Genomic DNA, 276,892 nt, shown 5'->3' with positions numbered 1-276,892 from the left:
TGTGGATCTGGTAGAAGAGCAGAGAACCTGGGAGTTAAGGCTAGGAGTTCAGTGGTCCTGCAGTTCTCTGTATGTTTCACTGTTTCCCCCCCAGGCTTATCGTCACGTTTGTCTCCAATAGGCTCACTCGTGTGAGAGTTTGGGAGTGGGCTGGGGCCCCACACTGGGGACACAGGAACCCAGCAGATTTCTTTCTGTTCCACGTCCCTGTGAATAGGCTCAGAGTCAGACTGGACTCCCAGGGAGTTGGTTCCATGTGGGTCTTGGGGTAAGCTGCAGTCTGGGAGCTCCGAGATCTGGGAGTCCTTTCTCCCTCCGAGATCCCCACATCTAGCTTCAGATTCAAATGGGACCCCCATAGGGCTAGCTCTGAGGGAATCCAGTACAAGAACTGGGGGTGTGCTGAAGGCCAGAGATGGGGATTCAGAAGCCCAGGAATTCCTGGAATGATTGGTGTCCTTCCATGCAGTTTCTGACCCAGCGAGGCCTCCCACAGGACTGATTCTGTGGTGTTCTAGAACAGGAGCTAGAGATAGGCTGTGGCCAGGGGCTGGGGACTCTAAAGTCCAGAGGTTGTCTCTCTGCCTCATGGCCCCCCTCAAGGCATTGGAGTCAGACAAGACTGCCTGGACACCTGTGCCTATGGACTCCGGAGAAGCTGAGGGGAAGCTGGGAGGTGAAACTGGTTCTGCGGAGACCCAAAGATTTTCTTTACTCTCCATGCCCTTCCTCGGAGTCTCAGATTCTGATGGAACACAAGCAGATCTTGTTCCATGGAGTCCTGGGTCGAGGTCAAAGGCCGGAGGCTCAGAGGCCCCAGGTTTTGTTGAATTTTCTTTGTATCTCCACTGGGGCTCATATCCAGATGACTGTCCCAGGAGTCTGCCTCCCAGGAGTTCTGGCAGGGGGTGTGGGGGAGGGCAGAGGGCTGACATTGGAGACCCAAGGGCCATAGGGCTCGCTCTGTGTCCCGAGGATCCCCAGAAATCCTTGGTTGCAGAAGGTCCTCCTTCAGGACTGACTTCCTGGGCTTCTGACAGCGAGTCTGGGGGCTGGCAGGGGCCTGGCATTGGGGGCTGAAAGGCTTGAGTACTCTCTTTAGGTCCTGTGGTTCCCCATTGAGTCTTATCTGCAGGTGGAACTCCCAGGATGCTAGTTCCTTGAGGCTCTATCAAGGGGGCTACAGATTGGCAAGGGACCAAGATTGCAGGCTCAGGGATCTGAGGCTTCTCTCTTTGCCTCATGGTTTCCCAGAGGGCCTCAGATCCAGAAGGGCCTCCAAGAGGGCTGACTCCCTGGCATTCTGGCAGAAAACCTTGGGTTAGGCTGGTAGCTGGCATTACTGGCTCAGGGATTTTGGGGTCCTCCTTTTGCCCCGTGGTCTGCCATGGGGCCTCAGACCTAGTTAGGGCTCCCAGAAGACTAGAGGGATTCTCTGCTAGGGAGGCAGAGAGTGAGTCTGGAAAGTGTTGTTGGGGGCTAGGATTCCGTGGTACCTTCCACCAGACCTCAGATGAATAGAAGAACTTGGAGGGTCTGGTTCTTTGAAAGTTAGACTGTTGGTGCAGAACTTGATCCCCAGAGACCCAAGGGATCTCTCTCTGCCGTGTAAGCCACTGTGTATTTGCCTTAGTGCCAGATGGGACTCTTGTATGGTCCATGGGAAAGGGGTTAAGATGAAGGGGAAGTGATGGAACAGGAGGGGAAGATGGAGAGGGAAGTTGCTCAGGATCAGAGGCCATCCTTTCCAGATCCTCTGTAGTATGGGCTTCCTGGGTGGTAAGCGGGGTTGGGAAGCAATACTGGGGAAGCAGCGATACTGGGGATCTAGGCAGGAAGGCAAGCTTGTTAAAGACAACAGAGGGACTAACAGATAGCTTCAAGGGAGAGAGGCCACCTGTGCTCAGGAAGATGGCCTCCAAGGACTCACTGTGCAGAGAGGGCAGACCCCAGAAGAACTGGCTTTTTCTCTCCTGTGGGCGGCTTCCTGATGCTGTTGTGTGCCTCACAGGCAGGTTGGTCAAGATCTGAAAGGTGGGGAAGGATCTGGGCGGGTCTGGGGTCTGCGTGAGTCCTTGCTCTAGTGCGCCTGTGGCCTTGTGGAGGCCTTCAGAATTACAAGATGGCTGGGATGGGGCTGTAGTGACTTGCTCTCCAATAGGAGCTCCTTTAGGAAGAGAACGTGTCTTCAGTGGATCCAGAAATGCCTCCTCTTCCTCCTCTGACTTCTGCTTCCACAGGCGATCAAGGAAAGCCACACGGTACAGAAGTGGTAGGCCCTGGGGAGGGGAGGAAGATACAGTCAGGCGTGAAGCCTTTCCAGAGACACAGAGAGTATCACGAAGCCCTCAGTCTCTGGTCTGCACCCAGAGTGGACGGACAGTCACTCACTGGGGCCCTCGTCTGGGGACAAAAGTCCCTTACCCATCTGGTGTTAATGGCCATTACCCAGCCACATTTGGAGGCCAGCATTCCCTTACATAACTCAACATCTAGGGTCAGTGCGCATTTACCCGGCTTCAAATGTCGTGTTAATGGTAAAACTCACCCGACCTCAGCCTTAAGGCTTATGTGGTCACCTCTTTGGGCCCACATTGATGTCAATGACTCCTCCCTTGAACTCACATGTGGTGAAGCGTTGAACCCGGCTGCACTGCTGGGCCACTCACCTTGCCTTTCATCTTGTCCCCAGTGTACCAGGGCTGAAGCTGCCGCCATCTCCCAAGCTGCCACCACCTCTGGATCTGCCAAACCATGAACAAAAACAGTGTTAGCAGGTTCCCTGGACTCTGGAGGCAGCTGCTGCCACAGTGTCGGCAGGCTAGGGCATAGGTCAGCTGGTTCCAGAGAAGCCCCACGACCCCCTCAGAGCCACGCAGGTCCTCTGGCAGCCATTCCATTTTCCTCAGCCTAGTGGCAGTTTACCCTGAGGTCATCACTGCATCACAGAACAAAGAACTCCCATCCCCCCACATACCTAACAGCAGTCTGTCTGAATTTAGGGCCAAAAAATTGCCCCTACCAGACAACTCATACTTCATTCAGTGAAACCTGAGTGGTCCCATTTTGTCTTGATTCCTAAGATCAGAATTACCTTCAGGCATTGTGGTTGAGGACACAGATTCCAGCATCAAGCTGCCTTATTCAAATCCTAGCTCTGCCACTTCTTGCCTGTGAAGTCTCAAAAGACTCAATCTTTCAGTGCCTCAGTTCTCTCACCTGTAAAATGGGGATAATATTATTACTTAGCACACAGAGTTGTTTTGAAGATTAAATGAAAACATTTATATGCTTAGAGTAGTACACAGTATGTGCTGTGTTAAAATTTTCTTTTGTTGCCATAAATGATCAATAACCAACCTAAAGTAAGATTAGAATAGAGAATTTGAGTCAAGCTGAAGACTGTAACCCAGGAGACCGCCTCTCATAGCTCTGAGGAACTACTCTCAAGAAACCTGGTTTCCAGCACAGCTTTACATCTTTTCGGAATAAAGGACATCAAACATAACAGGGGTACATTTCTTCCATGTTTCAAAAAAGACAGATTAGCTGGTACACAGCAAGTCAGTATGGCCTTGGTACCTGGGAAGGGAGCCTTATCGTCAAAGGAGTACTGGTCATTGGCCTCCCACGAAGGAAGGCATTTATCTCTAACTTCAAAACAGATATTCTTTACTTCTGGACAATGCACCCTTTTCTTCAATGGTTAAATCAGATGTACAATGTGTGTTTGATAGACTACCAGACAGGCTTGTAGCTAGTATAAAGTTCAAGTCAAATCATTTATAAGCCAGAATGACTTCCCCATACCTCAATATGTGAAAATTTCTTCCTTCACTTTTATTTTTAAAAAATTTTATTTACTTATTTTTGGCTGTGCGCAGGCCTTCTCTAGTGCGGTGAGTGGGCTTCTCATCGCCGTGGCTTTTCTTGTTGTGGAGCACAGGCTTTAGGGAGCATGGGCATCAGTAGCTGTGGCACACGGGCTTAGTTGCCCTGCAGCATGTGGAATTTTCCCAGACCAGGGATCGAAGCTGTGTCCCCTACATTGGCAAGTAAATTCTTAACTACTGGACAACCAGAGAAGTCCTTTTCATCACTTTTAAAGTTCCTAATTATTAATATAAGCCTCATCCCATCTTTAATAGGTGGAGTCTGTTTCCTCTTTTATATCTCATGTCTTTAGGTTGCCTGAGATCTTTTTTGCAAGCATTCATGTTAAGGATGACAGTAAATCAAATGTGCTTGATCTTTTTTTGGTTTGTTTGTTCCTCTTTCTCCTAAAACCACCACTCTGTCCCATTTCAACTCCTCTTTTTTGGATCAAACTTCAATATCTGCCTTTGCAATACAATTCAGAGCCTCTCTTCTCACCCTATCCCATCAGCTGCCAGCTTAGTCTGGTAGAAAGACGGTGAGTTGAAGTTTAGGAGATGGATTTTCTAACTCTATCATTGTTTGTCTGTGTGATCTTGGGCAAGAAAGCCCTCTCCACTGGTACCATGATTTGGCCTACATTTATTCATTCACTCAATCCACATATATTTATTAAGCGCTTCCTGTGGATCAGGTATTATGCTCAGTTTTGAGGAGGCAAATGAAAGGGTCTCTGTGCTAAAGTAGTTCCCATTTCAGTGAGGGAAATAGTCAAATGGTAGAAGTTAAATAGAGATATGCACAGCGTACTAAGGGGGTGGAGGACATCTAACCAGCTTGGGGAAGGGGATGGCTTGTCAGAGGGTGCCTCCCAGAAGAGATCAGTGCTTGAAGAGTCAAGAAAATGAGAGCGTAGGAAGCAAGAGGACAATCCAAGTAGTGGGAATAGCCTGTGTAAAAGTGGTGGGGCTGAGAAAGCATCGGAGAAGGCAATGGCAACCCTCTCCAGTACTCTTGCCTGGAAAATCCCATGGATGGAAGAGCCTGGTAGGCTATAGTCCACGGAGTCACAAAGAGTCGGACATGACTGAGCGACTTAAGGGAGGCAGTAGGATAGACGAGATCACAAAGGGCCCTGAATACCAGACTAAGGAGTTGGAACTTTATCCTGAAGGTGATGGGAAATAATTGAGAAGTTTTGAGCAGGGAAGAGGCAAGATCAAGTTCGTGTCGTGGAAAGAATATTCTGGCTATAGTGAGGGCAGAGATTGAGAGCAAGAGATTGGCTAGGGAAACTTTGCTTTAGTTTGGGCAAAACATGAGGCTTGAACCAAGGCAGTGATGGTGGGAGTGGAGAATAATAGTCAAGTAGAATTCCAAAGTTATAATTGATTAGACTTGGTTACCAGTGGGATGGAATGGAGTGAGGAGTTGTTTTGCTGAAAGTTTTTACTTTCATCTCAGGTTCAAAGGATTTGTTAACAAAATAAATCACTTGTTATATACAAATAAATAATACAGATATTTATTAGGGAATTATCTAGCTTACTTTCAACATACTAACATTAAAAGGAAAGAGAAATAGAGCAGAGAATACATCACCAAATTGGGTTTTGACCATCATCCAGACTTAATCAGCATTGGGTACGCCCATGTCACAGTACATCTGGCGTCCCAATTGGGAAAGGGTCCCAGGCAGCACTTCCACTGAGTGGGTGAGACTTCAAAGATTGCAGTTCCCGCTTATAATCCCAGGACAATCTGTGACCAAATTGCAGTTCTGGTTTCATATTAATGCTGTTTGTTTTGTTGTGTAAAACTTGGAATGTAGTTGAGCCTGGGGCTTGGTTGGCCAGGCCCTCTCCAGGGTCTCATCAATCTCAAGATTCCTCCCTCATCTTATCTATGGTGCTACAAGGCTTGCACTCACAGCAGGTACTCACTCACAGTCACTCACAGTCAGGGCAGGGTCCAGGCAGGTTAGAAGCAAGGTCAGAGGCTTGCTCTGCTTTTTCTCTGAAGCCTAAACAAGAGGAGTTGAGAATGACTCCAGGGTTTCTGACTTGGGGGGACTGGGTGTATATGTTTGGGTCATTTTACTGAGATAAGTAACACAAACCTGGTGACCAATTTAGGATGACGGGGCAATGTGTTCCATTTTAGACATTTGCATTTGAGATTCTTGTGACAAGGATATGTTTGTTAGGCAGGAGGCAGTGAGATACATGCAATGAAGCTTGGGAAACTCTATTCAATTCCAGTTCAGTTGCTCAGTTGTGTCCAGCTCTTTGTGATCCCATGGAGTGCAGCATGCCAGGCCTCCCTGTCCATCACCAGCTCCCGGAGTTTACTCAAACTCATGCACATCGAGTTGGTGATGCCATCCAACCATCTCATCCTCTGTCGACCCCTTCTCCTCCTGCCCCCAATCCCTCCCAGCATCAGGGTCTTTTCCAATGAGTCAGCTCTTCGCATCAGGTGGCCAAAGTACTGGAGTTTCAGCTTCAGCATCAGTCCTTCCAATGAACACCCAGGACTGATCTCCTTTAGGATGGACTGGTTGGATGTCCTTGCAGTCCAAGGGACTCTCAAGAGTCTTCTCCAACACCACAGTTCAAAAGCATCAATTGTTCGGTGCTCAGCTTTCTTCACAGTCCGACTTTCACATCCATACATGACCACTGGAAAAACCATAGCCTTGACCAGACGGACCTTTGTTGGCAAAGTAATGTCTCTGCTTTTTAATATGCTATCTAGGTTGGTCATAACTTTCCTTCCAAGGAGTAAGCGTCTTTTAATTTCATGGCTGCAGTCACCATCTGCAGTGAACTGTAGGCTGCCAAGTTTCTCTGTCCATGGAATTGTCCAGACAAGAATACTGGAGTGGGTAGCCATTCCCTTCTCCAGGGATCTTCCCAACCCAGAGACCAAACCCACATCTCTCTTTTTTAAATTTATCTATTTTTGATTGAAGCATAATTGCTTTACAGAATTTCTCTGTTTTCTGTCAAACCTCAACATGAATCAACCATAGGTATACATGTTACCCGCCCCCCGCCCACTTTGAGACAAACCCGCATCTCTTGCAACTCCTGCATTGGCAGGCAGATCTTTTTACCACTATGCCATCTGGGAAGCCAACTTGAATGAGTAGCCAACATTGCAAGATTAGTAGATTGTATACAATAATACTTCTTGCTAAAATCTAGCAACACAGGCCTCTCATTCCCACCAAGTTAAGACCATCTAAAGCTGAAGAGAAGGTCCTTTAGTGTCCCTGTGCTTTCTAGCTCACCACGTTCTCCTTGTTAAAGCCAAGGCTGAAGACCAGTTTCTGTTTATGTTGTGCTATGATTCTGTTTTCTTACACTTGTCTATTTTTAGTCATTTGTATTATCTGCATGGTATTTGAGTTTGCTATCTCTGGATGAATAAAGTAACTTGAGTTCTGATAGGAAATAGAGGAGACAATACTGAATACTTATTCTGTGCCAGCTTATTTACATTTACGGCAGAATAATTTCCCAAATGCTGTGTGCTCAGTTCAGTTCAGTTCAGTTCAGTCACTCAGTCGTGTCTGACTCTTTGCAACCCCATGAATCGCAGCACGCCAGGCCTCCCTGTCCATCACCAACTCCCAGAGTTTACTCAAACTCATGTCCATCGAGTTGGTGATGCCATCCAGCCATCTCATCCTCTGTTGTCCCCTTCTCTTCCTGCCTTCAATCCCTCCCAGCATCAGAGTCTTTTCCAACTAGTCAAGTCTTCGCATGAGGTGGCCAAAGTATTGGAGTTTCAGCTTCAGCATCAATCCTTCCAATGAATCCTTCCTTCTCCATCTCCAAGGAGATCAGGACCGATCTCCTTTAGGATGGACTGGTTGGATCTCCTTGCAGTCCAAGGGACTCTCAAGAGTCTTCTCCAACATCACAGTTCAAAAGCATCAATTTTTCGGCCCTCAGCTTTCTTCACAGACCAACTCTCACGTCCATACTTGACCACTGGAAAAACCACAGCCTTGACTAGATGGACCTTTGTTGGCAAAGTAATGTCTCTGCTTTTTAATATGCTGTCTAGGTTGGTCATACTTTCCTTCCAAGGAGTAAGTGTGTTTTAATTTCATGGCTGCAATCACCACCTGCAGTGATTTTGGAGCCCAAAAAAATAAAGTCTGACTATTCATTGTCAAAAGAGATACTCAGTAGGAAGAAAAGGTAACTTTGCTCTCCTCTCTTCTAAGAATTATAGGTTTCTTATCTTATGAATAGTTAATGGGTTTTGAATTTTCTAGTCCCAAACTGCAATACACCTGTTCTACAACCTTATCCAGGCTCTTGTGTGGGATGAAAATTTAAGGTGCTCTTAAGAAGAAGATGGAGGAAGTGCTGGGTTGAAAGAAGAGGAGTTGCCAAAGGATAGCCATGTGTTCAGGGACTAGAGAAAAGAGATGTTGCAATAGGCTCCATGAGTGACAGAAGTCCATTAGGAGGTTGGATTTCCCTGGTGGTAGAGTGGTAAAGAATCCACCTGCCAATGCAGGAGACTCGAGTTTGATCCCTGGGTCAGGAAGATCCCTTGGAAAAGGAAATGGCAACCCACTCCAGCACTCTTGCCTACAGAATCCGATGGACAGAGAAGCTTCACGGGCATAGTCCATGGTGTCACAAACAATTGGACCTGACTGAGTGACTGAGCAGGCATGCCAGGAAGATTCCACATGCTGTGGAACGACTAAGCCCATGTGCCACAATTACTGAGCCTGCACTTAAGAGCCGGAGAGCTGCAACTGCTGAAGCCTCAGTGCTCTAACTGCTGAAGCCCCTGTGCCTAGAGCCTGTGCCCTGCAACAGGAGAAGCTGCCACAATGAGACGCCTGTGCACCGAAGCTAGAGAGTAGCTCCCGCTCTCTGCAACTAGAAAAAGCCTGAGGATAGCAAGGAAGACCCAGCACAACCAACTATAAATAAATAAAATATTAAAAAAGTCAGTTAAGAGGTGGCAGGACTTCTCATAGGGAGCACTGATTTAACGGGTAGGGCACTAAATATCTAGTACATAGCCCGGGGAGCTGTAGCAAAAGATGATGATGTGCACACTTGGCAGAGATGCCGTGGAGTCACTTGCCTTTGTGTGGACCATATGAGTTTAGACAATGCACATCCCAGTGGCAACCATGACAGACTCAAGACCCCAGGTTGTTTCCTAAATGTTTTTTGTTTTGTTTGGTCAATGTATATACCACACTAAAGAGGGGAAAATCCCCGCTCCCACACCAATCATGATTAATATTAGATATCTTACAACCCTGATAAATAAGAGTTTTGAGCCAGATTTAGTTTAATTTAGAAAAATTAAGTAAATGTAATGTTTCTTGTGCCTCGGTTGTGGGATAAATTTATACCCTAACATAACTATCTCATTTAATCTTTACAACCCTTTAAAGTAGGCATTGTTATATTCTTTCAACATAGGAGAATCTGTGATACAAAGAAGTTAATATTTATATATTATTATTATATCTATATTTCTGTGTACCCATAGTATACAGATATTCCAGAAGGCAGAGTTAGAGATTGAGAATCCCCTTGTATTGTGAGGAATCATTTGGGTATATGTGACAGAAATTAAAATCCAACCAGTGTAAATAAATGGGAATGTCTGATTCATATCTGAACAATCCAGGGTTAGGGGTGGCTTCAGGTAATAGGATTGATGCAGGGGTTCAATTTGATGTCATCAGGATTCAATTTTCATTTCTTTCCTCTCTTTTTCTTTTTTTGGCTGCATTGCATGGCTTGCAGGATCTTAGTTTCCTGATTAGGGATCGAACCCATGCCCCCTGTAGTAGAAGCTCGGAGTCCTAACCACTGGACCACCAGAGAATTCCCCCGTTTCCATTTCTTGACTCTCTGTCTTATGTGCTGACTATTTTCAGGTGTTGTGTGGCAGCAAGTTCAAGTGAAGCTGAAAATGTGGTGTTGCTGTGACAATATTGTGCTTACGGATTCCAACTGGTCACGTGTCCATCACTGCACTACTCACTGAACTGCACACAGGGGAACAATGCTTCAGCTGACAGGTCTGAATCACTCACTCCTGGAGTAAGGGTGTGGAGGGAGGAACACTCCACCTGCACGTGGACTGAGACCAAAGAAGCAGGGGTATAGTCACTCCTTCAGGAGACACAGACATACTGTTTTTGGAAAGGTGCATGCCTGCTGGCACCAAAACAAGATGGCATAAGAGAGATGTCCACTACAGCTCTAACTACCCCATTCTGTTTTCTGGCCCATAGCCATGCCAGATCTTTTGAGATCTGAGGCTTAAATTGAAACATGAATGCAATGCAGATCCTCTGAGGTTGGGGAAAGGGTTGGATGGGGCATAGAGCAGAGATCTTTCTTTTTTTTTTTTTTTGAGCAGAGATCTTGAAGGAGGGGAATCTATGGGAGACCCAAATATCAGTGTGGATAGCCCTATTCAATGACCTAGACTCAGTTCCTAGACATTTTCATCTCAGAGTCCTTTACCTGTGCTCCTATCCAACTATGGCCATATCTGAAGCATCATCACCAGGAAACACTCTACTTTCTGAAATAATATAGTCTTACATCACTCTCTAACTTCAACCTCCAGATTTATCCTAGAATACCAACTCTTCAATCTTCTCCGGATATCTAGTCCATTGATCTTTCCACTTTCTCCCCGTCCATAAACAACCTCTTGCCTTTATTTCTTCCCTCTCCAGGACAGACTTCATGGTTCATTACCTAATCAACATTCATCAATTCAATCTGGGAAAATCCCAACTCAATGCCAGAGCTGCTCTCTAGGAAGGCAGAGCTCAGCATTATTGGATAGAACCACACATATAGGTAAGTTGGTGCCACCATAAATTCATGGTCTATGACTAATGGTCAAATCCATCATTACTTGAAATGCATTTATTCATGCATTCCATTTATTAAGGGCCTGCTAAGTGCTAGGCACTGTTCTAAGTATTTGGGATACATGGGTGATCAAAACAGGCAAAGCTTCCCTGGCAGTCCAGTGATTAGGACTCCGAGGGGGTTTGATCCCTGACTGGGGAACTAAATCCCCACAAACTCCCATCATGCGGCACACACAGACAACAGGAAGCAGAGCTTGTTGACCATGGTGCTTAAGTAATTTATTTCTTAGTAAATTCTCCCACTCTACTCAAAATCAGTTCAAACCTTCTTTACTTTTCTCCACTTCTTTCTTTCCCGGCCCCTAATATATATGGCAGAGCTCCACTTTTCAGAGAAACCAGGAGCTATCCTATGAGAACTTTGCATCATCCCAAATCATTGCCTCCAATCTCCTTTCTTCCTGCTATAGTGAAAGGTGTTCCTCTGGGACACCTTCCTTGACGCCCCCAAGCTAGGACGGGTGCCCTCATCCTCTCCTCCTCCACAGGCACTTTCCACACTAGACTGTAACTTGCGTCTTAATTATCCGAGGGCAGGGACCTTGTCTACCCAGTTCACTGTTTTAACCTCAGCATCAGGCTCTTAGCTTGGGCTTCCCTTGTGGCTCAGCTGGTAAAAAATCTGCCCGCAATGCGGGAGACTTGGGTTCGATCCCTGCGTTTGGAAGATCCCCTGGAGAAGGGAAAGGCTACCCACTCCAGTATTCTGGCCTGGAGAATTCCAGGGACTACAGTCCATAGGGTCGCAAAGAGTCGGACACGACTGAAGGACTTTCACCTTCAGGCGCTTAGTACATTGTTGAAGCTCAGTACTCTAAGAGTGAATGAATGAAAGGGCGAGATTTCCGGAGAGGGCCTGCTCATGGGCGGGGCCTGCTCGGGACGGGGCGGGGCCCGCTCGAGGCGAGGCCGAGCCTCAGGACTGTCTCCTCAGGCTTCTTGGAGGCCACCAGCAGACAACAGCTCAGGACGCTGAAGTAAGCATACTTGAGATCAGAGCGCATAGCCAAGGCTCGGGCAAGGCTTTTCGGACGCCTCAGGGCCCATTCCGGGGCAGGACTCCTTTATCCTAGAGGCCTCTGGGTGCGGCGGCTGCGCGCAGGTCCCGCCGCGGAGCGCGCCAGCTTCGACATTCGGCCGTAGCTTGTCTTAAAACTGCCCAACTCGTTTTCCTCCCTTTCCCTCCGCCTTCCCTCTCCCTTCCCCCGACCCCTCTTTCCTCTTCCTCCTCCCTTTTCCCCTTCCCACCTCCTCCAGAACGATGCGTCGAGTGAAGGGCCAGCAACCCAGTTCCAGTTGCAGCACCGCGGGATTGACACGCTCTATTCCCCTGCACCTGAGGGGCCCAGTGTTCCAAAAATGTCAGGACTGGTCTGAACTGTGAAACCTGAAGGAACCGCCCCTCCGGGAGGGATTGGCGTCCTCGGGAGGGTGAAGCTCCTGTCCAGGAGGATTGTTTCAGGTGGGAGGAGGAAGTGGGGAGGCCCCGGGGGCGGCGGGCAGTGGGAGCAGGGGGCGGGGCGGGCCCCAGCCGTTAACACAGGTGTGGGCGCGCAGAGGTGAGGGCCCATCCCGAGGGGCTGGCCGGGCAGGCTTCTAGAAGGGAATCCGAAGCAACTGCCTTCAAATCTCTTGCTTCATTTTTTGGGGGTCTTCTGTGTGTCAGGTCCTGTATTTGATAGGCACTCTAGCTCTGTCCTCCTAGAGAGAGGAGGAGATGTTACTTTTTAAATTTTGGCTCTCTGAGGTCTTAGTTGTGGCACCGAGTGACTCCAGAGTGCAGGGCTTAGTTGCTCCCAGACTTGTGGAATCTTAGTTCACTGACCAGGGCTCAAACCCATATCCCCTGCACTGCAAGGCAAACTCTCAACCACTGGACCACCAGGGAAGTCCCCAGGAATGTTACTGAAAAAAAAAAAAAAAAAAGGAATTTATTTGCTTATGTCCACTAAAAAGACGCACAACGTGAGAGCTGTGATTAAGTATTATTTGGGGCTAAAATGAGGACTGCAGTGTAGCATACAGCACCTCAGATATCTCTGAGAGACTGATTCAAAGAGGCAGTAGGGGAAGGTCAGTGTATAAAATTTTGGTGAAGGGAAAGTTAACGTAATCAAGTCTTTATTTTACAAAAGGTTTTCTGCTAGTCACTGTGAAGGAATTTAGTACTTTTCTAGATATGAAGAGATGTAAGAATTGGGATCATGAAATAAGTTCCTAACTATCTAAAGACCTGTTCCATCAGTTTCCCTGGAGCACAGAGTGCCTCACTTTCCACCCTGAATTCCCTTTAGAGGGTATTGAAGGTTGGCAGCTGCAGCAGCACAGGTAGATGGCAAATGCCCTTGTTGTTGTTTAGTCACTAGCAAATGCTCTTGGCAAATGACAATTTGTAGTAGTAGTACTGTTAGTCACTCAGTTGTGTCCGACCCTTTGCGACCCCATGGACTGTGGCCCGCCAGGCTCCTCTGTCCATGGGATTCTCCAGGCAAGAATACTGGAGTGGATTGCCATTCCCTTGTCCAGAGGATCTTTCTGACCCAGGGATCAAACCTGGGTCTCCTGCATTGCAGGCAGATTCTTTACCATCTGTGCTACAGGGAAGATCAGCCAATTTGTAGTTGACACTTATTTTTGGTTGTGTTGGGTCTTTGTGATACATAGGCTTTCTCTAGTTGCAATAGTAGGGTCCACTGTCTAGTTGAGGTTCGTGAGCTTCTCACTGTGGTGGCTTCTCTTGTTGCACACCATGGGCTCTAGTAGTTACCACCTGTGGGCTCCAAGGAATGTGGTATCTTCCCCAACCAGGGTTTGAACCCATGTCCCCTGCATTGGCAGGTGGATCTTATCCACTGCACCATGAGGGAAGTCCTGCATGTTTCTTACATACAATATCAGGTCAAATTTTGTGTTTGAAAACTTACTGTAGAATAAGCATTTCCATATATTGTAAAACATTGGGTAAATGTGATTTTTTGGAGAAAACTTTGGTGTTTATTTTGTGGTATTTGATTCAGCTAATGTTGACATGATAAAGAGTTGATATTAGAGAGGACTAAGTCTTTAAAATGTGAATTTTGTTTACTTTTGGAATACATATATTTACATGGCAAAAACAAAACCTGTGTGTCCCAACACAGGGGGAAATGGTGAGGAGTTTTATGCAATGGTACAAAATGAAGCAGGGCAAAAGCTAACTGAGTTTGCTAAGAGAATGCACTGGCCATAGCAAACACCCTCTTCCAACAACACAGGAGACTACTCTACACATAGACATCACCAGATGGTCAGTACCGAAATAAGATTGATTATATTCTTTGCAGCTGAAGATGGAGAAGCTCTATACAGTCAACAAAAACAAGACCAGGAGCTGACAATGGCTCAGATCTTGAACTCCTTATTGCCAAATTCAGAGTTAAATTGAAGAAAGTAGGGAAAACCACTAGACCATTCAGGTATGACCTAAATCAAATCCCTTATGATTATACAGTGGAAATGACAAATAGATTCAGGGGATTAGATCTAATAGACACAGTGCCTGGAGAACTATGTATGGATATTCGTAACATTGTGCAGGAGGTAATGATCAAGACCACTCCAAGAAAAAGAAATGCAAAAAGGCAAAATGATTGTCTGAGGAGGCCTTACAAATAGTTGAGAAAAGAAAGAAGCTAAAGGCAAAGGAGAATAAGGAAAGATATACCCATTTGAATGCAGAGTTCCAAAGAATAACAAGGAGACATTAGAAAGCCTTCCTTAGTGATCAATGTAAAGAAATAGAGAAAAACAATAGAATGGGAGAGACTAGAGATCTCGTCAAGAAAATTAGAGATAAGGGAACATTTCATGCAAAGATGGGCACAATAAAGTACAGAAGCGGTATGAATCTAACAGAAGCAGAAGATATTAAGAAGAGGTGGCAAGACACAGAAGAACTATACAAAAAAGATCTTAATGACCCTGATAACCACAATGGTGTGATCACTCACCTAGAGCCAGACATCCTGGAGTGTGAAGTCCAGTGGCCCTCGGAAGCATCAATACAAACAAAGCTAGTGGAGGTGATGGCATTCCAGTGGAGCTATTTCAAATCCTAAAAGGTGATGCTGTGAAAGTGCTGCACTCAGTATGCCAGTAAATTTGAGTGCCATGTGCTCAGCAGTGGCCACAGGACTGGAAAAGATCAGTTTTCATTTCAATCCCAAAGAAAGGCAATGCCAAAGAATGTTCAAACTACCGCACAATGGCACTCATCTCACACACTAGCAAAGTAATACTCAAAATTCTCCAAGTGAGGCTTCAACAGTACGTGAACCAAGAACTTCCAGACATTCAAGCTGGATTTAGAAAAGGCAGAGGAACCAGAGATCAAATTGCCAACATCCATTGGATCATCAAAAAAGCAAGAGAGTTCCAGAAAAACATCTACTTCTGCTTTATTGACTACGCCAAAGTCTTTTGTGTGGATTACAACAAACTATGGAAAATTCTTAAAGACATGGGAATACCAGGCCATCTGACCTGCCTCCTGAGAAATCTGTATGCAGGTCAAGAAGCAACAGTTAGAACCAGACATGGAACAACAGACTAGTTCCAAATTGGGATAGGAGGACGTCAAGGCTGTATATTGTCACTCTGTTTATTTAACTTATATGCAGACTATATCATGCGAAATGCTGGGCTGGATGAAGCACAAGCTGGAATCAAGATTGCCAGGAGAAATATCAATAGCCTCAGATATGCAGATGACACTACCCTTATGACAGAACACAAAGAGGAACTGCGAGCCTCTTGATGAAAGTGAAAGAGAAGAGTGAAAAAGCTGGCTTGAAACTCAACATTCAAAAAATTTAGATCATGGCAAATAGATGGGGAAACAATGGAAACAGTGAGAGACTTTATTTTCTTGGGCTCCAAAATCACTGCAGATGGTGACTGCAGCCATGAAATTAAAAGATGCTCCTTGGAAGAAAAGCTTTGACCAACCTAGACAGCATATTAAAAAGCAGAGACATTACTGTGCCAACAAAGGTCCATCTAGTCAAAGCTATGGTTTTTTCAGTAGTCATGTATGGATGTGAGAGTTGGACCTTAAAGAAAGCTGAGTGCTGAAGAATTGATGCACTGTGGTGTTGGAGAAGACTCTTAAGAGTCCCTTGACTGCAAGGAGATCAAATCAGTCCATCCTAAAGGAAATCAATCCTGAATATTCATTGGAAGGACTGATGCTAAAGCTGAAACTGCAGTACTTTGGCCACCTGATGTGAAGAACTGACTCGTTGGAAAAGACCCTGATGCTGGGCAAGATTGAAGGCAGGAGGAGAAGGGGACGACAAAGGTTGAGATGGTTGGATGTCTTCACTGAGTCCATGGATATGAGTTTGAGCAAGCTCCTGCAGTTGGTGATGGACAGGGAAGCCTGGTGTGCTGCAGTCCACAGGGTCACAAAGAGTCAGACAGCACTGAGGGACTGAACTAAACTGAACTTCATGCAGTGGTTCAAGGGTGGGTTGTTGAAAAGGGTCAGGGTGTGTGTAGGACCTGCATTCCTCTAATCTGGCTTTAGGTATTCTCCTGATGAGCTTCCGTGATTTTGGAGGTTATCAAACTGACATGTCTGGAATGAAAATGCTTCATCTAGTAGTTATCATCTTCCACAGGTGGAGCAGTGGTAAAGAATCTGCCTGCCAATGCAAGAGACACAGGAAATGCAGGTTCGATCCCTGGATCGGGAAGATCCCCTGGAGTAGGAAATGGCAACCCACTCCAGTATTCTTGCCTGGAACATCCCATGGACAGAGGAGCCTCACAGGCTACAGACCATGGGGTCGAAAAGAGTTGGACACAACTGAGCAAACACATATGTCATTAGGTTTGCAGAAGAGCTCAAAAACAGTTATATGTGTATCCCTTGAGGCAAAGCCTGGATCCTGTCCCAAGGCTGCACTATTGTTTCTTCACTGCTCCTCTCTGGTCTCTGCATCCCTTCCCTTCCCTGATTAGCAACTGTTTGAACCTGCCTTTTGGAACTCAGGAGAGGTCATGGAGGCTGAAGCCTATTTCCTACAAACAGGAAATGGGAGACACAGAAAAACTTCCTTGCCCAGGATCCACATAGGGTCCTGCTTGGTTTCACATTCTTAGTGTCACCAGAGACAGATTGTTTTTTTTCATTGGCTCTGGTTTCCAGCATGCAGATTTGTTCACATGTTCAATATATAGCCCTTTTGATTGCCTGGTTTTATGTGCAGTTTTCAGATTCAGCTCCCCATACTTTGTCAGTTCTAAACACTATTCCTCATTGGGGCTGATAACCAACAAAGCTTTAGATTTCTGGGTTGGGCATATTTTTAGGGCAACCTTAGTATCTGTGTTCTGGTGGCTCAGATGGTGAAGAATCTGCCTGCAATGCAGGAGACCTGAGTTCGATTCCTGGATTTAAAATTAGTTTTCTTTTTTTTAATCAAAGTAATGTATGCATATTGTTTTAAAAGTCAGATAGTAATTTCTTTTAACAAAAAGCAGGCTTGGGAATTCCCTGGTGGTCCAGTGATTATGACTTGATGCTTTCACTACTGGGCCCTGGGTTCAATCCCTGGTTGGGTATCTAAAATCCCACAAGCCAAGCAGAGTGGCCAAGGAGGGGGGAAAAGACAGATTCTTTTTTTCCCCCACCTTCTTCTACTGCAAACTTTGCTTATCAGAGGTAACAGCTATATGTTCTTTTGGCTATTTTTTCCATTGTTCACATCTTTTTTTCTTTCTTACAGGACATGATCCATTTTCTCATAAATATTTTAAAGTATTTATATAGAAATCTCAAGTTTTTAACAACAAACACAATTGTTTGTGTATTCTTTGGCATGTTAATAGTTATTATGCCATTGTTGTCCCCATAATATTGTGTGTAATAATGTGCACTGAAGTTGCCTTTGATAAATGATTTCCTTTATATTGTGTAGAGGAAATTCACTTTTAAATGAATCCTCACAGTTGACTACAGAGTGAGACCCAAGATTCAATGAGGGTCATCACCAGTGCTGCAAAGGTCTGTTGTGAAAGAGTGTTTCTGAGTGATAAGCACTAAAAGAATGCTGTACAGCAGAGAGAAATGAAAAAGCTGGTGGTCACATACAAAATGTTCAATTGACAATATTAAGAGACATTTGAGCAAATATTAAGAGGCATTAAGAGCAAATTTGAGGGACTTCCCAGGTGTTCCAGTGGTTAAGACTTTACCTTCCAATGCAAGGGGTACAAGTTCAATCCCTGGTAGGAGATCTAAGATCCCACCTGGGGCCTCAGGGCCAAAAAAACAAAACATAAAACAGAAGCAATATTGTAACAAATTCGACAGACTTTAAAAAATGGTCCACATCAAAAAATCTTCAAAAAAAAGAGCAAATTTAATCAGAAATTTCTTTTCAACAGTCATTTTAACATGTAAGCAATATGAAAGCAATATGAAAGGACAATAAAGGACAGAAATGGTATGGACCTAACAGAAGCAGAAGATATTAAGAAGAGGTGGCAAGAATACACAGAAGAACTGTACAAAAAAGATCTTCACGACCCAGATAATCACAATGGTATGATCACTCACCTAGAGCCAGACATCCTGGAATGTGAAGTCAAATGGGCCTTAGAAAGCATCACTACGAACAAAGCTAGTGGATGTGGTGGAATTCCAGTTGAGCTATTTCAAATCCTGAAAGATGATGCTGTCAAAGTGCTGCACTCAATATGCCAGCAAAGTTGGAAAACTCAGCAGTGGCCACAGGACTGGACAAGGTCAGTTTTCATTCCAATCCCTAAGAAAGGCAATCCCAAAGAATGCTCAAACTACTGCACAATTGCACTCATCTCACACGCTAGTAAAGTAATGCTCAAAATTCTCCCAGCCAGGCTTCAGCAATATGTGAACCGAGAACTTCCAGATGTTCAAGCTGGGTTTAGAAAAGGCAGAGGAACCAGAGATCAAATTGCCAATATCCACTGGATCATCGAAAAAGCAAGAGAGTTCCAGAAAAACAGCTATTTCTGCTTTATTGACTATGCCAAAGCCTTCGACTGTGTGGATCACAATAAACGGTGGAAAATTCTGAAGGAGATGGGAATACCAGACCACCTGACCTGCCTCTTGAGAAACCTGTATGCAGGTCAGGAAGCAACAGTTAGAACTGGATGTGGGACAACAGATTGGTTCCAAATAGGAAAAGGAGTACATCAAGGCTGTATATTGTCACCCTGCTTATTTAACTTATATGCAGAGTACATCTTGAGAAACGCTGGTCTGGAAGAAGCATAAGCTGGAATCAAGATTGCCGGGAGAAATATCAATAACCTCAGATATGCAGATGACACCACCCTTATGGCAGAAATTGAAGAGGAACTAAAAAGCCTCTTGATGAAAGTGAAAGAGGAGAGTGAAAAGGTTGGCTTAAAGCTTAACATTCAGAAAACTAAGATCATGGCATCTGGTCCCATCACCTCATGGGAAATAGATGGGGAGACAGTGGAAACAGTGTCAGACTTTATTTTTTTGGGCTCCAAAATCACTGCAGATGGTGACTACAGCCATGAAATGGAAAGACGCTTACTCCTTGGAAGGAAAGTTATGACTAACCTAGATAGCATATTAAAAAGCAGAGACATTACTTTGCCAACAAAGGTCCGTCTGGTCAAGGCTATGGTTTTTCCAGTGGTCATGTATGGATGTGAGAGTTGGACTGTGAAGAAAGCTGAGCACCGAACAATTGATGCTTTTGAACTGTGGTGTTGGAGAAGACTCTTGAGAGTCCGTTGGACTGCAGGGAGATCCAACTAGTCCATCCTGAAGGAGATCGGTCCTGGGCGTTCATTGGAGGGACTGATGCTGAAGCTGAAACTCCAATACTTTGGCCACCTCATGCGAAGAGTTGACTCATTGGAAAAGACCCAGATGCTGGGAGGGATTGGGGGCAGGAGGAGAAGGGGACGACAGAGGATGAGATGGTTGGATGGCATCACTGACTCGATGGGCATGAGTTTGAGTGAACTCCGGGAGTTTGTGATGGACAGGGAGGCCTGGCATGCTGCGATTCATGGGGTCGCAAAGAGTCGGACATGACTGAGCGACTGAATTAAGCTCTATCAGGGGGTAAAATCCTATCAAATTGAAAATTCATGCCCTTGTTGATCTGATATTATTTACCCTTTTCATTAAGGATTGTAGTGATGTGTTCAGTCATGGCCAAGTCTTTGTGACCCCATGGACTGTAGCCCATCAGGCTGCTCTGTCCATGGAATTTTCCAGGGAAGAATACTGGAGTGAGTTGTCATTTCCTTCTCTATCATTAAGGACTACTAACTAAAAAATCAACTGAGGATCACATACAAAAAACATTTGTTTGAGATTTTAAAAGGAAAAAACATAGAAAATACTTTAATCATTTAAAAAATGATTTCTGGATAAGAACTCAGAATTTCATTAATTCAATGTAGAAAATCATATTGTTCATATATAATAAATGTCTGCAACTTGCCTAGAGAGAGGAGAGTAAGAATTGAGTTCAAGCCCCTCATGCCTTTTTGTTTTTCAGCATCAGTGCAGAAGGAAGAGGAGCAAAGAGGGAGCCTTTGGTAGGTAAGGTTCTGACTGCTCGGTCCATAGCACTAAAGGGTTAACCTTAATCTCTCCTTTTCATGACCCAGGTCCACATCCACAGTCTCTAGGGATGTCAGCTGCCAGAGCTCAGCCCTCTTAGAAAACAACAAAGCTCTCCTCAGGGAGAGTCATGGGAAGGAGTTAGAAACAAGCACGCTTGGTCGGGTCCCTGCGAGGTCCGTCCTGGGAGTGGAGGAATGGTGGAGTCGGCCAGTGGGTCTTGCCCACCAGGTGGCAGTGTGAGACACAGTGGAATGGATATCTATAGGCAGTCCTTTTGGGTCCCGATTTGGGACAGATTGTTTTAACTTTCCTAAGGCTCAGATTCCTCCTTGAATTACACTTGATCTTCATTCCTCACAGTGTGGTTATGAGGATCAGATGGGATACAGTACAAAACACTATTCCATACCTGAGCCTGTCTACTGTTGTTACTCTTTGACCTTGTGTACTAATGCTTGGGGCTCTTGGAGTCTAGTCTCCCAAGAGCCTCCCCCGCCAGAGAACAGTTTTGTTGAGCCTCCTATAAGATCCTTTGCTTCTACATTTGATACAGTCTCCCAGTTACCTAGGAGAATTTGCCAGAAAGAGTGCATGTGACATGAGACCCGCTTGCTCTTTGGGAAAGCGGGTATTGATGAATCTCTTCTGTTCCCTTCTTCCTAGCATGGCCTCTTGTGGTTGCCTGGCCCCCATGCAGCTGAGGTTGATATGAGAAGGTAATACTATAGGGAAGGGAATGTGAGAGAAACCCCTCCTTGAAGAATAAAAGAAGCATCTTGAAGTCAGTGACATGGGGAATGTGACTCCTGCCAGGCTTGCTGTGTCCTTCTATCCCCATTCAGTTTGTGCATCCTGTCTTCTGCAGCCATCTGGGAAAACTTCTTGATGAGGGCAGTTTGTAGCAAGATCCCTGCTGAGAGGATCATGATAGGGTGACTGTGGAAGCTGATCTTCTGATGCTTAAGTAGGTTGGGAAGCTGCTGTGTCTTCTGTGTCCCTTTGGCTATGTCCCCTGGTTCTCTGCCTGAGCCAACTTCTCTCCCCTTCTCTGGCATCCCCACTCTCACCAGACCTTTTTTTTTTTTTTTTATAAGAAACTTATAGGAGATTTATTGTAAAATCTAACCCAATAAGGCTAGAGTTTTAATTGGACAATTTTGCTCATTTATATTTAATGTCATTACAATGTACATGCATAAGTCTACCATCTTATCTGCACTTTTTCTTTTTTTCCATTTATTTTATTTTTTTTGAATTAAACAGATTTTATTAAACTTTTTAGGATGAGGAAAACAAGTGATATAAAATAAGTCATAAGAAATGCTCCCTGGTACTACTGTCTCAAACCATTTTCAAGGTTTTACAAAATACTCATACAGCAAATACAAAAAGCTTCAACATACTCTTCTGACTTCTGCTGCAATAAATGCAACATTAACAAACATACAAATTTCCTCTGTACTTCTTAAAAGCAGAATTACTGAATTACTAATTTTTACAATGTTATTCATACACATTTTTATTCATATGATATTAATGAGATCATTGCCAATACATACATAATTTTCCTTAACTTTTTTTAAATTAAGCCAAGAGATGTCATGCAGCCATCAAAAACCTTACAGTAAATTACACAGGTTTGTAGTCCAATTTAGACTCTAGCTTCTTAGAATCAGCCACTTTCCTGACTGCTTTCATGAAGTCTTCCTGTACTACAAAATCATGATCAGCATGAATTGCAAACATACCTGCTTCAGTGCAAACATTTCTTAGGTCTGCTCCATTAAAGCCATCTGAAAGCTTCACAATTGCTTCATAATCTATTTCACCGTGCTTTGTAATGGGACCTGCATGGATTTTCAATATATCTAACCTTGCTTGTTCGTTTGGTAAATCAATATATATTTTTCTATCTAATCTGCCTGGACGAAGCAAAGCAGGATCCAGTGTATCTGGTCTGTTGGTAGCCATGATCATTTTAACTCTATGCAGAGTATCAAATCCATCCATTTGATTCAGTAGCTCCATTAAAGTTCTCTGAATCTCTCTATCAGCTGAAGTACCCTCAGAAAACCGACGACCACCAATAGCATCTATTTCATCCATAAAAATGATGCATGGCTGATGGTCCCTGGCATAATTAAACATTTCTCTGATCAAACGAGCACTTTCACCAATGTACTTGTCTACTATAGAACTAGATACAACCTTTAAGAAATTGCAATCCAGCTGGCTAGCCACAGCTCGTGCCAAGAGTGTTTTTCCTGTACCTGGTGGTCCATATAACAAACAGCCTTTTGGAGGTATTATTCCTACACGCTGGAATAATTCTGGGTTTGTAAGAGGTAATTCTATTACCTCTCTTAATTCCCGAATCTGTTCTGAGAGTCCTCCAATCTCAGAATAAGAAACATTCCCAGGGTCCTCATGAGACATGTTGTAAACCAATGGATCCACTTCTCTTGGCAAATATCTCATGATAGTTAGTGTAGTCATATCCAAAGCAACTCTTGTTCCTGGCTTCAGCTTACTTTTGTCAAGCTGTCGACGACAACCCACAACATATCTCGGTCCATTTGTAGCTTTAACAATGAATTTTTCTTCAGTTAACTGCTTAAGTACTTCACCCACAATCTGCCCAACACTTTGTAGAGCCTTCAGATCATTTTCAGATTTTTCATACTGCTTGGTAAGTTCTTTTAATTGTTCCCTTAATTCCTTGAGACGGCCGTCAATCTCTTTGTGCTCCAGCAGTTTCTTGCGGTAGTCCTGAAGCGCCTTATCTCTAGGGTCCGCCATGATGAGAAGCCGTCGCTCATAGGGGATGCCGGGAATGGCCATGGCCGCCCGGGCGGGGGAAGGGGCGGGGCCTCCATTTATTTTTATTAGTTGGAGGCTAATTACTTTACAATATTGTAGTGGGTTTTGCCATACATTGACATGAATCAGCCATGGATTTACATGTGTTCCCCATCCCGATCCCCCCTCCCACCTCCCTCCCCATCCCATCCCTCTGGGTCTTCCCAGTGCACCAGCCCCGAGCACTTGTCTCATGCATCCAACCTGTCACCAGACCCTTTTGAAACCAGTTAAGAGCCCCTCTGAGTGAGCCCTCTCACACTGTCTTATATATCCCTGTGTCAGCCTGAGGACCTACAGAAACCCATCTTCCCACACTGTACCCATCTTAGTTCATTGTCTCCCTTCCTTTAATTGTAGCCCAGCATTGCAGTTGGGCTACAGATGCGATGTTGGGCTACATCACCTCAGGCCTACATCAGCCTTATAATTCACATCAGTGGCCTTCTTTCTGTCATTAGAGGTCACTCTGACATTTGCCGCCATATTTTTGCCGATCTATTTTCTCATCCTCTGAAACTTTATTTCTTCCTCCTGTGGAGCTTTCCAGGCCACTGGGTACCCTCCTTGTCTTTTTATTCACTTAAAGTTCTTTCATTCCACCCCCAACTTTTATCTTTGTTCCAGGATCTCTACTACTAGACCCTATTGCCCCTCAAACTCTCAAGACTGAGACTCTCTTTATAACCAGTCTTTCCATTACTCTCACCACCTTTTGGCCACCAGACCTTTTTGCCACTGATTCCTACTTTCTTACTGGATTATCTTCCACCTCTAACATTTGCCTTTTCCCCTCTTCCTTCAGAGGACATTCAGGTCCTATTCTCTAGCTAGACTTTGTGTCTGGACTATTTTACCTCACCTGACTCCTGACTCAGGATGTCAACCTCTTACACAGGAATCTCTCTTATTTATTTTTTAAAATATTACTTCTAAAAATTGAGATATAGTTCCCATAGCATAGAATTCACCCTAAGAAGTGTACAAGTCGTAGTTTTTTAAATTTTCTCGAGGTTAGGCAATCACCACCACTAATTCCAAAACAAATTCTTCATTTCAACAAGAGTTATACCATTGACATACTGCTCATTCCTCCCTTTTCCCAGCCCCTAGCAATCACTAATATACTTTCAGTCTCTCTGGATGTGACTGTTCTACGTATTTCATGTAAGTGGAATATATAACTGAAATTTTGTGTCTAGCTTCTTTCACATAACATAAGATTTTGAAAGTTTATCCTTGTTGTAACATATACTACTACTTCATTTCTTTTTTATGGCTGAATAATATTCCACCAAAACATTTGCATTTCCCAGCAACGTACAAGAGTTTCCTCTTGACCAGTGATGTTGACACTTCTCATGTGTTTGTTGGCTACATAAATAACTTATAGTTTGGGAAAACTTCTATTCTTTTGCCTATTTTAAAATCGGGTAGATTGTCTTTTTGTTGTTGAATTTAAGAGTATGTTATGTATTCTGGATACTAAACCCTTATAAATATATGATTTGCAAATACTTTATCCCATTCTATGAGTTATCTGTTCACTCTCTTGATAGTGTCCTTGGAAATACAAAAGTTTTTAATTTTGTTGAAGTCTGATTTTTCTATTTTTCCTTTGGTTGCTCAAAAATTTGATGTCATATCTAAGAATCCATTGCCAAATCCAAAATTATGAAGATTTACTCCTGTGAGTTTTTCTAAGAGTTTTATGGTTTTCAGTTCAGTTCAGTTCAGTCACTCAGTCGTGTCCAACTCTTTGCGACCCCATGAATCGCAGCACGCCAGGCCTCTCTGTCCATCACCAACTCTTGGAGTCTACCCACACCCATGTCCATCAAGTCGGTGATGCCATCCAGCCCATCTCATCCTCTGTTGTCTCCTCCTCCTGCCCCCAGTCCCTCTCAGCATCAGGGTCTTTTCTGAGTCAACTCTTCGCATGAGGTGGCCAAAGTATTGGAGTTTCAGCTTCAGCATCAGTCCTTCCAATGAGCACCCAGGACTGATCTCCTTTAGGATGGACTGGTTTTAATTCTTACATTTAGGTCTTTGATCCATTGTTGTTTGATGTTGTTGTTTCTTTTAAGTCAATTAGTTAATTTTTATTGAGATACAATTGATATGTAGTATTGTACTAGTTTATTTATTTTGCTGTACTGTGTGGTGTTCACCAACCAGGGATCAAACCTGTGCCTGCTACACTGGGAGTGTGGAGTCTTAACCATTGGACCACCAGGGGAGTCCAAAATTGTATTAGTTTTAGATGCAGACTTCATTGTTTTTATTATAATAAAATACACATAACATGGTATTTCTCATTTTAACCATTTGTAAGTGTACAATTCAGATTCAGGAGTTAGATACACTCACAGTGCTGTATGGTGATCACTACCATCTACTCCTGAAACTTTTTCATCTTCCTCAACATAAACTATGTACTCATTAAATAACAACTCTCTCTTCTTCCCCCCTCTCAGATCCCTAGCTTCTTGTATCCTTTATTCTACTTTCTATCCCTGTGAATTTGCCTACTTTAGGTACCTCTTATAAGTAGATTCATATAATATTTGCCCTTCTGTGTCTAGTTAATTTCACATGTTTTAAGGATTCACCCATGTTGTAGAATATATAAAAATTTTCATTTCTCTTTTGGTTGACTTATATTCCACTGTGTGTGTATATATACTATATTTTGTTTATTCATTCATCTGTTGGTGAACACTTGGGTTGTTTGCAACTTTTGGCTATTGTGAATAATGCTGCTATGAACTTTGGTGTACAAATATATGTTCAAGTTCCTGCTTGTAATTCTTTTGGATATATACCTAGGAATAAAATTGCTGTGTCATATGGTAGTTCCAACTTTAACTTTTTGTTTTAATATTTATTTTTATTTATTTATTTGACTGCACTGAGTCTTAGTTGCAGCATGTGGGATCTAGTTCCCTGACCAGGGATCGAACCCAGACGCCTGCACTGGAAGCATGGAGTCTTAGCCACTGAACCACCTTTAACTTTTTTAAAATTAAAGTTAAAAAGTTAAAGTAAAAAGTTTAAAAAGTTAACTTTTTAAGAAACCACCAAACTGTTTTCCTCAGTGGCTGCACTATTACATTCCCATCAGTAATGCACAAGGGTTCCAATTTTTCCATATCCTTGTAAACATTTCTTATTTTCTTTGTTTTTCTTTTTTAAGTTTTATTATAGTCATCCTATTTGGTAGAAGTGGTATCTCATTGTGGTTTTAAAATTTTATTTATTTATTTTAAAATTTATTTTACTATTTATTTTTGGCTGCTCAGGCTTTCTCTAGTTGCAGAGAGCAAGGGCTACTCTCTAATTGCAGTGCACAGGCTTCTCATTGTGGTAACTTCTGTTATTGCAGCTTGTGGGTCAGTAGTTGCAGGTCCTGAGCTCTGGAGCACAAACTCGATAGTCATGGCACTTGGGCTTAGTTGCAACATGTGGGATATTCCCAGATCAGGTATCAAACCTGTGTCTCCTGCATTGGCAGGGAAATTCTTTACCACTGAGCCATCAGGGAACCCCTATACTATTTTAATTAATATAGTTTTGTGGTAAGTCTTGAAGTCAGAAAGTGTGAGTCCTCCAACTTTATTCTTCTTTTTCAAGATTGTTTTGGTTATTTGAGGCTCAGATGGTGAAGAATATGCCTGCAATGCAGGAGACCTGAGTTTGATCCCTGGATCAAGAAGATCCCCTGGGAGAAGGGAATGGCTACCCATCCCAGTATTCTTGCCTGGAGAATTCCATGAACAGAGGAGCCTGGCAGGCTATAGTCAATAGGCATGCAAAGAGTTGGTCATGATTGAGCAACTAACACTTTTGCTTTTTCACCAGAGAAGCCCTATACTCTTTTAATTGCAATAGTTTTGTGATAAGTTTTGAAATCAAGAAGTGTGAGTCCTCCAACTTCATTCTTCTTTTTCAAGACTGTTTTGGCTATTTTAGACTCTTCAAAAATCCATATGATTTTAAGGATGGTCTTTACATTTCTATGAGAAAGGTAGTTGGAATTTTAATAGAGATTATGCTGAATCTGTAGATCACTTTGGGCAATACTGACATCTTAACAATGTTAAGTCTTCTGATCCATGGACACAGGATTCTGTTTATATAGTTCTTTAAGTTCTTTCAGCCATGTTTTGTAGTTTTCAGCATATACAATATTAACCTCCTTGGTTAGATTTATTTTTTATTTTTTTTTAAATGTTAAGATTTTATTTACAAAGCTTCTTTGTTGTACAGAAAGTAAAAATGCTGTTACAATCTTGGTGTAACTGGTAGCCACGGACAGTTGACTCACCAATCACAGCTATCTACGCTACAGCAAGTCTTATACAAAAACCTAACAACGCTTATAATTTTTTTGAGGTGAAGTCCCCAAGCTTGGTGGTGGATTTCCAAGAGGGACTAAATGGAGGAAGGTGGAATGTCACAGGAACTATTCTTTGGCTCTTTGGATGGGTGGGTGTCCTGGGGTTTGTATCACAGCTACCTTCTTTTTTTCTTAAAAAAAAAACAAAAAACAAAAAAACAGCTACCAAATCCATGTCAGCAGTCCAACCAATACTGAACAGTTCTTTTTTTTGCAGGTTATTGGGGTCTTATTAATCATCTCCTTCATCATCTGTTTCTCTCTTCCTCTTTTCACCTTTCCCGCTTTCTTCCTCTTCTTCATCTTCATCCTCATCATCTTCATCAATTTCTCCATCATGTCCAAATTCTTCTTCCTGCCCACTGACTTCATCTTCATCCTCCTCCCCTTCTACATCTTCGTCTCCACTGTCATCCTTCTCATCATCAAACTCTTCTTCCTCGCCGTCTTCATCCTCCTCCTTATCCTCATCTTCTCCTTCCTTATCATCCTCTTCTTCATCCACACCATCTACCTCGGCATCTGAATCTGGGGCTTCACGATCCTCTCAGTCATATCCATCCAGATAGGTCAGCTGGGGCAGGAGCTTGAAGACACTCTCTCGTAGTCATTCAGGTTAGTAACCTCACAGTTAAACAGATCCAGGCTCTTCAGACATTCCAACTTTTTCAAAGGTTCCAGGGTGCTGATATCTTTCAGTTTACTTCCACTTAAGTTTAGATGTGTAAGATTTGTAAGTTTTTCTGCTAACACATCCAGACCTCGACAGATTCCATTGTTACTGAGCTCAAGCTTTTTCAATTTAGGTAGTTTGGGAAGATTTGAAACTGAAATCAAGCCTACATTTATTAAACCGAGGAACTCTAAGTTCAAAAATTCAGCTGTTAAGCCCTCAATTTTCCCATCATTTGATTTGCAATTGTCCAGGACAAGTTCTCGAACAGCTGCCGGGGTCCGGTTCCTCAGCTCCAGGTGGGTCCTCCTCTTCATGTCCATGTTTCTCTCTCTTCCCCCCTCTTCAAACTTAACTTTCCGCGGTGGGGGTGGAGGGCGGAGAGGCCTCCCAGCCTGCGCAGCGAGGGCCGTCAGGAAGGGGTCTGCTCGAGGCAGAGGCTGACGACGGCGGGGTCCTGGGTGGCGGGCGGCGTGCGGAGCCCCTGGAGCCAAGTTACACCAAGTTACTCGTGGGAGCGGAGAGAAACCATGGTGGGTAAAGGAGGCTGGAACGCAGCTCTGCCCTTGGTTAGATTTATTCTTAAGTATTTGATAGTGCATATGCTATTAAAAATGGAATTGCTTGCTAATTTCCTTTTTGGAAAAAATGTTTATTTGTGGTGTATAGAGAAACACAATTGATTTTTTGGTGTTAATCTTGTATGCTACAACTTTGTTGAATTCATTTACAGCTCTACCAGCTTTCTTGTGGATTCTTTGGGATCTTCTATACATAAGATCATGTCATCTGTGAAGGGAAAATAGTTTCACTTTTCCTTTTCAATTTGAATGACTTCTATTTCTTTTTCTTATCAGGGAGTACTTCCAGTATAATGTTGAATGACAGTTGTGAAAGTGAACATCTTTGTTTTGTTCCTGATCATAAGGGAAATGCTTTCAGTCTTTCACCACGGAGTATGATGCTAGCTGTAGGTTTTAAAATATTATTTTATATTCATTTATTATTTTTGCAGTACTGTGCAACATGTGGGATCTTAGTTCCCTGACCAAGGATCAAATTTGCACCCGCTTCATTGGAAATGTGGAGTTCTTACCACTGGATCATCAGGGAAGTCCCTAGCTGTGGGTTTTTTAAAACATAACTATTCATTGTCATGTTGAGGAATTTTCCTGCTATTCCTTATTTCTGAGTTTCTGGCATAAAAATTCTTCTGAGATGATCATGTGTTTTTTTTTTTTCTGTTTGTTTTATCAATATGATGTTTTACATTGATTGATTTTCTTATGTTGACTCTCTGTCTCTGTCTCTCTGTCTCTCTCTCTCTCTATATATATATACATTGTGAGTGACTATATAACAATAATGTATCCTGCCTGAGGACAGTCTTTGGATTAAACCCTCTGGCTAATTCTGTTATCTTAAAACATAAATTATGGGAGTAGGTCTAGTCTTTACAAGGATGTATCCTGCCTGAGGACAATCTTTGGATTAAACCTTCTGGCCAACTCTGTTACCTTAAAATGTAAATTATGGGAGTAGGTCTGGTGAGGTCTTTACAACCTCCAGACAGTCTTTGGATTCATTGGAGAGTATATAACTCCATTGCTAACACTAGCAAAGGGGTACTCTTTTGCCCCCTCTGATGCCTATGTCAGAAGCTTTCTCTATCTCCTTTATACTTTAATAAAACTTTATTACACAAAAGCTCTGAGCGATCCAGCCTCGTCTCTGGCCCCGGATTGAATTCGTCTCCTCCGGAGGCCAAGAATCCCGCGTCTTATCGTTCAGCAACAACCTTTCATTCCTTTGGGCATCCCAGATAGTCCTAGTGGTAAAGAACCTGCCTGCCAATGTGGGAGACATAAGGGACGTGGGTTCATTCTTTGGGTTGGGAAGATCCCCTAGAGGAAGGCATGGCAACCCACTCCAGTACTCTTGCCTGGAGAATCCCATGAATGGAGGAGCCTGGTAGGCTCCACTCCATAGGATCACAAAGAGTTGGACATGACTTAGCATGCTTGCATGCATCATATATATATATATATACACATCATATTTATATGTATAAAATCTAGGATCAGGATCATATTAATAGGAGTTTAGGATCTCCTAATAACAGGATATATATATATACCCTAAAAGACTCCACTAGTATTTGTTGTAGAGCAGATTTGCTAGCAATGGATTTTTGGGTTTTGTTTATCTGGTCTTAATTTTTCTCCCATTTTTGTGGGTATTTTTGGTGATTTGATTATAGAATTTTTCTTTCAGAACTTTGAGTATGTGATCCAATGCCTTCTGGCCTTCACAGCTCTGATGAGAAATCAGCTGTTAAATCTTATCCCTTATACATGAGTCACTTTTCTCCTGCCTCTTTCAAGATTGTCTGTCATATATTCTGACAGTTTAGTGTGTCTAAATGTGGACCTCTTTGTGTTTATCATACCTAGAACTTGTTAAGCTTCTTGGATGTGTAGATGAGTATTTCATTTAACTTGGAAAGTTTGGGCCATTGTTTTTTTGGATGTTTTTTCTCCCCCTTTCTCTCTCTCCTCTCTTTCTGGGACTTCCACTCTTTGTATGTTGTATAGTTGATGTTCTCCCACAGGTCTTCTAGGCTCCGTTGATTTTTCTTCTTTTTCTTTCTGTTCCTCACATTGGATAATCTCAATTGGCTTATCTTCAGAACTGCTGATTTTTCTTTCACCAATTCAGATCTCCCAGTCTTTGCTTATCCTTTTGGGACTGTTTTTATTTATTTATTTTTGTTGCATTGGGTCTATGTTGCTGCTTATGGGTTTTCTCTATTTGCAACGAGCTGGGGCTACTCTTGGTTGCAGCGCATGGGCTTCTCACTGCAGTGGTGTCTCTTGTTGTGGGGCACAGGCTCTAGGCACATGGGCTTCAGTGATTGCAGCATGCTGGCTCAGTAGTTGTGGTATGAGGGCTCTAGGGTGTGTCGGCTTCAGTAATTGCAGAATGGGGTCTTCAGTAGTTGTGGCACATGGTCTCAGTAACTGCGGCTCCTGGGCTCTAGCGCACAGGCTCAATAATTGTGGCACACAGGGTTAGTTGCTCTGTGGCATGTGGAATCTTCCTGGACCATGGATCAAACCCATGTCCCTGGCATTGGCAGACAGGTTCCTATCCACTGTACCACCAGGGAAGTCCCCTCTGGGACTACTTTAGAGTCACCTGCTGAGACACAGGACACCCACTCCCAACCCCTATGGAACACTGATGACAAACCTAATCAACTGTGCAGTCTTTAGCGGCTCCTTTACATTCTCAAACTTGGGGGACCTCTTGCAGCATAAATGGAGCCAGCTTTTCTAGGGTTTCCCCTCTCTGCACAGTGAATCCCTTGTAGCTGCTGTCCTGGTTTCTGGTGGTTGCTCCCCCTTGGGGTCCCCTTTTTTATTCAATGAAATTTCTAGTGCCCACTCCTCTATCCCCCTCTAGTTTAAATGCAGGCTAAATATTCCCCACTGGTTCCCCAGTCCTGAACCCTGTTTTATTTCCAGCGCCCTATGTAAGGCCCACCTTCAATCCTTGCTCCCATTCTTACAACCTTCTTCTCTACCCCAGACTAGGGCCTTTGGAGTAACCTTTCTGACCCAGTATAAGACACAGTCTCTCACTCCATCTGAAATAATACCTGCTACAGAAGCAGACTGAAAATTTGTGGGATTTAACTTTTTTCAGTATGGCCTGGATACCCAGCCTTACATTTCAGTTTCCATTTTTCTTAGAGAATTTCCTATAAATAATATTTGGAACTAACTAAAACACCACCTTTGAAAGAGTTCCATGTTTAACACTAGTGGGTCCACCTGCAGGATCTGAGTCTCTGACACTGATGTGGCCTCAGGGCAACTAACAGACAAATCTCAGAAGGAATGATCATAGGCTTTCACAGTCCTCAGTGTTTATAGGTCAAAATAGTGATGATCTAAGAATGACCACAAATCCCTCATGTAACTTCCAAGAATGGCAAAGCTCAGGGTGTAGGCAGAGCTGCAAGGCCAGCTTCAGGGCTTTCTCATTTAAGTGCCCCTGACCTCAGATAGCCCGGCCTCTAAGGTGTCATAGTCTATCCCCAGAGTGTACTCAGTGGGGACATAACAGTTTCTGAGCTCCCAGATCCTCCATGTCCACAGGGAGGTGGGAGAGAGCAGTCTGTCTCAGGAGACCTAGATCCCAATGCTTCAGGCCTCAGGAAAGAGCTAGAATAAGAATTTGGCCCTGGGTGAAGACAGGGACAACCCTAGGAGACCTGAATAGGAAAGCACTGCGTAGGGGATGCAGGATTAAGGATCTCCCTGCCCAGGATGAGATATTAGCAGACATTTTGTAAACAGAAGTCCCTCAGTTTCTGCACTGGAAGGAATAGTTGTCACCAAAAGTACCTTGAATAAAAGAATGAAGTTTTCTCATAGGTACTGTCCCAGGATAAAAAGCAAGGGCAGGAAGGTCCCTATTAAAAGCCTACACTTTGTCAGCCTCTGTATGGAGCCCAGGCTCAGGTGAAGACAGAGTTGTCTTCATGGCATTGGGATGCTGATGTTCAGGAGGGCATGGTCATTGTAGGCCTGATCCTTGTTCTCTGGCTAGCATATCCTTTGTGGAGGATAGTCTCTATTTCTTATAATGCAGGATATTTATTCTTTTCAAATCTTTGTTTCTTCTCATAGCTGAGTGATATCTTCTGTCTTTGCTGAATTTTGGGTCCACGTTTTGGAAATTTGGGAAATCTGGGCTTAGAGGAAGGAAGGAAGGAGTCAGCTTTACCTTATATTGAGGGCCTACTTGGGCTTCACAGAGGTGAGCAAGGCTCAGGAGGGAGGCTGACAGTGAACATCCACCCCCATCAGAGCTTCATTGTTCTTGCTCAGATGCCATATTTTTAAAATACTTTATTTTTTTCATAATACTGTCATTACAAAAAAATACAAAAAAACTACTATAAAAACATTCAAGGGCTTGTCAAAGTGAGAAAACCTAAAAACCCCATCCCAGAACCTGGCTGAAGCAGTCTTACCCTAGCTCCTTCACTATTTGACCTTTATACAATTGTGGGAGTGGGGTGGGGTCACACAGGCATCAAAGGGCTAGAAATTCCCCACGCAGCCTCCATGAAGGGTAAGAAATAAGTAGCTTCATATATCACAAAAATGGGATTTGGAAGTTTAGGGGTGGCTAGGCCCTGAGTTCAGAGGTGTGGGGAGAAACCTGTGACCCTGAATCTCTTGGTGGGGAATAGCTGCCACCTGACCCCAAAGCCCTTTTGCTTCCTGATGAAGGTTGGAAGACAGACTGTGCCCTCCACCTCTTAGCCTTAATACAGCAGGCCCCCTCCCCTTCTCTACCTTGCACATTCCTGGGAGCGGCAGGGAGGACAGAACTTCCAGCTCTGCAGGGTCTGGGCAGGGTAGCTGTCAAGAAGGCTGCTGAGGGTCCCATTCACTTCCCTGCCCCAAATGAAAAGTGTCTCGTGCTCAATGGCCCGGTTCATGGGTTATGGACCTTCCCTTCCTATCTCAACCCTGGAGAGGCACACACAGCTCTAGGTATGTGTTTTGTGTGCATGAATATGTGTGTGATAACCTTGGACACTGTGGACTTGAGGGTGGGACTGGGGTGGGAAAGCGTGTCCATTTTATCCTCTTCCTCCCTCAATAGGAGGAAGCTGAAGGGAAGGGAAAGGAGAGGTATGAGCAAAGCTGAGAGGGGAAGGAGGACATGCTATTTACAGGCGTGGACAAGGAATCTCTGTATCTTCAAGTAGCACTCAGGTCATTCTTCAGCCACTGGAGTGGGAACTGGATTCAAATGTTGTGACATGAAAATTGACCCCTGGCCTGGGCTAGCTCTCCCCACCTCCCTCCCACTCCCCCAGGGCAGCCCAGCTTTGAAACGGGTCAGGGATAGGAACATTTCCCCTGAAAACCAGTGGCTTTTTTTTTTTTTTTCTTTTTTTGCACTTTAGAAAATGTTGCCAGTGTCCAGTGGACATCAAGCTGGGTGCACAATGGATGGGGTGAGTGTGGGGGGTATTGCTGTGGTAGACTCTGGGTTGACTAGGGCAGAGCCTAGGAACAAGGTAGGTGTTGCTTAAGGATCTGCCGTGTCTGTGGTGTTAATCTATCTGGGAACCGAACTTTGAACTCGACAATGAGATCTCCCCGCTGGGTGGGCACCTTGGGGAAGGGAAGGCCCTCCCCACGGAGTCTCTTCACGGTGCCTGGCTTGATGACATCATTGCAGGGCAAAGGGATCACTCGGCCATCAATGGTGGGAATGTTCACGGTGCAGCCACACAGCGCCTAGGGAAAATTAGACAGAGAATGAGGAAAATGTAGGGTAGAGTGATTGGAAAGGAAGAAAAGTAAAAGTGGGGAAGAAAAAAATCTCCATCACTCCCACCCCCTGCCCAGTAAAAACATGATCTGATCCAGGCCCCACCTCCTTGAGGCTGATCAGGGCACTGTAGAGCACGTTGGTACCGTCTCGGCGGAAGTGTGCATGGGGCTTGTCTTTGAGCACAAAGACGATGTCGGCAGGGATGTTGTCAGGTGTGGCATCGCCCTCTTTGGGGAAGGTGATCTTGGTGCCTTCCTTCCAACCACGTTTGATGACAATATGCAGGATCTTGTCCTCGGTGCGCACAGTTCGCCCATCAGGGTTAAGGCGCCGCCTTGTGATCTTCATGCGTTTGGTGGAGCCATGGTAGATTTCCTCCAGGGACACCCTCAACTCATGCACCACAGGTGGGTCCTGAACCTTGCGCCGAGGGTATAGTGGTTCTGGGGCTCGCCTTGGACCCCTACTCAGCCCATTGAAGCCAAAGCGACCAAAGGCGCCAAACGGGTCATCATCTTCATCCACATCCATGTCATCTGGGTCAAAGCCACTGAAGGGGCGAGCTGAGCGACTGCTGGCAAAGAAGATATCGAAGGGGTTGGAGCCTCCAAAGAAGGAGGCAAAGGTGGCGTGGGGGTCTCCATGGAAGGTGTAGTGAAAGGAGCCGCTGGAGCCACCTGAGGAACCGCCGCCAGTCTTCAGGCCTAGAGGGAGAAGAAGTTAGGGGCAGTGCGGCTGGTCTCCGCCCCACCCTGGTGTCCCCCCTTGCTCTCTAGCTCCCAGTTCATCAGCCTAGAGAAAGAAGCAATCTTTAACTCCCACAGAGAGGGCTGGCCTAATAGAGTAAGAAAAATCTCTGGCAAGATTAATTTCTACTTTTTTATATGCTTAATAAGGCACATCTTGAGGATCAAAGAGGCTGAAAAGCTAAGACTAGAAGACTTGTAGGATGCGGCCTCCAGCACTGTGATCTCTTCCATCTACCTGTGACCCAAAGATGTCTCACTAAGCCTTGAATGGCTGGCCTGAGGTCATATTACAAGTCATACCTGGCTCCCAGATTTACTTATCTCCAAAGACAGGGCAAGAGGCAGTCACAAAGAATTTGACCATCCAGGGGGCTAGTAAGTGACTTGTCCCAAATAAGGTAGGGGTATCATCAAGGAGGAAGTCCCCTCTCAACCTACTTCAAGCACAGTGTCCTCTTTCTCTGACTCCCACCCAAATGGGAAATCAGGAGGGCCCTCAAAAGTAGGAAAGATCATTAGCCTGGAGAAGACTTATTTCTCTACAAAAAGTTTTAAAATGCTTCGTTCCCACACTCAGGGCTCATAGTGTTGTACAGCTCCAAGGGGTACCATTCACACAAGGGACAAGTGTAGACTGTGCAACACCCTGGAGTGCACAACACCAAGCTTCCTCCCCACACCTTATGTCAGAGCAACCAAAATGCATGAATGAGCTGGAACATTGCAGTGGCGACCCCAGTGACTCTCTCTGGAGGCAGGTTGTATCTCAGGGGCTCAGATTCCTGGAGGCAGTCTTCATGGGGCATGGTAGTGATGGTGATGGGAGTAGTGGGGGGAGGGGCATGTGTGGGGAGGAGTGAAGAAGGAGGTTAACACTGAGAAATGATCTAGGGTATATAGATAGACTCGGGGCTGGGGCCCAGGCTAGGAGAAGGGACTCTTCTCTTTGGGGGCCTTTATCTCGATATTTATTGGCTGTGGAAGCCTGAGCCTGAATTAGCCTCTTATTTCCTGCGTCCACAAGAGGAGATTTGGGTTTCATTGAAGAGGCCAAGAGGCAAGCAATTCAGTGACTTGTAACAGCTGCCTCTTCATCCTTCCTAAGACTCAAAGTCTGTTCTTTCCTTCTACTGGGGGTCTGATTGTCAGGTGAACTCAAGAGGCTTGGCAGAGCTCAGTGAGAGAAATTGGTCTGATGATGACAGGAGAGGGTAATTTGTCTGCAAGGATTCCTGCTGTACCACTACTACCTCCCTTTCAAGCTGGGAACAACTTGTCCCCAGCCAGGGTGCACACAGAGTCTATATTCACAACTGTTCTGGCTGGCTACCGGGGAGGGGGCAGGGCAAACAGAAATATAATCCGCATTTCCAAGGCTGCTTCTCTCTTCCCAGGCCCTGGATGTCTCCTTAAGGTTGTTCTGTATCCCCAGGAACCCTCCTGGGGTGTAGATTTGTGTTAGAACCAGTGTCTGGACCTAGGGCCCAAGCTTTGCCCTTCACTTAGGTTTGGTCTTGCAGAAAGAAGTCTATTAGCTTCTCTGGTGATTCAATGGTAAAGAATCTGCCTGCAATGCAGGAGTTCAATCCCTGGGTTGGGAAGATGCCCTGGAGAAGGAAATGGCAACCCACTCCAGTATTCTTGCCTGCCGAGTCCAGTGGACAGAGGAGCCTGGCTGGCTATAATCCATGGGGGTCACAAAAAACTTGGACACGATTTGGCGACTAAATAACCCAGCTCCTACCTTTTTCCTAATCATGATAAGGCCAAGCAGAGGAATGAATGCAATTCCTAGACAGGTCACATGGTGGCATGGTGTCTGCACTGCTTTCTTCTTCCCCACCACTACCCCTCCCATCTCCCTACCCCAGAGAGAAACATTTCTTAGCTGAAAGAATACTGAGGATTCCAGCAACTGCCTGGTGAATCTGGGAATTGGCAAGTCTAATAGGTGAGGAGGGAATAATGGAAGGAACTTTGGCATGGAGAATAAGAAAGAGGGTTGGGAGGACTAGGGTGTACAGAGGATTGGATCATGCAACACAAAGCAAGGGCTGGGGAGAGGGAAAGAACATTCTTTTGAGTACCTACTCTGTGTCAGGTACAGTGCATATCATTAGCCCATTTGGAGACTAGAACGGGGAGACTGAGGAGGAGAAAGTGGAAGAAAGGTGGATCCCGCTGGGGAGGAAGGGCAGTTCCTCCCGGAAAGGAGAGTCCTCAGCTGTGACAATGTCTCTTAATATAGCCTGACAGGTGCTTGTGGCTGGCGGGTGGCAGGCGGCCCTGAGGGGCAGGCCCAGAATTAGCAGCTACATCATGCCCGTGGGATGTGCTGGGAGGAGCCGCCCTCTCAGAGGCTTTATTTGGACCTTTCCTGCCACCCTGTGCGTGGCCACCAGCTACCCCAGGGAGGGGGCAAGTTGCCAGCAGCAGTTCCCGTTCCACTCTTGGATCCCTGCCACTTCCTCAGGGAGTCGAAACTCTAACTCTGTTCTGCTGGCCTGAAGTGGGCCGGAATGGGGCAGGGAAGGGGACAACCACCTCTAGCTCAGAGCTCCAGTGGTTAATTTCCCGGCTGCTTAAGGGCCAAACTTTTATGCTGATGATTGTAAATGCTCTGTCCTCAGAGAGCCACACACTCCCTTTCCTAACCTTCTCCATTAGCCAATGAAGCAGCAGGGACTTCAGGCAGGACTAATAAGGCTGGGAGGGAAAGAAGGGCGGGGAAGGGCTCTGGCTCTAGCTTCTCTAAGGCCTGAACTTGAGGAGGGAGAGGGGCAGAGAAAGGCAGGGAGTGGATGGGGAGCTGGGACAGGGGCGTGGGTGGTCTCCTCTTCCCTCTGGATGTCAGTGCTGGGAGCACTTGTGCCTCTCACCCTCTTATCAGTCTCCAGTTCCCTGCTTTGAGAACTAGGTCACCCCGGACCCCCAACAAGGACAGACATCCAGTATCGGCTGGGGCACTGCCCTCTTACCTTCCTCCCCATACTGGTCATACAGGCCCCGTTTCTTAGGGTCACTCAGCACATCATAGGCCTCTGCAATCTCCTTAAACTTCTCCTCAGCGTTGGGTTCTTTGTTCTTATCTGGATGGTACTTCAAGGCCATCTTCCGATAGGCTTTCTTGATCTCATCCTCGTTGGCTCCAGACGGGATCCCAAGAATCTTGTAGTAATCCTTTCCCATCACAGCCACTGGACCGGCACTGGTCTCCTTGTTTCTGAAAGAAACCAGGGCTGATCCTTGATGCCACGGTTTCCTTCTACCCCGGTCCTATTCCTGATGATCCTGAAGTTCCTAAATGACTCACTGTGTAACTTTCAGCAGGTCATGCCTGTTCTGTGGGCCTCTGTCTCTCCATCAGTACGATGAAAGGTTTGGACTAGAAGATCTCTTCCAGCTCTGACATTCTAGGATTCTGTGATTCTTTCCTTAGCTCCTGGGTTTTCCCAACAGGAAGCTGGGGGCTGTGGCCCAAGTCTTGGGGCTATTCTAAGGCCTAGGTCCTTGGAACAGACTGAGGACCCCCACAAGCCCAGCTGAGTGAGGTGGTACCATGGACTGACAGACCCATGCGCAGGAGCTGGCCAAGATCAGCGTACTGGGTGAGGTCACCTGAGCATCATGGTCTCCTACGCCATGCCTCAGGCATGGTGCCCAGGCTAAGGGCAGCTGGGGCAGTGGCCCAGGACTGGGGATGGGCCTGGGTCTTCAGCCAGATGCCTTGGCCAGCCAGGCTGAGTCAGGTGTGGGTGCCTGAATTCCTCTCTGCCATTGGAGACCCCAGGTCTTCCTACGCCCATTCCCCAAACTATGCTAAGCCTCACGTGTGATTCAGATCAGAGGATGACTAACAGCCTTGGAAACTGCTGTTTCTAACTCCCTCATTAGCAGGGGTGTGACACTGCCCTTCTCCTAACCAGGGCAACAGTTTGCTTTACTCATTTCCCAGTGTCTACACACAAAACTGTTTGAAGACATGTCTGTGTCACCTAAGCATCAGTGTTAGTGAACAAAAGCATCCTAGGGTAGGGTCTTTTTAACCTTAGTTTTTAGGAGACAGTTAGGCACTAACCAACATTTCCTCAATACCTTTTCTACCAGTTCTTCTCTCTCACCTGCCCCCTGGTTTAGGATCTGGCCCAGTGCCAGGTCCACACTCCTTTGATAGTCCCTTGCAGGCTGAGTGCAAGGGCATTTGTTATTTATATGAGGGAGAAACACAGGACTCTAATTCTTTCACTCTAATCTCCCTCTATCAATGTCTCTGTGGTGGATATGAAGGAAGGGCATTTTCCTGTAGCTAGAGCTATTTGGGGGAATGGCCAGAAGCCATTCTCCAACCCAAGTCTTGGCCAACCCCTGCCAAAGCCCAGAGTCTTTCTAGCAATGTCCTGGGCTGGCAGCCACAGCTGAGGCCTGCTTTTCTGTCTCTGACTGCTTCAGAGAGGTATACAAGGTTTCCTGGCAGGAGTAAGGGTTATAATGGGTAAGGGGAGGCCTCAAGGCCTCAGGTAGACAAGGACAACAGCCCTAACTCCTGCCCCCACAGGGCCTCTTACAGGTGGCTGGGTTGACTCATGGTTCTGGGAGTCATCTCACTCTGATGAAGAGAAGGCTCCATTAAGGCGGGTACTCCCCCTTCTCCCTACCAGCATGTCATGCCTGGTGGGGGGAGGCTGCAGCTGGGGGAGGCAGAGAAGAAAGAGCATCTGGGGGAGGGCAGCCATTTTCGGAAGCAGCAGTAAAAGCCGTCTGAGAGGGAGCTGGGGGTGGTCTGCCACCATCTCTGCCTCAGCCCACACTTTCTTTCCCCTGAAACTGGGAAGGAACCCTATCACACCGAGAGCGTGCCCCCAGAGAACTAGAGCAGGCTTGAGGCTGAGCCTGAGGGGAACGGCTTGGCGCTGCTCTCACCCTCCCCTCGCTGTCCCTGCATCACCTCTTCATATGGCCAGTTTCCTGCCCGGCAACCACCTGCTTGCTGTTCTAGACCTATAATTCTCTTGCCTCCACAGACATAGGGCAAGCTCTTTCAGGAATTGCCTTTTTTCTTTCCTCCCTCCTCCCCTTCCTTCCATACCCATGAGCCACATGTTGGAATGACAAAGGAATCCCATGGCGTGGCACTGCCTTGGATGGAGAGAATGAGGAGGATGTTACTGTAGAGGCAGGAATGAAAAATGAGAAATAGCAAGGGGGACTGGTCCAGGAAAGGGGAATGGTTGATAACAGAAATGAAGTACTGAGGGAGGGCGATGAAGGATGACAAGTGGAAATGTCTGAGGTGGCAAATGTGTTGCCAATGGGATTTAAAGAGTTGAAATACTAGAGGAGGTATTTGTGAAGATGGATGCCTGAATGGTTTGGTATAGGAGATGAATGATAAGGGGTGCAGTTCATTCAAATGTAAGGGTGGGACAGAGGGGGATTCTTATATGTAATTGGGGATGAGATGAGATGGAGGAAGCAGATAGGCAATGGAGGGGGGATATGACATGAAGAATTTGACTTGGTATGGGTATGAGTGCCCTTCTCCAGAGGGACTTACCGAAACTTTACAAACCCATTCAGCGTCCACGCTCGAAGTTTTAAGGGCTCCAGCTGAATTTTAAACATCAAGCTGGCTAAGAAGTCTTCTCCCCAGAAGTGTGGGAAGCTCCGGAAAGCTCCTCGGGCCTGTAGTGGGGGTGCTGCTGGGGATGGGCAGGAGAGCACTGTGCGCTTAAACATGCCCAGCCCAGCCCCTCACCTCAGATCGCTCCACCGGAGCCCGCTTGGAAAGCTGAAGCTCTGGAAGCCACCTCCTCAGGGTCTCGGGCACTTGCCCAGCAAGCCTTGTCCGGTGCAGCGGGAGCTGGACCTGATCCCCAGGTGTGGAGAGTGAAGGGGTAGGGTCCAGCGATCACCTGCTCTCAGGTGCAGCGAGGTCTGGCTGATTGGGAATGGCTGTGTGGCAGTGTGACAGAAAGGCTGGCAGTGCGAAGAGCGTGTGCTTGTGAGTGGCAGCGTGTGTACCTGCGACAGGTGTGACTGTCTGTGAGGGCCTTAGAGGCAGTGTATTCTTCTCGTCTCTCCTGGGGAGGAGCAGACCCCGATCCCCAAGAATCTACTCAATGAAGTCACTGACGGGGAGTCTCCTCCCTCGCAGATGGGCGGGGTGGGGCGGGACAGAGCTCGGCTGGGACAAAAGGCGCGGCGAGGAGAGGAGGGGAGGAGAGGGGAGGGGGCTCCGGCGGAGGAGGGTGGTCGGTGATGTCACCGGCGCTGGCTGACTGGGCTGGCTCAGAAACGCCTCCGCAGAACCCGATGCGACCCGGCCCGACCCTCCCCCGGCTCAGAGGCTGGCTGCCCCCTCTAAGAGGGTCGCGGACATCAAGCACCTTGTAGACTCCAAGTCCCCATACCCCCGCGGCGGAAGAGTCGATGGGCCCTCAGTGTCCCGATCCCCGCTCCCCCCATTAGGACCCCTGGCTTCGCGACGCCCCCATCCCCACCCCCGGGACCCTCGAGTCCTGGCTCGGCGCCCTCACCGGTGAGGAGCTGCGGGCGCCGCCGCGGTCCGTCAGACAGCCGCTGCCCCCTCCCCCGGCTCTGGCTCCGCCGCCTCCACTAGGGACAGGAGTCGCCCGCCCGCCGGCGGCAGACAGCCGGCCCGGTAACCCGCCCCCACAGCTCCGCCTCCGTACTGCCCATTGCGCCGTCTGCCCGTCACTCAGCTCAGCCTCTGTTGTAATTGGACAGATTTCAACGAGTCGCTCTGTGGTAGCCGTCCCTTCCTCCGCCCCTGTCACTCGGCCACACGCGCACACATTCCGGGCAGTGATTGGTATGAGTCTGATTGGTGCACTCTGAAATCAATCAACCACACCTCTTCGCCATCTGGTCATGTCATTGGTGAAAGGGACAGAGGGCGGCAACTCTTCGCGCCCTTTGATTTCATTGGTTGGTCTGTGGGGCTTAGACCCGAGTCGGGGGACAACTATTTTAGTCCAATCTCCGGTTTGAGAAGGTGGGACGTACTGGCCGCTGCTCGAATCTCGGGAGAACCTTCTGGAACCCCTGCAACGTCAAAGGCAGCCTTAAAGGAAAACTGCGCCCACCAGCTGGCGGTGACTCTGGGCATTCTTTCTTCATTTAGGAGAATAGGGGAGAGAATAGTGTACCCTGGGAGGTGTAGTCCTTGGACCAGGGTCAAAAGGTCATTCCTTCTTACCTGTCTTCCATTGAACCGTGAACTTACATAGCCCTGACCTGATTTAGCTTTACCTTACCGTGACCCGGAGTTGACCTGATGTGACCTAACTGAATCTCAAAACAGGCCCCGGTAGATGTGCATAGTACTCTTCTGCTCTTTCCTTTGTAAACTGGTAGTTCTCCGCAATTTTAGCACCTCCATAATTCCGTTTCTTAGTCCCCTTTTTATCCTCTGTATGTTTCCCTCATTCGCGTTCCCTCATGAGCAGCCCCTTCTCAGCAACCCCCATGATACCCATTAAAGTTCTTCCTATAATCTTTCATCTTACTTCCCCTTTGAGTTCCCATTAAGGTAACACATGTTTTAGACCCGTTTTACTTTCCTCCCTTCTTGACCCCATAGGATCTCCTGTCTTTCGCCCATGATCTTTTGCCTTACATTATTCTTAATCCTTATTCCCACGAGCTCCCCTATCCTGGTCCCCCTTTTAATCCTTCATCTCAGCTCCACATGATCTTCTTTCTTAACACCCTCATAATCTCCCATTTCAGTACCCCCACCCCCATTAATTCTCAGCCCCAGTGTCCCCGATGTTCAGAGCAGGCAGGGCTGCGGAGGCGGTTGCCAGCGGAAGCCGACGCTTGAGCAGACACGGTGCCTGGCGCCCACGTCACTGTCTCCCAGGCCCATCTGTGCTAGAGGGAGCGGGGGTGGAGAGGGGGTAATCCAGGGGTGAAGAGGGGGAAGGAGTTCTTGGGGGTTTTGAGGACAAAGGAAGGACCAGAGCAGAAGCTGTCACCTCTCTTTCCTTGTGGTTTCCCAGAGGCAGAGTATGGACACCCATGAAGTCATGCAAACTATATGGAGCTTGAAACTGAAGCTTGGAGAGCATCAATATCTAGGACACAGAATAGAACAGGAGGGCAGTTTAGGGGTCCTAGGGTCAGGTCTGCCTATTTTCTACTATCTGGCTTTCTGGTTATCATGATGGGGATTCCAGGAATAAAGGGGTGTGAAGGAAGGAAAGGAAGTGTGGTAAGAGGAGGCAGGGTGAGGGGGGATAAGGAGAGGAGGGAGGGAAGATGGGTGAGGGAGTAGAGTAGAGGCAGGAGAGAGCAGGGGTGGGAGGGGGAAGATGGGGAGATGGGTGAGGGAGGGGATAGGAGGGAGGGGAGATGGGTGAGGGAGGGGATAGGAGGGAGGGGAGATGGGTGAGGGAGGGGATAGGAGGGAGGGGAGGTGGGTGAGGGAGGGGAGGGGGAAGATGGGGGAGGGAGGGGAGGGAGGGGAGATGGGTGAGGGAAAGGGGATAGGAGGGAGGTGAGATGGGTGAGGGAGGGGAGGGGAGATGGGTGAGGGAGAGGATAAGTGGGGGGGGAGATGGGTGAGGGAGGGGAGGGAGGGGAGATGGATGAGGGAAAGGGGATAGGAGGGAGGGGAGATGGGTGAGGGAGGGATAGGAGGGAGGGGAGATGTGTGAGGGAAAGGGGATAGGAGGGAGGGGAGATGGGGGAGGGAGGGGAGATAGGTGAGGGAGGGGATAGGAGAGAGGGGAAATGGGGGAGGGAGGGGAGGGAGGGCAGATGGGTGAGGGAGGGGATAGGAGGGAGGGCAGATGGGTGAGGGAGGGGATAGGAGGGAGGGCAGATGGGTGAGGGAGGGATAGGAGGGAGGGCAGATGGGTGAGGGAGGGATAGGAGGGAGGGGAGATGGGTGAGGGAGGGGATAGGAGGGAGGGCAGATGGGTGAGGGAGGGGATAGGAGGGAGGGCAGATGGGTGAGGGAGGGATAGGAGGGAGGGCAGATGGGTGAGGGAGAGGGGATAGGAGGGAGGGCAGATGGGTGAGGGAGGGGATAGGAGGGAGGGCAGATGGGTGAGGGAGGGGATAGGAGGGAGGGCAGATGGGTGAGGGAGAGGGGATAGGAGGGAGGGCAGATGGGTGAGGGAGGGGATAGGAGGGAGGGCAGATGGGTGAGGGAGGGGATAGGAGGGAGGGCAGATGGGTGAGGGAGGGATAGGAGGGAGGGCAGATGGGTGAGGGAGAGGGGATAGGAGGGAGGGGAGATGAGTTGAGTAGCAAAGGGATGGGATAGAGAGATGAGGTGAGAAGGCATGAGAAAGGGAGGGGAGGTTGGGTGGTGAGGGAACGAAATAGTGTGACATGGAGGTGGGAAAGGGAGGGTGAGGGGGCTCAGGACTGGTACTGGCTCCTTGTATCCAAGGGCTCTCAATCTTCTACCTCCAGATTCATGGGGGCCTGGACTGTGGGAGGCTCTGATTCTTCCTATTCCAGTTCTGTCTATTTTGCCTCCCCCAGCCTTGCCTGTGCCAACACAGAGGCAGAGTTTAGTCACCGGCCTTTACCTGGTCCCAGCTAATGCTAAAGTGTAGGCTTAGACCTTCAAGGGGGCAGAGCTGTGCCTTCAGGTATCGGTGGCACAGATTCTGTTGTTCACCGAGTTTGCAGTTGCTGTCCTGTGTCCCATTGTCCTGGGTATCAGGTGTGTGTGAGAGGAACCAGGGGTGCCTCAGGGTGTGAGGAAGTAGGCTCTGAAGGCAGACTGTTGACCTTGTGAGGTTGCTTACCGTATCAGTGCCTAATTTCCTCTTTTGTAAAATGGAGATAGAAAACAGCCGTACCGCATCGGATTGTTGTGAGGGTTAATTAAGGTGACACATGTAGTGCTGACAGCTTGGCCTGCAGCTAATGGTCAAGAAAGTTAACTTATTCTATATGTTCACAGATATCTGGATATATGAGTGCATCTATAAACGTTGGAGTCTGGAAATTATTTGTAGTGTTGTGTTTATCATGCGATTTATGAGTGAAAGTGTATCTGTTTAATTATTTTTGCATGTGCTTGATTCTGTGTTATTTATTGTAGGTATGTGATTTTGTGTTACTGTACATATGTGATTAAGTGTAGGCCTGTGTCTGTCTACATGACAAAAAGTAGATGAAGTAAGGCTTCATGGCTATTGATATGCTGACACTGTCTGCCTTTGTATGCATGCATCTGTGATCTCGTCAGTTCCAAACACCCCCTCTCACCCTCTCTCCCTCTGGAGACGTCACAACCGTAGATGTCCCTCATTTCCTCACCCTGAGGGAACCGGAACCCGGGGCAGGGGCGGGGGTGGGTGCCAGTGAGGAGGTGTTTAGACCGGAGCACATGTTCCCTCCCAGACTGTGCATGGGAGCGGGAGACCTCTCTCACGTATGTCCCGAAGGCTCCAGAGGAAGTGCTCCCCCCAGCCTGTTCTCAGTTCCCTGTCTTGTCACCATGGCAGCAGTTGCCAGGGGCTCCCAGGGTTGCTAAGATCTGGGTGTGGGAGGCTGCCAGCACTGTTGCCAGTAGAAACAGAGAATCCTGGGAGAAAGGAAGACTACCCCCACGCTGCCGGCTTTATGCAGTGACAGGACTGTTTCTTGGACCTCTCCTGTGTCCCAAAATTGTTCCTATCGTTTGTATGTGGCAGTACTAGGGTTGGTGGGGGGCTTCAACAGGAAGCTGGAACTAGAATACTGAAATTCACATTCTGAGGAGAAAAGGGGCTCTTCTAGCCTGGCTATTCCCATCTTTAAGGTTGGGAGGCTCTTAGAAATTAGTGACTTCCTTATTCTATCTATCATCGCTTGTACTTCTCCCCTGGCAATATCTCTTTTTAAGTTCTCCAATGGCTGGTACTTATCTGATGTTTCACCTTGTATAGGAATACCATGTTGAGCCCATTATCCACTGACTCCTTCCTGTAGTCAGACTCTTTGCATGTCACCTGGATACACACTTCATGCTGACACATTAGCCCAGAATTCAGTCCCACAATGAGCCCCAACTTTGGCCTCAGCCTGAGAACACTGATGTTGGTCTTAGTCTTGGGTCAGGTAGCTCCCCCATCCAGCCTCAGTCTAAGCCTCCTCCTAGATCTTTTCAGATGAGCCCTAATCTTGACACTGATACTTGCACACTGACCGGTCATCTGATTCCCAGGTACCTGTCTAGTGTCTCCCTGCCTGTTCCGAACCTACACTGACTAGTTGTTGTTATCTCTTCTTAGTCGGTAAGTTGTGTCCGGCTCTTTGTGACCCCATGGAGTGTAGCCTGCCGGGCTCTGCTGTCCCTGGGATTCTCCAGCAAGAATACGGGACTGGGTTGCTATTTCCTTCTCAAGGGGATCTTCCCGACCCAGGATTAAACTCACATCTCCTGCTTAGCAGGTGAATTCTTTACCACTGAGCCACCTGGGAAGCTCTGCAATGACTAGTACCATAAAAGTTCAAAGAGTTTTTTTTTTTTTTTTGCTTTGGGGTGAGAGAACAGTACTGGGAATGACCATCAGAGGGCATGCAACATCAGCTTCTGAAGGCATGCTTCTCAGAGCCCACCTGGAAGGGGGATAATAGGCGAATTGTGATATTGGATCTCTTCTCTCAGGTCAGGGCTCAGAGCTGGAGGCACAGCAGTTGGTCTAAGAGGTTGAACTAAAGAAATTAAGGCTTCCGGCTCAGCAGTGCTGATGCTTTGGGTTTGTATGGGTCTGTACAAGCATGGATCTCCCTATAGTTCAGCAGGCCTCAGGACTGGGGTTACAGTAGAAGGTGCCTAACCACTTACTGGCATCGCAGGCCTCAAGATAACTGGAGACCTGGGAAGGCATTTCACCCTCAACATCATATTTCTGTCATATGCATGTACGGCTTCACTACCTTCCCAGGTATTCAGTTGTCTTTTGGTCCTATTGAGCAGAAATCTGCCCCTCCTCCACCTTTGATCTTAGCTCTGTTCTTGAGGTCACATCAACCTCACTGGTCCTATCTACCAGACATCAGCCATCTGCATCCCTCAAATCTGCTCCTTGATAGGGTGAACACCTCTCAGGCCTTCATAGGTTCCTCCTCTGCCTTGTTCAGTTCCAGCTACTAAGACCATGTTCCCCTGGCTGTGGTTCAGTTCATGATGCCTGGCTCTGATTAGCTTTTTCCAGGGGTGCCAGTCAGCATACTAACCAGCCCACATCCCTCCTCTGACCCTTTCTTTCCATGTAGCCTCAGGTTACATCTTCACCAAGTGAAGACTGCATCCTCTGCTCTCCCTGACCTGCTAAATCACATCCTGCCTGTTTTGTACCTATTATAAATTTAAAGGAATGTTATTGTTTATTAAAAAAAAAAAGATTCTTGAAAGTAATGAAATAAAAAAACATTTTGGCAATACCTTCTGAGTTTTAGGGCAATCCTTGGGCTTGGTATTCTCTGTCTTTGATGCTTCCTTAGATGGGACAAGGAGGGACTTAAGTGCTCACTTTAGCAGCACATATGCTAAAATTGGAACATTACAGAGGTGATTAGCATGGCTTCTGCAAATTCATGGAGCATTCTATATTTTTGTTTTCTATGAGTATTAAAATGTAATAATGTAAAGTGAGTGTGTATATGAATAAATGAGTATATTAAAAAAAAGAAAAGACGGACTGAAAATTCCTAACGGGCTTGGCTGTGACTTCAGCACTGTGGACAGAGGCCAATGGAAGTATCCCCAGCTATGCGGGGGAGGGGGTGGTGTATGGACTGATACACACACAGCCTTCAGGGGCCAGAAATTCTTTCTGTTCACTCAGTGCCTTACAGTGTACCAAGCTCTGTTCAATTACCAATTTTATCCTGTCTTCACTCAACTATCAGCCTAGGAGGCAGACAAAATGAACTGTTTTCCAGATTTTTACAGATGAGGAAACTGAAGTTTAGAAAGGCCAAACTCTAAACAACCCTATGAGGGGTGGGAGAGAGAACACTCATTACTCCATATTTAGCAAATTTAGTGATCACTGCTCTATCTGGCTCAAGTGCTCTGGCTCTTTATCTCTAGGGAAAGTCAGAGTGGGTGGAAGTTTTTGTGGAACTGAAGCTCCAGCCGACCCTGGGAACAAGTGCCAGTTGGTATGAGGAACAGAGCTGGGAGGGTCCGAAGTTCCAGTCAAGACTGTCTGAATGAGAGTGGGGAAACCTTTCTTGTCATGAGGGCTCATAGAGGTCCAGCTTTCATGCCTTTTTTCTCTGTCCCAATGGTTGGCTTCACTGAGCCTGGAAACGAGAAAGGGTGTGTAGGTTGTTATTGTGTCTGAGCCTGATGGACTTCTGTGGGAAAATTCCAGGATGGAGTGGTGTGGGAGTCTGTGAGTGAAGGGGGTGAGTTGTGCAGGTGGTAAGAAATCCTCTGATGTGGGCTACATGCCTGTACCTATGTATGCCTGTTCCCTGGGGATGGAAACAGGAGGTGCTGGACCATACAACAACTTTCTTTGAGGTGTACTTTGACAGGCAGCACAATAAATTAAGAGCATGGGCACTGAAATCAGACTGCCTGACTCCCCTACTTCCTAACTTTGTGACTGTGGAACCTCACTTTCACTTTCTCATCTGTAATACAAATCACATAGGGTTGTTTTGAAGATTAGCTTTATGCAAAGCACTTAGAACTGCCCAGTGCATAGGAAGTGCTAAAATGTTAGCATTTACAGTTGATTCTTGAACAATGTGGGAATTAGGGGAGCTGATGCCCCTGCCACAAAAATCCACTTGTAACTTTATAATTGGGCCTCCATATCCCTGGTTCCACATCTGCAGATTCAACTGAGATTCACTTCTACTGAAGCCATGTGGGGTACTGTTGTACCTATTTATTGAAAAAAAAATCTGCCCTATAGTTGGACCATGCAACTTAATGGCCTCTGGTCCCTTTAGGGTTAGCTGTATTTGTGTTTGGGGCTCCTGTGGTTTCAGAGTAGAATATCTGCCTCTGATCCAAAGTCTAGAGATGCTTTCACATCTACAGGTACTGACTCTGTTCTTACCAGGCAAAAGGGATGAATTGAAGATTTCATAGTCTTTTGAAACCTTTTCCAGATCTTAGTTTATCCAACCTATCATATCACATTAAAACAATTAGCAGAGATGGTGAGGAAACTCCAGACCAAGGAGAGCCCAGACCACGAGAAAACAGCCAACTAGTAGTCCCCACTTTGTAGTTCAGCAGAAACTGGGAAGGGAATGTCTAATACTGGCCCATGGTGTGTGTTTGGGGCAACACACAGCAGGGAGGCTCAGAGGGCTCACCTCTTCCTCAATTTCTTCAAAAAACTTTGACTTTTCTCTTCTGTGCCCCCATCTCCTCTGTGTCCATGGTGGAGCCCTTGTCTCCTCCCCACGCACCCCTGCACCTGGCAACCTAGCTGTGGGCTTCCTGGAGGCTACAGCTGCTCCTGTTTTAGATTCAGGAATTGGCCAATGATAGGAAACCAAACCGAAACTTGGCAGGTGCCCTGAACAACAGAAAACAGAAGCCAAAATAACATCACAATCTTTTTATTAGGATTTCCATTGTGCCCAGCTTCTGGGAACATTAGCTCCTTCTGGAGTGAAGGCTGAGCCATGCGGAGGAGCATGCAGCTATAGTGATGGGAAGACAGGGCTTGGGGATGTTCCCCTCAGCTTACTGTCAAGTTACCTTCTGGAGAACAGCATTGGATCCTCCATTATTACTTGAGTGCTCTCAGAGCCATTCTCACAAGTTTGTGTTTGGCCAGAAGACAAATCAGAGACCATCTCTCACAGGAGGCTACGCTTGATGGCCTTTGTTTCACCATGGATATGGAAAGGCCTTGCTACTTATACCTTGATGTTCTTATCCGTGGTCATCCCAACCCATGCTACACAAACTAGAATGTTACTGGGCTTCTTAGTCACTGGCCTGAGCAGATCTGACATCCTCTCTGATCTGAGTCATTGGGGCGTGTGGCCCAGAGGGAAGAAAATTTCCTTAGTGCTAGTGGAGTCTATTGGAGATTCTGTAATCTGTTCATTTTCTTTCCTTTCAAGATTGCTTAAAGCAGTGGCAGCAAGAAAGCAACAGCAGGGAAAATGCCTAGTCCTACCCCACTCCAGGGTGAACCATCGAGAATAGGCATGATGCATTAATACCCCCCACTCAAGGAGGCCTCTGTTGTCTGGGCTGTAAGCTAAGGGCCCAGAGAAAGATTCTGGGAAAGTTGAAACCCGGTGCTGTGGAGAAAGCAACTATTTTATTTCACTGTAAACAGAGGAGTAAGAAGGGGTTTGGCTACAGGTGCTGCCAGGATGTCCTAAAATTCTGGCATCAGTAGTGCTTTGCCTTTTAAATGCCAAGTATGTATCTGTCTTTACTCTGTTGGTTTGATGGGACCTGCAGGATCACCAGAGCTGCTACCAGTCCTGCCTTGGGGTTCCTCTTGGCTTTGTGGTATTCACGGCTGGCCTGGGGCCCTGCGAGACAGCTTCTTTTGAGCTTCTCTCTTGCCTTTAGGCTTCTTGGCATCACTTCTACTGAAGCCATGAGACCTGCAATGGTTGAGGTTTGAGGCTCAGCAGCCTAGGCACCATCCTGAACCCAGCATCCAGGGAGGTGCTCTCTTCCCAGGTGGTTTGATTCTGTGCTTCCCATATTGTTGATAGGAGTGGGGGACCCCCATATTTGGTCACTCTAACAAGGCCAGGGCGACATCCCATAGGGAGCACCAGGGCCAGAAAGGCCAGTGTCTGGCCTGCAGTCACAGTTACTTAGGCTGAGGACAAAAAGAGGCAATGTGCTCATGGCTTCAGCCATGGCTCTTGAAACGGATCAGTATCTATGAGTGAGGAAACTGCTCCATCCCTAGGATCAAAGGGGCCTGTTGCTCAAAAGCATAGAGCCTCCATCTGCTAGGAAAGGCTGATCTCATGAGAGGAAGCCATGGAACAAATCTGAGGAAGCTATGTGGCCACAGCTATTGCCTCAGCTGACTCTCAGTCCCAAAGCTCCACTGTATCATCCAGACGTCCCTGCCTTTATACCTGAGCATGGAGAAGAGGACTGTGGGTTAAAAACAGACTGAGGGCAAGTAGTCTTCAGAGGAGCATCTGTGTAACCTCAGCCTCCCTTGACTTGGGGGTGGTGGTGCAGTTGGGGGTGACTGGGAAAAGAACTGATCTCTGCAATTTTGGGTAGCTAAGATTGAAACATTTTCTTGTACTCCTATTACAGTCACACACTAATTTCTGTACTTGGCAGAATTTCAGACAGTCACAATGATGAAAGGGCTTGAAAAGGAAAGGAAATGAGCTTCACTAGGTTTGGGCTTGGGTGGAACTCCGGGAGTCGGCGATGGACAGGGAGGCCTGGTGTGCTGTGGTTCATGGGGTTGCAAAGAGTCAGACACAAATGAGCAACTGAACTGAACTGAGGTTTATAAAAGTTTGAATGTCTCCATACATCCTGGAGAGAGGCTCTGTGGATTAGGACACTGCAAGGGGAGACCTCAGAAAGGCTGTTTGGGACAGAGCTTCTACAACTCTTAACTGAGGGAGTAATGGAACCTCTCCTCTCCCCTTTGGTAAGAAGTTAGATGCCTATGGAGAAGAGACTGCTTGCTTTTCTGTCCTTTTCTGCTTCCTAGGACTCCTGTGACGTGGCACCCCATCTTTTGATGAGGGCATTGTCTCCTCTGGGCCCTTTGCAGCATGTCCCCACCAAGGAAGCTTGCTGTCCCAAAATAGGGAGGGGTGGTCTCAAATGGGTCAGATCCTACTGTGGAAGAATCCTGGGGCCTGTTTTGCCAGGCCCTGAGATACAGTTGGGCTGCTCTAGTGGCCTCCAGTCATTACCACTCACCCACAGAAAGCTAGAAGCTGCTGCTCCAGAAAGGTAGGCATCACCTTGGTCTGTGAAGGATCAGGGAACAAGAAGATGGACTTCCAATCCTTGTGACTGATGATGAGGCAGGAGAAGAAAGCTGTTCAGCTCTCAAAGCCTAGAGCTTGCTGTTACTCAAAATGCCTTGTCCTGAGATCAAGCAGCCCAAGGCGATTGACATAAAAGGTGATTTGCTAGGAGAGTAAGCAAGAGCCCTTGTGCTTAATGTGGTTTAATCTTCTCAGTGCAGAACCCCAGGCCGGGCTGCTTCAGATACAGTCGTTGGGCCCAAGAGTCACGTGCTTTCTCCTTTTTTGGCTGGACTGAATAACGGCCCCTTCTACTGATTAGTCTTGGGAGTGTGGCTATGGAGTATTTACAAAGAACTGAGGGTTTTGAAATGTTCGGAGCCATACACATGAACCCAGTTCATCTTGTCTGCTTCTTTTCAATCCTAAATAATCCAACCCCAGAAGCTTCTTACTTGACTTTCAGGTCACGCTGTCTCTACAGGAGGAGACCATACAGTGCTCTTGCCATGCCCCAAGTTACAGCTCCCCCCATCCTCTGAGCAACCCTGAGTTGTATGTTGTCTTCTGTAGAAGTGCCTAAAGGAATGTGGATGTGTTAGTTTCTTTGTGACTGAGCCCAGCCCCTCTCAAATAACTCCTGGTATCAAGTCAGACCTTGCTAAACCTAAGTCATGAGGTTGGAAACAGAAGCTTGAACTTTAGGGCCTATGCTTACCCATAGCATATGCTGACTGGAGAACTTGATGAGAACTTAGGAAGAATAGCCGGGGCTGAGAGGCCAGGCTGGTGGCCTTGTGGCAGCATCTTTTTGCCCCCAAAGTCCTCCCTTGCCAGGTCCAGGCCCTAAGCTTGTGGGGAAGAACATGTGGTGAGCAACGGGGAAAAACAGCAACTCAGGCCATATCTTAGTAACAGGGAGAAGGGAACACCTCCTCCTTCTGTGAGGCTTTGCTGAGACTTTCTCTGTTCAAGACAGCTGAGATGCAAATCGTCTTCTTAGCTCCAGCCTCTCATCCTCATTGTCATGTGGTCTGAAAGGAGTCCCTGTTTAGGGCTCTGTACGCCATCCCATGGCATACTTTTCTATGTCTGCAGTTAAGCTAAAGAACGGAAAAAAATGAGCCTCCTCTCCCCTTTCATTCAGGCCTGGCCTCCCTGGAGCTCAGGCTTTGGGTCTCTGTGGTAGCTGACTTGGGTGAAGCACCTAACCCAGAAGGCTGTTGACTACGGCCATCATACCTGTTCCATTTGGCCCTTGGGCTCTGGGCCATGAGCACCCACCTAAAAAACAGGGGTCAGGATGGCTCACCTTGGGTTTGGACTGGTCTGCTAAATAAAGACTTTTGGACTTAAATGACCTGGATGAGAGGTTCCTAGATTTCTGGGTCCCTGGAACGGGCTGCCTCCCCCTTTTCTAATTGGCACTCCACAGACTAGCTCCTTCTCTGTCACCAGGAATTGGGGTTTAAATAAACAATAAATAAATAATAAGTGCAGTGGTGGTCTTCGGCCATTTCCCCCACCCCAACACACCTGAGGGACACAGCACACACCTAGTAGAACAGAGGTTCAGCACAGAAGGGGTTTTCAGTGTGGGAAGAGGGCGTGTGGCAGCATCTCTAGTAGAGTATGTGAGTCTGATGTGCCCCCTTGTTAAGACTCACTTGGCCAGAGACTGACCTACTGTAAATGAAAACTGGCCAATAGAGACCCCCCCCCCCATCTATACCAGGGGCTTCACAAAAGAACTTTGGTCTTTCTTCAACAAAAAAGAAGTATCAGGTCTCTGACGGCATGGACAGCTAGGCGTGTGTGTTTGTGTGTGCATGTGTGTGCACACATATGCGTGTGCAGTGGCAGGTCCAGTCTGCAGTGTGAGGGCAGGGGGTGGTCCTGGAGCAGATGCTGCCACAGCTCCCAGGGCTTCTCCATGTGGCAATGCATTTACCACCTCTGTTGTGAGGGGAATGGCGACTTCAGTGCCGCCAAGCTTAGTGATAAACTGAGATGTGGACAGTGCTCCATCCCCAGAAGTCTCAGGACCAGAGGTTAGTGGGGAAAGGGAGAAATGAAAGGAGGGAGAGAATGCCACTGTCCCCAAACTGAGCTTTTCTGCTCCATGCTATCCTGGGGGTTTCAGGTGAATGGCCGAACTGTTGGGGCGAGCAGCCAAGATGTAGATGACACTCTCCTGCAGGAAGGTAGGCCAATCCACAAATCTGGAGTGGAAGCAAAGAACAGATTTGTGAGGCTGGTTGCTGAGTCTGGAGGCTCAGAAGACTTGGTCCCAGCAGCATGGCTTGAGCCAGGCAAAAGTCAGGGAAGTCCTGGCTTGTGCCTGAAGTGGTGCTGGCAGACTGTGCCTCCAGGCTGACAGCTAGATTTGATCCAGCCCTATGGATCTGGGGTCAAATCTGGTTTCTGGGGTGGGCATTTGCTGTTTTGGGGTGATGGTGGGTAATGCCCAATCTTACTTGTGTGTGGGGGGATCGGGGTGTAGACAGCCAGGTAAGGAGGTGTCACTCACCTGGACTCAGGCTCTGTGGGCAGTGGGGCCTTGTCCTGACTCTTGCTGCTGCTGCTGGCTGGGCTGCTGTCTGCTATGGGACCCACATGGCTGACACTGTTGGGTACAAAGACATGTGGTTAGAAGTGGGACCGTGAAAGGTCTGCCCCTCCCACATTCTGGTGAATCCAAAGCTCTGGTGAACCCCTGGATATGCACGTCCAGACTTTTCTGACATGGGTGAGAGAGTTTGGAGTCAAGGCTGATCTATGCCTTGGCCAGTAGGAGTCACTGGCCACTATCTAATTCACAGAAGGATCCTCTCCTGGCTATTGGACGAAAGGGCTGAAGAAACAGGGAGGCAGGTACCTTTCACACCAAAGGACAAAGGAGGAGGGTAGGTGAGTGGGGGCAGGGACTGGTAGGGAGTGGACCTGACACTGCAGGAAGGAGCCTCGGTGGGGCGTTTGCAGAACCAAGAGTGCTGGGCACGGCGGCACTCGGCCTCGCTGACAGTGCTCCCGCTGCCCCGGGCCAGGAAGGCGGCTCGGGCTCGCTCCCGCTCCTTGACCGTTAGAAGCCTTAACAGAGAGTTCTGTGAAAGAAGAGAGAAATTAAGACCTTGGAGATGAAAATGTTTTGTAAACTGTCAAGCCATAGAGAATCCTACCTCCATTATTATCTCTGCAACCTCCCTTTGAAGCTGCCTGGAGCCTTTCTGGTAGCACCAACATTTGCAGTGAGGTCCAGTGCAAATCAGTCTTCCTTGGGCAGTTTCCCCAGCCCAGGCACTGGATCACCTGTCACTGGCTGGAACCTGAGCCCTTTCCTGGTACTGGTTCCTGCTCAGAGAGTACCCAGTGTTCCCCCAACCTGCCTGGCATGCTTCCCAGGGCTCTGTCACCCAATATCCCACAGACATTCACCCCAGCTGGCCCTTACCTGGGGACGCAACTGCTGTAGAAGCAGGAGGGACTCATGGGACAAAAAATCAGGCCACTCAACGTGTCCTCGGCGTTCAGGGTCCAGGGCTGCAAACTGGCGGGCTGCCTGCTCCTCTTGCTCCTCACTTAGAGCCCTGCCACTGCTCCCTCTCTTTGCTGTCTGGTGGCGGTAGCGTAGGAAGTCCTCCAGCGTCAGGGAGCAGTCTGTGGGGAGGCACCACATGCTAGGCATGCCCACCCTTCTCTCAGCATCTGGAGTACCTCCACTCACCTCGAGTGTGCCCTCCAGAGCCCCCACACCCACAGCTTTTGTCCAGTCTGTCTCCATAGCCAGGATAACACAGGCTGTGACCAGGGGCAGGCCAACAGCTTGCAAACAGGGTTCCATTTACACCCTTGCCCTCCAAATTCCAGATTACTCCTTTCATGGTTCATCCTAGAAAGTATGAAGGAGAAGCCTGCCTGGCCCTCTCCGTTGGCAGTACCACCCAGCCTTACCAGGGATAACTTTACACTGCTGAAAGGTCTCTGTGAGGCTGTACATTTCCTCCTCAGTTAGCAGCAAGTTGAGATTGTCCTGAAAAAGAAGAGCTAAATCAATGGCCATATAGGCCAGAAAGAAAGGCCAAGGATCAAGAAGGGTGAAACAGTATTTCAGATGGACGGCAATTATGGGATCATCTGATCCCAGCATCTCATTCACAGTCAAGGAGACTCAGGCCCCAGAAAGGTGAAAGGACTTGCTCAGAGCTGTCCAGCTCTGGCCGGGATCATCCCCAGAATCCAGTTATCCTGGCTCCACCCTGAAGTCCCTTTTACTAAATTAGTGGCTTTTGGATTATTCTCTGAGATAGCTTAGGGGCTCCTTGGTGGTGCCTTAGGAAGCTGCTGCAAGTGAAAAGGGGGAAAGTGGGTGGAGTTGTGAATCCTCAGCTCCATCTACCAGAGTAGCTCCATCTTTATCTATTTTACGTATCTGGCCTCTGTGTTAGACTGTGTTCAAAGAGTATTTTAGTTTAAAAAGTTTAATTCTAACTCCAGTTTCCATATTTGGTAAAACTGTTTAATCCTAAAGTTGTATCACTTTCACTCCAGAATGGTTTTGAAAGAGATGCCATCATTAAAAATTTCCTAAAACCAAATGATTTTTTCTTTTTAGTGGTGCCATGGAAGTTTTAATTTCAAAAGAGCACTGATATGTTATTTTGTTAGCATTAATTTATAGTCTTACAGTCTTTAAACTACCAAAGATTCTTTACAGTAGATCATTTCCTCTCTAAAATACCAATAAAGAATAGGAGCAGACATTTCATGACTATTCATTTGTGGATTTCATGAAAAATCCAAACCATTCTTTCAGTAAATACTTTTTGAGCACCTAGTATATACTTGGCACAATGGTGTATAACATTGTGAGATGTTCAGTACAGCCGGAGTGTAGAGAGTGTGACTGTGTGTGTGTGTCTTGGGAGAGGGTAGGGAGGAGTGATAAATGATAAGGGAGGTGAGGTCAGCAGAAGCCTGATTGTGACGTGCCTGAAATACCCTTTATTGAGTCCTTCAAACTGGGCCTTTTTTCCTGAGAGCAAAGGGGAGTCACAGAAAGGTTTTTAAGTGTGGAGTGCTATGGTCAGTTCTTTGTCTGCTGTGTAGAGAATGGGTTACATGGGCAAAGGCTGGTGGCATGGGGGGCAGTTAGGTGGTTGATGCAATAAAGAAAAGATGAGTGGCTAAACTAAGACCTGAGAATGAAGAGAAGGGGAAAGCTCTGAGAGAGATTGGGAGGTAGAGTTCATAGGACTTGCTGACTCCCTGGATGTGAGGGGTGAGGGAGAGAAATGAGTAGGGGCTGGTAATTAGGGGGTGGTGGTAGTGTTACCATTTACAGAGGCAAGGAATGGAAGGAATAATGGGTGTGGGGAAAAAGATGAATTCATTTTGGGGCATGTTGAGTGTGAAGTACTTGTGAGACATTAAGATGAATATAAGTCTAAGAGACAGGAAATTTAGGTCTGGACCCACAGATTTGGGAATTATTAATATTTAGGTGGTGGAGTAGCCACTGAAGTAGATGAAGATCCAGAGAGAGAGAATATAGTGGGAAAAGAACCCTGAGAGACACCAGCGTTTAGGTCTGGGACAAGAAACTAAGGGCACTTATTAGGAAGAATGGTCAGAGAAGGAAGTTAGGAAGAGAATCAGTAGAGGGTACTGGAAGCCAAGAAAAGAGAGTTGTACAATGTAGAGGTAATGTTAACAGAGGTTATACAAGTCAGATGGCATTTTACTGATTTTCTATTTTCTCTGATTTCCACATTTTGTGTAAAGACTCTCACAAAAATATTCATACCCTAGAAAAAGATGGAGCGATAAGAAGTGCTAAATACATCAGAGAGGTCAAGTAAAAGATTCCTGAGAAAAGGTCACTGAACTTGACAGTTAGGTCACTGGTGACCTTAGAAGAGCCAGTTCAGCAGAATGATGGATACACAAGCCAAATTACAGGTGGCTGGGGAATCACAGGAGATACACTGCCAAACAGAGTTGCTGTGAGTGAACAAGTTAGCATTTGGAGGAGTGGTGACTAGAAGAGATTGCCTGTAGAGGAGGCTCTGCTGTGTCGTATTCCAGCTGGGGAGAAGCTATTTACGTGACTAGAAGTAACTGTTCTATACTTCACTTTATGGACTTGGACAAGCCATGCAGAATGTATTATTTGTTAGGAAGCAGAACATCTTTACTTTATCCTCGGTGGTAGGAAGAAGAGGGGATCAGCTTATAATCATTACTCTGAAATCAGTGAATAATGAAGATCTGCAGGGCAACAGATCAATAAAGCAAGACTTGAACTCTACTCAGGTTTACTGAGAAACAGACATGAATCTGTCTTTTTTATCTTCTCAAAAGTTAGAGGACATTTATGTATAATTTGCAAAGTTCTGAATCAACAGGTCTTTGTCACTTAATTCACAAAATGATTACTTCAGAGATGAAGAAAAAGGCTCCAAAGAGTTATGTAGAAAGCCAAATGGCGATCTCAGGACTAAGAACTTTTCCTGAGATAGAATCTATCCTTACGGGAAGCAAGCCAGTTAGGATTTCAGGTTGGTTTTCCAGATGAATACAACGAATGACAAGTATCAACTATTAGACTAAGTACTGTTCCAAGCAAGACTTCCCTCATAGCTTGGTCAGTAAAGAATCTGCCTGCAATGCAGGAGACCTGGGGGTTTGATTCCTGGGTCGGGAAGATCTCCTGGAGAAGGAAATGGCAATCTACTCCAGTATGCTTGCCTGGAGAATCCCATGGACAAAGGAGCCTAGCAGGTTACAGTCTATGTGTCCGGAAAAGTTGGACACGACTTAGCAACTAAACCACCACTGCTCCAAGCAGAATCAGTTTTGAATAACTGGGTCTCATCCTATCCATTCTGTCCTCCAGCTCAGTGACTCTCAACTGGGATGTTGTGTTCCCACAGGACACATTTGGTAATATCTGGAGACATTTCTGGTTGTTGCCACTGCGGGTGGGTGTTACGGGTATCTAGTGGGTAGTGGCTAGGGATGCTGCTAAACATCCTACAATGCACACAGCCCCCACAACAAAGAATTATTGTGCCTCAAGTGTCAACAGTACTGAGCTAGGGAAAGCCTGTCCTAGCCCTTGTGTGTACTGTTGGAACACTCTCCTCCAGGGAAAGTGCCCAGTCAGCGGTGCAGGAGCCCAGCGTCCCCGCAGCCAAGGCTCACACAGTAGTGGCAGCTCCAGCCTGTTTCCGTGTGGGCCGTTTCGGTCACCTCTGCGGCACTGTCTCCCTGGATGTAGCCCATGCGGCGTAGGCAGCCATCATGGAAAACCCTGGTGCAGACCCTGCACGGGAAGAGACTCTCGGCCGTCCAGACTTCACAGACATCACACATCTCATCATTAACGACCTGGGGAAAGATGGCAGCAGTGAACAGCAGCAGGATCCTAGGCCACCAAGCAGCACTACCTGAATGGGGCTGAGTGTCCCTGGAGTAGCCTAGAGGAGCAACTCCAACTGAAGCCACGGTTAAGGCAATAGAGCATTCTCCCTGGAAGGTAAGAACCAGCAGGTTTTTCCAGCTGCTCAGGCCTCTGTGACCATGTTTCTGAGCAGGGATGCGATCAGCATTTTTGGAAAGAATAATCTCTTGTGAAAGACTGTCCCAGGCACTGCAGGACCCTCAGCATCCCTGTTTCTTGGCACCAAATACAAGAGCAATTTCTAGTTTTGTGACCCTCTCCCTACCTCACCCAAATTTCCAAATGTCTCCTACAGAAAGCAATATTATCTCTTAGGTGCGAGGGCTGGCAAAAGACCACCTCCCCCCATGGTATCATTCCTTATCACCTATTTCCTCAAGTTTTATCACTAAGTCTATCCAGGATATAATATTTTTGTTCTTGGGGAAGAAATTCAAAGATTACTCTGACTCAGCTCCATCTTTCTGGTTTTGAGTCTTACTTTAACCACACCCAGGCCTCCCTGTCCTGCTCCCTGATCCTCAGAAGGTCTAAAACTGGAGGATTCTGCCCTTTGTGGACACTCACAGGCTCTCTGGGCTCCAAGCGGATATCTGGAGGCTTGTCGTCATCCAGCTTCCGGGTGGGGCGGATGAAGGCAGGGGGTGTAAAACGACTGGTCCTGTCAAACTCCTCAGGCTCCACTCCGCGCCCATCCCGGAGCCTCTCCCAGGAGGCACGGCTGGCACTGCTCTCTTCTTGGAGCGCTGGGGCACTTGCCTCTGCTTCTTTCTCTTCCTGCACCTCCTGGACAGAGCCCTCTACTGTGCCACGGCGAGACCCTGGAAGCTCACCTGTGCGTCGGACGGAAGGCCTGTCCCGCAGCCCATCCTTGAAGGCAGACACAGCCAGGCTCACCTTCTGCACCTGTTCCACTGTCTGCCGCTTGGACATCAACACCCCCATGGCTCTGTGGACAGAAAGCAGAGGGGCCCAGACTCAGCCGATGGCTTGTCATGTTAGGCCAATGCGTTTCAACCATTCATCTCAGTGGCAAATGCTATTAAACAGCCTCTCCCTTGGTGGGGTGGACAGAGCACTTGTTAAGGAGTCAGAAGACCTTGGTTCTATTTCTGACTGGCCCTGTGACTTTGGTTTTCCTGTTGGTAAAATGAGGGTGATCTACTCAGCACACGTCACAGAGATATTATGAGAATTAACACCAGAAAAGGGGCTTGTGTAGACTAGAAAGCACTCTACAAATGTGAGATGGTGTATCTGTCTCCCTTCCTGTCCCGAAGCCAATTAGGTCTAGGGGCCCCAGGCCTCTGCTACTTTGAGACAGTTGGAGACCAAAGAACCCAAGTCTGCCAGAGATGATCTAAGGCTGAAAGCAAGACTGCAGCTATGCCTTTCAGACTTGGGACTGAAGGAATGCTCCTCTGACAAGTGCTATACACAAGAGTCCATATCAAATGCCTACTTTTTGAGTCAGAATACACGAACTCCTATTTTTGGAGGGCTGAATGCCTCATTCAGGAAACTCTCCCACCTCATACATGTGGTCAAGGTCTCAAACACTTCCTTTGCCCTCTCTAATTAGTAGCTATGCCTGCTTATGAGTCTGTTTGTCGATCACAGACAACCTGCCCATTACAAGCTTTACAGTGCTTCTCACACTTGTAAGCCTTCACTAATGTCACGGCCACCTTTTCTGCTTTGATTCTCTGAACTGTTGAACAAAGGTCTATATTCTTTACAGGTTAAAAAGGTACATTATTCTTGCTCTTCCTCTGTAGTACCGGGCATTGGAAAGTGAAGGCACAACATGGCACAGAGCAGAGCTGGTCTGCTATTTCCTAGCCTGAAGGGTCTTAGCGGAATGCAGTTGGGGAACGTCTGTTCTAAGTGGAACAGAGTCCACTTGCTCTCAATTCATCATAATCAAGGCCTATTGAACAGTAATTTGTGCAAGACACTGACAGCTTATCATTGGGAATAGAAGGCGGGAGAACAGAGTCTTACCACTCACGCTAGTTAACACCAGAACTCAAAGAAAAATAAGAGTGTGCTGGAAACGCCTAAAGGAAGGTGAGACCATAAAACTGGGAGTCAGAGTGGGCCTTGAAAGATGGGTAGGAAGTTACCCTCAGTTTGGGGAAAAAGGTGACAGAGGGGAGGAGGAGAGATTCAGGCCGATTAGAAGGCTACTGTAACAGTCTAGGCAAGAGGCGGAGAGGTTAAACTGAACTGGTAGCAGCAGGAATGACACTGAGCTGACTTGATGCCATGGAAACAGAGAGATTTAGGAGCAATTGATAACCTGATTGGATCGAGGGAAAGGGTGAGAGGGCAAGTTATATTTATTTCCCCGCTTTATTGAGATGCTACTGACATATAACGCTGCTTAAGTTTAAACTGTACAATGTGATGGCCTGATCATCATATTGTGAAGTGTGTACCACAGTACGGTTAGCACATTCCTTATCTCACACAACTACCATTCTGTTGTTCTTATGATGAGAATGTTAAATTCTATACTCAGCATCTTTCAAGTCCACAATATAGAACTGTTAACTATGGTCACACACTGTACCTTAGCTTCCCAGATCTTTTCATCTTATAAGTGAATGTTGTACCCTTTGACCAATGTCCCCCATTTCCCTCACCCCTCAGCCTCTGGAAACCGTCATCCTTCTCTCTGTTTCTACGAGTTCAGTGTTTTTAAATTCCACACACAAGTGAAGTCATACAGTATTTTATTCAGGATTTCCCCACCTGACTTATTCAGATGGCAGTTTTAAATTTAAGTTTAAAACTAAGAAGAAGGGTAGTGCCATTTATGGAAATTGGGAAATAAGAAAGCGGGATGATGAAGTTGGATTTTATACATGCAGAATTAAAAATATCTCTGGGATATTCAGGTGTAACGCTATCTGCAGTTTAAAACTTCAATGGCCTTCCAAAGCTTTCAGGATAAAGTGCCCCAAATCGGTTTCTTTCTTTTCCAAAATATTTATTTGGCGGCACCAGGTCTTCATTATAGCCCTCAGGGTCTTCTATCTTTAGTTGCAGCACATGGGATCTTTAGTTGCGGCATGCGAACTCTTAGTTGTGGCATGTGAGATCTAGTTCCTTGACCGGGGACTGAACTGGAGTCTTAGCCACTGGACCATCACAAAAGACCCCAAAATCAGTTTCTTTACCATGGCCTGTAAGGCCCTCCTCGGTCTGGTTTTCCTTTTTTATTCCATTCTAACCATACTGGTCTTCTTTTAGTCTTTTTTTGCCATGCTCTCTCCATTTTGCAGTCAAATGCTCTTCCACTGAGCTATACCCCCACTCTCTCCACTTTGGACCTTTGAAGATTCCTTCCTCCTGGCTAGTGCATCCTCATCTATTAGAGCTCAGTTCAACTATTGTCCTCATGGAAGTCACTGTCGACTCCCCAGTCCACATAGAAGTGCTGACAGCACTGTGCTCTTCTGCTTGAGAACACTTATCTTTGTCATTACATATTCAATAGGATGATTACTTAATCAATGTCAGTTTCCTCTATTAGATTGTTTTTACCCTGTGTAGTATCTACCTCTACTGACTAGCAAAGTGTCTGAAAGAGAAAAGGCATTTAATAACATTTCCCAGTTAATTAATTGTGGATAAGTCTTTTTTTAAAATTTTTTTATTTTTCAGAGACATCTTAAATCACATAAAATCTGATGACAGCAACGTCTTCTTTCTAGAAACAACTATTTTATGGGCCACAATGGTGCAAATTCCTACTCTGCCTAGCTGCTTGCCCTGCTATCACTTGTTATTAAAGTAACCCAGCTCATTTTTTAAAACTTATAAGTTTACTGATAAGAAAGGAAAGATTCCATTCCCCTTTTGTAAAATTTGTTTTTAAAATTAAAATACGATCAAAGAATATTTGCTGTGAATAAGTGTCACAGGATAGTAGCAACAGAGATTTATAGAGGCAAGATTTATTGATCAAATTCAGGAGACTGTTTAAGGTGATTAAAAACTCATTTTTTCCCTCAGTTGCAAACAAATATTAGATCACAGAAGAATGGTTAAATTATGGTACAATGGAAGACTGAACAATATGAAAATCATTGAGGCAAAAGTAAATTTATTAATGTGGAAAGATGTTAAAATATATGAACATTAATGAAAAATGCAAGTTACAAAAATGCTCATGTTATCTAATCTTTGTTAAGGAAGGATGCATATGTTTTTCACATTTTTGTTAATCTGTTTTTTCTAATTTTCCTACCTTGCACATTAATTATATAATTTAAAAAGTCACAGAGGAAACTTGGTGCCTTGTTTTAGCTCTGAACCTGCTGCGACCTACGACATGTTATTCTACCACTACGGGCTTCAGCTCTTTATCTGTTAATGTGTATGTTCGGAATATGCAGTCTTAAGCATTTAGAATGCTCATGTTCTTTTCTACATTCTTTTAAAAGTCCATGTGAGCTCATGAGCATATGAGGGTACACATAGCCCCTGGGTGGGGCTATGGATAGAGGAGAGAGTGTATGTTAGAGCTTTCCTGAGGCTGTGGGCCCAGGGAATTCGTCTTTTTTTTTTTTTGGCTGTGTAGCATGGCATATGGGCTCTTAGTTCCCCAACCAGGGATGGAACCCATGCCCCCTGCATTGGAAGTGAGGAGTCTTAACCACTGGACCACCAGGGAAGCCCCCAGGGGGTTCCTGAGGGGCTGGGTCTGTAGTCTGAAGACACTGCTCACGTGCCTTATGCACACTACTGTGCCTACAGTTAGGTGGAAAAGCAGGTCCCCAGCTTAGAGTGAGAGGAACAGGCACGGAGAACGCAAAACTAGCGCCGAGCCCTTCACTGAGAACCTTCCTCATCATCAATTACTATTTCCAAGGCCACAGTGTTTCCCTCAGAAACCTCCATGGCATGCTTTTCACATTATTTGACTGTGGCCCACAGTAAGATATATAGTTTATGATGTAACCCTGTACACACACAGTTATAAACACATGTTCACAGACCTATAACTGAACCCTAAGTTTTGTGAGAGAATCCTAATTTTACTACATGTCAAGCTCCTAGGTATTTTCTGTCCTCTCTATTCTAGTTCAAAGGGCAATCTTAATAGTGACTCTTTAAAATGATTTGATAATTTCATAACAGGTCTGGACCTGCAATTTGAAAAACAGCCATAGAATAATTATACATTTTTAATTAGAGAACTATGCTTTTGTTTTTTGATTTAAAGATGGTTACCTGGGTTGGGAAGATCCCCTGGAGAAAGGAAAGGCTACCCAGTATTCCCCTGGAGAAAGGAAAGGCTCCACTCCAGTATTCTGGCCTGGAGAATTCCATGGACTGTATAGTCCATGGAGTTGCAAAGGGTCTGACATGACTGAGCGACTTTCACTTTTCACCTCTGAAAGACAAGGACAACATTGTGGGGTATAAGGTATGCTTTTCCCTTGACTGGAATGATGTAAGAATTGAATTCTCAAGCCTGTCTTAAGAGTCTGTGTGGTTGGGAGGTCTAGAAAATCTGGACGGTACTATCATACTTTTAAAAAAAAAAAACAACCTTTAATTTGAAATAATTCTAGATTCATGCATGTGTGCTGTTGTGTCTCTTTGCCATCCCATGGACTGTAGCCTGCCAGGCTCCTCTGTTCTTGGGACTTTTCAGGCAAGAATACTGGAGTGGGTTGCCATTTCCTTCTCCAGATACTAATATACTTTTGACTGAAGAAAACCATACTGTATAACAAGAGTTTGATTCTCTGACCTGTGGGCATATGTAAAAGAATATTTATCACAGCATTTATTTTTACAGCTATAAAAAGGTGAAAATTACCTTAGTGGGAGAATTATTAGAAAACCTGTGATATATTCATGCTATAGAAATAAAGGGGAAAAAAACTGGTTTAATCCAATATAAACACTAGTTTCAGAGCAATGACTCTCACTGGCTGGGCATATAGAGGTATATATATCAGAACTCTAGGAAAAGGGAAGAAATAGTGGATTGAAAAAGCATATCAATTGTAATATATTTATATTTAGAAAACAAATATTAAAAGCCATCACCTTTTTGGGGGGGGTATGTAACACAGACTACAAAACAGCAGAGCTTGACAGTATTCTCCTGGTTCCTGGGGAGATATAGAAGGTGCTATCTCTCTAAACAGCTGGGGGCAAACCCCTCCCAGAAGTTGTAGTGGAAGATTCAGTGAGCAGTCATAAGACATTAGTGCTTATCAGCAAGAAGGCACAAGTTAAAAAAAAGGTTGATAAAAACTTATTTGGAGACCTGGAATAGCCATACCAAATTCACTTTTTCAAGAATGATTCATTGGAGGAAAAATCAATGGTGTACATTTGATTCTTAGTGGCTTTTTTAGATAATAAGAACTCTGAACAAAGTCCAGCCAATTAGGAGGGTTATAGTCTGTAAGTGACCCAACTCATTAATAGTGTATTGGCAAACTAATCATAAGCATATCCCAACACATGTCAGTCCTGCACAACCCTTATTCTCTGTAAGGATGCTAAGAATCACTATTAAGCTACTCAACTGTTAGTGATGTCACTGCAGTGGATTTTTAAGTCTGTCCTTAAAGGAATTTCAATGGAGACTGAAGATCCACCATCAAAACAGACAGACAGACAGACATAAAAATAAAAAAAACACTTTCTAGTCCTGACCATAGGATCTTCAAGGACTGCTATTCCTTTCAGTTTTCTAGGTCACCTTATGCCCACAAGGGCAGAAAATGTAGAGCAGAGGCATTAAAAAGAAGCATCAAAAATCCAAACAAGAGCCCAAGTCATTTTGCCTTGATATGGCTTTAATTTTTGAGAGTCAATTGTGAGGATGCAACAGAATTAGACTTCAAGAGTGAGGCTGAAACCCTTAATGCTTAATGGAGAAGGGCTGAAACTATATACAAAAGACACCTTGATTAAAAGCAAGTATTCTGAAATACCCATGATGTGCACCTGGGGTGTTTGAGAAATTAACAAAATCAGTCCTAATTTCTGGAGAAACAAGTGGCAGTGATTAGTGATGGGTAAAAACAAATGCCTGGTGAGAAAAACCTGGCCTCTCCTGTGCTGGAAGGAGTCCTAGGAAGAAGAGTTAAAAGGAAATCAAGTTGCAAAGATGCCATAAATTATATCTAATGATTACTCCTTTTGCTGATGGGTGGAACTGGGGATTTCTGCCTCTTAACAAGGATGAAGGAGGGATAAAAAGACATTGTCCCAAGAATGATGTGACTGTCAGAGGATGTGCACTTAGAGAAGGCTTGGGGAAAAAACCTCATGGACGCAGGAGCAGGTGGTGGTGAGTAAGAGGGACAAGAAGGTAGAACAGGGCTGTCTGAGTCTATGATCTGGAGAAGACTAAAACAGATGACAACCAGAACCTTTCTTCAGGGAAGAAAAGTCTTTAGATGCATTTGTCAGGCAGTAATACATACGTGGGCAGCCTTAAATGTGTGCGTGCAAGGCACACCCATTCTCTGCAGAGCACATGCTTACAACACAGTGGGGTTATTTATAAGGGCAAAGTGGTGGGAGTAAGAGGAGGAGGGGTTGCTCCATAGCAGGAGCTGGTGGAGAAATAAGAAAAGGGAAGACAGTGAGTGAAACTCTTCCAAAGTTCTCTATAAAGATTTGTAGCTCTGAGGAGCTTGGGAAGCAGCCCTCTCCATAGGTAGGAGTCTCTTCGCTAGGCATGCTAAATGTCAAGTACATTTACTTGATTTCATATGGTTCTTGTATGGGAATGGCAGCTATTTGAAAAAGGCTCAAAACTAACTAAAAGTGATTGTTTGGAGGTTATGAGGACTTCCCTAGGCAGGAACAAGGTAAATTCCCCTCTAAGTCAGGGGACAAGGGAAAACAACCAGAGTGGCTTTAGCAGATATTAAAAGGAATCCCAGTTTTTCACTGAGATTGAGAAGGGGAAAAATCTAAGTGGTTCTCACTGCCTTCCACAGAGCACGTTAACTAGGCAACAGAAGAACATGGTGTCTTATTTGAGAACATGGTGTCACTACCCTTTCACATCCTCAATGTTGGCCACAGAGACTGATCAGGCCAAATCTTCAAAGTTCGGTTCTAGAAGCTATACGATCACCTGCTCATCTCATCACATCTACTCTTCTCTCCCAGAGGGGACCTTGACTGCTGACTCAGGGCTAGCCAGGGTGAGAACAGGTGATCATACAGTAGTTGTGGGTGATTTCTCTGACCACAGGAGAGAGCTACAGAATTTTAGAATTTGGCCAGTTTCCATAACCACAGTGATTTAAAAAAAAGAGAGAGAGAGACTAAGATTACCAAAGTCAACAGTCCCCTGCATTTATGCTATATCCCCGGGCACTGTGACCAGCCCAGAGGATGGCAGTTGCTCTGAGAGCACGTTCAGTAAACTTAATAACATATCTCCTCCCTCCTCGGTTTGGGATGGAGAAATTTAGCATGAATAGCATCTGCAAATAAGGGTGAAAAATTTCAAGGTTGTTGACAATTGGCTCCAGGTAGCGTATGCCTAAAAAGTTGTCTGAGAGCCTCAGGGAAAGCCACATACCTAATATAGAAGGTGACCAGCCATAAGGATATGGAAAACCAGTAGAACCAGGGTCTCCAAAATGCAGATGCACAGCACAGTCTCTTTAAGTTCACCGTGCACATCATCAACCTTGAGACTTTAAACACAAGCAATCAAAGAGTCCCCTAACCCTCTGCAGGTCTTTGAGGAAATTCAAGCCTGAAATAGCCTGGATGATCTCCAGTGGCTGGGTGCTGCTTTAGGAATCCAGCACTTCATCACAGTGCTCATGGAGTCTATTTCTAGTCGGCCATTCTGTTGCGGGGCAGTAGCAGTCTACAGACTACTTTTAGTTTTCATGTCTACAGATCCTGAAGAGGTCTAACTGGTATCTCCCCTTTTCCCTTCTCTTTTTCTAAATGTTTATTCAGTGCAGCAGCTGGCTTCTGTCAGCCCAGGAAGATACAGTCACCCGCAACTGCACAGGGCTCTTCTGGGGTTTCCAAGGAGCAGAAGGGCTGAAGACTGAGTAAAAATGTCTTCTAGGCTTCAGCTCAAGAGAATGAGACATGAGGGAGGTGCTGTTGTTTAATATTTTCTGAAGGTCCAAAAGCTTTAATACACATGAGGACAAAATTATGGCAGGCTCTCTAGCCTCTGGGAGCCTGGGATGAGTCTTCATGAAAACCACAGTGCTGGCTTCCCACAGAAGCAGAGCTACAGTTAAGGAATAGCACACCATCAGTGATTAGCTGGTGTGATTGCATTTAGCAAGCAGAACTTTTCAGCAAGATGGAGACACTCCCCGTTCTCTGCTCTAGAGCCCTGAAGCACAGATTCAGCCCCATTTAAAGCACTCATTACACCTTAATTATCATGACTTACTTATTTGTTGATTCTACATATATTTGCTGAGTGCAGCCTACTATGTGTCAGGAAGAAATTAGGCACTTAGTAACTGTTGGTAAAAATGAATAAATGGAACCTTACTCAGCCTGTGAGAAAGCAGTGTGAGTATGTGTGCGTGTAGGGGGCATAAGTTTAGGATTTAAAAAAAAAAAAGTGTTGCTTGAGCTAAATTTTGAAATATGAGTGGGAGTTACCCCAGTGGAAAAGAAAAAAAAAAAAACGGCATTCCAGGAAGAGATAAAAGCACATGCCAAAAAGACAAATCAAAAAACAAAACAAAACAAAAAAAAGCATACGCCAAGGCATGGAGCTATATGGGGACTCCATCATGGGTTAGATGGTATGAAGCCAGCCAGGTGCTGGAGGGAAACAGGCAAACAAACCTGCCTTCACATAAGAATTAGCCCAAAGAACTGGTTTGAGGTAGTATGCTGAAACTGTTTGAAGGGACTATGTGTTTGGATTTCAGGGAAATCCAAATCAGAGAATTGGGTCCTCTGAGGCCAGGTAGTAGGACAGCCCTGGTAAGTCCCAGGGTTGACCAGTAAGTACCCTGCTCGGCCTTTGGCCCAATAGGAAACTCCTCTTCATGGCCTAAGAGCTGATACGTAGTGACTGTAGTGAATCTTTGGGGTTTTCCCTCTGGGAGGCCTGTAAGTCTGACTAGGAGGCTCAAAAAACAAAACGAAATGAAACAAAACAAAAAAATGGAGAGAAAGCCAGCCAGCTAGCCACCACACTGTTGTTTTAGTAAGAAGACCCCAGTAAGACGAAATATTTCTCAAAACCGAATAGAGATCATGTATATAACAGGGCTTTATAAGTTATCCAACTCTAAGGTACTGTCATCATTATCATAGAGAAAGCCAAGAGCGTGGCCAGTTCACTCAAAGCATATGGGCAAAAAAACATTCTGGCAGGGCAATGCCTCGGGGGCTGAGAATGTGGTTGCCAGAGGAGGCACAGAACAGCAGTTGCATTTCAGTGATGCCTGGGAAAAGACATACTGTATGATGATTCCTATAGATACTCTGTAAAGCTCTACTTCTCTCTCTTTTTTCTTGTTATATTAAATGATTAGAGAAATGCAGACTGATCCTATTTGAACTCCTCAAGGGCTAGAAACTCTCATATTTATCTAGCATAGTGCCTGGCAGTTGGTAGCACTTAGTAAATGTATATGGGTCTCTGAGGGGATTGCTGGAAGGGGAGGAAGAATGAAAGGAGATGTTATAATGGAAAAAATAATCATGTCTCCAGCTGGACACTGATGGTCTTGGTTTCTTGGTCCAAAGCTGGTAAGCATTTCTGTCAGAATGTGGTCATTAAGATTGAGGGGCTGGAGTGGATAATGATATTCCCATTAGAAATGAATAAAGCAATTTGGGAAAGACAGCAGAAACCAAGAGCACTGCTGGAAAAAAGCATGTAGGACTAGAAGATAATAGATTCTGTAGTTAAAAAGAAATATTTGCATAAATATGATCCACTTCAGAAGAGGTGTACTGGAAAAAATACAAGGAGTATGAGAAATGGGCTGGGGAAGGCTCTACTATTCAGATGTTTGAGAAAAAGGAAGCATTGTCTTGAGATGGCAAATGTAGAGGAAGAAAACCATAGGAATGTGGTCAGAGAAGATGAGGAAGATTAAAGACTGAAAAATCCAGACTCATTTGTGTGCACTTAAGTGAAATTGTGTGAGCCATGTTCTCCCCTTTTATTTCTCTTTAGAGAGCTTTTTTTTTAAAAAACGATTAAGGCCACCTGGTGACATCCTTCATACCCACTGTGGAATGATTTGATTTGCAGACTCACACTGCAATTACAGAAGAGATATTCTTAGAATTTTATAATCTTAATGTTTACCCATTGCTGGACATTAAAGAAGTGATATCTAGCACCTGGAGCCATCTAACAATTTTTCCAGGGTCATGAGTGGGTTTAGGAATAAAACTCCAGTGACAAATCTCTGAATCAGAGCAAAGATCATATTTGCAGGCTTGTTCTGATTTTCTTTAAAAAAATATATCACTGTTTATTTTGGTGTGTTAAACTGATGAGAGGGGTTTGAACTGAAAGGGGATTATAAACAACTCTCTTATGGGCAGGTGCTTAACCAATATCAGCCTTTGTCAGTTTACTTCACTGAGCAGTGTATGAGATGCCACACCCAGGTTGTTCTGTTTTCTCACAAGCCTGATCTCTCTTCTCACTATGTAACCCCAGGAGCCCAGGAACTCTCTTCTATTAAAGGAGAATGTCACTAGGTTTGGCTATGTGGAAGTAGAAAGGAGGGGGATAGGAAAACTCTTCCAGAATGGCTCTGTGGTGAATTCTATTGCTTAGCGCCCTCACCACTCCATTTTTGGACAAGAAACCAGAGTCTATCCTTGGTCTCAAATTCACACCCTTGGGATTCAGGTGGCATGAAAGCTACCACAGCCCAGGTGGTGAGATAAGGGTGCATGACTATGTCTGGCACAGACCCTTTGCATTCCTCAGACAATGGACTCCCAGTATGCCTTCCTTGGCTTTGAGCCTTTCCTGCCTCTCCCTCATCACAGAGAGGCACTGTTGGTCAGGTGTCCTGAGTGGTATCTGTGGACCAATGTCTGCTAGTGCATGTAGTCAGATGGCCACAGAGACACTGTGGGTCATGCTTCCTAACAGTGATCACTCTCTCTGTCCTTTCCCTCAAGGATTTTGCAAGCTGTGAGGGTAGTCTCAGAATACTCCATCCTCTGAAAGGTTCCACTAGTCCCCCTGAGCAAATCCCATCAAAGACCACACCCAGAGGCTTCTCCCAGACCCAATTAAGTACAGAGCCACCCAGAGGCATCATTACAGTGGGGCTGCCAGCCAAGGAGCCACACCCTGAAATCTGGGGATTCAGTGGAAATCAATTCCTGCAGTAGGCTCATCCCCAATTAAACTGTCTTCATCCACTTAATCATCACATTTACTGAGTGTGTATACCACTGCAAAGCCCTATGCTTGGTATCTTAATGCAACTTATTAACAAATAAATATTCTTGCTTTTGCCTCTCCTTGATACTTTTTCCCAAATAAACTTAGAAAAAACAGATTTCAAGATCCCATGCTTTGTGACCTTGGGCAAACTGCTAAACCTCTTTTGAGTCTAAAGTGCCAAATGTTTAAAAGGGGATAATTTCATAATGCTGTTGTAAGAATTACATGAGATGTTAAACTTCCCTGGTATAGTACTTGGCACATGGGTGCTCAATAATCTTACATATCCTTTTTTCCTTCTGTCAAAGGATCTTCTTTAGGACTTGGCTGAGTCAGTTGTTCTACCTGATTTTACTGCTTTTTAATCTTGAGGGTCAAGCCCAGGGCCTCAAATCTCCTTTCTCTGCTTCAGAGGCATCATTGGTCCTCTCCCCTCTCTTTCATTCTGTGCTTTTATAGAAGTTCTTGCCTCCAACTTGGAGCCAATTGGACTACCACAGAGAACACGAATTCTAATGGGGTGGGGGACGCAGCCCTACAGGACCCCTGACTCTCGACCGTGAGGGAGGGACACAAGTCAGGGCACTTTGAGCCCTGACAGAGGTCAAGGCCAAAGACCTCTGAGCATATGGGAAGTTACTCCTGGCCTGGATTCCACGGCAGGATCCTCTCCTCCCAATCAGAGGCTCCTTCAGGCAGTTGCAGGGCACCATCTCAGCTCCTCTTGTATACTGGGCTCCTCTGTGGGGTCCGTGCCAGGTGCAGGCTCCTAAAGCTCCCCTACGTTCCCAAATGGTCTTCCACCGAGACAATACTAGAGACCACCTTTGCCCTCCCGTAGGTACTCAGAGCTCGGTCTCTCTGGGGATGGTGTCCTCCACATTGGGCCTCCCGGTGTAGCAAACCGCAGAGAGAGCCCTGGGAGCCTCCACTAGCGCAGGGGTCTTCCATGGGGGCGGTTCCACACACCGCCTCCGGGGCTCGCCCAAAGGGTAGAGGCAGGAACACTCGGGGTTCATCCACTTACACAGGGACCCCTCGGGGACGGCTCCCACACAACACCTCTGAGTCCGCGGAGGGTTGCTCGCTGCCTGCAGACCCGCCCCTCACGGTGCCTGACGGGTTCCCGCCGCCCCCGCCCCCGCTTACCGAGACCTTCTGGGTGCGGGACACGGGTCCGGGGCTGGCGGACTCTACACCGCGGGCCCCGCGTCGCCCATGGCCGCTCGGAAGCCGGCGTGCTGGGACCGAGCGCCGGGAGCAGGCGGCGCGGGCGGAGCAGCAGGCTGAGGCGGCGGCGGCGCGCGCGCCCCGAGCACACCCACCCTCCCCTCCTCGCGCGGCTGCGGCGCGTGCGCCCGCGCAAGACGACCTCCGCGGGCTGAGGGGCGCGCGCCCCGCCCCGCCCTCCGGCGCTGAGACGCGCGGCCCTCGCGCCTCAGCCGGCGACCGCGCGCGGGAATGAGGCGCCGAGGGATGGCGGGAGGGCCGCGGCTCCACCTGGGCTCCGCAGCCCAACCTGACGAGCCGTGGGTCTGGGTGCCAGTGGTCGCCCTCCACCAGCGCCAGGCTCTGCGGCGCCCGGACTGCGGCAGCCCGGACGCCCGCGGCAAGGTCAGTGCCCGTCGGAGAAGGCGGCCCGGGAGTGGGCTCCGCGGGGAATGCGGCCGCTCCCAGTCCCGCCCGCGCAGTGGCTAAGCCGAAGCGTCCTGCCGCCCGCACCTGCCTGGGGAGGTGAGGATGACTCAAACAGCGGCCTCGCCGGGCTGTCTTTCCTGCCGAGGCCAGCTGCCCATTCAGGTCTCCGAGCCCACGACCCCTGGCATCAGGGCACTCACCTTCGCAGTACCCTACGGCGAAGGGTCCAAGTGAGCCTTCACAAAGTGCTCCACTGGCCCAACTGTCTGTGAGCTCTTTCCTGAGATTATTGGCCTTTCATCTCCAGCAGCAAAGTAACGTAGTTTAATGTAACCCAGTTTTTGCTGCAGCAACCTCATACCTCAGACTGTTTGAATAGCCAGCTTGTCAGGAGGCCAGCAGTTCTGACATGTACTTCACCAAACACCACGCTCCGAAGAGAGCAAGGCAAAGACCGAGTCATAAAGCCCCCAGCACTAATTGTAAAGAAATAACCGAAAATATGCAAATGAAACGCCAAAACTTTTTATTTAAATTGTGTTTACATTTTTACCTACGTTCATTTTCTTGTGCATTCACTCCCTACATCTCAAATACAATTCATATTTTTTGAACATCTAGTGTTTGTTTCGTTCTGTTATGTACTGTAGGAGACCCTCCAAAAAAGAATTCAGTTTGTTCTTAATGTCATGAAACTTACCAATAGGGAATATAAGATAAATATTTAAAGTGGGTAACCAACAAGGACCTTAGAGCACAGGCAACTCTGCTCAATATTATGTAACAACCTAAATGGGAAAAGAACTTGAAAAAGGATACATGTATATGTATAAATGGATCAATTCGCAGTACCTGAAACTAACACATCATTGTTAATCAATCACACTCCAGTATAAAATAAAAAGTTAAAAAAAGAAAAAAGTACTACATATTGCTATGACTTTTCAGCAAAGTGCCAGATACTATTCTAAACTCTTTAAATATATTAAATCATTAATTTTCACACCATCCTTTTGAGATTCTGTATTGTTTGTCCCTACCTTTTGCTGGTGATGAAAATGAGGCACAAAGATGTTAAGCAACTTTCTTAAGGTCCTGTAGCTAATATGTGGTAGAGGAGAGATTGAAATCCAGGTTTTCTGACATCAGACCCCAAATTCCTCACCATTTACCTGTACTGCCACTAAGAAAGAACTGGCTGCTAATCATTAATGTACAGAATTCTAAAATTACTACTTGTTTCTCAAGAGCCACTGTTCTTTTTTTTTTTTTTTTTTGGTTTGGTAACATGAAAGAGAAGAGAGCTTTACATATAGTCTGGGGATCCCAAACCTTCTTTATAATTACATTGTAATAGTGATTTCACAGATAGGGTTCTCTGAACAGTTTTCAGTAAGTGTTTTATTTCTAGACAGTTCGACAGGCTTAAATGGAAGATGAGGCTGTAATAGTATCACTATATAAATCTTTGTTGGTTAATTCCTTCCTTTTTTTAAGGAAAAAAGTGTCTCTTGCTGAGAACTAGAAGGGGTGCAAATTAGAGTAAGACACAGTTGTTTCTTTCAAGGAGATGTGATCTCAGAGAGGAAACAGATAATTGACAGAGAACCATAATGCGAAACAAAAAATGAAATGTGCTCAATAGAGGAATGAAATGCAGTGAAAGTTCCAAGGATTAGAGGGACAGATTACTTTGTGAATGGAGGTGCTTGGGTTAAGGAAAACACATGAGTATTTCCTTCAGTTGCTTCAGTTCTGTCTGACTCTTTGTGATCTTATGGATTGTAGCCTGCCAGGCTCCTCTGTCCATGGGATTCTCTAGGCAAGAATACTGAAGTGGGTTGCCATTTCCTTCTCCAGGGGATCTTCCCAACCCTGGGATGGAGCCCGCATTTCTTATGTCTCCTGCATTGGCAGGTGGGTTCTTTACCACTAGTGCACCCTGGAAAACTCATAATTTTCATTTAACTTACTGTTGATATTAAAGTATTACAGACAGTTTAAAAGTTTATAGAATTCCTTTATTTTTAAATGAAAATTACATGTAGAAAGAAAAAAAAAGGAGAACAATTACATGCAAAGTTCTCATACACTGAAGAGAAAAACTTTTGTTATGTTGCAAGAGTTGTTTAGAGAGTAGAGAGTACATTGGTGAGCACAAACTTTTGAAGATGTTTACCTTATCTCTGAAGTGGGGGGCACTGAATAGAATGATGATGCACAAGGTAAGATTTTCAAGGTAAAAGGAATAGCGAAAGGAAAGCAAGGTGGGATTGAACAAGGTAGGTCTAGAGGCAGCCAGGACTCTGAACAGGGTCAGAGGTTGCTGTGGAGTAGCCTGTACCACACAGACCTTCTCTTGCAAGACAGAGATGGTGTTTTAACTTTGTGTGTGTATATTTGAGATATCCTTTAATTATGGCAAACATATGCCACAAGTATTCTGGGATGATATGAGTTCAAATATTTGATTTCATTATGGCCACAAGTTCTTGTCAATAAGCTTGACAAATATGGTCATCATATTCACGTTATTATCTAGAAAGTAGAGATCATTGTATGTTCAGCAGATGTTTAATAAATAAGGAGTTGCAAAAGTCAGAAAGGGGCTATTTGATAAGGGAGGAACTCAAAATACTCAGATGCTTTAATGTGTTAGGTAATAGGAAACGCCTACAAGTTTTTGAGCAGGAAGTAGCATGTTAAAGACCACCCCAAGCATTTAGAGGTATTGTCTTCTAGATAAAGGAATGAGTGAGAGTGCATATAATCTTTGTCACTAGTTTAAGTGAAATATTGAAATATAAACATGAGAATAAGGGTAATTTCTCCTTAGCTGTAGTTAAAAACCTGTTGGAATATTAAAGAGACTGGTGGGAGAGGAGGAAGTGATGAGAATGTCACTGAACAATGTTTGTCCTTTCTATGTCCTGTTGGTGACTTCCGGTGGAAGAGGATTGTTGTTCAGTTGCTAGTACTGTCTGACTCTTTGCAGCCCATGGACTGCAGCACGCCAGGTTTCCTGGTCCTTCACCATCTCCTGGAGCTTGCTCAAACTCATATTATCGACTTGGTGATGCCATCCAACCATCTCATCCTCTGTCGCCCCCTTTTCCTCCTGCCTTCTGTCTCTCTCAGTATCAGGGTCTTTTCCAGTGAGTCGGCTCTTTGCATTAGGTGGCCAAAGTATTGGAGCTTCAGTTTCAGCATCAGTCCTTCCAGTGAATATTCAAGGTTGATTTCCTTTGGGATTGATTGGTTTGATCTCCTTGCAGTCCAAGGGGACTGCAAGAATCCCCTCCAAGATCTCTTCAAGAATCTCCTCCAACACCACAGTTCAAAAGCATCAATTCTTTGGCGCTCAGCCTTCTTCATGGTCCAACTCTCACATCCATACATGACCACTGGAAAAACCATAGCCTTGACTAGATGGACCTTTGTTGGCAAAGTAATGTCTCTGTTTTTTATTATGCTGTCTAGTTTTGTCATAGCTTTTCTTCCAAGGAGCAAGCGTCTTTTAATTCATGGCTGCAGTCACCATCTGCAGTGATTTGTTATTCAACATTAAGTATGTTAATTGTAGGTTTTGTGTAGAAGTTCTTTATCATTTTAAGGAAGCCAGTAGGAGCTGAGGATAGCCTCCAGCCAATAGCCAGCAAGAATTCAGGGCCTTCAGCCTTATACCCACAGGAAATAAATTTTGCCAATAGTCTGAGTGAACTTGGAAGTGTATTCTTTTTTTTTTTTTTTAACTAATTTTTATTGGAATATAGTTGATTTACAATGTCGTGTTAGTTTCTGCTGTACTGCAGAGAGAATCAGTTACAGGTATACATATATCCACTATTTTTTAGATTCTGCTCCCATATAGGTCACTACAGAGTGTTGAGTAGAGTTCCCTGTGCTATAAGGTTGGTTCTTGTTAGTTATCTATTTTATGTATAGAAGTATGTATGTGTCAATCCCAGTCTCTCATTTTATTCTCCCCTCATTTCCGTCTTGGTAACCATAAGTTTGTTTTCTACCTCTGTGACTATATTTCTGTTTTGTAAATTTATGCCTTTTTTTTTTTCAGATTCTGCATAAAAGCGATATCATATGATATCTATCTTTGTCTGACTTAGGAAGTATGCTTTTCCTCGATGGTATTAGTATTCTATGGCTGTATCAGATTATTACAAACTTAGTGGCTTGAAACAATACAAATTTATTATCTCATAATTCTGAGGATGAATCCAAAATGAATCTTATGGGGCTAAACATCGAGGTCAGCAGGGCTATATTCCTTCTGAAGAAAGAATCCATTCCTTGCCTTTTCCAGCTTCTGGAGGCTGTGTATATCCTTTGGCTTCTGGCTTCTTCCTTTGTCTTCAAAACCAGCAATGGATAGACAATTCTTTCTCATACTGCATTATTCTGACTTCTTATTTCATTGTCACAGCTTCTTCTCAGGTGACAGGCATGTCACCTGCATGCCTGTTTCTCTTATATAGACCTTTGTGATTACATTGGGCCAACCCAGATAATCCAATATAATCTCCAGTGTAAAACCCTTAATTTAATCACACCTGCAAAGCTGCTTTGCACGTTCATTTCAGTTCAGTCACTCAGTCATGTCCAACTCTTTGTGACCCTGTGGACTGCAGCACGCCAGGCTTCCCTGTCCATCACCAACTCCTGGAGCTTACTCAAACTCATGTCCATCGAGTCAGTGATGCCATCCAACCATCTCATCCTCTGTTGTCCCCTTCTCCTCCCACCTTCAATCTTTCCCAGCATCAGGGTCTTTTCCAATGAGTCAGTTCTTCACATCAGGTGGCCAAAGTATTGGGAGTTTCAGCTTCAGCATCAGTCCTTCCAATGAATATTCAGGACTGATTTCCTTTAGGATGGACTGGTTGGATTTCCTTGCAGTCCAAGGGATTCTCAAGAGTCTTCTCAACACCACAGTTCAAAAGCATCAATTCTTCAGCTCAGCTTTCTTTATAATCCAACTCTCAAATCCATACATGACTACTGGAAAAACCATGTGTTTGACTAGAAGGACCTTTGTTGGCAAAGTAATGTCTCTGCTTTTTAATATGCTGTCTAGGTTGGTCATAGCTTTTCTTCCAAGGAGCAAGCATCTTTTAATTCATGGCTGCAGTCATCATCTGCAGTGATTTTTGAGCCCAAGAAAATAAAGTCCCTCACTGTTTCCATTACTTGCCATGAAGTGATGGGACCAGATGCCATGATCTTAGTTTTCTAAATGTTGAGTTTTAAACCAACTTTTTCACTCTTTTCTTTCACTGTCATCAAGGGGCTCTTTAGTTCTTCACTTTCTGCCATAAGGGTGGTGTCATCTACATATCTGAGGTTATTGATATTTCTCCCAGCAATCTTGATTCCAGCTTTTGCTTCATCCAGCCCAGCGTTTCTCATGATGTCCTTTGCATATAAGTTAAATAAGTAAGGTGACAATATACAGCCTTGACATACTCCATTCCTGATTTGGAACCAGTCTGTTGTTCGATGTCCAGTTCTAACTGTTGCTTCTTGACCTGCATACAGATTTCTCAGGAGGCAGGTCAGGTGGTCTGGTATTCCCATCTCTTTAATAATTTTCCATAGCTGTTGTGATCCACACAGTCAAAAGCTTTGGTGTGATCAATAAAACAGAAGTAGATGTTTTTCTGGAACTCTCATGCTTTTTCAGTGATTCAATGAATGTTGGGAATTTGGTCTCAGGTTCCTCTGCCTTTTCTAAATCCAGTTTGAACATCTGGAAATTCTCAGTTCATGTACTGTTGAAATCTGGATTGGAGAATTTTGAGCATTACTTTGCTAGTGTATGAGATGAGTGCAATTATGCGGTAGTTTGAACATTCTTTGGCATTGCCTTTCTTTGGGATTGAAATGAAAACTGACCTTTTCCAGTCCTGTGGGCACTGCTGAGTTTTCCAAATTTGCTGGCATATTGAGTGAAGCACTTTCACAGCATCATCTTTTAGGATTTGTAATTGCTCAACTAGAATTCCATCTCTTCCACTAGCTTTGTTTGCAGTGATGCTTTCTAAGGCCCACTTGACTTCACAATCCAGGATGTCTGGCTCTAGGTGAGTGATCACACCATCATGGTTATCTGGGTCATGAAGATCTTTTTGTATAGTTCTTGTGTATATTCTTACCACCTCTTCTTAATATCTTCTGCTTCTGTTAGGGCCATACCGTATCTGTTCTTAACTATGCGGGTCAGGAAGCAACAGTTAGACCTGGACATGGAACAATAGACTGGTTCCAAATAGGAAAAGGAGTATGTCAAGGCTGTATATTGTCACCTTATTTATTTAACTTATATGCAAAGGACATCATGAGAAATGCTGGGCTGGATGAAGCAAAAGCTGGAATCAAGATTGCTGGGAGAAATATCAATAACCTCAGATATGCAGATGACACCACCCTTATGGCAGAAAGTGAAGAAGAACTAAAGAGCCTCTTGATGAAAGTGAAAGAGGCGAATGAAAAGTTGGCTTAAAGCTCAACATTCAGAAAACTAAGATCATGGCATCCGGTCCCATCACTTCATGGCAAATAGATGGGGAAACAGTGGAAACAGTGGCTGACTTTATCTTTTTGGGCTCCAAAATCACTGCAGATGGTGATTGCAGCCATGAAATGAAAAAATGCTTGCTCCTTGGAAGGCAAGTTATGACCAACCTAGACAGCATATTCGGAGAAGGAAATGGCACCCCACTCTAGTACTCTTGCCTGGAAAATCCCATGGATGGAGGAGGCTGGTAGGTTGCAGTCCAAGGGGTCCCTAAGAGTCAGACACGACTGAGCGACTTCACTTTCACTTTTCACTTTCCTGCATTGGAGAAGGAAATGGCAACCCACTCCAGTGTTCTTGCCTGGAGAATCCCAGGGACAGGGGAGCCTGGTGGGCTGCTGTCTATGGGGTCGCACAGAGTCGGACACGACTGAAGTGACTTAGCAGCAGCAGCAGCAGACAGCATATTAAAAAGCAGAGACCTTACTTTGTCAACAAAGGTCTGTCTAGTCGAGGCTATGGTTTTCCAGTAGTCATGTATGGATGTGAGAGTTGGACTGTATAGAAAGCTGAGCACAGAAGAATTGATGCTTTTGAACTGTGGTGTTGGAGAACACTCTTGAGAGTCCCTTGGACTGCAAGGAGATCCAACCAGTCCATCCTAAAGGAGATCGGTCCTGGGTGTTCATTGAAAGGACTGATGTTGAAGCTGGAACTTCAATACTTTGGCCACCTGATGTGAAGAGCTGACTCATTTGAAAAGACCCTAATGCTGGGAGAGATTGAGAGCAGGAGGAGAAGGGGATGACAGAGGATGAGATGGTTTGATGGACTCACTGACTCAATGGACATGAGTTTGGGTAAACTCTGGGAGTTGGTGATGGACAGGGAGGCCTGGCGTGCTGTGGTTCATGGGGTTGCAAAGAGTCAGACACGACCGAGCAACTCAACTGAACTTGCATGAAATGTTCCTTGGTGTCTCTAATATTCTTGAAGAGATCTCTAGTCTTTCCCATTCTATTGTTTTCCTCTATTTCTTTGCATTGATCACTGAGGGAGGCTTTCTTATGTCTCCTTGCTAGTCTGTGGAACTCTGCATTCAAATGGGTATTTCTTTCCTTTTCTCCTTTGCCTTTAGCTTCTCTTCTTTTCTCAGCTATTTGTAAGGCCTCCTCAGACAACCATTTTGCTTTTTTGCAGTTCTTTTTCTTGGGGATGGTCTTGATCACTGCCTCCTGTACAATGCCACTAACCTCCATCCATAGTTCTTCAGGGACTCTATCAGATCTAATATCTTGAATGTATTTGTCACTTCCACTGTATAATCATAAGGGATTTGATTTAGGTCATACCTGAATGGTCTAGTGGTTTTCCCTACTTTCTTCAATTTAAGACTGGATTTGGCAATAAGGAGTTCATGATCTGAGCCACAGTCAGCTTCTGGTCTTGTTTTTGCTGACTGTGTAGAGCTTCTCCATCTTTGGCTGCAAAGAATGTAATCAGTCTAATTTCAGTATTGACCATATGGTCATGTCCATGTGTAAAGTCTTCTCTTATGTTGTTGGAAAAGGGTGTTTGCTATGACCAGTCGGTTCTCTTGGCAACACTCTGTTAGCCTTTGACCTGCTTCGTTGTGTACTCCAAGGCCAAATTTGCCTGTTACTCCAGGTATCTCTTGAGTTCCTACTTTTGCATTCCAGTCTGCTATAATGAAAAGGATATCTTTTTTGGGTGTTAGTTTTAGAAGGTCTTGTAGGTCTTCAAAGAGCCGTTCAACTTCAGCTCTTCAGCATTACTGGTCAGGGCAGAGACTTGGATTACTGCAATATTTAATGGTTAGCCTTGAAAATGACCAGAGATTATTCTGTCGTTTTTGAGATTGCATCCAAGTACTGCATTTCAGACTCTTTTGTTGACTATGATGGCTACCTCATTTCTTCTAAGGGATTCTTGCCCACAGTAGTAGATATAATGGTCATCTGAGTTAAATTTGCCCATTCCAGTCCATTTTAATTCACTGATTCCTAAAATGTCGATGTTCACTCTTGCCATCTCCTGTTTGACCACTTTGAATTTACCTTGACTCATGGACCTAACATTCTAGGTTCCTATGCAATATTGCTCTTTACAGCATTGGACTTTACTTCCATCACCAGTCACATTCACAACTGGGTGGTGTTTTTGCTTTGGCTCCATCTCTTCATTCTTTCTGGAGTTATTTCCCCACTGATCTCCAGTAACATATTGGGCACCTACCAACCTGGGGAGTTCATCTTTCAGTGCCCTATCTTTTTGCCTTTTCATACTGTTCATCGGGTTCTCAAGCCAGAATACTGAAGTGGTTTGCCATTCCCTTCTCCAGTAGACCACATTTTGTCAGAACTCTTCACCATGACTTGTCTGTCTTGTGTGGCACTACATGGCATAGCTCATAGTTTCATTGAGTTAGACAAGGCTGTGGTCCATGTGATCAATTTGATTAGTTTTCTGTGATTGTGGTTTTCATTCTGTTGGGCCTCTGACGAATAAGGATAAGAAGCTTAAGCTTTGCATGTAACATAACATATTTACAGATTCTAGGGATTAGGATCCCGGAATTAGGTTGGCGTATTTCAGAGATCATTATTCTGTCTTTTAACCAGTCAAACCTCCATCTGAAAACACAGCCCAACCAACACCTTGTTTGCAGCCTTTTGAGACCCTAAATGTAGCATGTTGCTAAACCATGTGGGAACTCTTAAAAATGTGAGATAATAAATGTGTTGTTTTAAACCACTATGCTTATGGTAATTTGTTAAAGAACATAGAAACCTAATATAATGGCAGATTGTTCATAATATTTCCTTATCCTTTTTAACATCTGTAGTTACTGTAGTGCTGTCCCTTATTTTATTCCAGATAATGGGAGTTTGTTTTTTTGTTTTTTTTTAAATCCCTTTGGTCAGTTTGTCTTGAGATTTGTCAATTTTATTAATCATTTCAAAAAATCAACTTTTGTTTTCATTGATTTTGTCTGTTGTTTTTCTATTTGTAATTTTATCAAACTCGGATCTTATTTTTACTATTTTCTTCCTTTTGTTTTCTTTGGATTTGGTTTGTTTTTCTTTTTTTTAGTTTAAGGTGGAATCTTAAAAGTCTGGTCTGAGATCTTTCTTCTCTCTTCAATGTTTTTAACTTGAGATATAAGTCACATACCATGAAATTCAACCTCTTTATATAATTCAGTGGTTTTCAGTATATTCACAGTGTCGTACAATGCTTACCAATATCTAATTTCAGAACATTCTTTCTTACTAATATAAATCTCCCCAAACTTTAATATGTCATATTTTCATTTTCATTCAATTAAAAAATATTTTGTCATTTCCCTTAAGACTTAGGCTGTGGTACATGGGTTATTTGTAGTATCTTTAGTTTCCAGTTATCTTAGGATTTCCCCATGTATCTTTCTGTCATTGATTTCTATTTTATTTCATTATGGTCCAAGAATATATTCTGTTGGATTTCATAGCTTTTAAATTCATTAACTTTTATTTTATGGCCTAGAAATATGGTCTACTGTGGTGAATAAAGATTCATACTTTATATGGATACTTTAAAAGATGCATACTTTAAAAGAATTTTGTTAGCTGAAGTACTCTATGAATGTCAGTTAGGTCAAATTGGTTGACAGTATTGTTCAGGTCTTTTATAGCTCTGTGATTTTCTATTTGCTTGTTCTGTTGATTGCTAAGAGAGTAGTGTTTACTTGGCGAATTTGACTTTTAGTAATACTAGTTTTTGCTTTGTGTGTTTTGAGTGCCTGTTGTTAGGTGCATATATATTTAGCATTGTGATGCTGCCTTTGTGGATTAACTTTTATCATTACAAAATGTAGCTCTTCATTCCTGGTAGTGGTCCTTGTTCTGAAGTTTGCTTTATGTGACATTAGTATAGCCACTTTAGTTTTCTTTTTATAGGTAAAATTTTTTTAATTTAAAAATTTTATTTACTTATTTATTTTTGGTTGCTCTGGGTCTTCGTTGCTGTTCATGGGCTTTCTTTAGTTGTGGCAAGTGGGGGCTACTCTCTAGTTGGAGTGTGTGGGCTTCTTACTGCAGAGTCTTCTTCTGTGTGTGAAGCACAGGCTCTGGGTTGTATGGACTTAAGTAGTTGTGGAATATGGACTCAGTAGTTGTGGTGCACAGGCTTAGCTGCCCTATGGCATGTGGGATCTTGGTTCCTAGATCAGGAATCAAACGAGTGACCCTGTAGAACTTGTGTTGCCTGCATTGGCGCTTAACCACTGGACCACCAGGGAAGTCACTCCTTTGGTTTTGTTTTGATTAGCATTTCCATGGTATTTATATTTTTAACTTTTTATTTTAACTTTTTATTTATGTATATCTTATTATTTAAAGTGGATTTCTTATAGATAGCATATGTGCGAGCTTAGTTGCTCAATCTGTGTCTGACTCTTTGGGACCCCATGTACTGCAGCCCTGCCAGGTTCCTCTGAACGTGGGGATTCTCCAGGCAAGAATACTGGAGTGGGTTGCTGTTTCTTTCTCCAGGGGATCTTCCCAACCCAGGGATTGAACCCAGATCTCCCGCATTGCAGGCAGATTCTTTACTGTCTGAGCCACCAGGGAAGTTGGTTATTATTTTTATCCAATCTGACAATGTCTTTTGTTCAGTTGATGTGTTTATACTACTTATATTGAACATAATTGTTGATATGTGGATTTAGGTCTCTTCCTTTTCTTATGTTCCATATTCAATCATTCTGCAATTGTTTTTAAAATCTTTATTGAGAACTTGCATACCATAGAATTTACTTAAGTGTACAATTCAATGATTTTGAATTGTAGTTTTGTATAACCACCACCACAGTTCAATTTTAGAATAGTTTTACCACCACAGAAAGATCCCTCCTACCAATTTGAAGTTACTACCCCCAGTTCAGTTCAGTTCTTCAGTAGTGTCTGACTCTTTGCAACCCCATGAACCGCAGCACGCCAGGCCTCCCTGTCTAACACCAACTCCCAGAGTTTACCCAAACTCATGTCCATTGAGTTGGTGATGCCATCCAGCCATCTCATCCTCTGTCGTCCTCTTCTCCTCCTGCCCTCAATCTTTCGCAGCATCAGGGTCTTTTCCAATGAGTCAGCTCTTCACATCACGTAGCCAGAGTACTGGAGTTTCAGCTTCAACATCAGTCCTTCCAATGAACACCCAGGACTGGCCTCCTTTAGGATGGACTGGTTGGATCTCCTTGCAGTCCAAGGGACTCTCAAGAGTCTTCTCCAGCACCACAGTTCAAAAGCATCAATTCTTCGGTGCTCAGATTTGTTTATAGTCTAGCTCTCACATCCATACATGACTACTGGAAAAACCATAGCCTTGACTAGATGGATCTTTGTGGACAAAGTAATGTCTCTGCTTTTTAATGTGCTATCCAGGTTGGTCGTAACTTTCCTTCCAGTGGAGTAAGCATCTTTTAATTTCATGACTTCTGTCACCACCTGCAGTGATTTTGGAGCCCCAAAAATAAAGTCAGCCACTGTTTCCTCATCTATTTGCCATGAAGTGATGGGACCGGATGCCATGATCTTAGTTTTCTGAATGTTGAGCTTTAAGCCAACTTTTCATTCGCCTATTTCACTTTCATCAAGAGGCTCTTTAGTTCTTCACTTTCTGCCATAAGGGTGGTGTCATCTGCATATCTGAGGTTATTGATATTTCTCCCTACTATCTTGATTCCAGCTTGTGCTTCTTCCAGCCCAGCGTTTCTCATGATGTACTCTGCATATAAGTTAAATAACAGGGTGACAATATACAGCCTTGATGTACTCCTTTTCCTATTTGGAACCAGTCTGTTATTCCATTTCCAGTTCTAACTGTTGCTTCTTGACCTGCATACAGGCTTCTCAAGAGGCAGGTCAGGTGGTCTTGTATTCCCATCTCTTGAAGAATTTTCCACAGTTTATTGTGGTCCACACAGTCAAAGGCTTTGGCATAGTCAATAAAGCAGAAATATATGTTTTTCTGGAACTCTCTTGCTTTCAATGATCCAGCAGATGTTGGCAATTTGATCTCTGGTTCCTCTGCCTTTTCTAAATCCAGCTGGAACATCTGGAAGTTCACGGTTTACATATTGCTGAAGCCTGGCTTGGAGAAATTTGAGCATTATTTTACTAGTGTGTGAGATGAGTGCAGTTGTGCGGTAGTTTGAGCATTCTTTGGCATTGCCTTTCTTTGGGATTGCGATGCAAACCGACCTTTTCCAGTCCTGTGGCCACTGCTGAGTTTTCCAACTTTGCTGACATATTGAGTGCAGCACTTTGACAGCATCATCTTTCAGGATTTGAAATAGCTCAACTGGAATTCCATCACCTCCACTAGCTTTGTTCATAGTGATGCTTCCTAAAACCTGTGACTTCACATTCCAGGATGTCTGGCTCTTGGTGAGTGATCACACCTTCGTGATTATCTGGGTCGTGAGGATCTTTTTTGTATAGTTCTTCTGTGTATTCTTGCCACCTCTTCTTAATATCTTCTGCTTCTGTTAGGTCCATACCATTTTTGTTTTTTATTGAGCCTATCTTTGTATGAAATGTTCCCTTGCTATCTCTAATTTTCTTGAGGAGATCCCTAGTCTTTCCCATTCTATTGTTTTCCTGTATTTGTTTGCATTGATCAGGGAGGTAGGCTTTCTTATCTCTCCTTGCTATTCTTTTGAATTCTGCATTCAAATGGGTATATCTTTCCTTTTCTCCTTTGCTTTTAGCTTCTCTTCTTTTCACAGCTATTTGTAAGTCCTCCTCAGACAGCCATTTTTCTTTTTTTTGTTTTCTTTTTCATAGGGATGGTGTTGATGCCTTCTCCTCTACAATGTCACGAACCTCTGTCCATAGTTCATCAGACACTCTGTCTATCAGATCTAGTCCCTTAAGTCTATTTCTCACTTCCACTGTATAATCATAAGGGATTTGATTTAGGTCATACCTGAATGGTCTAGTGGTTTTCCCTACTTTCTTCAATTTACGTCTGAATTTGGCAATAAGGAGTTCATGATCTGAGCCACAGTCAGCTCCCAGTCTTGTTTTTGCTGACTGTGTAGAGCTTCTCCATCTTTGGCTGCAAAGAATATAGTCAATCTGATTTACTACCCCCAGTCAACTACAAATCTGCCTTCTGTCTGTTTACCTTTTCTGAACATTTGATATAATGGAATTGATGTAATATAATTATATAATATATGATGCTTTATACTTGGCTTTTTAAATTTAGCATGTTTTTGAGGTTCATGCATGTTGTAACATATCACTTCTTTCCTTTTTATTTCCTAGTAATTAATTGCATATACCCTGTTTTTTGTTTAACTATTCAGCAGCAAATGGAAGTTGGTTTATTTCAGGTTTTTGGCTGTTATGAATATAATGCTGCTGTGAACATTTACATACAGTCTTTGTGTGGACATATATTTTCATTTCTCCTAGATAGATACCTAGGAGTGGAATTACTGGGACATAAGATACATTTATATTTAAGTTTTAAAGAAACTGCAGCCTCTTTGCTTGGGTCGCTATACCATTCTCCCCAGCAATGTTTGAGAATTCCAGTTTCTCTGCATATTCTCCAACACTTTTTGTTGTCTTTTTGACTATAGACATTTTAATAGATGGTAAGTGGTGTCTCATTGTGGTTTTAAGTTTAATTTTCCTAATTACTAAAGATGTTGAGAATTCTTTCATGTAGTTATTGGCCATATGTGTACATCTTCTAAAATGTAAAACAAAACCTTTTGCCCATTTTAAAATTGTGTTGTCTTCTTATTGAGTTCTCTATGTATTCTGGATACAAGTCCTTATCAGGCATCTAATTTACCGATATTTTCTGTCAGACTGTGGCTTGTCTCTTCCTTGCTTTATTGCTTAACTTTTATTGTATAATTTTTAAATTTTAATTAAGTTCACTTTAGCAATATTTTCTCTTCTGAATTATATTTTTGGTGTTGTTATGGTATGCTTATGTTTCATGCACTTTTTACCTGACCCATGGTTATGAAGGTTTTCTCCTATAAATTTTATAGCTTTACTTTGTGCATTTAGGTCTGTGGTCCATGTTGAATTTTTGTGTATTATGTGAGGCAAGGATATTAATTCATCTTTTCTAATTTTCCAGCTATCCAATTGTCCCAGCACCGTTTGTTGAAAAGACAGTTTATTCTTCATTACATTGCTTTGGTACCTTTGTCAAAAATAAGTTGGCTATATGTGTAAGGATATATTTCTAGACTCTCAGTTCTGTTTTATTGATCTATGTCACTGTCATGCCAGTATCATGCTATCTCAATTACTGTTGCGTTATGTTAAGTTTTGAAATTAGAAAATGTAAGTTTGTTCTTTTTCAACATGTTTTTGTTTATTCTGTCCTTTGAATTTCCATATAAAATGTAGTATCAATTTGTCAGTTTCTGAAACAAGACAGCTTGTATTTTAATAGGAATTGCATTGAATCCCTGTATTTAGAGGGAATTGATATATAATAATATTTAGTCTTCTAATTTGTGAATATTAAATGTCTCTCCATTTATTTAGATTTTTATCTCAGAAGTATTTTGTAGTTTCCTGTGTATAGCTCCTGTATTTATTTTGCTTAATCCTAAGAATTGTGTTTTTAATTTAATTTTTGGATTACTCATTGTTGGCATTTAAAAACACAATTGATTTTTATATAATCTTGAACCTGGTGACCTTCTGAACTAATTAGTTCTATGAGTTTGTGTGTGTGTGTGTGTGTGTTATTCCATGGTTTTCTAACATACAACATCATGTTACTAGGGAATGAAGACAGTTTTACATCTTCCTTCCTGATACAGATGCTTTTTATTTCTTTTTGTTCCTCGTTGCAGTGGCTAGAATCATCAGTGCAATGTTGAACAGAAGTGGTGGGAGCAGACATTGCCTTGCTCTTGATTTAAGAGAAAATTATTCAGTATTTCATAGTCTCCATAAAGATGATGTTATCCATGGGTTTTTCATAGATGCCATTTATCCTGTATGCTGTGTGTGCTCATTCGTGTCTGACTCTTTGCAACCCCATGGACTGTAGACCCTCCAGGTTCTTCTGTCAGTTCTCTGTCCATGGAGTTTTCCAGCAAGAATACTAGAGTGGGTTGCCATTTCCAGACCCAGGGATTGAATCTGTGTCTCTTGTATCTCCTGCATTGGCAGGCAGATTCTTTAACACTTTGCCACTTGGGAAAACTGCCATTTATTGTTGGTGTTTAGTTGTTAAGTAGTGTCCGACTCTTTGTGACCCCATGGGCTGCAGCGTGCCAGGCTTCCCTGTCCCTCACTGTCCCCTGATTTTGCTCAAACTCATGTCCATTGAGTTGATGATGCTGTCCAACCATCTCATCCTCTATTGCCTCCTTCTCCTCCTGCCTTCAATCTTTCCCAGCTTCAGGATCTTTTCCAGTAAGTCAGATTTTTGCATCAGGTAGCCAAAATATTGGAGCTTCAGCTTCAGCCTCAGTCATTCCAATGAATATTCAGGATTGATTTCCTTTAGAATTGACTGGTTTGATCTTGAAGTCCAAGGGACTCTGAAGAGTCTTCTCCAACACCATAATTCAAAAGCATCAATTCTTCAGTGCTCAGCCTTATTTATGGTCCAACTCTCACATCTGTACATGGCTACTGAAAAAACGATAGCTTTGACTGTATGGACCTTTGTTGGCAAAGTGATGTCTCTGCTTTTTAATACACTGTCTAGGTTTGTCATAGCATTCCTTCCAAGGAGCTGCTGCTGCTGCTAAGTCACGTCAGTCATGTCCGACTCTGTGCAACCCTGTAGCGGCAGCCCACCGGGCTCCCGTCCTTGGGATTCTCCAGGCAAGAACACTGGAGTGGGTTGCCATTTCCTTCTCCAGTGCATGAAAGTGAAAAGTGAAAGTGAAGTTGCTCAGTAGTGTCTGACTCTTAGCGACCCCAAGGGCTGCAGCCTACCAGGCTCCTCCGTCCATGGGATTTCCCAAGCAAGAGTACTAGAGTGGATTGCCATTGCCTTCTCTTCCAAGGAGCAAGCATCTTTTAATTTCATGGCTGGAAATTCTCATTTCTTCCTAGTTTGTTGAAATTTTTTTTCATGAGTTGGGGTTGAAGTTTGTTAAATGTTCTTTCTGTGTCTGTTAAGGAGATCATGTAGTTTTTTGTCCTTTATTCAATTAATGATGTGTGTGTGTGTGTGTTAGTCACTCAGTCGTGTCCAACTCTTCAACTCTTTGTGATCCCATGGACTGTAGCCTACCTGTCCATGGAATTTTCCAGGCAAGAACACTGGAGTGGGTAGTTATTCCCTTCTCCAGGGGTTCTTCTAGTCTCAGGGATCAAATCCAGGTCTCCTGCATTGCAGGCAGATTCTTTACCATATGAGCTGGCAGGGAAGCCCCAGTGATGGGTATTACATTAATTAACTTTATGTATTAAATAAATCTCATATTTCTGAGATAAGTCCCACTTGATCATGTTTTTTAATCCTTTTTATAGTCTGTGAATTCAGTTGCCTATTATTTTGTTGAGAATTTTTATATTTATATTCATGAGGAAAGTTGGCTTATGATTTATTTTTCTTTTGATGTCTTTGCCCAATATTTCTGTCATGGTAATGCTGAGTTAACAGAATGAGTTGGGACATGATCCCCTATTTTCTGAAGAGTTTGGGAAAGATTGATATTATTTATTCTTTAAATTTTGATAGAATTCACATTTGAAAGTTTATCCCGGCCTTGGCTTTTATTTATTGAGAGATTTTAAATTACTTATTCAATTTCTTTACTTGTTATGGATCTATTTGGAGTTTCCATTTCTTCTTGAGTTATTTTTTACAATATGTTTCTTACTAGGAATTTGTCTGTTTTGTATAAACTGTCCAAGTTATTGTCATAAAGTTGTTTATAACATTCCTTTATAATTCTTTTAATTTCTCTAAGGTTGCTGGTGATGTCTCTTTTATTTCTACTTTAGAAGTTTGTTCTTACCTCTTTTTGGTGAGTCTAGTTGACAGTTTGTCAGTTTTGTTCTTTTGATTTTATTGATTTGCTTCATTGTTTTCTATTTTATTGATTTCTATTATGTTCCTTATTTCCTTTCTTGTGCTAGCCTTGGATTCAGTTTGCTCATTGTTTCCTATTTTCTTGAGTTTAAAACTTAGGGTGTTGATTTAGGATCCTTCTTTTCCAGTACAAGCATTTACCTGTGCATTTTCTCTTGCCTTCTCATCTCCAAGAATGCTGCTGTAGTGACTCTTTTTAAAAATTTTTATTTATTTGTTTATTTATTTTATTTTTGGCTGCACTGGGTCTGTGTTGCTTTGCATGGGCTTTCTCGAATTGTGATGAGCCGGGGCAATTCTTGGTTGCAGTGAATGGGCTTCTCATTTTGGTGGCTTCGCTTGGTGTGGAGCACAGGCACTAGAGCAAGGGATCAGTAGTTGTGGTGCAGGGGTTTAGTTGCTCCAAGGCCCGTGGAATCTTCCTGGACCAGAGATCAAACCCATGTCCCCTTCGTTGACAGTAGGATTCTTATCCACTATAGGGAAGTCCTATAGTGACTCTTTTTTAATAATCAGCATTGAAACCTCCTTCCTATGGTTTAGGAATCACTAGTTTTATGAGTCTTGAACTTTGCCAATAGGGCACCCAATGCTTAGCTGGACATCCAGTATGAAGTACTAGCATCCACTGTCCATTTCCAGTATGTAGTGTTCAGTACAGCAGCACTGGCAATTTTAGCTGAAGCATCCAGGGTTCATGACAGCAGCACCAGCCTCTCCATTGGACTGGTTATGGTGTGATTTTGGCTGTGTTTAGTCCGTGAAGTATCCTTTTGTTTTCATCTGTTTTCTTATTTAATGGGTTAATGCTGGAATTTTTTTTTAATAAAAAAAATCTATTAATTTTTGGCTGTGCTGGTTCTTCCTTGCTGCTCAGGCTTTTCTCTAGTTGTGGCAAGCGGGGGCTACTCTCCAGCTGCAGTGCACAGGCTTCTCTGGTTGCGGAGCACAGACTCTAGGTCTTGCAGGTTTCAGTAGTTGCAGCACATGGGCTTGGTAGTTGTGGATCCTGGGCGCTAGAGCACAGGCTCAGTAGTTGTGGCATACGGGCTTAGTTGTTCCATGGCATGTGGGATCTTCCTGGATCAGGCAGGGAACCTGTGTCTCCTGCATTTGGCAGGTGGGTTTGTCACCACTGAGTCACCAGGGAAGCCCTCTTTTTGTTGTTGTTATTAAAGCTTTATTCTCCTAAACCCTATTGTTTTTGTTGTTGTTTAGTCACTAAGTCATGTCTGACTCTTTTACGTACCCCCCTTCCAGGCTCCTCTCTCCATGGGATTTCCCAGCAAGAATACTGGAGTGGGCTGCCATTTCCTTCTCCACCTCTATCTGTTTTTAAATCTAGGATCATCAGTCTTTCCAGAGATTTACTGAACTACACAGTATTTTTTCAACAGGCTCCTCTTCTAATTAAATCAGCCAAAGTTGTTTTCTGTTGGTTGGTTGTTGGCCTGACTGCTATATGCATGCTGCCTTGTCTTGTCTCACAGTTTGCTGTCTAAAACTTAACCTTCTTTTAAAAGTTAGGCCAGATATTATTTCCTTCACATCAGTTAGTACCCTGTGCTTATTCCTATCATCATTTCTGCTATTTTGTAATTCCATTATTTGCTGGATTTCTGCCTCTCTTACTAGACCATGAGTTTCTTAAGGACACAGACCATGTTTTATTCTCAATGTTTGAGATTATTGGGTACTCAAAGGCACAAACGTAAATATTTGATAGATATTTTTTATGCCCTGAAATTCTTTATTTGCCTCAAAACTGAATTATTTGCAGTGTTGGACTCATCAGTTATGCAGATCTGCTAAGGGCATGGAAGCCCACAGAAACCCTTGGTCATTCCTTAGAGCTCAGTTGCTTAGTTTCCAGCAAATGAAATTTAGCTAATTTCTAGGATAAGTGGCCTGTTTCTAAGATATTAAAAAGGCAGTTTTCTCTCTGTGAGTATGTCTGAATATTTAGGAGATTAGTTGATAAGTATGCTTTTTTTTTTTTTTTTCTGCATTTACTTCTAATTTGTGCCAGAAGCATGTAACTTATTAGTGGAACTGGTTTGAAATCCAGTTCAGAGCTGGAGAAAGGAGGGAAAAAAAATAACAATACACATAAGAAAAATCTGGCCACGGAAATACTTTTTTATATGTTCTTTGAGAACTGGTATCATATGTTATTCTTCGTATTCCTCACAAGAGCTTGCACATTATATATATATATATATATATATATATATATATATATATACACTAAAATACATATTTTGAGGGCTTCCCTGGTGGTGCAGTGGTTGAGAATCTGCCTGCCAATGCAGGGCACACAGATTCGATCCCTGGTCTGGAAAGTTTCCACGCGCCACGGAGTAACTAAGTCTGTGTGCCACAACTACTGAGCCAGTGCTATAGAGCCCATGTTCCTCAACAAACGATGCCACCAGAATGAGACGCCCCTGCGCTGCAACTAGAGACCAGCCCCTGTTCACCCCAACTGGAGAAAGTCTGCACAGAGCAAGGCAGACCCAGCACAACCAAAAATAAGTAAGCATTAATATATATATATTTTACTGTGAGTCCCTTATTACTCTAAAGGCTTTTGATTCTCTGATTTGGGGCAGCTCAGGAAATAAATATAAATATAAATATTTATATACTTCCAGAGGAAGCAGACAAAATGATTTTTGACCAAGAAGCTTGCAGATTTAGGTAGACTTGAAGTCTTACATAAACTGAGTGAGGAAGCCAGAAAGAATTTTTCTAAGTCTGGACTCTGAGTCTGCTCCTTGTACATGTGACAGCCCCTATTGTAAACAGTTTTGAAGTTCTTTGGTGATTGTTGGGAACACTCTTGTACAGGTTCTTAATCTGCTTTAAGAGGTCCTGTGCCTGATGGGAATAGACTGAAAACTAATTGAAGTGTCTGGAAGCCTCTGGAGAGCCAGTGAGTGGTGCTTGGAGATGATTCCTATTTCCCGTAAAGCATGTAAGAATTGGAATGAAGTGTTATAATTAGTGATCCACTAGCTCAAAGCAAGCTCCTGGGCATTGTCATTCCTAAGAGAAGACAGGTAGATAGAGCTCCTAGGCAAGATTCTTGTTCTGTACTGGCCTTCATGAGCAAGCAGTAAACAAAGATAATAGACTTGGGAGAAAGGACTCTCTGAGCTGGCATGGAGTGTGACTATAGAGTGGGAGGTATAGAAATGAAAGGCCCTGGAAAGGATACAGCAATATTAGATTAGTAATTGTTTTCCCTAAAGATGCGCTCTCACACACAGAACCAAATTGCATAAGCTTCAGGGCTCATAAAATCTTAATCTACCTGTGCATTCAGGTGCATCAATAATTACAGCATGTTGTGCTAATGTATCATTTGTTGTTGTTTTTCAGTCGCTAAGTTGTGTCTGACTCTTTGTGACCCCATGGACTATAGCACCCCAGGCTCCTCTGTCCTCCACTATCTCTCAGCGTTTGCTCAAATTTACATCCATTGATTTGGTGATGTTATCTCACCATCTTATCTTCTGCTGCCCCCTTCTCCTGCTGCCTTCAGTCTTGCCCAGCATCAGGATCTTTTCCAATGAGTCAGATCTTCGCATCATATGGCCAAAGTATTGGAGCTTCAGCTTCAGCAACAGTCCTTCCTGAATTAATATTCAGGATTGATTGGTTTGATCTCCTTGAAGTCCAAGGGACTGTCAAGAGTCTTCTCCAGCACCATAAGGATATTGATATAGTTCTGTGGAAGCACTAAAGAAAGGCATCTCGCTTAAGGTGGCATTTGAGTAGAAAGAGAATTTGTGTACCAGGAGAACAGGGATTTTTGTCTTTTTATCCGTCACATAATCTCTACTGCCTGGATCATTGCTTGGCACATATTAAGTGGTCAGTAGACATTTTGTTGAAAGACTGAGTTGGGGTAGACAGTTGGGGATAGTGGGTGCGAGGTGTAGGTGCTGGTTGGGAAGTGGTGAGTGATGTGGCTGGAGAATAGGTAGGCACGAGCCAAAGCTTGAGGCTTCTGTTATATTGTGCCTAATATTGGGACTGTCCTGCAGGCTATAGTGAACCCACTGAAGTCCTTAAGCTTGAAAGTATTATCATCTAATTTGATTTTAGAAACATCATTCTGGAAGCTGTGTGGAGAATGTAGCAGAGGAGGCTGAGGTTTGAGTTAGGAAACTGCTGCAGTAGCCCAGCCAAGAAATGATTGGAATCTGAGCCAAGACAATGGGATTATAAGTAATTTAAGGGAACATATTCAATATATAATTTAGGAAATAAAATGGCACATGATAAGCACAGTACATATTGAACTGTGAACATTCTTGAACTCTTGGATCCAGCTTAAGATTCAGTGATTCATATATTCACTCGTTCGACAAATATATCATGAACACCTACTATGTGCCAGGGATTGTGTTAGACACTGAGGACATATTAAATAACAGTGAGCCGTTTACATACGTTTCCTGCTTAAAGTCTGAAAGACACAGACAAGTAACCTGGCAGTTACAAGCCTGTATTAAGTGTTATGAGAGGAAGTTAAGGTATTATAGGAGCACATAGAAGGAATATCTTACACAAACTTGTGGGGTTGGTGAAAGGTTCCTGATAGAATTGATGTCTAAGCTGAAACAAGAAGAATGAGTAGAAGCTAGACAAGTGAAGGAATATGGGTGAGATGGCGGGAGGAGAGGAAAGACTCTGGAATGGCTCTTCAGGCCAGGGTGAGCTGACTGTGGACCATGGAGACACTGACGGGGATAGAGACAGAAGGTGAAGGTCCAGGTTCTACTGAGAAGAGGAGTTCAGTTATGCTTTGTTAGGTTTGAGATACTTGTGGGACGTTCAGAGAGAGATGAAAGATATATGGGTTGGGAGTTCACAAGAGAGGCAAGGACTGGAGATGTAGATTTGGGAGTCATCGGGGTAGTTGCTGAAGCCATGACTATAGTTGAGACCATCCAGGGAGAGTGAATAGAGAGAACACAGAAGGAGAACAGGGACAAATTAAGAAAAAGAAGAAAGTCTTAGAAAGAGGCTGAAGGAGTGACTAGACAGAAGAAAGAATTGGCAGAGAATGAAACCAGAAAAAGACAGAGGAAGGCAGGAGAAGAGAGCAAGCTGTGACCAACTCAGGAATTGTTGCTGAGTTCCAGAATGATAATCACTAAAAAGTACTCATTGGATTAGGCAACGTGGGAGTTGCTGGGGTTTTAGCAAGAGTAGTTTCAGTGGCGACATTGGTGGAAGGAACCAGACTGGACTGGTTCTAGGAGGTAATGGGGAATTCTGAGCTGTTTACTGCCAATACCTAGAAGCATGATAAATATCCACATTAGAGGAAATTGGTGAGCATATCATGCTCAGCCAAGGTTTTCCATATGCCCAGTGAATTCTCATATGGAAAATGTCTCTTGTTGAGACTATAAATGACAATGAAGATTTATACGAAGTGTCTTGAAGACAGAAGAAAATGAAGAACCTTTTATTTATCATACTTTACCTATTGAGTACCTTCATTTGTTTTACATAAATTTCCTTTAGATACCTTGGACGAAATGATTGGAAAGGGCAGAGAAAGAGGGACTATCTATTTTCTAGGCTTATGGGTGGAAATTCTGGTGAAAAACAGGGGATAAATTCTCCAGAAGATAACTACAGACTTTTGTGTTCCTGGTGTCTCTCCGTAAGATTTACCATTTATATCAAAATGGTTTGCACTGCCTGTGTAAAGTCAATATTAGACTTAAGCAGGAGCGGACGCTCCATATTCTAGTCCTCAAAGGTACTAAATATAGTCATAAATTTTATTAGCTGAAAAAACAGTCATTCATATTTATTTATCAGTTTTTAAGAATTCCAGTGAGTAGAGGAATTATGAATGTTAGTAAAATGATATTTGTGAATTTTAAAGCATTTTAGCCTCATGTAGTAGACACACACTGATCACCAGAGAGGCCATATATTGTGTTGGAAAAGAGCATGTGTTCTGGAGTCAGAGAGATCTGTACTTGGATCCCAAACCTGCATTTGGTAGATTATGCCTTTGGGGTGGTCTTTTAACATCTCTGAGTCTTAGTCTTCTTCTCACATGTGAAATGATGGTTAAATAAAACAATGCATATAAAGGTCTTGGCATCAAGTATGGACTTAATAAATGTCAGTTATTATATTGCCCAAGATTGTAAAATTGTTTGGTTCTGTAATTCAAATTTCACAAATATTGCTTTACCCTTTATAAAATATTATCTTAAACCTATAGCCACATGGTCATAGTAGAGATGGCATATACTTTTATGCACTATATGTGGTTATCTTTAATTTGGAATATAGTCTATTTATTTATTTATTTTTTGCTGCATCACACAGCTTACAGGATCTTAGTCCTGTGATCAGGGATCGAACTTGTGATCCTTGCAATGGAAACAGAATCCTAACCACTAGACCCCAAGGGAATTCCTTGGAAATAGTCTTTTTTGTTCTGCCATTGACTCATTCCTTTTATTTTAGTATTTTTTTTAATACTTTCTTTTTTTTGTATTGGGGTTTAGCCAATGAACAGTGTTGTGATAGTTATAGGTGAACAGTGAAGGGACTTAGCCGTACATATACATGTATCCATTCTTCCTCAAACTCCCCTCCTATCCAGGCTGCCACATAACATTGAACAGAGTTCCATGTGCAATACAGTAAATCCTTGTTGGTTATCCACTTCAAATATAGCAGTGTGTACATGTCCATCCCAAGCTACCTAACTATCCCTTCCCCTCATCCTTTCCCCCATCAGACATAAGTTCGTTCTCTAAGTCTGTACTCACTCCTTTAATCTTCCTCCCATTACCTCAAACTTGTCAAATGAGTTCTCTCCTCATACACCTAAACTCTCACAAATGACAGGAATCTAATTCTAACAAATCTGAGCAAAGGAAAACGAGGTTTATGTAATTGGGCTGTCAGAAGTGGAGCTGAGTATAGGTTTGTAAAAATGTCATCTCTTAGATCTGTTTTTTCTCTCTGTGTGGCCCGTTTCACTCCTACTTTCAATCCTGCTGTAGCTTGGCTTCCTGAATACAGTAAGAAGATGGTGGAAACTTGGGGAAGGGTTTCAGGATTATGTTTTGGGGATTATGTCATCCCAGTTTAGCACCCTGAGAGGAAAGAAGAAAGAAAACATCTCTTTCCCAGCATCTGTATATAAAATTTAGAGTAAGTTCAGATCAGATCAGTTGCTCAGTTGTGTCTAATTCTTTGTTGACCCTATGGACTGCAGCAGACCAGGCTTCCTTGTCCATCACCAACTCCAGAGCTTGCTCAAACTCATGTCCATCGAGTTGGTGATGGCATTCAGCCAACTCATCCTCTGTTGCTCCCTTCTCCTCCTGCCTTCAATCTTTCCCAGCATCAGGGTCTTTTCTAAAGAAAGAGTCAGTTCTTTGCATTAGGTGGCCAAAGTATTGGAGCTTCAACTTCAGCATCAGTCCTTCCAGTGAATATTCAGGACTGATTTCCTTTAGGATTGACAGGTTTGATCTCCTTGCAGTCCAAGGGACTCTCAAGAGTCTTCTCTAACACCACAGTTCAAAAGCACCAATTATTTGGTGCTCAGCTTTCTTTATAGTCCAACTCTCATATCCATACATGACTACTGGGAAAACCATAGCTTTGACTAGATTGACATTTGTCGGCGAAGTAATAATGTCTCTGCTTTTTAATATGCTGTCTAGGTTGGTTATAGCTTTTCTTCCAAGGAACAAGCGTCTTTTAATTTCATGGCTGCGGTCACCATCTGCAGTGATTTTTGAACCCAAGAAAATAAAGTCTCTCACTGTTTTCATTGTTTCCCCATCTGTTTGCCATGAAGTGATGGGACCAGATGCCATGATCTTAGTTTTTTGAATGTTGAGTTTCAAGCCAGCTTTTTCACTGTCCTCTTTCACCTTCATCAAGAGGCTCTTTAGTTCCTCTTTGCTTTCTGTCATAAGGGTGGTGTCATCTGCATATCTAAGGTTATTGATATTTCTCCCAGCAATCTTGATTCCAGCCTGGCATTTTGCATGATGTACTCTGTATATAAGTTAAATAAGTAAGGTGAAAATATACAGCCTTGACATACTTCTTTCCTGATTTGGAACCAGTTCGTTGTTCCATGTCTGATTCTAACTGTTGCTTCTTGACCTGTGTACAGTTTTCTCAGGAGGCAGGTCAGGTGGTCTGGTATTCCCATCTCTTGGAGAATTTTCCTCAGTTTGATCCACATAGTCAAAGGCTTTAGCATAGTCAATGAAGCAGAAGTAGATTTTTTTCTGGAACTCTCTTGCTTTTTCTACGATCCAACGGATGTTGGCAATTTGATCTCTGGTTCCTCTGTCTTTTCTAAATCCAACTTGAACATCTAGAAGTTCTTGGTTCATGTACTGTTGAAGCCTAGTTTGGGGAATTTTGAGCATTACTTTGCTAGCGTGTGAGGTGAGTGCAATTGTATGGTAGTTTGAGCATTCTTTGGCATTGCCCTTCTTTGGGATTAAATGAAAACAGCTTTTCCGGTCCTGTGGCCATTGTTGAGTTTTCCAAATTTGCTGGCATATTGAGTGCAGCACTTTCACAGCATCATCTTCTAGGATTTGTAATAGTTTAGCTGGAATTCCATCACCTCTACTATCTTTGTTCTTAGTGATGCTTCCTAAGGCCCACTTAACTTGAACTCCAGGATGTCTGGCTCTAGGTGAGTGATCACCCTGTCGTGGTTATCTGGGTCATGAAGATCTTTTTTGTATAGTTCTTCTGTGTATTCTTGCCATCTCTTCTTAATATCTTTTGCTTCTGTTAGGTCCCTACTGTTTCTGTCCTTTATTGTGCCCATCTTTGCATGAAATGTTCCCTTGGTATCTCTAATTTTCTTGAAGAGATCTCTAATCTTTCCCATTCTATTGTTTTCCTCTGTCTCTTTGCATTTATCACTTAGGAAGGCTTTCTTATCTCTCTTTGCTGTTCTTTGGAACTCAACATTCAGATGGATATATCTTTCGTTTTCTCCTTTGCCGTTCACTTCTCTCCGTTTCTCAGCTATTTGTAAGGCCTCCTCAGTCAACCATTTAGCCTTTTTGCATTTCTTCTTCTTTGAGATGGTTTTGATTATCGCCTCCTGTACAATGTTATGACTGTTATGAACTCTGTCCATAGTTCTTTAGGAACTCTATCTATCAGATCTAATCCCTCGAATCTATTCGTTACTTCAACTTTATAAAGTGGAAGTATATTACTATATTAAAGATATAGTAAAGATGGTCAAGTAGAAACCTTTGAAATTGTTGTTTCATCTTCCTTCCTCTCTGAGCCAAGATGGTAAATTAGAAATAATATCACATTCCTGGAGAATGACTGAAGACCATTGCTGTCTTAAGGGATTTGATATAGGTCATACTTGAATGTCTAGTGGTTTTCCCTACTTTCTTCAGTTTAAGTCTGAATTTTGCAATAAGGAGTTCATGATCTGAGCCACAGTCAGCTCCCAGTCTTGTTTTCGCTGACTGTATAGAGCTTCTCCATCTTTGGCTACAACGAATATAATCAATCTGATTTTGGTATTGACCGTCTGGTGATTCCATGTGTAGAGTTGTTTCTTGTGTTATTGGAAGAGGTTGTTTGTTATGACCAGTGAGTTCTCTTGGCAAAATTCTGTTAGCCTTTGCCCTGCTTCAGAGTTAACTGATTGAAATGCCTGTGTCATATGTATGTGTACTGTGACAACCACTGTGGCCAGAAGTATAAAACTCTACAATTGGCTAGGTCTGGGTCTCATGCCTACCCTATGGCCAGGAAGTAGAATACTATAACTGGCAGTTCCTTGAGAATTCATGGAGTGGAGGAAGGGAAGTTCTCTGGAGAAGGGGGGAAAGGAATGTCAGGCAGATCAAAAACAAAAACAAATGTCCACTCCACCCTGTCAACTGAACCATCTCTTTCCTTAGGACCCTGGAGCTGTTGATTTCTCTTTTTTTAATTTCCCTCTCATCCATTAGAGCAAATTAATTACTAATTTCTGATGATTTGTCCTTCTAAATATTTCTCATGTTTCTCTTCCTATCCATTACAAATGCCATCTCCCTAGCTCAGATTTTTGTGACTTCACACCTGCTTGTGTTAATGAATTCCAAATTGACTTCCCTGCCCTCTCTCTGTAAAAGAGTCCCCCTAATTCTGTAGCTAAATGCAACTTCTTAAACCTCTAAATGAGATAGGCCAAGGACCAGCTACCACTAATAATGATTATAACAAGAACTAACAAAATGCACGTGTTAAGCATTTGTTATACACTAGCTATATTAATAGGCCTTTATATATTTTATTTTGTTCTCAAAATAATCCTATAAAGTGTTGTGGTGGCCATGAGATTGTGCCTCTCATATTTCCTTCTGCAGACTTTAATTAACTGGCAGCCCTAGCTGCTCCACTCTGAACCCACCACTGTATTTGCACAGAAGCCACACTTCCCATGGACTGTTCTCAGCCTATGACTGAGCACAGCAGGGCTGCAAAGGCAGACCATTCCTGGGAGATTAGGACTCCTTTGACAGGCTGCATTGGCTTGAGGATTTCCCACTGGCCTTGCCAAAATTTTCTTTGAATGGCATCACAGTCTAAGACTCTTCCTGCCTAACTTTCCTTCTTTCCCTCTTTCCTACACAAGGGTCGGACCTGCATCATGTTCTGATAGCTCTCCCATTTTCTTTCTTAGGAGCTCACCCTGCCCCCACCATAAATTTCTTGTATGTTTGTTTTCATCTTGATATTTGCTTCTTAGATAATTCAACCAGTACACATGGTCCAAGAAAACAGGTGGTAAGGTGGGGTTCTGGGCATGGTTCATCCATTTCCCAGTGGGCAAAGATTATTCCCTTCTGGGTGGTTTGTGAAGCATAAATAGTCCCTAGCACACAGTGATTTTCCAGTAGCTAAAGAGTTCACTGGAGGTGGCTTGGGAAATATTCCTTATTGAGGGGATTGACTTTGCTCATGTGATGATCCAACTGCAGAAGTTATGAGGGGGACAATGTATATGAAGACAGGGGAATTGACTGGCTACTGCTAAATTCAACTGATGCTCAGTTGGCAGAGAGACAATGAGAATCAGAAGGCTATTAACAAATAAAGTCTAAGTATGAGAACCCTTATTATTGCAGTGGAAGAGAGGATGTAACTGAATATGAAACAGATAATCTGATTAGGATGGCAGAGCTCCAGAGACATTTAAAAACAGTAAAGGCAGGTCTGTTATGCTAAGTTCAGGGTCCTGGCTGAGAAAACCTGGGACCCTGACTTGTGAGGTAGGGCCATCTGGATGGATGCTTCCAAGGATATGGCTCTGAAGACCCCTCTCAACCATAAGAATCTGCAGAAGTGAACTGCTCTGTAACAGAGCTAGCACTAGCACTTCTGCATTGACAGACATTATAAGTTGTAGAATACCTCCTCCCATAAGGCAGAAAGTACACCCATATGAATCCCCACCTTCTCTCCAGGCTGCCAGGCCAGTAACTTAAGAGTCAGATATCAGCCCAACTTGCTGATAAGGGAGAAAAGATGTCATACACTGGAGGAACTGCAAGAATTAGCTAGCGTGTACTGGCAGAAGCAAGGTGATATACATGGGATTTTATTTTGATGGTGCTTTGTCAGAGGACCTGGAATATAAGACTAGGTAAGCGAGAATTTATAGACTTCTGGACAGTTTTGGGACAATAGGATTTAACACCCTGGCAAGAACATTAAGGGCCTGGGGTAGTTCTTAGAGTCTTTAACAAAGTGATAGAGATGTTGAGTAAAGTAGAAACGCTTGAGCCCTCTTGGCAGATAGTGGAAGGCTAAGGAAAGTGGCCAAGCAGTAATGGCTGTATTATGTGAGGCCACCAAACATACCCACTGATTATATTCCATGAGAGAGTTGAGGAGACAACCCATTCACGAAGGCCATCAGGAAAGCACCGGTGGGAGTAACACCAGCATCATAGTGGTCGCTCTTCTCTACAGATCAGGGCCAGTTGTAGGAGAGGTGGCCACAGAGCTGAGCTCATAAATATCCACGGGGATGAGGAACTTTAAGGTAATAGTATGTGTGTGCTAAATCGTGTCCAACTCTGCGGCCCTATGGGACTGTAGTTCACCAGGCTCCTCTGACCATGGGATTCTCCAGGCAAGAATACTGGAGTGGGTTGCCATGCCCTTCTCTAGGGGATCTTCCTGACCCAGGGATTGAATCAGCATCTCCTGCATCTCCTGCATTGGCAGGAAGGTTCTGTACCACTAGTGCCACCTGGGAAGCCTGTTTAAGGTAACAGAGGCCACAATAATTGTAATGACCTTCAAGGTCTAAGGGAACAGGCAAGGGACTGGAGCTGCATGGAGCTGTGGCAGTAGCAGTAGAGCATGGTGTTTCTAGGAGAAAAATAGCAGCACAGCCTGGCAAGTATATCCTATGACGATTCCCCTAGTTCTTTTCCCAAAGGCACCCATGGAAGCTTACTTGGGTGATTGTATATTGGGAAGGGGAAAATAATCAAACATTTTTAGGCCCACAGTCTGAGTTGACTTTGATACCTGGAGACCCAAAGCATGAGCATAGTTCTAATAGTTCAGTTCAGTTCAGTTGCTCAGTTGTGTCCGACTCTGTGACCCCATGAACCGCAGCACGCCAGGCCTCCCTGTCCATCACCAACTCCCGGAGTTTACCCAGACCCATGTCCATTGAGTCGGTGATGCCATCCAACCATCTCATCCTCTGTCGTCCCCTTCTCCTCCTGCCCTCAGTCTTTCCCAGCATCAGGGTCTTTTCAAATGAGTCAGCTCTTCGCTTCAGGTGGTCAAAGTATTGGAGTTTCAGCTTCACCATCAGTCCTTCCAATGAACACCCAGGACTGATCTCCTTTAGGATGGACTGGTTGGATCTCCTTGCAGTCCAAGGGACTCTCAAGAGTCTTCTCCAACACCACAGTTCAAAAGCATCAATTATTTGGCCCTCAGCTTTCTTTATAGTCCAGCTCTCACATCCATACATGACTACTGGAAAAGCCATAGATTTGACTAGATGGACCTTTGTGGAAAAAGTAATGTCTCTGCTTTTTAATATGATGTCTAGATTTGTCATAACTTTCCTTCCAAGGAGTAAGCGTCTTTTCATTTCATGGCTGCAATCACCATCTGCAGTGATTGTAGAGCCCCCCAAAATAAAGTCAGCCACTGTTTCCACTGTTTCCCCATCTATTTGCCATGAAGTGATGGGACTGGATGCCATGATCTTAGTTTTCTGAGTGTTGAGCTTTAAGACAACTTTTTCACTCTCCTCTTTCACTTTCATCAAGAGGCTCTTTAGTTCTTCTTCACTTTCTTCCATAAGGGTGGTGTCATCTGTATATCTGAAGTTATTGATATTTCTCCTGGCAATCTTGACTCCAGCTTTTGCTTCTTCCAGCCCAGTGTTTCTCATGATGTACTCTGCATATGAGTTAAGTAAGCACAGTGACAGTATACAGCCTTGACATACTCCTTTTCTGATTTGGAACCAGTCTGTTGTTCTATGTCCATTTGTAACTGTTGCTTCCTGACCTGCATACATACGTTTCTCAAGAGACAGGTTAGAGTAACCCTCACGTTGGGTTAAAGATATAGTTAAGATGGTCAAGTAGAAACCTTTGAAATTGTTCTTTCACCTTCCTTTCTCTCTGAGCCAAGATAGTAAATTGGAAACAATAGCACATCCCTGGAGAATGACTGAAGACCATTTCTGGCTTAAACAAGCAGTAGCCTTCATCATAGTTACTGTGCCAGATATGGCCTAATTGCTAGAGCAGATCAATAAGGCTTCAAGTATATGGTACATGGCCATTAATCTGACAAAAACATTCTTTTCACTTCAAATCAGAAAAGAAGGGATGGCCAACAATACTCATTTACATTTTGATCTCAGGGCTATGTCAGCTTTCCTGTCCAGTCATAATATAGCTGAGATCTAGAGTGACTGGGCATTCCACAAATCATCACACTAATCCATTTTATTGATGACATACTGGTGTGCTCTAGATGGTGGGAGTAAAACCCTACTGGGATTCAGGAACGTGCCATTTCAGTGACGTTTTTAGAAGTCCAGTGACCTGGAGTATATTGGGATAGCTCTCCAAAATATAAAACAAATTGCTGCCTCTTGTATCCCCTACCACAAAGATGGAAGCACAGCACCCTTGGGTTCGGGAAGCAATATTTTCTACAGCTAGGTTCATTGTTGTGACTCACATAGAGTGACAGAAGTGCTGCTAGCTTTGAGTGAGACCTAGGAAAGAAAAGTCTCTGCCAATAGGACCTAGAGAATCCTATGTTGTTGGAAGTGTCAGTGGTAGGAAATGATGCAGTTTGGAGCATATGTTAAGTTCCAGTGGGACAATCACACTGTAAGCTCTTGGAATTCTGGCTTCTGTTGCCTCTGAATATCCAACCTGTCAGCAATAGAGACCAATGCTGAGCCCTTGATAGGGCACTTTTCCTTGAGCAGACCAACCACCTACTTGGTGGCAAGTCAGCTGTTTTGGGTCTCTCCCACAACGGTGGGACCAGTGGTTCATCCTAACAGGGATATATGACTTTTTTGGGGGCACTACCTGTGGTGCCTCAGTCAGCATCACTATTGAGGGGCTTAGGAAATGCCTGATCTTCAGGCAGGGATTCTCACACAACTTAGCATCCCAACATGGGAACCTCAGAGTGAAGGATGTGTGGAGTGAGCCCATGAGCATAGGTCCGCTGGTCATATCACATACTGTACCATCCAGGGGCAGCTGGCCTCAGAAAACGTTGAACAGCCTTTTAAAGGCACAGCTAAAGTGCCAGTGTGGTGGCAACACTTTGAAAGGATGGGGCACCATCCTTCAGCATGTTTTATATGTGGAGAGAACATTATGTGTGCTAGGTCCCCAGTGGGAAGAATACATGGGCCTGGGAAGCAGGGGGTGCAAGCAGAAGTAACCCCACTTACCATTGCTCCCAAGGACCCAGAGAGGGGTTTTGTACTTCCTGCCTCTGCACCTCTGAGCTTTGTAGAGTTGGAGGTTCTGATATCTAAAGAAGGTGTAATCTTGCCAGGGGACACAACAGGGATCCTATGGAACTATAAGCACTGGCTGCTACCAGAGTATTTTGGCCTTCTGTGTCCAGGGAGCAGCCTGAGAGAAGAGCTACCATATTGGCAGAAGGAATTGACCCTGATCAGCAGGAGATGGTAAGGCAGTTTTTCCTCAACGTCACAGGGAGGGAATAAGTGTGGGATTTCTGTGATGCAGTGGGGCATTTCCTTGCCCTTTTGATTGGACGCATGCAGCAGATCAAGTCTGAGAAGGGTGTGGTTACTCACAGCATGATGACCAGACCCTTCAGGAATGAAGGCTCAGGTTGACAATTTGTTACCAATCAGGTTCTCGGCCTCCTTAATCAACAGAAAGGGACCACAGGCCAGACAAGAAACTTAGACCTTAGGCGTTACTAGGTGCTATGGGGTCAGGGTAGGGGTGTGTCCACGGGTCCGGCCAGGAGTGGCTTAGGTGGTTTGCCCGCCCTCTAGGTGATGTCGTGTGTAGGGAGCATGCACAGTACCCTGCTTTTGCTCCTGACCCTCCTCCTTTTGCTCCAGGCTCTTCAAAAGTGGCAGCTGGGGCTTTTGGTCTCTTTGTATCCTTTGTCCAGAATTTGCCCTAACTGTGGCATGCATGCAGTTATTTTTAGTCGCATATAGTTTCTTTGTATTTTGTTGCTGGAGGAGACGTGTGTCCAGTTACAAGCACGGTTGGCACTGCAGCTAAGGGTGCCAGGTCCTGGCCTGTCTCAAGGTCACGCTACCAGGTGAGTCCCCAATACTAGCCAAGGTGACAGATGACAGTGAGGGGAATTTAGAAAGGAGGAGGCAGGGTGTGAGTACCAGTTGCAGGCCTGAGATCAGTGGTGGTGATGAGGACTACAGTCTGTTTCACTCAGCGGGCCCTTCCTCCCATGGAACCGTGGAGGGGCTGCTCCCCAGGCCCTTGTGGAGAGGGAGATGTGCGTGACCATAGGGACGTGTCTCAGAACCCCTGCTGTGGGCAGCATAGTCCACGTCCTCAGCCGCTGTGTTCTACAACAGCACCACAGTTTGCGCCAAGGCCCCGTTTCCTGTGGGCTGTTTCTAGCCAGTGGCGGTGCGCAGCAGGCCCGTTCCTGTCAGGCAGAGGGCACCTCTGACAGAAGATTTTGGCCTGAGAATCCTACATCAGCTTTGCAGAAACTCTCAGAAAGTGTGGCATTCTGAGGCCCCTCCAGTACTGTTTTCCTTCTTCCCTCGCTCCTTCTTTTGGGTCAGATGTGTGTCACTATCTGGCACATCTCAGCCTTCTCCAGCTTTCTTCCTCAGGCACTTCCCCCAGTTACTTGCAAGTCTAGTCTGATCTTGGTGTCTGCTTCTTGCTTCTGAACTAACACAGGTAGGTAGAAATTTACTGACTTTATAGATGAAGAAATTGTGCTTCAGTGAGGTTGAGTGACTTACTCAAGGTTATACTGTCAATAAGAGCCATAATTTAAATCCAAGATCATCTGGCTTCATAGCCCATGTGCCTGGATTTCGTATTTCCTTTTTTCCCTGCTTCTGCAGTTTCTGTTGCCTTCATTCTCTCCCAGCCTCCTGGAAAGGCTTTTGAATATTCTAGTCTGTCCCTACCCTGCAAAGGCAGGAGGACTTTTGGGTACACTTGTAACAGAATGTGAAAGAACATTGTACGCTTGTGATCAGTTATAGTTCTTGAGGTTAAAGAGCCCCCCTGTGAAGGAGAAACTCAGGGGACAGTGTTGGTGAACTTCCCCTCCTCTCCTGGAGAGTCTTTCTGGAGTGTGAAACTGGAAGTTCAGAGTTTTATTTTATAAGAAAAGCCATATGACTTTAAACCGTGATCTTACTAGTACCTGTCTTCCTTTTTACCCAAAATCTATGAATTTTTAAGGTGTCCTCTTCTCTTTTTAAAAAAATTAATTTATTTTTGGCTCTGTGGGGCTTTAGTTGCAGCATGCAGGATATTTAGTTGCATAGCGTGAACTTTGTAGTTGTTATGTCTGGGCTTAGTTGCCCCAAGGCGTGTGAGATCTTAGTTTTGTGACCAGGGATCTAACCCAGATCTGCTTCCCTGAAAGGGGGATTCTTAACCATTGGACCACCAGGGAAGTCCAGGGTTTCCTCTTCTTAATTAAATGAGACAGAATTTTTAAGGAATGAAAATCAAGGGTGTGTGGACTTTGTGGTCAGGCACCGCCTGTGGAATTCATTCACCCATTCCTGGTCACAGTTTCCCTCACTGCCCTGGCTTCAAGGAGAGCATGCTCTTTTACACGCTGATTCTCACATGCGCCTACAGCTGTATGGAGAATCCCTGTTGAAAGCTGAAGTATCTGAATGAGACGTTAGTAAAGGATAACAAGAGGAAAACCAGCCTAGGGAGTGCCGTCTGGCAGTAGCAGGCGAGATGGCTTGCAAGTCAGCTTTGTTTTCAGAGCCTGCAGGATGCCTTCCATCTATTGACAGGTCACCCAAGACCTTCCTTTTCTGGCCTTTACGGGCCTCCCAAACCGCTGCCTTTTACTGGAGTGAGACCAGATAGCTGTCTGCCCTGGGGCCCACTTTAATTGTTCTGTTTCAGATTAATTGTTCCCTTTCTTTGTCGAGGACCTGAGCTTGTCCTAGGGGCTTCCCAGCTGGTGCTAGTGGTAAAAGAATCTGCCTGCCAATGCAGGAGATATAAGAGACGTGGGTTCGATCCCTGGGTCAGGAAGATCCTCTGGAGGAGAGCTTGTCAACTCACTCTAATATTTTTGCCTGGAGAATCCCATGGACAGGAAAGCTGGGCAGGCTACAGTCCATAGGGTTGCAGAGTCAAACATGACTGAAGCAACTTAGCACGCACGCACACACGCTCACCCTAGATGTTTAACACAGGGAATCATTTCATCTGACTTCTGAAACTTTGTCTTTTTCCAGTAGGGATGAAGTTTCCACAGCATATCATAATACAACCCCTTCTCCTCACCCATCTTCATCTTCATCATCATTTTCATCTCTAATGAATCATTCCCATATTCTCATCTGCACACAAGCATGCTGTGATATATTAATACCATCTTAACAAAAAACAAACCACAGAACAAATGTACTCTGTTCTATGACCACTTTCAGTTTATGACTCTTTTTTCTGTTCTCCTTTCTAGCATAACTATTTTCTATCTCCATGGCCTCTTTCTCCATGTTTTACTGCACCCACACATCAGTTAGACCTTCATCCCTACCATTCCACTGAGAATGCTCTTGTGAAGGTCCTCAGTGGCCTCCAGGTTATGAAATCCAGCATTTAATTCTCAGTCCCCACCTTGTTTGTCCACTAGGCAATATTAACATAGTCGATTACTTCTTGGACCTTCAAATGGATGTTCACTTGACTATGGAGATACCACACTCCCTTGGTTTCCTGCCTCTATTCATGAAGCTTTCCTTCTCATATTCCTGATCATATTGGAGTGCCCTAGGATTCTCACCTCAGACCTTTTATCTACCTATGAAAGTGAAAGTAAAGTCGATCAGTCACGTCCGACTCTTTGCAGTCCCATGGACTGTAGTCTACCAGGCTCCTCTGTCCATGGGATTTTCCAGGCAAGAGTACTGGAGTGGGTTGCCATTACCTTCTCCAGGGGATCTTTCTGACCCAGGGAACAAACCCGGGTCTTCCTACATTGCAGGCAGATGCTTTACTGTCTGAGCCATCAGGGAAGTCCCTTTTCTCTTCCTATATTCATACCCTATTAAGGGTTGGCAAACTCCTTCTATAAAGGACCAGGTAGTAAATATTTTTGGTTTGTGGGCCATATGATCTCTTGCCACTATTCAAGAAGCCATAGACAGTACAAACAAGAATGTTGAATTGATGATTGTCATGATTGTTATATGTATTCAGTGCATATTATGAGCCTTACACTGCGAAATAAACAGTATTTGTCAACCTGGTATTTTAGCATAGTTGTTGTTCAGTCACTCAGTCATGTCCGACTGTTTACAACCCCATGGACTGCAGCACACCAGGCTTCCCTGTCCTTCACTGTCTCCCAGAGCTTGCTCACACCCATGTCTGTTGAATTAGTGATACCATCCAACCGTCTTGTCCTCTGTCATCCCCTTCTCCTCCTGCCTTCTGTCTTTCCCAGCATCAAGGTCTTTTCTAATGAGTAGACTCTTCTAATTAGGTGGCCAAAGTATTGGAGTTGCAGCTTCAGCATCAGTCCTTCTAATGAATATTCAGGATTGATTTCATTTAGGATTGGATCTCCTTGTAATCCAAGGGACTCTCAAGAGTCTTCTCAAACACTACAGCTCAAAAGCATCAATTTGGTGTTCAGCCTTCTTTATGATGCAACTCTCACATCCATACATGACCACTGGAGAAACCATAGTTTTGACTAGATGGACCTTTATTGGCAAAGTAATGTCTCTGCTTTTTAATATGCTGTCTAGGTTGGTCATAGCTTTTTTTCCAAGGAGCAAGCATGGCTGCAGTCACCCTCTGCAGTGATTTTAGAGCCCAAGTCTGTTAAAGTCTTTACTGTTTCCATTGTTTCCCCATCTATTTGCCTTGAAGTAATAGAATGGATGCCATGATTTTTGTTTTTAGCAGAGTTACCTGAGCATTACTGGAGCTTAGATGGAGGGAAAGGTACCTACCTGTGTAGGGGAGAGGAGGAGTTATATTTTGAAATGTGTATATTTCTCCAGGATCTTCTGCCCAATTTTGTTTAAAATTTAAGGGTTTTAAAAGACTCTGCCGATAAGGGTCCGTCTAGTCAAAGCTATGGTTTTTCCAGTAGTCATGTATGGATGTGAGAGTTGGACCATAAAGAAAGCTGAGCACCGATGAATTGATGCTTTTGAACTGTGGTGTTGGAGAAGACTCTCGAGAGTCCCTTGGAGTGCAAGAAGATCAAACCAGTCAATCCTAAAGGAAATCAGTTCTGAACATTCATTGAAAGGACTGATGTTGAAGCTGAAACTCCAATACTTTGGCCGCTTGATGTGAAGAGATGACTCATTTGAAAAGACCCTGATACTGGGAAAGATTGAAGGGAGGAGGAGAAGGGGATGACAGAGGATGAGATGGTTGGATGACTTTACCAACTCGATGGACATGAGTTTGAGCAAGCTCTGGGAGTTGGTAATGGACAGGGAAGCCTGGTGTGCTGCAGTCCATGGGGTTGCAGAGTCAGATACGACTGAGCAACTAAACTGAACTGAAAAAGGCTCAAGGCTTAATTTGAACTTGTTCTTATTAATGTCAGCATTCAGTGTTTTCTCATGTGGGAGAAGGACGTCTGTAGGGAATGGAGGTTGGCTTGGGTGTGGCTGGGGGGAGGAATGAGGGACAGCTTCTTATTAGGGTCTGAGAAAAAGGGCGGTTACTTTATTTGTTGAGATGGGGTGATTAAACTCCCAAAGTGAATTTTGAGAGACAGCTGCACGCAGAGAAGAGATGATGATTAGAACTAATTACTGTTGTTGTAGATGTTTTGCATTTCTATGGCACTTTGTATTTACAAAGAATTTTGTAATTGCTGATTAACTTTCCCACACCAGAACCTTGTGACAGGGGCAACAGTACCACAGATGTTTGTATTTGTTTTCTGGGAAGAAATTTGAGCTGCTTTGGCCACATACTAGAATTAAGGAATCACAATCCTTATTGCAGCTCTTTTAACTTCCCGTGTGACTTTGAGAGTGCAAATGTGAACACTGTTAAAATTATTCTGTAATCTTATTATGGAGAATAACTCGTGAAGATTGTTTAGTACTTTGCTAAATTAAAAGAAGATATTATATGTAGGTATATAATAACAATACTAACTTCTCAAAAATGGCTTCCTCCAGGTTTTTAAAAATTAAAATTAGTAATAGTGTCTATGTCACATTTTTACATATCAAGTACTTAGCATAGTGCCTAACATATGTACGTAATAAGTACTTAATAAGTGTTACCCATTGTTAATACTGCAACAAGACCCATGTAACATGTGCATTCTTTAAAATTTTTTTTAAATTTATTTTTTGGCTGCACTGGATCTTTGTTGCCGCATGTGGGCTTTTCTCTAGCTGTAGCTTCTCTGGTTGTGGTGTGAGGGCTGCTCAGTGAGGTGGCTTTTTTTGTTGCAGGGCGTGGGCTCTAGGGCTCTCAGGCTTAGTAGTTGTGGCTCACAGGCTTAGTTGACCCGAAGCATGTGGGGTCTTCCTGGACCAGGGACTGAACCCATGTTCCCTGCATTCGCAGGAGGATTCTTAACCACTGGACCACCCGAGAAGTCCACACATACCTTCTTATTGCTTCTACTTGATTGCTTTAGTGTTCGTGTCTTTGTATAAAAATGCATGCAGGTGTACATTCACTTATTCAGCAATATTCATTGAGTGACTCCTGTTTGTCAGACATTGTTCTTAGAGCTCGGGCTGCAGTGGTGAACGAAAAAGGAGTACCGGCTTGCATGAAGCTTATGTTCTGGCAGGAGGGGAAGGACTCACATTATCTAACTTCTACTAGAAGATGCTCTAATAGGAGTAAGGCTGACATGGGGAGGACAGAAGCATGATTAGGGTGTACTTGGGATATGTATGGAAAACATTCCTGAATTTTTACATAAAAATAGTATTTTGTTATAGCAATAGATTAAGTATTTATCTATAAGCTATTCATTTTTATAGAAGTATTTAAATTTCCTGGTGGCTCAGAAAGTAAAGAATCTGTCTGCAATGTGGGAGACCCAGGTTTGAGCCAGGAAGATCCTCTGGAGAAGGAAATGGCAACCGACTCCAGTATTCTTGCCTGGAAAATCCTATGGACAGAGGAGTCTGGTGGGCTACAGTCCATGGGGTCACAGAGAGTCGGTCATGACTGAGTGCCTAATACACACACACTCATATGTTTTATTTTAAGACAAATATGCTTATGATTTTATAAAATATTTAAAGAAAACACTATTTCATTTATTATAAATGCTAATGCCACCATACTGAAATTTTTAAGGATAGAAAAAGTATCCATAATTTCATTACAATATTATTCCTTCTAAATTGCCTGCTTCAACATAGGAAAAATAGACTCAGTTTCCTGATATTTGGGCATGGCTTGGAGCTGCAGACAGCTCAGAGGGATGGTAGTAGTAGGGAAGAATATTACATAATGGCACGTGACTCCCTTAGGGCCTGCTTTGATGGGATGGAGGAAAGGGAGAGGAATATTGGCCACGCTGAAAAAGAACAGGTGAAGGTGAGCAGACTGAGTCAGGATTAAATCCCTGGGACATGACAGGTGCCAGAAGACCGGAGAGAAGGTTCTGGAGGTAGAGAAGAGCCCCAGGTTCTCACTTGTCTTCTCAACCTCAGGTGATTTCTGGGCAAATGGCTGCCTCTACCCCCACAACATACAGACTTAACATTTTTCTTTCTGTTAGGGTTTTAGGGCAATGGATTGAAATGCAAGCCAGAGTCCTGCCAAGACAACCCGGAAGCAAGTTAATCTTGGGTTCTACAGGCTGTGAGTTTGGCCCCTTGCCCTCTTTTCCAGCTGCCACCGAAGTCTTCTCAGTCTGGGTTCTGCCTGGATACATCTAAATTGGGATGCAGTTTCCCAATTTATTCTTCACTCTTCATATACTGAAATGAGTGTATGAACAATTTGTAGATTTTTAAGGTTAGAATTAGAGTTATGAAATTGAAAAATATGTCAAAAATATCATCTGGCAAGTTTCTCTCCATGTCCCTGACCCTGTCTGAAAAGTTTGTTTCTTCTGCTTAAACTGTCAGTTCTCTGATGGCAAGATTCCATAAATTAAGACCCATAGTCACATAGCTCCTGGAAATCTTCATGAATATGAGGAGTAAATGTCCCCAAACTTGATGGAAATGTTTTGGAGGCTCTTCTTCCTTCTTCTAGGCCCCTTTCTGAGACACTCCCTTGAGTGTCTGGGTGCAGGCTGTGGTGTGAGCACTAGTTGGAAAACCCTTAAGCTTCCTTATTCTGGACCCTAGGCTCACTGGATTCCTGGTACCTCCTTTAACAGTGCAGCCTACATGCTCTGTCATTCTGGCAGAAAATCCTACAAGGGTAAGGAGAAAATTCATTTCAGTAGAAAACTCCCATAGAGTGTCTCTGATCTCAGGTTCCTTCAGTTTTGCCAAAGGAGAAGTCAGCCAGGTCGTCCTCTGCCGTGAAGAGACCTAGGCAGGAGTCCACGGCAGAGCTTCCGTGCGCTGAGAAGCCTGTACACGTGTATGGCTCATCCCAGGTGCTGAGAACTTAAACTTCAGGCTTGGATGACGCCCCTAGGCACGTTAGGGAGACGGCCAACAGTTTTTCTACTTTACATGGAAATGCTAATTTCATTGCAAAAGAGAAGTACCAAAATAGTATTATGATTTTAACAGTGAACTGTAGGAGTGTGGAATTTGTAATGTTATAGACAAATTAAGCATGAAATGCAAATACCACATCAGAGTGTGCTGGATATCCAGATCTCAGCTGACATTCTCTGAAAGGGTTACAGTGGCTAATTAGTGCATCTGACGACAAGGGCTACTGTGTGAGGCGATTGGAGAAGGTAAAAATAGAGGATGTAGAGAGAGGAGGAGGCAGTCTTAGGTTTGTGACGTCTCCTCAGCTCATCTGGGGTTGTTCATAGATTTGAATATTTACAGGAATGAATATGCTGAAATATATATATATATATATTTGAGAGTTAATAACGGTTACTTGGGAGGATAATACAGACTGCTGCTTATGATTTTGTGACAACTTGAAGACTGTCTTGGTACGTTTGGGCTTCTGTAACAATACTGTAGACTGGGTGGCTTTTAAATAACAGAATTTATTTCTTATGGTCCTAGAGACTGAAGTCCAAGATCAAGGTGCCAGTCAGTAGCTTCAGTGTCCAGTGAGGACCTGCTTCCTGGTTCATAGATGGCCATCTTTTTGTTGTAATCTGAGATGGTGGAAAACAGAGGGGAAGTGAGCTCTATCGTGACCCTTTTAAGGGTATTTATAGAGTAATCCCGTTCATGAGGGTTCCACCCTCATGACCTCATCTAATCTAAATTACCTCTCATAGGCCCCACTTCTGAATACCATCACTTTGAGGTTAGGGTTTCAGTATGTGAATTTGTAGGAGGACATAAACATCTAGTCCATACAAAGACATTTGATAACCTGCAATTCTGATTGCTTCAATCCTCTGTTCAGTGTCCTCAAATGGACTTGTAGCACAAGTCACCCGTTATTTATTGGTTGGCTCATATTTTTTTCATTCTTTCTACAAATATTTGTTGAATAGCTGATCTCATCTTACCTTTGAGCCCTGCCCTTTTGTTTGCCAGGCATCCCAGGTGGCGTTAGTGGTAAAGAATCTGCTTGCCAGTGCAGGAGACTTAAGAGATGCAGGTTCGATCCCTAGGTCGGGAAGATTCCCTGGAGAAGGAAATGGCCTTTGTTTGAATCTCTGACTTGTTTTGAACAGCGTTAGAAAAGTCTTTATACATATAGATCTGTTGTTTAGTCACTGAGTTGTGTCCTGCTCTTTTGCAATCCCATGGACAGTGGCTGGCCAGGCTCCTCTGTTCATGGGATTTCCCAGGTAAGAACACTGGAGTGGGTTGCCATTTCCTTCTCCAGGGGATCTTCCTGACCCAGGGACTGAACCTGCAGCTCCTACATTGGCAGATGGATTCTTTATCACTGAGCCACCAGGGAAGCCCATACATATAGATGAGTGGTTGGTTGTAAAATATGACAGTTTATTTTTATATACTATCTTGCAGTCTCAGGATTTTCTTCCGTCCATGGAATTTTCCGGGCAAGAGTGCAGGAGTGGGTTGCCATTTCCTTCTCCAGGGGAACCTTCCTGACTTGGGGATCAAACCCATGTCTCCTGCATTGCAGGCAGACACTTTACCATCTGAGCCACCTGGGAAGCCCAAACAGAGCCATTAGAGGAGACATTTTACAGTAATTTTTGTGAGAGTTCATAGTTTGGTAGCTTCCAGTGTATAAAAAATTTTGTAGTGGGCCCATTAGAGAGTGCATGATATTGTGTATTTATTTTTAAAAAAATAGTTACTGTAAGATGAAAATGGCACTTTATCTGTGTAATCTTCCTCCCCAAGCCTTATAATCTCAGTCTAATTTAAAAAACAATAGACAAATTCCAATAGAGGGGCATCTTACAGTATACCTGACCAGTTGTCCTCAGCCTCAAAAACAAGGGAAGTCCTGTCACAGCTGAGAGGAGCCTCAGCAGACATGCATGACAACTAAATGTACTGTGGTGCCCTGGGTGGGATCCAGAAAAAGAAAAGGAACTTTAGATTAAAAACAATGGAAATCTGAATACAATGTGGACTTTAATAGTAATAATGTATTAATATAAGTTCATTAATGATAACAAATGTGCCATACTAATATAATAATAATAATAAAGAAAACTGAGGGGAGAGAGGAAAGGGAAGTAAATGGGAACTTTCAGCACTGTCTCCATTTTTCAATAAATCTAAAGCTTCTAGAAAATAGTATATTAATTAAAAAATAAACTACATTTAAAAAATGAAATTAAAGTCAAACACTTTTGAAATGTTTGGAAGCCCTAAACACTTTAGTGAAACCCAGGATTTTGCTGAGCACAGCGTGAAAGAAAACTCATGGTCTAATCAATATAAAATGATTCTTAATGTAATTCATTTTCTAGCACAGGCAGTTCTTTGCATGGTTGTCTGGGATCATAAAAAGAACTATATAGGCTGAAATTGTGATCTTAAAAATCAATGGGAAAAATTACAGTTGTTTAGTAACTTAAAAATTTTTTTTTGTCACAACATTAAAAAGTCCATTGTGGTCAGTGGTAATGAATAAGGAAATGAAAAAAGCAGTAAAGCTAATATTTAGTACACTCTAATTAGAAATAGTGAGATGTAAAGTTTTGTGTTTTTTTTTTGTAAAGAAAGCTTACCAAGATACTACTGCTAAGAATTCTCCCTTCCTTTGTCTCTAAATTCTTAACTAATGTCTTAAGGCATACAGTGTGGTCTTTCCTACTTATGAGATATTTTGGAGGGTGTGTTTTATATCTTTTTCAATAAGTCTTTCAACACTGAAGAGTTATGTAGGTGTGAATACTTCATTGATTTCATTAAATGAAAAATCCCCCATGATTTTTGTTCACTACTATTCAAAAGCTTCTGAGTATTAAAATCAAACTACTCACTGATGCTTTCAAGTTTCAAAATTATGGAGTAATTTGTATAAGGAAAAAAAGGTTTCATTTTGCAATATTATAGTCCATATACATGGAAAGTTTGTGTTCTTCTTTGAAACACTATTTTTTAAAGAAGGTTGCATATTGTAGCAGTCGAAATAATGCTCTCACACACCATCTGAATTGTTTTGCTAAGATTCATTAGAACAGTTTCTACCAAAAGAAAAAAAATTCATCAAGAATGGTTTGAATAGTGCTTGCCTTCTTATAATGTAACTTAGGGTATGGAGTGAGCATCTTTTCTATGCCTTTCTAAATTCTCATATTCCTTTCCAAGTCTAGATCAGGCTCCAACATTTTATCCTTTTTTTTTTTCAATGTTATAAAATATCTCTGAGGGTTACTTTAATGTGAACTATTTTCCAGCATCACTTGCTCTGGGACTTGATCATCCTTTCCTCTTTTATGCTTTGCTCATTCCTCTCGCTGCATTTCTAGGGTCTCTCGAATGGTGGCAGTGTCATCCATGGTCAGTTATCTCTTTCATAGCTTTGTGTATGTTTGATTCAGTTTTCATCTTCAGCATTATCACCGTTTGATCCTTTACTGTACCTCAACCTTTGTTGGCTAATTCCTTCTTTTGAGTATCTTCTTTCGTAAAGTGCTACATATCCAGAGATATGGAGACAATAAAGCAATATTCTTTGTTGTCTGTGTGTGAACTGAATAACCCATGCGCTGAGATCAGTCACTGACGTAGTTTGAAAGAAGTGATGCATTTGCCACTCACTATGGTGCTCATCTGTTATTTATGTAGTGATTTGTGGACTAAAAACTTAGAAGTGAGGTTTGTGTTCCATGCAGTTACTCACAGTGAATATACTATGGGTAATTGAAATTTGTGTGCATATTGGTATTATTTAACTAAACTGTGATAACTGAAATTTGTGTATATTGAAATTGTGCCAAGTGAGGACTGTCTCTGTAACTGTATGTCTAAAGGATTAGTCCTAATCCTTTTACTGTCTTATAATTTGATTCAGTTTAGTTCAGTCGCTCAGTCATGTCTGACTCTTTGCAACCCCATGGACTGCAGCACGCCAGGCTTCCCTGTCCTTCACCAACTCCCAGAGCTTGCTCAAACTCATGTTCATTGAGTTGGTACTGCCATCCAGACATCTCCTCCTCTGTCGTTCCCTTCTCCTCCTGCCTTCAATCTTTCCCAGCATCAGGGTATTTTCCAATGAGTCAGTTCTTCGCATCAAGTGGCCAAAGTATTGGAGTTTCAGCTTTAACATCAGTCCTTCCAATGAACACCCAGGACTGATCTCCTTTAGGATTGACTGGTTTGATCTTGCAGTTCAAGGGATTCTCAAGAGTCTTCTCCAACACCACAGTTCAAAAGCATTAATTCTTCAGCGCTCAGCTTTCTTTATGGTCCAACTGTCACATCTATACATAACTACTATAAAAACTATAGCTTTGACTATATGGACCTTTGTTGGCTAAGTAATGTCTCTGATTTTTAATATGCTGTCTAGGTTGGCCATAGCTTTTCTTCCAAGGAGCAAGCGTCTTTTAATTTCATGGCTGCAATCACCATCTGCAGTGATTTTGGAGCCCCCAAAATAAATTCTGTCACTGTTTCCATTGTTTCCCCATCTATTTGCCATGAAGTGATGGGACCAGATGCCACGATCTTAGTTTTCTGAATGTTGAGTTTTAAGCCAAATTTTTCACTCTCCTCTTTCACTTTCATCAGGAGGCTCTTCAGTTCTTCTTCACTTTCTGCCATAAGGGTGGTGTCATCTGCATATCTGAGGTTATTGATATTTCTCCCGGCAATCTTGATTTCAGCTTGTGCTTCATCCAGCCTGGCATTTCGCAGGATGTACTCTGCATAGAAGTTAAATAATAAGCAGGGTTACAATATACAGCCTTGATGTACTCCTTTCCCAATTTGGAAAAATTGTTGTTTCATGTCCGGTTCTGACTACTGCTTCTTGACCTGCATGCAGATTTCTCAGGAGGCAAGTAAGGTGGTCTGGTATTCCCATCTCTTGAAGAATTTTCCTCAGTTTGTTGTGATCCACACAGTCAAAGATAATTTGATTAGCTATTATAAAATACTATGACTTACTGAGAAGATACATACTCATTTTAAAGGCAAATTGAAAAATGAGAGGGTTCATTTGGTCTCAATACCTACATTCATTTTTCACACTTAAGAGTTCAGAGCAGAGTCCTGTAGGACAGTGAAAGTCATCATCAGACACATTTATTTTAAGAGCTAGCACTCCATGACACTCTGGTGGACAAAGAAGATGAAATGTCAGAAAAAGGAAGCCTTCAGATCATAAGAGCTTAAATTGTGTATGATCTGAGATATCTCCCTGCGCCTACCATACCACCCCTGGTTGTCATAGAGGCTGGACCATGTTCAAAAGAGGGCCTTGGGCTAAGTAACCTTTTATAATTTGAGAGAATCCCTATAATCTTAGCTAGGGAGAAACTAGGGGAAAAAAAGATCTATTATTTCAGCATGTAGGTGTAGTGTCTTTAAAAATTTTTTTTCCCCAGAATACTCTATGAGTTCCATGTTGGTAGATTAAGTGACCATTTCCTTCTCCCTGAAGCAGGAACCCTTAGCTGAGGTTGTCATTGACAGGTTGGACCCACACCCACTCACCCATGTTATAAATGCTTTCATTCATGCACATACAAAATCATACAACTAGCCAAGAAAATCTTATCACAAGGCAAGACATCCCTACTGACTGCAAAACCAAGTCTATCTGTAAATACTCTTTCTTAGGGAATATTTTGGGGTAAGAGGTTTATGTCACCCATGCAGGGAGGTCATCCATAGAGACTTTTTTTCTGGTGCTGTCTTAATTGCAGAATAAACAGTTGTCAAATCTACTAATTGCTGGCTTCTTGGAGACAGTGTTCAAAAGCTCTCTCAAATGATGGTGTACTCAAAGTAGAGACTAAAATATTCAGAGAGTGGGTGGTTTGACCAACCTCACAGAAAAGTTTAAATGGTGCCTGAGGACATCAAATATTTAGAATAAGAAAAGCAATAATATACAATTAAGAAGCTAAACTGGAGTTCAGATTTTATTTCAGACTTTGTTGTTTGCTTTATTTGATAAGGGACTTTGCTTTTTTTAAATAAGAGACTCTAGTTGGTCATTAAGTCACATACAGGACTCCATTTTCTGGAACCTTAGATAACATTAGGGATATGATAAATATTAAGAGCTCAGAAAATGATATAGATGAGGAAAGCTAGAGTTCAGTAAATGATTATACTTTCTAAAATGCTTATGGATAAAGCAGAGCAATGGGCTTGCATGACATCATGCTAATAACTGAAAGTGATCGTCCTGGGTGGAGCATTTGCCAGTGTTAGGGGTTAGGTTCCAAGGGCTGCTAAGGTGTGTAACTTATTGAGGCAGCAAGGAACAGGATGATTAGAGAGAATTATAAAGAAAGAAAAACAGAGAGTGAAGCTGAGAAGCCAGAAGCAGTTGAGATACACCTGGTGGCAGGATCAAGGCAGAAAACAAGAGAGAAACAAGAGAAAAAGCAGATACAGGTTTTCCTGTGAATAGAGGCTTTCATTTCACTTAAGTAAATACCTGGGACTGGGAACTGGGCTGTATGGCAAATTTGTTAAATCTATAAGAAATCACTAACATGTTTTCCAAAGTGACTGTAGCATTTTGCATTTCCAACAGCAGTGTGTGAGAAAGAGCACTTGTTCTGCATCCTGATTGGCACTTGATCGCATCAGTCTTTTGTCATTTTGCTTTGGTTTTTAGGCATTCTATTAGGTTTATGTTAGTATCTCGTTGTGGTTCTAATTTGCATTTTTCTCATGACTAATAACATTAAGCATCTTTTTACGTGCTGGTTTGTCAGCTGTGTATCTCCTTGATTAGCTGCCCGAGGCTTCTGTCCGTTACAAAAATTACAGATTATTTCCTGCTCCCCTGTAACCTTGCCAGCATTTTGTGTTGTCAGTGTTCTGGATTTTGGCCATTTTAATTGGTATGTAGTGGTATCTCATTGGTTTAATTTGTATTTCCCTGATGACATATGATGTGGGGCATCTTTTCATATGCTTATTTGCCATCTGTATATCTTCTTTTGCCCATTTTAAAGTTGGGTTGTCTGTTTTGTTACTGTGGAATTTTGAGAGTTCTTCATGTATTTTGGATAAAGTCCTTTGTCAAATATCTGATTTGCAAACATTTTCTTCCAATTTGTGGCTTGTCTTTTCATTCTCTTAACAATATCTTTAAAAGAGCAGAAGTTTAGAATTTTGATGAAGTACAATTTATCAATGTGTTCTTTTATGAATTTTGCTTGGATAGTATGTTTTAAGACTCTATTCCTCACTCAAAGTCTCTTGTGTTTTCTTCTAAGAGTTTTAGTATTTTGCTTTACCTTTGGGTCTGTGACCAATCTTGAGTTAATTTGAAGTGTGAGGTATAGTCAAGATTCAGCTGGTCTTTACTGGGGGTGTGTGCAAATGGATGTCCAATTATCCTGGCACCACTTGTTTAAAAGACCGTCATTTCTCCATTGAGTTGGCTTTTCACTTTGATCGAGAATCATTTGGCTATATATGTTTTGGGTTTATTTCTAGACTCTCTATTTTAGGAATTGATGATTATTTTTTCCTGGAAGGGCCAAATGTTAAATAGTTTAGGCTTTGCAGGTCAAATGGTTTCTGTTGCAGCACTCAGCTCAGTTATGGCAGCATGAAAGCAACTATAGACGATATGTAAACAAATGACTATGACTGTGAACATGACTATATTCCATAAAACGTAATTTACAAAAACAGACCGTCAGATTTGGCCCACAGGCCGCAGTTTGCCAATCCCTGCGCTCTTCTGTTCCGTTGACTTTTGTGTCTCTCTCTTCTCCAGGACCACGCTGTTGGTTACTGTAGTGAGTCTTTAAATCACATAACATGAGTCCTCCCTTTGCTCTTCTTTTCTTTAATTGTTTGGGATATTCTACTTTGCCTTTCCATATGGATCTGTAAGAAATCCTTCTGGGAATATACATATCAATTTGGGAGAAAATTGAGACATTCACTAAATTAATTTTTCCCATATTTGAACTTAATATGACTTTTTTCTTTATTTGGGTCTTCCTTGATTTCTTTCATCAGCAACTTTTTCCATCAGCATTTTGTAATTTCCAAATATTTGGGGATTTTCCAGAAATCTTTCTAGTCATTAAATAATGACTTGCAGTTTAAGGCTTTTATGATCAGACTACATACTCTGTGTAATTTGTTTTTTAAAAATTGTTATTACTTTTTTGCTGTGCTGAGTCTTCATTGCGGCATGGGCTTTTCTTTGGTTGCAGAGAGTGGCGTGGGGGGCACTTTCTAGGTGAGGTGCGTGGGCTTCTCACTGCAGTGCCTTCTCCTGTCTCAGAGCCTGGGGTCTAGGGCGCGCAGGCTGCCGTAGTTGTGGCTCCCCGGCTCTAGAGCACAGACTCGGTAGTTTTGGCGCATGGGCTTAGTTTCCCCACAGCATGTGGGATCCCCTGGTGTTGGTCGCTCAGTCACGTCTGACTCTTTGTGACCCCATGGACTGTAGCCTGCCAGGTTCCTCTGTCCATGGAATTTTCCAGGCAAGAATACTGGAGTGGGTTGCCATTTCTTTCTCCAGGGGATCTTCCCGACCCGGGGATTGTACCAGGGTCTCCTGCATTGCAGGCAGATTCTTTACTGTCTGAGCCGCCAGGGAAGCCCCCAGGACCCCCTGGACTAGGGGTCAAGCCCGTGTCTCCTGTGTTGGCAGGTGAATCCTTTACTGCTGAGCCACCAGAGAAGTCCACAGCTTCAGTTTTTTAAAAAGTTGCTAATGTTTTTTTTTTATGGCCCAGAGTATGGCCTATCTTGATGAATATTCCATGTGCACTTGAATGTGTATTCTGCTCCACAGAATGGTGTGTGTGCTTTATAAATGTCATCTGGTCAAGTTGGTTGATAGTATTGTTCAGGTCTTCTCTATCTTTGCTAATTTTCTATCTACCTATTATAGAGAGAGGAGTGTTTAAATGTCCAGGTATATTTGTGGATTTGTCTGTGCTTCTTTTCTGTCAGCTTTTCTTCATATACTCTGGAACTCTGGGTTCTTAGGAGCATATGCATTTTATTTATTTATTTATTTTATTTTTTATTTTTTGATAGTGGAGTGCAGTTTGTTACACCGGCGGGCCCAAGGCAGAGTCTCCTCTTAGCCAAGGACCCTGACCAGCATTTGTGAAAATCTTTTATACCCCATGTGTCCAAACCCACTACCCCAATTCCCTTGAGACATAAACAAAGGAAGGGTAAATACAACTACAATAACCCCATCATTCACGTGTTATGTGTTCAAACAGTCAATAATCAATAAGCCCGCAGTTACATTCCAAATAGTTAATAACTGATAAGTCGGTGTTTACATTCTGATAGATAGTGTCCGGAGGCAGGGGTGATTAGTGTCTGTTTTCTCTTCAAGATTGCCCTGCCCAGAGGGGGCTCTTATCCTTCCATTGTCATTCCCACAGGCGCTAAGCACAAAGTTCAGAGTCCACTGGAGAGGTGGCCACGCACGATCAGCACAGACAGGCCTGAGATGGAGTCCAGGCCCTATGAATTCCTTCTTCATTCCCCCCTCTTGATGCTCTTAGTTTCCATAACGAGCATCATTTATTGAGATATATTGTACCTTAGCCCTCCTGCCACCCACATGAGAGAATGCTATCAACCTCTGGGTTACAAAATTCACAAGGCATTGTAGGAAGTAGGGCCCACAAAGCAGTATGATCAAGATTACTATAACAACAGTTCATTAGAGAGCATATGCATTTTAAATTGTTGTCTTCTTGGGTATTTGCCCCAATCTTCACTGTATAATTTTCCTCTTTACTGCTGGTAATTTTCCTTATTCTGAAGTCTGCTTATTCTGACACTGTAAAAGCCAATCCAGTTGTTTTTTTCTGATTAGAGTTTGTACTATCTATCAAGTAGATTTCTTGAAACTATCATGTCGTATATAGTTTGGTCTTTTAAAAATTAAATGTGAGAATTTCTATGTTTTAATTGGTATGTATAGACCATTGATATTTACCATGATAATTAAGATGGTTGGATTTAGTTGTGCATTATATCATTTTCCTGTTTTCTCTGTTGTCCCTCTTTTCCTCTTCAGTTCCGTTCAGTTTAGTCGCTCAGTCGTATCCGACTCTTTGCGGCCCCATGAATCGCAGCACGCCAGGCCTCCCTGTCCATCACCAACTCCCGGAGTTTACTCAAACTCATGTCCGTTGAGTCGGTGATGCCATCCAGCCATCTCATCCTCTGTCGTCCCCTTCTCCTCCTGCCCCCAATCCCTCCCAGCATCAGGGTCTTTTCCAATGAGTCAACTCTTCTCATGAGGTGGCCAAAGTACTGGAGTTTCAGCTTCAGCATCAGTCCTTCCAATGAACACCCAGGACTGCTCTCCTTTAGGATGGACTGGTTGGATCTCCTCGCAGTCCAAGGGACTCTCAAGAGTCTTCTCCAACACCACAGTTCAAAAGCATCAATTGTTCGGTGCTCAGCTTTCTTCACAGTCCAACTCTCACATCCATACGTGACCACTGGAAAAACCATAGCCTTGACTAGACAGACCTTTGTTGGCAAAGTAATGTCTCTGCTTTTTAATATGCTGTCTCGGTTGGTCATAACTTTCCTTCCAAAGAGTAAGCGTCTTTTAATTTCATGGCTGCAATCACCATATGCAGTGATTGGAATTTTTGCATACTAATGTTTTATTTTAACTTATTTATTGGCTTTTGACCATGTAGCTTTGCATCATTTTTTAGTGGTTGCCCCAGTGATTATAATTTACACACTTAGCTTTTACAGTCTATTTAGATTTAATATTTTATCACTTAAAGTAAAACACAGGAGCCTTACAACCACAAATTTTCCTTTACCATGTCCCTTTATCAGTATCTTATGTATTACATCTATAAATACAGTATTGTAATTGTTACTTTCAACATTCATAGGTGTTTTAAAGTACTTAAGAGTAGAAAAATAGTCTGTTTATCCTGACATTTACCCTTTCTGTTGTTCTTCCTTAGTTTTTTAAGTTCCACATTTCTTTCTGGGATCATGTCTCTTCAGCCAAAAGAGCTTCCTTTAGCATTTCTTTCAGAGCTGAAAGAAATACTAAAATTATCTTAGTTTTCTTTCTTATGAGAATGTTTCTAGTTCATCTTCATTTTTTAATACTTTTAAAATTAAGATATAGTTGATGTACAATGTAGTAAATTAGAAGTGTACAACAGTGATTTATGTTGTAAGTCTCCATTTATAGTTACTGTAAAATATTGGCTATATTCCCTGTGTTATATAATATATTCTGTAGCTTTATTTTGTACATAATAGTTTACACCTCTTAATCCTCTATTCCCATATTGCCCCTTCCCTCTTCCCTCTCCTGACTGGCAGTCACTAGTTTGTTCTCTATATGTGAGTCTGTTTCCCTTTTGTTTAATTTACTAGTTTGTTTTGTTTTTTTTAGATCCACACAGTATTTAACTTTCTCTGTCTTATTTCACTTAGCATAAATACCCTCTAAATCCATCTTAAGGTTAGTCAAGTTAGTCATCTTAAGGTTAGTTGTTGTAAATGGCAAAATTTCCTTCTCTTTTATGGCTGACTAGTATTCCATTGTATATATATACCACATCTTCTTTATGCGTTCATCTGTAGATGGACATTTAGGTTGCTTCCATATCTTGGCAATTGCAAATATTGCTGCTATGAACATTAGGGTACATATTAGTTTATCTTCATTTTTGAAGGACATTTTAACTGGCTATAGCATTGTGGATTTTTAACACTTTAAAGATGTTGTTACACTGTCTTCTGGCCTGTGTGGTTTTTGATGAGAAATTCAGTCATTCGAACTGTAACAGTATTTTTCTTTCATTGTTTTCAAGATTTGTTTATCTTTGATTTTAAGAAGCTTGATTATGATGTGTCTGGACATTATTTTCTTTTAATTTGTCCTATTTAGGGCTCATTGAATGCTTTCAATTTGTAAATTTATGACTTGTTAAATTTGGGTGATTTTCAAGCCATTGTTTATGAAATTATTATGAAGTCCTTAGAATTCTAGAACTCATAAGGATATATTAGCTAAAATTATATTTCCAGATCCTTGACTAACCTTAGAAGCCTAATAATTAAGCAAATGACTAAGTTAATTAATAAACTGTCTTTGGATACCAGAATTATATCTAAGAAACAGATGCAAAAATACTACTCACTAAACATAATTTCGATTTACCCTCATTTCTTGGAATGGCAATATATTAACAAATATGAAAAAATATGCAAATTCACTGGATGATTACTTGCTACTTTAGTTTTCTTAAGATGATAGGTAGTAGATGCCCTTGGAAAAGCTAGCTAAATCATTCTTGCTTTTCTGTCTTCTAGTTTTCTCCCTATGTCTGGAGAAAGGAAAAGTTGGATACTTAAAGATGATCATTAATATAATTGGTTGACTATTCTAGGCACTTTTTCCCTGTTTCTTCAGTAGCTATAACAGTGCTGTCGACATACACCAAAGCGCACAGTTAAAATTTGTTGAATTGACAGTGAAGATAAAAACCTAAGATCAAATCTAAAGTATCTTTAAATATATCTTTAAAGATATTTTAGGGGTACAACACAAAGTACCCCTTTCCCAAATTAATGTGGGTGAAAGTGAAGTGAAAGTGAAGTCTGCTCAGTCATATCTGACTCTTTGCGACCCCGTGGACTGTAGCCTACCAGTCTCCTCTGTCCATGAGAATCTCCAGGCAAAAATACTGGAGTGGGTTGCCATTTCCTTCTCCAGGGGATCTTCCTGACCCAGGTCGGGTCTCCCTGGGTCTCCTGCATTGCAGGCAGACGCTTTAACCTCTGAGCCAGGGTATGGTATTACCTTTCTAAGTTAGAGGGGAGGGGGGAAGCTTACAGAAAGACAAAATTCCAATAAAGAAATTGCTAGGACTGGGAGCATAAGGAAAGAAGACACTAAAAGAAAAAAAAAATCCAAGAAGAGGATTAAAATGGATAAAAGGAAGGACAAATGAAAAGACATTTGAAAAGACACTGAATGTGATGAATAAAAGATAGCATTTTGAGATGCTATCCTTTACCAATAAATGTTTTATTATTAGAAAAAGAACTTCCAAGGATGATGGGACCATCAGTTATCAACCATTTAAAATACTAATGATGGGTAGGATTCACATTTGGGCTTCAGACACAGATTCACCTCAAGAGCTTCTCATTCTCTTTCCCCTCTTCCTTCTCCTCCTCACCTCTGCTCCTTCCTTCCCATCCCCTCAGGACTGCATGTGCACACACCCACAAAGATCAGAAAATCTGTAGAGAAATGCACCCACACAGACATTTATACCTAGAGATACATATGGTCTGATTTAGGAGACCCATCTCCACAGTTCATGCACACGTGATGCAGAAAAATACACCCACAAAGAAATATCCACAACCTTAGTTTCCACACAAAGACAACATGAAATCTAAACCTCACTTCATTAAGATCGAATATATACGGAATAAAATGTACCCAGAGTAAAATAAATATTTCAGAAATCCCTCTGCTATTTCCACATACCGTTAACAAAGGTTCCATCAGTTTTATGCATGCTAACTCCTGCATGTGGATCACTCTCTCTTTCCAGTTTCACGAATTAAAATCCTCTCTCTGCTTCAAGCAGCAAGTTAAATGCTGTTTTCTACATCATGAAGCTTTCCCAGATCACTTCAGCCAAAAATAATCCCTCTCCTCTTTGAAGGAAACTCATCTAGCAGTTTATCTATATCAGACACATTCTGAGATATTTTGAGTATTTTTGTGTGTGCATGCATGCTCAGTCATGTCCAACTCTTTGCGACCCCATGGACTGGAGCCCACCAGGCTCCTCTGTTCATGGAATTTTCCAGGCAAGAATACTGAAGTGGGTTGCCATTTTCTTCTCTGTTATTTCCTACTTTAAAGTTATCGGGATTCACTTCTGGATAAACTTTTTTGCCCCCACCCAATGCTTTATTCTGTAAACAGTCTGCAATAGATACTACTCTGAAACTCCAATACTTTGGCCACCTGATGCGAAGAACGACTCATTTCAAAAGACCCTGATGCTGGGAAAGATTGAAGGCAGGCGGAAAAGGGGACGACAGAGGATGAGATGGTTGGATGGCATCACCGACTCAATGGATGGGAGTTTGAGTAAACTCCAAGAGTTGGTGATGGACAGGGAGGCCTGGTGTGCTGCAGTCATGGGGTAGCAAAGAGTTGGACATGACTGAGCGACTGAACTGAGTGAACTGACTCTGTACTAGTGGGAGAAACACAAGAGGAAGGCAGCTTAGGCTGAGAAGCAGTGGTGCTGCTCTCCCCTGTGAGAAGGCTGGGGACTGTGGTCATTGCAGGAACCTGATGTTTAGAACAGCCCTCCCTACCTCTGCAGTTGGTCAGCAGGGTGGAGAGTAATCAAGAGAACTGGAAAGGAGGGCGAACTAGGAGCCAAGTGTTCCTCAGCTGTAAAGTAGAAAGACTACATCTTAACAAGGTTCTCTGAGCCAATTGGTCTCTTCAGGAAACCCACTGTATATAAACTGAATTATCAACTATAATTAAATTGAAAAGAGTCTAAGGCATAAATCATCATGCTAATGTACTAGTTTTCACTGGAAAATATAATCGCAAAGGACCTGGCATACTCCTACCTGCTGGTCAGGTCATTCTCTTTGTATAGGGTTGTTTACTTTGAAAGTCACATTCTAGTCAGGAGGTACTTGGTGAGGCTGTAATCAAACCTGGAGTGTGAATGGGGCACTCAGATGCTAATGTCACTGGGCTGTGACAGCCCGATGCCTGAGGGGCATAACCGACGAGAAGTAGGTATGATCTGGATGACACTGGACACCTTTGGACCCAGACTTGCTCTTAGGCTCTTGTTTTAGGTTCCTTTTATTTATGGTGGCCCTTCTTTTCAAAAATGACTGGACATGTGAGTAGACTGCAGTTTCAAACATCATAATCATATGGTGTGTCTGTATTCTCTCAGTTTGATTGAAGGTTGCAAGGCTTAGTGGAGTTTAGAAACTAACTATCCATCACTAAGTTGCTATATGACTTCAGACAAACGGTACTTAATCCTGTCCATCTCTTTGTGACCCCATGGACTGCTGCACACCAGGCCTTCCTGTCCATCACCAACTCCTGGAGTTTACTCCAACTCACGTCCATCGAGTCGGTGATGCCATCCAGCCATCTCATCCTCTGTCATTCCCTTCTCCTCCTGCCTTCAATCTTTCACAGCATTGTGGTCTTTTCAAATGAGTCAGCTCTTTGCATCAGGTGGCCAAAGTATTGGAGTTTCAGCTTCAACATCAGTCCTTCCAATGAATATTCAGGACTGATTTCCTTTAGGATGGACTGGTTTGATATTCTTGCAGTCCAAGGGACTCTCAAGAGTCCTCGCCAACACCACAGTTCAAAAGCATCAGTTCTTCGGTGCTCAGCTTTCTTTATAGTCCAATTCTCACATCCATACATGACTACTGGAAAAACCATAGCTTTGACTAGACAGACCTTTGTTGGCAAAGTAATGTCTCTGCTTTTTATTATGCTATCTAGGTTGGTCATAGCTTTTCTTCCAAGGAGCAAGTGTCTTTTAATTTCATGGCTGCAGTCACCATCTGCAGTAACTTTACTTTACTTATAGGTGATTCAGTTTCCTCATATATAACTTGGGGTAGTAATACCTGGGTCTGGGTTGATGATAAGGACTGAATGAGGTGATGTGTAAAGGGCCTGGCACATAGTAATTTTTCTCTGTCAGAATCGATTCTCCTTTCTTCCTTGTGTTCCTGAATTCTTAACTTCTGTTTATAGACCACTGTCTAAGTTAGGTCATGGCCAGAGATGGTCAAACTCACCTATTACAGGAGGAATTTTTTAATAAGAGTTGCTTTAAATTTGATCCAGCAATCCCACTTTTGGTTGTATATCTGAAAGAAACAAAATCACTCTCTCTCAGAGATATCTGAACACCCGTGCCCATTGCAGTATTATTTTTAATAACCAAGACTTGGAACAATCTAAGCATCTGTTGGCAGATGAATGGATATAGAATATGATATCATGGAATATTTCTCAGCCATAAAAAAGAAGGAAACCCTGCCATTTGCAACAATATGGATGGCCCTTTGCAGCATTATGCTAAGTGAACTATATCTCAAGACAGAGAATGACAAATACTATATGATCCTACTTATGTATGGAATCTAAAAATAAATGACCAAACTCGTTCAGAGAATAGATTGGTGGTCAGGGAGAGGGAGTGGGGGAAAATGGATGAAGACGATCAAGAGGTACAGAATTCGTTACAAGATTAATAAGTTCTGGAGTATGTATAGTGATAAGTATAGAATAAGTTCTGATGTATGTATAGTGTGGTGACTGTAGTTAACGATATTATGTATTTGAAAGTTGCCAAAAGAGTAGATCTTAAAAGTTCTTATTACAGGAAAAAAATATCTAAGTGAGGTGATGCACGTTAACTAAACTAATTGTGGTAACCATTTCACAATGCCTGCATATAACAAATTATTATATTGTTTACCTCACCTTAAACTAATACAATGTTATGTGCCAGTTGTATATCAATAAAACTGGGGCTGGAGAAAGAACTGTTGCTCTCTGGAGTCCCGTTGCTCCCAAATACACACCCAAAGCCCGGTGTTCTGTTGCTTGAGAATTATTTTTGACACTTATTGAATACATAGGTTTCAAGACCCTGCTCGTAGAGATTCTGATTCATTAAGTCTGGGGTGAGGCCAGGAAATCTATATTTTGCCAAGCCTCCCAGTATTTCTGATGTAAGGCCAGAATTGGGAGGCAGTGGAACAGATGGCCGTTTAAAGTTTCTGTCACAGGATCCTTGGCGCACGTTGGGTAGGCACGTGCTGCCCTCTGGTGCCTCTGTCTGCTTACTACACTTCTGCCTAGCGAAGTGACTGCTGCGGAGTGCTGCTGGTCTTGCTGATTCTTCTCTGAGGCTTCCTGTCTGACTCCCTGTCCAACACTTGGGCACTAATAAAAATGCCAGTGTCTAAAAATGTTGCTTCTGCATGGCAGCAACTGTGCCTCTCTGTCCCCATCACCTGAGACATCTGAAGATGTTCACTAGTGTTTGCTGAGAATGAGCCGCAGCAAAGCTCCTTCATAAGGCTTGTGTGGAGGGACAAAATCACACTAGTGTCCTGTGAGGAGTTTTCTTTATTGGGCTATAATATGACCCATGTTGCATGTGAATCAGCAATCCCGAACAGTTTCCTGAAGAAATTCTACTGTTATCATTGTGGCACTGTAGCGTTATTATGAGAGCAGGGTCCAGCTTTAGCAAGTTTTCTTGACACAGACAAGTCTGAATCCTTTGCAGTTGTGCAGCCCTCCACACAGGACTCTGTGTAGAGTCCACAGAGGCCTTTGATGTCCTTCATCTCCCTTGTTTGCCATTCACAGTAAACCATGTGGCAAGAAGGGCAAATGTGACGATCCATGTCCACATCATCGAAAGTGACAGTGTGTTCATTACGAAAATGTGCCCTTGTTTAGGAAGACACTGGTTCCTCTGTCCCATCCACACAAGCATCCTCTGTCAGTGGGTGCCAGATCAGTAAATAAGCCTGTACTAAAGGTCTGGGCTGCAGAAAGGTATAAGGTTGTCTTTCGCTCTGTCTCCTCAGCTCTGAGATGGAAGGGCAAGGCCTGGGTAAGTTGCAGCAGAGGAGTCTGAAGCAGATGGGTTAAATGGCCTAGTGGGGTGACGGTGGCCGTGGATTATCTCTAAGGGAAATAGTATACAGGTTGGAGCTGGTACCAAGTTTGCCAAATTTGATGATTTTGTCTGGGGCAAAGAGGCTACTGGGAGACTGAGCAGCGTTGCAGCAGCTGCTGCCGGAAGCAGCAGTGGGTTGGGTAGGAGAGGGGGTGTTGTGGGCACCTCCTCTTTGTCCCATTGGCAACCCCGGGTCCTGGGGATGTCTGAAAGTACGACACGTGACACTGGACCATAAGACTGGGGCGGGGGAGGACCCTGAGCGCCACACAGTGCCACCGCGGGTCAGGTCAGCGGGAGGCTGCGGGCGCTTGCCGCGGCGCAGAGCAGGAAGCGGGGAGGAATAATGACAATCGTAAAAATTCCAGTCACTGTTTAGGTATCTTGACTTGCTGCTAAAAAGCCAATGCAAGCTGCTTTTTGACTAATTATTAATAACCTGTCATTTGGGCTTCCTGGGTGGCTCAGATGGTAAGGAATCCAGCTGCAATGCAGGAGACCTGCATTCGATCCCTGGGGGGAAGATCCCCTGGAGGAGGGAATGGCAACCGACTCCAGTATTCTTGCCTGGAGAATTCCACGGACAGAGGAGCCTGGCAGGCTACAGTCCCTGGGGTCACAAAGAGTCGGACACGACTGAGCGACTAACACATATACACAACCTGTCATTCAGTTCTCTTTAATTGGAAATGTCTTCTCATTCCTGTATTATGGAATTTACAAGTTTAGGAAAAATGTTGAAATGGCTCAAATTCATTCCATTTTCAGGGTGAGACTCTTCTTAAATTATCTTAAATTTAAGGATCTATTTTTATTTTTATTTTATTCTGTGAAAAAGGACATTGAAGAAAAATATTCAGTCATCTGTTTCTTTGCCAAATTATTTTCAGAATATTCTTCCTTATAGATAGCAAAAAAAAAAAAAAAAAGATTCCTTATGCTAATGATTGGTTTTTTTTTTAGCCTTTTGTTTTTTAAATTGTGGTAAAATATACACAACATGAACTTGACTCTTTTAACCACTTTTAAGTGTACATCAGTGACAGTAAGGACATTCACAGTGCTCTGCCGCCATCACCACTATCCATTCTCAGAACCTTTTCATCATCTCATACAGAAATTTCGTACCCATTAAATAACGCCTTACACCCTTCTTTCCCAGCTCCTAGTAATGCTGGTTCTTGATTCAACCCTTTATAAAAATTTTTGGCTGTGCTGGGTCTTCGTTGCTGTGCACAGTCTTTGTCTAGTTGTGGCGAGCAGCAGCGACTCTCTGGTTGTGGTGTGCGGGCTTCTCACTGTGCTGGCTTCTCTTGCTGTGGAGCATGGGCTCTAGAGCACTCGGTAGTTGCAGCTATTGGGCTCCAGGGCGTGGGCTCAGTAGCTGTGGTCCATGGGCTTAGTTGCCCCCTGACATATGGAATCTTCCCGGACCAGGGATTGAACTCATGTCCCTGCATTGGCAGGCAAATTCTCAACCACTGGGCCACCAGGAAAGTCCTGATTCAACTCTTAATAAGGTGGATTTTTGATTGTGAATTAGTTTTGTCTTTGAAACTAGATTTTTAAGTGACTTGAGAGCAGGCAGGTAAAATAACTCAAATGTCTTTGTACCTTTGAGACTGGGCAGCTTAGGGATGAACACAGATTGTTGGCTCACCACACCGTTCAGTGGTAGATTGAATGCTGGAGGAAGGACCAAATAGCCTCTTCAGAGATTTTGAGCCTGAGAATTTGGGTGCTATGGGACCATTCTCATCAGGGCAAGAACTTCTTAGGAAATTCAGAAATCCTGGAGTCTTGGAGGCATATCACAATGTTGACAGGGATCATGAAGTTAACATTAATATGCAAATCAGTGGACATGGGGATAGGGGGTACTAAGATTGAACAGAGAAAAGCTTGACCTGCCTGAAGGTGTTCAGATTCAGATTTTCATAAACATTTCAGCCAACCACTTCAGCCATGGTGGATTCATCCCAAGAGCCCAAGTTTGTAGTCCTTAGTCTTGCCAGTAACCCACCTCCATGAGTGGATACTCCACAGGATACCACTGAGATCTGTAAAGGCCATTCTGGAAAACCAAGCTCCAGAAGTGAGCCTCTTTCATGTTCCTCCTTGGAAGACACTGTTTACAGTTTCTTCTCGTCTGTCAAAAGCTTGATCACATAGACTGGGAGGACTCCTTTAACTCTCAGAAAGTTATTTAAAAGAACAGAAACTATGTCCTTTTCTTGCCACAATAATCACAGTCCTTTTCATGACTGCCCACCTATTGCCTGTGACATCAAACTTCACTGTCCAAGACTTAACAGGATAATGTATACACTGTCCTCTTGTGTGTTTCCTAGTTATCTTCTCAGAACAGTGATATATATAGTTCATGGAGTCTGTCTGACCAATCTACTGTCTCTCTTTTAGGGCATGCAGTGTACATAAAGACTTAGTTATCTGGGGATAGATGCCAGACTGCTATCTGAGAGCTGAGGCTGAGCCATCAGGATAGAGAGAATAGAGAGGGCATGAAGGGGTATTTACTTCCTGTGACTTGGCATCTTTAGGCTCAGGCTCTGCAACCCATGTCGTCAACCAGACACCCTCACCTTAACACTGTGTAACATGAGTTTCTCCTAGACAAATAAAGGTCTGTGATGCCATGCATGACTTAGGAAACAGGAGGGCTTTGTGATGCAGTCTGCTGGTTTGGTTCTATGCTCTGTGAGGCTTGGACGATAGGTCTAGAATTTGGAGGCGTTAGGTTCTAAGACCCATAAAGCCTAAGAAGCCTAGGAAGAGGGATGGCTAGTAAGGTTTAGATGATGTTGAGCCCTACTTTTATTTTGTGGGATGTTGGATATCCCTTTTACACTTATGGCTCCATCATTATTATTGCATTAATTATTTGGCAAGTGAAAAAGAAACACCAAGATTTAAAGTTGCAACCTAACAGGAACTGCTGCCGGGTAGGGAAACACTTTGACCATGACTGAACCAATTACGCCTCAGACAAGGTTTTATCCCTTCACTGTCTCTCATTACCCTTATCCCTGCTTTTTTTTTTTTAATGGAGGAAGTTTCCTGACTGGATCCCAGCACACCTTCAGATTTGGGTGATCCTTTTGGCTGGTGGACTTTTAGGGCCTTGGATGGCCAAAGTCCTTTGTCTACTAGACCACCCGTCCTTTATTCCATTTCCCCCTTTCTCTTATCTTATTCTGATTTCCCACAGAACTTGTTCAGGGAATGGGGGTGGAGGTATGGCGTGTGAAGAGCTTTGAAATGAATCAGAAATAAGAAGAGAAAGGAAATGATGGGTGAAAAAGGTAGAGCAGGGAAAAGGTATAGAATTGTAGCAGAAGAAGTCTGGGAAATATTTGCAGGTTTTGTCTCAGTTTAGCCATGAAAAGAAGAGGGTGCCCCCGCTTCACACTCTCTTTTGTCTTTAAGCGTCACCAGAAAGTCAAACAAAGGACTAAAGAGAAAACACCAAGAGGTAAAGTCCCAGTCTCTGCTCTGACTTCTCTCCCCTGGGGGTGAGACCTCCATGGACCCTGGCCCTCAGTGACCCCTGGTGCCAGGCGCTGGGTGCTCTAACCATTGCTCAGTTCCCCAAGTTGACAGATCCTCCCAGAAGACTCTCTGGGTGGGAAATGAGAACCTGGGAATGTTCCAGAATTCTCCACCTGACCCCTGGGAGTGAAGAGGAAGTAGGGGAGACGTCCTCTACTGTGTTGTTTACCAGTTTTATGACCAGTAGAGGTCATTTCATCTCTCAGTTTTGTTATCCATAAAATGGGCATCTGATGATGCGGTCTCACTCATAGTGTGGTTGTGAAGATAAATGAGAGTAGGTCTAGGAGAGCACATCATACCTGGTTTAAGCTGTACCCAGATGTGCCCTCAGAGTGCTGACTGGGGAGGGGGCTTGTCTGTAGTCTCCTGTCATTCAACGCCTTCAGCTTCCTGTAGGATGTCCCTGAATCCCCTCCTGTTCTGTGTAACACTGTCTCCTGGTTTCTCAGCTAGGAGACATTCCCGGAAAGAAGCTGACAAGCCGTGGGAGCTGCTTTCGATCATGCGAAGGTAATCTCTAGCTCTTTGCAGTCTCCCACCTCCCGGCGTGGCCTATAGTGATTTCTGTGTTTGGCCTGGGGCAGGGTTGGGAGAAGGGGAGTGGCTGAGAGGGAGCCAGACGCATGGAGCCTGGAGCCCTGGGTGAGGGTTGCGGGAGGAGAAGGGTGGGGTCGGACGTCTCAGTGGAGAGGGGTCTTCAGCTGTGCTCCGGCCTAGGCTCACAAATGTGCTGGAAGTCAGGATTTAACTGTGTGGATTTTCTCCCAACCGTGAGACAAGTTACCCAGTCAGGAGAATGGAGAGTTAAGTGCATAAATGAGTCATCATTTTCATATTCTCTTTACAGCCACACCCTTTCAAGGGCAGACCCCTGGACCCTGCTGACATTACCTCCTCTGGTTCTGTCTTCAGGGAGGCCAGTTCCTGGGACAACCCTCAGGCAGGAGCTTGTCATATTATCCCCTTCTTAAGAGCTCTGCAGAATGAGGAATTGGCTCCCGAGAGATGTTGTTTACATCTCCTAATCCCTAGAATGCAGTTCCCACAAGGACTTCCGTGGCTCCAAGCGAGGCTGACTCCAGGTTCTACCTGGTGATGTTGCTGGTGCTGCCCCATCAGCTAACCATTGGCTCTCCCACCTGCCTGGTTCCCTTCTCCTAGTTCAGCTTCTCAGCACAGGTCAGCAGAGAGCTCACCCACCTCCCAGTTTCTCAAGGCCCTGTGTTCCCACTAGTTGCCTGAGACCTTGTCCAGTTTAGCTAGCCCTGACCTGCTGAATGAAAAGCAATGGTAATAACAGCCTGGGGTTAGAGAGCAGGAGCTCGCAGGTCTGTCTCGGGCCCCACGCTGGCGAAGAGGCAGGCGCTGCTGCGTCAGTAACAAGCGCTGCCGCGCTTCCCTCCCCAGCCGGGGCTGGCTCCCTCAGGAGGGGAGTGTGCGGCGGCTCCTGTGTGCAGACCCTTGCTGCCAAACCTGCAACTCTGTGGCTCTGGAGATTCAGCAGCTGATATCGGGTGAGACGACTCTGACCACCCCGACTTCATCGGGGCCATCGCAGGGCTCCTCGTGCCTAGAGGTTTTGTCCATGTCCAGTCTCTCTTTTGATCAGAGTCAGGATTCCCTGCCCTTCAAACAGCTTTCACTTCCATCAGCAACCCGCACAGTGTCACGACTAACAACTCAGAAATCCGTAACCCAGTCAGCTGCCAAGTCAGCCACTAAGCCAGCCGCCAAGTCTGCCAGCGCAATCAGCATCCGCCAATACTGGGCTGGTCACCAGCAGCTGAGGCAGGAGTGTCGAGGGCCAGAGTTGCCCTTGGATGCAGGAGCTCTGTCTTCTTCGAGCCTTGAGGAGCCTAGGATTCCTGTGAACCAGCATGTCAAGAAGAAGAGCAACTCTGAAGGTATTCTGAAGAAACAAGGTCAGTAGCCCTTGAAAATCTGATTCCCTTTCTTTCCCTGAACACCAGGCTCACAAACCTAAAATACCCTATTACCTTGATTCCCTTCGTCTAATGTTCCCGTCTCCCCCAGTTGCTGATATATCTTTAAGTATTTGTATATAAATGCATGCATTTCTATCTATACCTGAGGGTTCCCAAGATTTTGGAAGATTCCTGTGGCAGCTTATGTCATACCGCCCCCAAATTTTCCAAACCTGGGTGGAAACACTACCATTTCTTTCATCATGAATGCTACCTCTAAGGCCTCTGTTGAAAAGATGGGTTTTTATCTCCCCTGACCTGAGGTTCATGAGAACCTGAGGTTCTACCCAAACTTTCTGTTTTTGAAGGATCCACTGTGGACCCTGTGCAAATATCACGGCAAACAAATCCCAAACCCTATGATCCTGGCTCTACCCTCTTCCACATTTCAGTTTGTAAGTCGTCTCTGTCCACTGCTTGGGGGATGCACTGAAGCCTCAGTGTGCTGGCTGCAGCAGAACACAGCTGTCTTTCCATGGTTCCTCTCTTCTGCACATTGAGTCCCTGGTCTACTCCTAAACGTCTTGCCCCCAAAGGCGATCCCGATCTCTTTTTTTCCCCCAATGATTTATTAATCTCCAGACTGTCTAAAATTTCCTCTACCCACATTCTTCCCACTCTCCTGAATTTGGGCTTCTTTTTTCTATCAGCAAGCCTCTATCAATATCCCATTTTTGACTCTGGTCAAGTGTGAAGCCTTTCATTGGCACCTCCACTTCAGTGGCAGCTCCAGCTTCCACGGGGCTTGCTAGCTGTTGCCCGGAGATCTCTGTAGATGTAGCAGACCCTGCAGCCTAAGTCCTGAGATGTGTTGAAGCCTGTCTCCTGAGACCCAGGGGCCTACCTGTTTGGAGAAGTCCATTTAAAAATCCTCAGGAGGCAAGGTAGTATTTTTATGGAGCATGCCCCAAGCTGCTGGAGGTCCACCTTTAGAAGTGGTTTATTTGGCAATTTAATTTACCATTGCTGGGGTCTGCCCCAGAAGATCCAGCAGTCCCTCCAGTTGCTACTCTCCCCTGATGACCAGCAGCCTCTGTCCCAGGGCAGCACACTGACCAGTATGAGTGTCCCCTAGCCTGCAGACCTGGAGACCTGAGGGGACAGTGACCTCTTCTGATCTGTCGTGGCCAGCAGGGCCAGCCCATAGTTGCTTGTCCAGGCCACGGTGATGTTGCAGAACCACCTTGACTAAAGATGTGAGAAAATCTGCTAGGGGATTGTCCCTACCCACATCTGCTGGAACATCTGCAGCAGTTGGAACTTAAATCACTGGGTCCACAGAATTCCAGGGGCCCTGGAAGCAGCTCAGTTCCCTGCACCCCAGAAAAGGAGCCTCTAGACCCAGAGGCAGTGGTCCGTCCCTACACGGATCAGGAAGTGATCCCCTGAACGCTGTCAGGCCTGAAGCAGCAGCAGTAAGCCTCACCAGAGGCTGTTACCAGTCACCTTGTTGAGATAACTCCCTGCACCAGCAGGGAGAATGGGGACACAGGGAAACTCAACGCTTCAGAGAACCACAGAGAAGGCGTGCAGTCCCAATCTCTCTGCCAGGGTTCTAGCAGGGACACTTTTAAGTTGAACCCCCAAGAGCCCCTGACTTCTCAAATGTATCTCCAGGATCTTTCTCAGGTAAGATTGTAGTTTGGCCAGGATGGTTGCCTTGAGTGAGTAGGGACTAGCAAGGTTCTGTCTGGATCTGTAGAGCCACCATCTCCAAACTCTCAGCTTAGTGCTCCCTGTCCGTACCTTCACCAGCATCTCCCTTACCTTGAGTTCCTAGAGCATCCTCCAAGATTCCTTGGGACCAAAGGACTAGATGAGAATGGTCTGTAAGGCTGTTAGAGCAAGGTGAATGACCTCACCCAAACATGGACTCCTGCGAATGCCGTGTCTGGAAGTGTTCAGGGCTTAAAGGGCCAGACCTTACAGTACCAACTTTGCTGTTCCACAGTTTGCATTTAAAGGACCCACATATTTTTCAGATCCAAAATTTGCAGGGCCAAAATTTACAGGGCCACCCTTTCTAGGCTCAAGAGCTGCAGGGTCTATCTTTACATACTTGTGAGTGTGATACTCACAAGAGCCCTATCCTTCCAGAAGCTGTAGAAGCCGACCTGAGAAATAAGCTGAAGCATTTTACAGACTGGATTAACCCTAACACGAAAGATCAAGGGCATAAGGAATGCATTCTCCGCTGTAAGAATGAGAAAGTGGCCAAAACCAAGACAAAAAAGGCTGAGAAGAGTCCACCTCCCACCAGACGCCCCATGAAGGGAGCTAAGTTGGAGAAGGAGGAGGGCTTCTTTGACGCGCTCCAGTGCCTGGACAGTGAGTTCCAGCGACAGTCCGTGCAGTCCGTGCAGTCCGGCCAGTCCTGTTTCCTGCCCCTCTCCAGTGGCAGCTCCAAGCGCAGTCCTCTGCTGACTCATGCCACTCAGCCAGAAAATCCATCCCAAGTCTCAATGTGCACCTCAGCAGAAGGCACTCGTCTACCCCAGGAGAGTACCCAGTCCAGGAAGAAGGAGCTCAGAGGTTCCCAGACTTCTGCATCCTCCTGAAAAGGCTGTCATCATCATTTCCATTAATATTCTGGTGAGGCAGGACCCTCTCCAAATAAACTCTATACCTCTAAGCAAAGAACCACCTGTTTGCGCCTCCTTGTTTTCAGTGTGGTATGTGATGGAGAGAGTAGAGGCATTAGATTGTACACCCCATATGGTATAGGAGCTTAAACCCATTTCACAGGTAGGTAAGCATTCCACCTGACTCTTTCATCTCCACCTTGGACTGTGGATAGAGGGACCTGAGCACAGAAAGAAGACCCTTATCTAAGGTAGGCTGAAGGTAAAGATCATGCTTGACTTCTGTCCTGGCTTCCCTGCTGTCTTTGGGCCCCAGAGGAGCAAATTGTGCATGATAGTACAAGAAAGTGATAGCTAGGAATCCAGTGCATTTTTGGCACAGTTCATCGATAACTACTATATATTCCCACAATCTGGAGGGAAGACTTTTAGAGGAGTGTTGCAGTGCTTCTTCTTTAGGTGCTTTGTGTTTATCAAAAGCGTATAGCTAATATGTCAGAAGCTAAGATGTCAGAAGCAAATGATAGAATCTCCCCTCCCTGTACCTTGCTGGTATTGATTGGATTTTATGAGGTGACCTGTCTGGGAGCTTGCTGTAGCTCTGTTGCCTCTTTGACCCTCACTGCCTTTCAGTTTCATGAAATAAATGCCTCCTAGAATGAAAATAAGTTGATGATAATGTCGCCGAAGAGTCACAATAAAAATGACTTTGAGAATCATCTTGCATTCAACAATTAAAATATTTGAGTACTTACTGCGTGCCAGAAACTATGTCAGACACAGCAGTCACCTAAAACATAGGCCTCGCCTCCATGGAGATCATTATCTTATGTGGTAGACAGTCTCACATGCCCAAATTGTCTAATCAGAACTGCATATCCTTGGATATCCAGTATTTATTTCAGAAATGAACTGATTCCTTGTACCACCCCCACCACCCAATCACACATACCAGACCTGCTCCCACATCAGTTAACGGCACCTTTCTCTTGCCAGTTGTTCAGGCCAAAATATTGGTGTCATCCTTGACTTTTGCTTCTAAAAAGTCTGCTTCGGGCCTATCAATAAATCCTGTTGTTTCTACCTTCAAAATTCAAAAAACAATTCCTTCTTGTCTCCTCTGCTGCTCCCAGTACTACAATAGTTTCATAATCGTCTGCTTCTTCCTGAAACCATACCTCCAACAGTCTGTTCTGCACAGAGTGCACATGGAGGTCCCTGGCTGGAGAAAGAGAGAAATGGAGAGAGATGTATAATGATGGGACCAGATGAGGTCCCCAAAGGAATGAGTATACATGAAGGAGAGGTCTAAAGACTAGGCTCTGGGAAATTCCAGTGTTAGGAAATTGGGAAGAAAAAGAGAAACAAGTAAGCAGAGGAAACTGAAAAGCAGAAGCCAGGGAGGAAGGAGGAAATCTGGAAGAGTGTGGCATCCTGGCGTATTACAAGGAGAAAGTGATCAACTGCAATAAAAGTTGTGAATTGGCCAACTAAGATGAGGATGCAGAGTTCCCATTAGATTTAGCAACACTAATGGCCTTGAGAAAAACATACTCACCTATGATGGAGGTGAAGGCATGATTGGAGTGGATTCAAGAGCGAATGAAAGGAGAGTAATTGGTGATAGCAAGTGTAATCAGTTCCTTCAAAGAGGTTTGTTCCACGGAGGTGCAGACAAATGGGGAGAAAGCTGTAGATAAACCCCAAAGAGTGTGTTTGTTTTTTAAAAATGAGAGACATAACATGTTAGATGTTGAGAGAAAGGATGAAATCAAGGAGAGAGAAACTGATGATGCAGGGAGAACTGCTGGGGCCATGTGGTGGTGTAGAAGTGAAGAGATGGCAGCCAATGTCCAAGTCCAGGAGATGAGCTTGGAGAAAACAGACACTTTGCTGGTGGTTAGTAGAGAGAAGGAAGCATGGAGGTGAGACTTTGTGTACTAAGAGAAGAAAGGTTGCTGTCACATGTAATGGAGTTTGGGCAGTGACTCAAAAGGCTAAGTGAGGAGCTGGGAAGGTACCGTGGCTGGGGGTGGAAGGAGTGGTATGGAGAGCCAAAGCTGAAGGTGGAGTAGAGACAGATTCTGGAAGTTACCACGGGGAGTTTCTGTTTCTGTTAGGGCCTAAGGATGCAGTGGTCAGCTGAGGGCCAGGTGGGTATGAAAAGGTGGTTATGGTTGAACATGTTCTTGGAACATGAGCACTAAGAAAAGATCACAGAGAAACTCTAGATGCCCAGAACATGAGGAAAAGGATGGGCCTAGGGACACAGGAAGCGGGCAGGTGTGGCATCCTAGTGTTCAGAGACCAGGGAGTTTTGGGGGCTGGAGGAGAGAAGTAGGAAGCAGAAAGACAAAGGCTGCCCTGAGCGGATGGGAGGGGACTCTGTTCTGGACACTTCATTTCTCCTAGAAGGTGGCACCTCTGCATTCCCACCTTCTGCCCTACCAGAGGGGAGAGTAAGGGCAGAAAGGGCTGTGGCCTCCTTCAGTGGTACGGGGCTGTGGGATGCCCTGCCTCACTGATTCTGAAGGAGATCCAGGATGGCTGCACGTACCATCAACTGGCAGTGGGGGCGGGAGGCTCCTCCTCTGATAGGACCCAGAACTTAGCACAGTGTGTCCACTGCCAGCTGGATGCAGAAGAGGCGGGATGGGGAGAATCGTGAATGTGTCCCTCCTCTGACTGGTGACTCTGTGCCTAAGGGTAGCAGCCCAGCCCTTGCTGTGGCCCCCAGGGCGAGGAGGCCGAGTTTTCCTAAAGCGTCCCCAAAGGTCATAGGTCTTGTGACAGGCAGATCCGCCCTTCCTGGTGGGAGTTGGGCTGAGAGCCATGTAGGAGGATGCCCAGGAGAAGGAATGTGACTCAGAAAGGTCAGGTGGGAAGCCGAGGTTAATGAGCACACATTCTGGCTGAGGTGGAGCAGGTCCTTCCCTTGGTGCCCTGCAGGCTTCCAAGTGCTTCAGCAGATTCCTGTTATGGGTATTTCAGACAACTGACCATCGTGACTGAGTGTCTCTTGGACCTGCTCACTTCACCCTAGGAGGAAGGTTATTGCTGAGCTCCAGACTGAATGTTTGAGGCTTCATCTTGTTCTTGCTCAATCCTGTCATGCCAGCCTCTTGTCAGCAGGGGACCAGGACTCCTGGAACAGGAGCTGAAACTCCCTGCCCTGCTCAAATTCCCAGCCTATTGGAGATGCTCAAACTCAAGGGCTTAGTTATGTCTGTTCATCCACGCAGTTTCTAGTCCCTCTACTGTGTGAGTCTTTGAGTAAATATCCCCTGCTCCTAAATTCCTACATCCTCTGAATCATCCTTCCATGGCCTCATCGCTATCCTTGACTAACTTTCCCATCGCCACTGTGTCCAGGCTCAATCCCTGCAAAGATAATTAATAATGTATGGACATGGTAGTGGAAAAAAGCATGTTACAAAAATAATCCATGCTATAGTCTCGTATAAAAATATGAATAGACTTAAAGAGCACTTTTAGGTTTGCAGGATATTAAGCAGTATGTAGAGAGTACTCATATATTATACCTCCTCATCCTTGGTCACATACACAGTTTCCCCTATTACTAACATCTTGCATTTAGCGGTGTACATTTGTTAAAATTGATAAGACAATGCTGATAAATTTTATTATTAACTAACATTCATAGTTTATGTTAGGGTTCACTCTGTGTGTTATACCTGATGTGGGTTTTGACTAACGTATAATGACGTATATTCACCATTACAGTATCAGAAGAGTTTCATTGCCCTAAAAATTCCATTAGTTCCACCTATTCATTCCTTTCTCCCTTCCCCCAAAACCCTGGCAACCATTGATCTCTTTTTAAAATTTAAAAAAAAATTTTTTTATTTGTTTTACTGTGTTGGTTTTTAGTTGCTGTGTGCAAGATCTTCATGGCAACCTGCAGGATCTCTTGTTTAGTTGGCATGCGGGCTCTCTCGTTGTGGCGCCCAGGCTCAGCGGTTGTAGCACATAGGCCTCGTTGCCCTGTGGCTTGTGGGACCTCAGTCCCCCGACCAGAGATGGAGCCTGTGTCCCTCGCATTGCAAAGTGAGCTCTCAATCACTGGATTACCAGGGAGGTCCCATTAAAAATTTTTAAATTTTATATTGGAGTATAGTTGATTAATAATATTATGTTAGTTTCAGGTATACAGCAAAGTGATTCAGTTATACATGTGTCTATTCTTTGTCAAATTCTTTTCCCATTTAGATTATTACAGACTGTTGAGCTGACTTCCCTGTGCTATGCAGTAGGTCCTTGTTGGTTACTTGTTTTAAATATAGCATGTCAACCCCAACTCCCAATTCATCCCTCGCCTCCTTTCACCCCAGGGACCATGAGTTTGTTCTGTAAGTCTATGAGTGTGTTTCTGTTTTGTGGATAAGCTCACTTGTGAGTGTGTATATATATATATATAGATTTTGATTCTGCGTATCAGTTCAGTTCAGTCGCTCAGTCATGTCCGACTCTTTGTGACCCCATGAATTGCAGCATGCCAGGCCTCCCTGTCCATCACAAACTCCTGGAGTTTACCCAAACTCATGTCCATCGAGTCGGTGACGAGATCCAGCCATCTCATCCTCTGTCGTCACCTTCTCCTCCTGCCCCCAATCCCTCCCAGCATCAGGGTCTTTTCCAATGAGTCAGCTCTTCACATCAGGTGGCCAAAGTATTGGAGTTTCAGCTTCAGCATCAGTCTTTCCAATGAACACCCAAGACTGACCTTGAGGATGGACTGGTTAGATCTCCTTGCAGTCCAAGGAACTCTCAAGAGTCTTCTCCAACACCACAGTTCAAAAGCATCAATTGTTCGGTGCTCAGCTTTCTTCACAGTCCAGCTCTCACATCCATACATGACCACTGGAAAAATCACAGCATTGACTAGATGGACGTTTGTTGGCAAAGTAATGTCTCTGCTTTTTAATATGCTGTCTAGGTTGGTCATAACTTGCCTTCCAAGGAGTAAGCGTCTTTTAATTTCATGGCTGCAATCACCATCTGCAGTGATTTTGGAGCCCCCCAAAATAAAGTCAGCCACTGTTTCCACTGTCCCATCTATTTCCCATGAAGTGATGGGACCAGATGCCATGATCTTAGTTTTCTGAATGTTGAGCTTTAAGCCAACTGTTTCATTCTCCTCTTTCACTTTCATCAAGAGGCTTTTTAGTTGTTCTTCACTTTCTGCCATAAGGGTGGTGTCATCTGCGTATCTGAGGTTATTGATATTTCTCCCAGCAATCTTGATTCTAGCTTGTGCTTCCTCCAGCCCAGCGTTTCTCATGATGTACTCTGCATATAAGTTAAATAACCAGGGTGACAATATACAGCCTTGACGTACTCCTTTTCTGATTTGGAACCAGTCTGTTGTTCCATGTCCAGTTCTAACTGTTGCTTCCTGACCTGCATACAGTTTTCTCAAGACGTAGGTCAGGTGGTCTGGTATTCCCATCTCTTTCAGAATTTTCCACAGTTTATTATGATCCATACAGTCAAAGGCTTTGGCATAGTCAATAAAGCAGAAATAGATGTTTTCTGGAACTCTCTTGCTTTTTCAATGATCTGCGGATGTTGTTAATTTGGTCTCTGGTTCCTCTGCCTCTTCTAAAACCAGCTTGAACATCTGGAAGTTCGCAGTTCATGTATTGCTGAAGCCTGGCTTGGGGAATTTTGAGCATTACTTTATCAGCGTGTGAGATGAGTGCCATTGTGTGGTAGGTTGAGCAATTCTTTGGCATTGCCTTTCTTTGAGGTTGGAATGAAAACTGAGGTTTTCCAGTCCTGTGGCCACTGCTGAGTTTTCCAAATTTGCTGGCATATTGAGTGCAGCACTTTCACAGCATCATCTTTCAGGATTTGAAACAGCTTAATTGGAATTCCATCACCTCCACTAGCTTTGTAGTGATGCTTCCTAAGGCCCAGTTGACTTCACATTCCACGATGTCTGGCTCTCACACCATCATGATTATCTGGGTTGTGAAAATCTTTTTTGTATAGTTCTTCTGTGTTCTTGCCGCCTTTTCCTACTCTCTTCTGCTTCTGTTAGGTCCCTGTCATTTCTGTCCTTTATTGAGCCCATCTTTGCATGAAATGTTCCCTTGGTATCTCTAATTTTCTTGAAGAGCCCTCTAGTCTTCCTATTCTATTGTTTTCCCCTATTTGTTTGCATTGATTGCTGAGGAAGGCTTTCTTATGTCTCTTGCTATTCTTTCAAACTCTGCATTCAAATGGGTATATCTTTCCTTTTGTCCTTTGCTTTTTGCTTCTCTTCTTTTCACAGTTATTTGTAAGGCCTCCTCAGACAACCATTTTGCTTTTTTGTATTACTTTTTCTTGGGGATGGTCTTGATCCCTGTCTCTGTACAATGTCACGAACCTCCATCCACAGTTCATCAGGCACTCTGTCTATCAGATCTAGTCCCTTAAATTTGTTTCTCACATCCACTGTATAATCATAAGGGATTTGATTTAGGTCATACCTGAATGGTCTAGTGGTTTTCCCCACTTTCTTCAATTTCAGTCTGAATTTGGCAATAAGGAGTTCATGACCTGAGCCACAGTCAGCTCCTGGTCTTGTTTTTGCTGACTGTATAGAGCTTCTCCATTTTTGGCTGCAAAAAATCAATCTTATTTCAGTGTTGATCATCTAGTCGTGTCCTTGTATGTATGTAGCACATTTTTACCCATTCATCGGTCAGTGGGTGTATTGGCTATTGTATTGGCTATATTAAACAGCAATGCAGTGAACCTTGGGGTGCATGTATTCCTTCAAATTCTGTTTTTCTCTGGATATATGTTCAAGAGTGGGATTGCTAGATCATATGGTAGCTCTAATTTTAGTCTCTTAAGAAACATCAATACTGTTCTCCATAGTGGCTATACCAGTTTACATTCCTGCCCAGAGTGTAGGAGGGTACCCTTTGCTCCACACCCTCTCCAGCATTTTTTTGTAGACTTTTTGATGATGGCCATTCTGACTGGTATGAGGTGATATTTCATTGTAGTTTTGATTTATATTTCTCTAATGATTAGTGATGTTGAGTACCTTTTTGTCTTCTTTGGAAAAATGTCTGTTGAGGTCTTCTGCCCATCTTTTGATTGAGTTGTTTTGTTGATACTGAGTTGCATGAGCTCTTTGTAAATTTTGGAGATTAATTCCTTGTCGGTTGCATCATAAATACTTTCTTCCATTCTGTGGGTGGCCTTTCATTTGCTTATGGTTTCCTTTGCTGTGCAAATACTTTTGAGTTTAAGTTCTATTTGTTAATATTTTTTGTGTCTGACTTTTTTGCTTAGCATAGTGCATTCAAAGTTCATCCATGTTGTAGCAAGTATTAGAATTCAGTTACTTTTTATGGTTAAATAATAGTCCATTTATGTATATATTGCATTTTGTTTATCTGTTTATACATTGATGGATGTTTGGGTTGGTTCCACCTTTTTGTTACTGCAAAATTGTTGCGATTGAATGTCGATGAGCAGGTATCTGTTTGAGCCCCTGTTTTCGATTCCTTTGGGTATATATATGTAGGCATGGAATTGCTGGATCATATAGTAATTCTATATTTAACTTTCAGAGAAACTACCACCAAATTGTTTTCCACAGAAAATGCACCATTTTGCATTCCCACCAGCAATGTACAAGGGTTCTGGTTTTTCCACATCCTCACCAACATGTGTTTCCCTTTTTTTTTTTTTTTTTTTTAAATAATGGTCATTCTCATGGGTTTGGAATGGTATCTCATTGTGACTTTGATTTGCATTACTCTAATGACTAATGATGTTGAACAGCTTAATATCTATTTGCATATCTTCTTTGGAGAATTGTCTGTTCAAGTCCATTGCCCATTTTTGAATTGGATTTTTTGTTTGTTGTTGGTTAACCACTAGTAATTTTATTGTCTCCATAGTTTTGCCTTTGCCCAAGCATCGTATAGTTGGAATCATATAGAATGTAGCCTTTTCAGATTTGCTTCTTTCACTTAGCAATATATATTTCCTCCATGTCTTAAATGGCTTGATAGCTCGTTTCTTTTTTAATGCTGAGTAATATTCCATTGTATAGATTTACTACAGTTTGATTATTCATTCAGCTATTGGAGGATACATTGACTGTATATATTTCTGTTTTTCATCTTTTCAGTAATCTGTACTTTCTAATTTTCCTACATTACAAATTAATTATATTCTTCATTATATAATTTTTTAAAGTCTCAGGGTTGGCAACATGATGGCTTCTTTTAGTTTTACATATAACATTCTGTGACTCAGAAGACATTGCTTTATTGCCTTGGGTTCAGTTTCCATGCCTATAAATGAATATTGGAACAGAGAGTTACCAAGTTCCCTGTCTGTCATAAACATCTAGAATGATCATGCTTATTTTAAAATTCATTTAAAAGTCCATGGACCTGATTGCAGCATCCATTCATAGGGCATTTAGCCATGAGGCAGTGGAGGAGTATGGGTGTGTGTGTAAATGTTTTATAGACTTCACGTAGGAATTTCTTGAAGTGAAAGGCTGGAGCTGTAGTCCACAGACACTGCCCACAGGCTTCATGCACACAGGCTGTGAAAGCCCCCAGCTTCCAGCAAGAGGAACCGGCACTCTACACCCGAGAAAGAGAGTGCAAAACCCAGCCCTTCACTGTGGACCTTTCTCGTGATCAATTACTATTTCCAAGGCCACCGTGTTTTCCTCAGAAACCTTCCGTGATATGTTTTTCACATTTTTTGATTGTGACCCACAGTAAGAAATATAGTTTATGATGTGGTCCTCTACACACAGTTATAAACATCTGTTCAGAGATCTATAACTGAAGTCAACTTTTTATGGAGCAATCCTAATTTTACTACATGTGATTTTCCCTGATATTTTCTAACCTCTCTATCCTAGTTCATTAAAACAATCCTGATTGTGACTCTCTAAAATGGATTCCATGACTTCCTAATGGGTCTGGACTTGTAATTTGAAAAACATAGCCTTAGGATCATTATATATTTTTTATTAGTGAACTATACTTTTGTCTTTTGATTTAAACATCAGTTCAGTTCAGTTCAGTCGCTCAGTCGTGTCTGACTCTGCAACCCCATGAATCGCAGCACGCCAGGCCTCCCTGTCCATCACAAACTCCTGGAGTTTACTCAAACTCATGTCCATCGAGTCGGTGATGCCATCTAGCCATCTCATCCTCTGTCGTCCCCTTCTCCTGCCTTCAATCTTTCCCAGCATTAGGGTCTTCTCCAGTGAGTCAACTCTTCGCATGAGGTGGCCAAAGTATTGGAGTTTCAGCTTCCTCTAAAAGACAAGGGCAACATTGAGGGCTAAGTTATGCTTTCCCTTCGGCTGGAGTGATGTGAGCACAGAATTCTCAAGCTTGTTTTTAGAGTCTGTGTGGTTGGAAGTTCTAGCAGATCTGTTCTGATACTGATATACCTTTGGCTGAAGAAAACCCTGCTTTGTATAAGAGGCTGATCCTCTAACTTGTGGATGTATGTAAAAGCATATTTATTGGAGCATTGTTTTTAGTGATTTAAAGGAAGAAACACCCTCAATAGTAATAGGAAGTGTAGAGCAATGATTATTAAATGGTGAACTGGCTGGATCCTAGGCAGGTGGGAAGTGTATGTAAGAATCTTCAGGAAGAGAGGGAGAAATGAATGGATTGAAAAAGCATATAAAAAAAAAAAAAAAAAGAAAAAGCATATCCATTATATTATGTGTGTTTATGTTTAGAAAACAAATATTAAAAAGCCATTACCTCCCCACCCCTTTTTGGTAACAGACTACAAAACAGCAAAGGTTTACAGTATCTTCTTGGTTTGAGGGGGATACATAGAAGTTACCAGCTTTCTAAATAGTTTCTGGAAAGCCCCTTCCCGGAGTTATAGAAAAAGTTTTAGGAAACAGACAGTAAGATTCTTATGTTAAAAAATTGAGAAACACTGTCCAAAGACCTGGGAAAACATACTTGAAAAAAATTTTAAGAATGATTCCTTAGAAGAAAATCAATAAAATATGCATTTGATTCTTATTGACTTTTTCATACAGCACAGTAAGAGTTACTGAACTACAGCCAGCCAATTAGGAGGGTTATTCTGTAAGTGAACTGACTCATTAATAGTGTATCAGCAAACTAACCACAGGTACTTCCTAAGACATTGTAGTCTTGCTGCAACAATTATTCTCTAAGGATAACAAGAATCACTGTTTAGCTATACTCAGTTGTTAATCAGTGGCTTTGGAAATCTGTTTTTAGAGGAATTTTGGTGAACTAGAGCCACCATCCACCAATAAAGCTAACTGTCCTCATATGCACACATACACACACAAACACACAAACACCCCTCAACACTTCCCAGCCATGATCGCAGGCTCTAAGAACCTTTCTGTTCCTTTTACCTGAGATGGCTCCATTTTCTTGGCCAATTTTTTTCCCTCTAAAGGCAGAAAATGTAAAATAGAACTTTAAAACAAATACATCCAAATCCAAATAATCTCAAGTCATTTTAAATTGATATGGCTTAGACTCTGAGAGTAAATTGTGAGGGAACAACAGGTGACATGGTTGTTTATGTAGAAAATCTAAAGAACTGACAAACTGGAACCAATAAGTGATTATTGCAAGGTTGTAGGATATAAGGTTAATATAAAAAGTTCATTGCTTTCCTGTATACCAGTAATGAACAGGTGGGATTTGAAATTAAAAACTCATTCCATTAGCACCTCCAAAAATTACTTAGATATAAATCTAACAGAATACATATAAGATATATATGAGGAAAATGATAAAAAAACTGATGAACAATACCAAAGAAAAGCCAAATATATAGAGACATTCCATATTCAAGGAAAGGAAGACTCAATGTAATCAAGATGTCAGTTCTTGCCAGTTGTTCTGTAGAGTCAATATAATCCCAATCAAAATCCCAGCAAGTTGTTTTGTGAATATCAACAAATTGATTCTAAAGCTTAAATGGAGAAACAGAAAACCCAGAATAGCTAGCTCAATTTTGAAGAAGAACAAAGCCAGGGAGGCAAAAAGTGGGACAAAAGGTATAACAGGGCCATCCTATCTGGCTGTTATGAGCTAGAGGAAACAAGATGACAACATGAATCGTCCCTTGGTAATGTTTCAGTCAAAAAACTGCCTAAGTTGTGTTTGTAAGGTAGTAAAATATACATGGCAACTTGGGTTGTACGGCAGTGTATATTAGAAAAGACATGTATATTCTCTGCAGAGAACTTGCTTATTTATAATGGCAAAGTTTGGGGGATGGGTGTTGCTCTGCCACAAGAGAAGGATCAGAAGAGAGAATCAGAATGTAGTTTAGGAACACCTCTCTGTAAAGAAAAATTGCTAAGAAAGTCTGAGGATGAGCCTCCTAATCAGCAGCAACCAGATGTTATGTTAAAGGCAAATGTAAAAGACGAGCCTTTGCTTTCATTTGATTCTTGACATGGGAATGACAGCTGTTGGGGAGATGACTCAAAGCTAAGGAACCGTGATCTCATTGATCTCATGAAGACGAGGAGACTTCGTTAGGCAAAAACAAAGCAGAAACAAATAGCGTTCTGCCAAGAGAATGCACTGGTCATAGCAAATACCCTCTGCCAACAACACAAGAAGAGATTCTACACATGGACATCACCAGATGGTCAACACCAAAATCAGACTGATTATGTTCTTTGCAGCCAAAGATGGAGAAGCTCTAGACTGTAGCAAAAACAAGACTGGGAGCTGACTGTGGCTCAGATCATGAACTCCTTATTGCCAAATTCAGACTGAAATTGAAGAAAGTGGGGAAAACCACTAGACCATTCAGGTATGACCTAAATCAAATCCCTTATGACTATACAGTGGAAGTGAGAAATAGATTTAAGGGACAAGGTCTGACAGACAGAGTGCCTGATGAACTGTGGATGGAGGTTCGTGCCTTTGTACAGGAGACAGGAATCAAGACCATCCCCAAGAAAAAGAGATGCAAAAAAGCAAAATGGCTGTCTGAGGAGGCCTTACAAATAGCTGTGAAAAGACGGGAAGCTAAAAGCAAAGGAGAAAATGAAATATATACCCATTTGAATGCAGAGTTAGAAAGAATAGCAAGGAAAGATAAGAAAGCCTTCCTCAGTGATCATTGCAAAGAAATAGAGGAAAACATTAGAATGGGAAGACTAGAGGGCTCTTCAAGAAAATTAGAGATACCAAGGGAACATTTCATGCAAAGATGGGCTCAATAAAGGACAGAAATGGTAGGGACCTAACAGAAGCAGAAGATAGTAAGAAGAGGTGGCAAGAATACACAGAAGAACTGTACGAAAAAGATCTTCATGACTCAGATAATCACGGTGTGATCACTCACCTAAAGCCAGACATCCTGGAGTGTGAAGTCAAGTGGGCCTTAGGAAGCATCACTATAAGCAAAGCTAGTGGAGGTGATGGAATTCCAATTGAGCTATTTCAAATCCTGAAAGATGATGCTGTGAAAGTGCTGCACTCAATATGCCAGCAAATTTGGAAAACTCAGCAGTGGCCACAGGACTGGAAAAGGTCAGTTTTCATTCCAATCCCAAAGAAAGGCAATGCCAAAGAATTGCCCAAGCTACCACACAATTGCCCTTATCTCACACGCTAATAAAGTAATGATCAAAATTCTCCAAGCCAGGCTTCAGCAATACGTGAATGGCGAACTTCCAGGTGTTCAAGCTGGTTTTACAAAAGGCAGAGGAACCAGAGACCAAATTGCCAACATCTGCTGATCATTGAAAAAGCAAGAGAGTTCCATAAAACATCTATTTCTGCTTTATTGACTATGCCAAAACCTTTGACTGTGTGGATCATAATAAATGGTGGAAAATTCTGAAAGAGATGAGAATACCAGACCATCTGATATGCCTCTTGAGAAACCTGTATGCAGGTCAAGAAGCAACAGTTAGAAATGGACATGAACAACAGACTGGTTCCAAATAAGAAAAGGAGTATGTCAAGGCTGTATATTGTCACTGTGCTTATTTAACTTATATGCAGAGTACATCATGAGAAATGCTGGCCTGGAGGAAGCACAAGCTGGAATCAAGATTGCTGGGAGAAATATCAATAACCTCAGATATGCAGATGACACCACCCTTATGGCAGAAAGTGAAGAAGAACTAAAGAGCCTCTTGATGAAAGTGAAAGAGGAGAGTGAAAAATTGGCTTAAAGCTCAACATTCAGAAAGCTAAGATCATGGCATCCGGTCCCATCACTTCATGGCAAATGGATGGGGACACAGTGGAAACAGTGGCTGACTTCAGTTTCTGGGGCTCCAAAATCACTGCAGGTGGTGATTGCAGGAATGATATTAAAAGACGCTTACTCCTTGGAAGGCAAGTTATGACCAACGTAGATAGCATATTAAAAAGCAGAGACATTACTTTGCCAACAAAGGTCCATCTAGTCAAGGCTATGGTTTTTCCAGTGGTCATGTATGGATGTGAGAGTTGGACTATAAAGAAAACTGAGCACCGAAGAATTGATGCTTTTGAACTGTGGTGCTGGAAAAGACTCTTGAGAGTCCCTTGGACTGCAAGGAGATCCAAGCAGTCCATCCTAAAGGAGATCAATCCTGGGTATTCATTAAAAAGACTGATGTTGAACCTGAAACTCCAATACTTTGGCCACCTCATGTGAAGAGATGACTCATTTGAAAAGACCCTGATGCTGTGAAAGATTGGGGCAGGAGGAGAAGGTGACAACAGAGGATGAGATGGTGGGATGGCATCACTGAGTCAATGGACATGGGTTTGGGTGGACTCTGGGAGTTGGTATGGACAGGGAAGCCTGGCATGGTGCGGTTCATGGGGTCGCAGAGTCAGACACGACTGAGTGACTGAACTGAACTGAAGCCCTAAGTGATCTGCCTTTTCTCTAGTGACTGTTGCTTTAGGAATCAAGTCCCTCACAGCAGTCCTTTTGGAGCCTATTCCTAGCCATAGTCATCTAGCATTAGCCTTTTAGTTTCCTCTTCTGTAGATACAGTGTCTCTATGTTCACTCCTGTTTATATAGTACAGTGAACTGGCTTCAGCCAGCCCAGGAAAACATGGCCATCCTAAATTAACTGAATTATTTGGGGATTCCAAGGATTGAAGCTGAGTCTTCCTGGACTCAGCTCAAGAGAATGAGGTACAAGGGAGGAGCTGATGTTGTTTAATACTAACTGAAATTTCCCAAAGCACTAGTAAACATGAGGACAAGATTATGGCATGATTTTTAGCCCCTAGAGGCCTGGAAGGAGTCTTCATGAGAAGCAAGAGCGCTGACTTCCCACAGAAGCAGAGCAGCAGTTAAGGAACGTCGCACCGTCAGTGACTGACTGCTATGATTGTACTTAGGAAATAGAACTTTTCAGCAAGATGGAGAGACACTCCTTGTTCTCTGATTTGGTCCCCTGAAGCACAGATTCAGCCCTCTTTAATGCACTCTGCACTCCATTTGTCTTTATCACCATTCATTAGTTTGCTGGCTCTACAGATATTGTTGAGTCCAGACTAGTATGTGACAGGCACAGATTAGCCTCTCAATAAATGTTGGTTAAATGAGTAAATGGAACCTCACCCAGCCTGTAGAATGCAGTGTGAATATGTGTATGTAGGGAGCTTTAGTGGAGATTTTTTTTTAATTAATTTTTTTATTGAAGGTTAATTGCTTTACAGAATTTTGTTCTTTTCTGTCAAACCTCAACATGAATCAGCCATTGGTATACATATCTATCCCCTTCCTTCTGAACCTCCCTCCCATCTCCCTCCCCATCCCACCCCCTAGGTTGATACAGAGCCCTGTTTGAGGTTCCTGAGCCATACAGCGAATTCCCGTTGGCTGTCTGTTTTACACATGGTAATGTAAGTTGCTGTTTTACTTTTTCCATACATCTCACCCTCTCTTCCCATCTCCCCATGTCCATAAGCCTATTCTATATGTCTGTTTCTCCATTGCTGTCCTGTAAATTCTTCAGTACCATTTTTCTAGGTTCCGTATATATGCGTTAGAATATGACATTTATCTTTCTCTTTCTGACTTACTTCACTCCATATAATAGGTTCTAGGTTCATCCACCTCATCAGAACTGACTCAAACGCATTCCTTTTTATGGCTGAGTAATATTCCATTGTGTATATGTACCACAGCTTCTTTAGATGATTTTTTAAAGGTATTTTTGCATAGGCTAAATCTTAAAAGACAAGAGTTTCTACAATGGATAAAGGAAGAGTTATTCCAGAAGGAGGTTGAAGCGCACACAAAAGCTGGCACATAGGTCAACGGGGACCCTACTGTGACTCAGAATGAAACCAGACTGGGTGCTGTAGAAATAAGCAAGGAAATCTGGTTTCACATAGAATTATCAGCTCAAAGAATTGGCTGAAAATAGTATGCTTAAAGTGATTAGAAGGAAATGTCTTTGGATTTCAGGAATTAAAAATAAGTTGGCCCAGAGAATTGCATTTTCTGAGACCAGTGTGATAGGCAGCCTCTGAGAGGACTCCCATTGAGCCCTGCCTCCTGATACTCATAGCACCGTATGACCACCGCTTTGCTTTTGATAATACATCATGGCAACATCGAGGGGCATCCCCTTCCACGGTTCATTACTTCTGTGTTGTTAGCCAACTCTTGATTGCCTTCTTGGTGTCTGTATACTTTTATGAAGTAAGCTGCCATGTAGGAGAGGCCCAGCTGGCAAGGCAGTGAAGGTGGCCCATGACACAGAAGCAAGGAGGAGAAGAAGGTCTCATTCCAGAAGAGCCAGAGGAACTGAATTATGCCACAGCCTCTGAATGAACTTGGAAGCAGATCTCCAGCTGAAACTTTGGATGAGACCACATCCAAATCAAGGTGGGCTGACACCTTGATTTTGGCCGTGAGGCAGACGATCCAGGTAAGCTATGTCTGGATTCTTGGCCCACAGATACCATGAGACAACAAATATGTGCTATTGTAGCTGGCTAAGTATTGTAAGTTATTATTAAGCAATATTAATAGAGACAGGAAGTGGGGAAGCTCTGAAAATTCCAGGGCTCTCAATGTCTTCACTGCAGTTAAGATAGCACCTTTGGGCACAGCATTCCTGTGCTTCACCAGTTTTGTGGTAAAGTGTGTGTTCAAATTCTTTCATCTTTTTAAAATTGCATGTTTGCTTTCTTATTATTGAGTCTTGAGAGTTCTTTATATATTCTGGGTATGAATCCTTTCTGAGATGTATGATATGCAAATATTTTCACCCACTATGTGATTTACATTCTCATTTTCTTAACAGTGTCTTTCAGAGGTAAGATATCTTAAATGTTTGATGAAGTACAGCTTACTTGTTTTGCCTTGTATAGATCATGCTTCTGGAGTTATAGCTAAGAAATTTTTGCCTTACTCATGTTTATGGATTTTCTATAAATTTTAACATTTAGGCTTTGCATTCAACCTGTGATCCATTTTTAATACTTTTTTTGTATATACTATGAAGTAGGGATTGAAATTCATTTTCTTGGGTATCTGATAACCAGTTATTCCAGCACCATTTGTTGATATATTGAATCATCTGATCCATGGACAAAGTATTTCTATTTTTTGAGTAATTTAAAAATTTATCTTAGGAGTGTTTTAAAGATGCAGTGTATTATTATTATTCTTACATTTTTGCTAAGTTTATCCCTAACTGTTTCATGTTTTTTATGGTTTTCAATGGTATATATTTTTTCAAATTTAAATTTCCATTTGTTCATTACCGGTATACCAAAATACAGCTGAATCTGTATCTGCTTTATATCTTACAACCTTGCTAAATTCACTTATAGCTCTAATAGCACTTTTTTTTTTTTTCAAATTCCACAGGATTTTCTGCATAGACAATCATATGATTTGTGAATAAAGTCAGTTTTCCTTTCCAGTCTGGTTGCCTTTCATTTCTTCCTCTAGTGTCATGGCATTTGCTAGCACCTTCAGTACAATGTTTAATAGAAGTTGCAAAAGCAGATATCCTTGAATTGTTACTAATCTTAGAGGAGAGGCATCTAGTCTCTCACCATTAAGTATTACCTTAGCAATGGGGTTTTAATAGATGTCTTTTATCAGGTGAAGGAATTCCTTTCCTAGTTTGCTGAGATTTAAAAAAATTAGGAATGAATGTTGGATTTTGTCAAATTTTTTTTCTACACTGTTGAAATGATATTTTTCTTTTTTAGTTTGTTAATGTTGTAAATTGCATCAATATGATGCTTTTCAAATGTTAAATCAACCTTGTAGTTTTTTTTTTTTTATTAGTTGGAGGCTAATTACTTCACAACATTTCAGTGGGTTTTGTCATACATTGATATGAATCAGCCATAGAGTTATACGTATTCCCCATCCCGATCCCCCCTCCCACCTCCCTCTCCACCCGATTCCTCTGGGTCTTCCTAGTGCACCAGGCCCGAGCACTTGTCTCATGCATCCCACCTGGGCTGGTGATCTGTTTCACCATAGATAATATACATGCTGTTCTTTCGAAACATCCCACCCTCACCTTCTCCCACAGAGTTCAAAAGTCTGTTCTGTACTTCTGTGTCTCTTTTTCTGTTTTGCATATAGGGTTATCGTTACCATCTTTCTAAATTCCATATATATGTGTTAGTATGCTGTAATGTTCTTTATCTTTCTCGCTTACTTCACTCTGTATAATAGGCTCCAGTTTCATCCATCTCATTAGAACTGATTCAAATGAATTCTTTTTAATGGCTGAGTAATATTCCATGGTGTATATGTACCACAGCTTCCTTATCCATTCATCTGCTGATGGGCATCTAGGTTGCTTCCATGTCCTGGCTATTATAAACAGTGCTGCGATGAACATTGGAGTGCACGTGTCTCTTTCAGATCTGGTTTCCTCAGTGTGTGCCCAGGAGTGGTAACCTTGTAGTTCTGTGATAACCTCACTTGGTCATGATGTATTATCCTTTTCATAAATTTTTTGTTTCAATTTGCTAAACCTTTTCTTAAAAGTTTTGCATCTATGTGCATGAGTGATACTTAATTGTACTTTTTAAAAAAAAATAATATCTTTTTCTGGTTTTGGCTTCAAGGTACTGCTGGCCTTATGGGACAAATTGGGAAATATTCCCTCCTTTTCAATTTTACAAAAGAGTTTGTAGAGAATTGTTACTGTTTCTTCCTTAAATGTTTGGTAGAAATAACCAGTAGAGACACTTGACCCTGGATTTTTCTTTGTGGGAAGGTCTTTGACTAAAAATTCAATTTCCTTTATAGATATAAGGCTACTGAGGTTGTCTGTTTCTTTTTGTGTGAGCCTTGGTGGTTTGTGTTTTGCAAGGAATTTGTCATTGTCATCTAAGTTGTTGATTTATTGGCATAAAGTTGCTCATCGTAGTCTCTTATTCTTTATTACCTCTAGAGTTGCTGGTGATGTCATCTGTCTCATTCCCTGTTTTGGTAATTTTGATCCTCTCTTTTTCCTGATCACTTCCCTGATAGCTCAGTAGGTAAAGAATCCCTGCAATGCAGGAGACCCTGGTTCAATTCCTGGATTGGGAAGATCCCCTGGAGAAGGGATAGGCTACCCACTCCTGTATTCTTGGGCTTCCCTTGTGGCTCAGCTGGTAAAGAATCTGCCTGCAATGCAGGAGACCTGGGTTCAATCCCTGGCTTGGGAAGATTCCTTGGAGAAGGGAAAGACTATGCAGTCTAGTATTCTTGCCTAGAGAATTCCATGGACTGGTAGAAAAGAGTTGGACACAACTGAGCAACTTTCACTTCACTTTTCCTGATCAGTCTGGCTAGAATTTATCAATTTTATTGATAATCTCAAAGAAACAGCCTTTGAAATTCTCAATTTTCTCTATTGTTTTTCTGTTTTCCATTTTACAGATTTCCCTTCTCATATTTATTATTTCCTTCTTTCTCCTTACTTTGAATTTTATTTGCTTTTTTGTTTCTTAAGATGAAAGCTGAAATTGTTGATTTGAGTGTTTTCTTCTTTTAAATATACCTGATTAGTATTACATATTTCTCTCACCCTGTGTCCCACAAATTTTATTCTAATTTCATTCAGAATAAAAGTTTGAAGTACTTTTAGTTTCCTTTTTTGATTTTTTCCTTTTACTGATTTATTTAAGAGTGTGTTATTTGGCCACCTGATGCAAAGAACTGACTCATTGGAAAAGACCATGATGTTGAGAAAGATTGAAGGCAGGAGGAGAAGGGGACAACAGAGGATGAGATGGTTGGATGGCATCACTGACTCAATGGACATGAGTTTGAGTAAACTTCAGGAGTTGGTGATGGACAGGGAGGCCTGGCGTGCTGCAGTCCATGGGGTTGCAAAGAGTCAGACATGACTGGGCAACTGAAATGAAATGAACTGAACTGATTTGGTTCCAAATATTTGATGATTTCCAGATATATTTCTGTAATTGATTTCTAATTTAATTCCATTATGGTCAGAGGACATATTTTGTATAGTTGTGTTAGGGTTTGCTGTTTAACTCTTCAAGTGATGCTATAACACTACATATGTAGTAGGAGACATTAACAGTTGTATACTTCAGTTTCTCCACTCTCTGCCTTTATGGTATTGTCATACATTTTGCTTATACATATATTTCAGAACACATAATATGTTGTTGTTATTTCTGTTCAGGCAGTCAATTATTTTTAGAGATATAAAGAATAGGAAAAATATGTGTTCACCCATGTTCTTACCATTTATAGTTCATTCCTTTCTGTGATTTTATTGCCAATTGGTATAATTTTCCTTCTGTCTAAATGACTTCCTTTAAAATTCTTTGTGGATTCCTGATGACAGATTCTTTCAATTTTTGTATGTCTAAAGTCTTAAAGTTATTAAGAAAATGACTTTATTGAGCTATAATTCATATGCCACATTAATTCACCCATTCCAAGTTTATAATTAAATGCTTTCTAGTGTATTCAGAGTTGTGTAACATCACCATATCAGTTTCAGAATTTTTTTTTACTCCAGTAAGAAACCCTATATCTGCTTTCCCTCACTGCTGCTAAGCTTAGGAAACTAATACACTATTTAGGTATATTTGCCTTTCTGGACATTTTATTAATATATAAATAGAATAATACAATATGGGATATTTTGTGACTGGTTTCTTTCACTTAGCATAATGTTTTTGTGGTTTATCCATATTGTAGCATATATCAGTACTTTATTTCTTTTAATTCCCAAATAATATTCCATTTTATGCATATGACATTTTATTAATCTGTTCATCAACTGATAAACAGTTGGATTGTTTCCAGTTTTGCCTATTATGACTTTCAATTCAATGACTTAAACTCTTTCATTATCCTACATCTTTATCATATGCTCACTTCTCTTCCTAGCTAGACTGGAGTCCATGGACTAGTACTAAAAATGGCCTTTTTCAGTTCAGTTCAGTTCAGTTGCTCAGTTGTGTCTTATTCTTTGCGACCCCATGGACTGCAATACACTAGGCTTCCCTGTCCATCACCAACTCCCAGAGCTTATTCAAACTCATGTCCATTGAGTTGGTGATGCCATCCAACCACCTCATCCTCTGTTGTCCCCTTCTCCTCCCACCTTCAATCATTCCCAGCATGAGGGTCTTTTCCAATGAGTCAGTTCTACACATCAGGTGGCCAAAATATTGGAGTTTCAGCTACAGCATCAGTCCTTCCAATGAATATTCAGGACTGATTTCCTCTTGGATGGACTGGTTAGATCTCCTTGCTGTTCAAGGGACTCTCAAGAGTTTTCTCCAACACTCCAGTTCAAAAGCATCCATTCTTTGGTGCTCAGCTTTCTTTATAGTCCAACTCTCATATCCACACATGATTACTGGAAAAACCAAAGCTTTGACTAGATGGACCTTTGTTGGCAAAGTAATATCTCTGCTTTTTAATATGCTGTCTAGGTTGGTCATAGCTTTTCTTCCAAGGGGCAAGCATTTTTTAAATTTTTTGGCTGCAGTCATTATCTGCAGTGATTTTGGAGCCCCCAAAATGAAGTCTCTCACTGTTTCCATTGTTTCCCTATCTACCATATTGCTCCTCTTTTTTGTCCATAATCCTTGCTTAGTGAAACTCACACCTTGGATAACCTAAATTATCTGTTTAGTTCACACAGCTACTGAACCTTACCGGAGAAATCATTCAACAGTGCTGACTGGATTCATTGCACTTATTAACTATATTCTCAGATGGTCACTTGTACTAACGTTTTTTTCACTCCTAAGCCAGCCATTTCACACCATTTTTTTAAATAGTTGTGCCACCCTCCCCCTTAACACTCAGATGAGGAACAACTACAATTTTGTATAGAAAATAAGTACAGTTGGAAAAGAAATGTTCTCATTTTCCCACTGACTCAATGGTCATGAGTTTGAGCAAACACTGGGAGATGGTAAAGGACAGGGAAGCCTGGCGTGCTGCAGTCCATGGGGTCACAAGGAGTCGGACACAGCTGAGTGACTAAACAACATTTTCTCATAAAATTCTGCCAGTATTTCTCCTTCTGTATTCTTTTCTCTGAACTAAACTGCCATTAAGTATTCCTTCCCTCCTTCCATCATTTTCTTCATACCTAGATCACTCTTACCAACACAAAAACATATGCTAGACTACCAAATTTAACATACACACAACCTTGATCTTGTATTATTTCTGTTTACCAAACAAGTCTTTTTTTCTCCTTCACAGTAAAATTTCTAGAAAGTGTTGTATATTTATACTCATTTGCTCTATTTTTTTACTTTCCATTGTTTGATGAACCTCCTCTAACCAGGTTTTTTACTCACAGCTCCGTTGAAATGGACCTTTGTCAGCGTCACAATGACTCATATCTCACTAAAGTCAATGGTCATTTTCTATCTTCACTTTAGTAGACCTTCTGTTAGCATTTGACACAGTTGACCATTTCCTTTTTCTTGAAATACTTCTAGAAGAACACCACACTCTTCCTTTTCTTTAAACTCACCATCCATCCTTACTGATTTCCTTTGCTGTCTCTTCCTCCTCTACCAGACCCTAAGTGTCGAAGTAACCCTAGATTACTTCAACACTTCAATTACTGCCTAATTTTCTTTTCTTCTCTGATTTTATTTTTTATCTGGCCACATATCTCAATTATGTCTAGCTAATGACTCTCATCCTCAGAGGACGAGATGGTTAGATAGCATCACATACTCAGTGGGCATGAACTTAAACAAACTCTGGGGAATAGTGGAGGACAGAGGAGCCTGTTGTGCTGCAGTCCATGGGGTCACAAAGAGTCAGAAATAACTTAGAGACTAAACAGCACCAACAATAAAATGACTCTGAAGTTTATAGTTCTAGCTGAGATCTATACCCTGACTTCCAGACCTGTACATCCAATTCCTTATATATTTTTGCTTGAAAATATAATAGGTACCTCAGACATAATATAGTCAAATAAGTAGTATTCATTCCTGAGCTCCCAGAATCCATATTCCATAAGTTTTCACCTTATCATTCACAGTACCATCCATGCATTTCCTCAGGCCAATAATAAACTAAGAATTTTAATTCTTTATTTTACCTTCACACTTAACATTCAATTTACCAGTAGATGTGTTTCCAAATATGTTCTAAATTGCACAGATTGTTAACACATCTACTGTTAAAAACCCAGTCTAAGCCCCAACTATGTCTAGTATGGGCTAGATGTAGCATCCCAATACTCTTGAGCTAGGCAATGTGATACTAATGGTAATTTTTTTATTCTTGTTCCCCTAAAGTCTGTCCCCTACAAAGCAATCTTTCTGAAGAGTAAAAACTGACAATATTATTCTTATAATATCCTTTATAGCTAATATTCTCTCATGCATTGCATTTAGTTGTCTTGTCTCTTCTTGTTGGGGGGATACAGACCAGTTATTTTATAGAGTATCCATCTATTTGTTCAGTGTTTCCTCATGATTAGATTCAAGTTATGCAATTTTGACAGTTATGCAACCAAAGTGATAGTGTTCTTTTCAGTGCATTGTATCCAGAAGCAAATGATTTGATTTGTCCCAATATTAATGATGTTAAATTTAATTAAGATGGTGTCTTAATTTATGGCAAGATACTCTGAGTCTGAAAATATTCTATTCCTCATCAAACTTTCAGTCACTATTTGTAGCAATCATTATAGACTCTCTATCATTATTTCTTCTATATTTATAAGTTGGCATTCTTCTGGAAGGAATAACTTCCCTCTTTTCATATTATTTATATCAGTATGGATTAATTGATTCTTAAAGGAGTACGTCAAGGCTGTATATTGTCACCCTGCTTATTTAACTTATATGCAGAGTACATCGTGAGAAACGCTGGGCTGGAAGAGGCACAAGCTGGAATCAAGATTGCCGGGAGAAATATCAATAACCTCAGATACGCAGATGACACCACCCTTATGGCAGAAAGTGAAGAAGAACTAAAAAGCCTCTTGATGAAAGTGAAAGAGAAGAGTGAAAAAGTTGTCTTAAAGCTCAACATTCAGAAAACTAAGATCATGGCATCCAGTCCCATCACTTCATGGGAAATAGGTGGGGAAACAGTGGAAGCAGTGTCAGACTTTATATTTTTTTGGGCTCCAAAATCACTGCAGTTGGTGATTGCAGCCATGAAATTGAAAGATGCTTACTCCTTGGAAGGAAAGTTATGACCAACCTAGATAGCATATTAAAAAGCAGAGACATTACTTTGCCAACAAAGGTCCATCTAGTCAAGGCTATGGTTTTTCCAGTGGTCATGTATGGATGTGAGAGTTGGACTGTAAAGAAAGCTGAGTGCCGAAAAATTGATGCTTTTGAACTGGAGTGTTGGAGAAGACTCTTGAGAGTCCCTTGGACTGCAAGGAGATCCAACCAGTCCATCCTAAAGGAAATCAGTCCTGAATGTTCATTGAAAGGACTGATGCTGAAGCTGAAACTCCAATACTTTGGCCATCTGATGTGAAGAGCTAACTCACTGGAAAAGACCCTGATGTTGTGAAAGGTTGAAGGCAGGAGGAGAAGGGGATGACAGAGGATGAGATGGTTGTATGGCATCACCGACTCAGTGAGTTTGAGCAAGCTCCAGGAGTTGGTGATGGACAGGGCTGCGTGACATGCTGCAATCCATGGGTTGCAGAGTTGGACACGACTGAGCAACTGAACTGAAGTGAACTGATATATGTTTCCAATGCTGCTTTTCTGTACAGCTGCAGAATGGCTCAGAAATAGTGATCCATACTTCAGCCTGTGAGTTGAGAGGGTGGACTGGGAGTCAAAGGAAGCCAAAGCAGCTAGAATTCACAGTGCATATTATCTGAGAAGAGAGGGCTAAATATAGAGAGAACTCCTGGGATATGAAGAAGCTCCACCTCAAATGTGCAGCCGAGGATTGGTCAGAATATGCATCTGAGAAAAGCACAAGAGGAAGGGTTAAAAAAGACACCTGATAAAATATAAGGGCATGGTACTCAGAGGTCACACGCAGAGGCAGATAGAGAGCCTATCCCAACAGTTAAAATAGAGAACTTTGTAATAACTAGGGCATTGGGTAGAGTACCAAGAAAGGCCTTACCTCAGTAGTAAGTAAAAATCCTGGACTAAATGTTGATGACTAATGAGGCTTGTGAGGAATACCTGAAAGAATGAAACTGTTTCCAGGTAACTTAACTGAATTTCAAAACGGAGCTCAAGAATATTTATAGAGAAAAGTGGTGGACTGGGAATCTCTAAGCCCTTGTTCTCCCATGGGAACACCAAGAAACTACAAGAAACTAGTATAAAAGCCTTATGAAAACTATGGAAAATTGTCAAAAGGCTATAACAACCAAGCAAATACTCAGTCAAGAAAAGTCACATTCAAAACAGTAAAATATTTCATGACGTTTGTACTTTCTGCCCCGCTCCCCTTCTCAGTGTAGTGTAGTTTTGGTGTAGAGGAGGTGACAGCCTGATACACAATTCCCTTCCTTGAAACAAAGGGAGCAGTTGTTCATTCACTAAGTCATGTCTGACTTGAGCCGAGCAGTCCTTATTTGAATGTTCTGACCATCTTAGGGCTGCCTAAGGACTGGGCTTTATATCCCCTAATTCAGATCTTAGACAGAGAGAAATGGTGGATACTGCTCATGAAAGCTATAAGGGGACTACAGACCCCCTGGGTAAGAGATTGTGGATGGAGACATAAAGTAGACCATTGAAGGCCCAAAGAAGCAGCTAAAGTGAGATTCTTTCGGAGACTGAGTCACTCAAAAGTAGCCATGTGTATGAGGGAATTGAAAAAGCCATAAACAGGTCCAGCCAAGACACCTGTTTAGAAGAGACCTGAGAAGACCTTAAACTTTTCCGTTGAGCTGATTGCTAGGCTAACAGCATGCCCGATGACTGAGAGAGGTAACTATTTTTACAGATGCCCAACCTTCAACAAAGAAGTCACAAAGGATACCGATAAGTGGGAGATCATGGCCTATTTAAAGGAAGAAAATAAACAGTCACAAACTATCCCTGAAGAAGCACAGGCATTAATTAGATTTACTAAATAAAGACATTAAAACAGCTCTCTGAAATATGCTGAAGGAAACTAAACGAAAACACAGGTAAAGAACTAAAGGAAATAATAAATATAGGAACAAAATGAGGATATCAACAAAGAGAAGTAAAAAGAAACTAGAAATTCTAAAGTTAAAAAATACAGTAAGGAAAGATTCCCTAGAGGGATTTAACAGCAGATTTATGCAGGCAGAAGAAAGGAACAGCAGACTTAAAGATAGGAGATTTGAAATTATCAAGTTTAAGGAGCAAAGAAAGAGAATGTTTTCCCTCTAAGATTGGTAACAAGGCAAATATGTCTGTTCTCACCACTTCTTGTCAGCGTTATACTGAATGTTCTAGTCAGTGCAGTAATGGAGAAATAAAAGGCATTCAGGTTGGAAAAGATGTAGAATTGTCAGATATTATTATCAATTTGGAAAATACTAAAGAATTTACAAAACATAGCTACTACAAGTAATAAGTGAATTTAGCAAGATTGCAACATAGAAGATAAATATTCAATTTCTATTTCTACATACAAGCAACAAACATTAGAATTGAAATAAAAAACAATATCACTTTTAATAACATCATAGATTTGACTTAGGGATAAATTCACAAAATACGTACAAGACTTGTAAAAGAAACTATAAAAAATTTCTAGGAGAAAATAAAAATACCCTAAAAAAATGGAGAGATTTACCATATCTATGAATTGAAAGACAATATTGTTAAGATATCAGTTCACTTGTAGGAATTTTTCTTACATATATACCCATATGTGTATACAAGGATTTATATATATGATATTTTTATTCAGTGCAGAAGACTGTACATAAGTAAATATCCATGAATAGAGAACTGAAGGTGAGTTGTGTTATAGTCATATCAAGGAAGACATGACAGCCATTTTAAAAAGTGACATGCACAAGATATATTTAATTATCAAATTAAATAAGAGAGAAAACTGTCTATACTACTGTTTTTGGAGAAATACATACAAATCCATTTGGTTTGGGCTATATTAGACTAATTAAGAAAGAAACACAGGAATCTGATAGAAATGACTGTCTCAAGGGAAGAAAAATGAGAGATAAGAGGTTGAGAAGAAAACATATTTTCTACATATCTTATTCTGCCTGTTGAATTTTGTACCATGTATATGTGAAATGTGAAAGTTGGTCAGTTGTGCTGACTCTTTGAGACCCCATGGACTATACAGTCTGTGGAATTCTCCAGGCCAGAATACTGGAGTGGGTAGACTTTCCCTTCTCCAGGGATCTTCCCAACCCAGGGATCGAACTCAGGTCTCCTGCATTGAAGATGGATTCTTTACCAACTGAGCCACAAGGGAAGACCACCATGTATATGTATGTCTACTTAAAAAAAAACAACAAAACAATTTCAGTGATTGAAATCAGTTAAATGCAGTTAAATCCTTCCTCAAGAGGCCCAACTTCTCCAGTCTTTATCCCACAAGTCCTCCCCAGTCTGCCCATCTACGCCTCTGCTAGAAATGGACCACATTTCTAACTGCCAGATGTGCTAGTGGCCCATTCCTCAGCATTCTGCGTTTGTTAGCAAGTTTCTCTCCCACCTAGAATAGACTCCTTCCGCCTGTAGCTGCACTCTTAGACCTAACTCTAATGTTACTCTATCCAGGAGCCCTCTCTCCTATGCTGATCCTCACTATGCTTTCTCTCCCCCTGGAAAGGGGTATTTGTGACCTGGGCCTCACAAATGAGTACATGATTCCCTATGTTTTGGATTGTTGGCTCTTGCTTTGTGTGATGTCTTATGTTGGAAATTAGGATAGCAGAAAGGCAGCATGACTCAAATGTCTTTGTACTCTTAACATTGCCTTGCTTAGGGCTGAGCATAGATTGAGGGCTCACCAGTCTTCAGTTGGGAGAAGGAAATGGCAACCCACTGCAGTATTCTTGCCTGGAAACAGAGGAGCCTGGTGGGCTGCTGTCCATAGGGTCGCACAGAGTCAGACACGACTGAAGTGACTTAGCATGCATGCGTGCATTGGAGAAGGAAATGGCAACTCACTCCAGTGTTCTTGCCTGGAGAATCCCAGGGACAGAGGAGCCTGGTGGGCTGCCGTCTATAGGGTCGCACAGAGTTGGACACGGCTGAAATGATTTAGCAGCAGCAGCAGCAGTCTTCAGTTGGGTGAAAGATTAGATACTGGAGGAAGGACCAAGGAGTATCTTCAGAGATTTTGAGTTCAAGGATTTTTGGCTGTGAGACCACTGTCACCAGGGAAAGATTTTTTTTTCCTCAAAGAAATTAAAAAATTAGAGTTTTAGAGAAATATGACAATATCCACAGAGGTCAGGTAGGTTACATAAATGTGTAAATAAATGGTCAGCATATAGGAGTGATGGGCCCTGGTGATGAATTAGAAAACAACTGGCTTGCTTAAAGTTTTCAAAAGTTCTAGTTAAAAAAACCACGAAAAATTCCTTGAGGCAAACAGCAGATATCCAGAGTAGATGAGTAGATCTAACCACAATCAGCAACTGCTTTATGACTTTAAGTCAGAAGTGGTCACTGACACTCACAGAGATGCAGGTAGGTGCATCTGTGAGATCTGTGCATCTGTGAGATCTGATGCACCTCTGTGAGAAGACAGAATTCTGTAACATGGTTAAAACAGCTCTAGAAAACTAACTCTTAAGAGAGATGCCCAGTTTTTTAAGGAATCTCCACACTGTTTTCCATAGTGGCTGTACTAGTTTGCATTCCCACCAACAGTGTAAGAGGGTTCCCTTTTCTCCACACCCTCTCCAGCATTTATTGCTTGTAGACTTTTGGATAGCAGCCATCCTGACTGGCGTGTAATGGTACCTCATTGTTGTTTTGATTTGCATTTCTCTAATAATGAGTGATGTTGAGCACCTTTTCATGTGTTTGTTAGCCATCTGTATGTCTTCTTTGGAGAAATGTCTGTTTAGTTCTCTGGCCCATTTTTTGATTGGGTCATTTATTTTTCTGGAATTGAGCTGCAGGAGTTGCTTGTATATTTTTGAGATTAATCCTTTGTCTGTTTCTTCATTTGCTATTATTTTCTCCCAATCTGACGGCTGTCTTTTCAACTTACTTATAGTTTCCTTTGTAGTGCAAAAGCTTTTAAGTTTCATTAGATCCCATTTGTTTAGTTTTGCTTTTATTTCCAGTATTCTGGGAGGTGGGTCATAGAGGATCTTGCTGTGATTTATGTCGGAGAGTGTTTTGCCTATATTCTCCTCTAGGAGTTTTATAGTTTCTGGTCTGACATTTAGATCTTTAATCCATTTTGGAGAGGGAGGTGGGAGGGGGGTTCGGGATGGGGAATAAGTGTAAATCTATGGCTGATTCATATCAATGTATGACAAAACCCACTGAAATGTTGTGAAGTAATTAGCCTCCAACTAATAAAAAAATTAAAAAAAAAAAAAGCTAAAAAAAAAAAAAAAAAAAAAAGAGAGATGCCCAAGGAAATCTCATTAGTGTGTCTCAATGGAAGGCAGTGTTTACAGTCTCCTCTCACTCATCTGCAAGCTTGAGGCCACACAGTCTGGGAGGCATTCCTTTCTGATTCCCACAATGTCGTTTTAAAGATGTTACCACTTTGACCTGTCCCTGCCACTTCAGCCATGGTCCCTTCAGGCACCTCTGATTTCCCATCACCCACTGCCTGTAACGTCCAAGCTCCCCATTTCCAAGCCATAACCAGACTGGCCATCAGGCTGGCGGAGGGCATGGAGAGTGAAGACAGAGTGGGAGCACAGACACTGCCCGTGCGTGGCACCTTCATTCCTTACAACCAGACCGCCTCATCTGCAGACGGAATTACCACATGGGCTTCCTAGACAGGTGAAGCTCCTTGACGCCATACCTACCCTGTGAAGCAGAAGGGCTTTGTGATGCAGTCTGGTGGCTTGGTTCCGTCGTCTGTGAGGCGGAGACGACCATGTGTAGCCTTGGAAGTCAGTAGGTGCCAGGACTCTGAATGCCTACATTCATAGGGATGGTTGGTCTCCTCGTGATTATGAGGTTTAGACCATGCTGAGCCAGACTTTTGTTCTGTGGGATTTGGGGTATCCCTTATATACCTATGGCTCCATCTTCATTATTATTCTAATCATCTGGCAAGTGAAAAAGAGTTACCATGGATTAACGGAACATAAAAGGAGCTGCTGCCGGGTAGGGAAACACCATGACCAGGACTGAACTAATTAAGCCTTAGATAAGATGTTTTTAAGCTCCCAGTATCTCTCCTTTTATCCTTCCTCTCCACCTGTCTACCTCCCCACCCATATGTTTTTTGTTTTGTTTTGTTTTACCATCCATTAGTTACTCTTATATGGTATTTCTCTTCTCAGCGCCTAGAAATAATTTCTTACCAGACCATCCCTGCAGAGTATTCTAGTTGAAAAATCAAGAACATCTCTATCTGGCTTGGGTTGAGACTTAGATGAAATGGATTGTGCCTTACTGGATCTTTGAAGACTTCCCTTTATGGAAGATTTTTCTGGTTTATGGTCCATTAAGGCATTTGTAAATTGAAGTCCTTTTGTTATTAGATCTACACAACTTTATTCTGTTCCACCCTTTCTCTTGTTCCATTATAAGCTTGATACAGAACTTCTCTTAGGAAATAAATGGGAGGCATGGAGGACGGAAGAGCCTCAAAATGAATCAGAAATAAGAGAAGGCAAATATTGAGATGAAAAATAATAGGAGTATGGAAAGTTAGGAAAGTAAATAAGATATAGGTAAATTAAAAAGGATTAGGTGATCTATATTAGCTTTGTCTTGGTTTGGACGTGAAAAAGAAAATGGTGTCTCAACTTCATACTCCAACTCTTTTGTCTTTTAAGCGTCACCGAAAAGTCAGACAAAGGGCTAGAGATGCAGCATCAAGAGGTAAAGTCCCAGTCTCTGCTCTGACTTCCCTCCCCTGGGGGTGAGGCTCCCATGGACCCTGTCCCCCAGTGACCCTTGGTGCCAGCCACCAGGTGCTCTAACTGCTGAAGGCTCCAGTCCCCAAGTAGACAGATTCTCCCAGAAGACTTTTATGGGGGGTGGGGGGGGGTGTCTGCAGTCTCCTGTCATTCAAGGCCTTTAGATTCCTGTTGGATGTCCCTGAATCCCCTCCTGTTCTGTGTAACACTGTCTCCTGGTTTCTCAGCTAGGAGATATTCCCAGAAAGAAGCTGACAAGCTGTGGGAGCTGCTTTCGATCATGAGAAGGTGATCTCTTGCTCTTTGCAGTCTCCCATCTCCCGGCGTGGCCTGTAGTGATTTCTGTGTTTGTCCTGGGGCAGGGTTGGGAGAAGGGGAGTGGCTGAGAGGGAGCCAGACGCATGGAGCCTGGAGCCCTGAGTGAGGCAGGGTTGCAGGAGGAGAAGGTGGGGTAGGATGTCTCAGTGGAGAGGGGTCTTCAGCTGTGCTCCGGGCGAGGCTCACAAAGGTGCTGGAAGTCAGGATTTAACTATGTGGGTTTTCTCCCAACCATGAGACAAGTTACCCAGTCAGGAGAATGGAGAGTTAAGTGCATAAATGAGTCATCATTTTCATATTCTCTTTACAGCCACACCCTTTCAAGGGCAGACCCCTGCACCCTGCTGACATTACCTCCTCTGGTTCTGTCTTCAGGGAGGCCAGTTCCTGGGACAACCCTCAGGCAGGAGCTTGTCATATTATCCCCTTCTTAAGAGCTCTGCAGAATGAGGAATTGGCTCCCGAGAGATGTTGTTTACATCTCCTAATCCCCAGAATGCAGAGTTCCCACAAGGACTTCTGTGGCTCCAAGCGAGGCTGACTCCAGGTTCTACCTGGTGATGTTGCTGGTGCTGCCCCATCAGCTAACCATTGGCTCTCCCACCTGCCTGGTTCCCTTCTCCTAGTTCAGCTTCTCAGCACAGGTCAGCAGAGAGCTCACCCACCTGCCAGTGTCTCAAGGCCCTGTGTTCCCACCAGTTGCCTGAGACCTTGCCCAACAAGCTTCAGGCTCTCAGCCCAACCCACTACAGCTTGCCAAATGGCATTTCCCTAGGAAGAAAAGTAGACACTTAAACACCCAGTGGTTGCAGGCCTCAGAGTTTACCGGGACTAGAGGAAGGCAGGCCCAATCTCCAGGCCACACACTGGCCAAGAGTAACAAACAGTAACAAACTGCCCATCAGTAACAAACATTTTGCTGTTTCCCTTCCCAGCCAGGGCTGGCTCCCTCAGGAGGGAAGTGTGCGGCAGATCCTTTGTGCAGATCCCTGCTGCCAAACCTGCAACACCATGGCTCTGAAGATTCAGCAGTTGTTGGGTGAGAACACCCTAATCTCCCGCACTTCAGGGGATACCTCTCAGGGCTCCTCTTGCCTAGAGGTTTTGTCCATGTCTAATGTGTCTTTTGAGCAGAGTCTGGAGCATCATACCCCACACTCCAAAGACCTTGCACTTCCATCTGCAACCCTCACAGTGTCACAGAAATCCTTAGCCCAGTCAGCGGCCCAGTCACCTAGTGCAGTCGGCATCCATGATTACTGGGCTGAACATCTCAAGCTAAGGCAGGGATTCCAAGTGCTAGAGGTTCCCTCAGGGACTGAGGAGCCTAGAATTTCAGTGAATCTGCAGGAGATGATGCAGAGCAACCTCAGCCTCATCTGTGGGAACCAAGTCCAGCAGCCCTTAAATCCCCAGGTCTCTCTGCTGACCCTGAAACAAGAAATTACTACCCTGACACATCCAGTGGCCTTGCCGATGGTCACTGTCCTCCCAGCCCACCTGCCGTTCCTGAGTCCTGAAGTCCTGAGACTTCTTGAGGTCCATGTGAAAAAATGGATGCATTTCCAGAGGTGGGGGCTCCCCAGGCGTGTAGAAGAGTCCCTGAGGCAGCTGATGCCAAACCCGCCACTGTTTTACCAAACTGTGTATAACCAACCAGTTTCTTTCATCCACAATAATACTTCACATTTCTCTGTTGAGAAACTTGGGACCATTTCATACCAGAACTGGGGTTCAGGTATGGCTGGCCAGCCTACCCAGGCCTTCTGGGTTTCTGAATGGTGCATTACGGATCCAGAACAAAGACACCTCTACCAGCAAATCCCCAACCATAAGGCTTTAGCCTGGCCCTCTTCAGCCCTTAAAGAATTAAGTGGCCTCTATCTAATGTCTGAGCAACAGGCTAGTGACGCAGTGGGCCCCGTGCAGCCAAAATACAGCCAGCTATTCTGTGGCCTGCCTTCTCTGCACAGTGAGTCGCTGGTTGACACCTTCTTGGCTTCTCAAGGCCTCTCCAAGGATGAGAGCATGTCCAAGCCCCACTTGAAGGATCCCTTTCTCTTCAAGGAACTCCCCTTCCTCCCGTTGCTGCCTAAAACTCCAACCCAGTCAACTCCACTCTCTTCTCTGTCTTCTCAAAATTGTGTTGCTCCATCTGATCACCAGCAAGCTCACATCAATGTCCCGTTTCTGACTCTGGACGAGTGTGAAGCCCTGGAGTGGCACCTGCTGCAGAGGCAGCTCCAGCTTCAGTGGGACTTGCCAGATGTTTTCCAGAGAGATCGACATGTCCAGAGCCCTGGGCAGTGTCAGCCCGGTGACAAAGCCCAGTCTTCTGAGACTCTGAAGACTACCTGTCCGGGGCAGCCTGTCCCAGTCCTCACAAGGGAACTACTCTTCCCGCAGCACACCAGGCGGCTGCTGGAATACCACCTCCAGAGACAGCTGATTCACCACCGCTGGGGCCTGCCCCAGAAGATCCAGCAGTCCATCCAGATGCTGCTGTCCCCCACTCACCAGCAGACTGTGTCCTGGAGCAGCACAGCCCTGGACCGTGTGAGCGGCCCCCAGCCTACATGTCTGGAGGCCACTGGAGCTGATGACCCATTCTCACCTATTGTGGACCCATTGTCTGTCCCCATGCCACACTTGTTTGACCAGGCCAAGGCAATATTGCGGGGCCATATCAACTCCAAATGTGGGCAGATTCACCAGGGCAACATCCCTGCCTGTGTGTATAGTTCTTGGGAGTGCATAATTCCTGGGGTCCTGGAAGTGACTCCCTTCCGCTGCATCCTGGAAAGCACGCCCCTGGAACTCCAGGCAGCAGCTGACCAGGACCCTCAACAGGAAGTGACCCCCGGGATGCCAGTGGCCCTTGATGAGCAGCAACAGGTCTCACCAAAAGCTGTCTTTGAACATCCTAAGCTGCCCGGAGTCCTGTCAGAGGCAGCCATTGAGAAACTGGAGACAGCTTTACGGCACAAGTATCTGGCCTTCTTGTCAGGGCTGCCGGCTCTTTATTGTGTGGCTCTCTCCAGGGCCATGGCCCCAGCAACCACGTCAGTCACATCCCCAGCTGTGATCACAGAGATGGTGCCTGAGCCTGCTGAATGCTCAACAGAACCTCTGACTCAAGTGACCTCACCTGAAGAGCAGGGTCCAAGTCCTGGGCCAGGCCTTCAAGAGGCCAAGGAGACTCTTTCAAACACTGCAGAAGAATTCCAGGTTGATGAGCAGGTGGAAGGAGTAATTGAGATGCTGCCTATAGAAAGCCAGACAGAGCCTGAGAGGCCCTCTTCACTCGGGGAACACATCTTGGCCAAAATGAATTTCCATCTGAGAAAGAAGATCCTAGAGGCACAAATTGGAATTCCCATAAAGGCGAGAGAGTCCAGGGAACAAAGTGTGGGAACGTCAGAGGGTGTATCTACACAGGAGTCTCTTGAGAGTTTAAACAACCAAGGACAGCCACTGCTCCGGGATCTCCCCATCCCACCAGATGTACCGTGTGCCCCAGACCCAGAGTGGCTCCACCTCAAAGAACAGCTGGCCACTGAGTTGAAGGCGGTGCGCCAGAAGCAGAAGCAGCCCAGTCCCAGCACAGTACCTCATGGTTCTGGCCCCTGGGCTTCCAGCACCTTCCTCAGTGGGGACATGACGGAGGCCCAGGTGCTTTGTGTTCAGCTGGAGGCCAGTGTGAACAACCCCAGTCTGGAGGAGCCTTGGAGCCCTGAGCCCCACAGCCCTGGCAAGAGCAAGGACTCAGCCCAAGTCCCCACACTGGCAGAAAAGAGAGAGGAGCCAGGCAAACCCAGACTGGCTGGGGGCCATGGAGAAGGGGATGCCGGGTTCACACTCTCCTCCACGAGAGAAAAAAGCCACTCTGTTGAAGGCCAGAGGCCAGAAGGGATACTTCTGAACAGGACACCCCGCAGCCCCTGGCAACGGAGACGTCGCTTTCACCTTGATGCTTCCTGTCAACACAGTCCTCAGCATTGCCCTCCGCCTAAACTCCCAGAGCTCCCTCCTGGAGTCCCTGGGGGGAAGGATTCTGAGAAGAAGGACCTGCAGGACAGCCAAGCCAAGCTCAGTGTCACCCTCAGACCAGCAAGGGTTCCCAAGAATGCCCAGCCTGTGGTGCCCCACGCATCACGGGGCCAGCCTTTCCTGGGCCAGCTCACGGTGGGTAAGCCATTGCAGGGCCGAGCTTTACAAGGTCAGGTCTTTCAGAGGCAGGTGGTGCAAGGTCATCCTCATAAGAGGCCCAGCCTTCCAGAATCTGGCCTGAGAAATAAGATGAAATCTCTTCTGCATTGTATTACACCCAAGGCAAAAGGCAAAGGGCATGAGGCATCCATGTCCTCTACCTCTGAGAAAGTGGCCAGCCCCAGAAGAGAAAATGTGGAAAAAATCTCGGCTCCAGCCAAAAGTCCCAAGGGGCGAACTAAGACAGAGAAGACAAGAGGGGACTCCAAGGCCCAGTTTCCACCCCCTGAGAAGCAGATGGGCCTAGCTTGCATGGATGTTGCCCACTCCCCAGACAGTAAGCTCCAGCACCACTCCCACCCCCATCAACTCCACTTGGCCTCAGTCCTGGGTGCCCCCCGCCACTGCCCTCGGCACTGTCCTCGAGTGGCTTGTGCCACCCCACCAAAGAACCCACCCTAAGTCTCAGCTCTCACCTCGAAAGGAAACTCTGGTTTGCGCAGGAAGACCCAACACAGTCAGAAGACTTTGTAGTCTCCCCAGTGTCTGCGTCCCTTGAGGAGGAATGCTCCTGTTATTTTTATTAATGTGCAGGTGGGCAGAGCACCACCCAAATACACTCTATATATCTCTAAGCAGAGAGTTGTGTGTCTGCTGCTTTTCTCCACCCTGGTGTGCTCAGGGAAGGCATGATGGAGGTTAATGTCCTTCCTATCTAGGGAAGAAGCTTTAACCCACTCTTAAGCTGGGTCAGCATTCCACACTCCCCGCCCCCCTACACCCCCTGGACTGTGGATAAAAGGGACTTGAGCAGAGAAGGAAGGCCCTTGTCTAAGGTACATTGAAGTTAAAGGTCAGACTTGAATTTGATTAACATCATGGTGTCCTTGGGCCCAGAGAAGCAATGTGGATGTGAGGGTAGTATTGTCAAGAACCAGTGGCCAGGAATTTTTTGCCCCAGGCAAAATTCACTGATGACTTCTATATATATGCTCACAATCTGGAGGGGAGATATTTGGGAGAGTGCCAGTGTTCCGATCTTGAGGAGGTGCTTTGTATTATCGATAGCATATAGATAATATGACAAATACCAAAAGCAAATGATAGACTCTCCCTTTCTGCTCCTGTTGATTATGTTAGATCTTTCTGGAGAGCTCACCTGGGAGGCGGCTGTGGTTCTCTTGTATCCCACCTCCTCTATCAGCTGCATGGAATAAGTGGCACGGGGAATGAAGATCACAGTGGGACATGGAAACTCCAAGGGTAGGCAGGAGAGAAGCAAGGAGGGAGAACGTGTAGACGGAGGTCTGAGTACTTGGGATCGAGGCTGACATGGTCCTGAAGAGGGCGTAGGAAGAGAAAAGGCTGGTTTGCTTGAACCAGGAAGCCAACCCAGTGCCCACATGCTTTTAGGGGACGGGGGTGAATAAACTGAGGTTTGGTTGTTCATAGTGTGATGAAGAGCAGTGAGTTGAACCTTGTTGTCCAAAGGCAATGCAAATTAAAATTTCTGAACACTCACCCTCCACCCTACAAAATTGTTGTCCAGCGTTAGGGACTGGTATAACTATAAACCCGTGTTTTTGCTCAGCTCAAACATGAAGTCAGTGACTGTTTTCTAATCTTGATATATCTCAACTTTGCCCCCTTTTTTCTGCATTTACTGTCTCTGTTAAATTACTCACTCATTCTTGCCTAATTAATGTAATAGTGTCTCATATGCCCAGGGCCTAGGATAGTGGCTGGCATAATAATACCTTAATGGTACTTGAATACAAAGTTTGGGCTGTGGAGGCAGACAAATCGTTACATTAGTATGTTGAGTGCTGTGGAATAGGGAGTCCTGCCATGGGATTACTGGGGTACTCAGCTCAGAAGGACCCAAGAAGGGTCACAATAAAATCACCTTGATTATGCTGTACACCTTAAACTCACGCAGTGCTGTATGTCAGTTATATCTCAAAAATGGAAGGAAGATAAAATAAGCTTAAAAAATAACTTTGAGAACTATTTTACATTCAATTAAAATGTTTATTTACCACATGCAAATAGCTATAACTAACATGGCAAAGACATAGAATTTATACAGTGGAACTCGTGATTTCATGGGATAGACAGTCTACATGCCCAGATTGTCTAATCAACACATATACTTGAATGTCCAAGATTCATCTCAAAACTATAGAACAGTAAATTCTTGATTTCCTGTGCCCATCCATTATCTCATTACACATATGAAACATGCTCCAATCGCCGTATTCATAACATCAGTTGATGGCAACAGCATCTTTGCAGTTGTTCAGGACAAAAACATTGATGTCTTCCTTGACATTTTCCCCTAACTGTCCATATCCAGTCCTCTCTGTTGTCTGTACCTTCTGAGATGAATTCATAACACGACCACTTCTCACTCACTCTGCCGCTATGATTACTGCAGTAGTATCGTAACTTACCCCAACTTCTGCCTGAGACTATACTTCTAACAGTCTGTTCTCAACACAGAAGCTGAATACTCCTCAGGAAAGGTCCTGACTATAGATGACTGGACAGAAAGATAGATTAAGGTTAGATGATGATGATGATGAAGAAGATGAAGGAGGAGGGGGAGAGGGAGGAGGGGAGGAGAAAGAAAGGCGTGTAAAACCACGAGACTGGATAAGATCATCCAGGCAATGATTGTTAATGAAGGAAAGATCTAAGGACCAGGCTCTGGTACACCCCAATATTAAGAATTTGGAGGAAAAAGTAGGAACCAATAAGCAGAGACTGAGAAGTAGTCAGTGAGGTGGGAGGGAAACCATGATGCAGGAGAGAAAGGGAGAACTGCAAGAGCGGCAATGTCATGGTGCAGAAGCGTAACATAATAGGAGTAAGTCCCCGGTGGAGGGGTTGGCCTTGGCTAAAAGCACATGCTTCACTGGTGCTAAGTAGAGAGAAGGTAGCAGTAGTGAGGAGGGACTCTGTGTCTCATGCAAAGAATGGTTTCTCTACAATTAAGGGAGCAAGGCACTTACCTAAAGGGGTGAATGAGGAACTGGGAAAGATCATGACTGGGGAAGGGGTTGATACCCAGAGCCAAAGCCAGAGATGAAGAGGAATTCTGGAAGTTACCATTGCAGGGTTTTTTGTTGTTGTTGTTGTTAGGGCCTAAGAAATTGGTGAATTCCTGGTGAGTAGAAAAAAACAGTTGAGGTTAGTGATCATGTGGTAGCAGGTGTGGCATCCTCATTTTCAGCCAGCGACCAGGGAGTTTTGGGGGCTGGAGGAGAGAAGTAGGAAGCAGAAAGACAAAGGCTGCCCTGAGCGGATGGGAGGGGACTCTGTTCTGGACACTTCATCTCTCCTAGAAGGTGGCACCTCTGCATTCCCACCTGCCCGACCAGAGGGGAGAGTAAGGGCAGAAAGGGCTGTGGCCTCCTTCAGTGGTACGGGGCTGTGGGATGCCCTGCCTCACTGATTCTGAAGGAGATCCAAGATGGCTGCACACGCCATCACCAGCAGTGGGGGCGGGAGGCTCCTCCTCTGATAGGACCCAGTACTTAGCACGGTGTGTCCACTGCCAGCTGGATGCAGAAGAGGCGGGATGGGGAGAAGCGTGAATGTGTCCCTCCTCTGAATGGTGACTCTGTGCCTAAGGGTAGCAGCCCAGCCCTTGCTGTGGCCCCCAGGACGAGGAGGCAAAGGCCCAGGCTGGCCGAACCACATCTTCCAGAGTTTTCCTTAAGCATCCTCAAAGGTCATAAGAGGTCTTGTGACAGGCAGATCCGCCCTTCCTGGTGGGAGTTGGGCTGAGAGCCACGTAGGAGGATGCCCAGGAGAAGGAATGTGACTCAGAAGGGTCACAGCAGTGACAGGTGGGAAGCTGAGGTTAATGTGCACACATTCTGACTGAGGTGTGGAGCAGGTCCTTTCCTTGGTCCCCCACAAGCTGCCTGCCCTAGAAAACCACGAATTCACAGAGCTGACCAAGTTTTGCAACAAAGAGCCAGGGGCAGAGAGTTGATCTGAAACAAAGACCTTCAGGATTCTTAAGTCTCAGCAGAGTCAAGAGCTGAGAGAAGTGTCAGAGCCTATGATTCATGCAGGATGTTGCAAGGAGATGAAGCCTTGCTCATCTCATCCTATAACCCTAGCACAGGCCCCACCTTCCAGCTCCCCCTCAGCTCAAGAGGTAAAATGAGAATGGAAACTCTCATGGCAGGGTACACCTCAAGTATTCCCTATTCCAGAATTGGTGGTAGATGCTAGGAATATATCGTTTGCTTGGGAAACTTAGAGTTTGCCTCTGCCCTCTGAGACACCATGTTGTCATGGCAAAAGGCTCTGATCTTTTGGAGTCCTTCTCTTGTTCTCAGAATTCTGGAGAGAGAATTTAAGGCATCTGATCTCTCCTGCACTGAAGAAGAATGGCTTCTCCACAAAATCCCTTTTCCTGTTAAACACCAAGTCCTAGCAAATAGGGAGCCTGGCCTCTTCATTTTTGTACATGTATAGATTTTAACACAGCCTCTCATGTTCTTGATTCTCATCAACATTTCTAGTCTTAATTTCTAAGATTAAAATCTGTTAACACAAAAAGAAAACAATTAAAAATAAAATTATCCTTATGATTTTATCTTAAAGTATATAATTATATAAACTGTTTTATTCATGTAAGTTAGGGTTTACATCCTCACCACTCTGTGGCCTGTTTTTTTTCCTCCTCCATGCAAATCCGGTAAGAAGATAACTGCTTACTGTAACTCGATTACTCGCCAGTAAACAGGTTAATGCTTAATTTCTGGGTGCTGTTTCCTTTTGTGTACGAGCTGTCTCATTTTCCCTGGAGGTACTATGTACTTTAACACCTCTGTGTGTTTCTTCAGGCTTTTCCAGACACCCACTGTCCTACTTTAACTTGGAAAAACTTAACCAATCCTTTAAGGCAAGGTGGAAATGTGCCCTTGGCTGACGTCTTCCTCCTCTTCCTCTAGAAGCAGAGTTTTCTACAACCTCTGTGTTATTCTACTTTCCCTGCCCTGAAATAGGTATGTATGACTGTCAGTGGTGGGATCATGCATCCATAAAAGCACAGTGTCTGGTCCATAATAATCACTTAATATGTGTTAAATTGAGCTAACCTAATGAATTAAACTGGCGTAAGGTAAATATGCTGACTAGCTAGATAATAGACGATTCATTATTCAGCCAACCCTTATTTAGGATTCCATAGAATCACAGGTATCTGAAAGATAATCTAGTTCTGGCTCATATATTTTGTGTTTTATGAAGAATTTAATTTGAAGAAAGGCTTCTATGGCATAAAACAGCATGAAAGCCACTGATTCTGGACAAACTATTTTCAGATGAGTGAATTGAAGATTTTTTAATATAAAATCTAGGTAATTTGATTTATTTTGAAAAATTTAAAGACCCAGCAATAAGGTTTTGGTTTCTCATTCTTGAAAACTGTCAATCTTCTGGAACCTTCTTTAGTTTACTGCAGTCCTCATTACTCCCTAAAGTTTCCCTGATGCGGAAACTATGTATTAAGAGCAGCACTAAACCCCCAGAATAGTGACTCTGGCATTCCATGGAAATACACCTGGCCTTTGTCCTGTATTTGTGTTACTTGCCTGTCACTGAAGACAATTGAACTTGAGTCCTCAGATTTGCAGCAGATGTGTTTCTAAGAAATATTGTGGAAAAATATTTTTGACAAATTAAATTCCATTCCTATTCAGAGGAATCAACTGTAACTATACACTTAACTTTTTTGTACATCAAATGAGCACACTTGATTATATTTCTATTTCCTAGACAAGAGCTACATCTTAGCCTGGCATATAATTCCAAGAGCTCAATTTGTCCTATTAAAATTCTGTAAAAGTTTCTTTTATTATTATGACATTTACTTTTGCACAGAAGCTCAAGTTCAGTGTAAATGTTCTTCCTTTGCAAGTCATCTTTTTGTTTAGCTTTCTTTTCCTGCACAGATAAGATCATTCTTTTTATATAGCTTTTAATCACAAAAATGAAACTGTTGTCAAGACAAATTAAAAACTGAGCAGCATTAAATTAATTTTTGCCAGGGGCTTGGTGAGCTCATTAGAGCTGTAGATTTAGACTTTTTTTTTTCACCCTAGGAAGTTTTCCTTTGGGTATATAGTTTTACATTTAAAATTTCATATAAAATTTACACATGCTAAGTGGCAAACTGTTCAATGATTTTTGATTTCAGAACATTCTCATCATCCCCCAAAGTCTCTTTGTCCTTATTTGAAGTTGATCCCTGCTCCCAGCCGCACCACTCCTTGCCCGCCCCCAACCCCCTGCCCCAGCTCTAGCCAAACTTGAGCCAGAAGTATACTCGCCCCAGTCAAGACCTCAACCTGGGGCAGTTGTTGGCCCCCCTTACTCACTCGTCACTGAGGTCGTCACTTCCCAGCGATGCCGCTGGACGTGGTGTTGCCGCCACTCCACATGGAGTGACCTTCCTTCCACCCTAGCACAGCCTGTCCCCTGCCCTGGCAGAACCTTCCTGAGCTGGGGAGTGATTGGAGCTGCTTCAGACAAGAATGCTGCAGACTCTCACTGTTCCTACTTAAAGTTCAGCGGTTTTTTTAAGCACAAATATTTCACAGATTATTGTTTGCAGTTGTTTTGAGACAAATGCTCTGCTGACCTCCTAAGTCAGCCATTAGATAGAAGGCTCACTTTGATTGTTTTTTTTTTTTCCTCAATGATATCAGTGACCAGCTGGTTGGAACTTTGTAATCAATTGCTGTCTGTCTTTATCTTATCATCATCATCTCTGTTTCTTCTGCTCTGCAGTGTCTTTAAGATGGGCTTTAGTTAGCTATTGCAATATTAGGTTTAAGTTTGTATTGTGTCCTTGCTGTCTACCTCTTTATATCAGTCTGGCCTCTCAGTTTATTTTTGTTATTTTTTTTCTTAATTTTATAAAGTTTCTTTCATGTTTTTCATTTGATTTCATAGTATTAGTAAGAAAAAATGTTCTCTATTTTTGGAGCAAGGTGGTATTCTTTGATTTTCAAATGCTGCGTTTTATATAATTTTCCTAATTTACTCAACTTTGAACAAAGAGGTTAGATCTATTCTGATATTTGCCAGCTCCTACATCTCATATTCTATTTGGATTCTTTCACCATCCACCAATGTACTGTTCCAAATCTCTTTCAAGAAAGAAGCTAAAAGCCAAGCAGATGCACGCATCCCCGCATTTAAGTTTTTAATGTCTAGAAGACATTTATCCAGTTCAGCATTACTTTATTGAGTCATGATTTTGTCCCCATTACCTGGTTTTCTAACTCTGAGCTAGTGTATTTACTACTGAACACGTTGAGTCAGCATGGTAACTCTTGCTTTGTTGGAAGTAGCATGGGTAATCCAGTCTCCAGTGTGGATTTCTTTCTCTTTCTGTACCCTGCCCCCCAACTCATGCCTTGACACCACAGGGTATAATACTGATGGGCCAAGTTCAATTGCTGGATGTTATAAGACTCCAAAATGAATCTAGGAATGAAGCACTGAAGAATCCTTGGGAAGAATTCTCTTAGAGAGGAAGATTTCCCTCCGGAACTAGGTCTGTAATATGATGGTTAATGTTTATGGCTGTGTGCTGTCTTTCAGAGACACTTATATGAGCTCACTGGCCGTCATTTCTCAGTATGACCCATCTACATAACAGTTAGAACTAATTCCTTTCAGTGATTGAAAAACGTTATTGATATCATTGATTTATATCTTTAGTTTCCTCTGCAATTGTATTTTCCTACCACATCGGTATTACGTTTGAGGGGGAAATTAACAACCTGCATCCAAATGCTGGCTAACTAATAGAACCCTTAAGGGTAAAGAATCTGCTTGTCAATGCAGGAGATGAAAGAGACACGGGTTCGATCCCTGGGTTGGGAAGATCCCCTGAAGGAGAGCATGGAGACCCACTCCAGTATTCTTGCTTGGAAAATGCCATGGACAGAGGAGCCTGGCAGGCTACAGTCCATGGGGTTGCAGAGTTGGGCATAGCTGAGCATGCATGTACTAAGCTTTTTAGCTTATATCCCTGAAAAATACATTTTCTGCTAAAGTTTCTATGCACAGAAATATTTGGAGGAGTGTGTACTAGAGCAGCAAACATCGAATTTTAATATACAGTGCTTCTAAAAATTTCATGTGCATATGGATCCCCTGGGGATGCTGCTAAAATGCAGATTCTGCGGTTCTCACAAGATCCCTGGTGATGGGGACACTGATGTTAAGAGCAGTACAGTGCTAGAAGAGTTGGCATGCTCTGTCTGTGATTTGGGGCCCAAATCACTCATAGTGTGTGGTCTTTTGTTTGCCAACTTGGGCATTTTCATGGTGTCAAACTTAAATAGAGTTAATTTTCAGGATAAGACTGTTTTTATCCCTCTGTCTGCTTTCTAGACCTCTCCTCCAACATAATTACTTTCTTATTCTAATATTTTCTTTAGAGAATCTTCTTCATGATTGGCAGTTTCAGTTTATAAGTTATATTGCAGCTCAGGATTACAAGGCATTTAGCTAGAAATGCCCAAAGAGTAAACTTGAGCTCTCATGTAGAAGAAAGGTAATGGTGCTGTTTTTAGTGATAGCGCCACCTGAAAATAGCTTGTTGGGGTGGTTTGGTCAGTGGATACAGGCAGGAAAGCAACTGTGCCCAGGAAGCTCTGAATGCCTTAAATGTTTGGAAAAAGCAAATTAATGCAAGTAGCATTGACACTAGTTCTGTAGCCTTGGGCAATTCATTATAGTTGTTTTTAATAATTTAATTTCCATAAAATAACTAAAAATTAAATTTCGTTTGTCTTAAAATATGTCAGCTCTGTTCAATAATGTTCAAGTTTTGTATATTCTCTATCAAAAACTAGTCTGTTACGTACCTTGCGTCTTACTTTTTAAGAAGCATTCTGTCGCTGCCTGAGCCTATAGCCGTCTCTCCTTTCCTTCCCGCCTCCTTCCCTCCCGGCTTCTTAGTATTTAATGCTCTCCTGTTCAGTCCCATCATATAAAAAAGTCCCTTATGGCAGCTTCAACACTCCCTACTGAATTTCCAGCCTCCCAACTCTTCTGGGTCCCAAACTGTGCCTAATTAAGCTTTTCATGAATTTCCATATAATTCTGATAGAGCATTGTCCAGTAGACCCTGTCCCTGCAGATCCAGCTTCTGACTTCAGGGAGCAAGTTTTTTTTAATATTTACTGGTATAGCTCTGTTTTTATTATTACCAGCATGAACTCATCTGTTATTATTTTGCTGTCTCTAGTCTTTCTGAACATTCATAATTGTCCTTTTTTCTGTCTACTAAATTATGTTTCACTATTATAGGAAATCTCACTTGAAGAGAGACCTAGCAATACATTTATCAAGATTTTTTTAATACAAATATTTCACAGCCCTTATCTACCTACTTCGACTTACTCAGTTTTTATGCGTATTATTTTTTATTACATACTAACTTATTTATGTTCTTTTTTTATGTGTACTATCAAGGTTAGTCGATAAAACTGCAATTCCCCAAATAGTATTTACTGCAATAATAATAGGAATGTCAATTAATACAATTGACTAGAGAGTACCAACATAGACAATTATATGTATATAAAACTCTGTATGTTTAAAGAGGTTCAGGAAGGGTTGTTTAAGATAGGGTATTATAGAAACAGGGTAACATTTCAGTAGTTTAAGGTGAATCCCTCCTTTATTGTGTTTCAAAGTCAATCCATATGGAATAAAAATGTAAACATTGAACCAAATTATAATAGAAATTGACAAAGATTAAATCATTTATGAAATAGCTAGAAGGAGGATAACTTATTCCTTTTGGAAGAAATTTAAAAGGTTGTAAATGGATGATTGATAACTTCAAGAATATATGTATTTGAGATTTCTATATCACTAAAAAACCCCAAAGGGGCTAATATATACAATATTTTTAAAAATTCACATTTATAAAGAAGACATTCAAACTTGGAAGGATAAATAAAAAAGAGGGTATCAATGCATTTCACTAGACTGTAAGCTCTGAGAGGACAGGGACATTTCCTGGTACTTCACAGAAAATGCCTGATGGCTCAGCAGGTAAAGAATCCACCTGCAATGCAGGAGACATAGGAGATGTGGGTTCGATCCCTGGGTCAGGAAAATCCCCTAGAGAAGGAAATGCAACCCATTCCAGTATTCTTGCTTGGAGAATCTCATGGACAGAGGAGCCTGGAGGGCTACAATCCGTGGTGTCGCAAAGAGTTGGACGTGACTGAGCACACGGCAAGCACAGAAAATAGGTATATAATCAGTATTGAGTATATATTATATAGGTATAACAGGTATAGGTATATAATCAGTATTGAGTATATATTATATAGGTATATAATCAGTATTGAGTAAATAAATGATTAGGGGGCCACAGATAAAAAGTAAAATCTTATTACTGCAAGATCTTAAAGTCTTATTACTCTATGGTTAAATAAGTGAAATAAATGGACAGCTAAAACATGCCAACTAAAATAGTTAAAAAAAGCATACAATATCAGCAGTGTTATAGTAGAACTGGTACATATTCCTTGTAGTGGCTCTTTAAATTGGTAACCTTTTGGAGGTAACATGTTAATTTGTAATAAGGGCATATCATACCTCATGCATAAATTTATCTTAATGAAGTAGCCAAGGTTAAATATTAATATTTCATATCTACAGATTAAATAGATATAAATAGTGAATATTTCTATATCTTATATATATTTATATGCTAAAGATATTCAATCTAACTTTATAATATTTAATATTAGGAGAATGGTTGCTTGCATTTTCACTTTGCACAAAGGGTTTGTTATGAAATCATGCAAATATTATTAAACAGAATGCATATTATTATGTTCTGATTGCAACTGTAAAAATTCTATTAGCACATAAAAGACATATGCCTGCATGCATAAATAAAATCAGTTTTATGTGGGTTGTGGACTTGTCTTACTATTATTGTTATGTATATTTTTAATATCAGTTTTAATTAAGAAATATAAAGTGGTTTCTCTATATTTATCCATATATTTCCATAAATTTATGCATATCTAATTTACATTCTTATGAGCCTAGTAAAGCTGTTGGATGGCATCACCAACTCGATGGACATGAGTTTGTGTAAGCTCCGGAAGTTGGTGATGGGCAGGGAAGCCTGGTGTGCTGCAGTCCATGGGGTTACAAAGAGTTGGACATGACTGAGCAACTGAAGTGAGTAAAGCTGTTGGTCTCCTAGGGAAATTGCAGTTGTTACTTACTGACTGACAGGCTCTCCACTAATATTGATAAATTCACTGTGGTCATGGTTTAGTCACTAAGTTGTGTCAGACTCTTTTGTGACCCCATGGACTGTAGCCCACCAGGCTCCTCTGTCCATAGGATTTCCTAAGCAAGAATACTGGAGTGGGTTTCCATGCTCTCTCTTCCAGAGGATCTCCCCAACCCAGGGATTGAACCTGCATCTCCTAAGTCTCCTGCATTTGCAGGAGGATTCTTTACCCACTGAGCCACCAGGGAAGCCTGATATACTCATTAATGAATATTTACAAGACAGCAGGAAGCGTGGTGTCAACTAAAGATTGAGGGGAAACTTGGAAGAAAAGTTCTTGAGGCATTGTCTACCTTAACAGACCTATGAAGCACAAAGCATGTCATGTTTCCTGCGTATAGAGAACAAGGCTTAGAGGCATCCCAAGCTGTAGTTGTAGCAACAACTGACGGGACCATTTTTGAATGGATTGACTGGTGGATACCCACTAGGAGATAATTTGCAACACTGAAAATATTAACTGTACCTATTTTTCTGTCTTGGATTTACATGTGTTAAAGAAATAACTGGTTTATTGAGATATAATTTACAAACCACAGCACCCCTTTGAAGTGTATAATGCAGTGGTTTTTAGTATATTTACTGAATTGTACAATTATCACTACTATCAAGTTTTAAGTCTTTTTTATAATTTATTTATTTATTTTTGGCCGTGCTGGGTCTTCGTTGTTGCAGGAGCTTTTCCCTAGTTGCAGAGAGCGTAGGCTGCTCCCTGGTTGTGGCGTGTGGGCTTCTCACTGGGGCGGGTTCTCCTGTGGCCAAGCACGGCTCTAGGAGTGAGGGCTCAGCCGTTGCAGCTCTTGGGCTCTAGAGCACAGGCTCAATAGTTGTGGTACGCGGGCTTAGTTGCTCCATAACATGCTGGATCCTCCTGGACCAGGGATCAAACTCATGTCTCCTGCACTGGGAGGCAGATTCTTTACCACTGAGCCAGCAGGGTATTGAATTGATTGAATTGTCTACCACTGAAGAAACCCTGTACCCATTAGCAGTCACTCCCTATTTCTCCTCCCTGCAGCCTGCAGTAACCACTAATCTACTTTCTCTATCAGTTCAGTTCAGCTCAGTTCAGTCGCTCAGTCTTTGAGTGTGACTCAAAAAGTGTCCAACTCTTTGTGACCCCATGAACCGCAGCATGCCAGGCCTCCCTGTCCATCACCAACTCCCGGAGTCTATCCAAATTCATGTCCATTGAGTCGGTGATGCCATCCAACCATCTCATCCTCTGCTGTACTTTCTCTATAAATTTCCCTCTTTAGGACATTGCATATAAATGGAATCATATGATTTAAGTGGTCTTTTGTGTCTGGCTTCTTTTTTTTTTTTTGGCTACACTGAACATCACGTGGGATCTTAGTTCCCCAACCAGGGGTGGGAACACATGCTCCCTGCATTGGAAGCTTTGGAGTCTGAACTACTGGACCACCAGGAAAGTCCCTGTGTTTGTCTTCTTTCAGTTAGCATAATGTTTTTAAGGTTTTAATGTTGTAGCATGGATCAGTGTTTCATTTTTTATGGATGAATAATTCCTTTGTTGGTTGATAATACCACATTTTGTTTATCCATTTGTCAATAGATGGACATTTGGATTGTTCCAACTTTTTGTCTTCTATTGCTATGAGCATTTGCTTATGAGTGTTTGTGTGGACGAGTGTTTGTGTGAATATATATTTGTTTTCAATCCTCCTGGCTGTATACCTAGGAACTGATTTTACCCAGAACCATCTTGTCCCTGAAGGCACTATTTGTAAATCATTTGACAAGAATTAAGAGTATATAGTTTATGATATAGATAATAACTTGACTTTTCTCTTCATTTTTATTTAAAGGTAACTGATGAATATAGGGGTAGAACTCCTTGATTTTGCTGAAATTGTGGTTAACAAAGTATTAGAGTATGAATTTAAAAGAATAAAATAATGTGGAATAAAAACCATTATATTGAAGCTGTCATCATCATCATTATTAAAGAGTTTAGAATGACTAAATGTTTCATAATGAAAATATTTTGTCTTTACATAAAGTACAGAGCAGAGAAGTAGAAGTGTTGGATATAATTCCATTAGATTTTTCAAAAAATCCCTTTGTAGTGGTAGGCACTCTTTTCCTTGGCCTTGTTCTTTGAGTTTCAGATCAATGAATAGAAGCAAATAACAACTCATCTAAGAAATGTGGGAAAACCACAGGAAGGTTTGGTTTTGGCTGAAATGCATGAAAAATTAGAGAAATCATCTCTGAATTATTTTTATTAGTCAGTGGCTCCTGCAGCCTTGGGGTATACATTTTGGTAGACATGCCAAGTCTCCTACATCTTTGCTCTTAGTATCCTGTTTCAGAGCTGCTTGAAGATACAGGATCACCTGTAAACTGGTCACATTTTAATGACTATCCACTCTATTGCATTAATTTGTCAATTGCTGTGCTAATATCTTATTTTTCTATATATTTTTATTAAATATTCTAATATGTGAAAGAATTCCTTTCATATATTTAATTTGTAAACTTTTTATTCTCCATCCTTCCCTGATAGGACAATATTTAGAATCATTTTCTCATCAAAAATTCTCTAGAATTTTCTTATCAAATTCTTTGCAGAACTTTAAGTTATTTTGGAAGTATTGTCAGCATTTATAAACACTTTGCTGACAAAGGTCCGTATAGTCAAAGCTATGGTTTTTTCAGTAGCCATGTATAGATGTGAGAGTTGGACCATTAAGGCTGAGTGCCAAAGAATTGATAGAAAACTCTTGAGAGTCCCTTAGAGAACAAGGAGATCAAAGCCGTTAATCCTAAAGGAAATCAGTCCTGAATATTCACTGGAAGGACTGATGTTTAAGCTGAAGCTCCAATACTTTGGCCACCTGATGCGAAGAGCTGACTCACTGAAAAAGACCGTGATGCTGGGACAGATCGAGGGCAGGAGGAGAAGGGGACGACAGAGGATGAGATGGTTGGATGGCATCACTGACTCAATGGACATGGGTTTGAGCAAGCTCCGGGAGTTGGTGATGGACAGGGAGGCCTGGCGTGCTGCGGTTCACAGGGTCACAAAGAGTCGGGCACGACGCAGTGACTGGACAGCAGCAACAACAACAACAGAATACCTACTTGGTTTTTATTGGAATTACTTAGATCAATCTGAAGAAAGTTGCCATCTTTCCGGGCTTCCCTGGTGGCTCAGAGGTTAAAGCGTCTGCCTGCAATGCTGGAGACCTGGGTTTGATTCCTGGGTTGGGAAGACCCCCTCGAAGATCTCCTGGAGGAGGGCATGACAACCCACTCCAGTATTCTTGCCTGGAGAATCCCATGGATGGAGGAGCCTGGTGGGCTACAGTCCATGGGGTCGCAAAGAGTCGGTCATGACTGAGCGACTTCACTTTCACTTTGCCATCTTTCCAATTCATAAATGAAGAATACCTTTCCATTAAAAAATTTTTTTCTAATCTTTTATCGCTGATACAAAGAAATAGTTAATTTGTATATAAAAAGATACTAGGCCACCCACATAGGGCATATTAAGGGAGTGTGATATTAGTTTTGCAGGATGGCAAACACCTACCCTCAGCTTGTATGAGAAGTGGAAGTTCAAGAGTTGGGGGGAGGGACTATTTTGAAATGAGTCATTGGTATACCCTTATGGGGAAGGGAAGTGTCCTTGACCTCAAGTCAAGAGGCAAGGGTAATGAGAACCACTAGGAGAGTTTTGGTCCATGTCCCCTGTGGTTTAGGAGCCACAGGACCTCATGTCCTTTTTTTGTTCTTTGAGCCCATGTGTGTGTGTGTTCTAAGTTGCTTCAGTTGTGTCAAACTCTGCAACGCTATGGACTGCAACCTGCCAGACTCCTCTGTCCAGGGGATTCTCCAGGCAGAATACTGGAATCTGTTGTCATGCCCTCCTCCAGGAGATCTTCCGGAACCAGGGATCAAACCTGCATCTCTTACGTCTACCTGCACTGGCAGGTGGGTTCTTTACCACTTGTGCCACCTGGGAAGCCCTCTTTGAGTCCGTTCTGCCTCCTAAATATGGTTGTTCTGATAGTTGTCATGTGTCCATGTTACGATGGCCATCGTGTATAGGCTGATGTGTGCCAATTGCTCGGAAGCCTTGATAATGCTAACTGCTGCTAAGTCACTTCAGTCGTGTCCGACTCTGTGCGACCCCACAGACAGCAGCCCACCAGGCTCCGCCGTCCCTGGGATTCTCCAGGCAAGAACACTGGAGTGGGTTGCCAACTACTAAAAATGAATACACACATCTACTTTTCTTTAAAAATATAATTGGTAATCAAGAAAATGCTTTTTTTGATAAACTTGTAAGAGTTCAGATTCCACACAAATCTATGGATTCTTAATCAACTTGATACTAGAAGTAGCAAATATGAACAAAATATGTTCCTTCCACTTTGGAAATTGATTCTTTGGAGAGATTTAGCCTCTTGATGAACCCATATTATCTTTTTACTGTTAGGAAAAAAAAGCATTCAATCTCATTGAAAGGAGAATATATAATACTGCATTTGGGAAGAAAATTAGATGAGTTAGAGCTTTCATGGTGGTAGAAATGACAATTTTTGATTAACAAATTGTCAGCATGGGGGCACATTCCTTCAGTTTTCAGCAATTTGAAACCCCAGCATTAATCAGCTTTCGCTGAGCCACCCACTGTTCATACAGCAGTGAGGAAGGCAGTAATGAAAAATTGAAGAAGCAGCATTAGATCAGAGATCATGCTGGCTACAGTGCCTTTGTTTTTGTGTGAAGACTTTTTTATTATTCTGAAATTGGTCAAAACATGCATTGTCCTCCTCAAATGACTTCTGTGAGTGCTTCTTTTAGAACAATAAATGGTGCTAATAAGTTGGCCAGCCTCCCACCAACTAGACATTTAATATATGTTGTATGAGCACATGAATAAGAATTCAGAATTACAGAAACATAGGGAGTGTTCCCCCACTCGTGGTTGTCTTTTTCTGGAATTCAAAATAAATCAAACTATCATAGTGCTCCCAGGAAGCTTAAACCTATTTATAAAATAATGACTTTGTTTTTATAAATTGGTTTAATTTAATCCATGCTTTTATTATTATTATTTTTTTTATTGCTTATTAGGGTCCTATGATGTGTAAGGCACTGCAGGGACTAAGTGGATGCACAAAAATGGCCCTGCTATAAAAGAGTTTATAGTATCCATATACGTTCCATTGTTTGGTCCACAATTTTTTACTTTGTCTATATTCTTTTCTTTAATTTTATTTATTTATTTTCGGCTGTGCTGGGTCTTCGTTGCTGCAAGGGCTTTTCCTCTCGTTGTGGCAAGGGGAGGCGCCTCTAAAGCTTTGGTGCCTGGGCTCTAGGGTGTGCGGGCTTCGGAAGTTGCTGCAGCCGGGCTCAGTAGCCGAGGCTCCTGGGCTCCAGAGCACGGTCTCAGCAGTTGTGGCACACAGGCTTGGTTGCTCCAAGGCACATGGGATCTTCCTGGATCAGGGATCGAACCCATGTTTCCTGCATTGGCAGCAGATTCTTTTATCTCTGAGCTACCAAGGAATCCCCATATATTCTTCCTCCACATTTTTGATCTGTTGAATAAATTTGCCAATATTAAAGAAAACTTTTTATTGGAATATGGTTGCCTTACAATGTCGTGATAGTTTCTAGTACACAGCAAAATGAATCAGCTGTATGTATACACATATCCCCTTTTTCTCGGATTTCCTTCCCACATAGGTCATCACAGAGCACTGAGTAGAATTTCCTGTGCTATATAGTAAGTTCTCATTAGTTTAGTATCAATAGTTTATGTATGTCAATCCCAATTTCCCAATTCTTTCTCCATACCCTTCCCCACCTTCTCCCCTTGGTATCCATACTTTTGTTCTCAACATCTGCGTGTCTATTTCTGCTTTGTAAATAAGATAGTCTATAACAATTTTTTCAGATTCCAAATACATAGATTAATATACATTTATTTTTCGCCTTCTTACTTCACTCTATATGACAGTTTCTACAAATGACCCAATTTTGTTCCTTTTTATGACTGAGTAATATTGTATATATGTACTACATCTTATTTATCCATTCCTCTGTTAATGGACATTTAGGTCATTTCCATGCCCTGGCTATTGTAAACAGTGCTATAGTGAACATTGGCGGGTATGTGTCTTTTTGAATTACAGTTTTCTCTGGGTGTATGCCCAGGAGTGGAAACATGCAATGTTATTCACACGTGAATGCGACACTGCTCACTTCTCTGTAAACTATTGTTTTGTGCTTTTTTTTTCTCAAACAAAGGCTTGGGACTGCTAGTTCCTCACTTCTGATATTTTTGGTCTCCCCCGGCACCAAACTATATTACATTTTCAGAAAGACTTCTTACGGCTAAGTAGTATATAGACTGTCACCTAGAGGGAGAAAAAATTTGATTGACACAGGACTGGATGTTGTGACCTGGGCAACTTGGTTATTGCTTATAACTGTGAGTAGTTCCATGGAGCAAAAAAGAATGTGAAATGGGAGTTCAATCATCTGTGGTTCAAAGAAAAGACAGCCAACCTGTGGACTGTTCTCAGTAGAGTGGTTTAGTAATGTGTGATGAAAACCTCAAACAAGAAGTCTTAAGTTGGGGTTGATGACTGCTTCAGAGGATCTGTGAATTTCCTGAAATTATGAATAACATTTTATATTTAAGAAGCTGTGTGTTTTCCTGAGTAGATAATCTATAGCTTTCACTGGATTCTAAGATAGTCATGAATTCCTAAAAAAGTTGTGGACTATTGACCTAAGGCAGGGTTGGTGAATTTTTTCTGAAAAGCACAAGCTAGTAAACATTTTAGGCTTTGAATAGCATTCAGTCTCTGTAAACAGATGGGTGTGGCTGTGGCCTAGGGGCCTTAGGTTTCCTACTTTTGAGTTAGGCTATGATTTGGTAAGATGGAACTTTCAAAATACTGTGCCGAAGTACATTCAAGTTTTCCCTTTTATATGAATTATATTTACTTTGTTGCACACATGAAACTAACAACACAGCATTGTGAATTAATTACAATTGTTTTAAAAAATCATATTTAACATATGAATTTTATTTACTTTGTTTTTTTCTTATTGAAGTATAATTTACATGCAATAAAATGAACCATTCTTAAAAGTACAGCTAGTGCATTTTTGCATATGTAAATATCCATGTAGCCACCACCCACATCAAGATATAGAATATTTCCATCCCTTCAGAAATGTCTCTTATATTACTCTTTATCCATAATCTTCTCCCTCCCCCAGAAATAAACATTCTTCTTTCTTCTATCATCATAACGTAGTTTTACCTTTTCTTTTAAAAAAAATTTCGACTTCGCTGCTTGCATGTGGGATTATTAATTCCCCGAGCAAGGATCAAATCTGTGCCCCCTACAGTGGATGTGTGGAGTCTTAACCACTAGACACCAGGGAAGTCCCTAGTTTTATCTCTCCTTGAGCTTCATTTACATGAGATTGTAGAGCAATGTGTATTTGTGTGTGTGTGTTTTGCTTCTTTTACTCAACATAATGTTTTGAGATTCATCTGTGTTTTTGAACACACAAACTTTTAGATATCTGGTTAATTTACAATATGTGCATTCCTGAAGACCCTTCTGGCTTAAATAGCAAGATTTTCTTGGTCCTTTTGGTGTTTGTGTCACTGGACTAAGGCCCACAAGAAGATGCAGGAGAATTCCTATCTCCATCCTCCTACCACCTGGAGTTAAACCACAAAAACAGAAATTGCAATTCAAGAGCTGTTACGAATAACAGATTACATCAACACATTGAAGCATGCACTCTGAGTATTCTTTGTCATTGGAGAGAGTAAGGGTCTAGACATATTATTAACGAGTGAAGGCTTTTGTTTCTCTTTACCTTCATACCGGTGGTAACTAATTTGGTTTAATACTACCATTTGTCCATAGAATCCTAAGGAAGTGTCTAATGCCCTTTAATCCGGTGCTTCTCAGATTTTAATGTGCACACAAACCACCTGGGGGTTTTGTTAAAATGCAGATTATGAGTCAGTTGGTCCTGGTGTAGCCTGAGAATCTGTCTGGCCAGTCCTTACAGAGCACTGATGCTGCTTGCATGTGAAACAAGCTTTGAGTCGCAGGAATCTCATCTAGTAATCAGTATTGATATGGTTTAGACCAGAGATGATGGTATCCAAGGGCACTGATAGTACAAACTCAGAAATAAGATATTGGTGAGTTAAAATGGATTAGAAATTCCCGAGAAACTGGAATAGTACATGAAGAACAGAAGATACCAAGGATGATTCCTAGGAGTTCTCCTTATGAAATTATATGAGTGATGGTAGCTCTGGATACCTATCCAGAGTATTATCCAGCTCTGGATTGCTTCTGCCCCTGACATCTTTGTAGCCATGGGAACTTAAGAATGTGGGTTCCTGCTGGAGCAACATTTATTTTCCACCATGCCTATGTCTAGACTGTCAAGGTTTTCCTCTGTTAGGTTTACAGTAGATTTTTCTTAAGAAAGGCCTGCACTCTCTGTGTCCTAATAGTTACCTGCTCAGTTCTCATGATTCTACCTAACCACCTCTACTTTTATGCAGTAAATGTTGGCATAACATTTGCTCTTAGATTGTTAACACATTTTAGGGCCTATGATCTTCATGTGGACTTAGGTCCATCGCATCTTCCAGTGCTGTTTTGTTAAGCAGGTTATTACTTCATGGCAACTTGACCTTCCTCCAACAGACAGATATTTTTATGAAAACATCTGATTTTGTTGATTTTCATCTCTTACTTCAGCTTGCCCACCATCTCTCTAGGAACTATTGTTCATAACAGTTCACATTCAGGTGTGTGTTACTTCTTTGCTGAGCCCCAACTCACACACACATACTACTTATTTGGGGACTTCATTTAAACAATGATTGCAATGACTCATCCCATATTTTATAACAAGCATAGCCTAAATTAGTAGTAACAGTTTATATAGCACTTTGGCCCATTATAGCCTTCCTACCCTTCTCTATAATTCCAAAGCCCTGTTTTCAGATGTTTCACAAATAACATTTCCAGTACAAGAGTCTTTTTTAGTTTTATATTTAAAAAAATTGTGTATATTTAAAAAATTTCTTATATGTAAATGATATTTCTAGCATATAGACAATTGGAAAGATAATTGGAAAGATAATTGGAAAGTATAGAGACTAACTGGAAATCACTCGTATTGCTATCAGTTATCTTAAGAAATAAAATATTATCCAATGCATAAAAATCCTTTCAGTACATTACCCTGTTTCTAAAATAGAGACCATAAATGGCCTGACCCTTGTGATAACCATCATTCTGTTTTTATTTATAGTTTTATCACATATGTATGCATCCTAAAAAATTGCTTAATTTTGCCTCTTTAAAAAATCTTTATGACTGGAATCATTCTGTTTACCTTACTTTGTGATTTGCTTCTTATGTTTAATATTACACTGGTGTTAAGGCATATGGTTATGGTGCATTAATTTAATTCATGTATAGTATCCCATATCATTGATACATCACACTTTTTGTATTTATCAGGTCTATTACTTTTGGACATTGAGACTGTCCAATTTTGGCATATTGCAAATAATGCTTCTATGAGCAGCACTCAGTTCAGTGTTTAGAATGCGTAGGACATAGATGGGAAGGGTCAAGGATCCGAAAGTCCCAAGCAGAAGGGATGAGAGTGGAGGAGAGAATGGGTGGCCTGAGATGCATTCTTTGGGTATTGCTGGAGAAAATGCAAAGTAGGCTTTCAGTTAATCTCTTTTAAAAGAGGGAGCAATGGGTAATGGACTTCTAAGACTTCTCTTAAAAGATGTTGGTCTGAGCAGCTTCAATTTCTGCAGTCACTTGGCCTTCGGTGCTGTTCTACGCTGCAATCCTGCAGCTGGGGCATTCAACTTTATAACCCAAATTCCTGGCTGTGATTCGGGTCAGCTTTTGTATCCTGCTATCATAGTTGCTTGTCATAATTTGGCTGGCATCTATAGTAATGCAGTCATACACTTCCATAGTGTTAGCAGCTTTTAGAACAATTTTCAAGGTACTTTCAGTCAAACACATGAACCCATAGAATACTATGCATTTTACTTTGTCTTCATAAAAACAAAGCTTTTCTTTATGGCTCTTTCACAATTAAGGCTGAGAAAAGAGAATTTTATTTTGGGTTAATAATTTCCATTAGGCTAATTGGTTTGTCAAGTAGAAACAGAAAAACACATTGAAGGGGGTTAATGATTCTTTGCAGTTTGAATGATCTGACACCACCAAGTATATTTGTGTAGATGCATCCTCTCTCATTTCCTTTAACAGACACTGATTATCAAGTGCTGTATTGTTGAATACAGTGTTTTGATTAAAGGGTCTTTTATATTGTTCATCTCCTGAGAGATAATCACAGACTAACTCAATATTTCCTGCAGTCTCTTTAAGAGGCCTTATAGATATCATGAAAAGAAGATTCTCAGAGAATTGCTTCTTTTTAAATTTCCTCTGTTGATTGTTTTATAGTTATGGAATTATGTTTCATGGTTGTTTGTTTTTAAAAGATTCTTATTTCTTAAAACAATGAATTTGGGGAAAAGTTTTCTTTTTTTTTTTTTTGGGGAAAAGTTTTCTTAAGCAAAAGTTGGTCACTTTATGGAAACACTTATGTAATTCTAATACCTAGAATGTGCTAGAAAAATTTATTGATACCATTAAGATTGATGTATTTTCCTTTTCCTTTTGTTGGTTAAGTCTTAAAGAAATTTTCACACCAAGGTTTATGAGTGCTGTATTTGGAGGATTCTTTCATCTGCTTGGCACAGATAGAAATGTCATCTTGACCTTGTTTCTGAAGGATGTTTTAACCTCACTAATTAAGCAACCTCCATTGCTATTCAGCGAAGCTCTCTTGAGGGTGAAGGGCCTTTGATTAGGGAAATTCCCTAATTGGATAGGACCTTTCATCATGAAACAGTCATAACATGTTGATTATAGTTTTACCATTAGGAATTCCATTGCTCAACACAACTGGATTATAATAAGAATTTGATTAACCTAAGTCAATTTTAGCCTGGAGATATTTGGAACCACTGAAAAAAGATCAAGTAATCTTAGTAATCCAGGAGTCTATAGAAAGAGGATTGGCTTTTGATTCATGATAGCAAAAATAAATATTGTATAGTAGAGTCTGGGTTTGAATAAAATAGCAGTACTCCAATGATTGCTAATGCTGCTTTTCTCTCTCTCTCAAATTACGTTAAATTTTTTTACTATGAAAATATTCATGAATACACAAAAGAACTGTGTAATGAATTCCCATGTACATCATTCAGCTTCAATAATTACTATTTTTTTCAATCTTCTGTCATCAATCTTCTCCACTTTTTTGTTTGTTTTCTGGGGTCACTTAAAGAAAATTCTGCATATATTATTTCAACCATAAACACTTTAGTATTCACTCCTGTCAATCTATTTTTATGCTGTTAAAGTAACTACAAATGCTAAAACTTACATAGTGCTTTATAGTTCTAGGCTGCATTCATTAGATTATCACAAAAATTTGATATATATTATCACCAGTATTGAGCAGATTTTTTTTTAAACAGAGGTTTTGAGTGGTTAAATGACATCCTCAGGGGCAGTGGGTTTCAAACCTGGGTCTCATAAATATTTAAGTCATTTTACACTTTGTAGTAGATGTGACTATACCATGTAAAAAGTTATTCCTTGGGTATTTGACTTCAACTGCTCTGGGCAGAAGCTCCCTTCTTTTGGTCTTGTGGCACCTGTGGGCGGACCCACTGCGGAGTGTGAGCATAGCCAGAGGAGAGTGGCCTTTGGGGATGTGTATTACACATGTCTTTTTATTCAGATATTTTGACATCTGGGGCTTTGCTGACCTTCCCCCCCATTCGTGCGCGCGCGCGCGCACACACACACACACACACACACACACACCCCATGTCTTTATCCATTCCTCTGTCGATGGAATTTTAGGTTGTTTCCCTGTCTTGGCTATTGTAAATAGTGCTCTTATGAACATTGGGGTACATGTATCTTTTTGAAGTATAGTTTTCTCCGGGTATATGCCCAAGAGTGGGATTGCAGGGTCATATGGTAGTTCTGATTTTAGTTTTTTAGGGAACCTCCAAACTGTTCTCCACAGTGGCTATGCCAGTTTACATTACTACCAGCAGTATGTAGGAGGGTTCCTTTTTCTCCATACCCTTTCCAGCATTCTTTATTTGTAGACCTTTTAATGATGGCCTTGAGGGCATCTCTTTTGATTTTTCTATCTCCTAGAGTTTCTTTTGTTTTGTTTCAAGTCTATCTCACTTCCAGAAAGCTGAGAAATGGTATACCCAGAGCAACTGTTCCCTGGCCTTACAGCATAGTCTACTGTGATTTTATGAGGTTAATTCCACTTCTTCACATTCTTCATAACACCTAGCACATTTAGTATACAATTAGGTCATTCAGGGATAAGCTCCAAATTATACTTGGTTGCTTAAAGTACCTTTGCCGAAGATTTGTTGTTCAGTTGCTAAGTCGTGTCCATCCCTTTGCAACCCAATGGATTGCAACACATCAGGCTTCCCTGTCCTCTCCTGTCTCCCAGAGTTTGCTCACATTCATGTCCACTGAGTCGGTGATGCTGTCTAACCATTTCCTCTGCTGCCCTCCTCTCCTTTTGCCTTCAGTCTTTCCCAGCATCAGGGTCTTTCCCAGCGAGTCAGCTCTTCACATCAGGTGGCCAAAGTATTGTAGTTTCAGCTTTAGTATCAGTCCTTCTAATGAATATTCAAGGTTAATTTCCTTTAGGACTTGTTTAATCTCCTTGCAGTCCAAGGGACTTTCAAGAGTCTTCCCCAGCACCACAATTTGAAAGCATCAATTTGTCAGTGCTCAGTCTTTTTTATGGTCCAATTCTCACATCTGTACATGATTACTGGAAAAATCATAGCTTTGACTATATGGACCTTTGTCAGCAAAGTGATGTCTTTGCTTTTTAATATGCTGTCTAGGTTTGTCATAGCTTGCCAAAGATACCTGAAAAAAATTTTTTTTAAGATAAAAGTAATGAAATAAGAAACATAGAGGGGATATTGGTTTGGAATATGTGCAGTGTGAAGGGTCACCGCATGCACATTATTAGTCACTATTTGAAGTTTTGCAGCTTTTTAATGACACATAATGATTTCATGTCATAAAAATTGAGATTTTATATTTGTAAATGAGAATAGCTTAGAATAACTGAATATATAGACAATCCGTTCCCTATGATTATTGGTAGTAAACGGCCTCCCCAGTCCTAGGTATTTGATCATGAACTATCACTGTTTTCAGTTTGCAGTGAAGTGGGAGGTCTTGGTGGTAGCTGTGGTTTACTGGAAGCAGTTTTGCTTCCCTGGAAAGTTAAATGATGTTTTTGTACCTGTTTGTTTTTATTGGTACATGTCTTTTAAAAATTTAAAATAAAAGACTGCTTTGTAGTTAAGTCTTTATACCCTGGGATCACAAAGTTGAGTATTTCTGGAACAGATGCAATAGTACAATTCCTGTCATTTAATTTAATTGGTATATTTTAAATGTACATGTGTGTGTGTTCTGTTGCTCAGTCGTGTCTGACTCTTTGTGACCCTTTGGATTGTAGCCCACCAGGCTCCTCTGTCCATGGGATTTTTTTAGGCAAGAATACTAGAGCGGGTTATCATTTCCTCCTCCAGGGGATATTCCTGACCCTGGGATCAAACCCGTATCTCTTGCATATTCTTCATTGCAAGTGAATATTTTTTAATGTGATGAGGCATCAGGGAAGCCCATTTTAAATGTATAATAAATTAAAATGACTATGGTTAGCTGTTTGTAGTGAGAGATAGAAAATAATGTCCAAGACAAGTTTTTCCTCAAGATATGTATCATCTAATTTGAGAAAAAAATAATATCACGTACACATGAAAGTGAAAGTGTTAGTCCCTCAGTCGTTTTCGACTCTTTGTGACCCCATGGGCTGTAGCCTGCCAGGCTCCTCTAACCGTGGGATTCTCCAGGCAAGAATACTGAAGTGGGTTGCTGTGCCCTCCTCCAGGGGATCTTCCCGACCCAGGGATTGTACCTACATATCTCGTCTCCTGCATTGGCAGGCAGGTTCTTCACCACTAGTGCCACCACATGCAGAAATCTAAATGGTATTCTCATCCTTTGAAGAAGAAAGAGATTGCTGGAGCTTTAGGAGTGGGAGTGGCCTCTTGGTAAAGGGTTTAATCTCAGATAGTCCTTGAAGGACTGATAGGATTTAGATGGGTAGAAAAAAGAAAAAGGAACTCCAGGTGAGAGCAAATTCTTCCATATTGTGATTTTTAAAAAATTTTATATTTGCCAAAAGCTTTCTTACACGTCAGCTTCTTACTGCAATCTGTGAGGTGCCCAGGGCAGGTATTAATATTCACACCTGTTGAATAGGACATTTTAAACCAGAAAGTAATGAAAACTTACTAAGTTTGTCAACATAGGATGGGGGTTGGAAAATTGCAGTCAGCTGCCTGTTTTTTTTTTAAATGCCTACAACCTGAAAATGATTTTACAACTTTAATTTGTTGTATTTTAAATGGTTATATGATAACCTGTATTATGTCTTTGATTTTGCCTCTTAGCCTGTGATCAGATACAAAATAAAATACAAATTAAACCTGCAATGCCTAAACTATCAGTATTTGTGATCTTACCTTTAAGAAAAAGTGTGTTGATCACTGATTTAGGATCTTTATGATCAAATGAAATATTTTTAGTTTATTAAAATGAAATTAAGATGTGGCATTATTATAACATACTTCAGTATGGATCATTCTGTAAATATAGTTTTGTATCTGCCTTTTTTCCATCTAAATTTGTACTATGTTCTTCTTATACATTTTTTAAAAAAACATTTTTAGATGCTTGCTTGTTATTCCATTATAGAAATTTTATATAATTATTTAAATATCACCCTATATTGAACCTACAGAACACGCAGATTGCTTCTAATTTCACTCATGAGAAATGAGAAATTTCACTCATGAGAACTCAAATGAGAAATTTGAGTTCTTGCACTCAAATGTTTACATTTTTTATTGTTTAATTGGAATGAAGCCATAGAAATGGAATTACTGGCTCAAAAGTTACAAAATGAACATTTTTAAAGATTTCAAATAAAAATTGCTAAACTGTCCTCAAGAAGACTGTATAATTTATTCTTCTAATAGTGATGTATGGAAATGCCTATTTTGCGACACCGTTGGAGACTTCAGTGCTCTGTTAACCGTATAGCCAATATTATGTAGAGGGTATCTTATTTTGTTTCCTGATGATTACTTATATTTGTTTGTGTTTTTTGGCTGCACTGGTTCTTCACTGCTTTATGTGGGCTCTCCCCAGTTGTGGCCAGTGGGGGCTGCTCTTGTTGCGATGCACAGGCTTCTCACTGCAGCGGCTTCTTTTGTTGGGGAGCACGTGCTCTTAGGCACGCGGGCTCAGTAGTTGCAGCCTGTGGGCTCTAGGGCTGGCGGGCTTCAGTCAGGCTCAGTAGTTGTGGTACCTGGGCTTAGCTTCTCTGTGCATGTGGCATCCTCCTGGACCTGGGATTGAGCCTGTGTCTCTGGCATTGCAAGGCAGATTCCCATTCATTGGGTGAACAGGGAAGTCCTTTGATGATTTTTGACATTGATTTTTTAAAATATTCTTAATGGCATTTTGCATTTTTTGGTTTATTATGTGTGTGTGTGTGTGTGTTTATGTGTGGATTTTTTCCCTCCTTTTACTGTTTAAACATACATCTTATTTCATAGATTTGTACATATTCTTTAGAGATATTATAATACTAATGCTTAGTCTTTAAACAATATTTTGTACAAATTAATCCAAGTATATAATTTTATGAAGTTTTTCAGTTAAATCTCTTGAGTTTTCTTGATATACTGAGTACATATTATGTAAAAATATACATGACTTAAAATGATAAGCATACAAAGTTCTTAAACTTGAAAATCTCTGATTAAAGATAACATGTGAGACAATCATTTACCAATTCTGGAGAGTCACACAGAAAGCTCATTTTGGAACTCATCTGCTCTCAGGTGGCATTTAAGTCATGACCTGTTGATGTTTGAGAAGAAAGTGATTGTACTCAATTTCTTCCTGTGGAACTTTGTGTATATGAGATACAAGGTCCAGAAATGGATCTGAATGGAAAAAAGTCAGGTCATATCGAATAGACATAAATTCAAGCTACTCAAGTATTTTTCACTCTTTTACCACAGATACACAGTGCTACACTTCCAGATCACTGGGCTCACCGACTTCTGTTAGATTTCCAACATTAGCATGCTTCCCTTTCTGTTTGTTACTTCACAGATGTCCCTCTTTCTAATTATACTTCTATCTATAATCTCCATCATTTATGTAGTAGTTGGTAGACCGGGTAGACTTCTCAGAGTCCTACAAACTTTTATATGAGAAAAATCAGTTAATAGGAAGACATAATAAATTTACTTCATATATCCAACTTTTTTTTTTTTTTTTTTTAGCTCTCCTGGGTTTTTGTTGAGGTGCATAGGCTCTTCGTTGTGGGGCATGGACTTCCCTTGTGGGCTTCTCCTCTTGCAGAGTGCAGTCTCAGTGGGAGCAGCATGTGGGATTAGGATGTGGGATCTTAGTTCCCACACCAGGGATCAAACCCATGACCCCTGCATTGTAAAGTGGATTCTTAATCACTGAACCGCCAGGAAAGCCCCTAGCCCAATTTTACTTTAGGCCTAGTTTATTACTATGTGTAAGCCCTGTTACAGATAGAAATTCTTTCCCTCTCTCTGCCTTTCTTTGTGTCTTTCATCTGTGAATATTGTGATTATGGTCCCTTTGATCAGCTTGCTATAAATATTTGAATTTCATTTATAAGTGTTACTAAAATAAAGTGAAGAAAAAAGTGAATATAGGGTATGCTGGGGCTAATGATAAGCAACTATTAGGTTCTTACTACCGACTTTGTCTATGATACAAAAATAACTCCCATGGGTGATATAGAACTGACAAAAGGGTGATTCTACAAGAACCACAGTTTTCCTAGGTTACTGATGGTGGTGGGTTTCCATGAATGATAGACAGGTCAGATCAATTCCTTAATTAGGAGATCATTTTAGAAGGAGGCTGTGTCTCTGATTACACTGATTTGTAATAGAGGCTCCAGAGAGAGAGAGCTTCATAAGAATAGATTGTTGCCAATAGGAAGAATTTAAGACACTCACCACCTTACCCCTGCCCCACCCCCCACCCCCCCCCATTCTGGGTTGTTTCCAAAGGCCAAGATCACATTAAAGTACAGAGGCAAAAATGATCATTGAATTGAGCTTATTTTGCTGCATTTTCAATTTCTTCCTGACATAGAGGTTCTAGTACTGTGTTTCCTGGTAACTATGGCAACATCTCCATTTTCCTTGGCTCTCCTGGCACTCTCTTAGAGGATTATCTGCTTCAGTCCTTCTTGATATCTTCCATTTATATTTTACTTCCATGTCTTAAATAAACTATTCAATCAATTCAAATGTGAATTCAAAACCAGTTACATTGCATTGTTTATTGTACCCTGGTCAGTACTTCAGTAGTGTAATATATAGAGAGGTGATCAAACAGGTAAATATCTGACAGGCATGTAGACACCCTGGTGTGTCACTATTTTGCTACAATTATTTTTTTTCAAATTAATTTATTTTTATTGAAGGATAATTGCTTTACAGAATTTTGTTGTTTTCTGTCAAACCTCAACATGAATCAGCCATAGGTATACATATATCCCCTCCCTTTTGAACCTCCCTCCCATCTCCCTCCCCACCCCACCCCTCTAGGTTGATACAGGGGTTGATATGTTGATATGTTGATATGTCTGAGTTTCCTGAGCCACACAGCAAATTCCCATTGGCTGTCTATTTTACATATGGTGATGTATGTTTCTATGTTACTCTTTCCATACATCTCACCCTCTCCCCATGTCCATATGTCTATTTTCTATGTATATTTCTTCATTGTTGCCCTGTAAATAAATTCTTCAGTACCATTTTTCTAGATTCCATATATGTGCATTCAGTTCAGTTCAGTTGCTCAGTCGTGTCCGACTCTTTGTGACCCCATGAACCGCAGCATGCCTCCCTGTCCATCACCGACTGCCGGAGTCTACCCAAACCCATATCCATTGAGTCAGTGATGCCATCCAACCATCTCATCCTCTCTCATCCCCTTCTCCTCCTGCCCTCAATCTTTCCCAGCATCAGGGTCTTTTCAAACGAGTCAACTCTTCACATCAGGTGGCCAAAGTATTGGAGTTTCAGCTTCAACATAAGTCCTTCCAATGAACACCCAAGACTGATCTGCTTTGGGATGGACTGGTTGGATCTCCTTGCAGTCCAAGGGACTCTCAAGAGTCTTCTCTAACACCACAGTTCAATGCATTAGAATATGGTATTTATCTTTCTGTTTCTGACGCACTTCACTCTGTATAATAGGTTCTAGGTTATCCACCTCATTAGAACTGACTCAAATGTGTCCCTTTTTGTGACCGAGTAATATTCCCCCTAAGATCAGGAACAAGACAAGGGGGTCCACTTTCACCACTATTATTCAACATAGTTCTGGAAGTCCTAGTTACAGCAATCAGAGAAGAAAATGAAATAAAATGATTGGAAAAGAAGAAGTAAAGCTCTCACTGTTTGCAGATGACATGATACTGTACGTAGAAAACCCTAAAGATGATATCAGAAAATTACTAGAGCTAATCAGTGAATTTAGCAAAGTTGTAGGACACAAAATCAATACACAGAAATCAATTGCATTTCTATATACTAACAATGAAAAATCAGAAAGAGAAATTAAGGAAGCAGTCCATTCACCACTGCAACAAAAAGAATTAAATATCTAGGAATAAACTCACCTAAGGAGGCAAAAGAACTGTACACAGAAAATTGTAAGACTACTAATGAAAGAAATCAAAGATGACATAAACAGATGGAGAGATATTCCGTGTTCCTGGGTAGGAAGAATCAGTACTGTGAAAATGATTATACTACCAAACACAATCTACAGATTCAATGTGATTCCTATCAAATTACCAATGGCATTTTTTCACAGAACTAGAACAAAAAATTTCACATTTCATATGGAAACACAAAAGACCCTGAACAGCCAAAGCAGTCTTGAGAAAGAAAAATGGAGCTGGAGGAATCAACCTTCCTGACCTCAGATTATACTACAAAGCTACAGTCATCAAGACAGTATGGTATTGACACAAAAACAGAAATATAGACCAATGGAACAAGATAGAAAGCCCAGAAATAAACCCATGTACCTATGGGTATGTCATTTTCACAGTATTGATTCTTCCTACCCACGAACATGGAATATCTCTCCATCTGTTTATGTCATCTTTGATTTCTTTCATTAGTGTCCTATAATTTTCTTAGGTGGAATGCTTTCAGTTTTTCACCACTGAGAATAATGTTTGCTGTAGGCTTATCATATATGGCCTTTAGAATGTTGAAGTAGGTTTTTTCTATGCCAATTTTTTGAAGAGTTTTAACCATAAATAAGTGCTGAATTTTGTCAAAGGCTTTTTCTGCATCTATTGAGATTATCATATGGTTTTTATCTTTCAGTGTTAATATGGTATATCACATTGATTTATTTGTGTATATTGAAGAATCCTTGCATCCCTGGAATAAACCCAACTGTATCATGGTGTATGAGCTTTTTGATGTGTTGCTAAATTCTGTTAGCTAAAATTTTGTTGAGGAGTTTTGCATCTATGTTCATCAGTGATATTGGCATGTAGTTTTCTTTTTTTGTGTGTTGCCTTTGTTTGGTTTTGGTATCAGGGTGATGGTGGCCTCGTAGAATGAATTTGAAAGTGTTCCTTTGAAATTTTTGTAAGAGTTTTAGAAGGATAGGCATTAGCTCTTCTCTAAATGTTTGCTAGAATTCTCCTGTGAAGCCATCTAGTCCTGGGCTTTTTTTTTTTTTTTTTTGGGAGATTTTTGAGCACAGCTTCAATTTCAGTGCTTGTAACTGGGTTGTTCCTAATTTCTATTTCTTTTTGGTTCTGTCTTGGAAGATTGAACTTTTCTAACAATCTGTCCGTTACTTCCAGGTTATCTATTTTATTGCCATATAGTTGTTCATAATAGTCTCTTATAATCCTTTGTATTTCTGCATTGTCTGTTTTAACCTCTCTTTTTTCATTTCTAATTTTGTTGATTTGATTTTTCTCTTTCTTTCTTGATGAGTTTAGTAAAGTTTTGTCAATTATGTCTATCTTCTCAAAGAACCAGCTTTTATTTTTATGAATGTTTACTGTTGTTTCTTTCATTTCTTTTTCATTTATTTCTGCTTGGATCTTTATGATTTTTTTCCTTCTATTAATTTTGTTTTTTTTGTTGTTCTTTTTCCAGTTGTTTTAGGTGTAAAGTTAGGTTGTCTTTTTGATGTTTTTCTTATTTCTTGAGGTAGGATTGTATTGCTATAAACTTCCCTCTTAGAACTGCTTTTGCTGCATCCCATAGGTTTTGAGTTGTTATGGTTTCATTGTCATTTGTTTCTAGAAATTTTTTGATTTCCCTTCTGATTTCTTCAGTAACCTGTTGGTTATTTAGAAACGGGTTGTTTAGTCTCCATGTGTTTTTGTTTCTTACAGTTTTTTTCTTGTGACTGATATCTAGTCTTATTGCATTGTGGTCAGAGAAGATGCTTGATATGATTTCAGTTTTCTTAAATTTACTGAGGTTTGATTTGTGACCCAAGATGTGGTCTATCCTGGAGAATATTCCATGTGCACCTGAGGTGAAGGTGTATTCTTGTGCATTTGGATGGAATGTCCTGAAGATATCAATGAGATCCATCTCATCTAATGTATCATTTAAGACTTGTGTTTCCTTATTAATTTTCTGTCTTGATGATCTGTCTATTGATGTGTGTGGGGTGTTCAAGTCTCCTACTATTATCGTCTTACCGTCAATTTCTCCTTTTATGTCTGTTAGTGTTTGTTTTATGTATTGAGGTGCTCCTATGTTGGGTGCATAGTTAGTTAGTTAGTTCAGTCGCTCAGTCGTGTCCGACTCTTTGTGATCCTATGAATCGCAGCACGCCAGGCCTCCCTGTCCAACACAAACCCCCGGAGTCTACTCAGACTCATGCCCATCGAGTCAGTGATGCCATAGCCATCTCATCCTCTGTCGTCCCCTTCTCCTCCTGCCCCCAATCTCTCCCAGCATCAGGGTCTTTTCCAATGAGTCAACTCTTCGCATGAGGTGGCCAAAGTATTGAAGTTTCAGTTTCAGCATCAGTTTTATGTATTGAGGTGCTCTATGTTGGGTGTATAGATATTTACAATTGTTATGTCTTCCTCTTGGATTGATCCCCTGATAATTATGTAGCATCCTTCCTTATCTCTTGGATTCTTCTTTATTTTAAGGTCTATTTTGTCTGATATGAGGATTGCTGCTCCAGCTTTCTTTTGCTTTCCATTTGCATAGAATATATTTTTCTGTCCACTCACTTTCGGTCTATATGTGTCTTTAGGTCTGAAGTGGGTTTCTTGTAGATAGCATATGTATGGGTCTTGCTTTGTATCCATTCAGTCAGTCTGTGTCTTTTGGTTGGAGCATTTAATCCATTTACATTTAAAGTAATTATTTTTTTATATATATATATATATATATTTTTTTTTTTCCTATTGCCATTTTCTTAATTGTTTTGGGTTGATTTTGTAGATCTTTTTTCTTCTATTTTATTTCTTGACTATATGAGTCCCTGTAACATTTGTTGTAAAGCTGGTTTGGTGGTACTGAATTCTCTTAAGTTTTGCTTGTCTGAAAAACTTTTTATTTCTCCACCAATTTTGAATGAGATCCTTGCCAGGTACAGTAATCTTGGTTGTAGATTTTTCCCTTTCAGTACTTTAAATATATCCTGCCATTCCCTTCTGGCCTGCAGAGTTTCTGCTGAAAGATCAGCTATTAAGCATATGGGGTTCCCTTGTATGTTACTTGTTGCTTCTCCCTTGCTGCTTTTAATATTCTTTCTTTGTGTTTAGTCTTTGTTAGTTTGATTAGTGTGTGTCTTGGCATGTTTCTCCTTGGGTGTATCCTGTATGGGACTCTTTGTGCCTCTTGGACTTGACTGACTATTTCCTTTTCCATGTTGGGGAAATTTTCAACTCTAATCTCTTCAAAAATTTTCTCATATCCTTTCTTTTTCTCTTCTTCTTCTGGGACCCCTATAATTCGAATGTTGGTGCATTTGATATTGTGCCAGAGGTCTCTGAGACTATCCTCAGTTCTTTTCATCCCTCTTACTTTATTCTGCTCTGCAGAAGTTATTTCCACCATTTTATCTTCCAGCTCACTAATTTGTCCTTCTGTTTCAGGTATTCTGCTATTGATTCCTTCTAGAGCATTTTTAATTTCAGTAATTGTGTTGTTTGTCTCTGTTTGTTTATTCTTTAATTCTTCTAGGTCCTTGTTAACTGATTCTGGCATTTTCTCCAATTTGGTTTCAAGGTTTTTGATCATCTTTTCTATCATTTTTCTTAATTCTTTTTCAGGGACTTTGCCTCTCTCCTCTTCATTTCTTTGGGCTTCTGTGTTTCTAGTTTGTTCCTTCATTTGTGTAGTATTTCTCTCCCTTTCATTATTTTTTTTTAAAGTTATTGTGTTTGAGGTCTCCTTTTCCCAGGCTTCAGGGAAAGGTGAATTCTTTCCTTAAAGAAGGTGGAATTCTGTCTTCCTTTTGGTTTCTGCCCTCCTATGATTTGTTCAGTGGTTTCTGTGAGCTTCATATAGGGTGAGATTTGTGCTGAGTTTTTGTTCGTTTTTCCTCTGATGGGCAAGGCTGAGTGAGGTGGTACTCCTGTCTGCTGATGATTGGGTTTGTATTTTTGTTTTGTTTGTTGTTTAGATGAGGCGTCCTGCACAGAGAGCTACTGGTGGTTGGGTGATTCAGGGTCTTGTATTCAAATGGTCTCCTTTGTGTGAGTTCTCACTATTTGATACTCACTAGGGTTAAAAAAAGAGAAAAGAAAAGAAAAAAAAAAAACCCGAAGAAGGAAAAAGGAAAAGAAAAGGAAAACTCCACAGAACTGCAAAAGGACAACGTAGAGGCAAAGGTTTATAAAAACAATAAAAAGCGTAACTGAATATACACATATACATTTACACCCATAATCAAAATCAAACAGTCCAACAAAAATAAAGTACACTAGATTGACTGGCAAACAAAGGAAACCAAAAATTATATCTATCCGAACAAAGCTAATTAAAGCACAAACTGGAAAACAAAACTAAAGCAAGATGCCAATTGGGGAATAAAGCAATGAAAATAAAACTAACAAATATGTTGAGAGGAAAGGAGAGAAATAATAGATATGTAAAGTTAAATAGAGGTAGATAATGAAGATTTACATATGTTAAAGATTAACTGCAAGGGGAAAAGAACAGTAGGAAAAGCAAACAAAGGAATAAATGTAGAAAAAATAAAAAAATTAAATTTAAAAAAAGAGAAAAAAAGAGGAAAACGCCACAGAATTGCAAAAGCCCAATATACAGGCAGAGGTTTATGACAATTAAAAATGTGACTGAGGAAGGAAAAAACAGAACTCAAAAGCTTAATTGGATTTCTTAGTGCCAATAAAATTGACAACTACTACTGCTGCTGCTAAGTCATTTCAGTCATGTCCGACTCTGTGCGATCCCGTAGACAGCAGCCCACCAGGCTCCTCCATCTCTGGGATTCTCCAGGCAAGAACATTGGAGTGGGTTGCCATTTCCTTCTCCACTGCATGAAAGTGAAAATTGAAAGTGAAGTCGCTCAGTCATGTCCGACTCTTAGCGACCCCATGGACTGCAGCCTACCAGGCTCCTCCGTCCATGGGATTTTCCAGGCAAGAGTACTGGAGGACAACTACAACAGAGAGGGGTAAAAAGGAAAACAAAACAAAATCGAAAAGAATCTACAGAATAAGTAAAAAAATAATAATAAATGTTTTTCTTGAGTCACTGCTGTCAGAGTCCTTTCCTTCGCTGGTAGTCACAGTCCACCTCACCTCCCTAGGATGCCCTCCAACACTGTGCTGGTCTCTGGACCTGCTGTGGGGGCAGCTCAGATTCTAGTCTGGTCCTGCTCCTGTGTGTTCTTGCCTCCAATGTCCACAGCTATCAGAGCTAGTGCGTTTCCTCTTGTGGGAGCTCTCAGGGGCCTTTTGTATATTCCATAGACACACAGTCTGCCCAGTTGATCGTGTGGATTTAATCTGCAGCTTGTGCAGCTGGTGGGAAGGTTTGGGGTCTTCTTCCTTAGCCACACGGCCCCTGGGTTTCAGTTGTGGTTTTATTCCCACCTCTGCATGTGGGTCGTTCAGCTCCTGAGGCTGCCCTGAAGGACTTGGGTTTGCCCCGTGAGGGCCAGGGGTGGAGGCCATGCAGCTGCTTGGGCCACAGGGGTTCTGGCAGCAAAGGTACTTAGGGGGTTTGGTGGCTAGGGCAGCAGGAAATATAGTGCTCTAGAAGGGAATGGCAACCTGTATTGGCCAATACGCTCCAGTGTTCTTGCCTGGAGAACCCCCTCTCTTGCAGAGAAGCCTGGCAAGTCACACAGTCTTTGCGACACAGGGTCGCAAAGAGTCAGACACGACCAAAGTGACCCTGAGTGCATAGATGCAAGACTTTTTGCCTGTGGCAGCTCTGTTCCGGTGTGAGTTGAACATGAAGGTGGTGCATCTGCTTGGCTTGTGGGGACCCTGGTGGCGCCAAGTGTGCAGGGACATGGACTGCCTTTGCACAAGAGTTATGGCCCTATCAGAGTCTTTTTTTTGAGTTTCTTGTAGCTGGTGATCAGAAAGCCCCTTTGGCCAGTCTTTCTCTCTCCGTAGCTCCGCCCGTTTAGGCATTTAGAGGGATCCCTTGCCTGGAGTCCTTCTTTGTTGTTTGGCGCATCAGTCTCTTAAAGGAGCACTCTGGGTGTGGTCCTACTCTGTAGTTCAGTGCATCTGGTGTTTGATGGGCCAGCCTCTCTATTGTTCAGCTCTGGATGCTGGTGTGTGTGGGGAGCGAGAGGCTATGGTCATGGCTCCATCCCCTATGCATGACTCAGCAGTATCTCCTTGCTTCCATGGCTGCCTGATTTCCTCCACCAGCATTTCCCACCAGGACCTCCTCCCTCACATCCCCTCAACCCGTCTCTCCACAGTCAACAGCAGTGCTTGCTCTGGGATTGCTCCACAATCCCGAAACTCCAGCTCCCAGCAGCTGCACCTTCCAGGAGACCGGCGTTCCTGTCCAGGGTATGTGTGGCTGCGGCAAGGACTGTCTGATTCCCATTCCTTTTAGGCTGCCACAGATCAGCTGTTTCACTCTCAGCCTTCAGTGTTTCTCCTCTGACTCAGACAGTTGCCCCGCTGTGGGGATCGGACCCCTGCTTCACTTCCCCCACTGCTGAGGGCAGGTCCAGTCCTGCTAACACTCCTGTTTCCCCCCCTAGTTCCTTCATCCTACTGAGTTTTGCATGGTTCTTTATGTTCTTTTCCGCTGGTCAGGTCCTCCTGTCCGCTCTCAGCTGGTGTTCTGTGTGCGTTTCTGTGTCTGAAGTGACGTATTCCTGATGTATCCACGTCCACCTAGTCCTCTGCCATCCTCTTCTCCTACTACAAGTCTTTGAACAATGGTATCTCTTGAGGAGAGCCTGGATAATTTTAGCAGGATTTACTCAATTATGAGAAAAAAAAAAAGTTCTATTCTCAAAGTTATAATGATGGGAACTTCCGATGGTGGTTGAATGATTTGAGAAAAACATGTTAGAGAAATATAAAACCTGTCCTTACATTGCATTTCTCACATAAGTGAATTTGTTTTCATGAAAATATGAGACACCATTCGTGTGCTCATGAAAACACTCAGTAAAAACCTCATTATTATTAAACACACATGAAAATGAAAACACTAACAATTATCTTGATTTATCTACTATTACTGATTTTCTAAGCATCTTAAAATGAAACTTTGACATCTTTAGATCTTTGCCCCTGTAATTTTTACTTTTTTACTTGATTTTTATGGTCTAGAAATTGTATTAGGTGTAGTCATTGTGTGTGTTTCTGAATGTTCCATTTGTAGCCTCTGTCTGGTTGGAAGGGCAGGATCAGAAGGTGAAGAAGGATGGGGTGGTGGGGTTGGTGGATATGTAGGGGCTTCCCTCATAGCTCAATTGGTGAAGAATCTGCCTGCAATGCAGGAGACCCTGATTCAATTCCTTCGTCGGAAAGATCCCCCGGAGAAGGGATAGGCTACCCACTCCAGTATTCTTGGACTTTGTGGCTCAGCTGGGAAAGAATCCTCCTGCAATGTGGGACACCTGGGTTCGATGCCTGTGTTGGGAAGATCCCCTGGAGAAGGGAAAGGCTACCCACTCTAGTATTCTGGCCTGGAGAATTCCATGGACTGTATAGTGCAGGGGGTTATGAAGAGTTGGACGCAACTAAGTGACTTTGACTTTCAGGGGTAAGGTAAATTTGAGGGTTGATTTTTTGTAAACTTCATAAAACGTACATTTCACAATCTACTCTAATAAACTATTATTAGATAGTCCTCTTTCGTCCTCTTTCTCTTTTCCAGGGCTTGGTCTTTGAATAATTATTGTCATATTAGTTTGGAATGTGTAAAACTCAGTTCCTGCAAGAATGTGGTCACCTTGGATGTAGTTAAAAAACTTTGGAAAAATTGTAGACAGTAAGAGAATGTTGAAGTTGTCCACCCGTATCTCTTTCAGCCCTAAATGCCTTCATGAAGTGAAGAGGAAGCTTGCTATTAGATGTGCATTGATTTGTGCTTCCTTGTAAATCCTTGCCATCATTTCCATTTTATTCAGGGAGTTCTGGCAATCATTAAATATTTCCCAGAAAATAGCTTCTGGTAACTTCTTCTAAAGCTAAACCAAGGTGACTTGTAGCAGACTGCTATGGCCTCCCCTCCCTTGGTCCCAGCTCCTGTTGGCTTCCTTCCTGGGCTCCTCATGTCATATGCACAGGCCTACAGATGCTTAGGAGAAACCCAGTGCTGGGATGGGGTTGGGGGTCAGTTAATTTTGTCAACAAATAAATGTATGGAGGCCCTGAAAAAAAAAAAAAGGACAAAAAGGAAAAAGAGAGAGAAAAAAGACTAAAGGAAGTCTTCATGACTTCTCAAATGTACTTAGGAATTCATTAAAAAGTTCAGAAAAAAAAATTTGGAAAACTTGAATGAAATGCCTTTCAGTTGTTTTGGCCTCTGTCCTTAGAACACCATTTACTAGAATTATACAAGCTAAGGAAAGAAAAACATTTAGGAGTTACCAGAGATGAAGTTACCCATTTCAAGAGTCTCTGTATTTCAAAAATTATTTTATTAGGTCTAGTGCACTTTGTGAAATCTGAGTTCTTTGAATGAAATCTAAGGTTTTTATAGTAATCTTTCATGAAATGGGGGGATCCATAGAAAAACTGCGGCATACATAGAACAAATATTTGTATATGGGGCCCTGGAAATGTTTAGGTTTCAAAACAAAATTTGAAATAGTTTGAGGAAATTCCTTTTGCCAATTGTAAATATAAAGATTAATAATTTGTTTATTACTGGGAGACATGAATTGGGAGCATAAAAGACATAATGAAATCTACATTGTTTTAAAAAATCATCTTCAAAGGTATTGCATTCTCAACAAATGCATTGGTGGACAAGAATTCTATCTTATTGTATGGTGCAAATGTGACCTGTTACTTTCTTTTTAAAACTAACTTTCATATTATTTTCTCATCTTCTTTAACATTAATGAGTTGCAAATTAGGGAATACATAGAACAACATAGAAATCCTGATTCTGTATATCCAGTTACTATATTAGTTTAAAAAAAAATGAGCGTCTTAGTTCATTGCTAAGCTGAGGCTCTTGGATTTTGGTGAAAAGAACCTTATTTGAATACCTCAGCCTTTGTATTCTGAATTATATAATCCTTTCCAAAGGAATAGGGATGATTTTAGAATTTTATAGATCTCTTTCTGACTGATATAGTTTGTCTCATTTTGTACTTCTGGGAATAGGAGCTTTAATCTTTTTTGGTCTAAAATATGGGATTAATATTTTAACATCTTTTCATGTTATAGAATTGGGAACAACTTTCATGTCACACAGAAATGTACATTTCTCCATTATTTTTGTGTGAATATAAATGTATCTCTGATCTAACAATGTACACATTGCATTCTCTAGAGCTAAAAGTCATTTTTGAGTTTTGAAATAAAATATAGGCTTCCCTAGGAAAAAATTCATTGTGGTCTTAGAACATAATCTGCCTATTGTTAGAATACAAGTTTGGGAAAAAGTTGTGTGTGTCCTGAGCAGTTCTAAAATAAATAGGAGTTGCTAACAAGGAAATATTGATATAATTATCATTCCAAATTTACCAATATTAAAATGAACACAACCACCTAATAGTTGTTTACAATTATTTATAATTTATAAATACTGCCTGCTTTCAAAAAGGCTTTGAGACATTTTATAGTTACACATACACACACACACATACACACACACATGTATATACAGCTGAACAATTCAAAATTAAACTAAGAATGTTTTTGATCAGAAACCAGCTAGAGAAAGAGCAGCAATGGAATTGAGGTCAAACTCTTTAAGTCCTGCATTTTAGCTCTAAATGTAAATTGAAACCACTGGCAGGGAAACAAGATGGGAAATATTATACCATGAAACCATGGTCCTTTTTGCCTTCTAATAGGAGGCTTGGCAATTCTTCATTAAAGGGAAAATTAATACATTCTAAGCACAATTTATCATTCTTCTGTATTGCTGAGGAACAGAAAAACTTACCAACCAGACAAAATTGCACAAGATTCTGATTAGTTGGTATTTTCTTATTTTTAAAAATGTTAAGTAAAATATCATTAATAGAATTTCTGCATTCTGCTTTTATCCTATTACCATTCCCTTGTGATGACTTTAATTCTCCTGTAAGTTGAATTATTCTGTTTTTATTGGGTTTGAAGAATTTTTAGAAGCACTGATACTACCTTCAGGGTAGAATGGTTTGAAATTAAGAAAGTTCTGTGCCACTGCATTTCTTCATATATAACAGTGTTAGCAAACTTTCTCTGTAAAGGGACAGAGAATAAATATTTTAGGCTATGCAGGTCATACGTGTCTGTTGCAGCCACTCAATCGTGTTTCTATAGCGTGAAAGTGAATGGGTGTGACTGTGTTCCAAAAAAACTTTATGGACAGTGATTCTCTCACACAGCAGGGCCTAATGCCCTTTCCTTTGGAACATAGCTGGTCTTTAACTTCAGACATTCTCACTATTCCTTCACTTATGTGACAGGTTTTAAAAATATATCTGTTATTCTCAAGTTTGATGGCATCTCTCTCCTTTGAAAAACCTAAAGTACAAGTCAAAGTTACCTTAAAGACTTTTCATGCATTTATCATGCTTAGAATCCAGGTTCAACTGTATCTCTGCCACAAATCTATGGCCTTGTCTTTCCTTTTTTATATTGAAGATTGTCCATTTTTGTGGCTGTACTATCACTTCTGACCTGTGCAAAATAAAAGAAGCTTACAAAAGAGTCATAGTATTTCACATGTCTGCCCTATCTGCTCATGTTTTCAGGAAAATAGAATTTCTAGCAACAAAGACTTTGAAAATATACTTAAATAAGCCTATTTAAAAATTTCCCAATTAAAGTAAGACATAAATTCTTTTCAAATTTAGATGGAGATAATCAAGGGGTAATTGCATATGAAATTTTGGCATTTCATACAAAAACAATGCATTTTGCATCCATCTCTGCCCCATCTACCCCTCTAAATAATGATAAAGTAAAAAAGTATGAAAAAAAAAAAAGTATGTTTTAAGTATTTATATTTCCTTGTTTTTATCATTTGTTTGTAATGCATTTAAATTTTTACTTGACATTACTATGGTACATTGCAATCTACTTTTCTTCCGTCACTTATTATGAGAGAAGAATAAGTTGGATGACTCTGGAAGGAATATTTTCTCTCTTTTAATTCAGATATTTAATTGTATCTACTCTGGGTTTCTGTGTACTACAACAATGTCAGATGTGTTGATTTCAGCAGGACCTGTCAGGGCATTGTAGTGGCTTCTGGGTAGCCCATGTTTTCCATAGGGTCTTTTCACAAATTGCAGACAATGCTACAGCCTTAGACTTACGTCACTGTAGAGTATATTTCATGCCAAGGAGATGGTTGTGCGCTGCTTTTAGCTGTTTCTGGATGCTAAAATAGAAAAGAAGTGCCTCTTGTTTCTTTTTTCCTCCTCTCTTTTCTCTAATTCTTCAAAATATAAGAGACAGATTATGTAAGCTTGGCCTTCCCCTGAGGATATTGCTGGGAATATTCAAAAGCATTCCTTAGGACCTTGTGAAGTACTTTAAACAGTTAAAAATACAAAAAACAATCCAATAGGATTCCTTTAGGAATCTTTTTTATAAGCTGAAGAATCCTTTAAAAATTCCTCTATTCCTCAATAGAACAGACTAGAAAGTCCAGAAATAAACTGAAATACATACAAGAATTTAGTACATGGTAAAGGTGGTATCTAAATCTGAGGGGAAGAGGTTGTTACATAAATGGTGTTGAGATAACTAAGTAGAAATTCAGGACAAAATAAAGCTGAATCTGTCAGCTCACACCTGACCCAAAATAAATTCCAGATGAATCAGAACTTTAAAATGACAAATAAAACCGTGAAAAAGACTAGAAATAAAAAAGCATTCTGTGGCCTGAGCTGACAGTACATGCTACACAATGTCCTTGTAAGGTCACAGTGAAACTGTGGAAACTTTGGTAGGAAAAGCAGGATCCAACTCTTCCCCTGAGGCTGGGAAATGATTTGGTTAGGCAGAAGGGAAAAAAGCTAAAGGATGTTTGATATTTACATTTTGTCACAATGATGAGCTATTAAGTTAGTCATGCAATCAAGTGTGGCATATCTGGAGAACAGTAGGAACCCTGATTGAGACTAAAGGGAGAAATGTTTGTATATATAAGGTGAGATCAGATTGTAGATTTTGGACGTCCGAACAGAGTTTACCTTTCATTCTCTTTTTTATTGGGGCATCTCTAGGGGTTGATGAACTAGGGTGAAGGTTTTGTCAGCCTCAGGACTGACATTTTTGACCAGATTATTTGTTTCATTGTGGGTGGCTGGGCCTGTGTATCATAGGATATTTACCAGCATCCCTGGCCTCTAATGGATGGTAGTGGCATCTCCCACTTTTCAAATTGTGAAACTAAAAATTGTTATTGCCAAATGTCTTCTAGGGAAAAAAATTACCACTGGTTGAGAAACACTAAGCTCCAAAATGATAGAACAATTAGTGTTTAAGAAGGACTGTCCAGCTGTGGTTATATAGAATAAACTGGAGTTTCTTAGGACAGGAGCCTGAGAGAATGTATTCAGAGGCTAGGTATGGTATATTATTGGGCTTCCTAGGTGGTTCAGTGGTAAAGAATCTGCCTGCCAATGCAGGAGATGTGGGTTCAATCCCCAGGAAAAGGAAATGGCAACCCACTCCAGTATTTTTGCCTGGGTAATCCCATGGACAGAGGATCCTGGTGGGCTACAGTCCATGGGGTCATAAAGAGTTGGACACAACTTAGTGACTAAATAACAACCATGGTATATTGTTATAGTAAGGGCCTCCAATAAAGTACATCTCCCTGTGTTCATGATCTTGTATAATCCCCTCCCCCATTGACTTAGGGCTTGGCCATGTGACTTGCTTTGATCAATGGAATATTAACAAATATGATAGATGCTGAGGCTTGAAAAGCATTTGTGCACTACTACTAAACCTCTTGAAACATTGCCACTATGTGACAAAGTCAGTGTGAGCCTCCTGAAGACACAGGTCCAGCTAACAGCCAGCACCAGCTTCTAAACGTATGAGTGAGGCACTTTAAGACCCTGAAGCCACAATAAAGCTACCATGACTACATGATCCCAGGCAAGCCAGCAGAAAACCACCTGCCTGAGCCCTACCCAAGTTGATGGCAGTGAAATCATGTAAATAAAACGGTTGCTGTTTTAAATCACTTTGTTGTGTTGTTATGAAGTGATAGATAACTGTTGTAACACGTCTGAAGTAGATTAAAATCAGTGGAAATGAGAAGGGGTGTACATAAGACGTTTGGAATAATCTGTGTTTATTGATGACTCTTCAGTGAAGGGGCTTATTGAAAGGACAAAGAAGGTCAAAAGAATATAAGAATTTAAAACTGGGCATAAAGGTCAGTGTGTGTTAAGGAAGGAAATTGCATGAGCAGTATTCAAGAAAACATTTCTGAAAAAAAAAGAAAAAAAACCATTTCTGCCTAAACAGTTAAAAATATTACCTCATCTATTTTGAAAAATACAGATACTTATTAGTTGCTAACAGAGTAATGATAATGTTTCAAAGATTCAGTTTAATAAGTATGTTTGTAAAGCTTTAAAGGCATTACTGAGGTAGCTACTTTTTACTTTATGTCGAAAAATCAATCTTTAGAATAAACAAGAAAGCACATAAACTCAAAATCAATAACAATTTATATTGCACTAATAATAAAATTCATTTCATTGTATTAGCTCTCTACTTGTACAGAATTATATTCTCTTAGCAATCTAATTGCTAAGACCAGAGCTTCTTAATAGAACACCTCTCATAATTTACCATTTAAATTTACAGATGGCAAGTATCAGTGGCATTTACAGCTTGACAGATGCTGTGAGTGTTGACCTTATTTGTACTGTGCAAGAAGAAACAGTTCTTCAGATGTTTAGTATTTAGCTTTCTGTTTAAGAACACCAACTTGAAGAAATGTGTCAATCAAATCATCTATTTTTATTATATTAAAAGCAAAGTAATAAGCAATAAAGAGAATCCAGAATGAGAATAAATGTAATACAGTAATAAAAGAAATGTAAATAAAAAGTTTAAAAGTGGAGGGAATTGATGTGAATAAAGTAAAACAACCCAAATTCACATTCACGAGGTATGAGAATCACCAAAGGAACATTACATAAGCCGTATGACAGAGTGATGGTCTCTTGAAAATAAGACAAAATTTTTTTAAAAAGGATCAGTTCAATTCAGTTCAGTTGCTCAGTTGTGTCCAACCCTTTGCAACCGCATGGACTGCAGCATGCCAGGCTTTCCTGTCATCACCAACTCCTGGAGTCTACCCAAACTCATGTCCATTGAGTCAATGATGCCATCCAACCATCTCATCCTCTCTCATCCCCTTCTCCTCCTGCCCTCAATCTTTCCCAGCATCAGGGTCTTTTCAAATGAGTCAGCTCTTTGCATCAGGTGGCCAAAGTATTGGACTTTCAGCTTCAGCATCAGTCCTTCCAATGAACACCCAGGACTGATCTCCTTTACGATGGACTGGTTGGATCTCCTTGCAGTCCAAGGGACTCTCAAGAGTCTTCTCCAACACCACAGTTCAAAGGTATCAATTCTTCGGCGCTCGGCTTTCTTTATAGTCCAACTCTCACATCCATAAATGACTACTGGAGAAACCATAGCTTTGACTAGACAGATCTTTGTTGGCAAAGTAACGTCTCTGCTTTTTAATATGCTGTCTGGTTTGGTCATAACTTTCCTTCCAAGGAGTAAGCGTCTTTTAATTTCATGGCTGCAGTCATCATCTGCAATGATTTTGGAATCCCCCAAAATAAAGTCAGCCACTGTTTCCACTGTTTCCCCATCTATCTGCCATGAAGTGATGGGACCAGATGCCATGATCTTTGTTTTCTGAATGTTGAGCTTTAAGCCAACTTTTTCACTCTCCTCTTTCACTTTTGAAGATCTTGTACCCAATTAGGTAGCCAGTATTAAAGAGACATTAACACTGTTGAAATAGGGGTTTAAGATCAAAAGGTAACACGCATCTGCATATATAATTCCCGTAAGGTTTATTAAAAGGAAAAACAAAAGCTACCTTGGTCCTTGTTTAAATATTGCTCTCTGCCAAGAACCAGGCGGGTCTGACCCCTGGGAAAGCAAGGAGGACGAAGGCGACGAGGATGAGGCGGCGGCTCTGGCTGCCCTTGGGACCTGGCGAGCCCCGGCTGAGCTTGACAGGACTTCCAGGCACGCCTTGGGGGCGAGGCCAAGTTCAGAGTCCGAGTTTGGGGAGAAAGTTTTACTTGCTTGTATCTGGGCCCTGAAAAGGGCACTTTGTAGTTAGAGTGTAGTTACACAGCGATTGGAGATTCTTCCCCAACTTGTTTTAGGAGACCCGGCTTCTCAGCGACTTGGTTACGTCACCTTCTTCTCCGGGCCTCTAGGCTGCACCTGAGCGTCAGCCCTGTGGCCCGGCTGCTAGCCAGTTTGGCATTCTATAGTAGTTTTTGTATTTGTTGTTTTCCTGCTGCTGTGTAGAAAACAAGACATTATTGTGCATTTATATTGCTAGACACAGATATTCATGGGTACCTATTTTATAAGTTCATTCATTTAATTTTCAGAATTAGATGGGGTCATACACTTTTTAAAATTTCTGATTGATGAAGAATTTTAGACCTAAAAATGTTAAGGGACTTGTCCAGTTAATAAAAAAGCATTTGATTCCCAGATGTAAACCAAAAAGCTCTCACTTTTAAACCAAGAATGAAATGATAAAATCGTGAAAAATAGACTCTCTGCTCCTATGGCTCCTACAGAAATAACATAACATCAAGTTACTTGAAGGAAAGATAGTCAGGTTTTACTGAGATTAATTTGTGTCTGTCTCTGCCTGGAGTCATGGTAGGTCTTGAGCTATTTTCACTTCTTCCTCAGGAGCTACAAACATGTTAATACTAGAAAATGTTTTTCTGCTCTCTGGATTTCTGTTGATATTTTATGGATCTCTGGCTGCCATTGTTAGGAAGATCTGAAATGATTTTGGTTGACAGTTCCTGTATTTGAGGCATAAGACTTAGCCAAGAAAATAGCTGCAGAAGGCAGCAGGGGCCTGGCTCACCGTTCGCAGCTTAGACCTGAGGGCTGGGGGTCCTCAGTTCCTCCTCTGCCCAGCTTCTCCCTCCAGTTGGGAAGGTTGGAGTATACTGGGCATGCAAGGTGACTCGCTGCAGTATAAGATGGCTTGTGTAGAGAATGTGTGTGTGTGAGATACCCATCTTTTCCATTATTTACAAATGAGTAAAAATGCAGTGCTTCCACCAGGGAAGTAGAAACATGTAAACTTTGCTATAAGCCGTATACTTTGAATCATCTTTCATCTGTGACTTGGTTTGGGTCCAGCTGGTTGAAAAAGGTGACGATATTTGGAATAAGGAGAGGGGAGCCCACACCATATTTTATACGCACGCACACTGAACTATACTTTTCAGAGCTGTGAAGTCTCAGTAGGAAATATTTGACACAACTCTCAAATGATCAAAATAACCTTCTTAAGGTCATTGTTAACCCAGGACTTAATATCATTGGTGACATTATTATTATCACGATGCTCTTCCAACCCTGCATAAGTTATTAAATTTAATGTCACCAGTGTCGTTTGGTAGACTTGTGTCCTAAGCCCTACCACTGTTTTCTGTGAGATTAACAAGTACAATATTTGCCTTACTGTACTTGTTCAAGCAGAGAAGAACTGAACTGAGTGTCTTCATCTGATTGTTTACCTGGCAGCCATTAGCTGTTTGGGCAAATTGGGTTGCTTCTATTCCATGTTCTCATACGGCTGTTCACCTTCCCTTCCTCCCGTTCAAATGTGATTAAAAAAAAAAAGAAAAACTTTTGTCACTGATACTGCTATTGCCATTATTTCAGCCAAATTATTCTTCTCACATTAGAGTGCCTGTTTTGTGCCGGGCACTGTCTTACACACTGTCCTAGGTCCCTGTGAGACAGAGAGAGAGAGGATACGTAGTTTTGTTACCAAAAAAGGGGTCTGGCTGTTTGCCATTTAAAAGCCAATAAAGACGCCAGGTTGGTGGAAAGTTTGCTTTATTTCAGATGCTGACAAGGGGTGTGGGGGGTTGGACATCTGTCCAAAGGCTGAGTCCTGCCCCCGCCCCCGCCGCCCCCAGAAGCAGGGGTAAGAGCTTTTATAGACAGAGGGAGGGGCATCATGCAAAAAAAGTCATCGCTCACAGTTGTCTTCAAACTGATCACCAGTGGTCTGACCAGTGCCGTCTTGGTTGTTTTAGGTACAGTTAATCTTCAATACTAGGGGCAATTTCTTTCCATTTCTTTGAGGCCAAATCTCAGAATTGTGGCAGCTTATTTCATGACTACAGTCTGGTTATCATGTAGTTAATTTCTTCCACCTGCTGGGGGTTTTGGTCTCTACAAGACAGCTCACAGGATATGGCTCAGAATATTATCTATAGTCCTTGAGAAGGAACTAAAGGCCCTTGACTTTGCTTAATGAGTACATTATTATTTGGTCTCCTTTGACCGTTTTAATTTCTGCAAGTTCTCATTTCTCTGATTAAACTTATTCCTTGACTAAAGCTTTTCCAAAGATAAAAGAGGCATTCAGGGGCAAGGACCATAGTGTCCTGCTCCATTTTGATCTGTGCTCTCAAGAATTTCATAGTGTGAGTGAAACATTTCTCACAAATTTCCTTGAAGAGCTTGTAAAGGCAGGAGAGTTATTTGCAGGAAGCTCCATATATTGTGGGCATAGCCTGACCGACAGAGTGCAAACAGGAACTTTCTTTGAAGTCTTCTTGAGTTCTTATCTTAAAAAAATCATGCACTGTATTTGTTCATTTTACTATATACTGGAGCTTGTTTTAACTTAAAATGTTATATTTTCTTCCAAGGGGAAAATTGTCTCTCTAGAAAGGTGTGCCACTTCATCTGGTGGCTTAGTTTCCCACCTGGCATTCCATCTCCCCCCAGGTCACCCTGTCCCATGCCTATCCCAGGAGGTGTTCATGTACAGTTTGAGGAGAATATGAGAATGTTTGGTTCCTGTAGAGGCAAAATGTAGTGGTGATTTCCATTTCAAACATAAATTCAAGCTCTTAGATCAAAATATTAAGCAAATTTGGTTAAATTTCTCAGTCATCAATAATGGTGATACTTAGAAAATAATATTGTATTGGGAAAGAATAAAAATGGTCTCTGGGATGTTGTTAACACATTCTTAAGTTCATTTCCTCTTAGAAAACCGAGGGACTCTTTTTCTTAAAGGCCAAGGAGGGGAGTGTCTTGAGCAGCCGTGTAATCTGTTGACCTGAGGTGGGCTAGTGTATATGGTTAAGAGGGTCAGGCTGGGCTGTCACCACTTTTTAATAAGCTGGAACAAGGTGAACCAACAGGTGAAACCAGAATGGGCAAGGCAATGTAGTTATGTAAGAGAACTCTGGAAGGAGGATTGCCAAAAAAGTGTATGAACTGGTTGGAGAATGTCTGAGGAGAAACAGAGAGCAGACCTGTAATAACCTAGCCTAGCCACTTTCTGGTGCCAGAGGCGTTATCTTGGTGAAAGTGGGGTTTGTATTTAGTAGGTACTTAGTAAATGTACTCAGTATTTGCTGAATGAATCAAATAAACCTGTGTTCTTTGATTCCTTGCTTCATATACTGAGAATGCAGCTCATGCTGCCTGCTTTCTCTTCATTTCTTTTGTTGGTTCCCTCTGTATACTTTGGGGAAAGGAAATGGCAACCCACTCAAGAATTCTTGCCTGGGAAATCCCATGGTCAGAGGAGCCTGGCGGGCTACAGTCCAGAGGGTTGCAAAGAGTCAGACACCTGAGCGACTGAGCACGCATCCCTGTACTTCCCAGTTCCTAGTGAGAGCTGGTATGTTCTGAGATTGGCAAGGAGAGAAGGCTATAGGGTGTGCATGTGTGCATATGTGTGCACTTACACACACACACGTGTGCATATTGAGCATTTGACTGAGGCAGGTGCATGGCAGGAATTCATCTCTCAGAGTCAGAGCCAAAATTTTTCAGGCTTTTCTCATTTCCACTTGTAGTGATAATGTCATTTGTGGACTGATTCACATCAATAAATGAAGTTAGAGCCCCACGTCCTCAGAAGCAGAGACACAGCGTTCCAGCAGCGCCGGAACCACAGTGCATTTGTGAATGGGCACTGACTTCCCTCCCATAACCGGACCACACTCAGAGTCGGTGCTTCCAGTGTAATAGCAGTTCGTGTGATTTGGTGACCTGCCCGACAGGGCTGGGGTGGATTTGTTCAGGCACTAAAACTGAACCTGTGTGGTCAGCTGTTTCACATGACTGGTATCCTTTCTGCATGTTCAGTGTTGAAGAGTCTTCTGCTGAATAATTTAGAATCAAGAAATTTAGTTGGGAAGAACCGAAACTACCCATGTGTGACCTGGATGTGGGTTGTCAAATGGTTTATTTCAGCCTGACGAATAACTATAAAGATGATGACTAAAATAGAGAGGAAAAGAGCAACAGGTTCCACAGGGCCAGACCCACTTCACTAGGCGATTTTAAAAACACTCACAGCTATGAGTGGGCAGAGGCATAGTTTCAGCACTGGTCAGGGCTTCCTTTACATTTCCCTTTCTTGGGTTCTACTTTAGGGCTTTTCCCACTTCGCCTACATGATATGGTGCTTTGCAAGATGGGAAAGGGAGAGAAGAGAGGTGGATGCAAAGAGAAATAAACACAGGGAGAGGGTTGAAGACATGGAGTGAGGCCTCAGTTTCCCCTCTCTTTGCACTCAATGAGGTTATGGCTCCGAGGCAGCTTTTGATGTGAGAGTTAAATTGGCTCTTCTTTGGTTGATCTCAGCTCTTGAGTATCTTCCAAATGTGAGCATTTGAGTGCTTTGGAGTGTGTTTATAGTGTTTGAAGATAAATCCATTTCTTTCAGTCATATGGCCAGTAGTGTCTGATGCTCATCTAAGGAGATAGAAGATTTGTTCCGGCCTTGAGACATAATGGTGGGTTGACCCTCAGTACTGGAAGAAGTTCAGGGGTGTTTTTGGCTGTGTGCAATGCTTTCCTTTGGTACTGGCTTTGGACCCCATCAGTGTTCTAGCCATGAGTTTTCCAGTTATTCTCTGCCTTTTATGCATTCAGAACTGGAGATACATAGAGATAGATATATAGATAAATGAATATCTTTATGTATCTTTATCTGTATATCTATGTATCTTTATTTTCTAACTGTTGCTGGTATGTTGCTTTTTGTTTTCTCTCTTCAGCATATCCTCTATCACAATTACTATATTACCCTACTGCTGAGTGGGAGAAACCTGTCTGTTAAGACAGCAGCTTTATCTTGAAGCTTTCAAACCTTGCTCCTGGACCCAGCAGGAGTATGTGTGTGGCTTAGTTTTTATGAGCTCTGCTTGCTGATGGTGACCTTTTCTGGTTCTAATATTTGAGTTACATCTCAAGATAGTAATTTCTTTTTGGCCTCCTGGCCCCAGAAAGGTATTATGGCTTTCCCGTCCTTGGAGGACTGCCAGTGCTGGCCGTTGGGACAACGGCTGGCTCTGATGCTCAGACCTCACTGATTTTTGTGAGCTTTGCTGTCAGGTTTTGATGAGAGACTGTTTACTCTGCCTTACAGTGTGGACAAAAAGAGAAATGCTTAAAATGGGGGTGTCACTGGAAGACTGTGTCCCAAGAACCACAGACTCTTTTCTGACTTGTTTTTTAGCCTGAACTTTTCATTTACTCCTGTCTTGAATCACTGTTCAAATTTATAGTCATACTTCTCCTGTCACTTTGAGCATGTAAACATCTTTTCCTGTTTCTCCGTTTCTTCCCAGGTTACATGATCTTATTTCATTTGTAGAATGGAAGTAGCTAAATCAGGCTAATCTGCTTTGAATGGAAGCATGGTGGCTGACGGTGGAGAGACCTCTTAGATGATAGGAGAGGTTAAGTTGCTGTAATGACTCAAATGTCTACTTTTTCCTCCTGAGAGAGTATATACAATATACTTTCTTGCTTCATGTGTAGCTTGTTAAAGCTTAGGTAACATCTGACTGTGGTATGTCATTGGAAGGAAGAAATGGGAAGAGATTATTTATCATGGGATTCAGGCTGCTTCCATCTGGCTGTCTTAGTCTAATGCCACGTTGTGAAATGGGAAGTAAGCACTGTTTCAACTGAGGAAAGTTGTAATGGTGGAATAACACATATGATTTCTTTGAAATCAGTTCCTCAAAAGGACAGTTTCTTTGCTTTAGCTGGTGAATATTTGGGGTCTTCCAAATTTGTAATTTCTTTTGTCAGAGTAATTACAAAAAGAGAAAAGTGAATTTTAAACCTTAAGACCTTAGTCTGTATTCCTTAATATAAAGATGTATAGATGCAGTAGCTCAAGCATATTTCTATAATTCTTTCTCTAACTCTCTCAGTATTCACGTGCCTGCCAGTGTCCCAGGCACTAGAATGACGCTGACCTTCCAGAAACTTATTGTCTTACCTTTTTAAATACCTAGGAGTTTCTGACACTTGAAGGACCTAGGATGCTATATAATAAGTGGAAAAATACCTCTGGGCACATCCTCGGACTATGTCAGCAATGCTTCTCAAGTCAGGGGTCCTTTGGGTCTTTATTTGTATGCATGAGAGTCTTAGAAGACTAAATATTTTTGTTTTAATTTTATGTTATCATTATATGATAAAATAAAATAAATTAATCTGAGAACATTTGCAATCATCCAAATGACTCTTACATGAAAGACTTGACTACACCATTTCAAAACCTGCCTCTGTTTTTCAGATTGACAGCACTACATTCTTTGTCGTGGCTGATGAGGAAGGCACACCAATGGGCTTAGTGTAAATGATGTGTCCATGTAAATCAAAAGTGACTGACAACACAGTGGGTTGGGTTGTCTGTGTTCCCAATAGAAAAGTGATGGGGGAGCGGGTTTCAGTCCTGTAAATGTGGCTCAAAAGCATAGCTCTCAAGCTGCCAGTACTTGCTGACATTAGCTGTTGGGGTGTAGTTTCAGCAGAGGTGCATCCCTTATCGGATTAAATGAATGTTGCTAATTATCAAGCCATTGGTTTTGCAAATGTGTGTTGGGCACTTAAATGTTTTGGCATTATCAGTATAAGTAGCAGATTCTTTACCAGCTGAGCCACCAGGGAAGCCCTTAAAAAAAAAAAAACTATTACATATTATATACATATGTAACTATACAGTCCATGGAATTCTCCAGGCCAGAATACTGGAGTGGGGTAGCCTTTCCCTGCTCCAGGGGATCTTCCCAAATCAGGGATCGAACCCAGGTCTCCTGCATTGCAGGCGGATTCTTTACCCGCTGAGCCACAAGGGAAGCCCATAAGGACCTTACATCTGGTTTATGTTTGTTCATAATTAAGTAGCATGATACAAACAATGTTTACATCATTTCTAGGGTTCTTGGGAAATATTTTCTTTAATAAGGTCTGCATGTTACTCTAGTGTGAAAAATACTGTTCTAAAGGAACTTGAACTCCTCAAGAACTGTAAAAGGTTGAAAACATTGTTTTCTCTGTTTTTCTTGCTTATTGATCTTGTCTGTCATTTAAACTGAGGGCATGATATTGTTAAAGAATATCTTCATCTTAAATTGGTCCCAGTCTTAAGGATCATCTTTGGCTTTTGCCCACAGAAGAAACTCCTCTTGCCTTTTCCCTCTGTCATTCATTTAAAAAACATTTTTGTTTTTTTTTTAATCTACTTGTACCTAGGGCTGCACTAGGAATTGTGTGCTTTAAGTCATATCCAGTCAAAAATCAAAGTTTCTTGGTCAGTTACTCTCTTTCTAGAGGTGATGGCACCATTGAGTGTAATGAATGGGAATCATAAGGTAGATAGTCTGGGTTGAGCTCTCACTGGAGGTCAGAAATCAAGCAGACCAACTAAATGCAGGGGGTTTCTTCCTCTCTTCAGTAGGGAAATTATCTTAATTTGTCTTGTGTGGTGGTGTTACAAGAGAGAGAGACTCTAGGCCCCGGTCGGATTATCTCCTGGTCCACCCCACACCCCTCACCCCATCTTCACCATCTTGTGGGTTGTGTGATGTCACGAAGCAGGAGACTCAAAACCTCTGGGTCATGTGGGAAACACTGACTTCTTAGAGTGGAGTTGGGATACAGTACCAGTCTCTGCTTTATCTGCTTGGAGGAGGGACAGAGGCTGCCATGCAGGATGTATGCCCCATGTTGCCAGCAATGCCAGTTTATGAAGCATGGTGAAACATCCAACTTTTCTGTATCAATTTCCAATTTTGCATTTTCTGTGAGGGGGAAAAGATACTGTTTCCAGTTTGAAGTCCCTGTTTCCTACATGTGAACATCCCCTGGTAAATTCAAGTGTCAGTTGTGAACTTGCTTTGAAGACTTGCTGGTTTGAACTTGCTTTGAAGACCTGTGGTTCAATGGTGCCCTAATGTAGAACTTTAATCATGTTACTTGTTCCCCTTCCAAGTTTGTGGGATAGTATTTTGACCCAAAGGTAGTCTGTCTTTCCTCTCTTTTTCACTCTTGAATGTTCTTGTACTTTTTAGATTTACCTTGTTCAGGCTCAACAGATGTTTCTGTACAGTATTTTCTGCCTCTAGATTCTGATGCTCTATTAGGTGTGTTCTTGGGGGAGGAAGGCTGAGCTCTGAAAGCTTTGAGATGACCAGAACACCTCTTACCCCACCGTCTTTGCTTATCTTCATTTAAAGCTAAAAGTACTTATCTGTCACATTTTTAAGCATATTAAAAAATCAATTGGAATGGCATTATTTCTGATTAAAAATAAGGAGATTTAGTGACAAGAGTTATGTTTTCTGGAACCACAGTGGTATTTCCTTTCATTGTTGGGATATTTTGTCCTTCACATGAAAAAAAAAAAAAAACTTTTAGGGGATGAAAAGATGCTCAACATCACTAGTCATCAGAGAAGTACAGATCAAAATTGCACTGAAATATAATCTCATACCTGCTATGATGGCTGTTACCAAAACACAGAAAGTAGTAAGTGCTAGTGAGAATGTCGAGAAATTGGGACCTTTGTACACTGTTGCTGGGAATGAAAAGGGCGGCCACTATGGAAAACAGTATGGAGATTCCTCAGAAAAATTAGAAATAGAACTACCATATGATTCAGCAATCCCACTTCTGCATGCATAGGGCTAAAGGATTGAGATCAGCATCTTGAGGAGACCTCTGTACCCCTATGGTGTTTGCAGCACTAGTCACAGTAGCCAAGAGGTGGAAACATTTCAAGTGTTCATTGACAGACGAATGAAGAAAGAAAATGGGATGTACACATACAATGGAATATCCCTCAGTATGTGACAACGTGGGTGCACCGTGAGGACATTATACTAAGTGAAATAAACCCGTCACAGAAGGACCAATCATGTGTAATTCTACTTATATGAGGTGTCTAAAGTAGCCAGCTCTTAGAAAGTATAATGATGGTTGCCAGAGGCTAGGGGATTGGGAAATGAAGAATTGCTGTTCAGTTGTTTAACATGAACAAGATCTAGAGGTTTGCCATGTGATATGGTGCATCTGACAATACTGTATGCTTGCAAGTTTGTTAAGAAGGTAGGTATCACATTATATGTTTCTGTATACTTGTGAGTTTTTTAAGAAGGTAGGTATCACATTATGTATTTCTTAAACACAAGAAAAGCAAACATTATGGAAATATGAAATTTATTTTCTATAGAGATAAGAAATTTGGATAGCCACAAAAGATCTGTGTCATGTATCTTTTTGGGTCAGTACCAAATACAGGCTCCACCAAGGGTTGCCCCTTTGTTTTCTTTGGTTTCACTGTGTAGCGTGTGGGATCTTAGTTCCCTGACCAGGGATTGAGCCTGGGCCCCACGGATGGAAAGCACAGTCTTAACTACTGGACCACCAGGGAAGTCCCAAGGGTTGCCCTTCAAAGGTACTCACGCCTGTTTTTTTTTTTTTTCCTTTGATGAGGGGGTATCCCAGGTGGTGCAGTGGTAAAGAATCTACATGCCAAGGCAGGAGATGCAAGAGACACAGGTTTGATATGTGGGTTGGGGACGTCACCTGGAGAAGGAGATGGCACTCCACTCAGTATTCTTGCCTGGAAAATTTCGTGGGCAGAGGAGCCTGGTGGCCTACAAGGCAGGAGATGCAAGAGACACAGGTTTGATCTGTGGGTTGGGGACGTCACCTGGAGAAGGAGATGGCACTCCACTCAGTATTCTTGCCTGGAAAATTTCGTGGGCAGAGGAGCCTGGTGGCCTACAGTCCATGGGGCTGCAAAGAGTTGGACATGACTGAGTGGCTTAGCACATACATACATATGAGCCATGATACCTGCTTGTGATCATTTACAACTACACAGTTATGGAGCCTACCTAAGTGGCCTTTTTGTCATAATGGTATCTCTGACCTAGAGTATTATGTCTGGCTAGAAAACAAAAAAGTGCAAGTGAGTTATTCATCCTGAAACCTGAATGCAGTGGTAGAAGTCTCCCCTGCCAGGAGCTGCCTATGGCTCCTTGGTCCCCAGGTGGAGGGTCAGAGAAGTTGTGGCAACATGGGCTGGCTTGTTGCCAGTCCCTTAGGTGTGGCGGCTATACAGTTCATCCCTTCAAGTGACACAGTCACCTCATAATTCTCGTTCCTGTAAAACAGAGTTACAGTCTACTCTGGCTGAGGTATAAGAATTTGTGAGGAGTCAACTGACATTTGCTTAGAAAATCCATGTTTTAAGATGTTTGTAGGTCATGTTTTTAGACAAACATGCCATAAACTAGTGTCAGCATTTGTGATGCAAATAGTTTTTCTTTTCCTTTTTGGGATCTGTTGGCATAGCATGTACTTCAGTCTGGCAGATATGGTTAGCTTGGGGATGTTAATGAATGAATTACAGTACATGAATTTCTGCTCTAACATAGTATATGCATTCCAGAAAAACCTAATATTCTGCAAACACACACAGGACATATGGGAAAAAAAGTAGGAATGGGGCCAGTCTTTTCGTATCTGTATAGTTTTGCAACCAGAATACTCAAAAAATAGTAACCACCCTAATAAGATGTTAGTACAATAAAAAGTCCCATGTTAGATTCTTTTTTTTTTTTTTACCATGTTAGATTCTTAACAGAGACATAAAACAGTCCAGAATGCCAGTGGAGAATAAACTGTTGATTTTAAAAAATTTATTTATTTTTAGTGAAAGGATAATTGCTTTACAGAATTTCATTGTTTTTTGTCAAACCTCAACATGAATCAGCCATCAGTTCAGTTCAGTTCAGTTCAGTTGCTCAGTTGTGTCCGACTCTTTGTGACCCCATGAATCGCAGCACACCAGGCCTCCCTGTCCATCACCAACTCCCGGAGTTTACTCAAACCCATGCCCATCGAGTCGGTGATGCCATCCAGCCATCTCATCCTCTGTCGTCCCCTTCTCCTCCTGCCTCCAATCCCTCCCAGCATCAGGGTCTTTTCCAATGAGTCAGCTCTTTGCATCAGGTGGTCAAAGTATTGGAGTTTCAGCTTCAACATCAGTCTTTCCAATGAACACCCGGGACTGATCTCCTTTAGGATGGACTGGTTGGATCTCCCTGCAGTCCAAGGGACTCTCAGGAGTCTTCTCCAACACCACAGTTCAAAAGCATCAATTCTTCATCACTCAGCTTTCTTTATAGTCCAACTCTCACATCCATACATGACCACTGGAAAAACCATAGCTAGGTATACATATATCCCCTCCCTTTTGAATCTCCCTCCCATCTCCCTCCCCATCCCACTCTTCTAGGTTGATACAGAGCCCCTGTTTGAGTTTCCTGAGCCATACAGCGAATTCTTGTTGGCCATCTATTTTACATACAGTTATGTAAATTTCCATGTTACTCTTTCCATACATATCACCCTCTCTTCCCCTCTCCCCATGTGCATAAGTCTATTCTCCATGTCTGTTTCTCCATTGTTGCCCTGCAAATAAATTCTTCAGTACCATTTTTCTAGATCTGTATATATGCATTAGAATATGATATTTATCTTTCTCTTTCTGACTTACTTCACTGTGTATAATAGGTTCTATGTTCATCCACCTCATTAGAACTGACTCAAATGCATTTCTTTTTATGGCTGAGTAATATTCCTTTGTGTATATGTACCATAACTTCTTTAACCATTCATCTGTTGATGGACATCTAGGTTGCTTCCATGTTCTAGCTGTTGTAAATAGTGCTTCAATGAACAATGGGATACATGTGTATTTTTCAATTTTGATTTCTCCAGGGTATATGCCTAGGAGTGGGATTGCTGGGTCATATGATGGTTTTATTCCTAGTTTTTTAAGGAACCTCCATACCATCTTCCATAGTGGCTGTATCCATTTACATTCCCACTGACAGTGCAAGAGTGTTCCCTTTTCTGCACACCCTACCAGTATTTATTGTTTGTAGACTTTTTGATGAGGGCCATTCTGACTGGTGTGAGGTGATATCTCGTAATTTTGATTTGCATTTTCTAATCATGAGTGATGTTGAGCATCTTTTCATGTGTTTGTTAACTATTTGTATGTCTTCTTTGAGGAAAATCTGTTTAGGTCTTTTCTCCACTTTTTGATTGGCGTTTTTTTTTTTTTTTTTTTTTTTTCTGGTATTGAGTGGTACAAGCTGCTTGTGTATTTTGGAAATTAACCCTTTGTCAGTTGTTTCATTTGCTATTATTTTCTCCCATTCTGAGGGTTTTCATTTCACCTTGCTTATAGTTTCCTTTGCTGTGCAAAAGCTTTTAGGTTTAATCAGGTCCCACTTGTTTACTTTTGTTTTATTTCCATTATTCTAGGAGGTGGGTCATAGAGGATCTTACTTTGATTTATATCATCGAGTGTTCTGCCTATGTTTTCCTCTAAGAGTTTTATAGTTTCTGGTCTTACATTTAGGTCTTTAATCCATTTTGAGTTTATCTTTGTGTATGGTGTTAGGAAGTGTTCTAATTTCATTCTTTTACATGTAGCTGTCCAGTTTTCCCAGCATCATTTATTGAAGAGGCTGTCTTTGCCCCATTGTATATTCTTGCCTCCTTTGTCAAAAATAAGGGCCCCGTAGGTGCATGGGTTTATTTCTGGGCTTTCTATCTTGTTCCATTGGTCTATATTTCTGTTTTTGTGTCAGTACCATACTGTCTTGATGACTGTAGCTTTGTAGTATAATCTGAAGTCAGGAAGGTTAATTCCTCCAGCTCCATTCTTCTTTCTCAACACTGTTTTGGCTATTCGGGGTCTTTTGTGTTTCCATATGAAATATGAAATTTTTTGTTCTAGTTCTGTGAAAAATGCCATTGGTAATTTGATAGGGATCGCATTGAATCTGTAGATTGTGTTTGGTAGTATAGTCATTTTCACAGTATTGATTCTTCCTACCCAGGAACATGGAGTATCTCATCTGTTTATGTCATCTTTGATTTCTTTCATTAGTGTCTTATAATTTTCTGTGTACAGTTCTTTTGCCTCCTTAGGTAAGTTTATTCCTAGATATTTAATTCTTTTTGTTGCAGTGGTAAATGGGATTGCTTCCTTAATTTCTCTTTCTGATTTTTCATTGTTAGTATATAGAAACACAATTGATTTCTGTGTATTGATTTTGTGTCCTGCAACTTTGCTAAATTCACTGATTAGCTCTAGTAATTTTCTGATATCATCTTCAGGGTTTTCTATGTACAGTATCATGTCATCTGAAAACAGTGAGAGTTTTACTTCTTCTTTTCCAATTCTTTTATTTCTTTTTCTTTTCTGATTGCTGTAGCTAGAACCAGAACTATGTTGAATAAAAGTGGTGAAAGTGGACCCCCTTGTCTTGTTCCTGATCTTAGGAGGAAAGCTTTCAGTTTTTCACCATTGAGAATAACGTTTGCTGTAGACTTATCATATATGGCCTTTGTATGTTGAAGTAGGTTTCTTCTATGCCAATTTTTGGAAGAGTTTTAACCATAAATGAGTGCTGAGTTTTGTCAAAGGCTTTTTCTGCATCGATTGAGATTATCATATGGTTTTTATCTTTCAATTTGTTAATATGGTGTATCACATTGATTGATTTGTGTATATTGAAGAATCTTTGCAACCCTGTAATAAATCCAACTTGATCATGGTGTATGAAATTTTTAATGTGTTGCTGAATTCTGTTAGCTAAAATTTTGTTGAGGATTTTTACATCTGTGTTCATCAGTGATATTGGCATGTAGTTTTCTTTTTGTGTGTTGCCTTTGTCTGGTTTTGGAATCAGGGTAATGGTGACCTCGTAGAATGAGTTTGGAAGTGTTCCTTCCTCTGCAATTTTTTGAAAGAGTTTTAGAAGGATAGGTATTAGATCTCTAAATGTTTGATAGAGGGCTTCCATGGTGGCTCAGATGGTAAAGCATCTGTCTGCAATGCAGGAGACCTGGGTTCGATCCCTGGGTTGGGAAGATCCCCTGGAGAGGGAAATGGCAGCCCACTCCAGTATTCTTGCCTGGAAAATCCCATGGATGGTGGAGCCTGGTAGGCTACCTTCCACAGGGTCGCAAAGAGTCGGGCATGACTGAGCAAGACCTCCAGTAAATGTTTGATAGAATTCTCCTGTGAAGCCATCTGGTCCTGGGCTTTTGTTTTTTGGGAGATTTTTGAGCACAGCTTCAATTTCAGTGCTTGTAATTGGGTTGTTCCTAATTTCTGTTTCTTCCTGGTTCAGTCTTGGAAGATTGAACTTTTCTAAGAATCTGTCCATTTCTTCCAGGTTATCTATTTTATTGCCATATAGTTGTTCATAATAGTCTCTTACAATCCTTTGTATTTCTGCATTGTCTGTTGTAACCTCTCCTTTTTCATTTCTAATTTTGTTTATTTGATTCTTCTCTCTTGTTTTCTTGATGAGTGTAATAAAGTTTTGTCAATTTTGTTTGTCTTCTCAAAGAACCACCTTTTAGTTTTATGAATGTTTACTGTTGTTTCTTTCATTTCTTTTTCATTTATTTCTGCTGGATCTTTATGATTTTTTTTCCTTCTATTAATTTTGGTTTTTTGTTGTTCTTTTTCCAGTTGTTTTAGGTGTAAAGTTAGGTTGTCTTTTCGATGTTTTTCTTATTTCTTGAGGTAGGATTGTATTGCTATAAACTTCCCTCTTAGAACTGCTTTTGCTGTATCCCATAGGTTTTGAATTGTCATGTTTACATTGTCATTTGTTTCTAGAAATTTTTTGATTTCCCTTCTGATTTCTTCAGTAACCTGTTGGTTATTTAGAAATGGGTTGTTTAGTCTCCATGTGTTTTTGTTTCTTACAGTTTTTTTTTCTTGTGACTGATATCTAGTCTTATCGCATTGTGGTCAGAGAAGATGCTTGATATGATTTCAGTTTTCTTAAATTTACTGAGGCTTGATTTGTGACCCAAGATGTGGTCTATCCACATGTTCCATGTGCACATGAGAAGGTGTATTCTTGTGCATTTGGATGGAATGTCCCGAAGATATCAATGAGATCCATCTCATCTAATGTATCATTTATCACTTGTGTTTCCTAATAAATTTTCTGTCTTGATGATCTGTCCATTGATGTGAGTGGGGTGTTCAAGTCTCCTACTATTATTGCGTTACTGTCAATTTCTCCTTTTAGTCTATTAGTGTTTGTGTTATGTATTGAGGTGCTCCTGTGTTGGGTGCATAGATATTTACAATTGTGTCTTCCTCTTGGATTGATCCCTTGATCATTATGTAGTGTCCTTCCTTATCTCTTGTAATCTTCATTTTAAAGTCTATTTTGTCTGAAATGAGGTTTGCTACTCCAGCTTTTTGTTCCTTCCCATTTGCATGGAATATGTTTTTCCATCCTCTCACTTTCAGTCTATATGTGTTTTTAGGTCTGAAGTGGGTTTCTTGTAGACAGCATATATATGGGTCTTGTTTTTGTATCCATTCAGCCAGTCTGTGTCTTTTGGTTGGAGCATTTAATCCATTTACATTTAAAGTAATTATTGATATATATATTTTCCTATTGCCATTTTCTTAATTGTTTTGGGTTGACTTTGTAGAGCTTTTTTCTTCTGTTTTATTTCTTGACTCTATGAGTCCCTTTAACATTTGTTGTAAAGCTGGTTTGGTGGTACTGAATTCTCTTGAGTTTTGCTTGTTTGAAAAGCTTTTCATTCTTCCATCAATTTTGAATGAGATCCTTGCCGGGTACAGTAATCTTGGTTGTAGATTTTTCCCCTTCAGTACTTTAAATATATCCTGCCATTCCCTTCTGGCCTGCAGAGTTTCTGCTGAAAGATCAGCTGTTAAGCGTATGTGGTTTCCCTTGTATGTTACTTGTTGCTTCTCCCTTGTTGCTTTTAATATTCTTTCTTTGTGTTTAGTCTTTATTAGTTTGATTAGTGTGTGTCTTGGCATGTTTCTCCTTGGGTGTATCCTATATGGGACTCTTTGTGCCTCTTGGACTTGACTGACTATGTCCTTTTCCATGTTGGGGAAATTTTCAACTCTAATCTCTTCAAAAATTTTCTCATATCCTTTCTTTTTCTCTTCTTCTTCTGGGACCCCTATAATTCGAATGTTGGTGCATTTGATATTGTGCCAGAGGTCTCTGAGACTATCCTCAGTTCTTTTCATCCCTCTTACTTTATTCTGCTCTGCAGAAGTTATTTCCACCATTTTATCTTCCAACTCACTAATTTGTCCTTCTGTTTCAGATATTCTGCTATTGATTCCTTCTAGAGCATTTTTAATTTCAGTAATTGTGTTGTCTGTCTCTGTATGTTTAGTCTTTAATCCTTCTAAGTCTTTGTTAATTGAGTCTTACATTTTCTCCAATTTGTTTTCAAGGTTTTTGATCATCTTTTCTATCATTTTTCTTAATTCTTTTTCAGGGACTTTGCCTCTCTCCTCTTCATTTCTTTGGGCTTCTGTGTTTCTAGTTTGTTCCTTCATTTGTGTAGTATTTCTCTGCCTTTCATTATTTTTTTTTTTTAAAAAAAGTTATTGTGTTTGAGGTCTCCTTTTCCCAGGCTTCAGGGAAAGGTGAATTCTTTTCCTTAAAGAAGGTTGAATTCTTTCTTCTTTTTGGTTTTTGCCCTCCTAAGTTTAGTCCAGTGGTTTTGTAAGCTTCATATAGGTTTTTGTTTGTTTTTCCTCTGATGGGCAAGCCTGAGTGAGGTGGTACTCCTGTCTGTTGATGACTGGGTTTGTACTTTTGTTTTGTTTGTTGTTTAGATGAGGCGTCCTGCACAGGGTGCTGCTGGTGCTTGGGTGATACCAGGTCTTATACCCCAGTGGTTTCCTTTGTGTGAGTTCTCACTATTTGATACTCACTAGGGTTAGTTCTCTGGTAGTCTAGGATCTTGGAGTCAGTGCTCCTACTCCAAAGGCTCAGGGCTTGATCTCTGGTCAGGAATGAAGATTCCACAAGTGGTTTGTTATGGCATTAAGTGAGATTAAAACAAATATCCAAAATCAAGATACCAAAGATGAACCCAAGACAAATGGCAATTACAATATCAGACAAATAATTATTAAAATAATGGAATATACACATATACTACACATCCATGAGCAAAGTCAAAATAGTCCAACAAAAATAAAGTATGGCAGATTGACCCAGCAAACAAATGAAATAAAAAATTATATTTACGAGTTAAAAACAAAACTAACTTAAGCACAAACTGGAAAACCAAACTAAAGCAAGATGCCAAGTGGGGAATAAAGAAATGAAGTAAAAACTAACAAATATGTTGAGAGGAAAGGAAAGAAAGAAAAGAAAGAATAGATATGCAAAGTTAAATAAAGGTAGAGGAAAAGATTTATATACATCAAAGATTAACTGCAAGGGGAAAAGAACAGTAGGAAAGGCAAACAAAGGAATAAATGTAGAAAAAATATAATAGGTTTAAAAAAATTAAAAGTTAAAATTATAAAAAAGAGAAAGAAAAAAAAAAACAGAATAAGAAAGAAAAAAGGAAAAGAAAAGGAAAACTCCACAGAATTGCAATAGCCCAACTTAGAGACAGAGGTTTATAAAAACAATAAAAAGTGTGACTGAATATACACATATACATATACTCCAATAATCAAAATCAAAATAGTGCAACAAAAATAAAGTACAATAGATTGACCTGGCAAACAAAGTAAACCAAAAATTATATCTACCAGAACAAAACTAATTAAAGCAGAAACAGGAAAACAAAACTAAAGCAAGGTGCCAGTTGGGGAATAAAGCAATGAAAATAAAACTAACAAATATTTTGAGAGGAAGGAGAGAAAGAAAAGAAAGAATAGATATGCAAAGTTAGGTAGAGGTAGGTAAAGAAGATATATATATGTTAAAGATTAATTGCAAGGGGATAAGAACAGTAGGAAAACTAAACAAAGGAATAAATATTGATAAAATAATAATAGGTTAAAAAATTAAAAATTAAAATTAAAAAAAGGGAAAAGAAAATAAAAAAGGAAAACTCCACAGAACTGCAAAAGCCCAGTGAAGGGGCAAAGGTTTATAACAATAAAGAAAATGTGAGTGTGAAAAAAAAATTTCAAAAGCTTAATTGGATTTCATAGTGCCTATAAAATGGAGAACGACAACAGAGTGGGGAAAAAAGGGAAATCCAGAAGAATCTATAGAACCAGTCAAAAAATAATAAATGTTTTTCTTGAGTCACTGCTGTCAGAGTCCTTTCCCTCCCTGGGAATCACAGTCCACCTCCCCTCCCTAGGATGCCCTCCAACACTGCTGATCTCTGGACCTGCTGTGGGGGCAGCTCAGACTCTAGTCTGGTCCTGCTCCTGTGTGTTCTTGCCTCCAGTGTCCACAGCTATCAGAGCTAGTGCGTTTCCTCTTGTGGGAGCTCTCAGGGGCCTTTTGTAGATTCCATAGACACAGAGTCTGCCCAGTTGATCGTGTGGATTTAATCTGCAGCTTGTCCAGCTGGTGGGAAGGTTTGGGGTCTTCTTCCTTAGCCACACTGCCCCTGGGTTTCAGTTGTGGTTTTATTCCCACTTCTACATGTGGGTCGGCCACTGGGGTTTGCTCCTGAGGCTGCCCTGAAGGACTTGGGTTTGCCCCTGTGAGGGCCAGGGGTGGAGGTGGTGCAGCTGCTTGGGTCGCAGGGGTTCTGGCAGCACCAGGTACTCAGGGGAGCTGGTGGCTAGGGCAGCAGGAAATATAGTGCTCTAGGAGGGAATGGCAACCAGTATTGGCCAATATGCTCTAGTGTTCTTGCCTGGAGAGCCCCCGTCCCTGACAGAGAAATCTGGGTTGCAAAGAGTTGGAGACGACCAAAGCAGCCCTGTGTGCATAGATGCAAGACCTTTTTGTGGCCTGTGCAGCTCTGCCCCAGTGAGAGTTGAGAGTGAAGGTGGGCATCTGCTTGGTTTGTGGGGACTCTGGCAGCGCCAATTGTGCAGGGACACGGACTGCCACTGCAGGAGTTATGGCCCCATCAGAGTCTTTTTTCAAGCCTCTCGTAGCTGGCGATCAGAAGGCCTCTTTGGCCAGTCTTTTTCCGTTGCTCCGCCCATTTAGGCATTTAGAGGGCTCCCTTGCTTGGGGTCCTTCTGCTGTTTGGCACATCAGGTACATAGATGGGAGCCCCTGGGCTGGGGTCCTACTGTGTAGAACGGTGCATCAGTCTCTTAAAGGAGCACCCTGGGTGGGGTCCTACTCTGTAGTTCAGTGCGTCAGCTGTTTGGCGGGCCAGCCTCTCTATTGTTCAGCTGCTGATGCTGGCGAGTGTGGGGAGTGAGAGGCTATGGTGGTGGCTGTATCCCCCATGCATGACTCAGCAGTGTCGCCTTGCTCCCATGGCTGCCTGATTTCCTCCACTGGCATTTCCCACTAGGCTCTCCTCCCTCACATCCCCTCAATCCCTCTCTCCGCAGTCAACAGCAGCCTTCGCCCTGGGATTGCTCCACAATCCCTAAACTCCGGCTCCCAGCTGTTGCACCTTCCAGGAGACTAGCGTTCCTGTCCAACAAATGTGTGGCTGCGGCAAGGACTGTCTGATTCTCATTCCATTTAGGCTTCCACAGATCAGCTGTTTCACTCTCAGCCTTCAGTGTTTCTCCTCTGACTCAGACAATTGCCCCAATGTGGGGATCAGACCCCTGCTTCAGTTTCCCCCACACTCCCAGGGCAGGTCCAGTCCTACTAACACTCCTGTTCTTCTCCCTAGTTCCTTTGTCCTACAGAGTTTTGTGTGGTTCTGTATATTCTTTTCCACTGGTCAGGTACTCCTGTCTGCTCTCAGCTGGTTTTCTGCATGCATTTCTATTTCTGAAGGTGTATTCCTGATGTATCCGTGGAGAGAGATGTACTCGTCTACCTACTCCTCTGCCATCTTGTTTGAGCCTCAACTGTTAATGTTTTAAACATTGAAAATACAGGATTTTGTGGGTTCTTTTTTAAAGTGAAGATAACTTGATGGATGGAGGTATATGGACTGTGACCACTGAGTCATTGGGAAAAGGACAGCATGCACAAAGACAAAGCATGTGGACAGTCTGTGCCAGGAGGAGGTGCCCAGGGAGTGGGCGTTGTGCCCAGCACTGTGTATTCACTTGCAGCTGATTGCATTCAGCTGTAGTAATGGGCTTGCATTGGGTGGCTGTTACTTGGGCCCAGAGCATTGACATGCTGGGAAATACAACTTCCACTCCTGCATTATTCACTTGTTGACCTAGGGGACAAGCTAATTGATGCTGTAGGAACATGCAGTGTGTCTGAGCAGTCCTCGTCTTCAGTCCAAATTCATGGGAGGCTAAAGCATGGCACCACGCCAGAAATGAGAGTTAGATTGATTCTGTGTGTACAGATCGGAGGCTTTATCTTGGTCTGAACAGATAATGCATTGCCTCTCTGCTAAAAGATTACAGAGAATAAGCTGTCTTCAGGCTAATAAAACCTGTCCACAAAAATCTTTATAGCTATTAGACAGGCTCTTACAATCCTAATGAACCCTGGCCAGAATTAAAATGTTACGTTATAGGTGAGCATTTGGGCCCTTAAAAAGTGACCTATTCTGTTGAATGATATTTAAAATTAAAATTCTCATTCAGCAGCCAAATAAGAATTCAGTTCTTATTGAATTCAACTTATTCAACAGTAAGTAATAATCTTACTCAACTCTTTTAAGCAGTGCTAACATATATTCACTGTGAAGCTGGTACATTTGTTTATGTGATTAACTCCAGTGAAAGTACAATGGTATATAACTCATTATATTAGTTAGGGTTATCCAGAGAAACAACTAACAAGATGTGTGTGTGTGAGTATATAGAGGCGGGGGATGGATTTATTTTAAGAAATTGACTCACATGATTGTGGAAGCTGGCAAGTTTGAAATCTTCAGGTTGGGTCGACAGACTGGAGACCCAGGGAAGAGCTGATAATAGCAGTTTGAGTCCAAAGGCAGTGGACTGGGAGAATTCCTGTTGTTGTGGGTGGTCAGTCTTCATTTAAAGGTCTTCCACTCGTTGGAAGAGGCCTACCCACATTATGGAGGGTAATCTACTTTACTCAAAATCTATAAATTTCATGTACAATCTATTAGTCTCATGCATCATCCAGACATGTATGACCAAATATTTTAAGCATTGCAGCCTAGCTAAAGTGACACATAAAATTAACCTTTGCAGCTGCTAAAAAAATGTTTTTCAGATATTCTGTTTTTGAGATTTCCTATGTTATAGGAATCAGTTTTGGAGAGATCAGAGATCATTGTTTAAAAAATTGCTTCCATCTGATAAAACATGCACCAGAAAATTTTCAAATATTTATTTGAATCTGGGAAAAATCCCTGTACATATGTTATATTCCCCTGGCACCCCTTCCAAATGTCTAAACACTTCAGAACCACATACCAAGTTTCTGGGGTGGCTGTAAAGTTATTAATATTTTTCTATCTGCCAAGAAAAGCCTTGGCCTACCTGTGTTCATGACTTTGAGATGCCGCCCTGGGAAAACAGGGCATACTCATCTTGGTGTCTCCCCCTCCATTCTCCCTCTACAACCTCACTTATCACAAAATCCTTAACTTCAAACTGAGGAGAGACATCTTGGATTTAAGAAGCCTCAGCCATCTGGCAAGTCATGCCGGCACTTTTCTTTGCTGCACTTTCCCAGGCAGACTAACTGCTTGCTTGCTCATTTCCTTTCCCTCCTTCCCTCTGCAAATGCTGTGGAAAAGACACTATCTAACAAGTCCAAAGGTGAAGTTTTAATGAGAAATAGTACAAAACTCCCTCCAGAAGGAACTGGTTCTTACTTTACCGTCCCCAACTGCTAGTTTTTTTCCTTGAGTTGGTGGATGCTAACAGGGATGCAGGGGTCAAGAAGCAACAGTTAGAACCAGACATGGAAAAATGGACTGGTTCCACATTGGGAAAGGAGTATGACAAAGTTGTATATTGTCACCCTGATTATTTAACTTATATGCAGAGTACATCATGTGAAATGGCAGGCTGGATGAAGCACAAGCTGGAATTCAGATTACCGGGAGAAATATTAATAACCTCAGATATGCAGATAACACCACCCTTATGGTAGAAAGCGAAAAGGAACTAGTCTCTTGATGAAAGTGAAAGAGGAGAGTGAAAAAGCTGGCTTAAAATCAACATTCAGAAAACTAAGATCGTGGCAGCTGGTCCCATTACTTCATGGCAAATAGATGGGGAAACAGTGGAAACAGTGAGAGACTTTATTTTCTTGATCTCCAAAATCACTGCAGGTGGTGACTGCAGTCATGGAATTAAAAGATGCTCGCTCCTTGGAAGAAAAGCTATGACCAACCTACACAGCATATTAAAAAGCAGAGACATTACTTTGCCAACAAAGGTTCTAGTCAAAGCTGTGGTTTTTTCCAGCAGTCATGTATGGATGTGAGAGTTGTACTATAAAGAAAGCTGAGTGCTAAGGAATTGATGCTTTTGAACTGTGGTGTTGGAGAAGATTCTTGAGAGTCCCTTGGACAGCAAGGAGATCAAACCAGTCCATCCTAAAGGAAATCAGTCCTGAATATTCATTGGAAGGACTGATGTTAAAGCTGAAACTCCAATACTTTGGCCATCTGATGTGAAGAAACATCCAATACTTTGGCCATCTGATGTGACTCATTGGAAAAGACTCTGATGCTGGGAGGGATTGAAAGCAGGAGTAGGGGATGACAGAAGATGAGATGGTTGGGTGGCATCACCCACTCAATTGAGTGAGTTTGAGCTGGCTCCAGGAGATGGTTGAAGGACAGGGAAGCCTGGTGTGCTGCAGTCCATGGGGTCGCAAAGAGTTGGACATGACTGAGCAGCTGAACTGAACTGACTGAACAGGGATGCAGTTATAGAGGCATAGGGAAGCCCAGAATGTTGTAACAGATATGAGTCCTAAAACGTCTATACTCAGCTTCCTGGGATGGGGCATTCCTCAGGTCCCAGGAGCTTGGCAGACACTGGTTTTAAGTTTCATCTTTTGTCAGTCTCTGCAGACCAGTAGTATTAGCCACCCCTGGGAGCTTTTCTGGGAGAAGGCAATGGCAACCCACTCCAGTACTCTTGCCTGGAAAATCGCATGGATGGAGAAGCCTGGTAGGCTGCAGTCCATGGGGTCGCTAAAAGTCAGACACTACTGAGCAACTTCGCTTTCACTTTTCACTTTCATGCATTGGAGAAGGAAATGGCAACCCACTACAGTGTTCTCCCCTGGAGAATCCCAGGGATAGGGAAGCCCGGCTGGCTGCCATCTGTGGGGTCGCACAGGGTCGGACACGACTGAAGTGACTTAGCAGCAGCAGCAGCAGGGAGCTTTTCCAGGCATGCAGGCTTTAGGTACTGCCACAGACCTACTGAAGCATCTTGGGAGATTTGTGTGTTAAACTCCTGAGGAAATGAGAAATGAGGATGTGGTGTGTGACCACACTTGGTTGGGAGTTGCTTTTCAAAAGGTAGAAAAGCCCTAGAAAGAGAATGTGGAACTGAGGTAGGAAAGATAAATCATGTGCTTCAGATTTTGCAGAGGGTTGCCTCTGGTTACTTGAAATCTGAATTATGAAGTATTCATGATTGGATTTACCATGAAGATAAGAAATTTATATTTCTAAGTATATTGTGTAATATTTTGTGAATGTGTTCTTCAGAGACAAATGCACATAGAGAAAAGGACACAGAGTTGGTGTACAGCTTGCCGAATCTTTCCAGATGGAAAGATTTGCATACTCGGTTTGCATACTCAGCGACCAGATCAGGAAACAGCATGTTACTAGAAGCCCCCATCTCCCTTCCCATCACTACAGCCCTTCTCCGTCCCCCTGCACAAGCTCTTGCCTGTTCTTTCTCTTACTACATGGGTTTGGCTTCTAGCATTCAACACTGTTGCTTGTGAGCTTTTGTAGATCTTTCATTTCCATTGCTACAGAGTATTCATTGGGTGAAGATACCACAATTCATTTATCCAGTTTACTATTCATGGCCATTTGGGTACTTGATACTTTGTGGTTGTGGCATATAGTGCTGCCATGGGCAGTCCATCATACATCTTTTGGTGGAGTCACTTGATGCCTTGCTTTTAATAACTGTTAAAATAACTTCAGCTTTCCTTGTTAACTCAGGGTCATCATTTTGAAGCTGAGTTTCGTCCTGGGCTATGGTGTAATGAGATCCCCAGGATCTGTGGGGATGGTAGTTCAGCGTGGCTTTTTGAGATCTTGTGTGCATTTCCTGTTCTTGCTGTCAGGCTACTGTGTTACACTTTATGATGGCCAAACCTTCCTTCTTCCTGGGTAACTGAAAACTCAGAAAGCAAAACGGTCAGATATACTAGAATTGTATTTTAACCCCCTCTTTTGAACACAGGTTATTCTGTGCTAAGGAGGGATGTCTCACAGGCTGCTGTTTATTCTTTCTTGATTTTCAGTCTGCTTTTGGATTCTTCCTGGTACCAGATATGTGAATTTCAGATGACTGGAGTGCTGCCATCATTTTGAAATCACTATTATTATTTTTAACCATTTTATTCCTTTTCCATTTTGATGTGTATTTTAACTCCTTTCCCTCTTTTGTTCATTTTGAAAGTTCGCCAAGGTAGACACTGTAGTTCTAAATTACCTTTATAGAAATCATGCCATTTCAAAAGGTCAACATGAAACATGGATTTATAGCGTCACTAATACATGTGAGAAGTAGCTATCTGGCCAAGAGTGGGCATAGTGTTATGCTGATATGAAGCCGCAAGAGTCTGGCAAGATACTGGCTTGCATGTGTGTCTTGGGCCCTCAGCACAATGGTTGGTCACTGAAATTATTTTTAATGCTGTTTTTTTCCTGAGTTTTGGGAAAATGCTACAGAAACCGTACATGGAGGGAAACAGATATTACCACTTTGTGGGTTCTCCTTGTCCATTCAAGAAGGTTACCGTAATAACTTTATTACAGCTCCTTCAGCACCACTTGCTTTTAAAGAAACCGTTCTGCATTTATTTCTGTTTTGATTAGTAGCTTTTAAGCCAGTTGTACTGCCTCAGAAGGATGTTATCCACGCAGGTGAGAGAGGGCAACTCATACCTCAGGGAACCAGAACTGGAAACCACGGAAGAATAAAGGACTGGGACGAAAAATGTAAACTGAGATAAATGTAAATACACAGTTGATTGAAATTGCCTTTTCTTTATCTGATGAACCAGTGAGTTAAGTGATGAATCAATTAAGACTGACTTTTAAAAAAATAATTTAATTAATCAATAGCTGGGTCTTCATTGCTGTGCAGGCTCTTCTCTAGTTGCGGAGAGTGGGGGCTACTCTTTGTTGCAACGCACAGGCTTCTCATTTGGTGACTTCTTCTGTTGAGGAGCTTGGGCTCTAGCGTGTGGCGCGTGGGTTCGGTGGTTGTGGCTCCCAGGCTGTAGAGCACAAGCTCCACAGTTGCGGGCACGGCCTTCGTTGCTCTGCAGCAGGTGGGATCTTCCTGGACCAGCCGTCAAACCAACGTCTCCTGCATTGGCAGGCGGATTTTTTCTTTTTACCACTGAGCCACCTGGGAAGCCCAAGACTGACTTTTCTTTTCTTAGCTTTCCTGAGGTTTGAGGTCAGATTACTTCAGGACATAGTGTTTGCAAATCTGAAGATTGTATGCTCTTTTAGTGAGCTGTAGCTCTGGGAGCTTAAAAGTGGACTAGTTTTCAGGGCAACTGATCCTGGTATAATGTGAAAAAGTCAGGTCTTAATAGGATTTTTGGCTACCTTCTTTTTAAAATAACATTTCAGAAAATCACCCTTCGGTTCTTCAGAAAATCAAATGAAAAAGTAATTAAACTTTCCTGCAGGTTTCTGGGGAAGCAGTGAAGTGCAAAGTTGATGAGCAGTGAAGTGTAACTCAGGAAACTTCTACCTTGTGGAAAATATTAATACACCCCAGGCATCATTGAATGAGACCAAGACACTCTTGAAGGGTCAAAATTGAAGATATCAACAGCATTTTGTTTTAAAGGGGAAATGTGTTCAAGAAAATTTGTAAGAAAATTTCTTTTTTTTAATTTTAGTTTGATATTTTTTTGGTTTCTCTTTGCATTAAACAGAAAGACTGGAAAACCATCTCTGTAGGAGACTTGGCATCAGCCTTAGTTTGACACAATATGTTTCTCACCTGCATGGTTTTGAAGTATTTATTTAAATCAAAAAAATCTTTTTCTTTCAGGAAAAATGCAAAGCTGAGGAAGCCCTCAGTGACCTGTATAAAACAGAATTGACAGATCTACAGTGATGATAAAGAAACTAAAAAAGATAGGTATAGGACAGCTGGACTCCGAGGGTATTTCAGTGTGTATGAATTATTAGCAACCTAAAACATATGTAATCATATTGAAGCAGTGGATGGATCAGATTTCAGAATCAAATTGGACTCCCTGGCAAGAAAAAAATTTTAAAGGCCTCTAATTTCTTTTTCTGTTTCTAAGGGAAGCCTACCGTTTTAAAAAATTATTTATTTTTAATTGAAGGATGATTGCTTTAAAATATTGTGTAGGTTTCTGTCATACATCAACATGAATCAGCCATAGGTAAACATATGTCCCCTCCCTCTTGAGTCTCCCTCCCACCGCCCACCCTATCCCACCCTTCTAGGTTGTCACAGAGCCCCAGTTTGAGTTCCCCGACTCATAGAGCAAGTTCCCAATGGCTATGTATTTTATATATGGTAATTAAATATTTCCATGATACTTCCGCTTGTCCCAGCCCCTCCTTCTGCACCTTGTCCACAAGTCTGTCCTCCACGCCTGCATCTCCACTGCCGCCCTGCAAATAGGATCATTGGTATCATCTTTCTAGATTTCATGTATATGCGTTAATATACAATATTTGTGTTTTTCACTTTCTGACTTACTTCTCTCTGTATAATAGGTTCTAGATTCATCCACCTCATTAGCACTGACTCAAATGCCTTCCTTTTTATGGCTGAGTAATAATCCATTATATATATATATACACATATATTCACACACACACACAAACACACACACACATATGCCATGGCTTATAAATGCATCTGTCGATGGACATCTAGGTTGCTTCCTTGTCCTAGCTATTGTAAATAGTGCTGCAATGAACATTGGGGTAGCAGCCCACCTTTTGCATAGGTGTAATAGATATTTCTGATCCCTTGAACAGTTGTCCATCAGACCTGTTTTCTTTTGTTGGTCTTTACCAACCAACTACCCTCAAGCCCTAGATGTCCAGAGGCCCTGCTCATGACAGCAGGGACACGGTCTTTCCTAGTCATGTAGCCCTACACCCAGCTTACTGCAAGGTACATGTATTCAGTGAATATTTATTAAATGAAAAGAATATTTCTTTTCCCTGTGAGAGTTCCAGATCTGGAGGATCCCTGATCAGCAAGAAGCGGGAGAGAACTTGTTGAGGTGAAAGCAGAAGTGTGATTGGTTTTGGCCTTTGCTCTGTTTGGTTTCTGATGAGTAGGTCGGTTTCGCTCTGCTGTGCTGGTAGATGTTTAACAACAGACTCTGGAGAGAGGGAGAAGGGAAGGAGGAATTTGTAGTGTTTGACAATTTCTGTGGAATGATTACTCCACCATTTCTGATTTCAAGCTACCAAGTTGACATCACTGAATGCAGAGTTGGGGAAGAGATGCTTAAAATAAATAGGCTGTCACTTGCTGGTGCACATTGGCTCTGGCACAGAACTGGATTCACTTCCTGCATGTGGATTTTCTCTATAACTAATGGAAATATCTCAGCTAAAATGAAAATGGGTGCTTAAAAAATAATCATCCCTGAAAGTGGCATTGTAAAATTTGGGTACCTCACTTTGCTTTTCCAGTTGTTTATAAGATAATCTTTAGTGCTCTTTCCAGTGCTCATACTGAATGAGTTTTGACAATTAAGTACATTTTGTGGGCTATTGCCATTTAAACCTCTGAAATTTTTAAGAATTCTCCCCAGTATCCTCCTTGGAAAATTATCAACGTCAACCTTATATCTGATTTCCAGAGGTCATTAGACTATACATACTATGCTTTTATTGCAGAATTTGAACCAATTCTTAACCAAGGTCATGGCATCTGTTCCCATCACTTCATGGGAAATAGATGGGGAAACAGTGGAAACAGTGTCAGACTTTATTTTTTTTGGGCTCCAAAATCACTGCAGATGGTGATTGCAGTAATGAAATTAAAAGATGCTTACTCCTTGGAAGGAAAGTTATGACCAGATAGCTTATGACTAGATAGCATAATAAAAAGCAGAGATATTACTTTGCCAACAAAGGTCCGTCTAGTCAAGGCTATGGTTTTTCCAGTGGTCATGTGTGGATGTGAGCGTTGGACTGTGAAGAAAGCTGAGCGCCGAAAAATTGATGCTTTTGAACTGTGGTGTTGGAGAAGACTCTTGAGAGTCCCTTGGACTGCAAGGAGATCCAACCAGTCCATCCTAAAGGAGATCAGTCCTGAGTGTTCATTGGAAGGACTTATGCTGAAGCTGAAACTCCAATACTTTGACCACCTCATGTGAAGAGTTGACTCATTGGAAAAGACCCTGATGCTGGGAGGGATTGGGGGCAGGAGGAGAAGGGGATGACAGAGGATGAGATTGCTGGATGGCATCACCGACTCAATGGACATGAGTTTGGGTAGACTCCGGGAGTTGGTGATGGACAGGGAGGCCTGGCATGCTGTGATTCATGGGGTTGCAAGAGTCGGACACAACTGAGCGACTGAACTGAACTGAACTGAGAGTCACTGATGCTCCTAGACACTGTTTTTGCTTATTTCCACATCATCCCAAATCTTTAGACTAAGAGAATATTTGCAAGAGAACACAGAATTTCTTGCCTTGATACAGCATATGATGAAGACCATATAGGCACTGAACAGTAAGAGTCGGGGTGATAAGACCAGAGTCCGTATTAAGACTATGCTAATGGGCTCCAGTTTCATCCATCTCATTAGAACTGATTCAAATGAATTCTTTTTAATGGCTGAGTAATATTCCATGGTGTATATGTACCACAGCTTCCTTATCCATTCGTCTGCTGATGGGCATCTAGGTTGCTTCCATGTCCTGGCTATTATAAACAGTGCTGTGATGAACACTGGGGTGCATGTGTCTCTTTCAGATCTAGAGTGAAGTAAGCCAGAAAGATAAAGACCATTACATTATACTAACACATATATATGGAATTTAGAAAGATGGTAATGATAACCCTATATGCAAAACAGAAAAAGAGACACAGATGTACAGAACAGACTTTTGGACTCTGTGGGAGAAGGAGAGGGTGGGATGTTTCGAGAGAACAGCATCGAAACATGTATACTATCCAGGGTGAAACAGATCACCAGCCCAGGTTGGATGCATGAGACAAGTGCTCGGGCCTGGTGCACTGGGAAGACCCAGAGGAATCGAGTAGAGAGGGAGGTGGGAGGGGGGATCAGGATGGGGAATACATGTAAATCCATGGCTGATTCATGTCAATGTATGACAAAAACCACTACAATATTGTAAAGTAATTAGCCTCCAACTAATAAAAATAAATGAAAAAAAAAAGACTATGCTAATTTTTGCCTGTAACATGTGAGACAGTTGGTTTCATCATTCTGTTTGTTACTGTCTCATCTGTAAAGAGGGATTAATAAAAAACTGTCCTATCTTACCATAACTGACATTTTTTTTTATTTTATTTATTTTTTTTTCCAGTGGGTTTTGTCATACATTGATATGAATCAGCCATGGATTTACATGTATTCCCAATCCCGATCCCCCCTCCCACCTCCCTCTCTACTCGATTCTGTAGTTAATTATGCTGTTTTTCATAGTTAAAAAAATAAAATTCTCAAACTTTTCCTGAGGAAGGTACAAATTTTCCACTTTCATAGCTGAGGACACTGAGTTACAGGTTTAATAACTTGTTCAAAGTCCCTCAGGTAATGAGCAATGGGTTGTCTTTCTCTTTACACAATTAGTGATTTCTTGCTTGTTCCAGACTTCCTGCCTGCCTGATAGGTTGCGCGAGAGTCAGAGATATTTTGTGTGAGAGCCTCTTATTGTCTGAAAAGTGCTATACAGATTCCTGTGTGACTAGGCAAATAGATCCGTTTAGCTCAAGGTGCCTCCTTGAAAGATCGTCTTCCTCAGAGCTCTGTGCATGAAGCTGTGACCTTGATTACTAGGTGCATGGGGCATAGATGTTCAAAGAGAAGCCTTAGCTTTCCTTTGGGGAATCATTCAGTTATTTTTTTTAAAAAACAGACAATGTTTTGCTGCTTTTGAAATCAGTCAGTTTGGTCGCTCAGTCATGTCCGACTCTTTGTGACCTCATGGACTGCAGCACGCCTGTCCGTCACCAACCCCCAGAGCTTGCTCAAACTCATGTCCATTCAGTCAGTGATGCCATCCAACCATCTCATCCTCTGTCGTCCCCTTCTTCTCCTGCCTTCAATCTTTACCAGCATCCGGGTCTTTTCCAATGAGTCAGTTTTCCACATCAGCTGGCCAAAGGATTGGAGCTTCAGCTTCAGTCCTTCCAATGAATATTCAGGACTGATTTCCTTTAGGATTGACTGGCTTGATCTCCTTGCAGTTCAAGGGGCTCTCAAGAATCTTCTCCCAACACCACATTTTAAAAGCATCAATTCTTTTGGAATCAGCTCTGGTTTATTTGCTCTTCTATAGAGTAAGAGCAGGTACGGGCTGGAGAGGCAGGGTGCCTTACTGTACAGTTTGAGTCTTTATTTTCGACCCTCCTTCTCACTTTCTGGGGTTCTACACGACCATTTGTTCTTCTTTGCCCTACAGCAGAACCTTCCACACACATCTTCTGGGTCTCCTTTCCCCCAACCCTCCTCCCTTTGTTAGCACATTGCCATCCAGTTTCCTTTTTCTAGCAATGTGTTTAAGTCACTTGGCTGCTGATGGACTCCTCTTCCCTTCTTTTAACTTTTATTGGTTTATTTCCTTTGGAATTCCATATTAATGATCTCAAAAGGGAAAGAAGACAAATTCATGTGCTTTATCCACCATGCTGAACTGGAAGCCTCCAGTGATTTCTTCTTTTTCTTTTTTTAAAGAAACAAACGTAAAAGCTTTTGAATAGCAAAGGAAACCACAAGCAAAACAAAAAGATGACCTACTGAATGAGAGAAAGTATTTGGAAATGGTATAACTTATAAGGGGTGGGTCTAGTGGTAAAGAACCCACCTGCCAATTCAGGAGATGTAGGAGATGCGAGTTCAGTCCCTGGGTTGAAAAGATTCCCTGGAGAAGGGCATGGCAGCCCACTCCAGTATTCTTGCCTGGAGAATCCCATGGACAGAGGAGCCTGGTAGGCTACAGTCCATAGGGTCGCAGAGAGTTAGGCACCACTGGAGTGACTTAGCATGAGTAAGGGGTTGATATTCAATGTATATAAACAGCTCATTTAACTCAACATCAAAAAAACAAACAACCTGGTAAAAAATGGGTAAAGAACTGAATAGACATTTTTACAAAGAAGAAATGTAGATGGCCATTAGGCACATGAAAAGATACTCAGCATTACTAATCATTAGAGAAATGCAAGTCAAAACCACAATGAGATGTCTCCTCACACCTGTCAGAATGGCTGTCATCAAAATACCACAAATAGCAAGTGTTAGGATCTAGAGAAAAGGGAACCCTGGTATACTGTTGGTGGGAATGTAAATATATATAGAACGGAAAATTACTCAGCCATAAAAAGAATGAAATTTTGCCATTTGCTGTAACATGGATGGACTTGGAGGACATTATGCTAAGTGAAATAAGTCAGACAGAGAAAGACAAATGCTATATGATATCACTTATATGTGAAATCCAAAAAATACAACAAACTAGTGGATGTAACAAAAAAGCAGCAGACTAACTGACATAGAGAACAAACTAGTGGGGAGAGGGGAGGGAGGAGGGGCAATATAGGGGCAGGATTAAAAGGTGCAAACTGCGGATATAAAATAAGCTACAAGGATATATTTTACAACATGGAGCACATAGCCAATATTTACAATAACTGTAAGTGGAAAGTGAAAGTGAAAGTCACTCCATCATATCCAACTCTTTGCAGCTATATAGTCCATGGAATTCTCCAGGCCAGAATACTGGAGTGAGTAGCCTTTCCCTTCTCCAGGGGATCTTCCCAACCGAGGGGTTGAACCTAGGTCTCCCGCATTGCAGGCGGATTCTTCACCAGCTGAGCCACAGGGGAAGTCCAAGAATATTGGAGTGGGTAGCCTGTCCCTTCTCCAGTGGATCTTCCCGACCCAGGAATCGAACCGGGGTTTCCTGCATTGCAGGCAGATTCTTTACCAACTGAGCTATGAGGGAAGCCACTATGAATGAAGTATAACCTTTAAAAGTTGTAAGTCATTATATTGTATACCTGTCATTTATATAATATATATATCAGCTATACTTCAATAAATTTTTAAACAACTTAAAAGCATCTTGTAAATTTAATTTTATTTCTTTTGTGGACTTACTGGGTTTTAACTTGTATGTTTGTTTTAGTTTTGTGTTTTTTCTAAGAACACTAACAAAAATATAACTTATTTTATGTTTTTATGTATTTAATTGTAATGAAAGTACTCTTTGGTCAGATAAGAATAGTTTACTTTTAAAAGGGTATTTATATAATTTGAATTTGAGAAAATCTGATCTATAGCTATATTATTAATTTAGACTCTGTATATTAATAGAGTTGATTTTTCAATTCGGGATTTTTTCTCCTTCATTCCCTATCAAAAATATGAATAAATTAAAAAATAAGATAAAATTCTGACTAATAGTGACATGGAGCTGAATTTGTACTATATTGTAGTAGAATGGCTTCCTTAGGTTTCTTACAGATGGATCTAATATCAGTTTCAGAAGGAGAGTTTCATAAATGATGAGACTAACAGAAAAAAATGTACAGAAACTTACACACATGGAGCTAGCTAGGTAGATTGAGATATGATATGAAATTCCTGTTCCAGGGTGAAGACTTTAAAATTGAGCAGTATATTTAGAGAGAGTTTGGTGGTTAAATTACCCTTTTAGTTAATTTTAAACAATAGCTAATGGCACCAAAATACTTTTGACTTAGATTTATATGGCTTATACTTATATTTAAGATTACTGTCTTTTATTTTTTGGCTTGTTTTTACTTTATTATTTTGTACAAAAATTATTTTATGTTGGAGTATAGTTGATTGACAATGTTGTGTTAGTTTTAGGTGTACAGCAAAGTGATTCAGTTATACTTCTATGTGTATCTGTTCTTTTTCAAATTCTTTTCCCGCTTAGGTTGTTACAGAATATTAAGCAGAGTTCTCTGTGCTGTACAGTCGGTCCTTTTTGTATATCTGTTTTAAATGCAGCAGGATGTACATGTTAATCCAAAACTCCCAGTCTATCTCTCCGCTCCATCCTTACCCCTGCCTGGTAGCCATGAATTCATTCCCTAAGTCAATGAGTCTGGAGATAATTGTGTCAAGTGAAGGAAGTCACACAGAGAAAGACAAATATCATTTGATACCGCTTATGTGTGGATTACCAACGAACTAATTTACCCTCTCTTTTCTGAGAACACCCATGTCTTACTATTGTATCTGGAGACCTGTGTACCCTGCCTCAATGACGTCATGTATGACAGGTGATTAGGATGGTGCCCAGCGTATGGTGGGGACTAACTATGTTGTAGGCATTGTTTTTATTTCAATATAAACTTAATTATGGGGAATCAAATAGAAAAGCAAAAGTAAATAAAAAAAGATGCAGTTTTTTTGATCCTTTTATTCTCCTGTTTGATGTTAATTTCTCTCTCACTTATAAAATGTTGGGATTTCCCAACTCTAGAAGTTAGGAGTTCAGCCTTTGTGTGAGGCACCTCCCTGTTAAGTCTCTCACTTGGGAGTCTTCCACACAAGTCACCACTCAATGGCAGAAAACTATTTCAGATGTCAAACCATTCCAGAGCCACATTTCTAATTGCCTGCTATTCTTACCATGTTGATTAGAGATGTGACTCCCAGAAAAGTTCAGTTGACCCTTATTTTGTCTTGTGCAACCTGAGGCAGTACATTCTTTCTGTGTCAGCTCTTCAGGTATTTGGAGAGAGAAACCGTTACAATTTAAACTCAATGCACTGACTTGAGGGTTTTAAGTGTCATGTCATCAGTTGAGTTTCTTATCCAGGTTCTCAGCATCCTTTTTTGGTAGAAATAATATCCAGAAATGGATAGCTGTTCAGATATGGTCTGATCACATTAGAGTAGAAAGGTTCATATGTTCTGTGTGCCTTTTTCTTAACACAATTTGAGATTGCATTTATGTCCTGGGCATTCTAATTCTTTTTGTATCAGGAAATAAAGAAGGTAATTAAAAAAAATAGATTCATTTATTAATTGTTTGACTTAAATGTCTTTATCTTAATTGATTTTTGCATAGAATGAACTGATTTTGCTCTGAGCATTTTATTTCCCCTGATGCTTAATCATGGAATACGTTGTGGCTCTTGGCAAGAATGAGAATGTCAGTCTTCTTGATTCCCTTGCTGTCTGATTTCACTGCTGTATTGTCTTGAACATGGCCAGCCTTCAGGTACTGCGGTCCTCTCCTTTGTCACCAGGTGATCCTGTCTCCCTGCATGGGTGAGGATTGTGCCTCTCTGGCCCTTTGGGATCCCATGCAGAGGATGAATTGTGATGTTGACACCCTGCCCAAAAACTGCTTTGACAGCGGCCTGTCTACCCTGAGAGACTACTGTGAGTAAGACTCAGAGGTGGGGTACCAGCACCAGAGGGGATTCCAGAGATCACAGGGTTTGCAGGAGAGTTTTGAAGGTGATTTTCAGACACAGACATAAGTCCTTAAATCACTGCTCACCTGGGTTCCATCTTCAGTAGAAAAACATGTATCATCCTGTTTGACCTTTATCTGTCATGGCCATTGTTTTAAAGGTTATGCATATGAAGCACAGGAGAGTGTTTTTCTCTACCAAGTTAGGGAAAACTCACAAGTTTCCTTTTGGGGCCATACACAGGTCTCGCTTTTTCTTTGCTGCTGCTAAGTCACTTCAGTTGTGTCCAACTCTGTGCGACCCCATAGACAGCAGCCCACCAGCCTCCCCCGTCCCTGGGATTCTCCAGGCAAGAACACTGGAGTGGGTTGCCATTTCCTTCTCCAATGCATGAAAGTGAAAAGTGAAAGTGAAGTCGCTCAGTCGTGTCTGACTCTTAGCGACCCCATGGACTGCAGCCTACCAGGCTTCTCCGTCCGTGGGATTTTCCAGGCAAGAGTACTGGAGTGGGGTGCCATTGCCTTCTCCCTTTGTATGATACATGTGTATATATGTAGGGGCGTGTGTGTCCTTGTGTATAGAATGGTCCTCCTCTGTTCTGGCTAAGGCCTAAGTTTGGGAAAGGAAGACTGACAAAGAACTTAGATATATATTTACCCAGTGAGATCAACCAAACCAAATGTAGAGCCAGAGACGACAGATCATTTATGCAGCAGCGCTTCCCGAGTCTTCCTGTGAGTCATGTGCTGTTGTAGGGCTGTGGGTGCGCAATAAACACAGCTGACTAAATCCTAGTCTGAGAGGAACTTACATCCCAAAGGAGGGAATTGGATGAAAAGCAAATTTAAAAAATTAAGTTTGGGAGAAGTACAGTTTTACACAGGTTGCCTAAGGAAAGACTTTGTGATCAGGTGTCAATTTTTGTTGGTAACATGATCTTACTAATGCCTAGTTTGCCATTATGGTCAAAACTGTAGCTGCGTGTATGTTCCTTCCCCTTCTTCACAATGGGATATATGAGTAATACCTCTTAGAACAAGGAAAAAGTCCTGTCCTGACTTGCCAAATTTGCATAACCTGAAAAAGGAGTTGAAAATATGCAAATTATCATTTATTTTTTCTCATCTAAAGAGTTCTTATTTTGATAACCAGAAATGTTAGAACAGATTGGTTACCCTCTTCACCATGGGTATTTTTGTAAATTTGTGGTTCCCTGTTATATCCTTCAAGATACCAAAGTTGAAAGTTCATTTCAATTTAATTCATGAAAAGATATTGGTTCGGTTGCTAGATAGCATGGCATATATATGTATCATATACATATACATATATACATAGAATATTCTTGCATATATACATTGATATGTGTACACATAGACATGTTTGTGTGCATGTACACACACAGATATAACCGAGTCCATCTAATTCCATGGGCAAATAGAACATGGATTTTCCTTTTATCTGTAGATTAACTCCTTCCCTAAGTCAGCCAGCCTGCAGATGTGTGTCTGTGTGCACCTGTGTGATTTGACATATAGTTTGTGAAGGTCACTCTTCTTGAAAGCCAGGTCCATTCCTCTCTACTTCGCTGAACTTTAACTTGTTGGCCCTTGTCTCATCCAAAGATAGCTTGAAAGTAAAAACCAATGGAATACTTTTTTAGCAACTGATTTTCAAATGAAAACTCTCATTATAGAGGAAGAGTGAACCATATTGCTATTCTGGGATACCACTGGGCAGAAAAGGCAAGATACTTTGATTTCTGTTGAGACAGACAAACCATTTAAAAAACGTATGTGGTTGACCATGAGCCTATGGGCACCTTATCTTTGACAAAGGAGGCAAGAATATACAAGGGAGAAAAAACAGTCTCTTCAATAAGTGGTGCTGGGAAAACTGGACAGCTGTGTGTAAAAGACTGAAATTAGGATACTTCCCAACACCATACACACAAAAAACTCAAAATGGATTAAAGACCCAATGTAAGGCCAGAAACTATAAAACTCTTAGAGGAAAGCATAGGCAGAACACTCTCTGACATGAATTTCAGCAAGATCCTTTTTGACCTACCTCCTAGAATAATGAAAATAAAAATAAAGAAATGGGACCTAATTAAACTTAAAAACTTTTGCACAGCAAAGGAAACTAAACAAGATAAAAAAGAACTCTCAGAATGGAAGAAAAGAATTGCAAATGAAGCAAATGGTAAAGGATTAATCTCCAAAATATACAAGCAGTTCATGCAGCTCAATATCAGAAAAACTAACAACCCAATTAAAAAATGGGCAGAAGACCTAAACAGGCAATTCTTTAAAGAAAAAATACAGATGGCCAATAAACACATGAAAAGATGCTCAACATTGCTCATTATTAGAGAAATGCAAATCAGAATTGTTTTGAGGTATCACCTCACCACTGGTCAGAATGGATATCAAAAAATCTACAAACAATAAATGCTGGAGTGGATGCTGGAGACGGTGTGGAAAAAAAGGACCTCTTGTACTATTGGTGGGCATAGGTAATTGATGCAGCCATGATGGAGAACAATATGGAGATTCCTTAAAAAATGCTAGGAATAAAACCACCATGTGACCCAGCAGTCCCACTACTGGGCATATACCCTGAGAAAACCTCAATCCTAAAAGATACAGGTACCCCAATGTTCATTGTAGCACTATTTGTAATAGCTAGGACATGGAAGCCACCTAGATGTTCATCAACAGATGAATGGATAAAGAAATCATGGTACATGTATACACAATGGACTATTACTCAGCCATAGAAAGAAACGAATTGGAGTCAGTTTTAGTGAGGTGGATGAACCTAGTGCCTGTTATGCAGAGTAAAGTAAGTCAGAGAAAAACAAATATTGTGTATGAACACATATATAATGGGATCTAGAAAATTGGCACTGATGAATCAATTTGCAGGGCAGTAATAGAGATGCAGACATAGGGAACAGACTTGTGGACACAGTGGGGGAAGGAGAGGGTAGGACGAATCGAGAAAGTGGCATTGAAATATAAACATTACCGTATGTAAAACAGATAGCCAGTGGAAATTTGCTATATGATGCAGGGAGCTTAATGTCGTGCTCTGTAACAACCTAGAAGGGTGGGATGGTGGGGTGGGAGGGAGGTTCAAAAGGGAGGGGACATATGCACACACACACACACACACACGCTCACACACACACACACTTGTGGCTGGTTCACGTTGTTGTATGGCAGAAACCAACAGAACATTGTAAAGCAATTATCCTCCAATTAAAAAAGAGATACATGTGGTTGACATGGCCCTGGTGAAGCGCTGCGCCGGGTTTAGGGTGAGGAAATGTGGGCGGAGGCATGCCCTTCCTCTGGTGAGGCCCCCCGCCCATACTCTGTGCATGTGCCCTGTGATTTTCCACGTAGTTAGTTCTCCCACCCACCCACAATGCTCCTTACCCACCACCCCCTAAATAATTTGTGTCCGATGTGCATCTCATCCCATCTTTCTCTGTGTCCCACATATGGGATTTGGTCGCTTGTTGCTGAGGCTGAAACTTTTTAAAAAATTGTGCCTTTCCGCCTTGTTCTAGTTATGCTTTGGGGTTTGTAGATATTGTTGGAATTATTTGGTGGAGAGAATGATGGCTCTTCTAAACCAGTATCCCAGATTCTTATCCTGTTCCCTTTCACCAGGTCACTCTAGGCCTTGGGGATGGCTGTTTCACAGTAATAGACTGCCATTAGATTCTTCTCAATCAGGGCTTATTTTAGAAGATGAGAAAAAAGTGAGCATAAAAGAGATGAGGAATGAGGCAGCACCAAACGGATTGATTAGAACTGTTACATAATGAGCTTTTCTGTTTTCCAGATTCATAAGTATTGCCAAGTCTTACTTCAGAAGTACAGATGGTGTTTTGCTGCTGTATGATGTTATGTGTGAGAAAATCTCTCTTAATGTACAAGAATGGGTAGATATGATTGAGGTGAGAAATCAAAACAGAGAAGCAAAAAAGTTACACTGGAGAGTTACAGGCTGTCCTGGAGAAATGCTATTTTTTTTCCTTTGTTGAAATGAACTCGATTACAAGCCACTGATCCAGGCTATCAGAAAGAACTGGGTGTGAGCAGTGGGTTTCCCAGTGGCATCTGGCCGTATTGATCTCTGCCTTAGTAGCTGGGCAAGTTCCCACAGAGCCAAGGACACCACTCAAGTGAGCTTCTGGGGGAAAAGAAATAACTTCTGCATTTTCTTATAGATAAAATCAGAATCCCATTGGCAGTGAGCAAAAATTCAGGCAGCCCAAGAAGGAGCAGCAGCTCTCACAGACAAGGGGGCGGTGGGGCTGAGCGTGGAGTGTGGTTGGAGGTGTAACAGGGGCTTCCACATGTGCTGGAAGCACAGATGAAACACCGCCTGGGTGTGAGCTTGTGCCGGGTCCAGATTCCACAACAGCCATGTTTTCAATCTTATTCTTTCTGGTAGTGATTTGGGTGATTTACACATCCCAAGGTACCACTGAAATACCTTTGGCATTTTAAGCTTATGTGGGTAACTGTCTGTGCTTTCTTTTGCTCTAGTAAGATGGTGTCTTTCATCTGAGAGGCTTTCATATCCTTTGGTTTCATGGTAACTACTTTCTTAAAGTAGGAAATGATTTTGACCACAGTAGTTAGGGTGCTACCAACAGTCATTAATGACTATAAAACTACAGTTCAAGCCATGGGTCATCACACTCTCTTGGGAAAAAAACTAAAACCCATGGCTAATACAATTTTTCAAGTAAGTCTATTGTCTGTAATTTTTTTCACAGGCATTAAGTGCAGGGGTGGCTGAACGGAGAACTGATTGCTGTCTGATCTCAGGTTAGCCTCTAGATTCTTCGGTTGGTCCTGTTTCATACCCTGTGAAACACTAGAATGAGTATTCTTTTTAACTAAAGAAGTAAGAAATGACTGGTCCAGGGACTTACTGGTCCAGTGGTTAAGACTCTGTGCTCCCACTGCAGGGGACGCTGGCTCAATCCCTGGTCAGGGAACTAAGATCCCACATGCTGAGATATGGCCAATAAAAAAAAAAAAAAAAGGAAAGCAAAGACTGGTTGAAATTAATGATAAGATTCAGGCAGTAATAATGCATGTTGTTCAACTGAAATATGACTTAAAATGATTGTAAACACAATGAAAGTGTGTTGACATTTATATTGCATTTTATTTCACAAAATTTTCCACATGTTGTGTTCATCTCTGTAGCCTGTATGAGAAAGAAAGTAAGAAATATAATGCTATTCTCACTTTTTAGGAGAAACCTGAGGCATAGAAAGTGTATGACACTTGTGTTTGGTTATTAAGAGGTTAGGGGTGGAAGGGGGAATTTGACCTCCTAATTCAATATGGGTTGCTCCTTTGATTAAACACGAGTATGCAGAAGATTAAGAAAAAAGCAAATTTTGCTATCAAGAAAGGATCTCCAAGGTAGTTAGTGTGTAGCTGAGAGGAATCCGCCCAAGGGAACAGAAGACCTTCCCGAGATAGACCAGTGAGTTCAGAGAACCCAGTGAGAATGGGTAACACTTGCTCACTCATACCCACAGATATAGAAGCTTTATAGCAAAACCTTTAATTGTTGAAGCTGTTGGATTTGCTCTTCATTTTAAGACTTTAGATTATATTCAAGGAAAGGAGGCACAGAAGACGCGGTCAGCCCCTGGGTTGAGATAGCCGAGTGACCAGCTGTCATGGCTGTGCCAGGGGCCCCACTGCCATAATTTGCTAAATAAGCATCTACATGTGATAAGTGACCTTTTTTGTTATTTGTATTACCTTTCACATGGTCTGAAAAGGAAGAAAACTGTATTCAAAATGAATTCTTGAATTTGTTACGGAGAAAAAATTAGATGCCACTTGGCATTTGACTTTCACTAATCACGATGAAACTTTGCCATGGCTTAAATCTTCTGATTTGAGGCAGTTGTACTGGGGTGATTTATATGGTCACTATAAGTGGGTAGAAACTCACGGTGAGTTTTTTGGGATAGGCCAGAGGATTGAGAAGCTGTTGAATGTCAGTGGTGAATGGACCCTCTGAATTAATAATTAATACGCTTTGATCGAAAACCACCAAGTTATAAAATCTCACAATAAAATTAAGGCCATTTACTTACCTGTCATGAATAATTTATTGTTTGAATATTCATGTGAGATATCTTTCTGACTTTTACACCTTCAAAAATATTTTTGGAATACCTGCTTTGTGCCTGTGCTGGGCTGGTGCTTGTAGTATATCCATTAACAGAGCAAGGAGCCCTACCCTTATGGAGCTTATGCTGCAGTGTGGGAGACATAACACAGGGCCAACATAAGTAAAATAAATAGAATGATAGAAAGTGATAAATGTTATAAAAACAAAAAGAGGGAAAGGAGATAGGCCTCACAGTGAGGCAGTGGGCTACAGATAGTGTGGTCAGGGGAGCTGCACCAGAAGGTGCTATTTGAGTCAGGACTTGGAGAAGGTGCCAGTATTTATTTTACCTGTATGCCTGTGGGAAGTCATTCAGACGCTCAGACTCTTGGCTCACTTAAGTAAATGTTCGACTCGTGGCTTCCATGTGATGCCCCCTTGGATCCTGAGCGGTTCCCCACCAAATGCAATTACTTAAAACGTTAATGGGCAGGGGGTCTAGTTTTGGGGAAGGACATTCATTTCCTTCTCCCCTTTGCTTTTACTTCACTCTGGTGCCTTCCGTTGGAGGAAAATGGTCTGAAGAGAAAGGAAATCGAATATAGTTTCATCGCTTCTGAGGCTTAATTTTTGATGCTGTCTCAGGTGTGGCGCCAGAGTAGATGAGCACGTGGATGCCTTTCGGCACCACAAAGAGTCATTCCCCACATCTCAGTCAGGGCTGTGGCCTCTCTTGTTCAGGAACCAGAAACCTATTTTTCTAGTCAGATTATCCTCTGTTCTCATCTCGCTTGCTGAGGAGGGAGTGTGCCCTTACTGACTCCTCAATTTTACACATAGGGAAATGGAGGCAGAAACAGGAAGACACCTGCCTGATTTCACACGGCCAGTGAGCAGCGAGGTGGTGGCAGGGGCGGGGTCTCCAGCTTAACTCTGCCTCTCGCATCTTCCACTGTGCTGCCAGCTCCTCGGTGCATGCCAGGGCTGAGGGACCGAGTGCTGTGCTGATTTGGGAGCGTTATCCTGAGAATCTGTAGCTTTGAATGATTGTTCATTGACTCCTCACAAGGAGAAAGTTGACCTTTAGGACCTTTGCATTTTGCTTTTGTTATAAACCAGATAACAGCAAGTGTGGAACTTTCAAACTCCAATTTTGCCCCATCATAGCTAAGGGAATTCTTGTGTGTTTTGTATCTGGAATAATGAAGTTGACTCATAATCACCACTGTTCGGAGTGAAAATTGTTCAAAATTATGTGGGTGCCGCAGCCAAATAAAATTTTGTGGCCATGCCTCTTGAGTTTGTATTGTCTGTGCAGTGGCAGGGGTGATAGAGTCAGTTTAGACCCTGGTCCTGGCCTTACAAGGTCTTATTTAACCCCTTGCCTGGCAGTGGGAAAAAGTTTGGCTCCTTTTAAAGATAGTTTGAGGTTTGAAGATATAGTCTGTAAATCATGTGGCACATAAGGGGCTTTTGGAAATAGTAGCTATTGTCATCATCATCCTGGTAACTTATTAAATGTTCCACATGTGCACAATTTTTTTCTTCTCTTTGAGGTAAGATGCAGCCCATGAGAGCATTCCTCTGTGTTGGCATGAAACAAGGCTGATCTTCATGATGCTGCTGAAGCAGAGGGACAAAAATGTGTCCCAGGGTACCTTGGAGAAAAACGAGCTGTGATAAGAGAGAGAGAGGGTCTAAACTGGAAGGGGTCTTTCACTGTTGTCTCACTTTGCTGAAGAGGTTGTTTGACAAACCTCCACTCTGCTCGTTGGGTCTTTTGTCCTTATACAGGCAGTACTCCCAGTGGCCCCCTTCTGCCCCGTGGAGGTAAGTAATTGCACTGAGAATTAAATCCCTTGTAGAGATAAAACCATCACATGATCTCTTCCCCCTGCTGAGTATCAATGACAAAGAGGAGGCAAAATTATCCCATCTTCCTCCTCGCTCTTTCTGTTTCTGAAATTCTTTTCTTGTCCTGGAATCCAGGTAAAGGAAAAATAATGGGTATCCTATTTGGAAAATATGGGTTTGGTTCTGGAAGATCTCTGTGCCAGGGGGCCGTAGATGGTGTGGTGTGTCACCTTGGTGAAGAGGTGAAGAGAGTTGGAAAACTTGTTCTTTTCTCCAGGATTCATACTCAGTTGGAACAGTATACAATTATTTTTGGTTGTGTGTTTGTATTGAAGTTGAATACCATTTCTGTCCCCATTATTACCGTGGGCAGTGTTTATTCTCTTGTTATTATTATGTCACTGTGTCAGAATGCTACATTGGTCTCTTATGACTTGTCCTACCTGAACAACGTCCGTATAGTCAAAGCTACAAACCGTAGCAGTCATGTACAGATGTGAGAGTTGGACCATAAAGAAGACTGAGTGCTGAAGAATTGAGGCTTTCAAATGATGGTGCTGGAGAAGACTCTTGAGAGTCCCCTGGACAGCAAGGAGATCAAACCAGTCAATCCTAAAGGAAATCAACCCTGAATATTGATTGGAAAGACTGATGCTAAAGCTGAAGCTCCAATACTTTGGCCACCTGATGTGAAGAGCTGATTCATGGGAAAGGACCCTGATGCTGGGAAAGATTGAAGGCAGGAGGAGAAGGGGACAACAGAGGATGAGATGGTTGGATGGCATTGCCGACTCAATGGACATGAGTTTGAGCAAACTCTGGGAGACGCTGAAGGACAGGGAAGCCTGGTGTGCTGCAGTCCATGGGGTCACAAAGAGTTGGACACGACTGAGCAACTGAACAACAGCCTGAACAAGGAGCCAGACGGGGCAAATAAGAAGTTCACAATAGAGGAGTCTGACCTGATGTGATCGTTGTGTCTGTCCTCGCCACCATGAAAAGACTGCTTTGTAGTATACACTCATGAGCTTTAAAAGGAAGTTCTGAATTCACTATTTTAAGTTGGAATTATTCCTTGTTTTAAGCTTTAGAACTGTGAACCTGATATAATAAAAACCAAAAACTAGGCAATGAGATACGGAACAGCTTCATTCAGCACAGATTTAATTGTCTCCACCCCATGAAAAGCACTTCAGTGTGAGCTGAGCAGAGGGTAAAGAATAAAGCAGACTGTCCTTGCCCTCACATGGTTTGCTGTCAGGGGCAGACAGATATTAAACTCATATAATGCGCATGTCCCCCTAGAGATCTTGTAATTCCTGGCTACATGCCAGTTTTATTCCCTAACCACAATTTTTCAGATTTGGTTATTTAGTATGCATCTCTTGACCTCCACTCTCTTGCATTGTCAAAGGGAGTCTCTATTTTACCCCATAACATATTGATTATGAAAGCTAGCAGCAGCACTACCCGTTTCTACTAGAAATACATTCATTTAGGTCTTTTAAGGTTCTCTGTGGATTTGGGGGCTCATGGGTAGAGGTTTCACAGTAGTCTCTCCCTGTTACCTGGTTCTTCCCTCTTTCCCTTCCAGAGCACCTGCCACATCCTCCCCGTCTCCCACACTGGACTGTGTAGCCACACCCGGCCCCACAGCACACACAGGTCTCCTTTCCTAAGGGAAATGGTCTCCAGCTTATTCAACAAAAACACACATAAATAACTTTGTCAGTTACAGTTGTGCTGGGAAAATACATCAGTCAAGAGGTTTTATAACAGGAAAACCTACTATCAACTTTTCAGAGCTAGAAAACACTGAACTTCAAGAGAGGATTACCTAAAACCCTAGAAGGTAGGTAAAAGCCTGGTAAAGGGGGTTGATGGAGGCAGGGAATAACCTGGATAGTGGGGACAGCAGGTACAAAGGTCCTGAGGTGGCAGGGAATTTGGAGCATTGGGAAGATAGGGGGACAGCCAGGGTAACTTGAGCCTTGTGAGTGAGGGGGAGAGGTGGCAGGTAAAACTGGAAGGTTGGCTGTGGGACATACAAGTGAGGCCTTATCAGCTGGGTAAGCATTTCAACATTACTTGAGACGGATGGGGGAAGCATTAAAGGGTTTGAAGCAGGAGAGTAGTATGATGGATGATCATGTGCATAACCCCTGGGGGAGGTTGAAATATGATGGACCGGACAGCAGCGACATGGGCTGCTGAATCTTGATAGGAAATGATGATAGGGCTGATAGGGTGAAGGGGGAAGTGTGTTAGCTTCTGGCCAAGAGAAGACATACTTTTGAAGGACATTTAATTCCTGAGTGCTTATCTTAAGCTATCACTTTTCTCTCTCTCAAATTATTGGTACAGAACAGTTGGTAGCCTGGGTGACTTTTGGAAATAAGAAGCTTAAATCACGAAATTTTGTACTGTAGGGTTTTTTTTTTTTTTTTGGATACAAATAAAAATCTAGTTAGGAGTTGTTCCTGGAATAACTAGGCTCAAACCTTTTTTTTTTTTTTAAGTAAAAAATTGAATCCAATTTCTTAACTATTTGTTTTACCAAACTCAACAGGGGAATATTTTTATTTTCTTTTATTAGTTTTAAAAGCTAACATTCCAGGAAACCTAATCAAAGCCTTCATTTAATGGTGTGTGTGCGTGTGTGTGTGTGTGTGTGTGTGTGTATTTATAGATCTGTGGGGCATTATTTTGTAAAACAGCCTAAAAGATGGTTTGGATATAGTGGAAGTTTGGTAAAGTTTTGCCTTATATTTGGAAAACTGGATGCAAGATAGAATTTTCACTTAGCTGTTGCATGTGCCAAGTTTCTTGACCATAACATGAGTCTGCATCAGAAAACACTTTCTTGTCTTTCAGTAGTAGTTGGAGAAACAATTAAATGCAGTTTTTTATAAAAACTGGTAGTGCTGCCTGTTCACTGTGAACTCTGGCAAAATATAATACCTTTGCTGCCAAACAAAGCAGGTGCATCTGAGACGCTGTTGACATTTCTGCAAATGTCATCACAAAGCTAATAGTTGACGTGTATGAATCAATTCCAGGCACTAGATTTTAAACACCAGAGACTATTATGAATACAACTGTCTATTATGACATTTTCCAAGGTAAAGGAGAGAAAAAACTGAATAAAGCAAATTGTATATCATGCCAGTTGGAAGCACTTTGTTTAAATTATTACTCAGGTAATTATTAAGCTAAGGCAATGATGTTAATAATAAATAACATTTTGGGATGTGGATTAGAATGAAAATTGCATCATTGAGGAATTTGGATTTAACTGTACTTTAATCCTTGCAGTGTTCTTAAGAAATAACTGTTTTATGTTAGATTTATTTCTTCTGTACAGTTTTCTGTCACAAATGAAAAGATGATTCTTTGCTGGTCTAAAAGAATTAAATATAAAAAAAATGTGCATTAACAAAATCTAGGCTAATGATCTTTTTTGTTTTTGTTCAGTTGCTAAGTTGTGTCCGACTCTTTGTGACCTCATGGATTGCAGTGCACCAGGCTCCTCTGTCCTTCACTATCTCCCAGAGTTTGCTCAAATTCATGTCCATTGAGTCAGTGGTACTATCTAACTATCTAACCATCTCACCCTCTTCCAGCCCCTTCTCCTCCCGCCTTCAATCTTTCCCAGCATCAGGGTCTTTTCCAATGAGTCAGCTCTTCCTATCAGGTGGCCAAAGTATTGGAACTTGAGAATCAGTCCTTCCATCAAATATTCAGGGTTGATTTCCTTTAGGATTGACTGGTTTGATCTCCTTGCAGTCCAAGGGACTCTTTAGAGTCTTATCCAGCACTACAATTTGAAAGCATTGATTCTTTGTCATTCAGCCTTATTTATGGTCCAACTCTCACATCCATACAGAATAATCTTTAGTTGCTGACAAAGCAAAAATGTAACTTTAGACATGTAGTTCTTCTCCTGATTATTTGAGATTCTGGTTTCATAAGAATCTTAACTTTAGTAGAATAAGGGGCTCAGTGCTACCTTGGCCTCAGGCTGGGGTTGCTGAATTGCTGCCCTGATTGAGTAGGAACGGATGCGGCAGGTCAGGCCCTCTGCGTGGCTCTTGGCTTCTGCCTAGCATGTTGGAGGAGTGTGGCATCAGGAGGTTCAAAGTCCAGTCATAAGTCTACCCTGAACACCTGTGTGATTCTGACTAAATCTCTTAGTCTTTTTTAGGTGTCTGTAATCTGTATAGTGAGGGAAGGGGCTGAAGAAGGTGGTGCCTAAGGCTCTTTCTAATTCTGACGGTGTATGCTTCTGCGTGACTAACAGCCTGGATTCCACTGAACAACATAATCACTATTTAACACTGAGTTGTCTTGTGGAATCATATTATAATTAAACGACTCTAGATTACCATGGTCATACCCAGAGTGCAGGATCGACCCTCTTTATTATATCATAAAGACAGGAGAGCTGGAGGCTGTCCATGCCCTTCCCTCACCTGCTCCTGTGGGTGAATTGGGTTAGTTCGGCAGCCACGCTGTTTATAGTGTAGCTTCCACCCAGGCTTACATTTCTTTACCTAAAACACCTTATGTGGAGGTGTTTTGGTAACATAAGCACTTCCTGTGAACCATTTATCAAGGAGTTTTAAAAATTGTTGTTATGGTATTATGGCCTCCAAATTATGTGAACAAGGTGTTACATTTGAAAATTTAAAATAAAGTCATGTAAAGACTTTAATTTGTTTTATTATTGTGTCATCAGATTTACTTGCAAAGTACCCAAATTTTAAATGAAAACAGTATAGTTTCCACAGGTAACTTTAGCATTTAAAAGTTTTACAGCCTTTAGAACTTTATGTATAATGGAAATCGTGTTAGATTCTTGATTTAGATCTCATAATATCTCATAAGATACTTCCTACCATGTCAGGTCATAAAAAACTTGAACTAAAAGAGTTGAAGATTTGCACTGTCTGAAACAGAATTCATTTTTGAAGGAAAGCCATACATGTTTGCTTAACAACCGGAACACTCTTTTTTCCTGGAAAACCTCTCAATCCCGGGAAAAGTTTCTCCTTGAAATGCAGTTTCCTGTGTGGCTAATAGGACATTCATCCTAACCACTGCAAGTACATTTGCTGTCACTGGAGCCACAAGCTTTCAACATTTTGCTGTAAATTCAAGTTCAACAGGCATTAAATTGATCAATGACCTCAAATTTGAGAAAAAGAAAAAAAATTCTGGCTGAGGTATCAGTGGAGCTCCATTATTGACCCCACTGGGTGTAAATCTGTCCGTAAGAGTGAGTCTTTTAAAATGCAGTTGTTAAGCACATGGTATTTTTTGGTGAGGTGATTTAATTTTCCCAGCCTTAAACCTGCTTTAGATGTTTAGAATTGTGTCTTCCTGATTTCCTTAAAGTGGAATGTGCTCGCATTTTTGGTGGATTAAAGAAACTGAAGGCCAGGTGAATAATATGGGTTCTTTTCTCTCTTAATATTTGAACTCAGGTTCAGTAATGTCTACATTATTATGAGTATGTGGCATGAAAGCCCTGTACATCAGGGTATGTAAGACAGGCTATGTAATTTAACATTAGAGAAAAAAGGAACTATATGACGAGGCAGTCATACGACATGTAGCTGATAGAGGCCTAAGGGAGAGATGTGAGTTGTCTTGTGAGGATGCTGTGATTATCATACATCAGAAAATGGGAAATTAGATTGCTTAATCAGTTTGCTTAAACTGACACGGCTGTTAGGTTTGTACAAAAGTAACTGTGGTTACGTTTGGACTGTGAATCATTATAAGTAGGTTCATTATAAGAATCATTATAAGTAGGTTCAAACACATCTTTATTAATCAAAATAGGAACCATAACAATCAGCACATTTTTTGCCAACGAGAAATGTTTAGAAATGTTTATTCCTGTTCTTTGGGTTTCCCAGGTGGCGCAATGATAAAGAATCCACCTGACCAGGAAGGGGCGTAAGAGATGCAGGTTCGATCCCTGGGTCGGGAAGATCCCCTGGAGGAGGCAGTGGCAACCTACTCCAGTATTCCTGCCTGGAGAATCCCATGGACAGAGAAGTCTGGTGGGCTACAGTCCATGGGGTCGCTAAGAAACAGACACAACGGAGTGACCAAACACACATGCATTCCTGTAGTGTAAAAATCCCTGCTTTAGGATTCACTGAACTCTTGGAAGGCATTTTCTGCTTCCTGCGGGTTGTGGAAGTGTTTTCCTGCAAAAAGTTGTTGAGATGCTTGAAGAAGTGGTGGTTGGTTAGTGAGAGGTCAGGTGAATATGGTGAATGGGGTAAAACTTCGTAGCCCAATTCGTTCAATTTTTGAAGTGTTGGTTGTGTGACATGCGGTTGAACGTTGTCATGGGAAGAATTGGGCCCATTCTGTTGACCAATGCTGGGTGCAGGCATTGCAGTTTTCAGTGCATTGCATCAATTTACTGAGCATATTTCTCAGATGTAGTGGTTTCGCCAGGATTCAGAAAGCTGTTGTCGATCAGACAGGCAGCAGAGTACCAAACAGTGACCTTGACCTTTTTTGGGTGCAAATTTGGCTTTGGGAAGTGCTTTGGAGTTTCTTCTTGGTCCAACCACTGAGCTGGTTGTCACCAGTTGTCGTTATAAAATCCACTTTTTGTTGTCTATCACAATCTGATTGAGAAATGGTTTTGTTGTTGTTGCATAGAATAAGAGAAGACGACACTTCAAAACGGTTTTTTTGATTTTTGGTCAGCTCATGAGGCACCCAGTTATCAAGCTTTTTCACCTTTCCAATTTGCTTCGGGTGCCAGACAACTGTAGAATGGTTGACATTGAGTTCTTGGCAACTTCTTGTGCAATTGTAAGAGGATCAGCTCAGATGATCTTCTCAGTTTGTTGTCAGCTTCCGATGGCCAGCCACTGGGCTCCTCATCTTCAAGGCTCTCTGCTTCTTTGCAAAACTTCTTGAACCACCACTGCACTGTACGTTAGTTAGCAGTTCCTGGAAAATGCATTGTTAATGTTGAGAGTTGTCTCCACTGCTTTATGACACATTTTTAACTCGAATAAGAAAAGCACTCAAATTTGCTTTTTGTCTAACATAATTCCTATAGTCTAAAATAAATATAATATAAACAGCGAGTAGTAAGTCATTAGTAAAAAACATAAAGTGAGAAATAAAGTGAGAAATGCACATTAAAATGATGTATAACAGAGCTGCATTTATTTAAGAATGTATTCCAATATCAAAATAGCAAAGTTCAACAATGAAAAACCACAATTACTTTTGCACCAACCTAATGCTAAGTGGCAAAATTAGGACTTTTTGCTACCCTGAACCTCTGGCTTGTCTTTAATGTTGGCAATCTGAAGATTCTTTTCTCTCTTCCTCTTTACTCTCTCTCTCTCTCTCTGACTGTTTTCTACCCTCATGGTTTCTAGAACTTTGTCTAGCTGATGACTTCCAATTTCTGTATTTTTCTATATTTTAATCTCCATCTTTAAAAAAAAATTCCATGATCACATTCCCACCCACCAACAGATGGAAATTCCATAGGCATGACTGCCCCCAACATATCTAAAATCTAATGTGTTAATTTTCTCTAAAATTATTCCTCATTCTACATTCCCTTTCTCAGGAACTACCAACATTATCACTAAAAAATAGTCACCCAGAATCAGTCTTGGCTCCTTCCTGGCTTTCTTCATCACCTACCTTTAGTGGGTTCTAGGTCCCTATTGACTTAATGATCTCTCTGTAATCTTTCTTGAATCTGTCCATATTTTTTCTCTCTCTCTGTTCTTTAGTGCTGAGAATTTCCTATCCCAGTTAGTTCAGGAAGCACCTAAGTTACCCTTATGGCAGAAAGTGAAGAGGAACTAAAGAGCCTCTTGATGAAGGTGAAAGAGGAGAATGAAAAGGTTGGCTTAAAGCTCAACATTCAGAAAACTAAGATCATGGCATCCAGTCCCATCACTTCATGGGAAATAGATGGGGAAATAGTGGAAAGAGTGGCAGACTTTATTTTTTTGGGCTCCAAAATCACTGCAGATGGTGATTGCAGCCATGAAATTAAAAGACGCTTACTCCTTGGAAGGAAAGTTATGACCAACCCAGATAGCATGTTAAAAATCAGAGACATTACTTTGCCAACAAAGATCCATCTAGTCAAGGCTATGGTTTTTCCAGTGGTCATGTACGGATGAGAGTTGGACTGTGAAGAAAGTTGAGCACCGAAAAATTGATGCTTTTGAACTGTGGTGTTGGAGAAGACTCTTGAGAGTCCCTTGGATTGCAAGGAGATCCAACCAGTCCATCCTAAAGGAGATCAGTCCTGGGTGTTCATTGGAAGGACTGATGCTGAAGCTGAAACTCCAATACTTTGGCCACCTCATGCGAAGAGTTGACTCATTGGAAAAGACCCTGATGCTGGAAGGGATTGGGGGGCAGGAGGAGAAGGGGATGACAGAGGATGAGATGGCTAGATGGCATCACTGACTCTATGGACATGAATTTGAGTAAGTTCCAGGAGTTGGTGATGGACATGGAGGCCTGGCGTGCTGCGATTCATGGGGTCACAAAGAGTTGGACACAACCGAGCGACTGAACTGAACTGAACTGAAAGTTTCTGCCTCAGAGTTTCTCCAACATCAGTTCATTCTTAAACCTGTAATCAGGGTAATCTTTATAATTGAAAATCCAGTTCATACTTTCTTTCTCACACCCCCACATTGGTGTTCTACCTGTAGCAGAGAGTGCAAGTTCCCTCGCAAGTGGCAAATAGTCCCTCAGAGCTCAGCCTCACCTACCTTTGCTTGCATCTCTTATCTTGCTTCCAAATGACTGATAATCTGTAGACACCGCAAACTTTGCTTCCTGTAATGGCCACGTTCTTTTATGCCTCTTTGCCTCTTGCATGCTATTTCCTACACCTAGGATGTCCCTCATTAAATGGAGGTGAATTCCTATCCCATGAAGAGGTTGCTCCACCGTCAAGGTCTCCATGAAACTCCATCTCCACAAAACCTGCCTTCCCCCTACCCCAGCATGGCTGTGGTGCACCCTTTGTGTTCCTGCAAACGCTGTGCTTGTGTGTTAGCAGCTTTCTTTCAGGCACCTGCTAATGATTTATTTAGAAGACATCTCTCTCTCTCTCTCTCAAAGCTCACTGGTTGAGGGTCCCAGAGCTTGGCATAATTTGTTGAATGACCAAATGGTTGCTGTTTTGCATTTGAAAGTTGGGTGAATTTTCTGTTGTCACTGTAACAAATCCCCATTGGCCTAGGGGTTTAAGCAATAAAAATGTGTTATCATCCAGTTCTGGAGGTTAAAAGTCTGAACTGAGTCTGGTAGGGTTTATGGGTTGAACTGTGAGGAAGGTTCAACTCCCTTCTTTTCCTGAGTCTTTGTTTCCTTATCTGTGAAGTAAGTAGACTGATGCTCACCTGTTACCCGTCAGGATTTTGTGTGTGTGTGTGTGTATTAAATAAGGAATATGTGAAAACGTGTAGCATAGTGTTTATGAACTCTAAAGAGCAAGAACTAGTTTTTCGTTTTCCCCTACTCATAGGGCAGTGGTTTTCAAAGATTAGCGCATATCAGCTCCTTCTTGGGCTGTGCTGACCAGTGTAGTAGCCATTGGCTGCCTGAAGTGTGGCTGATTCAAGCTGAGATGTGCTGAATGTATCAAATAAATACTGGCTTTTGAAGATGGTATAAACATTGTAAAATACCTCATTGATATTTTTATTGGTAACATGCTGAAGTGATAATATCTTTGCAATACTGAGTTAAAATACATTGATAAAATTAATCTCACCTATTTCTCTTTACATTTTGGATGTGGCTGCTGAAACGTTTTAAATGACATTTGTGGATTACAGTCTGTTCCTCTTGAACAGCGTCACTGTCCTGGGAATCGGCACCTACTGCTCTGTAACAAACCACCCAAACTGTAGTTGCCTAGAACACCACTTTTTAATTTTTACAATTGTTGGCATTGACTGGGTCTCCCTGGAGCGTCCACAGTTCCTCTCCCTCATGCGTTTGTCGTCAGATGGACGGGCACTTAGATGCAGTCTGCCTGTCTGCCGCCAGGATGCTCCTCCCCCTGCATCTCAGCCCTCGAGACCTCTCTGCTGGCTTCTCTCCAGTGAGGATCCCTGGGCTGCTTTTATCGCAGCTCAGAGTGGCCAGCCCTCTTTTTAAAAAACCTTTATTTATTTATTTGGCCACGCCAGGTCTTAGTTGTGGTATGCAGGATCTAGTTCCCTGACCAGGGATCAAACCTGGGCCCCCTGCACTGGGAGCTCAGCGTCTTGGCCGCTGGGTCCCCAGGGAGGTGTCTAGACTTACTAACGCCTGGCTTGAAAGTGTCAGCACCCCCTGTCCCCGCTTTCCTACTGGTCTGAGCAGTCGCCGAGCAGGTAGGTGCCGGCCATGGGGGAGCAGCGCAAGCTTCACGGCTTCATGGGAAGGGCCGGACCCTGCAGGGAGCTGGAACTCTTGCGGACGAGCTGTCACATTCTCCTCACCCAGAGACTGCGGTTTTCAGCTTGTCTGAGGGTGTATTTCCCACGCATCCCCAGGGGTAGGAGACTTCTTTTTCTTAAGATTGTGGAGATCTTTGGTCCAATATTGCCTCTAGAAGTTAATTCTGCAAGAAATTTCCCCCCCTGGATTTTAACCATCTGTTATCTCCATGGTCATAAATGGTAATAAAGCAATGACTTTCATCATAAGCATTAGCGGGGAATGGGAGCCATGTTCCAGAGTCCTAAGGAGTGAGCTGTGTGTGGCAGACTATAAATCATGTGAAACCACAAGAGACGGCAGGAGTAGCCTGTGTGTGCTTGTGAGTGTGTACACATGTATGTGTGCATTTGGGGGTGTGTGTGCATGCATGGGTGTGTGGTCTGGTGCTCAGGATGCAGGCGCTGGAGCCCACCTGCATGGGTGGAATCCCAGCCCTGCCAGTTCTCCAGCTTTGTGACCCAAGGGAAATCTCTTCACTTTTTTTTCTTTCATTGACTCACATATAATGTGGGTCACAACAAAATTGCATAGTTGTTACAAGGAATAGGTCAGGACCTACAAAGGATTTAGAATGCTGTCTGGGTAGCGCATAGGAAGTGCTCAGCAGTGCTGTTTTATTTCTCTGTTTATGGTTCAGTTTTATACCTCAGTAATCTCCTTTCTCTCTCTGTCTTTTTCTCTCTTCAGGAAAGTAAAAAAAAAAAAAAGATGAAAATAAGGATGACAATTACCAATCTGAGTGGGACCAGTTCCACAAAGTCAGCCCAGATAAGACCCAGATAAGAATTGTTGCAGTGGTTAAATCCCAAAGATCCTTGGCCCGTGAAGCCTTCGTTCTCGGAGAACTGAGTGTATGGGGCTTGTTTGCTTCTTAAGTAGAGTGGAGAATCCTGTGGACACTTTGTGTGGAGAGTTACCGGGTGTGGAATCTGAGCAGTGCTCTGGGGTCCCTCCAGAACCTTGGCTCCTTTTTTTTTTTTTTGCTGTGTTTCAATGAATGATTTGGGCCCTCTGGTTAAATATACCTGTCTTGTCATTACAAAATCTTAGCAGATGGCATGTAAATGTTTTTAAAGTGGTTAAAAAAAATCACATGCTCAGATCAAAGCTATAGAAGATGGCTGACTTTGTAGACAGCCTATAACATTTACTTCCAACATTCAATACTGGAAAACCAGGAAATGGGGGCTACCATCCTAGCTACACTGTTAACTAGTCTTGTGGTCACCAGCCCACATAGATCCGTTTTCCTCCTCTGTACGCAGGCAGCATGGCCTTTCAGACCTGGATCCTCTCAGCTCACAGCAGTGGGAAGGAGAGCATGATGGCCACAGTTAATAAAGACTCTTGTCTTTCATGCTTTTTAAATATTGGAGCATTGATTCTTCTCACTTTTTATATAAGAACGGAATTTAATTGAGGGGGAAAATAGCAATGTTTTAAACTCCAGTGAAGACAGAAAAATCTATTTTTTATGTATAAAGAATGAAAATATTTTTGCAAAAGAAAAAGTTTATATATAGAAGAGGGTATTTTTAAATTTCAGAATACTTATAAAGTTCATGGTTTGAATTCTGTGTTAAAAGTTCTGATGAGAACATATAAAG

The 276,892-nt window shown here is 42.3% G+C and overlaps 6 protein-coding genes, 1 long non-coding RNA gene and 2 pseudogenes across 14 annotated transcripts in view; 3 read left to right on the top strand and 6 right to left on the bottom strand.

The window, feature by feature from the left end:
- The window catches only part of C29H9orf131 (chromosome 29 C9orf131 homolog), a 2,920-nt gene extending 20 nt beyond the window's left edge, over window positions 1-2,900 (bottom strand). The window contains exons 1-3 of the mRNA XM_043890954.1: window positions 2,754-2,900; window positions 1,344-2,279; window positions 1-7 (exon numbers count right to left, since the gene is read on the bottom strand). The exon at window positions 1-7 is cut by the window's left edge and continues 20 nt beyond it. Of these exons, the coding sequence (XP_043746889.1) occupies window positions 1-7; window positions 1,344-2,279; window positions 2,754-2,900 (1,090 nt within the window). The remainder of the gene's footprint in view (window positions 8-1,343; window positions 2,280-2,753) is intronic.
- An 18,821-nt stretch (window positions 2,901-21,721) lies between these two features.
- On the bottom strand, window positions 21,722-23,334 carry LOC122686230 (26S proteasome regulatory subunit 10B-like). Its single transcript, XM_043891404.1, has one exon. It carries the CDS (start codon window positions 23,316-23,318, stop codon window positions 22,107-22,109), a length of 1,212 nt encoding a protein of 403 aa, XP_043747339.1. The 5' UTR covers window positions 23,319-23,334; the 3' UTR covers window positions 21,722-22,106.
- Window positions 23,335-27,555: 4,221 nt separating this feature from the next.
- On the bottom strand, window positions 27,556-28,773 carry LOC122686050 (annotated as a pseudogene).
- A 4,539-nt stretch (window positions 28,774-33,312) lies between these two features.
- On the bottom strand, window positions 33,313-42,184 carry DNAJB5 (DnaJ heat shock protein family (Hsp40) member B5). Of its 3 annotated transcripts, none has more exons than XM_043891069.1 (5): window positions 42,060-42,184; window positions 41,078-41,219; window positions 38,502-38,746; window positions 34,877-35,478; window positions 33,313-34,737 (listed from the first exon to the last, which is right to left on the bottom strand). In XM_043891069.1, the coding sequence occupies exons 2-5, from the start codon at window positions 41,143-41,145 to the stop codon at window positions 34,504-34,506; spliced, it is 1,149 nt and encodes a 382-aa protein (XP_043747004.1). In that variant the 5' UTR covers window positions 41,146-41,219; window positions 42,060-42,184; the 3' UTR covers window positions 33,313-34,503. The 3 variants fall into 3 exon arrangements, with proteins under 3 accessions (XP_043747004.1, XP_043747003.1, XP_043747002.1); XM_043891068.1 differs by having other exon boundaries at window positions 41,078-41,222; window positions 42,060-42,181; XM_043891067.1 differs by having other exon boundaries at window positions 41,078-41,389; window positions 42,060-42,155.
- A 5,837-nt stretch (window positions 42,185-48,021) lies between these two features.
- LOC122686350 lies at window positions 48,022-48,113 on the top strand (annotated as a pseudogene).
- Window positions 48,114-50,072: 1,959 nt separating this feature from the next.
- Window positions 50,073-74,318, bottom strand: PHF24 (PHD finger protein 24). Of its 4 annotated transcripts, none has more exons than XM_043891074.1 (8): window positions 74,180-74,318; window positions 60,488-60,869; window positions 59,662-59,847; window positions 56,410-56,488; window positions 55,910-56,115; window positions 55,402-55,562; window positions 54,989-55,084; window positions 50,073-54,680 (listed from the first exon to the last, which is right to left on the bottom strand). In XM_043891074.1, exons 2-8 carry the CDS (start codon window positions 60,863-60,865, stop codon window positions 54,584-54,586), a joined length of 1,203 nt encoding a protein of 400 aa, XP_043747009.1. In that variant the 5' UTR covers window positions 60,866-60,869; window positions 74,180-74,318; the 3' UTR covers window positions 50,073-54,583. The 4 variants fall into 4 exon arrangements, with proteins under 4 accessions (XP_043747009.1, XP_043747008.1, XP_043747010.1 ...); XM_043891073.1 differs by lacking the exon at window positions 74,180-74,318 and adding an exon at window positions 73,491-73,665; XM_043891075.1 differs by lacking the exon at window positions 74,180-74,318 and adding an exon at window positions 73,491-73,665 and having other exon boundaries at window positions 60,754-60,869.
- FAM205C (family with sequence similarity 205 member C) lies at window positions 73,763-141,068 on the top strand. Of its 3 annotated transcripts, none has more exons than XM_043891070.1 (5): window positions 135,606-135,836; window positions 136,321-136,366; window positions 136,896-136,956; window positions 137,854-138,368; window positions 140,529-141,068. In XM_043891070.1, the coding sequence occupies exons 1-5, from the start codon at window positions 135,690-135,692 to the stop codon at window positions 140,987-140,989; spliced, it is 1,230 nt and encodes a 409-aa protein (XP_043747005.1). In that variant the 5' UTR covers window positions 135,606-135,689; the 3' UTR covers window positions 140,990-141,068. The 3 variants fall into 3 exon arrangements, with proteins under 3 accessions (XP_043747007.1, XP_043747005.1, XP_043747006.1); XM_043891071.1 differs by having other exon boundaries at window positions 135,646-135,836; window positions 140,532-141,068; XM_043891072.1 differs by lacking the exons at window positions 135,606-135,836; window positions 136,321-136,366 and adding an exon at window positions 73,763-74,075.
- Window positions 141,069-170,624: 29,556 nt separating this feature from the next.
- Window positions 170,625-176,691, top strand: LOC122685997 (protein FAM205A-like). Its single transcript, XM_043891066.1, has 4 exons — window positions 170,625-170,765; window positions 171,443-171,488; window positions 171,754-171,814; window positions 172,780-176,691. Exons 1-4 carry the CDS (start codon window positions 170,625-170,627, stop codon window positions 176,513-176,515), a joined length of 3,984 nt encoding a protein of 1,327 aa, XP_043747001.1. The 3' UTR covers window positions 176,516-176,691.
- A 22,858-nt stretch (window positions 176,692-199,549) lies between these two features.
- LOC122686002 lies at window positions 199,550-217,090 on the bottom strand. Its single transcript, XR_006338604.1, has 3 exons — window positions 217,079-217,090; window positions 216,205-216,206; window positions 199,550-199,705 (listed from the first exon to the last, which is right to left on the bottom strand). It is a non-coding gene; the product is annotated as an uncharacterized LOC122686002 (long non-coding RNA).
- Between the last annotated feature and the right edge of the window lie 59,802 nt (window positions 217,091-276,892).

The sequence above is a fragment of the Cervus elaphus genome, chromosome 29, assembly GCF_910594005.1.
Source record: "Cervus elaphus chromosome 29, mCerEla1.1, whole genome shotgun sequence".
Lineage (NCBI taxonomy): Eukaryota > Metazoa > Chordata > Mammalia > Artiodactyla > Cervidae > Cervus > Cervus elaphus.
This window is presented reverse-complemented; position numbering and strand designations above follow the sequence as displayed.

Excerpts from the sequence above, each read along its gene's own strand:
- LOC122686230 (XM_043891404.1), bottom strand. The coding sequence starts at position 23,318 with ATGGCCATTCCCGGCATCCCCTATGAGCGACGGCTTCTCATCATGGCG.
- DNAJB5 (XM_043891067.1), bottom strand. The coding sequence starts at position 41,259 with ATGTTTAAGCGCACAGTGCTCTCCTGCCCATCCCCAGCAGCACCCCCA. Across the intron at positions 38,747-41,077 it reads AATGGGTTTGTAAAGTTTCG|AAACAAGGAGACCAGTGCCG; the intron begins GTAAGTCCCTCT and ends GGTTTCTTTCAG. Across the intron at positions 35,479-38,501 it reads TGACCAGTATGGGGAGGAAG|GCCTGAAGACTGGCGGCGGT; the intron begins GTAAGAGGGCAG and ends TTCTCCCTCTAG.
- PHF24 (XM_043891074.1), bottom strand. The coding sequence starts at position 60,865 with ATGGGGGTGTTGATGTCCAAGCGGCAGACAGTGGAACAGGTGCAGAAG. Across the intron at positions 56,489-59,661 it reads GCTGGAGCTGCCACTACTGT|GACAATCTCAACTTGCTGCT; the intron begins GTGAGCCTTGGC and ends CTTCTTTTTCAG. Across the intron at positions 56,116-56,409 it reads GCAGTGTAAAGTTATCCCTG|ACTGCTCCCTGACGCTGGAG; the intron begins GTAAGGCTGGGT and ends GCCTCCCCACAG.
- FAM205C (XM_043891070.1), top strand. The coding sequence starts at position 135,690 with ATGATGTTGAGCCCTACTTTTATTTTGTGGGATGTTGGATATCCCTTT. Across the intron at positions 135,837-136,320 it reads CTAACAGGAACTGCTGCCGG|CGTCACCAGAAAGTCAAACA; the intron begins GTAGGGAAACAC and ends TTTGTCTTTAAG. Across the intron at positions 136,367-136,895 it reads TAAAGAGAAAACACCAAGAG|CTAGGAGACATTCCCGGAAA; the intron begins GTAAAGTCCCAG and ends CTGGTTTCTCAG.
- LOC122685997 (XM_043891066.1), top strand. The coding sequence starts at position 170,625 with ATGCTGAGCCAGACTTTTGTTCTGTGGGATTTGGGGTATCCCTTATAT. Across the intron at positions 170,766-171,442 it reads ATAAAAGGAGCTGCTGCCGG|CGTCACCGAAAAGTCAGACA; the intron begins GTAGGGAAACAC and ends TTGTCTTTTAAG. Across the intron at positions 171,489-171,753 it reads TAGAGATGCAGCATCAAGAG|CTAGGAGATATTCCCAGAAA; the intron begins GTAAAGTCCCAG and ends CTGGTTTCTCAG.